Source organism: Mytilus trossulus, chromosome 4, assembly GCF_036588685.1.
Source record: "Mytilus trossulus isolate FHL-02 chromosome 4, PNRI_Mtr1.1.1.hap1, whole genome shotgun sequence".
Lineage (NCBI taxonomy): Eukaryota > Metazoa > Mollusca > Bivalvia > Mytilida > Mytilidae > Mytilus > Mytilus trossulus.
The window spans coordinates 812,625-1,081,838 of NC_086376.1; the positions used below are offsets into that span (position 1 = coordinate 812,625).

At 32.6% G+C, this 269,214-nt stretch overlaps 5 protein-coding genes across 11 annotated transcripts; 4 read left to right on the forward strand and 1 right to left on the reverse strand.

The window, feature by feature from the left end:
• Nucleotides 1–8,059: 8,059 nt before the first annotated feature.
• LOC134714359 (uncharacterized) lies at nt 8,060–49,090 on the reverse strand. The gene is made up of 22 exons (XM_063575599.1): nt 48,987–49,090; nt 43,889–44,126; nt 42,281–42,434; nt 40,693–40,871; nt 37,928–38,054; nt 37,415–37,574; nt 36,107–36,270; nt 34,972–35,098; nt 34,130–34,357; nt 27,896–28,043; nt 25,620–25,683; nt 23,657–23,733; nt 23,247–23,430; nt 22,000–22,431; nt 21,435–21,551; nt 20,983–21,106; nt 19,673–19,781; nt 17,898–17,988; nt 17,170–17,273; nt 16,324–16,733; nt 15,364–15,445; nt 8,060–11,093 (listed from the first exon to the last, which is right to left on the reverse strand). The coding sequence occupies exons 2-22, from the start codon at nt 43,997–43,999 to the stop codon at nt 9,960–9,962; spliced, it is 4,326 nt and encodes a 1,441-aa protein (XP_063431669.1). The 5' UTR covers nt 44,000–44,126; nt 48,987–49,090; the 3' UTR covers nt 8,060–9,959.
• A 7,181-nt stretch (nt 49,091–56,271) lies between these two features.
• On the forward strand, nt 56,272–78,019 carry LOC134714360 (zinc finger SWIM domain-containing protein 8 homolog). The gene is made up of 10 exons (XM_063575601.1): nt 56,272–56,399; nt 59,743–59,987; nt 60,640–60,775; nt 69,837–70,006; nt 70,514–70,640; nt 72,134–72,281; nt 73,056–73,228; nt 75,564–75,693; nt 76,997–77,229; nt 77,994–78,019. Exons 2-10 carry the CDS (start codon nt 59,853–59,855, stop codon nt 78,017–78,019), a joined length of 1,278 nt encoding a protein of 425 aa, XP_063431671.1. The 5' UTR covers nt 56,272–56,399; nt 59,743–59,852.
• LOC134714454 (uncharacterized) lies at nt 77,998–137,946 on the forward strand. The gene is made up of 13 exons (XM_063575701.1): nt 77,998–78,144; nt 81,246–81,312; nt 101,628–101,713; nt 103,962–104,148; nt 106,481–106,921; nt 109,440–109,550; nt 110,435–110,561; nt 116,082–116,190; nt 129,461–129,560; nt 130,370–130,452; nt 131,693–132,083; nt 132,931–133,016; nt 136,597–137,946. The coding sequence occupies exons 1-13, from the start codon at nt 78,019–78,021 to the stop codon at nt 137,704–137,706; spliced, it is 3,024 nt and encodes a 1,007-aa protein (XP_063431771.1). The 5' UTR covers nt 77,998–78,018; the 3' UTR covers nt 137,707–137,946.
• LOC134714453 (uncharacterized) lies at nt 91,825–96,111 on the forward strand. The gene is made up of 2 exons (XM_063575700.1): nt 91,825–93,463; nt 96,083–96,111. The coding sequence occupies exon 1, from the start codon at nt 92,014–92,016 to the stop codon at nt 93,457–93,459; it is 1,446 nt and encodes a 481-aa protein (XP_063431770.1). The 5' UTR covers nt 91,825–92,013; the 3' UTR covers nt 93,460–93,463; nt 96,083–96,111.
• A 14,855-nt stretch (nt 137,947–152,801) lies between the features above and the next one.
• On the forward strand, nt 152,802–209,825 carry LOC134714455 (G-protein coupled receptor 183-like). Of its 7 annotated transcripts, none has more exons than XM_063575705.1 (2): nt 152,802–152,934; nt 208,324–209,825. In XM_063575705.1, exons 1-2 carry the CDS (start codon nt 152,855–152,857, stop codon nt 209,459–209,461), a joined length of 1,218 nt encoding a protein of 405 aa, XP_063431775.1. In that variant the 5' UTR covers nt 152,802–152,854; the 3' UTR covers nt 209,462–209,825. The 7 variants fall into 7 exon arrangements, with proteins under 7 accessions (XP_063431775.1, XP_063431774.1, XP_063431776.1 ...); XM_063575704.1 differs by lacking the exon at nt 152,802–152,934 and adding an exon at nt 157,318–157,552; XM_063575706.1 differs by lacking the exon at nt 152,802–152,934 and adding an exon at nt 163,241–163,356.
• The last annotated feature ends 59,389 nt before the right edge of the window (nt 209,826–269,214 follow it).

The following is a 269,214-nucleotide window of genomic DNA, read 5'->3' on the forward strand; positions in this document are numbered from 1 at the left end:
ATGGTCAAAACATCATGTTTTTTTATCGACATAAATTTTGTCGTAAATGTAACCAAATGATGTAGAAATTGTGTTTTTTCTTCAAATTTCCATCAAATTGTAATGTTTATAGTTCCCTTATTGCCTCTCTATTTGAATAAAATAAAATAATAAGAAGAATCTGTTTCTTGTTTTGTTTTGTTTTTGACAAATGATTGTTCACTGCTTGCAAATGAATCATTATATTTATATATCTTATCTGTATATATTTTTGTTCATGTCTCCATCTCCTTATCATTTGTAAATGTTTAGACAACTAAGAAAGAAATAAGCTCCACATGTATATTTGCAACATCGTAAATTAATTAAAAAAATAACATACACTAACACTAGTACTGCATGGATTTTAAGCATTATGAAAGTCATATTTGTAGAAAGCTTAAAAAGACTTAAAAACAGTGTAAAATGTCTTGCTAACCTCTGATATATACTAACATTTACAAATTTAAATTTGAAGATTTTACTAGGAAATAATCTAACTACTAGACCTTTTATTAGTCCATCTTCGCTAGCCAAGGGTTACGATCCACTCCCGCTCTCTTCACCCTTGGCGGATTGAGCCAACATTTGTGATAACAATGTTGCGCCATCTATCGGAAGATAAAAACCACGCCAATTCCGAATACATTAGACTTGACCAATGGTAGCAATTGAACTCTTCAGCTTGGAGGTAAAAACACGGTAGCGTCTAGATGCTACACACTTGGTAAAGCCGGAAATGAAAGCATACGTCAACATTCATGCATTTGTGCATGTAACATACACAGGAACTTCCATTTGTTGATTAAAAACATTCAAGTTTTCACTAAATATAGTCGTATGTTTAGGGATGTAAAGGCTTGTTGCACAAAAAACACGTGGCAATTGTTTACAAACACTTTCTACATTTACACGTGATCATGTTACAGGCGCATTTTGATTGGATGCAGCGAGTTTTGACTGCAACCAATAAAAATCCTTACCTTGTGTCTCCGAAATTTTATCTCAATCCGCCAAGGGTGAAGAGAGCGGGAGTGGATCGTAACCCTTGGCTAGCGAAGATGTTATTAGTCTTTTTTTTTACAGATATATTACATATTACACAAAATATCACAAGGCAATGTTTTTAAGTATAATCATATATAATCAGCACAATATTTAGAAATTAAATGTTATTACACCTTCGGTTTCTTGTACCAGAATATTATTCTTTAAAAAGTGTTTCTCAAAAATATTTCTCATACATCTTGCATCACACAAATATTCATACAGGTAAGTTATATAATGTTTTACAGTGTATTTAAATAGTCTAATAAGATCAACATTACTGTTTAAATTTTTAAGTAAATTCCTTCTTCTGAAGATACAATATCTCGCTACAGATAACATGAAATTGACAAAACTTACATTTACGCCTTTGATAGGTCCAAATAAACCAAACATAAATACCTCTTCATACACTAAATTATCAATTTTGTCAGAATCAACATTATCAAATAAAACTAACAACTTTTGTTGCATAAACAGATGAAATTCTACTAATTCAGAACATAATAGAAATAAATGAGTGATATTTTCTACTTCCTTTTCACAAACATCACATACATTGTAATTTATAAGTTTCATAGTCATAAGTTTAGAATTTGTGAAAATACAATAATGAGCTATTTTGAAATCTAGATCCATTAATATAGATGGTTTCCAATAGAAATTAACGTTTTTCCATACTTTACAAAGATCATTCTCTTCAATCTCAAAAACTTCCGTCCACTTTTTATAGCAAATAGGATGCTGACATAGTTTACTAGTAAGTAACAAATACAGTTCTTTTGTCGAACACATAGAAAACTCTGACAATTTATCTTTGAAAATGACATTAATATTTATAGAGCGAGAAACATTTCTCCTATGAATATTTTTATGAATAATTTCTGTCCATTCTTTAGGCAATACAACTTTTAAAGTATTATATCTTTTTACAATACTGTTAATATCACAATGATTAGTTACATTTTGTATCATCTCAACTATAGCCATTTCTGGTAAAAAACCCTCTATAACTTCATAACATATATCTTTTACTTGAACAATTCCAGCATTTATAAAATCATACCATATAACAGTTTTTCCATCGAACAACACATTTGGATTACAAAATAAGGGTTGATCATATACATTTTCAGTGCTAAGATCAAATTCAATATCATCTCTTAAGAGATCAAAACCTTTAAACATTTCTTTGTAAACATTAGGAATACACTTCAAGTTTTCTGGTAAAGACATGAATAATATTTCTTCTGATAAGTTCATATTTAAAATTTTTGAAATAAAATATTTAAATGTAGACTTCCATAGCACTTTATAATTCTTGTCTAAAAACCTGGCTAAAAATTTTAATCTAAATGCATACATCTTTGATTCAATATCAGGTAACTGTAAACCTCCATTACACTTTTGATCAATGATGGTGTTATATTTTACTAAGTGTGCACCATTATTCCACACAAAACTAACACATGCAGTTTTAATATCTCGTAAAACATGATCTGGCATCGATGTTACAAACAAAGAATACCATAATCTTGACATAAATAATGAGGAAATAACATTCACTCTACCCTGTATTGTCAATTGCCTCTGCATCCACATATTCAATAAGGACTTAATTTTACTAACTTTGCCACTCCAATTTAAATGATCACAAACAGTTTTGTCTTTGCCAACATACACTCCTAACAATAAAATATAGTTTTCACAAACTTGTAAATTATATTTGTTTTTTTCATTATCAGCTATTCTTCCTGTGCCAATTGGCAATATTTCTGATTTTTGTCTATTTATTTTGGCGCCTGAACTGGCTTCATACATTTTAAAAACTTTAAAAATTTCATCAATAGAACTTTTGTCAGACACAGTTAAAGTAGTGTCATCTGCGTGCTGAAAAATAAGAGCTTCATCAGTGGTATTTGGAATTTTAATACCAGATATATTTACATTTTTCCTTATATTACATTGTAAAGTTTCAGCTGCTAAAACATAGAGAAGAGCACTTATTGGACACCCTTGTCTTATCCCATTATCAACACAAAAATAGGGTGTCAAAAATCCATTGCATTTTACACAGCTATTAATTCTTGTATAGAAAATCTCTATCCACTTGATAAATACATCACCAAACCCAAATTTCTTTAATGTTTTAAAAATAAACTCATGACTTTCTCTGTCAAAAGCTTTCTCTTGGTCAATTTTAACAATATAGCCTTCAAGTTCATCATTTTCAACTAAAGTAATTATATCTCTTACATTAGCAATATTATTACTAATATCTCTACCAATAATACAGCAAGTTTGGTTTTCTGATATAATAGTTGGTAATACCTTTTTAAATCTATTTGCCATTATTCTTGCCAATATTTTATAGTCAACTTGTAACAAAGATATTGGTCTATAATTTTTCAAAATTCTTCTATCACCTTTTTTCTTATAAATTAAGCTTAAAACTCCTGCTCTCATAGACCTTGACATAATATTTTCATCATAAATACTATTATAAACATGACATAATATATTTCTTAAACAATCATAAAATTTACAGTAAAACTCTGTTGTAAGCCCATCTGTACCAGGACTTTTGTTTTTTGACATAGCCATCAAAGCTTCAGTAATTTCATCATATAATATTTCTGCATCACACATATCTTTATCATTTTGATTTATTTTTACATCAATAGAACTAATGAATTCTTCCATTTTCACATTATCTACATTAACACAAGAATATAAATTTTTATAAAAAGAATATTCAATATCTAGTATACCATCAGTATCACCAATGACATCACCTTTGTCATTTATAAGCTCTTTTACAGCATTATTTTCTTGCTTGTATTTTTCTAAATTTAAAAAAAATTTAGTATTCTTATCACTTTCAGAAGCCCATGTTGCTTTGGATCGTAGAACTGCTCCTTTGCATTTTTCTAACTCATAACTATTAACTCAAGCTTTAAGTTTTCTAATTTCGTTACATCTATAGCAATACCGTCTGCTTGCATGGCACATATTCTTTGGATTTTATTTTGCAATTTAAAAAAATCTTTCTTTTTTTCTTTTGCTAAATTAACTGAAAAAACTTGTGAGAACTTTTTGATTCTAAACTTAAGATTATCCCACCATACAAGAGGTTCAACAGTATACAATGAACTTTGAACAGCTTCATTAATTATATTTCTTACTTTTTGAACATATTCATCATTATTTAATAAGGTGTTGTTTAAAACCCATAATCCAGGTCCTTTTTCAACAGTACAAAAATTGAAATTCATTATAACATAAGTATGGTCACTAAAACTAGTTTCGTTATAAAACACATTTTGTACATTAGATGACAACATTCGACTAATAAGAAAATAGTCAATACGACTTTGTTGTAACATACCATTTGTAATTCTTTTCCAAGAAAATATCTTTTTATTTTCATTTCTACTTCTCCATACATCATATACATTACATGAATGAATTATTTCAAATAACTCTTTATAAGCTTCATCACAGACATGTTTTGATAAACCACCTCTATCTAAACTACTTAAAGTGGTATTAAAATCACCTCCAACAATGAGGTTTTCTAAACTTGATATATATTCTCTAACAAACATAAAAAAATCTTTTCTTTCTGAATAATTATTTGGAGCATATAAAGATACTAAATTATACACTTTTCCTAGATAATCATATGTAACATGTATAAAACGACCATTGTCATCTTTAAAAACTAACTTAGAACTTTCTTTATAGTTATTACTTATCATAATAGCTACACCTTGTCGACAATTTTTACCATTACTTTCATATATTACACCTTCATACATATGTCTTATTCCATTAACATAGTCATCATCCCAAAATGTTTCCTGTAACAGGGAAAAGCTTATATGCCTATCGTATAATACAGATACATAATTCTGAAAATTATTTACATTTTTCAGACCATTACAATTATGTGTACATATTAATACCATTTTTAAAAGTAAGAACAGTAATATAAATTTAAACATTGCCATCATTTTAAGTATCTGAGGCCTTCTTACCAGCATCATGTTTCCCATCTAATTTTGACTTAACCCTTTCATTCCTTCTTGCTTTTTTACGAACTCTTCTTAATTGTTTGGCAGTTAATGCCTTTGTGTTTTTTGAAATTACCTCTATCTCATTATTCTTAACAAAACCTCCTCCGTCCGAGCTTTCATCTCCATCACAGACGGAGGAGTCTACATTCTCTACCCCGGCTGTGACCTCATCACAACCCGAGGCATAATCACCACAAGTGTCACTGTCCTCTCCCCCTGTATCCATTTTTTCACCAGAAGGAGAGGCTTCTCTTCTAACCTTTTTATTGTCTATATGCTCATCTCTCCCTGTGTCATTTACTTCACACAGAGAGATGACATCATTCATCTCTGTCTGACAAACAGCCTCAACATTATCATCATTACAATTTTCATCAGAAATTACAATTTTCCTTTTTCTACTGTCTACATTTTCAGAGTTATGATTTTCAATAACACCATTCAAAGATACATCATTTTTACATAATTCATTTTGTTCATTCATAGGTTCATTGATATTTTCAACAGTTTCATCATTTTTAAATGCTACTTCTGTGTCTTCGTTTTCATCAGAGTTTATACAATTACAAACAGTTTGTTTACATTTTTCACATACACACTCACAAGGAGCATGTTTACAATCTGGACATGGACATACACATGGATCATTATTACAATGATAACAAACATTACTACATTGACATGGAAATTTTTCACATTTTCCACAAGGGCAAGTGCATTCAGCATTACCACAGCTGGTGCACTCACAAATACATACCAAATGCCCACAGTATGGACAATCATTCTCATGACCTTGATTGTTTGTATCTTTTTTGGGGGGTCTCCCAAAACCTTGTCTATCATCTTTGTCAAAGAAATCGTTGGCTCCTACATGTACCTCATCTTTATTTCCACCATTAGAATTACCATTTACGTCAACTGCTTCACATACGCACTTTAAAGGCAGATTTTTGCAGCCATCACATTTTTTAGCTCTACATTTCCGAACTGAGTGTCCATGATTACCACAACCATCGCAGACATAATGCGGACAGTCACGTTGAATATGATCAGGCGATAGGCAAAGTGAACAGACCTTAGTCTGATTATTATGAACAACACGGTAGTATTTCATTGTTGTACCAATCTCGAATCCCATTGTCCATGGTAAGGCAACAAATCCTGGTGGGAATTTACATTTCACAAACCTTGTTCCATCGGCTACTTGCGTTCCCGGTATAGCACGGCGATAGATGGGAGATTTAATAAGTATTCCCTTTTGACGTAATTTGTCTCTAATTTCATCATCTTCAATAAACGACGGTAATTTCATGAATGAAACAACGGTTGTATCAGAAAAGATAAGACTACAGTTGTAGTCACATCTATTGATCTCTATTCCATTTAATAATTTCACGGCATCCTCTTTCGAATCAAGAGTTACATCATAAGACAATGCATCATTTTGAACAACTGCCAAAACAGTATTCAGACCTGTGACTTCCTCAATTGATTCAATAACAGTTATATTTTTCACATTCTGAGTTTGTATACCTTCAATTCGAACAGTACAATCTTTAGAATATTGTTTCTTTCCAGTGACATATGCTTGGTTCCCTTTTGAACTCATATTTCTACTTATTCCATTATTTGAATTCCGATTTTGGCTATCTGACAATTCACCGGCACTTTGCATTGTTTATCCGAATGCACCGGTTAAAAGTTTGGTATTAGGATAAACCCGTATTAAAAAGTCAGGCGCACCGCACAATCCCCCTTATCCTGCAAACCTAAGACAGGAATAAGGGGTTATTCTGTCGCTAACACAAGTCTTTAAGTCTATTATAATGTTCAATAAACGCTAATAAAGTTATCGATTGAGATTGTTTGTTGACTTCTATTCAGTATGAAACAAATTTATCATATAAACTTCAATGTAATCCTTGAAAGGAGGTCTAGATTGCTAAAATAATTTATAAATTTTAATTTTTTTATTTGTCCAAAATCATTTAAATTCATTTAATCAACATCAGTTTATGATTATTTGATATTAATATTAATCATTTATAGTCTTTTTACAATTTACATTTTTAAAAGCAAAATAACTGAAAACAGGCTAAAACAAAGGGAAGTAACAAAAAAGTATTTCAATATTCCCAATACACATTGTTTTGAGAACACAACGGCAGTTAGCCGGAGGTAAACATCGTTGATTACCAGTATGTTTGACACCCAGGCTGTCAAGTGAAGCCATATAATTATACATCTTCTTTGATGTTCAGGTAAAATTTAATACAGGTGTCAATTGCACCCGTACAGTAGTAAGAAATGATCAAATATGGCGTCTGAAAATTTTCATTCATGAAATATTTCATACACGGGAGTTTTTTCTCCTAAACGGGAGGAGATCCCTGAAAACGGGAGTTTTGTTCTCCCGCCGGGAGGTTCATATGTATGTTACGAAGGGCATCTAATTCACCTGACAAAGGAAAACCATGAATAAAGACAACACTTTATATATCCTTTTTATTTATATAAAAACAAAATCTTCTTGTCTGCAGGATTGCAAATTCGTAACTTCAAGGGCTAACTTGTAAACAGGGCGAGTTGTCCCGATACCAAATTCACGCATGCGTAATACAAATATCTACAGTTAAAACATCCTGTTACAAGTAAACAAATAACGTTCATGTGGATGAGATGAAATCTAATAATTTAAATAAATAAAAGGGTCATATTTACGATAGTGATTGTTTTACAATCATAATTTACAAATTAAATGATTCAGATGCCTAATCATGTGTAAAAATCGGGGTCAGGAATCTGAGTTGTTCTGAAATTGTAATACACGAAATGAATGCGGCATACAGAGACTCAATGCCAAGGGTCGGCCCCTTAAGTCTTCAGAAGACTTGACGTCTTCTTCCACTAAAAACTAACATTTCTAAATAAACTATAAAACAATAAATGCAATATACACAAAAACTAACATTTCTCAATTAAGTAAACAATATCCTCAAAAACTAAAGATTTCCCATTTGAAAAAAAATAAACAACATAATATCCTAAAAATCTAACATTTCTCAATTGAAAAAAATATATACATACATCCAAATTGCACACTTAAGACATCTTTTAAACCAAAAACATAACAACCTTGATGTAACATATATACATGATTTGACCATATTCTGTTTTTTCCTTTCTTTTTTTTTTTTACTTCAGGGCTATCTGAGTAATATGAACCTGGGAGAATAAAAGTCTTCTTGTATACCTACCTCCATTCACAACCCAAAATATTTCTAGTAGTTTTGCTTACAAGAATTGAATGCACAACCATACAATTTGGCCAATAAATCATGACCAAAAAGCCACTTCTAACCCTTCCACATTCATTTTGATGGAATAGTCCACAAATTGAGAAAAAAAAATTTTGTATATGTTATATATTGTGCACTAATAACTCGAGAAGACAAAAAGTTTGAAAATCATTTTTTTTTTTTATCCCATTTAGTGCCACCAAGGACAGTAGTTTTGTAGTGGATTTCGGAAGACATTTTTAAAAGAAATTTTTAAACAAGAATGTGTCAATATCACTGAAAAACACAATGCCCCTATGTCGTTCCCACGAAAGACCAAGTTCATTAACATTTGATTTTAAGAAAAAAAAATTAAATAGAAATCATTACAGTATACACATCTCATATGTGTACAGGAGCCTTCAGAATAAAGATATTTCTGACTCAAATTTTACAAGAGGAGTTATTATAAATTCTTATCTTTTAAAATTTATAAGTGCTTTGTTATTTTAAACTTTGTAATATGTAGAAACTCTAGAAAGAAAAAAATATACGAGCTTGAAGAAAATAGTGGGATCAGTTATGGAGAATCTAAAGCATGCAATATTCATGCAATGTGGTCCAAGTACACAGTTATTTCGTAGTGCATTTCTTTTAGACAATAAAAAGAAATAAAAAAAATTCCACAGGTGCTTTCTCAATAATATTTTTACAGTGTGGTGTACTACTTTTGGGACAAATCAAATCAAAATTATAGAAAACTTCATAGGCTCTAACTCAAATTGTGGACAATTTTATGTTCAGGGGGTCTTGAAATCTTCTAACAGCTTCCAAGATGCTTATTTTAAACCTTTTTTAGCTTGACCAAATCACTACTTTACTTTAAAATTCATGAATCAAAATTTTCAGTGTAATTTTATCCCCCTTCTTGCTATTTGAGCAATAAAACATAAAGAAATAAATTTGGAAGAGGTATAAGATTGGCATATAACACACTGTCCATACTAGGGACTATATTTGACCATATAACGAAAATCAAAGGACGATAACTGTTGTTTATATTGATTTGTACATTTTAAACTTTAGTGTGGGACTAATCAAACAACTATCTACATACATGTCATATTGGTTTTGTTTTTTTTGGGTTTTTTTGGTATGAGGACATAATTACAAGAATCGACTAGCACAATTAATTTTAATCACATTATTGCAATGCAGCATTTAATGAAAATCTTCACAATAATTTAACTCATATTTTTGGAGTTGCTAAAATTATAAAAAAAATTGTTTAAAACTGAATTTAAAGTCATTTTCTCTCAATAAGATATAGATAGCATTACATCAGTCCTTTGATTCAAAAAACTTTCTATTAATGTAACAATGAAACAGTCCAACAATTATCCAATTCATGGAGAACAAAAATCAATGTGACTCCATTCAACATTTCATCAATAACATTCCATCCTTTGACACCCACATGACAAGTTACATAGTTGCAAAACCTATATCTCACATCAAAATCAGGCCAAATCGGTCTTCAAGAGAATGGAGCTTTGATTTTCTCACATGTTTTTTCTTTTGTTTTGAATTTTTCCAACAAATGATTGATAACACGCTCTTGAAATCGTAACTTTCCATTGGTTACATTGTCTTCACATATATGACAGGCTTCTTTCAAATTGTCAACTAATATGTGGAGTTTGCAATAATTACTTCTGCGTACTTCTTCTGTAAACCTTTCACGGCAGCATTCTACAATGGTATACTCAAGCAACTTTAGTACTTTCTCCTGGACCTTATACTTCTTTACCACATTGATAAATTCCATCATAACATCATAAGATGAAATGAAAATAATCTTCAACTCCTCTAATACTTGTAAGAATTCATTTGTTTTAATTAAATTGGTATTAACCGAGGATGCTATAACCTCAAAAAAGTGTACAAAGTACTTCAATTCTTTTTCTGTAGGTTCATAAAGTTGAACCCTACTTTCTAAGGTCATGGCGGATGAACCTGCTACCTTGTAGGTCTTACATTTCGTTGAACAAGCTTCTAATGCCATCAGAAGTAACCAATTGCTAGCTGAAGACACTCCAGAAAAGGGTGCACGTGGTGATATAGCCTTGACATATTTGCTCAGCTTCATTAACAAGGCTTGTGTGTAGTTGTCTCTGTTGTCACTGATCTTTCCAAGTACTCTAGATGCAAAAGTTTTCTCATCTTTGTAAAAGATCTTAACCAATGTCCCGCAATGGATCTCATGAACACATTCTTCCATCAGATAAGTTTCAACAAGTTTAAGAAGCTGATCAGTGTCTTTAACATCATTTCTCTGCACAACTTTCTCTATATCTTTTAAAATATCTTTAATGTCATTTGGCCTAAAATATTGACATACAGTTGACCAGTTTTCCAAGAGCAGAACAGTTATAGTTTCAGCAAACCCACTATTTAATAAAACCCTCAGTGTTTGGGACACTTTAGTGGCATAACTGTTATAATATTTATCAGAGCGAGAAATCCATTTTTCTTTAATGAACTTTATCATCAAATTAATAAGTATCATTCTATGCTGTGCCTCTGGAAATAGATGGTAGTAGTCCATAAAATGCTCTACAGCAGCTGTTACAAAGGCCTTGTCCTTCACTGTCTCAAGGCTCAATAAGAACTGAAAAAATAAAATTCAAAAATTTGATTTTTATGTTTTTTAAACTTGTCCTAATAATATTAGACTTTAAACAATTTTAATATAAAACAAGAATGTGTTCCAGTACACAGATGCCCCATCTGCACTTTCACTTTCTATTTTTAGTGGACCGTAAAAATGGGGGGAAATCTCTAATTTGGCATTGAAATTAGAAATATAGGAATATTTTTTGTCTATCTGATGGGTTAAGCCTTTTTCAACTGATTTTTATAGTTCGTTCTTATGTTGTACTGTTATACCACTGTCCCAGGTTAGGGGGAGGGTTGGGATCCTGCTAACATGTTTAACCCCACCACATTATTCATGTTTGTGTCTGTCCAAAGTCAGGAGCCTGTTATTCAGTGGTTGTCTTTTGTTTATGTGTAACATATTTGTTTTTCGTTCATTTTTTTTACATAAATGAGGCCATTAGTTTTCTCGTTTGCATTGTTTTACATTGTCTTATCAGGGCCTTTTATAGCTGACTATGCGGTATGAGCTTTGCTCATTGTTGAAGGCCGTACGGTGACCTATAGTTGTTAATGTTTGTGTCATTTTGGTCTTTTGTGGATAGTTGTCTCATTGGCAATCATACCACATCTTCTTTTTATATGTGTACTAAGTTTCAAGTTGATTGGACTTCAACTTCATCAACAACTTTAACCTGAAGCGGGGCTAAGGAATGAACGGACTCACAGACCAGAAAATATACTGGATTCATTATAATTAGTTGATACCAATTTTTTGTGGATTTCGTGGGAACAGTTGAACCACGAAATTAAATGTTCAACGAATGACAAATTTTCTCATGGCTTGTATGCAGACTATGGCAAAACCACGAAATCAAATATCCACGAACATGCAAGTTTTCCTAAATCCACAAAAATTGGTACCCACGAAAATAAATGAATCCACAGTAATGCTCATAAAAATGAAGAAAAGAATAAGGAAAATTTTGTTAGATTTTCCGTTTTATGGATTTTAATTCATCTGATTGTAGTAAAAGAGATCAATATTGTTAGGAAATTAATAACATTGCACAAAAATCTTTCCATATATAACTAACATGGAAATTTATAGTTCCAGTCTTGAGATTAAAGGTTTTACAGGGCCATTATAGGTTGAGCAAAATCACCTCATGAGCATAATACTTTGGTTGCCTCATCTATATGCAATATATGATCCAGTTCTATATATCAAGAATACAAATATCAAATATTGAGCTGAAGAAACATGATCATATCAAAGGAGTAGGTTCGCTAAGGGCTGATTTTTGCCTCAAATTTAAAGTTAATCTAACAAAAGATTTTTTGCACTTTTTAAACACTTAAGTGTCCATTCTAATATTGATTCAATTAGTTTTGTTTATGTGAAAGATTGTAACTGATTTAGTAATTAAAACGCTTCCATTCAAGCTTAAATATGAAAAATCTAATCAAATATGCCAAAAAGTGTCATTTTTCAGATGGTTTTTTTATCCATAAAAAAGTGGCCACATACATGTTTATCCTCAACCTTTATACATGTTATGTATTATCATCAAATACAAATTACATTTCAATATTATGAATCAACACGAATACAGCCACTTTCATTTAAGACGGAAACTGTCTAAAACTTAACTTAAATGCTAAAATTGAGAAGATTTCAGTAATTAAGCATGACTTAACCCTTTCAACGCTACACAAAAAAATAGAAAAATGGCTGCTGCTGCTGCATTTTTTTTTATTTCATTCATTAGAACAGTATTTTCCTTTTCAGACTGCTGTATCTTTTTTATTATATGAGATACAGAGAAATTTATTGCATGAAAAATGCTCAGGAGAGCATGAACTGTAATGTTAGGCAATTATTTTACTGAAATTTTTATCAGGTTACCTGCGTTTTCAGGTAATTAACAGGTAAAAGGTGTAATTTATTACATTTGTGTTGAATTTTGAATAAAAACTACTTTTAGTCTTCATTTATTTTGTTGTTTTATCTGTCATATTGTAAAGAAGACACCAGTTGCCCGATTCCGTAGCGTATTGTACCATACATAATGTTTTATGTAATCGTTGGCACAAATAAATAGCTCCGTCCTATAAAAAATCAGTCAACCTCCGTTTTCCCCCCTTTTTCTACGTCTCGTAATGATCGATCAAATCAGATTTCCCACACGAATTTAATGTAATAAACACATTGAGATAACAAGAAACCTTTTAACAAATCCTCGTTGATAGTTTCGCCAAGGAAATGCTGAAATTTTTCCATATTTACAGCTTCGTTTCCGATTTCCGCCATTTGCATTTGTCAAAATATTTGCTTTTATTTTCCTTCTATTTTCCTTCTACTGCATGATTTTACTATAAAAATTGTCGGGATTTCAAGCGCAAATGAGACCTTGCATATCCTAGATTCAAACAATGAAAAATTAGAGAGAACCCGAATGAAAACCGAATGGTTTAAGAGTCCTAATGAAAAATCCTTTTTCATCGCGGCATATGCCGCGAATAGCAGTGGCGAACGGCGTACGTCATCGCGGCATATGCCGTGTATAGCATTGAAAGGGTTAATGAGGCTAAAGCAAGTACCCAATATATGTCAAAAACAGCCCATATGTATGTAGCAGAAATATTCTACTTTCCAGTAAATAGCTAAAAGATACCATTTTCACAATTTTGTAAAAATGCTATATTTTGGGGCCAAAAAGGAACTGCCTTAGGCTATTTTATGCGGCCAGTTTATATTAATAGACAGAGGAAGCCCAGAGAAAACCACAGAGCTTTGACAGGAAAACTCACAATCCTAGTCAATTAAGATTGTAGTCCAGTGCACAGGCATGAGAGAGTTGTGAATTAAGAGGGTTGTGAAATTCACAACCTTACAGTTTACTGTCTAGTGATGACAGTAGTAACTTCTTAGACCACTCAGCCACAGAGACTCCCTGACGTAGCATGCAGTGAATACAAAAACTTAGACCACTCAGCCACAGGGACTCCCTGATGTAGCATGCAGTGAATACAAAAACTTAGACCTCTCAGCCACAGAGACTCCCTGACGTAGCATGCAGTGAATACAAAAACTTAGACCACTCAGCCACAGAGACTCCCTGACGTAGCATTCAGTGAATACAAACACTTAGACCACTCAGCCACAGAGACTCCCTGACGTAGCATGCAGTGAATACAAAAACTTAGACCACTCAGACACAGAGACTCCCTGACGTTGCATGCAGTAAATACAAATACAACCACTCAGACACAGAGACTCCCTGACGTAGCATGCAGTGAATACGAAAACTTAGACCACTCAGCCACAAGACTCCCTGACGTAGCATGCAGTGAATACAAACACTAAGACCACTCAGCCACAAGACTCCCTGACGTAGCATGCAGTGAATACAAACACTTAGACCACTCAGCCACAAGACTCCCTGACGTAGCATTCAGTGAATACAAACACTTAGACCACTCAGCCACAGAGACTCCCTGACGTTGCATGCAGTGAATACGAAAACTTAGACCACTCAGCCACAAGACTCCCTGACGTAGCATGCAGTGAATACAAACACTAAGACCACTCAGCCACAAGACTCCCTGACGTAGCATGCAGTGAATACAAACACTTAGACCACTCAGCCACAAGACTCCCTGACGTAGCATGCAGTGAATACAAAAACTTAGACTACTCAGACACAAAGACTCCCTGACGTAGCATGCAGTGAATACAAACACTTAGACCACTCAGCCACAGAGACTCCCTGACGTAGCATTCAGTGAATACAAAAACTTAGACCTCTCAGCCACAGAGACTCCCTGACGTAGCATGCAGTGAATACAAAAACTTAGACCACTCAGCCACAGAGACTCCCTGACGTAGCATTCAGTGAATACAAACACTTAGACCACTCAGCCACAGAGACTCCCTGACGTAGCATGCAGTGAATACAAAAACTTAGACCACTCAGACACAGAGACTCCCTGACGTTGCATGCAGTAAATACAAAAACAACCACTAAGCCACAGAGACTCCCTGATGTAGCATGCAGTGAATACAAACACTTAGACTACTCAGACACAAAGACTCCCTGACGTAGCATGCAGTGAATACAAAAACAACCACTAACCCACAGAGACTCCCTGACGTAGCATGCAGTAAATTCTAACACTTAGACTACTCAGCCACAGAGACTCCCTGACGTAGCATGCAGTAAATACAAAAACTTACAACTATGAGAAATAATTGTCCAAAGTATTTTCAAAATATGTACCTGTTCTGCTAGTTTTATATGAAATCTGCTAAATTCTGTTGGGAATAAAACCTTCATCAGTTTACCATAATGATCTATAGCACTACCTGAAAATATAGAAAAGAGGGATTCAATTAAGAAAAGACAATGTAACTGCATAAAAAACCTGGGTGTGAATGCTAAATTTTATGACATGACTATAAAGTACAGTCAACTCCACTTAATCACATATTGCTTTATTGCATAATTTTGTTAATTGCATATGTTTTTCCCACACAAAACCATTTCCCATTGTTCTGTTATATATTCTGTTATTTGCCTAAGATGTACTGTCAGCCTTTAGTTTATTGCAGACAAAATAACAACAAATAAGTAACTAAGTAGTATGCTTATTCAAAATTGAAAATATTTTTGATGCAATTATTATCAGCAAAGAAAATAAAGTTTAAATAGTTCAATTTTTTTTCAATCAAATCATTATAACCTTACAATTCATGTACAGGTTGGATTGGGAAATAATAACAAAACTATTTTTAGAACAACTATTTCTATTCTAAATTCAAAGTACCTATAAAAGGAAACATTGAAATGCAAAAAAAGTAAAACAGTTTTTATCATTGGTATTGAAAGAATTTATCACCTCAGTGATATGTCATTCATAGGATAAACTCATCAATTATGTGCGATATTAGGACTTCATATACAAGAAAGAGGGGATTGCCTGTATCCCTGCCTGATTAAAGTTCATAATAAATCAGGACAAGACCAATTCAGATGATAAGCATACAGTGTAACCAGCCTAATCCGACACACGAGTATTTCCAACATCCTTCTTTAACCAACACATTTCTGTGGTCCCAAAACATTTCTTTCTTTTCAGAAAAATACTGAGTATTCTGACACCCTGCTTCATCTGACATTATTTACTGGTCCCCTAGTGTGTTGGATTACACAGGTTACATTTAATGTTTTCCAATTAACCTACCATTGAATTCTTTAGTCTTAGTATCTATTGAAGGGCTGACATTTTCTGTCAAAGCATGAATGGCTAGCAATGCTTTATCTTCTTTCAATAGTCCACCATAAGTTACCAGGAATGAGGTAAAGGTTAAGGGTATTTCATAATATAGCTGGAGACCATAGGAATACAAGCTGGATAATGCTTTGAATATGGCTTGGTCTTGGTATTTAGGTAACAACTTTGATGCAAGTTCTTTCTTTAAATTGTCACTGCTCTCTCCAATGTCCCTAGAGTCCAAACAGTTGAATAGTTCAAATGCTCGGAAGGCACCGGTGAAGACAATCACCTGAATCATGGGTTTCATACTGAGAATATTTCCTGTTTGCAGCACTTTTGTTGATACATATAGTTGACAGTACTTCAGCTGATCCTGAAAAACAAATAACATTCAAATAGACATTTTCTATTAATTCTTGCCCTGTAAACTAAAAATAGAACCAAGTAGAGGAATATCACTGGGGCTATTCCATTTAAATGTATGGGAGGGTAAGGATGGAATTTTAATTATCAAATGTGGGTCATGGGTCTTTTATCAGTATGCATCTATTGTATGCATCTATTTCCATTATGTAAAATTATCTACAAAATGGTTCTTGGTTGTAAGGATATTTTGAAAGTCCTTTCCTACCCTTCTACATACATTTTAATGGAATAGCCCTTAATGGCCTATGCTCCACTAAGGGACAACAGGATTAAGAAAGCAAGTTGTCTATAGATTATAACATATACAGTAATTTTATGTACATGATGTTTGGTCAATTTTTTAAAGTAGACATTTTTTGTTATCACTGTTTTATTTTAAGTACCTCAGTAAGTCCTCCATCGTCATCTTCTTCTATATCATCATCATCATCATCACAGCTGTGATCTGGTATTCTCCTCCTTTTCTTGGACTTTGGTCCCTCAACATCTTAAAGAACAAATAATGTAAAAACATTTAGTCAATCCTTACATCCAACTTTTTTATGGATTGTAGAAAAATTAATTGTAAATGTATAAAATCAAACTCAATGTTTCAATACTAATTGTAAATGGGTCATATCAGATTTTACTGTCAATGGCGTTTGCCATCTTATTTAAAATATCAAAATTTTATAAGAAGTTATACTGATCAATGCATCTATGCTGAAAGTCTGTAAGTTTTACTATAAAGAAACCCTAAGAATTCAGTTTTTGTTGAAACCATATAAAGTTTAATTTTGGATCCTTTGGACCTTACAAATAAACCAATTAAAAAACAAAGCCCAAAATCCAAAGTATAAATACATGGTTAGACATATCCTATATTATTACAGATCCCCAAGGACAAAATACATATGACAAATGGAAACCTCCTATAACAAGGTATCTGCAAACAAAATATAACGCATCCCAGTTTTCTAAATTCTGAAATGTGAAGCTGAATTGATAGAAATAGTGAACGCCATTACTTGAATATTGACAAACAGACAAAATGACAAATACTTCTCACAATAAATTTCCTTAAACCAATCCTTGCCTTTTAAATAATTTTAAATTAATTTAAATAAAATACCTGTTTCTTCAGATACTCCATCCAAATGCTGCTGTTCTATGCTTTTTATGATACAATATAATCTATTCAAGATTATATGAATGTAGTCTTCCTGTAAAAATCACATTCAAATATGATATTGTGTAAAAATAGCACATAATTCTTTACAAGGCAGCAATCAGTTTTAATCCCATCTTTATTAATAGCAAAGTTCTATATACTGTTTAAGACAGACACAAACAAAATTAAACATTTAAATAGATATAGATTTCAACAAATCTTGTCACATGATACTTCACTGTTCAATTGTAATTATATTCCAGAAAATATTCTAAATGTTGATGGACAGGATTGATGACTAGCTATAGAGGCTCTTGGTTTACAATTGGCCCTAGAATTAATAAATCAAAGGGAGGTAAGAGCTGAAGGCAGTTAACCAAAAACAAGGCAAACGTAAATATGAAAACTGTGGCAATGTTGCTTCAACATTAAACATTCATATTTTGTACATTTATGTTTATCTAATGAATTAACTATTTAAGCAAATAATGTATATGTTATCAAGGTTTCAAAAGCAATGTATATATCAATGTATACTTTAAGTGATACAAGTTCGCAATGATAGCAGTTGTTCTATTTAGTAGTTTATGTTGGTTTTAGATGACTGTTAGTATTACAAGTTGACTTAGTACACACATGTCATAGTATGAATGGACTGGTTTCCCTGGAAAAAAAACTGAGTTTTTGTTCTATAGTACAAAAGGTTTGAGACACAAATCAGACAGATATTAACTACTTCAGGGTTCAAAGGTGATGTCTGACTGCCTTGCATATAGTAAATGTGAATGATTTGTTATATTGATCCATACATGAATATATGTGGTTTAGGGGTGGGAATCTCATCAGTTTCCAAGTTCTCAAACAGGAGTGTAGGGTGACCCACGGACTCCCCTTTTATTTCATTTAATTACTTATATTGACCCATACAAGAATATATATTGTTTAGGGGTGGGGATCTCAACCTTTCCAAATTCTCAAACAGGAGGGGTGGGGTAACCCAGGGGACTCCTCTATATTTCATTTGATTTATTATATTGTCCCATACATGAATATATATGATTTATACAAGTGAATTTTTGAAAAAAATAAGGGGAGATTATTCAACCAAAATAAATCACTTATAGAAGTATATTTTTTTTTACTTCTTTAAGTAAATAAAAAAAAAAGGGTTGAATTAGTTATGTATAACATAGTAGCCAGCTAGATAATAACAATGGCATGTATTACAGCATTTATTGGGTAGAACACAAATCCAGGGTGCTCGCATAATGCAGCTTAACTGCATAAAAAAACCTGGTGGCCATCTTGAACAGTAAATTGACAACATAATAGCAACACTTCATTAGCACCTCATAAGGAACATTTTTTACCATGTTTTGTTTGTTTCATTTCAGTGGTCCTTTAAAAGAAGACATTTCTCTTAGGGTCCTATGTTAAAAAGGAAGTGGATACAAAATAACAACACCTGTTCAGCAACTCTTAAGGAACATTCATGCCAAGTTTAGTTTCAATCCATTCAGTGGTTCTCTAAAAGTAGCTGATTGTTGATGGATGCCAAGTGATGAGAAAAGTTCACTTGGCCCTTTGGGTCAAGTGAATTTAAATAAGACCTTTTAAATACCAGTACTTATTTTCCAAGAGAAAAAAAATTAATCTTAATAATTTAAGAAATGATTACAAATTCAGCTGAGTGTTTTTTTTGTCTTTAGAAAACTTATTCTTCCCTATTATCATACCTGACAACTTGATTCCTGGAATATTTCATGTTCTATTCTTGTACAGTATGCTGTAGCATTCATCACCAACTCTCCTGTCTGTGATGATACTGGTAATAATGCCTGTACACTGAAAATAGGGGAAAACATGCATGAACATACTGGCAATAATGCCTGTACACTGAAAATAGGGGAAAACATGCATGAATATACTGGTACTATTGCCTGCTCACTGAAAATAGGGGAAAACATGCATGAACATACCAGCAATAATGCCTGAACACTGAAAATAGGGGAAAACATACTGGTAATAATGCCTGCACACTGAAAATAGGGAAAAACATGCATGAACATTCTGATAAAAATGCCTGCACACTGAAAATAGGGAAAAACATGCATGAACATACTGGTAATAATGCCTGCACACTGAAAATAGGGAAAAACATGCATGACCATTCTGATAAAAATGCCTGCACACTGAAAATAGGGGAAAACATGCATGAACATACTGATAATAATGCCTGCACACTGAAAATAGGGAAAAACATGCATGAACACACTGATAATAATGCCTGTACACTGAAAATAGGGGAAAACATACTAGTAATATTGCCTGCACACTGAAAATAGGGGAAAACATACTAGTAATATTGCCTGCACACTGAAAATAGGGAAAAACATGCATGAACATTCTGATAATAATGCCTGCACACTGAAAATAGGGAAAAACATGCATGAACATACTGATTATAATGCCTGTACACTGAAAAAAGGGCGAAACATGCATGAACATACTGATTATAATGCCTGTACACTGAAAATAGGGGAAAACATGCATGAACATACTGATAATGTTGGTACACTGAAAATAGGGGAAAACATACTGATAATAATGCCTGTACACTGAAAATAGGGGAAAACATGCATGAACATACTAGTAATATAAATGCCTGTACACTGAAAATAGGGGGAAACATGCATGAACATACTGTAAATAATGCCTGCACACTGAAAATAGGGGAAAACTTTTTGAGCTCAGCATTCACACAGAACACAAAGGTTAAAATTGAGAATGGAAATGAAGAATGTGTCAAACAACCCACATATAAATAATTAATCTCAAGGTACTCAAATCAATACTACAGGGATTGAATAACTTGCTTTATTAATGTTACTACCATCGTTCATCCTAAGAAAGATTGAGTGTAGAAAGTTTGAGTTTAAACACCTTAAGCCATTTGGAATTACTCTTGCTAGAATAAACAATAGAAATTACTTCTTGTTAGTAAACCTGGTTTACATTTGAAAGGGTTTAGCTGCAACAAACTTACATTTTACCAATAAAATGATTCCTGAAACCAAAGGTAACTTGGTCTTTCCATCCAGTACCATGGTCTACCTTTAATCTTTTATTCCTAACACCAGCCCTGTAGGGTGACTGACTTTTACCAGTCTCTGAAATGATAAAAATATATCATAAGATTAGACAAGAAGTTGTCCCTCATAAAACAAAACTTAAAATTTTAAATCTATATAAAATACTGATTATAGTGGGTTTTTTACCTGTGTGCTTACTGTTAAGAATTTCCTGGTATGTATAACTTTTTGTTGAAATATATGCAGATGCTTACAAATGCAGTTGATGTGCATGTAAAAACTTGAATAAATATGACCTTGAAACTGTACAAACCATATAACTGTCACAATTTCATTAATTTAGCGAAACTTTGAAATCAAGTATATATGAATATTGATGAATATTTACTACAGTACATAGTTTTACCTTTAGCTTTGAAATCTGATTGGATGTCCTTGCCATAACCTTGAAGTCCTATAGCCCTGTATGCAGCACCATAAGTTTGGTCATTTTTGACCATAAATTCTGTCACTATCTCGGGATCTGTAAAACAAATATGAATTTCCAGTATTTCCATTAAGTTTAACCTGACTAATTAAAAATTTATGACAGTATATAATAAGGGCGGATCAAATTTTTATACTTTATATTGTATTCTACATCTGTTTAAAATCGGTGGACTTTTTCTACAGCAGATCATTTCAAGGTAAAATATCAAACAAATAAGTCAATCTCCAAGTTCTATGGTACAATAGTAATGCATAAGGGGGCAAATTCAATGTCAGAATGACCTGATTTTAATGGAAGAAAACGCTCCATCCCTTGATTTATAAGCATACTAAGATCATCCAAAGTTCAATCCTACAAAACATGTGCCCCTGACCTGAAGTCCAATGGAAAAACAGACAAACAGACACACAAAAGAAAGAAAGGGATATAAAAATGTCCTACCTACCCTCCACATCATCCATCTTAATTAAATATTCTTTACCTAATGTTATTTTATTCAAAGACGATTCATTGGAACAAAGTCGACAAGAGTTTGGTTTGTCACAAATTGTGAAGCATGTTGTGGACTTTGAACTTGTTCCTGCCTCAGTCTTCTTCATGTGACTACAGTATGTACATGTGTGACCTGAACAATTATCATCATGGAGCTGGCGTATGAAATGCAGGCAGAAGCTGCCATCCTTTTCTTTAATTGTCATAGTCTTCCCAGCAGCACACATCAAGCATGGAAGAGTACATGTATAATGGCAGTAATTCTGTCTGATCAATTTACACATGTCACAGTTCACATGACCATAGTTCATCACACTTGCCATTACAACTTTCTCTTTTAATTGAGAACATACTGAACACTCAACTCTTTCACAACTGTTCCAGTGTTGTAAAATAAGTCTACTACTATAGCATTCTTTGTCTGAAAGTAAAAATAACAAAAATACTGTAAATGCAGATTTATTGTAATGTCTTTATTAAGCGAAAAATGTGACTGGGTTACAATTACAATAATTTAAACTCGCATTTAATAAAAATTTGTATGATATGAACAGAATTTTTCTTAATATGGCAATATCAAAATCGCATTATAGTCTAAAATATCAAAATAGCAATAATAAATGCACACACTTATTTCTGAATTTACAGTACAAATTAATGAGACACCACACCACACATGAAAATAATGAAAGTACAGAAATTATAATACCCTTTAAAACTCATAGATAGGTCATATCAGCTAGTGTCATCATCCTTGATACAGTTTTCAAATGGGAAAGTACTTCAAATCAATTTCATCAGTTTTTAAAACTTTAAAGTGTAATATATTTTCGCATCAAAATACTATGATTTTACCAGGGGTACCTTGTCTTCATGTATTTCATGAGTTTATTATCCTCAGCTGTCTAATGTTTACAAAGTTGTGATTACAGGTCACTGATCGGATGGGTCAATAATCTATTTATTAATAAACTTCTTAATTGACCATCATAATTGTTTCCCAGTTAAATTGGTCAGTCAGCATTTCAATTACAATATTATTCAAATAATTTGCAGTTTGTTTATCATACTTTGCTGATTTTAACATAATTGTTTTCCCCAGAACAGTTCGCATTTTAATTTCAATCTTCTCAAACTATCAGATGAAATAACTTTATACATACTAGTTATGAATAATGGTTAAAAGCTACAGTTTTGATTTGTGAACAAAATTTAAAAAAAAACAACATCAAATACTTTTGCATAATCTTCCTTCTGTGCAGGCTTGCATGTGTGTCAGGAGAGACTTCAATTGTTTACAGGTTTGGTCAGCACAATTGATTTTATGTTGCTGACAGTTGTAGGCATGAAGTAGATTCATCAAATGTTCTTTTATATTCATCTGAACCCACTTGTCCATATCTTTGGAAAATTCTGGCACCTAAATTGAAATAGTTCTTTATTAGCAATTAAAAGTGATTTCTTTTAAAATAACTATTTGATATGCAACAAGTAAAGTATATTTTCTTTAATTATTTTGGCTCCCTGAAAAAAGCAGTTTTTGACAATTTATCTAATGACATTATAACCGTTTAGGTATTTATTTAATAAAGAGATTCAATCTAACACTCGCTAGATTGTTATTGCTATGGATATCTGTGACTTACCTCTGATGGTTTATAGACTTCTATAATTTCATCTGGAACATCCTCAACCTCTGGTAACATGTCAGAAATATCTACATCTGTAACAAATAATGTCAAAACTTGACAAATGTGAAAAATATGGTATTCATCTATATCTGATCAGGATTCGGCATTCAAATAATTAAGGCTTGACCCATTACTTTACTTATCCATTCATAGATTGATATATTTCAGTCAGTCAATCACCTATTGTTGCAATGATAAGTTAGGTTCATATAATATGGTTTGAGATTTTCCTTGACATTGGCCAGTAACTAAGATTTTTAATTTCTATAATTTTCTTTAAGAGTACAGTACTTTTTTTCTTCATAGCTTTCGTTCAAGTTTCAACATATATATAATGAAGTAGTTAATGGTAACCAAAAATATTAAAAAATAAAAAAAAGAATTGTCTTACGACACAAATGCCTTCACTTCTTTCTAAATGAAAAAGGTGGATAAGTCTTGACTGATAGATGATTCAATGCATAAATTCAAAATCTGTCTGCATTTGGTGGTTCTCAGCATTGTGTATGTGTTTTACAAAAATTTGGATAAGGCAAACTCAAGTTAGGAGTACAGAAAGAAACTACAGGCTCTTAAGAGCCTGTGTCGCTCACCTTGGTCTATGTGCATATTTAACAAAGGACACAAATGGATTCATGACAAAATTGTATTTTGGTGATGGTGATGTGTTTGAAGTTCTTACTTAACTAAACAATTTTGCTTCTTACAATTATATCTATAATGAACTTTGCCCATTAGAAACAGAGAACTATATTTGGTAAAAATTTACAAAAATTTACCAAAATAATGAAAATTGTTAAAAATTGACTATAAAGGGCAATAACTCCTTAAGGGGTCAATTGACCATTTAGGTCATGTTGACTTATTTGTAGATCTTACTTTGTTGAACATTATTGCTGTTTACAGTTTATCGCTATCTATAATAGTATTCAAGATAACCAAAAACGTCAAAATTTCTTTAAAACTTACCAATTGGAGGGCAGCAACCTAACAACCAGTTGTCCAATTCATCTGAAAATTTCAGGGCAGACAGACCTTGACCTGATAAACATTTTTATCCCATGTCAGATTTCCCCAAAGATGATTGTGGCCAAGTTTGGATTAATTTGGATCAGTAGTTTCAGAGGAGAAGATTTTTGCAAAAGATTACATTAATTTACGAAAAATGGTGAAAATTAACTACAAAGGGCAATAACTCCTAAACGGGTCAAATGACCATTTTGGTCATGCTGACTTATTTGTAGATCTTACTTTGCTGAACATTATTGCTGTTTACAGTTTATCTCTATCTATAATAATATTCAAGATAATAACCAAAAACAGCAAAAGTTCCTCAAAATTACCAATTCATCTGATAAACATTTTTACCCAGTGTCAGATTTGCTCTAAATGCTTTGGTTTTTGAGTTATAAGCCAAAAACTGCATTTAACTCCTATTTTTAGCCGTGGCGGCCATCTTGGTTGGTTGACCGGGTCACGCCACACATTTTTTAAACTAATTACCCCAATGATGATTGTGGCCAAGTTTGGTTTGATTTGGCCCAGTAGTTTCAGAGGAGAAGATTTTTGTAAAAGCTAACACCGGACGACAACGGACAACGGGTGCCGGACGCAAAGTGATGAGAAAAGCTCACTTGGCCCTTTGGGCCAGGTGAGCTAAAAATGGTAGACTTGTCAAGGGTAATACTTAATACCTGTGTTGCCTACAACAAAGTATGACCATTTTAATTAAGTCAACCAGAAACTAGAACTGCTGACTCCCTGAACAAATTAACCTCATGCTCCACAACAATTTTAGTATTACCACATCTGAAATAAATGTTCTACAACTGTGTAAAGTTTTATCAATATCAGACAGGTATACAGAAGAATGGACTGGGATATTTCTATGTTAGGGGATTAAGATTACAATGCATACCTATGCAATCTGTTTTTGATTCTTTTTCTTCTATTTCATTGTTATTCCAACCAACTTTAGAAAACTGAAAAAGAAAAAATATCAATATATTATTTAAGACGGTCTCCAACTCATCTCAATCTTCTAATCTGATTCTATAATTCAATGGCAACTTTTGAGTAACATCAATTCTGCTTCAAAATATTCATTAATATCAATTTCAATATCAGGTTGGATGTCATGAGAACACAGTATATTTTTCATCGTGTATACAGGCAAACAAACGATTAAATTGTACGTACTGTTAAGAAATAAGCAAAATTATTATTAAACTTGAATCAAAGGGCTGTAAGCTCTGTAGGCAGTTAACCAAAAACCAAGCCAAACATAATTATGAAAACTGACAATGTTGCTTCATTTAAAAAACGATTATTCTTGCATATGCAGCCTTTTTCAGGGCAACTTATGCTGGGTGAACATGTTTTTTTCAAGCTGCCAAAATTTAATGGAAAATTAAACTCATGTAAATGTACCATATTCTACGTCATTTTACCATACTAATGAGATGAATATCAATGCACCTTAAACAAATGTTGAAATTACATTAAACAGGGGTTGACACTAACTTTTATAGGCACTAGCCCACAGGGCTAGTAAAAATTATATTCAACCAGCCCCGTTCTGTGTCAGGTATCCTGGTTCGTGGGCCAACGGCACACGAAGTGAGCAGGCCATAGGCCTGCGAACAAGCTAGGGGGGTTTGGGGGCATGCCCCCCCAAAAAAATTTGAAATTTAGATGCAAAATCCTGCATTCTGAGGCCTTTTAAGAAGATGTTTTCAGTCTGAAAAATACCTATTTCATACTAGTTATATCTTCAAAAAAAAAAAAAAAAAAAAAAAAAAAATAATAATAATTACACCAAAAAAATCCAACGGCAGGAATTTGTTTGTCAAAACTTACATTTTTATTGTAGATGAATTTATGATATATCTCAAATATTTATTGTGTTAACATTTTCAGTCAAACATTAACATTTTGTATATTCCAGACCTACTTTAAAAAAATAAATAGTTCCCAGATTAAAAATATAGACTTCAAAACCTTGACCAGGTTTATAGGGTGGTATTCAATTTACAAATATTCCTGCAGCATCAAATTAATTAATGACAATGTTGTACTGAGCTTGACAACTACATGTATCTCACAGTCTCCACCGCAAACATAACAATAGACCAACCACAAAGAAAGTGACAATCTACATTTACATCAAAACAAATATGTGTGTTAACTCATCAACTAAAATAATCAAATTAAAAAAAAAATGTTTATTTTTATTTACATAAATAAGTTGACTTGTTCCCTTGCCCTATTTTACTTTTGGTTTCTGAAGCCGAGTTTTCATGTTCAAACTGATTTGGGTCATCCTGTTCTCGTTAATGCATTAAGACATGCATACATTTCAGTACGTGTAAAGAACACTTTCTGATACCAATGGCTTAGTCTTGCTATCATCATCACCCCCCAGTTTTCAAAAAGAAGCTACATGTAATCACATGCACATTTAATATTATTACCGGAAATTTACTTTCGTTTCAGTCCATTGCAACTGTAATGATAAGTTCCGAGCAATACGAAATAATTATGACGACATGACAAACGCTAATTCGATAAAGGCAGAGAAGATCGAATAGTTTTCCTCACCACGTGTACCTTTGGAGTAAAGGAAAATTTCAACAGGGAACCTTTTAAAGCTCTATTTTAAGAACGAAAGGACATTTCCAATTTTAACTATTTAAAATACGCGACGACTGTGTAATAGATAAGGGTAAAAATATGCACGCGATTTAACAGGATCTATGATATATCAATGTGATTAATAATAAAATACAATAAAACCAAAATGTATATGCAGTCTAATTAATATTTATTTCAAAATCTTGAAACGTGATGCATTCTTTCTTTATCGGACGAGTAATCTTAGGCGGAGTTGACAGTATAAAGCGACTGGTTTACGGTGGAACTTTTACCCTCCAGTACCTGTATCTGTATGTAAATAAAGAGGTCGCGGAACCAGTGTAGACAATTTTCGACGAAGTTGTCAGATATGATCGGCGTTTGGACTGTACTTTGCCGAAAGTACAACAGTTTGATGTTCAATGACATATAAATTTACTAGCCCCTCGGGCTACCGCGCTACGGACATTTACTAGCCCGACACAAAAGTTACTAGTCTCGGGGCTAGCGGGCTAGCATTAGTGTCGAACCCTGTTAAATTTGACAATAAAATCTTTTTACCTTTGAGGAAAGTTTGATCAGTTTTCTAAGGATCACTGCCCCTAATAAACATGTCTTAGTTTTTACTGAAGGTTCTTTCATAAATTGGTCAATCTGTATCAACTTCTCAAAGCGAAAAAGCATCACATCCAACGATTCTTCATATAGACTAAAATGGAAGATAGTTCAAATGTTATACAAGCACATCCAACGATTCTTCATATAGGCTAAAATGGAAGATAGTTCAAAAGTTATACAATCACGTCCAACGATTCTTCATATAGGCTAAAATGGAAGATAGTTCAAATGTTATACAATTACATCCAACGATTCTTCATATAGGCTAAAATGGAAGATGGTTCAAATGTTATACAATCACGTCAAACGATTCTTCATATAGGCTAAAATGTAAGATATTTCAAATGTTGTACAATCACGTCCAACGATTCTTCATATAGGCTAAAATGGAAGATAGTTCAAATGTTATACAATCACATCCAACGATTCTTCATATAGGCTAAAATGGAAGATAGTTCAAAAGTTATACAATCACGTCCAACGATTCTTCATATAGGCTAAAATGGAAGATAGTTCAAATGTTATACAATCACATCCAACGATTCTTCATATAGGCTAAAATGGAAGATAGTTCAAATGTTATACAATCACATCCAACGATTCTTCATATAGGCTAAAATGGAAGATAGTTCAAATGTTATACAATCACATCCAACGATTCTTCATATAGGCTAAAATGGAAGATAGTTCAAATGTTATACAATCACATCCAACGATTCTTCATATAGGCTAAAATGGAAGATAGTTCAAAAGTAATACAATCACATCAAACGATTCTTCATATGGGCTAAAATGGAAGATAGTTCAAAAGTTATACAATCACATCTAACAATTCTTCATATGGGCTAAAATGGAAGATAGTTCAAATGTTATACAATCACATCCAACGATTCTTCATATAGGCTAAAATGGAAGATAGTTCAAAAGTAATACAATCACATCAAACGATTCTTCATATGGGCTAAAATGGAAGATAGTTCAAAAGTTATACAATCACATCCAACGATTCTTCATATAGGCTAAAATGGAAGATAGTTCAAATGTTATACAATCACATCCAACGATTCTTCATATAGGCTAAAATGGAAGATAGTTCAAATGTTATACAATCACATCCAACGATTCTTCATATAGGCTAAAATGGAAGATAGTTCAAATGTTATACAATCACATCCAACGATTCTTCATATAGGCTAAAATGGAAGATAGTTCAAAAGTAATACAATCACATCAAACGATTCTTCATATGGGCTAAAATGGAAGATAGTTCAAAAGTTATACAATCACATCTAACAATTCTTCATATGGGCTAAAATGGAAGATAGTTCAAATATTATACAATAACATCCATGATTCTTCATATAGGCTAAAATGGAAGATAGTTCAAATGTTATACAATCACATCAAACGATTCTTCATATGGGCTAAAATGGAAGATAGTTCAAATGTTATACAATCACATCCAACGATTCTTCATATAGGCTAAAATGGAAGATGGTTCAAATGTTATACAATCACGTCAAACGATTCTTCATATAGGCTAAAATGGAAGATAGTTCAAATGTTATACAATTACATCCAACGATTCTTCATATAGGCTAAAATGGAAGATAGTTCTAATGTTATACAATCACGTCAAACGATTCTTCATATGGGCTAAAATGGAAGATAGTTCAAATGTTATACAATCACATCAAACGATTCTTCATATGGGCTAAAATGGAAGATAGTTCAAATGTTATACAATCACATCCAACGATTCTTCATATGGGCTAAAATGGAAGATAGTTCAAATGTTATACAATCACATCTAACAATTCTTCATATGGGCTAAAATGGAAGATAGTTCAAAAGTTATACAATCACATCTAACAATTCTTCATATGGGCTAAAATGGAAGATAGTTCAAATATTATACAATAACATCCATGATTCTTCATATAGGCTAAAATGGAAGATAGTTCAAAAGTAATACAATCACGTCTAAAGATTCTTCATATGGGCTAAAATGGAAGATAGTTCAAAAGTAATACAATCACGTCTAAAGATTCTTCATATGGGCTAAAATGGAAGATAGTTCAAAAGTAATACAATCACGTCTAAAGATTCTTCATATGGGCTAAAATGGAAGATAGTTCAAAAGTAATACAATCACGTCTAAAGATTCTTCATATGGGCTAAAATGGAAGATAGTTCAAAAGTAATACAATCACGTCTAAAGATTCTTCATATGGGCTAAAATGGAAGATAGTTCAAAAGTAATACAATCACGTCTAAAGATTCTTCATATGGGCTAAAATGGAAGATAGTTCAAATGTTATACAATCACGTCTAAAGATTCTTCATATGGGCTAAAATGGAAGATAGTTCTAATGTTATACAATCACATCCAACAATTCTTCATATGGGCTAAAATGGAAGATAGTTCAAAAGTAATACAATCACATCAAACGATTCTTCATATGGGCTAAAATGGAAGATAGTTCAAAAGTTATACAATCACATCTAACAATTCTTCATATGGGCTAAAATGGAAGATAGTTCAAATATTATACAATAACATCCATGATTCTTCATATAGGCTAAAATGGAAGATAGTTCAAATGTTATACAATCACATCAAACGATTCTTCATATGGGCTAAAATGGAAGATAGTTCAAATGTTATACAATCACATCCAACGATTCTTCATATAGGCTAAAATGGAAGATGGTTCAAATGTTATACAATCACGTCAAACGATTCTTCATATAGGCTAAAATGGAAGATAGTTCAAATGTTATACAATTACATCCAACGATTCTTCATATAGGCTAAAATGGAAGATAGTTCTAATGTTATACAATCACGTCAAACGATTCTTCATATGGGCTAAAATGGAAGATAGTTCAAATGTTATACAATCACATCAAACGATTCTTCATATGGGCTAAAATGGAAGATAGTTCAAATGTTATACAATCACATCCAACGATTCTTCATATGGGCTAAAATGGAAGATAGTTCAAATGTTATACAATCACATCTAACAATTCTTCATATGGGCTAAAATGGAAGATAGTTCAAAAGTTATACAATCACATCTAACAATTCTTCATATGGGCTAAAATGGAAGATAGTTCAAATATTATACAATAACATCCATGATTCTTCATATAGGCTAAAATGGAAGATAGTTCAAAAGTAATACAATCACGTCTAAAGATTCTTCATATGGGCTAAAATGGAAGATAGTTCAAAAGTAATACAATCACGTCTAAAGATTCTTCATATGGGCTAAAATGGAAGATAGTTCAAAAGTAATACAATCACGTCTAAAGATTCTTCATATGGGCTAAAATGGAAGATAGTTCAAAAGTAATACAATCACGTCTAAAGATTCTTCATATTGGCTAAAATGGAAGATAGTTCAAAAGTAATACAATCACGTCTAAAGATTCTTCATATGGGCTAAAATGGAAGATAGTTCAAATGTTATACAATCACGTCTAAAGATTCTTCATATGGGCTAAAATGGAAGATAGTTCAAATGTTATACAATCACGTCTAAAGATTCTTCATATGGGCTAAAATGGAAGATAGTTCAAAAGTAATACAATCACGTCTAAAGATTCTTCATATGGGCTAAAATGGAAGATAGTTCAAAAGTAATACAATCACGTCTAAAGATTCTTCATATGGGCTAAAATGGAAGATAGTTCAAATGTTATACAATCACGTCTAAAGATTCTTCATATGGGCTAAAATGGAAGATAGTTCAAATGTTATACAATCACGTCTAAAGATTCTTCATATGGGCTAAAATGGAAGATAGTTCAAAAGTAATACAATCACGTCTAAAGATTCTTCATATGGGCTAAAATGGAAGATAGTTCAAAAGTAATACAATCACGTCTAAAGATTCTTCATATGGGCTAAAATGGAAGATAGTTCAAATGTTATACAATCACATCTAAAGATTCTTCATATGGGCTAAAATGGAAGATAGTTCAAATGTTATACAATCACGTCTAAAGATTCTTCATATGGGCTAAAATGGAAGATAGTTCAAAAGTAATACAATCACATCTAAAGATTCTTCATATGGGCTAAAATGGAAGATAGTTCAAAAGCAATACAATCACGTCTAAAGATTCTTCATATGGGCTAAAATGGAAGATAGTTCAAATGTTATACAATCACGTCTAAAGATTCTTCATATGGGCTAAAATGGAAGATAGTTCAAATGTTATACAATCACGTCTAAAGATTCTTCATATGGGCTAAAATGGAAGATAGTTCAAAAGTAATACAATCACGTCTAAAGATTCTTCATATGGGCTAAAATGGAAGATAGTTCAAAAGTAATACAATCACGTCTAAAGATTCTTCATATGGGCTAAAATGGAAGATAGTTCAAATGTTATACAATCACGTCTAAAGATTCTTCATATGGGCTAAAATGGAAGATAGTTCAAATGTTATACAATCACGTCTAAAGATTCTTCATATGGGCTAAAATGGAAGATAGTTCAAAAGTAATACAATCACGTCTAAAGATTCTTCATATGGGCTAAAATGGAAGATAGTTCAAAAGTAATACAATCACGTCTAAAGATTCTTCATATGGGCTAAAATGGAAGATAGTTCAAATGTTATACAATCACGTCTAAAGATTCTTCATATGGGCTAAAATGGAAGATAGTTCAAATGTTATACAATCACGTCTAAAGATTCTTCATATGGGCTAAAATGGAAGATAGTTCAAAAGTAATACAATCACGTCTAAAGATTCTTCATATGGGCTAAAATGGAAGATAGTTCAAATGTTATACAATCACGTCTAAAGATTCTTCATATGGGCTAAAATGGAAGATAGTTTAAAAGTAATACAATCACGTCTAAAGATTCTTCATATGGGCTAAAATGGAAGATAGTTCAAAAGTAATACAATCACGTCTAAAGATTCTTCATATGGGCTAAAATGGAAGATAGTTCAAATGTTATACAATCATGTCTAAAGATTCTTCATATGGGCTAAAATGGAAGATAGTTCAAATGTTATACAATCATGTCTAAAGATTCTTCATATGGGCTAAAATGGAAGATAGTTCAAATGTTATACAATCACGTCCAACAATTCTTCATATAGGCTAAAATGGAAGATAGTTCAAAAGTAATACAATCACGTCTAAAGATTCTTCATATAGGCTAAAATGGAAGATAGTTCAAAAGTAATACAATCACGTCCAACAATTCTTCATATAGGCTAAAATGGAAGATAGTTCAAAAGTAATACAATCACGTCTAAAGATTCTTCATATAGGCTAAAATGGAAGATAGTTCAAAAGTAATACAATCACGTCCAACAATTCTTCATATAGGCTAAAATGGAAGATAGTTCAAAAGTAATACAATCACGTCCAACAATTCTTCATATAGGCTAAAATGGAAGATAGTTCAAAAGTAATACAATCACGTCTAAAGATTCTTCATATAGGCTAAAATGGAAGATAGTTCAAAAGTAATACAATCACGTCCAACAATTCTTCATATAGGCTAAAATGGAAGATAGTTCAAAAGTAATACAATCACGTCCAACAATTCTTCATATAGGCTAAAATGGAAGATAGTTCAAAAGTAATACAATCACGTCCAACAATTCTTCATATAGGCTAAAATGGAAGATAGTTCAAATGTTATACAATCACATCTAACAGTTCTTCATAAAGACTAAAATGGAAGATAGTTCAAAAGTAATACAAGACTGCAATTATATATTACCTACATTATTCATTGAAAATATATTATGGGTTCATTTATTAAATTCTAAGTGTATATCTTTCGCTTAATTAGAAACTACATGAGGAAATCACCAGTCTATTGTAAAAAATAAACAAAATACTTAAAAGCATTGACTATCAGATACTTGATAACTATTAAATAGAAATATACAACATGTACAGCCCACTTAACTAAACACTTTTAGAGTTGGGTTTTCACAACAATCCATAGACTTTGCTAATTAATATTTTTTTCATTTAAGATAGCAACTTTCTAGTAAATAGGTGGAAAAGATTAATTTGGTTCACAATAAAAAGACAAGATAGTTCTAGGCCAGACCGTTCTGCAGAACCCTTTTTAATTCGTTTGTTTATACCTTACCACTTTAACTTATATGAAAATGCTAAACCTACCTTTGTGATAATGGCACTTTCTGACTGTATAGATTTTCTAAACTAGCAGGTGTGTTTTGTAAAAGGCAGGCTAACACTGGCTCATAAAAAGGTGCCTTCTTGTTCTCTCCTAAATAATCTCTAGGATTAACATTACCAGCTGTCTTTAAAGAAACACTTCTCATTGTTGTTTGCATGTCTTCAAATATAAACTTCTGAATCACACTCCCATCAGCATTACATGATCTTCTAAAATAAAATCAATAAAATGCAATGAAAACAAACACAAAGTTTCCCTAAAATATGGACCTGACAGGTCCAATCATCAGCTGACTTTCCCTTCCATTTTTTCAATTAAAGATAAAAGGAAGCATATTAGTTATACGTTCTTGCTTCACTTGAGCACTACACAAAGATAGTTTTCAGTTTCATCATGGGTTCATGAAAAAACTGAACTTATAATTATGTTCAATAAACAAATACCAGATTTATAATCGTACATGATTTCTGCGAATGATTTTAATACTAATGAGTAAAGGATAACCCTGTTTCTACAAAGTCACTAGGATAGATATATTTGTAATATTTCACAATACTGATTTTTAAAAGAAACATAAACAGTGAAATGGAGAGCTCAATATACAATGATTTCACAAGAAACACAAGGGAAATGTGTCACTCAATTCAATGGCAATTTTTTCAATTGTGTATCTCCTTCTCATCAAATCAATAGGATATTTCAAGGTGTTTCGAAATATAAAAATCTCGCCAGCCATAAAGGTAATTGATTACTTGTAGCAACTTTTCTCAAATAATGTTTTCATATTAGACCATATTAAATTTTAAAGAAGTTAAAGACTTACTTGTTCATATCCAGTGCAACAGTGAGTATGTCATGTCGAATCTGTCCTTTAAATGAAGAAACAAACAGGCTGAACCATCTTTCAACATCTAATCTATATGACATTGATGACAGGCTTAGTCTTGGACCTGAAATATACATTATTATCATAGAAATGCTTTCATTCCAAACATGTAGCAGATAGAACATTAAAATTATTCAACATGTACAACTATTTTTATACATGCCAAACAGATGGACTTACAGACCAGAAAACATAATGGTCAGTACTATCATAGCATGGGCATATAAATAGAAATCAAACAGTAACGCATTCCTAAAACACTTGTCTCTTTTCTTATAGTTTTCTCAAGTTAATGCCTACCAAATGACAAGGATGAAGGATGATAGCATAGAGGCTCTCATGGCAGACTGAATTACAAGATGAACTAGCAGCAAATAGTTATCCACCTCAATTATATGTATGATACAAAGCATGATACCAAAGTTCAAGAAGCTTTGATTTGTAGATCCTGAGAAAAATGTGACAAAAATTACATACAAGGCCATACTTTGACCAACAATGGTTTACACTTTCAAATTGTGACTTAGATGGAGAGTTGTCTCATTGTCTCTAATACCATTTCCTCTGATATCTATGGTCATTATGTGTTAGAACATACAAGTATTCAGTTAACAGGACGATGATGGGCAATGGATGTTATAAAAAAAATTCAGATATGGTATGTTCAAATAAAGATTGGTACAAAATTTGAGGAATTTCTGATTTGTTGTTCTTCAAAAACATGTGATGAAAATTTAATATTAGGCAGGATTATTAACACTATCTGACAAAAGATTTGACTAGTTTTCAAAAATGTATAGTAAAGTCAATTAATATTGTCAATATCACATATAACCTGAAGTTTCTATCTTAAAACATATACCTTCAAATAACGCCTGGGCTATCTGTAGAAGTTAAAACATACCTTCAAATAGCGCCTGGGCTATCTGTAGAAGTTAAAACATACCTTCAAATAGCGCCTGGGCTATCTGTAGAAGTTAAAACATACCTTCAAATAACGCCTGGGCTATCTGTAGAAGTTAAAACATACCTTCAAATAGCGCCTGGGCTATCTGTAGAAGTTAAAACATACCTTCAAATAAGGCCTGGGCTATCTGTATAAGTATCCTTCCTGCCATATCGACATCTTTAATTCGTAACAAGGATATTGCTGTCTTCAAATTTTTTTCTTTTAGTGTGAGATTGTCTGAGGCCATAAATTGGACTTGATCTGACAAACTGGTACTCTGCAACTTACTGTAAATACATGGCATTTATAAGTTAAAGCTCTAAGAGGCTCTATTGTTCACGATCACCTGTCTCTAAATACATGTATTCATAAGTTAAAGCTTAAAGAGGCTCTATCTTTCATGATCACCTGTCTGTAAATACATGGCATTCATAAGTTAAAGCTCTAAGAGGCCCTATCTTTCATGATCACCTGTCTGTAAATACATGGCATTCATAAATTAAAGCTCTAAGAGGCTCTATCTTTCATGATCACCTGTCTGTAAAAACATGGCATTCATAAGTTAAAGCTCTAAGAGGCTCTATCGTTCATGATCACCTGTCTGTAAATACATGGCATTCATAAATTAAAGCTCTAAGAGGCTCTATCTTTCATGATCACCTGTCTGTAAATACATGGCATTAATAAGTTAAAGCTCTAAGAGGCTCTATCTTTCATGATCACCTGTCTGTAAATACATGGCATTCATAAAATAAAGCTCTAAGAGGCTCTATTGTTCACGATCACCTGTCTCTAAATGCATGTATTCATAAGTTAAAGCTCTAAGAGGTTCTATCTTTCATGATCACCTGTCTGTAAATACATGGCATTCATAAGTTAAAGCTCTAAGAGGCTCTATCGTTCATGATCACCTGTCCGTAAATACATGGCATTCATGAATTAAAGCTCTAAGAAGCTCTATTGTTCATGATAACTGTCAATTGCCATAAAATTAAGACAATGCAATGAGGATATTCCAAATAGTTCCTTCAAAAATAACGTATAATATTAGAATAGAGTAAACTGATTATTTTAGTCATGTTAACCGTGATGTAGTTTGTGTCCAGCTGATATGTTGATTTGTTGATCATGTCCTGTCGATCATTTTTGCTTCCTGCACTTTCTAGATCTATAAGAAGGATCAGGAGAATTATTTACCTGATGTGACACAATGAGACACTGTGTTGGAGGAGATGTCCCTATATCCAAATATCAAAAGGTAGCGGTTTAAGCAGTAGTCATAGGACACTCCTCCAATTATCTACATGCATTTAGGGAGGAATATCCAAGTTTCTTGGTATGGCACTGTGAATAATTGCAGTGTATGGAGTTTTGAAACATGATCTTTTCAATTGCACTGTATCTAAAGAAACCAATGAATATTTCACATACCTTTCATAGTTATCAGTATAAACTAAATCATGATCTAAGTTCTTTCTTATTTTTTTGAGCAGTAATTGATCAGTATTTTGCTCATCTTCCCCTATTCCAAGAGTCGGGTCAGGATATCCTTGAATACGACTAATTAGAGATCTAGGATTCTTAATTTTATCTGAAAAATAAAAATAAAAGCTAGCATCAATCATAGTATTCACATAATTTTTTGATTTTCATATACATATACACTAAAACATTCTTAAGTTTCAAAACTTGCATCTAATCATATTGTCAATGTTTTTGGACAATAAAATACGTTTAAACTAAACACTAAAATGTGATTTTAATTTTTACAATATTCAGAAAAATCCTGTTTGATTCTTTAAAAAAAATCCAAAATGCGAGTCTAACTTATTGCGATCATAACCCTGTTCCATTTTTCACAATTATTCCTGAATTTATGTAGTAGCAAATAAAATGAAATATATATAATACATACGTGACATATCATATTTATTTTTAGCTTACCAATATGCTCAAATATCTGGCACAATATATCCCCTGGACTTTGGTTTATGGCATATTGTAACAGTTTTTGCAGCTGTTCTCTTGTTAGTGTCAGAAGTGTATCTGTCAGAGGGGCATGAACAGGTACCTAAAAAATATCATCACAATTGTCAAACAGTCTAGTTTAATTCTTATATGATTTGCATATTAGGGAATACGTTGATATGATTGGTCGAGAGGACTTCTGGTAGTTGATCTTGACGTTGGTTATTTTTCGATAGACAACGTTGACCAAACACTATACAATTAACGTGTGATAAAGGTAAGGAGTGTGGAAACATATATTCCCTATTTCCAATTTTTGGACCAAGTGGCAAGTCACTCACAAACATATCATTTGTTTGTGAGTTGTGAGTGAATTGGTTGAGTTTATACACCAATAAATTCCTTTCAAATGGTGTTTAATCCTTTAACACTAAGAGCTATATCAAAATTGTACCAGGTAATCATGATGTTAAAGAAATTATTGAACGGTCCAGTGTTCTCCCTGGGCGTTAAAGCACTGTGTTACACTGAAGCTATATTTTCTACCATGTTTATATCTTGGATGATTTTAAAATAGGGTGAGATGGGGCTATGGTGCTAGTAATTTTTGAAAACCAGTATCATGTTAATTTCCATGGTGCTATTTGAAAATTCTGGGAAGAAAACTGAAACTTCAACCAATTCATATGCAGTTAAGTCCTGTGAACAGGTTTAGTGCTTGTGGTTGAAAATTTTAAATGAAAGGTCATGGTTAAAGTGACTGCATATTAAAAAGCTGTCAGTGAGAAAGAGTAAAATAAGAGAAATTTGAGAAATTTCTTGGCAAAATAAATAGGGAATGTGTCCATATGACAGGTCAGACATATGATGTCCCTATTTGCACATAATGTTATAAAGGTATATAAATAAATGTGATATAACCAAAATTCATACTGGATCTGAATTTTGTGGTAATATGCATTCTTTATAATTTTCATGTCATATTTTTTGGTTGCGTCAAACTTAAGTTAAAGAACGGAAATGGAAAATCCAGCATTTTTTATATTTGTAAGGGACATAACTCTAGAAAGGTTAAAGAGATGCCACCTACATTAAAATTTGATCTATGTTTTGTTGTCTTAAGCATTATGTATAAGTTTCATAACATTTGGTTGAGGCAAACTAGAGATGAGAGATAGAAAACCAATTTTGGGACTTACCGACAACCTGATGTACAGATAAATAGATAAGAGTAAAACCTAATGCCCCCTTTGCTACCGCAGGGGCATTAAAAGTCTAAGTACAGATAGCTTCATAGTAAAAGTTTCCCTTTCAAGAAAATAAAAAATATTTAACATGTTTTTAAAATCTGAGGTATCATATTTATAACTTTAAGGAACTTATTGTATCAATTCAAAACAAACTTGTCAATTTTCTGTTTCACACATTTACAACATACTTTATCTAGAGGTTCTAAAGAATCAAAGAGCAGATTGCTCTGAGGGATACGATTGCCGTTGTTTCATTGACACATGTACATGTACAATGTAGCTGGATAATATTATTTTCAAAACTAATTCAACTGCACATGTAAAATAGTTACAAAATAGCCAATCCCGGGTAAAAGTGTATGAACAATGTAATTAGGCCTATTGCATTTAATTTTTGTACTATCAATTCCAAGTTTACTTTCCACAGCCTTCACTGAGACTCAGAGTGAGAGAAGGTATTTTCACTTCGTATTTTATCACCTATTTTACTACGTTAATTCTAGGAGGAACCGCATCCCTTCCCCTTTAAATATTTAATTTCCTTTGGGTCAGTGATCATGAGTCTTTTCTGTACACATTTATCGGTTTAAATTGCAATAGTTTTTAATATAATACGACCTTTATTGACAGAACCAGCTAATACTCGACGAGTTGTTTGATTCAGAATTCACGGAACTTACTCCATTTCGCCTGAAGGGGTGTTCTACGATGTGGAGTACATTCATTTTAATTTAAAGGATGCATATGATATAAAATTATGCAACAACAATAACCTTCAATAGCAGACATACATAGAAAAGATCCCATGAGTTATAAATTAGTAAATTGAGTGGGGAATCCAGAGCAACCATTGAATCTAAAGCCCCTTGAAGTCAAGAAAACTATACGCATGTGCACAATTTCCAAAACAAACCCTGAAGCAAGAACGTATATTAAATGTTAATTAAACGACCTTGATGGTTCTCTAATTCTTTATGGAATTACAATCTCAAATATCAGTTTCATAACAGTAACATATGAGAAAACTCCACTTCAGTTCTTATATGACAGAAATAGATTTATCGGAATTCAGAGAACTCTTGCGTTTAATCAAAACTGGGAATTCCCTCCAACGTGTTTCTTAATTTATAAAAACACTAAATATTATAAATACTGCTTAATTCTGAGTTTCTGTGTTTTTAAAAACACGCATATAAGTCAAGGGAATAATCAACCATGAAGATTATGAAAAGAATATTATAGGAAAGTTGTTTAAGTTCAATCCCCTTTGTTGGTTTTTAACTTTTAAAGCAAGACAATCATAAGAATCTGAGATGTTCCTTAATGTTAAATGACGCCAATGCTCTGAGCCAACGGTATAAGTCTACAGATTGCTTGAAAGCAATCTTATCCCATAAATTACTCAACTGTCAAAAACTTCCAGCCAAAACATTGCATGTTAATGAAATTTATGCCAAGTGAGCTGAAATAATCAAATTTAAATATACTCACTTTATCTGGACTTCTAATTCTTTTGAGGATGACTGCCACAACATGTGAACACCAAATCATATCCTTGCAGATTGAACACTTGGTAGATGTTATTCTATGCCTTTCAAATGTCAAGACCACTTTTGCAATGGCGTGATGTTGATCATAGCTACTTTTCACAGAGGCACCAATCATGAAACCTTCAATCAGATTAATAATATGGTATTATTGCGTAACAATTTTCATATTGGCTTAGTTATAGGTCCGAGGGTACCATATTGGCCTGAGGCGAAGCCGAAGGCCAATATGGCTGCCCGAGGACCTATAACTAAGCCAATATGAAAATTGTTACGCAATGATACCTTTATTAATTAACCAGTCCAACACACGTAAATACACGTAATAATATCTTTATTAATAAACTAAAGTGTTACAATATTTTTTTAATTTCATTTCAAAAGAGATAAATATTTTTACCTTGAAGTGGAACTATCCAAATCTCAGTTTGTTTCTTTTTATTAGATGCAGGTGTCTTCAGCATTTTCTCATCTGATGAATTTTTCTACCCTTTTCAGTCACTATAAAGTGTTACAACTTAAATTTAGACGCAACACATAAATAGTAATTGGAAAGGTACTGCCATTGCATGTGTTACGCAGAAACTAATTTAAAATCGATGTGTACAATCGTGAAATTATAAGGTCGTCAAGAAATGAACTTTGTGATAATCTACTCGTTCCCCAAACCTGAAACAGTTCTATCGTCTGCCTTCAAAATATCTTTTAAATGAATGTGACCGTCTTTCGCCAGAAATGTTTGCCATACTGACATTTTCAGCATGTTGAAGATAACTAAATGACAACTGCGTCTTCAAAACAACTGTTTACTTTCAGTTACTCTAGAGTTATCGGGATTTCAACCGATTAGTCTAGAGCTAATCGAATATGCTAATATTGGGCTTGCTAAACCCGGGCCAATACGGAAAAATCCGTATTGGCCTTATAGGACAAAATTATCGATTTGGCAGTTTTACTCGTATTTAGTCAAATAAGCTCCAGTTAATTAATAATATATAATATTGGTTTTCCCATTTAAATGGTTTTACACTAGTAATTTTTGGGCCCTTTACAGCTTGTTGTTCGGTGTGAGCCAAGGCTCCGTGTTGAAGGCCGTACTTTGACCTATAATGGTTAACTTTTTTTAAATTGTTATTTGGATGGAGAGTTGTCTCATTGCCATTGGCACTAACACCACATCTTCCTATATATTATAAAATTTCTTCACTCTTTTTCATGGAGTTCAATTTGATACTTCTGACTTACTTTTGACTTACATTTGTACATATGGTATGTACAACTACCTAATCAAAAGATATATATATATCAAATCTACAAAATCAAAATACCCTAAAACAAATTTTCATAATTTTTAATTTGTTTATTCTCAGGATTTTTTTTGCTGAACTTGACCCCTTATGGATATTTTCACCCTAACAGACAATTCTATCGAAATAAAGTGTGATATATCTTGTTTTAATCATATTGAAATTTATACTTACATATATATATATCCATATATCTATATATACCAGTATTTGTACAATACTTACCTACTTGTCTGATGTTTTGTACATGTCCTTTCTGATAAAAGGATGCCCCCTTGTGCCATTCTGAATTTATACTGTTTGAAGTGTTGCCGTTACTGACTAGTTCTGTAAGTAACTTGACATGTTCCTCGTCTTTGGGAAATGCTTCACTGGCTAACTTTAAATAAGAAAATTAACAATCATTGAAACTCTAGAAGACATTTAATCCATTAATTTAAGTTTTTTCCTAATCATCCTTCCAGACCCTTGTCAAGAAAATGATTTTTTCTCCATGGTTTTGTTGTACATCAATGTTTTCAAACATGGTGATATTGTGTAACTGAATTTATTTTTGAATATATTTCATTCCTTTGGATTTGAGCTGTTTGTTCTTTTAATAACTTTTATATTTTACTTCCAGTGTATCCCTAACTCTGTCAGACCCACACAATGCCCTAAATGTCTGTAATTTAAACTATTTACTTCTTGCTTAACACTTCTTTTAGACATTGTTTGAATTGATATTCAAAAGTCAAAATCGTTGCATAATGATAAATTACGAAAACACTATAATAACCATGCTTTATACAAAATAAAAATTCCACTTTCAAATAAAATTTACATTTCATTCATCATGTCATAATGATTACATTCTGTTTGAAATAGAATGGGTCACATTTTTACATACTATTAATTTATATTACGGATTACAAATGTGTCGAGGTTTGTGATTGGATAACAACACAGAGATGTCAGTGTATATTCAGGAAACTGCCGGGGTATATATGACGTTTTTATCTCCAATTGGAACCTCAGAAACGTCATCATAACACTGGTTACTATGTGACGTTGTCAAAAGCTATCAGACTGTCAGAGGCTCGCAGAGGGAAATAATGATGTGCTTCAGACAATAATATATTTTTGATACGATACAAATGTATCACGCAATTTACACTTTTAATACTTAAATTTAATGTTAAAAGTGTTATTATAAATTATTACATACACGATAAAATTATGATCACAGCAAATTAGAAAATCCTTCACGTATGCCGAATATATTAGGGTTTTAACCCTATTATATATGTGTTGTGAACAAAAACCTGCACTGGAAAATAACATTAAGTCAGGGGTAATCCGTAATATATGTGTAATTCAGGTCTCAGAAAGGGTATATACTGTGACATTCCCGGCTTAGGGCTTATATCCCCTTCGCCTTCGGCTCAGGGGATATAAACTCTAAGCCGGGAATGTCACAGTATATACCCTGTCGAGACCTGAATAACATATAATGTTACCTCGGAGAATGATACATACCGCATGTTGAAAAACGCAGGCCAGACATGTACATGTATGGTCAGACCATACTAGTATGTACATGTAGTATACACATAGGGTCATGAACACATCCATTATGCTATGAAATACTCATATGGTTCAGAACAAATATATGTAATTGTTAATTTGTTTTACTTGGGTCTTACCTTATATAAATCAATCGACACAAATAAGTATAATAGCCATGAAGTTGGCTTGAAAATCTCAAAATTTTACAGTATAAAACTATAAATTCAATTCTATTACACTTGAAATAAATAACAAAATAAACTAGAAAAAGTCCTTTATATTTACCAGCTTAAGTGTCTGTTCATCAAAGGGTGGGTTGACAGTTTCTAATGAGGCACATCCAACATACTGCCCCACTTTATGTATCGCCAAACTGTATAAGGAAGATACCATCATTCTTGAGATACCGTCAAATGAGTCGTGTATGTATCCATTAAGTTTAAATATCTGAACACCAAATTTAAAGTACTATATTGTGGCAACTGGAATCAACGACTGTCAATTTCTTATATAACATTTCCCCCTGAAACAAAGCAATCATGAAGACATTAAGGAAGCTGACTTGTCATGTTGTGGATTTTTTGTCAGATTTTCGGAATCCTCTCGTTTTATCCATTTGAATGTCTTGAAAAAATTTACCCTGTGACCCCCGTTTTTCTTTTTGTTAATCTTTTACATGTATAATGATAAACCATCAGTTAAAGTCTTATAAAATTTTAATTATTTTTTAAGTTTTTGAGAACTTAAACTTGTCAATGATAAAGCTATGAAAAGTCAAGAGAGAATATTTTCACGCCAAAATTTCAAAGGCTAATATCTCAAAAACAAGCACGGTGACCTATATATTTTTTGTGCTTTTTAGATTCCTTTATTAGTCCCCTATCAATAAAAACTAGTGTTTTGAAAAGTTAATTACTTTGAAACTGAGAAGCAAGCTCCCTTAAAACACCAAGTGAATATCAAAACTTGCTTTAGAATAAAAATTTCTTTCATTAAAATTGCATTGGTTTATTAAACTTTAAACCGAATTATTTGCTCTTTTATTAACCAGTTGATTTGAAGACAGTTCAGATTTAGCAACAGCAATCTGAATTTTGGACAGAAGGACCGGACTAGTACTATTTTTTTTATTTATATAGATTTCCACATCTCAAAAATCAATGAAAGCAGTCATTGCAATTGAGGTTTGGCAATTACAGGACCAAATTGATGATTCTTGATTTTTTTTCTTTAACAGGAAAAATCAACAGGACCAAATATATATTTTTCCATTTGGAACTTATAAATGTACAATGTATACACCTTACTGCTATGTGTCTGTCATAACACAACTGGGCATCACAAAGGTTCCTGTAAAGTTTTGACACCATACTGCCATACATGTATTACTACAAAATATCTGACATTACAATAGAAAAGTGATTGTTGTATGATGTCAATAGTTCAAGCAGCAGATTGATTCTCAGGTTGACCAGGACAGATTTCTGACTAGCCAGAAGATATATTATGAAGGAACTTTTATTTCTTGACATATTGAATATTAGATATGTGTATTCAATATCTTTGACACTTGTGATAATTTGAACTGGTCATGTAACCCTTTCGCTGATGAGTCCAAGTTAACTGGATTTCAATGTTCAAACAACTGACGAAATTTCATTAAAAATTTTCGTTTTATCATTGTTTATCAGCACACATAATTTAGTTATCATAACATAAATTTGTCATAAGTAAATAAGAATTTAAATCTTTATTTAATTCTACACTCAGGCCTTAACCTTGTTGCTTATCTTATTTGCACTCACAAAAAGAGAAAGCAAACTTCAGTACAGAAATTAATTTTGAAATCTTAAATATTCCTGCGAAAAGACTGTCATTGTGGACTTTGTGGACATCATCAGGTGACATGTCACGATCATTTACTTTTGTCACAGGCATTTGTTTCTACAAATTGGAAGACCCACTATCAACATATAATTACAAGAAGGTACCCAACTACTTTGTTAACCTTTCTGCTTAAAACCCTTATTTCTCAATTCAGTCTCAAATTTTTTGTTTCATAAATTCACTTCATACAAAGTTTATCTTTCAGATGATATACATTGTATTTACCCTTAGAGTACCCCTTACCCCCAGTGCACAAGATTTGTCAATAAATTTTCATGTGATCATTTTAGTCCTACAAAATACAACAAAAACTGGTTTAAAGCAGAACAAATGGGTTGTCGGAATAATGGGCTGTCCGAATCATGGTTGTCCCACTAATGGGATGTCATCGGTCTTCCAATTGATAGAAACAAGTGTCCATCATGGATTTCCTCGTTCTTCGTATAATATCCATCATGGAATCGAGGAAATCATGTTTTCCTTTATAGCTGCAGTGTAAATAAAGTCATAGCCTATGTCAGACATAGGCTATAGACATAGTATATTTGGGGAAAGTCGCTGCAGTTCAATCAATCTTCTTCTTCCCGGTTACGAGTCGAACTCTATTAAAGTGTAATTGACTAGGGCGCATCTCAAACAGACAGGAGGCCACTCCTCTCTGGCCAAAAGTAAAAGTCCAGGTAAATCTGGATGGTATTTACAATAAAATATGCTAATTACAACTATATACACTGGTTCTCCTGTTGTCTATTTGAGGTGAGGTTGGGTCCAGGGGATGGTGTTCACTCTGGCCCTGAAGTCCTCTAGTGATCTAAACTCCACTACTGATTCTGGGAGTTTGTTCCACTCTCTTGTTGTTCTCGGGAAGAATGAGTGATAGTAGACGTCTCTCTTCACTCTTGTCTCTCTCAATTTGTGGTTGCCCCTGGTTCTGCTGTCACCTGATGTATAGTACTAAGCTGGATCAATGGCAATCATCTGGTGTTGAGTCTTGTAACACAGCACAAGACTCTGTTTCCATCGTCTGTGCTGCAGTGATTCCCATTGAAGTTGGTCCAGAAGCTTTGTGACACATCCTGGAGAGTTGTCCTGGTAGCAACTGTAGACAAAGCGAGCTGCTCGTCGCTGTACCTGCTCTATGTCACGTATGATGGTTATTTGGTGGGGATCCCATACTGGGGAAGCATATTCCAGGGTTGGTCTGACTAACGTGCAGTATGCTGTAGCTTTTGTTGCTGGAGTACACCTACCCAGATTCCTCCGTAAGAATCTTAGTGTCTTGGAGGCTTTCCCTATGGTCTGATTGATGTGATTTGACCAGGTGAGATCTTTGCTGATGGTGAGCCCAAGGTATTTCCCACTGTCTATTGTTTCTAATCTGTGTCCATGGAGTGAGTAGGATGTCTGATGTTGTTGACGTTGTCCAGAGACACAGATGACTGGTTGGAAGCACATTTGCCACTGTTTTTTCCCATTTTTCCAGCAAGGAAAGATCTTTCTGCAGCAAGTCTGCATCTTCTGGTTTCCCGATGCGCCAGTAGAGTAGACAGTCATCGGCAAACAGTCTAGCACTTGATGTTGTAGCTTCTGGGAAGTCGTTGATGTATGCCAAAAAGAGTAAGGGACCCATCACAGTGCCCTGTGGAACTCCAGATACCATGTCGAGTGGGTTCAAGGATCACAGACTGGGTTCTGTTGGACAGGAACTGTCTTATCCATTCGAGTTGGACACCTCTTACTCCGTAGTAGTCCATTTTGTGTAGCAATCTGTTATGTGGTACCTTATCAAAGGCCTTGGCGAAGTCTAATCAATCCATGTTACACCAATAGGTTTTTAATCCTAGCCAGAATTTTCTAACCACCACCACCCCCTTTTTAGTTGGAAAAAAATTGGTTGATTATGTAGGGAATAACAACTCACAAGAGAGGGACCTAACTAATAGACATACTAAGATAGTTTGTCAAAGTTTGACAAAGTTTGACAAAGTCCCACATCAAAGACTCTTATACAAACTACATTTCTACGGTATACAAAATGAAACACTTAACTGGATCTCTGCCTTCTTATCAAACCGCACACAAACAGTTGTCCTGGATGGAGAGTCATCAGACATTGCTCCAGTAACTTCTGGTGTCCCACAGGGAACAGTTCTGGGTCCAGTTCTATTCCTGGTATATATTAACGACCTACCAGAATATTTGAAATCCAGTAAACTCAGACTGTTCGCAGACGACAGCATCATATACAAAAGCATCAAATCTAAAAAAGATTGTGATAGCCTTCAGGAAGATATTGATGCTGCTGCAAAGTGGGAAGAAGACTGGCTGAAGGCTTTCCATCCAGACAAATGTACAGTTCTCACTGCCTCAAACAAGAAAAATACCATCAAACACGACTACATCCTTCACGGCCACACTTTAGAATCTGTCTCCTCCGCAAAATATCTTGGAGTAACACTGCAATCAGATTTAAAATGGACACAGCATACAAACAACATCATTGGTAATGCTAATAAAAGCCTAGGCTTTCTAAAAAGAAATCTGAAAACATCCATTACAAACATTAAGTCTCAGGCATATCTAGCACTCGTTTGTCCTAAACTAGAATATGCTTGTTCGGTTTGGAACCCTCATACTGCTGAACAATGCAATAAACTTGAGATGGTTCAACGTCGGGCTGCTAGATATGCCTGTAATCGTTATCATAACACCAGTAGCGTTACAGACATGCTCCATACTTTAAATTGGCCTACCCTACAACAAAGAAGACTTAAAACAAGACTTATGTTTTATAAAATTGTACACCATATTGTCGCTGTACCATCAACATTACTCATACCAACAGACAATAGAACCCGACAACTTCATACACAAACTTACAGACACTTACTTACAGTTAAAGATTGTTACAAATATTCATTTTTTCCGTATACTATTACACAATGGAATGTACTACCTCCAAAGGTAGTACTTTCTCCCACTTTAAATATTTTTAGAGAACAGTTAACACCTACTGTTCTCTACAATATAGAACAGTAAACCTAGTAGTTATGTAAATAGTTTTAACACATGTCATGTTAGTATTTGTTTATTTTTTTTTTGGCACTTTATTTTGTAAATATTTATTTATTATTATCCTACGCATGTGCAGCAGTTAGTAATCATCAAAAATCTGATGGATAACTGGATACCATAAGAAGAAGAGAAGAAGAAGTGCCCTTTTCTCCCCCCTTTTATTAAAGAAAATTTCTCGATCCACCACTCATGACAATAAACCTTAAGATTTGTAAGAAGGGGGTTAAAAAATTGGCCATTCTTCCTCGAAAAATTAACTAAATTTATTAGGAATTACCAATAAACAAGCACACCGTCTAACCATAATTTTGGCGGGAAATTTTTCCATCCTTTCGATTCTTATTTCATCGATTTATTCTTCATCAAAGCGTTAAAAAATTCTGTTACAGGTGACTAATTGAAACGAAATGATTTTGCTTACATGTGAAGTGGTAAAAATAAGAGATAAAAGCAATATACATGTCATAACTTCGAGCTCATTTTCTCCTCCGGTTGATGCGGCTGGACATAAAATACTAATAGTTGATTCAATCCGGAAACGCGATCTCCCTTATTAGCGACAACAAGAATTTCAGCGACAACAAGCGTCAACAAGCGACAAGAAGCGACAACAAGGATTATTTTAGCGACAACAAGCGACAAGAAACTATTTAGCGACAAGAAAACATATTTTTTTTAATTAAATCTAATTATTGCAATAAATATTAAAAGAATATGCAAAAGAAAATAATTTTAGCGACAAGAAAGTTAAAATTGATAGAAAAAAATGAAACATTATTTACATATTTATTTTATCATCTATTATGTATAACAGCCAGTACTACGCTTAATTATTGTATTATGAGATTACGTTTCCTTGTGTTTTAGAACATATTATTAATCTTATAATTTGTTTTTCTTTTAAACTATTTTCGAGCAATATATATTTAGATCGCAAAATGAATTATTTGTGCATCATTTTCCTGAAAATATTGACACAAATTGTGAAATACAAAGAACTGTAATCAAACAAGAGGAAAAGAAAATTGAAATGTGAATGTTTTCATCTTTTTATTTGTTTATTTTCTCATTAAACGATATTTATCATGTTGATTGAAGATGAAAGGAAATTAATGACAATCTTGAGTTTTCAACAGGTGTTCACTATTTACAATAATTGTATATTCTGGCGCGTGTAATTGTATAGTCTGACGCGTGTACTAAGTTAAAGGTGTTAATTGGGTTTTATTGTAGCAATAAAACAGGGGACACGCGCGTCGTTAATCTCATTTGATGTTCCACATTGTGTGTACTGTTATTACCTTAGGGTGAAGCCACATCTAATGTTGTTCCTATCAAGAACAATGAATTATGCTGTTAGAAAGGAAAGCATAGTTCATGTTTTTGTTTCAATAAATCCTTCAAAGTAAAGTTGACCTTTTTTTTTTGTTTCAATCTCAAAGAGTGCGCATTTCCTTTGCTCTACAAAAAAAGAATTAGTTGGTTCGAGGCCATTCTTTGGAAACAATGAATAAAGCCATAGCAGAGTTCATAGGAACTTATCCTATTGAAGTAGTTAACAAGCATGGTAATGCTAAACTGACAAATCAAGAATATATATATCAGAACATCACCTGATACTAAATCGCAAGTTAGATCAGAAATAGAAGCTGGAAAATCAGTTAAACAAATTTTCACTGATAACTTTGAATCTGAACATCAGCCACTTGACTAAAAATTTGTCCAAAACGTTAAATATCATGTTAATAATGAAAAAAATCCTTTCAACAAACAAAATATTGCCGTGATGATATGCAAACTGTTAAAAAAAAAAAGAAGCTCAATCTCTTTCTTCTTCACAAATGTTTAATTTCTTCATCTACCAATATACTACTTTAAACTTCACAATCTCTTTCTTCCTCACAAATGTTTCATTTCTTCGTCTATCTATTAGTCCAGCCCTGGCCTCAGTGACTCTTTTTTTTTTTCTTTTTTTTTTGTCACTGAGTATCATTACATACAAATTTCTTTATACCTAATATCTAATATCTAATAAAAAAAAAATGTTTTCTTGTCGCTAAATAGTCTTCTTGTCGCTTGTTGTCGCTAAAATAATTCTTGTTGTCGCTTCTTGTCGCTTGTTGACGCTTGTTGTCGCTAAAATAATTCTTGTTGTCGCTTCTTGTCGCTTGTTGACGCTTGTTGTCGCTTCTTGACGCTTGATGTCGCTAATTAGTTTCGACTGTTGGTCTGTTGATCTAATCTGTAATTTCCGCCTCTGTCAGGCGCACCACTAACTCGAATAATTCAGCGCCCTCTATCGGTCAGTGTCCTCTCGAGGTTAATGTAGCGATCGATAGTGAGTCGGAATATAACGACTGGATTATTCGGGTTAGCGCACCACCATACGGTGTAACTTGGGTGTTGCTATATACATTCTGTATATATATATGTCCTGAATATTCCTCCATTTACTAGGAACACCACTAAGACTTTGAATTCTTTAAGTTTTCAAGTCTTCCATCTGAATAAAGATAATCAATTACTGGGGCATTCATGGCCTTTTATATCAACAACAAGTTTTAAAATATAAAGTTACAAAAAGAAATAATTCGTAGGGACTTTCCTCTGACTTCGGTATCGTTATTTTACCGCCAGGTTTCAGTTCCTTTAAAGAACCAGATATATTATATGTCTCTAAACAGGCTTTAATAGTGATTCAGTAAAATATTCAAAATAAAGTTGAGAATGGAAATAGGGAATGTGTAAAAGAGAAAAAAAAATACCAAAGAGCAGACAACAGTCGAAGGCCGCCACCTCCGTATATGTAAAATTGAGAATGGAAATGGGGAATGTATCAAAGAGACAACAACCCGACCATAGAAAAAACACCGACAGAAGGTCACCAACAGGTCTTCAGTGTAGCGAGAAATTCCCGCACCGGAGGCGTCCATCAGCTGGCCCCTAAACATATATATATACTAGTTCAGTAATAATGAACGCCATACTAATTTCCAAATTGTACCCAAGAAACTAAAATTAAAATGATACAAGACTAACAAAGGCCAGAGGCTCCTGACTTGGGACAGGCGCTAAAATGCGGCGGAGTTAAACATGTTTGTGAGAAACATATATATATATAAAGTACTGATACAGGATTATTCATTAAAAAAAGCAGCTAAAAACTTTCAGTAAATAAATTAAAACGTAAAAACAAAATTTCAATTGCAAATGCAGCATAAAAAGCGTTAATTATATAATGTACCAAAAATTATATGCCTGAGACAGAGTAGAAACAGTTTCACGGTTCCACTGCAAGACTTCTAAAATATGTGAAGCTGGTAATGTTCGGTCCTGAAATGGTCAGGTAAACTGGCTATTCAGTAAAGAAGCAACAGAAAAGCTTAAATATTTATTTCCATATGAGGTAGTTCTTATCTGATATTTCCCAAATGTTACAGTATCTAAAAGGGTATTTAGTGTGTTTTAAAAAAAATCTGTACAAAAAAAGCAAGACAAAGACCGGCAAAAATTAAACGATTGCTTAATAAAGGCAACAGTAGTACAACGCTGTTCAAAACTTGTAAATCTATGGACAAAAAAACTAAATTGGGGTAGCAAACTAAAACCGAGGGAAACGCATTAAATATAAGAGGAGAACAACGACACAACATTAAAATGTAGCACACACAGAAACGGTAGACAAAATCCGATGAGAATAACAAATATAACATCAAAACCAAATACATGAATTTGGGATAGAAAAGTACCGTGCCACGTCTTATAGTAATGTGAATTCACACTCAAATATAAGAGAAAACAAACTACACAACGGAAAAACAACGTTAAAATGTTACACACACAGAAACGAACTATGATATAACAATGGGCATTTTCCTGACTCGGTATGGGACATTTTTAAAGATTACAAAATTGTGGGTTGATTCTGGTTTTGTGGCATGCCAAACCTCGCACTTTAATTGCAATGTCAAATATAACATTGAAACGACAACATAATATTACAGGACTACAATCATGTGACAAATAAAAAGGAGAACGTATTAGACGAAGAAACACATGAATAAAAGATAACAAAAGGCATCAGGTTTAAAACCAATACGTCAAAAACGCGCCTCGTCCACACAAGACTCACCAGTGACGCCCAGAAATAAAAGATATTAAAAATCGAAGTATGGAAGATCATAAGTTTATTAAATATGGTTAGATAGGATCCAATTTTCTTGAGAATATTCAGCTTTTGTGATGCCTTTCTACACAAGTTAAGAATATGTGCATAAAATATAGTTGGTATCATTATCAATTTCTGGTAACTTGACGGTTTCTTCACATGATAAAATATTTTTGCTGAATTTGGAAACATAATTTTTGCAAACGGTTTCTTTTCCCTACTGCAATAACCTGAAATTTATCAGGATTTGCCTGCATTATATTTTCTTTGAACCAATCAATCAGCACTTGAGACTTAGTTTTATAATACAGATATGATGTCAAAAATCAAGACTGCTAAACTGAGACAGAGTACTGTCTTCAGCATAACTGTATAAGGTACTAGGTTTAACAAAGATATCATTTATAAGGACATTGAACAAAAAGGGCAAATATAGAGCCCTGTGTATCATCTTTCGGATGGCAGCCCAGCTACTCAGAAACCTGTTGACTTTAATGTGTTCATGTCTTCTGTCAGAAATATATAAAATTTTAACATAGATACAGTATGTGGGGAAACACCATCTGTTAGCAATCTATCTAATAAAATGTTATGAGTTAAACAATCAGAACTGCAACTATATGTGTAAAAAAACCAATGACTATGGCTTTACGACAATCTTCCAGTGATCTTAGCAGCGTAGTCTGGCATCCATGTAAAATCTGTACGAGTCTTTGGTGAAAGGATTGTCTGACGGTGTGTGAATGATTTTTCTGGTATAGCAACAAGATGATGTCTGATCTTGTAGATCAAAACCAGGTGTGAACGTAATATGCGTCTTTTTATATAATTGTTGCCACATTTCAGTGTGTTTTGTTGCCGCATTTCAGTGTGTTTTGTTGCCACATTTCAGTGTGTTTAGCATGTTGGCTACACTGCTATAGCTTAACGATACCTGTTGAATAATGCACACCAATCAGCTCTCCTTTGAACCATCTTTATCTTCGAGATATATTCTTAGTGTGTGTGTGGGGGGGGGGGGGGGGGGCAAACTGAGCCGGAGTAATCGAGTTTAGGACGAAAAAGTACTTGTATGCCTGGCTCTTAATGTTTTGGTTAGATGTTGTCATGTATCTGCTAAGGAAGCCAAGTGTTAAACTTTCATCTTCTTTGGAGATATCGTCATCTACATATTTGTCCCTTTTGAGGTTTTGACTGTAGTGTGATACCTAGGTATCAAAAATATTATTGTGTAGAGCGTAGTTATGTTGATAACGTTAAGGTTGACGTTTAGTTGTGACCGAGAAAATAGATCACTTACCTGGGTGGAAGGCCATCATCCAGTCCACTTCCCGTTTTGCTGCTGCACCAAGATCAGCCTACAGTTTTGTTCACCCAACTGTAAATGATTATTATTCATATTTTTTAAAACCATGGTCGTAAAATGTAATACGTGCATGGTAAAACAAAACACAAATTATAGTTTGAATTCGAGCCAACTTTGTCATGTTTATATTTGTATACGACAATAACTACATTAGTTAACATAGATGCACCGTGTCTTTTATATCTTTTGTTAAGGAAATTCACTTACATTTGTACCAGATAAATTAAAACAGTTTTCAACTTAAGAAATCATTCTTTCATGCCATGCTCTGTGTCCCTTTTAACATGGGAAGGCATTGTTTTTGTTAATATCTTAATACCGAGCATAAGCGAGGAATAAAATGTTTACAATTATCTGGGCCTTTTATAGCTGACTATGCGGTATGTGCTTTGCTCATTGTTGAAGGTCGTACGGTGACTATAGTTGATAATGTCTGTGTCATTTTGGTCTTTTGTGGATATTTTTCTCATTGGTAATCATGCCACATCTTCTTTTTTATATAGAGCATGGCATGAGAGAATTATTTCGATTCTAATTAAAGGAATATTTTGAACTTTTGTACTCTAAAGCGGACCTATAGTAGTCGATCGAAATGTCGCCATTTTGATTTGATGAACCAAAAACTTTTAAGAAAATCAGCAGTTCATCAATAAAAAAGAACAGAAACATTTAAACTTACTTTTAGAATGTTTTTATTTAATTTCCTTGCGAGCAACACCAACAAAAATATCCTTGATGTCTTGCGTTGTTAAAAATTCATCTGACGTTGCAAATTCAAAGGCAATCATGACGTCAATCACGTGCAACTCATGTTCTATTCGAATAAGAACATGGCTTTGTACCCAAAGCTCAAGAAGAACGTCATATATATATATTAAAAATGAGTTTTAAATGACCCACTAAGTCATTTTTGTTGTAAACAAATTATGCTAAATATCGGAAGTTTGACCTTGCCTCTAATGACAGTCAGAACAAGTAGATCTAATTGTTTTAAAAAAGGCAGTAGCTATTTTGCATTTTGTCGGTCTTAAAGATTAAAATAGAAGTATAGAAATTAAGATTAGAAAAAATATAGAAACATACAGTCCAATAAGAAATCTCTTTACAACTATGACTTTTTAAACATGTATACAAAACGTACCTTTTAGAAAGTGATATTCTTAACTTTGATAAGAAGTTTCTAAAATTTAGCTTTTTAAAATATTTGAAAAAATCATAAATATTAAAATTGATACTAGTACTTTATTCTTTTATAGCAAATCTAAAAAAAACTTCTAAAAAAAAATTAACTATTAGAATTGATACCAGTACTTTTTATCTTAAATAGGAAGTCTAAAAAATATTTCTTTTTAGACATGTATATATAAATACTCATAAGCAAAACTTATAAAAAAACATCGACATGCTGAACAAAATGTATATATATATATATATACATTTCAGTATTCAACATTCAAAGAATAAATACTGTGCAATAGCCATTTCTATGCATCGTGTGTAAAAAAAAAATCTCGATAATCTTATAATTATATTGTATTGCACCATAGACTATAGATTATTATAAAGTCTTTTTTTCTTGCTTTCATCAATTACATAGTCCTCGCTTCACATTTCAAAGTACTCCAAAACCTGCTGTAGCTCTCCATTTCAGTCGAAAATCATTTTTTTTTATAACAAATTTATCAAGTTGTTTTCTGTTTTCGAACGTTCAATGATCAACAGAAATTGAATGATTAGGGAAATATCATTTGCGCATATATAGTTTCCTTAAATATTATTTCATATTGAATACTGAAGACTGCAAAATAGCAAAACTCTATATAAATCGCTATTTTGCCGACTCCGTCAAAATAGCGCTAAATAGACAATTTAGCTTACATATCATCTCATTTAATTTAGATTGAAATATATATTAAAAATATATTGAGAATTTTGGTTTTAGAATTACTGTAAATTTCCAAATATATTATGGCATAAAATTTTCCCAAAACTTCCTTTTCGGTCGAGTTTGGTCAATATTAATGTCACTTTAGCTAATGCATTAGTGGAACCTTCTTCTTCTTCGTATATTCTTCTGATTAGGAACAACAAGCGACACAGAATTGTTTCAGTTACTCACATTATTTGAACCACTTTTAAAAGAGAAGGTCAGACTTTTAAAAAGCTAGTAGTTTCCAATTTCATTCGGCACATCTCTGGATATGGGAAACAGCCGAGAGTTACTGAATGTTTCCAGTTTCAGCAGCGGGAGACAGCAAGCATGGTCATGAAGTTATCAATAGTCTTTTTGATATAAAATCGTATGTTAAATTATTTGTAACTTGTAATTATGGAGATCAATATACATTTTATAACAGTGCTGTCAGTGGCTTGTTGTGGTCACAATCTTATATTGATCTATGACTATGCAAAAATGATGTTCAAATCATGGTTTCCCGCCAAAAAACAAAAAGAAGACAAAAAGCACCAAATATAAGGTTGGGCCGTAAATACCACCCCCGGTATTTACCAGTGGTATTTACCGATATTTACCGCCCTGGACAATACTCCCCAAGTGGTCAATACTGGCAAATACTGGTCAATTGAAATTTTCATGGTTGTTTCTACTATTAATTGAAGTAAAATCTTGATAAAAAGTCCAATATAATGTGTCAGCTTATAAAATTAATGAATTTGATATGTTTTATACATCTATAACACTTAGGCCGTGTTCACACCAAACGCCGTGTACAGTAAACATGTTTACATTTGGTTTAATGAACTGTACACTAGTTTCACATAAGATTTGTCCACATCTATACACCTTGTTTAGTTACCTGTACATAAGATTTGTTCACACTTGTAAACTATATGTCATTTAAATGTTCATTACATAGAAACCGAATTCAAACTCTCAAACAACTTTTCTAGCAGTAAGGGAATGACCATTTGACTTTAAAAAAAAAGGGGGGATGGATTTTTCCACAATTTGATTAAAAAAAATTGGGTCATACAGATGATTAGAATGAAAAAATATTCTGAATCCAAAGTTTCCCCATACATTATAGTGTTAAATATTGAATTGCTATCATCGAAATAAATATTAACTTTCGCGCGAGAAAAAATTCGGACTCGGACCCCCCCCCCCCCTTTGTTTTTAAAGTAAAGTGGTTGCTCCTTTAAGAAAGTAATTCTGCATGATTTGCAGTAGTTTAAAGATGTCTCGACTACGCATTAGAAAAAAGGCTGCATCAGCTTGCTTATAGACAGAGAAAAAGAATTGCGATTTAAAGGATCAGTTCATTTCTATCTTTTCTGTTTGTTTCAAATGATATTTTTTCTACAAGTTTTTCTTTGGCAAAAGAAGAGGGTGATATTTTTTTTTAATTTCTAATTGTATTTTAACGGATCTGAGATTCTACACAAACAAACAAGTAACCTCACCCTTTTTCAGTAATGCATTAATGAGTGAATCGTTGTTTGAAAAAATACCAGTGGCAAATATTTCTGTCAAGTGTGTACGTCCAGTCGATATGGGAAGACCTTTTCTAATAAATTATGTGTTCGGCAAAGATGATGGATGAGTCTTGATAAGGGGCTAATAAGGCTACGTAAAGTGTTTTATAACAAATAAATATATCAAGTTTAGACAAATACTCTGTAAAGAACTTTATTAATAAGTGTTATAAGTATCAATTTTATATAAAAATCGTTTCTTTTTTTACGTATAAATGGAAAACTTAGAGTTCGGAATGCCTAGTTTTGTGTACACTGAACCTACACACGGCCTACATCGACTATCGACTGCATGTAGGCAAAACATGATTTAAACTACATGTAAACATTGAGTTTTATCAATGGGAACGTAATTATGTTTAGTTTATGTGTGAGTTACACTAACATAACACCGAGTTTAGGTCAATGTGAACACGGCCTTATTCTTTCTGTCACTGATTTAAAATTTAGTTTTTATGAATTATAATATAACATACTTAAGATATATATATCACATTTACATTTTATTTCAACATGTTTGAATTCATGAATTTTTATTCAAAATGTATGATTTTACAGGTAATTAAAACTAAAGGTAAATAAAAACAATAACTTTAATATTATGTTCACATTAATCAAAATAGATTTCTGTTTGAATTTACAATAGAACTAGAATTGAAAGCATTAAAAATGATATGAACACTTTCTATATAAATTAATAATTATTTGTGATTATAATTGCCCAAATAGATAGTGGTTTTTATAGTAATGACCACTCAAAATTTCAATCGACCAGTATTTCCTGGTATTTGCCAGTATTTCCCGGTAAATACCTGTATTTACCACTGGCATGGTATTGACGGCTTTTTTGCCGACCTTGACCAAATACTATAAGAGATGAAAATATTTTTAAAAAGGAAAGATTTTAATAACTTCCTATTTATTTTTATCTAATCATATTTTTTAAATTATTTTGAATTATTAAAACAAATACATATAACTTATGTTTACATGGCCCTGAGACTACTATAACACAGTTATAGTAGTCTCAGCATGGCCAGTCATGGGGTAAGGCATTTAAATTTCCCTGGATAAACAGTTTGCCTTAAATAAATGGAGAATAAAGGCTTTTTCCCCTAGAGAAGAATCCCAATTTGAAAAAAAAATGGCTTAAATTATGCCCAAAAAGACAATTTAACTTTATTTCTGCCCCTTTATTCCTAGTCCCAGACCTGGGTTTAAACTAGAATAGGTACTATGGGGGCCTCGGTTGGTTAAAATTGCTCCGGACTTTGACCTGGAGATCAATCTGCTGATATTTCTTCCCTTTGTCTGTTCCCGCCGAGCAGCCCAGTGGTTCTCTCCGAGTACTTCGGCTTCCTCCACCAAATAACAGACTCTGTCTGGTGTCCTAACACTCCCTGGTGTTGGGTGGGAATTGTCCTTGTAAATATTGAACATTGTAAATACGTTAGTGACACATCTCTATTAATCCTGATAGGGAGTGTACATGGATTCCACTGTACCCTCGTAGCTCTCGAGGGGTGCTCCGTAAACGGAGGGATCTACGTACATACATACATACCTATAACATATGACCTTGGGGGCATTATTTTCTATTTCTATTTACTGTTGTGATGAATTTTTTTACTATCAATGTGCCACCCGAGGTCATATCGTAAATGGCATTAGACACAAAAAAAATGAAAATATCAGCATGAAAACGTTAACAGTGAATATATAATGCGAATGGATATATTATAGGACTAATATTCTATAATAACCTGTAGTCACAATGTGGTGCCCAGACTTCAGAGACTTCATTTCGGGGATCATCAGTGAGATTTAATCTTTAGTGGTACATGTACAGGCCATGGCAAGGTGATCTGTGAATGTGGGACCTAGGCATCAGATATAAGGGATAGATCCTCAATATTTGGTGTTTGGATGATTGTAAGACCTCATGTCTGTATGGTATGATTCATCAGTCCAAGACCTCATTCTGATAGAACATAACTTTAAGGTTATGCTAATAAATCCTGCTATACTTGTAGATAAACCATAGTATAATAGACCTTCAACATGAAATCAATGATAATTAAAACATGTGTAAGTCAGAGACATTTCAGCATGTAAACTTTTTTTTCATCATTATGATTTTATTTGCAGGATATTCAATCATGTCTTCATTTAAATAACACGACTATGATGAAGGAGAGAAGAAATTATACGTAAATTCAGCATGTTCAGTGGAAATGTAATTGTGAAATTGGCTTAAAATGAATGAATTAGTAAGGACAGTATCTGTAAAGAAGACTCTCTATGAGCTTGCTGCAGCAAAAGTTGGACAGCATGTATGCTGTAGTACTCTGCAGAAAACAAATCCACCACTGGATGAAAAGACACTAAGAGTGGTATAATTAATGTTAATTAATAGATTTTATAGAAGATTCCAAATAAATACATGTAGGTGTTTCCAGTTGCCTAACCGACATATATTTTAGGCTCTCTCTCCCTGATGAAAAAAGTATTTTGAATTATCAACCTCCTGAGTGATATGAATAAAAGAAATCTTCTTTGTAGGCCAAGAAAAATAGTATAAGTGTTTCATCTGACCTACCATAACACTTTTTATGCCATTTTTGATCAAGCACTTTCAAAGTCAGACTTGTTCCCTAGTAGTAATCAGTTAAAAAATTGTGGTAAAATAAAAAAATATAGCATACCTGTATATTTGTTCCACCTAACAGAAGTTCCAATGGAAACTATATCATAAACATTGCCATAATATCTATTCCTGATGGAACAAATATTCTATACCATTTATTCCGTTAGGAACATATACTGTAATATTTATTCCTTTGGAAATAACATTCCAGAGTATGTTTTTCTTTTGGAACTTATATTATGAAGGAACTTACCTGACAATACAACAAAAAATTGTGTTTTTCATGTGTATGGCTTTTCAATACGTATACTTTCACATACATATATATTTATAACTATATACATGTAACATATAGGATGAACAATTAAACCAAAATTATGTGAATTATTATTCCTAAGGTAGCATATAATGCATTTCCAAGAGATGAAGAACATGTAAGAGTTATAAGTGAACTGTCTGACAACAGACCAGAGTATTGGAATGGTGGTAAACATCTCTTTAAGGACGGATATGTTAAAAGAATCAAACAAATTGGTGAGTTAAAACCTTCATATAATTTTTGCTGTTTATGAAACATGTTACAGAAATAAGTACCAGTCCATGGAAGTAATTTTAATTATTTATGATAAGGCCAAAAAAAAATATATGTCTGTTTCCTGCTTCCAAGGCCAAAAAATCAGGGTCGGTAGGTTGGGATTTCTTTTTTTTTCCAGATTTGCAGTCAGTTATATGTCATGTTTGGTTAGGGTCCTGTACCCCAAAATGATTTAATCCCTTTAAAGAAGCTTTAATTGAATAATCCTCCCAAGTGCTGACATTTTTAAACTCGCTAACGATTTTTTTCCAGATTTGAATAAAAAGATATAGGGTTGGGGGGTTTGAGTCAGGGTCGGTTGGAAACAGGAAATAGACATATTTTTTTTTGGCCTAAGAATATATCAAGTCACAATGATTTAATTTGTTTTAAAGTATCCCAAATTTGATTCATAATCATATAGCAATTCTCAAAAGGACTTGCATATATTGGTTAACGAGGCTCGCTGGTATAAAATTTTCAGAAAAAAATCTAATATTTATTTTTCATTACAAATTTTATTAATTACCTTAAGAAGTTGTTACTTTATCATATAGTACAAAAATAATTTCAAAAATCAAAACTTGTTGGCCCCAGGTGACTTTTAAAATGTAGATATCATTGAAAACGCTCCAAATTATCTCCCTTTGGTGCAAAAATGCCAATTTTCAGCATTCAAATTGAAATATCTTTTTTAACTCATCGGTGACCTATATTTTTAGCTCACCTGGCCCAAAGGGCCAAGTGAGCTTTTCTCATCACTTTGCGTCCGTTGTCCGTCGTCCGGCGTTAGCTTTTACAAAAATCTTCTCCTCTGAAACTACTGGGCCAAATCTAACCAAACTTGGCCACAATCATCAGTGGGGTATCTAGTTTAAAAAATGTGTGGCTTGACCCGGTCAACCAACCAAGATGGCCGCCACGGCTAAAAATAGAACATAGGGGTAAAATGCAGTTTTTGGCTTATAACTCAAAAACCAAAGCATTTAGAGCAAATCTGACATGGGGGTTAAAATGTTTATCAGGTCAAGATCTATCTGCCCTGAAATTTTCAGATGAATCGGTCAATAGGTTGTTGGGTTGCTGCCCCTGAATTGGTAATTTTGAGGAAATTTTGCTGTTTTTGGTTATTATCTTGAATATTATTATAGATAAAGATAAACTGTAAACAGCAATAATGTTCAGCAAAGTAAGATCTACAAATAAGTCAACATGACCAAAATGGTCAGTTGACCAGTTTAGGAGTTATTGCCCTTTATAGTCAATTTTTAACCATTTTTCGTAAATTAAAGTAATCTTTTACAAAAATCTTCTTCTCTGAAACTACTGGGCCAAATTAATCTAAACTTGGCCACAATCATCTCTGGGGTATCTAGTTTAAAAAATGTGTGGCGTGACCTGGTCAACTAACCAAGATGGCCGCCACGGCTAAAAATAGAACATAGGGGTAAAATTCAGTTTTTGGCTTATTACTCAAAAACCAAAGCATTTTGAGGAAATCTGACAGAATAAAAATGTTTATCAGGTCAAGATCTATCTGCCCTGAAATTTTCAGATGAATCGGTCAATAGGTTGTTGGGTTGCTGCCCCTGAATTGGTAATTTTGAGGAAATTTTGCTGTTTTTGGTTATTATCTTGAATATTATTATAGATAGAGATTAACTGTAAACATCAATAATGTTCAGCAAAGTTAGATTTACAAATAAATCAACATGACCGAAATGTCAGTTGACCCCTTTAGGAGTTATTGCCCTTTATAGTCAATTTTTAACCATTTTTCGTAAATCTAAGTAATCTTTTACAAAAATCTCCACTGAAACTACTAGGCCACAATCATCTTTGGGGTATCTAGGTTGAAAAATGTGTCCGATGACCTGGCCATTCAACCAAGATGGCCGCCACGGCTAAAAATAGAACATAGGGGTAAAATGCAGTTTTGGGTTTATAACTATGAAACCAAAGCATTTAGAGCAAATCTGACAAGAAGTTAAATTGTTAATCAAGTCAATATCTATCTGTCCTTTTTCAGATGAATTGGACAACTGGTTGTTGGGTTGCTGCCCCTGAATTGGTAATTTTGAGGAAATTTTGCTGTTTTTGGTTATTATCTTGAATATTATTATAGATAGAGATAAACTGAAAACACCAATAATGTTCAGCAAAGTAAGATCTACAAATAATTCAACATGACCAAAATGGTCAGTTGACCCGTTTAGGAGTTATTACCCTTTATAGTCAATTTTTAACCATTTTTCGTAAATTAAAGTAATCTTTTACAAAAATCTACTTCTCTGAAACTACTGGGCCAAGTTAATCCAAACTTGGCCACAATCATCTTTGGGGTATCTAGTTTAAAAAATGTGTGGCGTGACCTGGTCAACCAACCAAGATGGCCGCCACGGCTAAAAATAGAACATAGGGGTAAAATGCAGTTTTTGGCTTATAACTCAAAAACCAAAGCATTTTGAGGAAATCTGACATGGGATAAAAATGTTTATCAGGTCAAGATCTATCTGCCCTGAAATTTTCAGATAGAGATAAACTGTAAACAGCAAAGTAAAACCTACAAATAAGTCAACATGACCAAAATTGTCAGTCAACCCCTTAAGGAGTTATTGCCCTTTATAGCTAATTTTTAACAAATTTTCGTCAGTTTTTGTAACTTGTACAAAAATCTTCTTCTCTGAAATTACATGGCCAAATGAAACCAAACTTGGCCATAATTATCATTGTGGTATATAGTTTAAAAAATGTGTCTGATGACACCGCTTTCCAAACAAAATGGCCGACATGGCTAAAATTAGAATATAGTGGTAAAATGCAGTTTTTAGCTCACCTGGCATAGCCATGTGAGCTTATGCCATCACTTGGCGTCCGTCGTCGTCGTCTGTCGTCGTCATAAACTATTTCAAGAATCTTCTCCTCTGAAACTACTAGGCCAAATACTTCCAAACTTTAACTGAATGTTCCTTAGGGTATCTAGTTTATAAATTGTATCCCAAGTTTTGATCCATCAACAAACATGGTCACCATGGCTAAAAATAGAACATCAGGGTCAAATGCAGTTTTTGGCTTATATCTCAAAAACGAAAGCATTTAGAGCAAATCTGACATGGGTTAAAAATATTCATTAGGTCAAGATCTATCAGCACTGAAATTTTCAGATGAATCTAACAATCCATTGTTGGGTTGCTGCCACTTAATTGGTAATTTTAAGTAAATTTTGCAGTTTTGGTTTATTATCTTGAATATTATTGAAGATAAAGATAAACTGTAAACAGCAAAAATGTTCAGCAAAGTAAGATCTACAAAAAATTTAACATGACCAATATTGTCAATTGACCGCTTAAGGAGTTATTGCCCTTTAAAGACAAATTTGCTCTATTTGTTCATCAAACTTGCTTGAATTAAAAAATCTTCTCCTCTGAAACAACTGGGCCAAATACTCTCAAACTTTAAATGAATGTTCGTTGGGGTATCTACTTTCTAAATTGTATCCGAAGTTTTGATCCATCAACAAACATGGCCGCTACGGCTAAAAATAGAACATAGGGGTCAAATGCAGTTTTTGGCTTATATCTCAAAAACTAAAGCATTAAAAGCAAATTTGTCATGGTTAAAAATGTTCAATAGGTCATGATCTATCAGCCCTGAAATTTTCAGACGAATCTAACAATCCATTGTTGGGTTGCTGCCACTAAATTGGTAATTTTAAGGAAATTTTGCAGTTTTTGGTTATTATCTTGAATATTATTAAATATAAAGATAAACTGTATACAGCAGAAATGTTTGGCAAAGTAAGATCTACAAATAAACAATATGATCAACATTTAAATGGCATTTTAAAGCAAAAATAATAATTGTGAAAGGTTTAAGCAAAACGCTTCAGGTGAGCGAATCAGGCTCTTGAGAGCCTCTTGTTGATTTATATCTTTAAAACTAAGACATTTAAGGCAAATCTTTCAAGATTTAAATGTCAATCAGAATAAGATCTATCCCCTCGCAAATTTTCAGATGAATCTGACAACTCATTGTTGGGTTGCTGCCCCTAAATTGGTATTTTTAAGGAAATTTCGCAGTTTTTGGTTATTATCTTGAATACTATTATAGATAGAGATAAACTGTAAACAGCAATTTTGTTCAGCAAAGTAAGATCTACAAATAAGTCAACATGATAAAAATTGTAAGAGTACCCCTTAAGGAGTTATTGACCTTTATAGTCAATTTTGAACAACTTTTCGTCATTTTTGTAACTTGAAATCTTCTTTTCTAAAACTATGGGCCATATTAAACTAAATGTGGCCACAATCATTACTATGGTATCTATTTAAAAAAAAGTGTCTAATGACCCCACCAACCAACCAAGATGATCGACATCAGTAAATACAGTAACAGGTGAGCGACACAGGCTCTTGAGAGCCTCTAGTTTTTATTTCGATATTACCGCTATTCCTCCTATCATGCCTATTAGTTCAACAGAAAAAAAGGACATTAACAAAAGTGTATGCTTCTTTTTTATTTTATTTTTCTATTAGGTATAAGATAACGTTCATTTATAGAAAAATGTAGCGAAATCTTATATTAAATAAAAAAACCCGCGAGTCCCCTTAAGCCAGGTGAGGGCCATTATAACATATTTTACTTAACTCTCTTAGTGTATGCGCATATGTTATATTGTAAGACGTAAATGAAACTAAAACTATCTACATGTACATGCATGTAATTTCTCTTCTTTAACATAGTACATAAAATAAACTTGCTTGTATTATCGTAATAATCCATTTGTCTTTGTTTTTACATGTTGCAAATGTGCCATATGCTGCTCTATAGGGAAACTTGTTCATCATAAGAATTTGCATCTTATAATTGTTGAGGGTCTGGCATTTCTTTATTCTTTTAATTTTGAGACCATTACATACTTCTTTATTTACCTTGCTCATGATCATTATTCTCTAGTCTTTATAATGTTATGCATGTACCCTAATATTCTCTAGTCTTTATAATGTTATGCATGTACCCTAATATTCTCTAGTCTTTATAATGTTATGCATGTACCCTAATATTCTCTATTCTTATTTTTCATACGCCCCCTTTAAAAAAAGTGGGATTGTACTGCTTTACCTCTGTCTGTCCTTTCCATGAATATTTTTCGTTGCATCTTTCTCAGGAACCACATTCAAAGGATTTCTGAAATTTGGATTCAGTGTGTACATAATTCTGCTATACGATATGATGCATTTTTAGATTCATCATTCAACAACTTCCTTGGCAGACAAGGGTGTCATCAGTGAGCAGTAGCTCGCAGTTTCACTTATTTGGACTTTATTCTGAACTTTTAGGTCTATTATTTCCTATTGTACTTTATTCAGCTCTTGTTGGTCCATTATTTTTCCTATTGTACCCTATTCTGCACCTTCTGGTCTATTATTTCCTATTGTACTTTATACTGCACTTTTTGGTCTATTATTTCCTATTGTACATAATTCTGCACTTTTTGGTCTATTATTTCCTATTGTACTTTAGTCTGCACTTTTTGGTCTATTATTTCCTATTGTACTTTAGTCGGCACTTTTTGGTCTATTATTTCCTATTGTACTTTAGTCTGCACTTTTTGGTCTATTATTTCCTATTGTACTTTAGTCTGCACTTTTTGGTCTATTATTTCCTATTGTACTTTAGTCGGCACTTTTTGGTCTATTATTTCCTATTGTACTTTAGTCTGCACTTTTTGGTCTATTATTTCCTATTGTACTTTAGTCTGCACTTTTTGGTCTATTATTTCCTATTGTACTTTAGTCTCCACTTTTTGGTCTATTATTTCCTATTGTACATAATTCTGCACTTTTTGGTCTATTATTTCCTATTGTACTTTAGTCTGCACTTTTTGGTCTATTAATTCCTATTGTACATTATTCTGCACTTTTTGGTCTATTATTTCCTATTGTACTTTAGTCTGCACTTTTTGGTCTATTATTTCCTATTGTACTTTAGTCTGCACTTTTTGGTCTATTATTTCCTATTGTACTTTAGTCTGCACTTTTTGGTCTATTATTTCCTATTGTACATAATTCTGCACTTTTTGGTCTATTATTTCCTATTGTACTTTAGTCTGCACTTTTTGGTCTATTATTTCCTATTGTACTTTAGTCGGCACTTTTTGGTCTATTATTTCCTATTGTACCTTATTCTGCACCTTCTGGTCTGTTATTTCCTATCGTACCCTATTCTGCACCTTCTGGTCTGTTATTTCCTATTGTATTTTATCCTGCACCTTCTGGTCTGTTATTTCCTATCGTGTTTTATCCTGCACCTTCTGGTCTATTATTTCCTATCGTATTCTATCCTGCACTTTCTGGTCTATTATTTCCTATCGTATTTTATCCTGCACCTTCTGGTCTGTTATTTCCTATCGTAAAAGACGTATTTTATCCTGCACCTTCTGGTCTGTTATTTCCTATCGTATTTTATTCTGTTCCTTCTGGTCTGTTATTTCCTATCGTATTTTATTCTTCACCATCTGGTCTGTTATCTTCTGGTCTGTTATTTCCTATCGTATTTTATCCTGCACCTTCTGGTCTGTTATTTCCTATCGTATTTTATCCTGAACCTTCTGGTCTGTTATTTCCTATTGTATTTTATTCTGCACCTTCTGGTCTGTTATTTCCTATCGTATTTTATTCTGCACCTTCTGGTCTGTTATTTCCTATCGTATTTTATTCTGCACCTTCTGGTCTGTTATTTCCTATCGTACCCTATTCTGCACCTTCTGGTCTGTTATTTCCTATCATATTTTATTCTGCACTTTTTGGTCTATTATTTCCTATTGTACATTATTCTGCACCTTCTGGTCTATTATTTCCTATCGTATTTTATTCTGCACTATTTGGTCTATTATTTCCTATCGTATTTTATTCTGCACCTTCTGGTCTATTATTTCCTATCGTATTTTATTCTGCACCTTCTGATCTGTTATTTCCTATTGTATTTTATTCTGCACTTTTTGGTCTATTATTTCCTATTGTACATTATTCTGCACCTTCTGGTCTATTATTTCCTATCGTATTTTATTCTGCACCTTCTGGTCTATTATTTCCTATCGTATTTTATCCTGCACCTTCTGGTCTGTTATTTCCTATCGTATTTTATCCTGCACTTTTTGGTCTATTATTTCCTATTGTACTTTAGTCTGCACTTTTTGGTCTATTATTTCCTATTGTACATAATTCTGCACTTTTTGGTCTATTATTTCCTATTGTACATTAGTCTGCACTTTTTGGTCTATTATTTCCTATTGTACATTAGTCTGCACTTTTTGGTCTATTATTTCCTATTGTACATTAGTCTGCACTTTTTGGTCTATTATTTCCTATTGTACTTTATTCTGCACTTATTGGTCTATTAATTCCTATTGTACATTATTCTGCACTTTTTGGTCTATTATTTCCTATTGTACTTTAGTCTGCACTTTTTGGTCTATTATTTCCTATTGTACTTTAGTCTGCACTTTTTGGTCTATTATTTCCTATTGTACATAATTCTGCACTTTTTGGTCTATTATTTCCTATTGTACTTTAGTCTGCACTTTTTGGTCTATTATTTCCTATTGTACTTTAGTCGGCACTTTTTGGTCTATTATTTCCTATTGTACCTTATTCTGCACCTTCTGGTCTGTTATTTCCTATCGTACCCTATTCTGCACCTTCTGGTCTGTTATTTCCTATTGTATTTTATCCTGCACCTTCTGGTCTGTTATTTCCTATCGTGTTTTATCCTGCACCTTCTGGTCTATTATTTCCTATCGTATTCTATCCTGCACTTTCTGGTCTATTATTTCCTATCGTATTTTATCCTGCACCTTCTGGTCTGTTATTTCCTATCGTAAAAGACGTATTTTATCCTGCACCTTCTGGTCTGTTATTTCCTATCGTATTTTATTCTGTTCCTTCTGGTCTGTTATTTCCTATCGTATTTTATTCTTCACCATCTGGTCTGTTATCTTCTGGTCTGTTATTTCCTATCGTATTTTATCCTGCACCTTCTGGTCTGTTATTTCCTATCGTATTTTATCCTGAACCTTCTGGTCTGTTATTTCCTATTGTATTTTATTCTGCACCTTCTGGTCTGTTATTTCCTATCGTATTTTATTCTGCACCTTCTGGTCTGTTATTTCCTATCGTATTTTATTCTGCACCTTCTGGTCTGTTATTTCCTATCGTACCCTATTCTGCACCTTCTGGTCTGTTATTTCCTATCATATTTTATTCTGCACTTTTTGGTCTATTATTTCCTATTGTACATTATTCTGCACCTTCTGGTCTATTATTTCCTATCGTATTTTATTCTGCACTATTTGGTCTATTATTTCCTATCGTATTTTATTCTGCACCTTCTGGTCTATTATTTCCTATCGTATTTTATTCTGCACCTTCTGATCTGTTATTTCCTATTGTATTTTATTCTGCACTTTTTGGTCTATTATTTCCTATTGTACATTATTCTGCACCTTCTGGTCTATTATTTCCTATCGTATTTTATTCTGCACCTTCTGGTCTATTATTTCCTATCGTATTTTATCCTGCACCTTCTGGTCTGTTATTTCCTATCGTATTTTATCCTGCACCTTCTGGTCTGTTATTTCCTATCGTATTTTATCCTGCACTTTCTGGTCTGTTATTTCCTATCGTATTTTATTCTGCACCTTCTGGTCTGTTATTTCCTATCGTATTTTATTCTGCACTTTTTGGTCTGTTATTTCCTATCGTATTTTATTCTGCACCTTCTGGTCTGTTATTTCCTATCGTATTTTATTCTGCACCTTCTGGTCTGTTATTTCCTATCGTATTTTATTCTGCACCTTCTGGTCTGTTATTTCCTATCGTATTTTATTCTGCACCTTCTGGTCTGTTATTTCCTATCGTATTTTATTCTGCACTTTTTGTTCCTATTCTGTAATACCCATCCAGACCCTCCTTTATAATATTTAAAAAAAATGTACAATATAATTAACATGTTCAATTTCAGGGTTTTTGTTGGCTGCAGTTGTTGAGGATAATTGCCATGGGAAATCTGCAAGTGTGACTGTTGCCTTTGAAAAACAAAGAATAACTTCTACACATTGTTCACTTTGTAATTATCTGTGGTGTACACATATTGTTGCTGCTATAGTATATAGAATTAGAAAACCTTCAAAGGTAAGAAGTACTGTCAGATTTCTCTGATTTGTTGCTGCTAATTTCACCTTGAACCTTAACGAAAGGGTCAAATGAGCGCCATTCATCACTTAGAGTCTGTTGTCTGTTAACTTTTAAAATGAAAAAAAATGATAGAAATAAAAAAAAGTATGGATTTAATATATTATGACCAAATACAGTATTATAAATGTAAAAACACTTTATAAGTACTTTTGATCTTCACACCAAGGCACTGTTCCATAAAGACTATATAAAGCAGAAAAAATCGGGCTAGAAATTTGAAAGAGATATAAATAAAGTCATCAAAGGTACCAGGCTGATAATTGTATACGGATGCTCTTTTTTATCAACAGAAGACTTGTGAGAGACCCTTAAATAAAAAAAGGAGTTAAGTACAAGTGTGGAGTGTTAACATCTAGATGGTATATTTGAGATAGGACGACATAACTTTATGAGTTAATTGGCAAATCCTCTAGTTGCTTCTAAAGAAAACTTTATTGATTTCAGGTTTTACATCACAGTCCTTTGACGGATGCATTATTACCTCTTACAAAGGAACAGCTACAACAGCTATTACAGTTTACTATCACCAGAAATCCTGGACAATTACTGTGCCATGTTTTTGAAGATCTGGGTAAAAAATATAAAAAGTGTAACAACACACATGCACATGATGTATACATGCACACATAATTAATCAAAACAATCATGCACACATAATTAATCAAAACAATCATGCAAACAATCCAACATGTTTAATGTAAAAACTTGACACCAATACTTTAATCTGTTTTGAACTCCAAAGTGTGACATTCTGTACAATGGCATTGAATTTACCATCCAGCTTATTTCAACAGATATCTAAATATTAAGTCCCCTAGGGACAAAGCCGAAGGGGAAGATAGGTTTACATTCCATTTGTACACATGATTAATCAAAACAATCCAACATTTTTATTGTAAATATTTGACACCAATATTTTAATCTGTTTTGAACTCCAAAGTGTGACATTCTGTACAATGGCATTGAATTTAATACCATCCAGCTTATTTTAACCAATGCTTTTACATCTTTTGAACTCTTTTGATATTGACGGATATCTAAATATTTAGTCCCTATCAATATCAAAATATTACGTCCCCTAGGGACAAAGCCGAAGGGAAATATAGGTTTACATTCCATTTGTCAGGCTGGCAAATCAGTTTTTCACAGTTTTTTTTCCTAGTGCTTAAAGTTATTGATTTTATATAATATATGTCATATTGTATTATCAGGAAAAGGCACAGTTGTTATGGTCCTCTGACTTAAATATTCATGCAAATATTCAGTTTTCCACATTTTTTTTTCATCATAAAATTGAAAATGGAAATGTGGAATGTGCCAAAGAGACAACAGCAGATGGTCACCAACAGTTCTTTAATGCAACGAGAAATTCCTGTACTTGGAGGCGTCCTTCAGCTGGCCCCTAAAGAAATATATACTAGTTCAGTGATAATAAACGCCATACTAATTAATCTCCAAATTGTACACAAGAAACTAAAATTAAAATAATACAAGACTAACAAAGGCCAGAGGCTCCTGACTTGGGACACACACACAAATGCATTGGGTTAAACATGTATATGAGATCTCAGTCCTCCCCTATACCTCTAGCCAAGGTAGAACAGTAAACACATATAAACATATAAACAATACCTATAAAATTAAGCCTTTTTTTAAATAATTTTTTTTCTAATTTTTAGAAATAAAGTTAGCATTTTGTTCTAGTACAATGAGATTTTAACCTGTAGGGAACTATCTATTGCAATGCAGTACTGATAATATGCTTGTTGTTTTGAGTTGTTGGATTTAATTTTAAAAATGAGAGGTGGATATGTTTGAACATAAAAGTGAAAAAACTTAATTTTGTTGTTGAAATTACATGAAATTTCTCAGTAATCATGTAATATTTTGTCAGCAATATCTCAAAATTTTAACTTTTTTTCATGTTAATGATTACTTTTTCTGTAGTTGTTAATTTGTTTACCCTATTATGAAATTTTATCATAACAGTTTTTTATAATAAAAAAAAAAACAGATTTGAAATTATTGATACTGTATTGAAACCTACTTTTTTTATCTTTAAAGATAAGGTTAGAAATAGAAGTGAATCAATTAACCTAACCCAAGGTTATCCAGATCCAACGTTTGGTTTACACTCTGACGAAGAGTCGACAGATCAGCTATCAATAAAAAGGATAGGAAGATTACCCTTCTTTCAGGACAGAGATTTACCGTAAGACTAGACTTGACATGAACGTTCTTACCCGGTATTCAAAAACAAGAGGAAAATGTTATTGCAAAAAGAATTCACTACAAATCCAAATGTTGATAATTTTCAAGATTTATATATTTAATTTTGAAAATTGTTATGTTATTTTGAATGTTATTTTCAAAGCTGCAAAATTTGGTAAAATCATACTTTTTTGTTAAATATTTTGTTTATAGATATAAGAGCATGTGGTATGAAAGCCAATGAGACAACTCTATATCCAAGTTGCAATTTGTAAAAGTAAACCATTATAGGTCAAAGTAGTCTTCAACAGGAAGCCTTGGCTCACACCAAACAGCAAGCTATAAAGAGCACTACCACAATTCAAACAAACCAACAGTCTTATCTATATTAAAAACAAGAAACATAATGAACAACAAACAACAACTACTAAACAATAGTTCCTAACCTTGTATATATGTTAACTTGTTCATTTAATCAACCTATTTTGATATACATGTTTTGTGTACATTTATAATTTTTTAATTGTATTATTTCATATACTATTTTTAAGGGTCTTGAGAAATAAAAACTTGAATCTTGAATGTTGACATCTATTTTTTGGGTGTGTTTTTTTTGGGTTGGCTGTCTAATTGATAGTTACCAGAAATCTCCTTTTATGTTTGAAGATAAATGGACTGAATTTTCTATAGTACAAACAGTTAATATATGTAATTATTATTTAATGAATTTGGGAAAATGTTATACTTTACATGTATCTTCTTGCTTTATTTTTAGTTCAAATGGAAACAAGACATGCTGCAGTCTAACAGATCAGGATGCATTTATGTCCTCACGATATCTTTCTAGAAAAGAAAAATGCATGAAAACTGCCATTGAATTGTTACGTAAGGGGGACATTAATTTGTCAGGAGAAGTATTCATTCAGTTGGCTCATTACTTTTTTAGAGGTAGGAATAATTTGAAATAACTGTCGTCTGTCATCAAATTTCAAAATCTTCTCTTCTGAAACTACTGAGAAAAATACCTTGAAACTTTAACTAAATGTTCCTTAGGGTATTAAGTTTATAAGTTGTATTCTAAATTTTGATCCATCGACACACACGGCTGTCATGGCTAAAAATAGAACATATGGTCAAATGCAGTTTTTCGCTTATATCTCAAAAACTAAAGCTTCCACAGTAAATATGACATGGGTGTAAAATTTTTCAATTGGTCAAGATCTATCAGCCCTAATTTTTCTGACAAATCATACAACTCATTGTTGGGTTGCTGCCACTAAATTGTTAGTTTTAAGGAATTTCTGCAGTTTTTTTATTATCAAATGAGCAGTGGTTTGACACCTGTGACCTTCAATTTATATATTTTGACCTTAGTAAAGGTAGTTAGCAATACCTGACAGACTTTTTTTGCAGGTTTAAAAATTACAAAAGCATTTTGAACATTATATTAAATTCTAGTATAAAAATATTCTTAGAATAAGCAACTTTACTGAAAGGAAACTTATGTGGATGCTTAAAATCTTAAAAAATGATTTGATGAGAAGTCAGGTGACATGTTGTTGTACAAGATACTGGCAAACATGAAAATACATTATTATTTTAAAACATTAACAGTAACGGTATGAATCCGGGTTGTTTTTGGGTGACCTCTTCCAAACGAATAATCACCTCCTAGCATCTTAATATCAATCTTGCCAAATTGTGGTTAACAGAAACTAACCCAAAGTTTGAAAATAAAATTGTTACAAAGTTTTATAGTCTTGGACAAGCTTTTTTCTGAATTAATTTATTTTAGACATTCATAAAAACAATAATAATAAGATATGACAAGATCTGTGGAATGGTTATAATTTTATGTCTTGTTAAATTGAATTTTCAATAAAAATTGGACCTTCTAAGAATAAAAGAGGACCTTAAAGTGGTTGGTGAAAGGTCCTGGAACTTTCATTGCCTAAAGTAAATTTTTAGTCATGCAGATATTTACAGGGTTCATCTTTATTTGAGTTAACATGCAAGAAACACACAATTAGTGATGATTTTGAATTTTATTGTGTAAACTCCCAATGGGCCTTAAAGAAAAACCAAACAATGTTTCCTAAGGGAAATAAGGATGAAAAACTGCATAAATTTAGCATTGTTCTTTTATTTCATGAAAAAACTCTTTGAGTTATCATGAAACTGTGACATTAATACAAACATCTAATGCCAGTTATTGATATTTCTTGTTCTAAGGCATTTGGCTCAACATTGGCATTAATGTCCCTACTCATTTAAATTTTCAATCTTCATTTTATAAAGAATATTAATGTCTCAGCTTTCATGGGTTTTCACAAAATATTTAAAAAAAAATAGGAACATTAAAATTTGTTTTTTTATGCCGAATTTATTGGCATTATGTTTTCTGGTCTGCATCTGTTTGTTGGTCCGTTTGTCCCACTTCAGGTTAAAGTTTTTGGTCAAGGTAGTTTTCGATGAAGTTAAAGTCCCATAAACTTGAAACTTAGTACACATGTTCCCTATGATATGATCTTTCTTATTTTAATGCCAAATTAGGGATTTTCCCCATTTTCACAGGCCACTGAAAATTGAATCAAGAAAAACTGAATTCTTTCAAAACTAATGTTTACATATTAACTATAGAACTAGCTCTCAATTGATTGAATACACCTTATCGCTATTTATTCCATTCCGGATAAGTTCTAAATTTACACAACTTTTTCATCCAGTTTAAGCTATCTGGGACCCTGTTTAAACAATGCACCATGCATGATACTTTTCAATGAGACCTGTTTAAACAACCGTAAATACTTCAAAATTTTTTTTTTTTTACTTCAATTTAAATTTCGAAAGTGGATCATACTCTTATCAAAGTTTCTTAATGGTTGCTTTTTAAAGTTTTTCTTCCCTTTGCTCACTTATGATGACCTCTTTTTTCTGCGGCATTACCCAAACAGGAAGTTGTGTAAATGACTGTTTTTCCAGGATTAGACTAAATAGCGATAAGGTGTATTGTTTAGTGACAGTAAATTAGAGTTTTTCCAGAATTGATTGTATCGGGGGAGTGGGGAAGGAAGGCACATTATTAAAATTTGATAGGTGGTAGTTATTTAAGATAGATTTCTTGGACATTTAAATAAAACATTCAATTTGAAATGTAATCATGGTTGGGTCATATAAGAAGTGCCTTCAACACCCCCACCCATTTTTGGAACAGCCCTTACCTTTGGTGATGATTTTGTTAAATTGTCTTTGACAACATCTCACCTTCTTCATATAATTTCAGTACAAGACCAACTTAATACATCAGAAAGGATATTTATGTTGAATATTGAAAGATGGTTTAGTTTATTTATTGCATCTTGTAAAGGACCAATCAGAGAGAAGATGCTATCTGTAGCTTTGAAATATAATAGGTAAGAAGTATAAAAACACAAATAATTCTTTCTTATTATCAATTTGTACATTTTCCCTTTGATCTTACTGCCTTGAATTTATCCAGACCTTTCCGCCAAATATATCTGGCATTGATGTTACCTATCTACATCACATGTTCATGTCTATCTGTGTCAATTTATCATTAAATACACACAACTTCATTCATATTCTCAATGTTTTGTATGTGTAAAAGTAGTTTTACGCCTCCGGGTGTTGGAATTTCTCGCTACATTGAAGACCTCTTGGTGACCTTCTGCTGTTGTTTTTAAATTTGGTCGGGTTGTTGTCTCTTTGACATAATACCCATTTCATTCTCAATTTTATTATTATACATTTTCTTTTATTTCATATTCTCAACAAAAACCCAAATTGTTTCTATAAATTGTTGATTAAAAGAAGAATGACATTTTACATTTTTAAAAACTTTCTTTATCCCCCCTAGCAGACTTGCTTGAAGTTCTTGCTAAGATAGTCAGTATCAAAATCAAAACTTCTATTATTCTATATATATCCAGTGACTTTTCTCAGAGTAGAAGGTGGGATATTGACAATGGTTTACTTCCAAGGCTTATTATTCCACCATCGGTTAGCAAAGTTTTTTGCAATACTAGACCTCAGATCTGTAAACATATTGACACCGATTTTCACTTGATAGGTGGATAGGTTTTTCATTGAAAAATGTTTTCTATTATACTGTGGATTCATTTATAATCGTGGGTACCAATTTTCGTGGATTAAGAAAAACTTGCGTATTCATGGATATTTAATTTCGTGGTTTTGCTGAAGTCTGCATACAAACCTATAGAAAAATTATCATTCGTTGAATATTTGATTTCCTGGTTTGCCTGTGCCCACGAAATCCACGAAAATATGTATCCAACAAATAATAATGAATCCACAGTAACTCTAGATTGAGGAAGTTTGTTTTAACACCTTATGAAATGTTTTAAAAGTAACACAACATAACATACAAATGATTATGTGCTCAAGTGTCCTACAAAAATCTGCCAAGCAGGGTGGAGTTTTACTGGATTTTTTCAACTGCATTTTTTGAAAAATATTTAACTTAAACTTTAGGTTTGTAAATTTTAAACATTGCTATAAGTTATATGTCTTGCTATAAGCTAGTTAGAATACAAAAATGCAAAAGACCGTGATTTCGTAAATAGTGGTTGGCGCCAAAGTCAATAATCATAAATTCCATGTATTGACTAACCTTTGTTATGTTATTATTTGTATATATATGTAGCTATGAATTGCATGTTTCAATTTCTTTTTCAGAAATTTTGTTGAGAAAAATTATACACCACATGAAGGAGAAATGACCATGAGATCTATTAAACTAAAGAAAGATAGAACAGACTACAATGACAATGTTATAAATAATGTGATGGGAGAAAATAGATTTGGTCCATTTTATGAGGCAATTTTAGCCCATTTTCAGAATAGCATTCCTGAAGCATTGCAACTTCTGTATGATAAATTCACAGACAACAGCCTGCATCTATTTGAAAGTAGTCGAAAAAAAAAAAGAATAATGTTACTGAAAACAAATAAAAATGAATTTAGAAAAAATAGCAAGATTTGCAGATTTATTCTAAAATCGTGAAATTTGATAAACATGACTTAGAAATGTTGCACTAAATAAAAGCATACTTTGAACATGTTTAAGTTTTCATCAAACAAGTATGTTTTTATGCCCCACCTACGGTAGTAATGGGGCATTATGTTTTCTGGTCTGCGTCTGTCCGTACCGTCCATCCGTCTGTTCGTCCGTCGGTCCCGCTCCAGGTTAAAGTTTTTGGTCAAGGTAGTTTTTGATGAAGTTGGATATGATCTTTCTAATTTTAATGCCAATTTAGAGTTTTTACCCCAATTTCACGGTCCACTGAACATGGAAAATAATAATGCGAGTGGGGCATTCGTGTACTGAGGACACATTCTTGTTTTTTTCATTTATACATACTTGTGTTTTTAGTTTATTGTTTTGTACATAATGTCTCATGAAAATTAAAAAAAGGCTAAAGTTTATGCAGTTTTCTGCTCATATTTACTTTGGAAATATTGTGTCAGTAATCATATCAATGAGATAAAATTGAGAAAGAAAATGGGTAATGTGTCAAAGCAACAACAACCAGACAATAGAGCAGATCAATGGGTCTTCAATGTAGCGAGAAACTCCTACACCTGGAGGTGTCCTTCAGCTGGCCCCTATACAAATATGTATACTTGTTCAGTGATAATGTATGTCAAACCAAACTTCTGGGATTTTTTTCAGCACATATGAAGAACCTTTGGACATAATGCTGTTCAGATTTGAAGAATTAATACATATAGACTCCAACACAAGTCCTGGTTCAACAACTATTAATAAGATTGGAGAATTGGGGACAGTCATCATTAAAAAGTTGCTTGATCTTACATCTGAGGTAATTTAAAACAACAGTTGTGACAATGGAAAAGTCATCCATGCCTCAATTTAAAAGCATAGAAACTCGTGGAAATGTGAAAACATCAATGTTAAAGATTTATACATGTTTGATAATACCACAAAATATACCAAAAATTGAATTGTTGTAAAGCTAGAACTTAACTTGTAAGAGAAATGTACAAGTTGTTTTTTCCTCGACTTTCCTATGATTGAAAGAATGATTTATTTAAAAGATTGGAGAGTTCTATAAGTCACACCAACCACAGGCTTCTCCAGAAAAAATAGACCAACAAGCAAAGATAACATTACAAATACAAATACCAAAGTTTTATTTTGATTCAGTTCACATATAAAAATACTAACATAGGCTCTAGAGTGGTTTTTACTGAATATAAATAACATATACATAACATTAAAAAATATAACATGCAGATCAGATATATATGAAGCAAATTGTTTCAAATATTAAAATGAAGATGTGGTATGATTGCCAATGAGACAACTCTCCACAAGAGACTAAATGACACAAAATTTAAATAGCAACTATAGTCCAGTCAATCTAGCATAAATTTGACCCTAACCCGAAAGTAATTGCAACAGAAGATTTTTAAGTTTTAATCTTTAACATTATACCCCAAATATACACAGAAAAAAGTCCCATAAAATCTATTACTTGAGGAAGACTAAAAAAATCACCATTTGAAATTCCTATGGAAATCTGCATTGAAAAGGGAGATAACTCTTGCAAAAAGGTAGAAATATCAATACAAATTGTTACAAAATTATAACTTTACCACTTTTATTTATCAGAATGTATTGATTTTTGCTTTTTTTAGCAGTCTTTAGAGCATAACAAACATCTTTAAAGGTGTTTTCGTATCTTTTATCAAGCTATAATCTAAATTTCATAATTAATTAATTGACCATTTATTGAATTTTTCAACATGTCAAGAAAGAATCTCAAATTTAATAAAAATAATTAAGCATGTATTCTTCTTTTTGTGGTTTAAAGTTTCTTTAGATAAGTAAGTTGCTGATAAAATAAAAAATACAGATATAAACAATACCAAATTTTCACATTATTTTTTCAAAATAGTCAAAACGCTTCAAATTTGCAATTTTTTTCATGGAAAATGCACGAAAAAAATTAAAACTACCCATTACACTTCGGTTTAGTACATTTCATGAGCAGAAGATTATATAATTTAGTCAAATTCAAACTTATAACCTCATCAAAGTATCATACTTTACATAAATTTCAAGAAAAAACAACAAAAAACTGACCAAAAAAGACTCATTTCTGCAAGAATTATCTTCCCTTCCAATGTTAATTTCCATAGGAAATTAAAAATGCTGATTTTGAGTTTTCCTCATGTTAGATTTTATGGGACTTTTTTCTGTGTTTTAAAAGGACATAATGCTGTAGATAAGAACTGAAACATTTTCTGTTGCAATTAGTTTGAGGTTTAATCTTAGTTTGACTGGACTACTATAGGTCACTGTACAGCATTCAACAATGAGTAAAGCCCATATCGCAAAGTCTGCTATCTAAGAATAAATTATCAATCTACACATCCATCATTCAATTAATTAAAGGTAAAGTCTTCATAAATAGTCTGAGAAAAACATAACCTTGTGCAATGCCAAGATACAGGTATAAACAAATTGTAGATCGTATACATATAACAATAATATTTAATTTAGTTTTAATTTCCTGATAACAAAATCAATATTTATACCAATAAAAACAATATTCAATGATCTAATTCATGTTACTACAGTGTTGAATTGGTAACCTTGTAGAATAAGTTTATTGAAAGGATTGATAAATTTACCAGGATCATTTCTAAATTTTTAAGCACTGTAAACAGCATTTCTGAACAAATGAGGATGTTCTCTAGGTACAACCAAAATAGAAACAGTACAGGCATATTGAATATACATGCAAAGCATTTCTAAAATACACATCTAAACACGCCAAAACTGAATCATAACTAAAAAAATGGAAGCACAACTAAAATTTAAGCACAACACATGACCAAGGTAACCTCACTTGGTACAGGCACAAAATGTGAGGTTCAACTAGGACCTTATGACATATAAGCTAATGAGGCCAAAGTTTGGTCGGGTAGTTTTCTCTAAAACACATTCCGTGTTTCCATTTTCTATTCCATCTATTGTATTGATCCTAGAATTTATATTTCTTCATAAAATTTATTTCCATGGACTTTGTGTGTTTGGTATTACTCAATTTATTTCACTACACTGGGCGGGGTTTAACCCGTTCTCTCATAATTAACCAGTCCATCTATAGATAGGTATTTAAGAATAAACTCATTTATGAAGTGTCCAGTCATTATTTTGTAAATTCCTTTGATGACAATGATAGGTGATTAGAAAATCAGTTATAATTATAACGGCAATCATCCTTATCACACACATCTTCAAATAGACTGTCCTTATGCAAATTAAAACGTAAGCTCAGCCCGATCAGTTGAAATAACATTGGTAATACTAAACTTAACTTAAAAAGCTATAAAAAATTACTACCCATAATGTAAAAAAAAACAGTTATTATATTTGATATAAAGGGAAGTTAATAGTTCTTTGTTCTCATTGATAAGTATAACACAGTTGTATCTATTTTTTGCCCACGAGCATCACTGAAGAGACATGTATTGTCGAAATGTGCATCTGGTGCAACAAAATTGGTACCGTTGATTTTATTACTACCACTGGGTCGTTGCCTCTGCTGGTGGACTATTAGTCCCCGAGGGTATCACCAGCCCAGTAGCCAGTACTTCGGTACTGGCATGAAAATACGGATTTTTTGTGTTATTAAAATTTGCTGTTACAAAATATTTTGAATTATTATAAATTATGGAATGTACATGTATCTCCCTCATGCAAAGCTCTGATTCCTTTCACGAATTTGGCTATACTTTTTGGACCTTTTGGATTATAGCTCCTCATCTTTTATATATGCTTTGGATTTCAAATATTTTGCCCACGAGCATCACTGAAGAGACATGTATTGTCGAAATGCGCATCTGGTGCAACAAAATTGGTACCGTTGATTTTATTGTATCTATTTTTCAGATGTCACTCCTACATAAAGTTAATAACAAGCCAAGTCCTGTAAAAGAGATTACAAAAGATTGTCTAGGTAAGATGACTGAATTTGTAATGGCTTACAGATTGTCTAGGTAAGATGACTGAATTTGTAATGGCTTACAGATTGTCTAGGTAAGATGACTGAATTTTTAGTGGCTTACAGATTGTCTAGGTAAGATGACTGAATTTGTAATGGCTTACAGATTGTCTAGGTAAGATGACTGAATTTGTAATGGCTTACAGATTGTCTAGGTAAGATGACTTAATGTTTCTAGGTAAGATGACTTAATGTTAAGTGGCTTACAGATTGTCTAGGTAAGATGACTTAATGTTTCTAGGTAAGATGACTTAATGTTTAGTGGCTTACAGATTGTCTAGGTAAGATGACTTAATGTTTAGTGGCTTACAAAAGATTGTCTAGGTAAGATGACTTAATGTTTAGTGGCTTACAAAAGATTGTCTAGGTAAGATGACTTAATGTTTAGTGGCTTACAAAAGATTGTCTAGGTAAGATGACTTAATGTTTAGTGGCTTACAAAAGATTGTCTAGGTAAGATGACTTAATGTTTAGTGGCTTACAAAAGATTGTCTAGGTAAGATGACTTAATGTTTAGTGGCTTACAAAAGATTGTCTAGGTAAGATGACTTAATGTTTAGTGGCTTACAAAAGATTGTCTAGGTAAGATGACTTAATGTTTAGTGGCTTACAAAAGATTGTCTAGGTAAGATGACTTAATGTTTAGTGGCTTACTAAAGATTGTCTAGGTAAGATGACTTAATGTTTAGTGGCTTACAAAAGATTGTCTAGGTAAGATGACTTAATGTTTATTGGCTTACAAAAGATTGTCTAGGTAAGATGACTTAATGTTTAGTGGCTTACAAAAGATTGTCTAGGTAAGCTGACTTAATGTTTAGTGGCTTACAGATTGTCTAGGTAAGATGACTTAATGTTTAGTGGCTTACAGATTGTCTAGGTAAGATGACTTAATGTTTAGTGGCTTACTGATTGTCTAGGTAAGATGACTTAATGTTTAGTGGCTTACAGATTGTCTAGGTAAGATGACTTAATGTTTAGTGGTTTGGTTGCATACTTTTGAGACACAAGTCACTATAATGAGGACTAAGGCCTTAAATAACAGTAAGGAATTCAAATGAACAGCTGTTACCAAAAACCCACATAGTTTCAGACCTACCAACTATCCTTATTTTGGCGGTATCATCCTGATTTTCATCCCTCAACCTGGAATCCCGATATTGGCATTGTAAAACTACCGAAAAATCCTGATTTTCACAAAATATACCTAAAAAATTATTTGTTACCAATTTTGAAGTTGTTTTGATAAATTTTGATAAATCTATGAGTTTACCTGGCAACATATTTATGACAAGTTGCAGACCCTAATCTAATCAACGGTCACAACAGGTGTCATAATTTGTTTCATGTAATCTGACTATAACTGATTGTACATTACAACCCTCAAAGTTAATCAAATTGGAAACAGAATCGGTCAGTCAGCATTTAGATTTTAATCAATTTATCATATGATTACAATTGGCAACGTTCACTGTAGTTTCATGACAAAATCGTAATAAACTGAAAGACAAAAACTGTAATGACCTCATTTGAAAACAGTGTTTATCCTGAAATCATTTAAATTTTTGGAACCAGACGTGTTTCTGTCCAGTTCTGATTATAAATCAATGCCATTTTGTATTCTTTCTAATGTGTATAAGCCTCTGCAGGTAAGAGCACCTCTGAACAAAAAGAAACTTAATTCAAATTTTATCCATTTTCTCAGATTAACTTAAAATCTGTCTTCATTCTTCTAACTTTATGACATTAAGGTTAAGATATTTTTAGTCATAGTGCAGAGATTTAAGGTCTTTGGAGGGGAGAAATGGGGCAGGGTCTTCACTTGCATCCTTTATTTTTTAAAACAATATTTCTATGTTCTTAAGTTATTTTACCAATTAATAAGTACAAGAATCATGCTAGTAAAGGAAATCAAAGGTAATAAGTTCATCATCAGTATATCAAAAGAAAAAAGGAGATACGAGACTTATTTCCAGAGTAAAAAATAATGCATCATGAAAAGGCACAAAAATTGTAACCCTTAAAAATCTGATTGTGCCATAAATCCCCCATGGAAATTTTTAAAAGTTGTCAGGTCTGCATAGATTTCCATTCAAGTCTATATATGTGAATTGAAATTTTTAGTTTTTCCTATTTAGCTCACCCGGCCCTTCGGGCCAAGTGAGCTTTTCTCATCACTTGGCGTCTGTCGTCCGTTGTCCGGCGTTAACTTTTTACAAAAATCTTCTCCTCTGAAACTACAGGGCCAAGTTAAACCAAACTTGGCCACAATCATCATTTATGTATCTAGTTTAAAAATTGTGTTTTTTGACCCGGCCAACCAACCAAGATGGCCGCCATGGCTAAATATAGAACATAGGGGTAAAATGCAGTTTTTAGCTTATAACTCAAAAACCAAAGCATTTAGAGCAAATCTGACATGGGTTTAAATTGTTTATCAGGTCAACATCTATTTGCCCTGAAATTGTCAGATGAATCAGACAACCCATTGTTGGGTTGCTGCCCCTAAATTGGTAATTTTAAGGAAATTTTACTGTTTTTGGTTATTATCTTGAATATTATTATAGATGGATATAAGCTGTAAACAGCAATAATGTTCAGCAAAGTAAGATTTACAAATAAGTCAACATGACAAAATGGTCAGTTGTTCCCTTTAGGAGTTATTGCCCTTTATAGTCAATTTTTAACCATTTTTCGTAAATCTCCATGATCTTTTACAAAAATCTTCTCCTGAAACTACCAAGCCAAATTAATCCAAACTTGGCCACAATCATCATTGATGTTCCTATTTTAAAAATTGTGTTTTTTGACCCAGCCAACCAACCAAGATGGCTACCACGGCTAAAAATAGAACATGGAGGTTAAATGCAGTTTTTGGTTATTACTCAAAAGCCAAAGCATTTAGAGCAAATCTGACATAGGTTAAAATTGTTTATCTGGTCAAGATCTATCTGCCCTGAAATTTTAAGATGAATGGGACAACCTGTTGTTTGGTTGCTGCCCCTGAATTGGTAATTTTAAGGAAATTTTGCTGTTTTTAGATATTATCTTGAATATTATTATGGATAGAGATAAACTGTAAACAGCAAAAATGTTCAGCAAAGTAAGATTTACAAATAAGTCAACAGGACCAAAATGGTCAGTTGACCCCTTTAGGAGTTATTACCCCTTATAGTCAATTGTTAACCATTTTTCTTAAATCTTAGTTAACTTTTACAAAAATCTTCTCCTCTGAAACTACTAGGCCAAATTTAACCAAACATAGCTAGAATCATAATTAGGCTATCTAGTTTTAAAATTGTGTTTTGTGACCGGGCAAACCAACCAAGATGGCCGCTACGGCTAAAAATAGAAAATAGGGGTAAAATGCAGTTTTTGGCTTATTACTCAAAAAACCAAAGCATTTAGAGCAAATCTGACAAGGGGTAAAATTGTTTATCTGGTCAAGATCTATCTGCCCTGAACTTTTTAGATGAATCGGACAACTCATTGTTAGGTTGCTGCCCCTAAATTGGTAATTTTAAGGAAATTTTACTGTTTTGGGTTATTATCTTTAATATTATTGCAGATAGAGATAAACTGTAAACAGCAATAATGTACAGCAATTTACAGCTTTTACATTAATGCTAGCAAGACAAATCTTTGTTTGGCTTGCTTGATTTGCTTGTATCAATGTTTGCTGAAGCATGGCAATTAAGATAGGCGAGGCTTCAGCTTGTATACATCATACTTAAATTTTTTTGAATCAATGTAATGTTTCAGGTTAAGGACACTAAATTTTAAAACATCACAGGATGACAAATATAAAGCGCAATCGTAGAAATGGAGGCTAAAAAATTGTATTTGTTTTTTCTCGAAGATATGCATTTTCATCATCCAACTTAGGCTGAGAAAAAAAATACCTGTGTTTCCGGTAACCCGACCGACCCTGTTTTTTAGCCCCGACCCTAACTTTTTTATTGGATCTTTCAAATTTACACAACAGGTGCTTCAAAAACATTGCAAATGGCACACTTCGGGTTTTTGAAACTAATTACGGATCCGGACTTGGAAAAACCATGATAATTTTCTGGATTTCATTTACGATGTCAAAAAAAAAAAAAAAAAAAAAAAAAAAAGAATTCCGACCTACCGACTCTATTTTTCAAAATGATGTTATCGGAAACACATATCTTTTTTTTTTAGGCCTTAAAAGACTCGCCAAGTACTTTTAGTAAAACAAAATAGCTATTCGAACACAACTTCTCTGATTTTGTGATTCATTACATAGGTATTTCATTTGACACATATATTCCATCTTTTATTTCTGTAATTTTTTTTATGTTATAAAGTCAACCTGTAGCTTTGCTGTATAAAAATGATAGAATCTGAAGCGAGATGAAGTATAGAATGTTCTTTCTTTGTACGTTTTCAAGACAAAATATTCATCTCAAACACACCCTAACAGAAAAAGGTTCACTTAATTTTCTCTTTTTGATGCAATTGTTACCAATTTTTTTCTTTTTTTTTTCTTGAGTCACAAAATGAAAGGGCAGACACGGAAATAACTGAACTTATAGATTGATATGTTCTCTGTCAGTAGTAATTTAAAAAAAAAATCTGAGGTTATTCATTTTCTTCATCCAACTTTTTTTTTTTTTTAACTTTTGATTTTTTTATTTCCAACAATTACAACATATACATGATATACATATAATATAATACATATAAGATACATACAATATCATTTTTATAAATAAATCTTAATTGGAAATATTTTACATTTTCTATTGAAAAGATAAAGAAATAAAAAAGAATAAAAAAAAAGTAAAATAAAATAGAAAATAAATAAATAAATAAAGAAGGAAAACAAAAAAACAAAAAATAAAAACAAAAACTCAAATGGATTATCCAGTTACATCCCTATCTTTATTTTTAATATCACATAATTATGCTGAAAAAAAAATTGAAAATTTACGAGACATATTTCTTTCGTAACAGCCATCAACACGATCAAGTACATAACATGGCAATAATATTTTCTTTAAAAAAGATTATAATTAAGTTGTCATAAGTAATTGTAACAACAACAAAAAAGACATTAGCCGGTATACAATAATAGTTTTTCAAAAACATTCCATACATTGTCAAATTCAGTTATCTTTTTATTTTTTACAGCTATCATACTCTCTAATTTATACATGTCTTTCAGTTTCATTATAATTGCTTGCAATGAGAGATTCTTTTTAAAGCATCTAGAATTATACATATATTGTTTAATATAAAGAAAAATCATGTTATATGGGTTGTTGGGAAATATCTTGGATAAGTCTCCAAAAAGAAAGTTTAATTTATTCATTGGGAGACTTATTCCACCGGAAAGGAACCAGTTATCAACATCCTGTAGAAAATCTTGTACAGTATTGCAATTCCAAAATAGGTGTTCTATAGACTCATTATCTGATTTACAAAATGTACACAAAGGATCATCAGTCAATTTTATTTTAACTAAATATTGATTTGTGGCAATAATGCAATGGTTAATCCTATATTGCAGCCACTGTAATTTACTATTTTTAGTAACAGCAAAAGGCAGTCTGAAAATCTTTTTCCAGTTCAAGTTCTGTTCACCTAAAATTTTAACCCACTTAAGCTGTCCAGTAGGAATAACATTATTTCTTGTCAGTACAGAATACATATCTTTTGATCCTTTACAATGTTTTAAAAATATTTGTAGACCTGATGGTATAAAAGGACAAGCTAATTTGTAAGATCCTTTAGGGAAAGATTTGGATGCCTCTTTCACTGCCGAAATAACACTGCTAAATTTAAGAAAATCTGTGTTAATGTTATATATTTGCTTAAATTGATCAAATGAAATATACAATCCATTTTGGTCAACTATATCATTTACAAATCTAATACCACTTTTGAACCAATCTTGATAAAATACTGATTTATGACCAATCTTAATATTATTATTTAGCCATAGTGGATTTGATAAAAATGAATCATAAGTAAAATTTCTTTCTTTTTGAATAATCATTTCCCAGGATCTTAGTACATCTTTCCAAAAATGGTTGTTAACTGTCATATACAGTTGTTTAATATAATCAACACCACAACTAAACAACTTTCTTTTATCTATATTTGGCATGAAAATATTTTGCCATTTACTATCTCTCTGCAAAATCCTCCTAATCCATGTTGATTTAAGTGCTGTAATGAACATATTCAAATCAAGCATTTTCAAACCACCCTCCAAATAGTCTTTGATTAGAATGTCCTTCTTAACTCTATGTATAGGTGAGTTCCATATGTATGAATAAATAAGTTCATTTATTCTCTTAATAATATCATTTGAAGGATTTGGCAGAGAGATAATAAGATGGTTTACAATAGGCAAGACTAGAGTCTTAATCACAGTTATTAGGGCCCCGACTAAAAGTCGGGTCGCCCTATAGTGATCAGTCTGTCCGTCCGTCCGTCCGTCTGTCTGTCTGTCCGTCCGTCCGTAACACTTTCGTGTCCGCTCCATATCTAGAGAACCATTATGATTTCATACTTAATACTTAACATGATTATCAACCAACACCAGAGGGTGTGTCATGTTGTATGTACAACTTTCTAGGTCAAAGGTCAAGGTCAAAAACTTTGGTTTTAGTTCACAACCCCGTGTCCTGTGGTGAAGATCGTGTCCGCTCCATATCTAGATAACCATTATGATTTCAAATATTATACTTGACATCCATTTTAACCAACACCAGAGGGTGTGTCATGATGTATGTACAACTTCCTAGGTCAAAGGTCAAGGTCAAAAACTTTGGTTTAGAGTTGACAACCCTGTGTCCTGTGGTGAAGATCGTGTCCGCTCCATATCTAGATAACCGTTATGATTTCAAAGTTTATACCACCACCAGAGGGCGTGTCATGATGTATGTACAACTTCTTAGGTCAAAGGTCAACGTCAAAAAAACTTTGGTTTCAGTTGACAATCCTGTGTCCTGTGTTGAAAATTGTGTCCGCTCTATATCTTGAGAACCATTATGATTTCAAATATTATACTTGACATCCATTTTAACCAACACCAGAGGGTGTGTCATGATGTATGTACCACTTCCTAAGTCAAAGGTCTGTCTGTCTGTTGGTCTGTCCATCGCTAACAAATTTGATCCACACTATATTTTGAGAGGACAGCTGTTATTATTTCATACTTTATACCTGACAAACATTTTCAACTTAACATATATATAAACCAACACCAGAGAATGTGTCATAATGTATGCATCCTAGGTCTAAGGTCAGTCTGTCGGTCTGTCCATCCGTTCGTTGTTCTTAACAAATTTTGTCCGCTCTACCTCTCGAGAACCGTTAATATTTCATACTTTATACTTGGTGGGTCATAATATATTGAAGGCATAATTCTAAAAATATGTGACAAATATCAATTGGGCAGCACCTTTAAACATATTGTTCAAACATCAATCCATATATCCAGAAGTCACCTTAGAGTAGTCAACAATTAGTTCACATCATGCAGTCATATCACTATTATACTATGAAAGAAAGATGAGAATATTTATCAGTTTTAACTTAAAATCTTAGATTGAAATCACACATGAGACTATGTAATAACTTCAAATAATGCTTCATATCAGATTATCCATACAACTTATTTACCCCTCGTTATTGACAGCGGGGCCCACAGAGATGGCTTCCATCTCAATGATATCTAGTTCTCCCTATAACAGTTAGATTCCTTTTAGACCATTGTTTTAAAGTATTTTTAATCTGTACAATTCTTTCAGAATAATTTATTTTAACAATTTTTTCAAGATCTACATCAAAATTGATTCCTAGTAATTTAAAAGAAGTTTCACCCCAGGACAGATTTCTGTTAGGACATAAAGTATCTGTACTATATTTTTTGCTCCCAAACCAAATAACTTGTGTTTTGGTGAAGTTAATATTCAGTCCAGATATTTTTGCAAACCAGTCTAATTCTAATAATGATTCTTGTAAAGATTTTTCACTCCCATCCCAAATCAAAGAGGTGTCATCAGCAAATTGTGACAATTTATGCTCAACCCGTGTGACCTCTATACCACTAATGTCGCTATTTCCCCTTATTTTCAATGCCAGAATCTCAACACATAAAATAAAAAGATATGGAGACAGGGGGTCCCCTTGTCTACAACCTCTTCCAATAGTAAAAAAATCTGAAAGGTTCCCCCCCTGGATGACAGCAGAGTTGATATTATTGTAAAATACTTTAACCCAATTGATGATAGATTCGCCAAAATTGAAAAATTTCAAAACATTTACCAAAAAGTCCCATGATATTGAATCGAAAGCTTTTTCGAAATCAATCAAAAGTAATAACCCTGGTATTTCATGTTCCTCTGTGTACTGTAATATATCATAAATTAGTGTTATATTTTCCCCAATATACCTTCCACTAATAAAACCAGTCTGATCAAAATTGATCAATTTATCAAGGACACTCTTAAATCTGTTTGCAATAGCTGCTGATCCAATTTTGTACACAGTGTTCAGTAAAGATATAGGGCGCCAGTTTTTTAAAAAGTGGCGAGGTTTATGACCTTTTGGTAAACAAGTAATAATTCCTTGTTTTTGTGTTACAGATAGTTCCCCTGTTTTTGCACCATAATTTAAAGAATTTATAATAAAAATTTGAAGATCCTTCCAAAAAAATTTATAGAACTCTGCTGAAAAACCATCCGTTCCAGGGGTTTTGTTGTTTTTCATTTTTTTCAATGCTTCTCCAGCTTCTTTAACAGTAATTGTACCTTCCAAGCTTTCTCTTTCCTGAGATGAAAGTATAGGAACATTTAAATTTTTCAAGTCTTTTTTAAGATCATTTAATTTACTTTTAGTATCCCTTTTTTTATAAAGATTGTCATAAAAATATTTAACTTCATTCAAAATATCTTTTTGTTTTGTTATAATTTCCCCATTTTCTTTCTCTACTTTGGGAATAATTTTGCTCATAAAATTGCGTGATTCTAAGCCACAGAAATAATTAGTAGGTTTTTCCCCTTCCTGTATCCATTGGACACGGGATCTTACTAATTTCCCTTTTAATTTTTGTGTTCGTAAACTTTCAAGCTCATGTTTTTTTGCTTCTAATGCGTTAATGGAATGTTCATCAACTCTTTCCTCTAATTGAGTTATTTCATTTCGAAGATTTTGTTCCCTTTTTTCGTCTTGCTTTTTTTTATAGCTTGAGTATGAAATTGTCTTCCCCCTAATTTCCATAAGAAGAGTCTCAAGCAAAAGCTGACAATTAATTCTAAAATGAATGTCTGTATTATCTATTTTGTCAATATTTTCCATATTATAAACTAAAGCACAATATTGTGTTTTCACTTCCTGAATTTTTTGCTTAATAGTATTTATATAGTCTATATCATATAATAAAGAGTTGTTAAACTTCCACAAACCTTTTCCCCTAATGAAAGGGTTAAATTCTAAATCTAGCAAAATCATAGAGTGATCTGACCGATAGCTTGGAAGTATATTACAATTTTTTAGACTGTTTAAAAAATTTTCAGTGAGAAGAAAAAAGTCTAATCTAGCCTGTTTGAAAGGATTTCTCTTCCTCCAGGTGTATCGCTGTACATCTGGAAAAAGTTCTCTATACGGGTCTATCAAATTTCTTTCTTCAATAAATTCCAATACTTTTTCCCTAGCTTTCGAATTGTTAATATTCACATAGTTGCAATAATCTATACATGGGTTTTGGACAAGATTGAAATCACCACAAATAACAAAGTATTCATTTTCAAAATCATCAATAACAGACATAATATTAGAAAAAAAATCAGGATTGTCTGTATTTGGTCCATATAGACATACAAGAGTTATCTTTCTATTTTCTACAAGAATATCTAAAATTATATAGTTTCCATTTATATCTTTTTTTTCTTTCAATACTTTGCATTCAAAATTATTATTGAACAAAATAGCTACACCTCTAGAGTTTGAGCTAACAGATGAAAAATAACACTCATAAACCCACATAGATCTCACTATGTTTTCTATATCATTTGTAAAATGAGTATCCTGAATACAATATATATTACAGTTCTTTGACTTCAGCATATCAAATACGTCTCTTCTTTTTAATGTGTTACGAAGGCCTTGACAATTAACAGACAAAATCTTTAATGAACTCATTGATAGTAAAATGATTGCATCCAAATTACATCAAGTAGTTGAATGAAAGAAATAAAAATTATTTTCCAATAATGATGTAAACACAGAAAAGTAATAAGAATGGGGATGTCAAACAGGATAATTTTCAAAGGAGTGTTTAAAAATAAATGAAAAAAAATAGAAAAATAAATGAAAAAAAATAGAAAAATAAATGAGAAAAAGTTTAAAAAAATATTCAATGGATTGAATATGACAATTGTGATAAAGCATTTTCATAATTATGAACAATGTTTCACAATTTTATATCATAAATTAAGGTACTTACCTGACATATGTACTTTAGGATTTCAATCTCGTTGGTATTAGACTCGACCGGAAGTTCAAAACGCGCGGGAACCAGATGTTATGCTACATCCGGTTTCCCATGAACTTATCAGTTTTCTTTCTCGGCGGCTTGAAAGATAGTCGTGTATTACGTGCTCGTAATTTCTGCCGTTTGAGATGGCAGAAGAAAATAGAAACGGAGATATTTCTCCGGTGGAAGAAGATACTTTGGAGGATTCCTCTCGTGAAGGGCAGAAGCCACCTTCATCTTCGTCTGTAGTTACGAAGAAAAAGAGGAAGTCGAGGTCCAAGTATTCGGAGTTAGAAGATAAGTGGAACACAAAGTTCGGAAACTTAAATAGTAAGTTAGATAGCATGTTTGACTTGTTAAAGGGTGAACTAACAGCTAGACATGTACAGACAAGTACCGCAAATGGTGACAATATAAATACGTCTGATAATTCACTGTCACAAAGACAGTCCAGTTCAACTTCAAGTCTGTCACAAAGACAGACGAGTAAAAGTCAGTCACAAAGACCGACACTTAGGTCTAGAGATTCAGATAATGAATCAGCTGATGATCGTGATGATGTAATGTCTTTGCAACCAGGTCAAAACGAAGTTTTGGGTTCAGGGACAGAGTCTGACAATGAAGGCTCTAATGATGAACAGTTGTCAAGTAAAGCAAAGAAATGTTTATTTGATATTTTTGGTGAGGATGCCATTGCCAAGAAAACAGAGAAAAAAATTGGCATTACAATGGACGATTCTCAAAAAGAGGTTCTAATGGGTCACTGGCGTGCACTCAAACCTAATTTAGTATCAGCATTTGCTGAAGAAACTAAAGAACTATTTCCTGTTGATGAGGAAACAGAAAAATTCCTTCAGGTACCAACTTTAGATGATTTCATTGGAAATTGTTTAGTTAAAAGACATGGCAGTAAAGCATCTTTTTCTAAAGGAAAAAATTTATGCTCCCAACCTTACAAAATGCTTGAGAAAATAGCATATAGAGGACAGCAAGCAAGTTTCATGGGTATTGTCATTTGCATGTATATGCAACAGAGTCTTGGTAATTTATTAGAATTATTATCTGATGAGACGCCTAACATTGATAAAGCTATTCAACAAGTAAGGGACATTTTTGCTATGTCCACGAAAGAGTTGGATCAAGCTGGTAGAGCAGGTGCGTTTCACCATATTTTGAGACGTCAAATGTGTATGACTGATACATCCATGTTTCTACTTCATGATTCTAGAGACATTTCAGATTTGCCTCTGACTGGAGAAGGTGTTTTTGGGGATAACTTAGTTTCTGCTTTAAAAGCTAGAAAAGACAAAGATAAAACTCTTGATGATTTGTTGCCTGATATTTTCCCAAAAGACAGGAAAAGGAAAACACCTTCAACAGAGGATTCTAGTAAAGCTAAAAAGGCTAAAATAGAGAAATCAGATCAAAACAAAGACAAGTCATCTGAGAATTTTCGTATCCCAAAACTGTCTTCCAACACAGGACCTAGAAAGTTCACCAAAAAGACAGAGGATGGAAAATTCTCCAAACCAGATACTGGTTACAAGAAGACTCCCTTTCCGGCTAGAGGAGGGAAGTCCTTTAGAAAATGACAAGGTGAGAATAGTGTTGTTTCCGGAGATACCAGTAGGTGGTCGTCTTTTTCATTTTCTTCCAAAATGGGAAGAAATTACAAAGGACAAATGGGTTTTGGCTATAATTCAAAATGGTTACAAACTGGAATTTTTACAAAAACCTCCGTTTTTAGGAATCAAAAAGACATTTGTAAATGTCACAAATTTGGAAATTCTAAAACAAGAAGTAAAAAGTTTATTAGAAAAAGACGCTGTAGAAATTGTGCAAAAAACACATGTTCAGACAGGTTTCTACAGCACACTTTTCTTAGTAGAAAAGAAAAACGGAAAATTAAGACCCGTAATAAATTTACGACCACTGAACCAGTATCTCAAGAAACAACACTTCAAAATGGATACAATGACCAAGGTTTTAAATTTAGTCAAGAAAGGAGACTGGGCTTGTTCTCTCGATTTACAAGATGCTTATTTACATGTACCAATCTTTCCAAAGCATCGAAAATATCTAAGGTTTACAATAGACGAAACAGTGTATCAGTTCAAAGTACTATGTTTCGGTCCAACAAGCTCACCTCGGGTATTTACAAAGATAGTCTCAGTTGTAGCAGCACATCTGAGAAAACTAGGTATAAGATTAGCAGTGTACCTAGACGATTGGCTTTTAGTCGATCAACAAAAATCCGCACTTGTAAAAAATCGAGACACAACCATCAGTCTCCTTACTTCTCTAGGTTTTATAATAAACACAGAAAAGTCAGAATTAATTCCTACTCAAACAATAACATACATAGGAGGATCTAGCATGGTGGTTGTGCCAAGCAAACACTATGAAAGGGCGGTCTCTATATCAAGGGTCAACAAGTGTAACAATCACAACAGATGCCTCGATGACAGGTTGGGGGGGTCATTTAGGGACTCAAACTGTTCAGGGTCTGTGGTCAACAAATCAATTGAGATTGCTCAAACACATAAACAATCTGGAGTTGGAAGCAGTATTTCTAACAGTCAAACATTTCCTGCCTGTTTTGAAAAACAAACATGTACTAATTCGGTCAGACAATACAACGGTAGTACAGTACATAAACAAACAGGGGGGAACAAAATCGATTCAGCTTTGCAGTCAGACATGGAATCTCTGGAATATGGTTTTGAGACACAAAATTGTAATCAAAGCAGCCCACATTGCGGGGGTAAAAAATGTTCTAGCAGATCAACTGAGCAGGATCAAAGTAAGACCAACAGAATGGTCTCTGAACAAGGCAGTGATAAACAAGATTTTCTTGGAATGGGGATCACCAACAATAGATCTGTTTGCCTCGGCTCAGAATCACAAGTGTCCAGTGTTTTGTGCTTGGGATCAAGATCCAACAGCACTGACACAGGATGCCCTAGCAATCGGATGGGACAGGATGTTTGCTTATGCTTACCCTCCTCTATCCCTAATTCCGAAAGTGTTACAACACATGATAGATTATCAATGCGAGATGATTCTAATAGCACCTTTTTGGCCAAAACAATGGTGGTATCCACAGTTACTACAACTGTTGATAGCACAACCCCTACTATTACCTCAATGGGAAAATCTGCTAGAACAAGGTCAGAGAAGATTAAAAATAGTTCATCCAAATCCAGAGATATTCAACCTGACTGCATGGCGAATATCGACAAACAATTTAAAGCAAAAGGCTTTTCAGAAAACACTAGAAAATTATTATCTGCCTCATGGAGATCTGGTACACACAAAGACTACAAATGTAAATTTAGACAATTCAGTAGCTGGTGTAATCAATGGAAAATTGATCCATATGTTGCAACTTTAGAAGAGTGTGCAAATTTTTTAGCATCTTTATTTGATAAGGGGTTAAAATATAGAACAATTGCAGGATACCGATCAATGTTATCCTCTGTGTTGCCTCCTGTTGATAAGACACCAGTAGGACAACATCCTTACATTATCAGACTTTTAAGAGGGGTGTTTAACAGTAGACCACCTGAGCGCAAATTGCTGCCAGAATGGGATTTACCACTTGTTTTGGACATGTTCAAGAAACCTCCTTTTACTCCGATGAGATTAGCTAGCCTTAAGCATCTTACATGGAAAACTGCCTTTTTAATAGCTATTACAACTTTTCGAAGGTGTAGTGACTTACAAGCTTTAAAACTAGGCGAAGGCTCTGTCAATATTCAAGAAAAAGGAGTTACTTTTTTGAGACATGGTTTAGCTAAACAAGATAGAGCTTATCATGACAATTCAAAAATTTTCATACCAGCTTTTCCAGAGAGCAAATTATTAGATCCAAAAAGAACTCTTTACATGTATCTGAAAAGAACAGATGAACTGAGACAAAATGGGGAAAAACAAGAATTTAAATTGTTTTTATCAATTAACAAGCCTCATAAACCAGTAACAGCTCAAACAATATCACATTGGATAGTGAAAACTATCAAGATGGCTTACAAGCAGAATAAAAAGCAAATAGGCAAAGTAAGAGGTCATTCAACAAGGTCAATAGGACCATCATGGGCCCTTTTTAAGGGAGTTAGTATGAAAAATGTGTTGGATAGTGCAGATTGGGCAAAATCCACAACATTTACCAAGTTCTATTTAAAAGATGTTAATGTAAATTTTTTAAATTTGTAGGATGAAGAATGAGTTCTTCCTCGGCGAGTCTCTGAGGGAGAGTGTATATATGTTTTTCGTTATGTGGGAATGGTGGTGGATTTTAAATGCACATAGATGACAGTTTGCCTGAGTGTTTAAAAAACACAGGTTTTTAACGGCCAATCTGTATGATCAGATGTTTTTCAACGTTGTTGAAATAAATATAAACTAAGGAACTACATAGTAAGTGTACGTATTTCCATGTATAATAAGTTGTATATACTAGAGTTTATAGTTTGTGATTTATTGGAAGAAGAAGTATTTTAAGAAAACTTTTTGTCAAAACTTCCTGCTACAAATTATTGCTTTGTAATCAATAGAAATCCTAAAGTACATATGTCAGGTAAGTACCTTAATTTATGATATAAAATTCAAAAATTTGAACTCAAATTCAAATTTTATGAATAAATTATACTTACCTGACATATGTACTACCCACCCTTCCTCCCCAGGAAGTTTTTAAGTTTTTCTTAACGGGGTCTTTCAAGCCGCCGTGAGAAAACTGATAAGTTCATGGGAAACCGGATGTAGCATAACATCTGGTTCCCGCGCGTTTTGAACTTCCGGTCGAGTCTAATACCAACGAGATTGAAATCCTAAAGTACATATGTCAGGTAAGTATAATTTATTCATAAAATTTGAATTTGAGTTCAAATTTTTGAATTTTTTAGTTTTTACAGAATAATATCTTTACATTAACATTTGCCATAAGTGTCACTTATAATTGTAATTGTGAGAAGTATATATTTACATTTTCAATTATAAGAATAATAGAAATAAGTGACTCAAGGGAGATAACAAAAAATACAAGTTAAGTCACCTTAAACATTATAAATGTCATGATTGTATATATATGCCTAGGTTTTAAGTATACTAATTTTACCATAAAGTTTCTATATAATATAAATTATCATCAATATTTCTTATTATTATAAAATAGTTATTGTATAAACATAATCTACAGCAGAAATACTTGGACATATTGATTCAAGGGAGATAATACAAAATTAAAACAAAAACAAACAAGAAAACATTGAGTCAGCAGTATTCAATATAAGTAGTTAAATTATTTCTTATTTCTAGATATAAATGTGTATAATTTTACAGTTACTAGTTAAGGTGTCAATATTAGTATTTGTAAAAACATTTTCTATTAAGTTCAGTTAAAACCAAGAATTTCAATACATTTTGTCTATTTTCTGTTTTGTAACCTTGTCCTTATATTATCAAATAAGTTAAACTTCAGTTGTAAACCATCTTCCATTCTACCATATACTCCAGAGTTGTAAAACCATACAGATTCAAAACAGTTCATGTCTCTCAGTTTACTAATAAGCTGCATGTTTCTCCAGGTAACATCGTCACTAATGCGTACTTTGTTATTAAGGTTTTTTCTCTCTACCATCACTTTTCTTTTAACATCACTATTGAAAAGTCTAACTATCATTGGTTTTGGTCCAGGTTTGTCTGATGGTAAGCGGTGGATTGCAACAACATCCCGCTCTTCAAGGTGAACATTAAGATCCCTTCTCACAGTTTCTATAAAGTCTGATCGCAAATTCTGATCATCACGTCTGGGAAAGTTCATGACTTTGATGTTGTTTTTCCTAGAGTATTGCTCATTATAGTTTGCACTAGTTAATGCCTCTTCATCCAACTTGATAGATAACCATGTCGTCGACTTGATATCTAATTCTTCTGCTTAACTATGTAAAAGATAAATTCGAAACTTGTGCAAATGTTTGTTTTTTACAATTAAACATTTCGCATTTGAGAAGAAAATTGTTATTTTATTTGTTTCTATTCACTTTTAAAAAATTTGTTACTATAGTTAACATTACAGAAAGCATTTATCGACTTATCTATAAACAAAGAATAATCAGTTTGAAGGTTTACAAGCAAAAATTAATCCAAAGTGCGTAATATTCAATAAAAATGAACATGTTTGAATGGTTTTACACTAGTTATTTTGGGGCCCTTTATAGCTTGTTGTTCGGTGTGAGCCAAGGCTCCGTGTTGAAGGCCGTACTTTAACCTATAATGGTTTAATTTTTGAATTGTTGTTTGGATAGAGAGTTGTCTCATTGGCACTCACACCACATCTTCCTATATCTATGATATAAATAAAAGGGATGAATTAAGTCATACCCCCCCCCCCCCCTACTTAATTTATCCCTTTTATTAGAAAATTAAGTGCACCTTCTTATGTGAGGGTGTGTTTGAGATGACTATTTTGTCTTGAAAACGTACAAAGCAAGAAAATTTTATACATCATCTCGCTTCAGATTCTATCTTTTTTAGCAAAGCTACAGGATGACTTTATAACATCAAAAAAATCACAGTACAAAAAGATGAAATATATGGGTCAAACTTTGAAATACCAGAGTAGGTGTGTTCGAATAGCTATTTTGTTTTACTAAAAGTACTTGACGACAGTCTTTTAAGTTGGATGATGAAATAGCATAACTCTAGGAAAAAAAACCCAAAAAAAAAACATTTTTTTGGCTTTCATTTCTACGATTGCGCTTTATATTTGTCATCCTGTAATGTTTTAAAATTTAGTGTCCTTAACCTCAAACATAACCGTCCAATAAAATTTAAGTATGATGTATACAAGCTGAAGCCTGGCCTATCTTCTTAATTGCCATGCTTGAGCAAACATTGGTACAAGCAAAGCAAACAAAGATTTGTCTTGCTAGCATTAATGTAAAAGCTGTAAGACTCGAAAATAAGTAAAAATGACCAAAATGGTCAATTGACCCCCTAAGAAGTTATTGTCCTTTATTGTCGAGCCTTCGACTTTAGTCGAAAAAGCAAGACTAAGGCCAGGACTTTTTAATTTGTTGGTTTACGGATCCGCCGACCCTATTTTGCTGATTTCCAGAATAAAAATAAAATTGACTTTTCATGCTTTTTTATTCCCGCCGACCCTAACAAATGCTTTATCCCTGAAAAATAATTAAAATATCCTTTTATATGAAAGGAAATGCATAAATCACTTACAGAAGTGATGACATTTTCTTTTGTAAAAAAATTAAACTTTCAGTTTACGTTTCTAAAAATAGACAAATCAATTATTAATGACCTTGAAATGTTGTTTACGCAAATAATTTTGCGGAACGAAACCTGTGTTTAAAACCAGTTACACAATAAGTAATTTCCTTTATTTGTCACCAGTCCGTAAGATGCCTGTTCTCATAGAAATAGACTTGTCCAAATGTGGACAGGTGGAAGTTCAAGACATTGAGTTAAAGTATTGAATTTTAACAAAGTATTTGAAATTTTCTTGTTTTCATATAAAAATAAAAAAATATCGTCCATTTGGAGAAAAAAAACGGGAATGCATGACAACTAGAATTTAACCCGATATTCTCGTTTTTCCAATGGACGAGTCTATTACGTTTTTGACACGTGTGTTGAAACTTATTTTCATACGACGTTTTTACATTTTTGTGTTTTTCAGTTTTCGTGCTTATTATTATTCACCAAGTTTTAATTAAGAGCCAGCGACATGAATCTCTTTTTCTTTTCAGTGAAAGACGATTTAATTTTGTCTTTGTCCGTGCACCCCTTTTTTACGGGAAATTATTAGACAATGTCATGCGATGTTTATTACAGCTTAGAAATACTATTTCATCGAACTAAAATTTAAGAATTATGACAAAATAGTATGACAAACATATTATTAGAAAGGTGAAATATATATATTTATTTTGCATAGCAGTTTTATGTCTTGAAAGATCTTTTTTTTTCTTTTTTTTCCCCGACCGACCGACCCGACTTTTTCATGGCGAAAATTCGTAAACCAACAAATTAAAAAACCGTGGCCTAAGCAATCCTACATTCTTGCGTTGTCGGCGGCGTCCACAAATATTCACTCTGTGGTTAAAGTTTTTGAAATTTTAATAACTTTCTTAAACTATACTGGATTTCTACCAAACTTGAACAGAAGCTTGTTTATGATCACAAGATAGTATCCAGAAGTTAATTTTGTAAAAATAAAATTCCATTTTTTCCGTATTTTACTTATAAATGGACTAAGTTTTTTCTGCGGGGAAACATAACATTTACTCTGTGGTTAAAGTTTTTAGAATTTTAATAACTTTCTTAAACTATTCTGGGTTTGTACCAAACTTGAACAGAAGCTTGTTTATGATCATACGATAGTATCCAGAAGTAAATTTTGTAAAAAAATAAATGATTTTTTTCCATATTTTACTTTTAAATTCACTCTGTGGTTAAAGTTTTTAAAATTTTAATAACTTTTTTAAATTTTAAAAACTTTTTTAAACTATCCTGGCTTTGTACCAAACTTGGACAGAAGCTTATTTATGTTCATAAGATAGTATCCAGAAGTAAATTTTGTAAAAAGATAACTCCATTTTTTCTGTATTTTACTTTTAAATGGACTTATTTTTTCTGCGGGGAAACATTACATTCACTCTGTGGTTAAAGTTTATAAAATTTTAATAACTTTCTTAAACTATCCTGGGTTTGTACCAATCTTGGACAGAAGCTGATTTATGTTCATAAGATAGTATCCAGAAGTAAATTTAAATTTTGTAAAAAGATAACTCCATTTTTTCTGTATTTTACTTTTAAATGGACTTAGAATTTCTTCCAGTTAACATTACATACAGTCTGCAGTTAAAGTTTTCAAAACATTTATTAAGTTCATTAACTATCCTAGATATTTACCAAACTTGGACAGAAGGTTCTTACAATCATAAGATAGTATGAAGAGGAATATTTTATTGATTTTTCCTCATTGTTGTTGAGCCTTCAATTTACAGCAAAAATAGGCGAGACACTGGGTTCGGTGGAACCCTTACAAATTTTAATCAATTTTTAACAATTTTCTTAAAATTTGTAAATTTTTACTAACATTTTCCACTGAAACTACACGGACAAGTTCATTATAGATAGAGATAATTGTAAGCAGCAAGAATGTTCAGTAAAGTAAGACGTACAAACACATCACAATCACCTTAACACAATTTTGTCATGAACTGTCTGCTTCCTTTGTTTAATTCACATATACCAAGGTGAGCGACACAGGCTCTTTAGAGCCTCTAGTTACTCTATATATTTATATATATTTATAGTGTTTGTTGTACTCAAACAAAACTTTGCAAGCATAATGTACAGATAGACTGTTATTAATTTTCTCTGATCCGACAAGATGAAAAATAGTGGCAATTCTTGATTCTGAATGGTCAATTTCAAATTCTTTTCAGAAACTAGGAAGATACATTATATCTTTAGAACTAAAAATAGAACAAAACATTATCACTATTCAGCAGCCTTCACACTGAAACACATCAGGCCCAGCATGTTAGGCTTGTAAAATTGCTCTCAGGTCTGTAAAAATAACATCTCAAGGCAAAAAAAAATAGCTCTAATCCTATAGTTATAAAACTTCATGGTGAAGACTATTGTCACTTTATGATTCTGAATGTTGTTGGTGTTGTTGACAGACTACCAATGCAGACCTTTATAATGTTTTTGTTCTTAACTAATGCAGATGTAGATTTATCCAAAGTATTGCCATCTCTCAAAGAAGTCCCAGACGATATGTTAGAAGTTGAAGATGATCCCAGTACAGACAAGGTAAACTGTTTTCTGTTGCTCTTCTGGCCATCACTTGGCTTCTGTCATCTGTAATCTCTTGTCACCAGTCTGTCAAGATTATCTAGTTTAAAACTTGTTTAATGAACAATTAACCTGTTTGCAAACCAACATTGCCAGGGCTCGACATTACCGTTTGTCCGATTGTCCGGGACAAGTGGAAATAGGTGTCGGGCAAGTAGATTCATCATACTACTTGTCCGATGGGACAAGTGAAAAAATCGATGTCAGATGTTAATAGATCAAATTCAAGACTTATACATTCCTAAAAATATGAATGATTGTTTTATTGATCATACAAAATGAAATAAATATTCATTGATTGAACCAAAGACATATAAACTTGTATATTATGTCTCTGATTGAACGTATTTAAACATGCTGGCAGCCATTGACCAGGGGAAAATAAGTAAGGGGAAGGAAACCAAATGTAAATGTTTCTTCTTAGTATCTTCTAAGCCTCTTGAATTAGGAGCACCTCCATATGCATGATATGAATTTTTACCTTAACTTTAAAATTTTAAATTAAAAGTTTGTATCAATTGATTTTGCTTTTAGGCATACCATTAAATTAAAAAAGGTATTATTTAATAAGATGTATAATTTAAAATAATAAGTTAAGATGGAAAAATTAGATGAAATCTAAAAAGGCAGATTTTTTACTAAAATGTTTTATGTACTTCATGATCATATATCAATGTATGTAAAAATCAAGACAAGTTGTAAAATCTTGTTTGGCACCATCAATATATTAAAAGGGTTTATTTGCAAACAAGGTGCCAGGTATATTTAAACCATACCACCACTTCAGAATGAATATAGGTCCATGAATAGGAGAACCTAGTGGTATGGGAAGAGATATGATTTAATGAACGACACATGATAGTAACAATGTGTTAGAGAGCTCAGTGAGTCTTGCAAATAAGAGTTCAGTCTGAAATAATAAAATGAATTTTGATGTAGTATTCATTTAACATAACAAAATGCTCCCTTTATTGATCTTTATTAGGTACAATCAAAGGGCAAGTGTTATTATTGCATATAACATGTATAATCAATATGGAGAATTTTCAATTATAAATTCGGACAAGTGAGTTATGAGTTCGGACAAGTTGATTTTCTTGCAACTTGTCCGAAGGGACAAGTAAGAAAAAATGATAATGTAGAGGCCTGATTGCTGCGATTGTTGAGTTGTAAAAGATAATTAAAAACCAGAAATATTATTTGGGTTACACATGAATATGTTTTGTATAAAAAAAAAATGAATAAATAAGTTTTTAAATCTCAATTGTTGATAAAATTGAGGATGGAAATGGGGAATATGTCAAAGAGACAACAACCTGACCATAGAAAAAACAACAGCAGAAGGTCACCAACAGGTCTTCAATGTAGCAAGAAATTCCAGCACCCGAAGGTGTCCTTCAGCTGGCCTCTAAACAAATATATACTAGTTCAGTGATAATGAACGCCATACTAAACATACATAGCGTTTTATGAATTGATCTAATTTCCTGCCTATTACATACAAATGGATAACTGGAATAAATAAAAACATAATGTAGACAGAAACTCCTTTAAGATACTCTCAAACTTTTAGCAATTAATATTTCTGTATTTTGAAATGTTTATTATAGACTTTCTTCATTGTTTAGTCCAACCTGGTCAAATGAGTCTTCTATCCATTTTCACCTACCATCCTAAATTGTTGAAGATAAGTTAAATGTATTGTATTTTAGCGTGACTTTTGTTAAACGTAGATTTTAGTGTCTCAAATTGAGTTTACCTAGCAACGCAAGCAGAGCTATAGGTAAACAGATATTTTGCGACAGTAAAATCAAGTTTAAGGAAGGCCAAGCTTAAAGTAAAGTACAGTTATATCCATTTTAATGCAGCATATTGAAATAAATTTCATTTTACAAATATTTTGGCTAAAAATAACATAAATTTAAAAGCCTTTAGCATCTAAACGATGTGACGTCAAATGTATACTCTCTACCTTTCTACACTTCAGAATGGTTTAAATGTTGACAAAAAGAAGATTTTTGAGGCTCAGAATGTGACTCTTTGTTTTTTGTTAGAAATAACTTAAAAATAAATAGGAATTCAAAATTGTGGCTTTCTTAGTTAGGGACTGGAAGAACGAGGAATCCATAGATTTTTTTTTATGTCTTAATGAAAATAATTGTTTCAAACGATGTACATTAGAATTAAATAATAAATGTATTTTTAGTTGATGAAGATGGAAGCTAATATAAGGAACTATAAAAGACGGATAATTCATGAATATATCACCATGGTTCTTCACGCTTGGAAGTGTCAGCAGGACAAGAACAAGAATTGTGAGATCGAAAACTGCAAAAAGATAAAAACCTTACTTACTCATATGAAGTCATGTACAGATGGAAGATACTGCAAAAGTAATTATAACCAAGCTTTAAAAAAGTTATGAATAGAGAAAATCAGAAAGAAAAAAATATTTACAGAATAATGAGCTCTACCAATTGTCCATATAATATATATGTCATATTCTTTTAAGAGTTATTGCCCATAAATGACAAATTTCACTATATTTATTGTTTTTTTCATTTTAGCAGTTTATCATGAAAAAATTATAGTAAGAGAGAAATTTCTTTCAGGTATGCCTTTCTGAATATCTTGCATCATATTTTCAAATTTTTATGCCCCACCTACGATAGTTATAATGCCTGACCTACGATTGTGAGGAGCATTATTATGCCCGACCTACATTAGTGAGGGGCATTATTATGCCCAACCTACGATAGTGAGGGGCATTATTATGCCCGACCTTTGATAGTGAGGGGCATTATTATGCCCGACCTACAATAGTGAGGGGTCAGGCATAATACGATAAATTTAAGTTATTTCCCCAATTTCATGGTCCACTGAACATAAAAAATGATAGTGCAAAGTTTTGGTTAAAGTTTTTGGTCATGGTAGTTTTTGATGAAGTTGAAGTCACATCAACTTGAAACTTAGTACACACGTTCCGAATGATATGATCTTTCTAATTTTAATTCTAAATTAAGTAATGACCCCAATATCACGGTTAACTGAAGATGGAAAATGATAGTGCGAATGGGGCATCCGTGTACTATGGACACATTCTTGTTATGTATGTCTTTAATTCCACTATTATTAGCTCACCTTTCCTAAAAGGAAATGTGAGCTTTTCTCATCACTTGGCACCTGTCGTCATCCGTCATCGTTAACAATTTTTCAAACATCTTCTCCTCTGAAACTACTGAATGGATTTGCATGAAACTTAGCATGATTGTTCCTTAGATTATCCTGCACAAAGTTTGTGCTTCGATTTTTGATCTGTCAAAAAAGATGGCTGCTGTTACTTAAAATAGAACATAGGGGTCAAATGCAGTTTTTGGCTTATATCTCAAAAACGAAAGCATTTAGAGCAAATCTGACATGGGGGTAAAAATGTTCATTAGGTCAAGATCTATCAGCCCTGAAATTTTCAGATGAATCAAACAACCCATTGTTGGGTTGCTGCCACTTAATTGGTAATTTTAAGGAAATTTTGCAGTTTTTGGTCATTATCTTGAATATTATTATAGATAAAGATAAACTGTAAACAGCAAAAATGATCAGCAAAGTAAGATCTACAAATAAGTTAATATGACCAAAATTGTCAATTGACCCCTTAAGGGGTTATTGTCCTTTAATGACAATTTTTCACAATTTGTTCATCATAAAAATCTTCTCCTCTCAAACTACTCAACCAAATTCAACCAAACTTCAACTGAATGATCAGTAGGGTGTATAAAATAAAGTTTGTGTTTTATTTTCTATTTTGTCAAAAAACATGGCCGTCATGGCTAAAAATAGAACACAGGGTAAAATGCAGTTTTTGGCTTATATCTCAAACTCCAGCTTTTAGAGCAAATAAGACAAGAAGTTAAAGTATTTATTAGGTCAAGGTCTACCTGTCCTGAAATTTTCAGCCGAATTGGGTAACTGGTTTTTCAGGTATAATGCCCCTGAATCATCATATTTGCTGACTTTAAAAAATCTTCTCCATTGAAACTGCTGTATCAATTTCAGCCAAACTTAGGCTAAATGAGTTTCAGAGTATCTAGTATAAATTTTATATTTTATTTCCTTGTATGTCAAGAAACATAGCTCCTATGGCTAAAATAGAACATAGGAGAAAATGATTTTTTTTTTTTGCTTTTGAAGAAAATAGGACGATTCAAAGAACATTTAAATAAATTGAAAATCCAAAATATTCATTGATGAGAGATTTAACAAAAAAAATTAAGGTGAGCGATTCAGGCTCTTGAGAGCCTCTTGTCTTATTTCGAATGATATTCAATATGTTCATTCAACTATTCATTTAAAAGCATTGAGCAAGGCCATGAAACATAGATAATTGATTCAGCAAAGAATTAAATGTCATTGATAAAGCAACAAAACCAAACACCAGCTACTGTATGTTTTAATTTTATATGGTTACTGTGGATTCATTTATTTTCGTGGGTACCAATTTTTGTGGATTGATGCAAACTTGCATATTCGTGGATATGTAAATTCGTTATTTTGGCAAATTCTGCATACATTCCTTTAGGAAATCAGTATTTCACTAAACATTTAAACTTGTGGTTTCTCTGTTCCCACGAAATCCACGAAAATTGGTATCCAACAAATATTAACGAATCCACAATAGTTTGTTACTCTTTTACTCCCATAATCTATTTTCTTTTTACTTTCTTGCAGGTAAGGATTGTTTTCCAACTAAACTCTTGATGGAACATTGGAACAGCTGCATTAAAACAAACTGTGGCTTGTGTCGTCCTTTAAAGAAAAGTGTTAAAAAAAAGAATGAAAGATCTGGTCATGAGAGATGTGACACCTGTAAATTGGTTGATGGGCAGTTCTGTCACCAATCATGTAAAGAAACGGGATGTGTAATATGCACTGCCATGAAAACTGCTGCTTTATCAAACGACCAGAGTTGTAATGATCATTTCATTCAATGTTTGTTGGACAAGCAATGTACATCAGAAGATTGTGGTTACTGTACTCATTTTGAGAAATTGGTTCAAGAAAATTCTGACACAAAATATCTGTGTGATAATCCAGGAACTTGTCGACTATGTTCAATAAATTTCAAAAGTTATGACCATTTGTACTTATGTGGAACGATGGGATGGATCAGTAAGTTATCAAATTAGTAATGTGTTAGACTGTATTTTATCTTGAGTTTTGTCGACCAAATTTAACTTATAAACAACCATAGTACAAAACATTCACTCTATGGTGAAAGTTTTTAAATTTTAATAACTTTCTAATACTATCCTGGATTTATACAAAACTTGGACTGAAGCTTGTTTATGATTAAAAGCTAGTATCTAGAAGGAATTTTGATAATTTTTTTTACCTTTTTAGCTCACCTGGCCCAAAGGGTCGAGTGAGCTTTACTCATCACTTGGCGTCCGTCGTCCAGTGTTAGCTTTTACAAAAATCTTCTCCTCTAAAACTACTGGGCCAAATTGAACCAAACTTGGACACAATCATCATTGGGGTATCTAGTTTAAAAAATGTGTGGGGTGTCCCGGTCAACCAACCAAGATGGCCGCCACGGCTAAATATAGAACATAGGGGTAAAATGCAGTTTTTGGCTTATAACTCAAAAACCAAAGCATTTAGAGGAAATTTGACACGGTGTAAAAATGTTGATCAGGTCAAGATTTATCTGCTCTAAAATTTTCAGATGAATCGGTCAACCCGTTGTTGGGTTGCTGCCCCTGAATTGGTAATTTTGAGGAAATTTTGCTGTTTTTGGTTATTATCTTGAATATTATTATAGATAGAGATAAACTGTAAACAGCAATAATGTTCAGCATAGTTAGATTTACAAATAAGTTGGCATGACCGAAATGGTCAGTTGACCCGTTTAGGAGTTATTGCCCTTTATAGTCCATTTTTAACCATTTTTCGTAAATTAAAGTCATCTTTTACAAAAATCTTCTTCTCTGAAACTACTGGGCCAAATTAATCCAAACTTGACCACAATCATCTTTGGGGTATGTAGTTTAAAAAATGTGTGGCGTGACCTGGTAAACCAACCAAGATGGCCGCCACGGCTAAAAATAAAACATGGGGGTAAAATGCAGTTTTTGGCTTATAACTCAAAAACCAAAGCATTTAGAGCAAATCTGACATGGGGTTAAATTGTTTATCAAATGAAGATCTATCTGCCCTGTAATTTTCAGATGAATCTGACTACCCATTGTTGGGTTGCTGCCCCTGAATCGGTAATTTTAAGGAAATTTTGCTGTTTTTGGTTATTATCTTGAATATTATTATAGATAGAGATAATCTGTAAACAGCAATAATGTTCAACAAAGTAAGATTTACAAATAATTCAACATGACTGAAATGGTCGATTGACCCCCTAAGGAGTTATTGTCCTTTATAGTCAATTTTTAACAATTTTCATAAAATTTGTAAATTTTTATTAACATTTTCCACTGAAACTACTGGGCCAAGTTCATTATAGATAGAGATAATTGTAAGCAGCAAGACTGTTTAGTAAAGTAAGATTTACAAACACATCACCATCACCAAAATGCAATTTTGCCATGAATCCATGTGCTTCCTTTGTTTAATATTCACGTAGACCAAGGTGAGCGACACAGGCTCTTTAAAGAGCCTCTAGTTATTCCATATTTTTATACTTATGAATGGACTTATATTTACTTCCAGTTAATATTACATACAGTTTGCAGTTTAATATAGTTTTTAAAACATTTATTTGATTCATAAACTATCCTGGATTTTTTACCAAACTTGGAACAGAAGCTTCTTATAATCAAAAGATAGTATCAAGAGGACTATATTTTTAGCTGACCTGGCCAAAGGGCCAAGTGAGCTTTTCTCATCACTTAGCGTTCGTCATCCGTCGTCGTTGTGATTAAAACTTTTACAAAAATCTTCTCCTCTGAAACTACAGGGCCAAACTAAACCAAACTTGGCCACAATCATCATTGGGGTATCTAGTTAAAAAAAATGTGTGGCGTGACCCGGCCAACCAACCATGATGGCCGCCATGGCTAAAAATTGAACATAGGGGTAAAATGCAGTTTTTTGCTTATATCTCAAAAACCAAAGCATTTATAGTAAATCTGACAGGGTTAAATTGTTCATCAGGACAAGATCTATCTGCTCTAAAATTTTCAGATGAATCGGTCAACCCGTTGTTGGGTTTCTGCCCCTGAATTGGTAATTTTAAGGAAATTTTGCTGTTTTTGGTTATTATCTTGAATATTATTATAGATAGAGATAAACTGTAAACAGCAATAATGTTCAGCAAAGTAAGATCTACAAATAAGTCAGCATAACCAAAATGGTCAGTTGACCCCTTTAGGAGTTATTGCCCCTTATAGTCAATTTTTAACCATTTTTCGTAAATCTTAGTAATCTTTTACAAAAATCTTCTCCTCTGAAACAACTGGGCCAAATTAAACTAAACTTGGCCACAACTATCATTTTTTACATACCAGTAGGAATTTTTTTTTTTATAAATGATAATTATATTAAGTTTTTTATTAATACCTATATTGAGAAATACAATTTCCTAATACACAGAATAACTCTCACATGATTCATGTATTACTATCTCTATTTTGGTTCTTAATCTTGGTTTGATTTTTCTTATGAATTTGTATTTTAGATACAGAGGATATTACGACTTTCATGCTTCAATATGATGATACATTTAATGCAGCATATACAGTTCTTGGACTTGAAGGGATAGGTTCTGACATCCATTCTGAGTATGAAGGTAAGATATATTGTTATAATGATATAGTGACCAACTCTTATGGGGTCTCTTGAGGGGGGTTCCGATCCTGGATCCCGCTTACTGTTTTGTCAGATTCCCGTATCCCGCTTACACTATTTACGTAAGCAATTCTCATTTTTTTGTCATTTCCAGGGTCCTGCAAGACCTCATTTCCCTTTATCACGACACAAAAATGCAATAATTTGACTTTCATGTGTCACGCTTACAAAATATCTGCAATCCCCCGTCCCACTCAGACCCCAATGAGACCCACCTCTTTAATGTCTGCAAACTTGCCAAAAAGAAATGGCATTATTAGGTCACTATAACCAATTAAAATGATTCATCGTATCTCAAAAAGAGAAGAATACAGATTCTATTTTACGACATTATTTGTCACATTTTCTTAAGAAATACATTACATAGCCTCCTGAAATTTGGTATCAAGCTTCATGTCTGTATGCTATACCTTGTGTTGCAAACAAATTAATAAAACTATTTTATAAAAAAAAACCATTTTGTTGGTTTTAGCTTTAAATCCAAGTAATTGATTTTTTAAAGAGGTTTAATGACAAAAATTAACAATTTGGTTATCATCTTAGTGAGTAATCAAGAATCAAGGATAAAAACTTAAATATTATTTATAAGAATGAATTTAAAAAGCAATTAATATTAAATGTCAAAATAATTACTTCTTACAAGTAAAAATTCAGTTGTATTCTATGGGACAACATATCTGTGCATTTATTCATTTTTATTTTGAAAATAAGTTTAAATTTCATGATGTTATATTTGTTTTATATTGAAATACATGTATACAGATATAAATATAGATATGAACAATCAATGTGTCAATAGTGATATTATTTTTTTTTGTACAAAAGATCTCAATAAAAGCATTGCAACTTCAACAAGGGTAGCAAATGGTAATGGGAAGAAGAGAAAAATTCAAGGAAAATGTTGGAAAGAGAAAACATCTTTGGAATACAGAAATCATCTAGTTAATATATTGTAAGTTCCACATTCAATAAGAATAAGTGTCTAATGTTTAAAATAGTGCTGTGCATAGCAAGTTATTTTTTTTTACAGGCTAAACATAATATATAAAAGAAGATGTGGTATGATTGCCAATGAGACAACTATCCACAAAAGACCAAAATGACTCTGACATTAACAACTATAGGTCACCATACGGCTTTCAACAATGAGCAAACCCATACCGCATAGTCAGCTTTAAAAGGCCCTGATAAGACAATGTAAAACAATACAAACGTGAAAACTAACGGCCTTATTTATGTAAAAAAAAATGAACGAAAAACAAATATGTAACACATTAACAAACGACAACCACTGAATTACAGGCTCCTGACTTGGGACAGGCACATACATATGCCCTCTTCACCTTGTCTGATATGGCCAAAGGATTCTGAAGCAGCGAATAATTATTATAAAGGGTGTGATTATTTGTTGTTTATTGTCCAGTGGCAAACATTTCATACAACTTCAGAATGAGAACAAGTTACAATAGGTAAGTACTGGAACAAGGATTGATTAGGACAAAGAGCAATACGTTTTGAGCTGGAAAAAAATGGTCTGTCAGAAAGTGACAGAAATTTTAATTTCTAGATATATAATATTATATATGTAACACTCCCATACGTGTCCTTCCCCCCAAACGTGTCTTCTCTCCCTAAACGTGTCCAAAATGTACAATATTCCCCAAACGTGTCCGATAAATGTTATTCGCCAAAACGTGTCCAATATTTAACACCAGAACGTCTCATGTCCTTTAGCGTTAATACATGTATCTCCTAAATAAAATCGCTAATAATCTTTACCACAATTTTATGAAAAGGACACAGGTGACAAAGTTTTCAGTTTTTAGCTTTAGTTGATTGTTCAGTTGCAAGTATTTCAAACTCATTTAGAGCGAACCTGCACCTTATTATAGAGTTGAATTAATTGGTGACTTTGTAAATTATTTTGTACTCCGATGATGCTTTTTATATTTATCCGAATATTGCCTGGCGGGCGATAAGCAGCATTTATTAAAACTTTTTGTTAAAAGTTCTCCATCTGAATTTGTGTTTATTTAAAAAAATCTTCAAATCATAAACTGGTTATCCGCTTTTTTTTATATATATATAAATGTAAGGTTTCGAGCATCACTTAAGACACACGATCAAGAGCCATTACGTCCAGTGCCAAATATTTCATTAGTTGGTTTTATAGATTCTTTTTATTTATATAAATGTTATGTGATCAACGCCGGTTATTAGTGGTTACCGTAATTGCAAATTTTATTTGTACTGTATAAATTCACTTTTTAGACTGCTGATAGCATATTGTCAAGTAGCAAGAGCGAAATAGTTTTATATTTGCTGTATAAATTAACTTTAGACTGTTGATAACGTATTTCCAGTTGCCAGTATTTCATGCATATTTAGAGAACATACATGTTTTAATGATTTTACTGTTCTATAATGTTTAAATTGATGATTGCGTATTGTCCAGTTGCACAGAGAGAAATCAGGAAAGCTTACTGGAATTACATCGACAGTATAGTCTCACCACCAGACCTGAATAAACCACAGGAAAAACCAAACTGCATGAAGAGATTCTGGACTTTTATAAAACACAAGAGATCAGATGGGAGCACAATACCCCCCCTAAAATCTAATGGAACTCTACACTCAGAACCAACAGAAAAAGCAGATATACTCAACGGACAATTTCAGAAAGCCTTTTCAGACAAAACCAACATATCAATCCACGAATTCCAAAAGCAGTGTAATATGTTTGGTAAATTTCAAAACATCTCCGACATCAATATTACAGAAAATGGTGTTAACAAACTTCTGAAAAACCTAAATCCAAACAAAGCAGCTGGACCAGACAACATAACACCTCGAGTCCTTAAAGAACTTGCATCAAACATTGCTCCTATACTGACAATTATATTCCGCCGCTCATATCTTACAGGGGATGTGCCAAGTATTTGGAAATCAGCTAACATCTGTCCAGTGTATAAGAAAGGGAAGAAATATGATCCAATTAATTATAGACCAGTTTCACTCACCTGTATATCATGCAAACTAATGGAGCATATTGTAACCAGTCACATTATGTCTCATGCTGATGCACAAAACATCATGTATCCACTACAACATGGCTTCCAGAGGGGACTATCATGTGAATCACAACTCATTGAATTCATCGATGACATAACTGGCTTCTTAGATCAAGGTAAAAAAACAGATTGTCTCATAATGGACTTCTCAAAGGCATTTGACAAGGTTAGTCATAGCCTTCTCATCCACAAACTGAATCATTATGGGATAACAGGTAAAACTAATGAGTGGATAAAGAACTTCCTCAGTGACAGAACACAATCAGTAGTGGTGGAGGGAGAAACATCAACCTCAATACCTGTGGAGTCCGGCGTACCCCAAGGATATGTCCTGGGACCAAGTCTTTTCCTATTCTACATAAATGACATGCCCCAGGAGATCCAATCAACTGTACGACTGTTTGCTGATGACACAATTGCGTATGTCACAATTTCATCCGATGCTGACTCAGCAAACCTTCAAAAGGACCTTGACAAACTAGCTGTATGGGAAACTAAATGGCTCATGAAGTTTCATCCTGATAAATGTAACGTTCTCACCATCTCCAAAAAGCGAACACCAGCTAAATACAGTTACACACTACATGGCCATAACCTTGAACATGTCACAGCAGCAAAATACCTGGGATGTACCATTGCATCAGATCTCAAATGGGGTAAACACATTAGCAACATCTGCTCCAAAGCAAACAATACCATCAGTTTTCTTAAAAGGAACTTAAACATCTCCAACAAGTCTATAAAAGAAAAAGCATATGTGTCCCTCGTCAGACCAATATTGGAATATGCTGGGACCCGTACCAACAAAATGATATTTATAGATTGGAAATGGTCCAAAGGAGGGCAGCAAGGTATGTTACTAACAGATACCACAACACTTCATCTGTTAGTGACATGCTTGAACAACTAGAATGGACAACACTTCAAGAACGAAGAAAACAGAGCAGACTGATAATGATGTATAAGCTTAATAACAACTATGTAAAGATTGATACATCAAATAAACTGATACCAAATGAACGTCCTTCCAGGAATAACAACGAAAAAGCATTCAGAATTCCATCATGCAAAACCACAGTTCGGAAGGAGTTATTCTATCCTAGAACAATAAGAGAGTGGAACACCTTGCCCAACTGTAAGGTCTCTGCCCCGAGTCCTGAATCTTTCAAGGCTCAGCTCCGTCAGTAATTAAATTGACATGTTTTTATTTGCACTTGTATATAAAATTCACCTAATTTTTGTTTTTGTTAAATTTTTTTTTTTTTATACATGCGCGCACTCCATAAATGTGGCAGAATAGTCAACCAGTTGACGGTGGCCGCTTACTGGAAGAAGAAGAAGAAGTATTTCATGCATATTTAGAGAGAACATAGGTTACAAGTTTTTATTTTTTTACATTTGTACTGTATAAATTTACTTTAGACTGTTGATCGTTCAGTTGCCGGTGTTTCACAATATTTAGAGAGAACATACAAATTTTAATGTGCAGAGAAAGGGACGCATTCATCCGTTAACTGTACAATCTAAACATGTTTGCTTACAATTTACATACGACATAGCCGAAACGACGCCCCCACTTTTACCCAGTTTTTTTCGGCTGGTTTAAAAAAGTACCTTATCTATATTTTTAATGAAGTGGTAAAATTAGTATACATTAATGGAATAACAATAACCAAATAACACTTGATATGGACACATTTTTGGGATTGGACACGTTTGGGGTTGTTGAGAAATGGACATGTTTAGGCGTTTATACAAATCACACCCTTTGGAGATGTTTTAACTAGACATGTTTTGCAGTTCAGTGACGTCAATTTGGACACGTTTGGGGGAATTGGACACGTTTGGGGATCTATATTGGGCCTAAATTAAAATATTGTTTGTTTGCCCTTTTCCGACCCTATGTTTTGAAACAGGGTAGGTAGATATTGTCCATTTGACTTCTATATATTTGCAGAAAAAATATTTCACCAAAAATTATGAAATTAATAGTCAGAGTTCGTATATACCATATAATAATATACATCAAGGAAAAAATTATTAATTCATAAAAATGAATTTTTAACAATTTTTTTCTGCAAATATATAGAAGTCAAATGGACAATAGGTAAAATATTTTATTTTTTCCCCCAAAAAAATAACTTGGCTCGGTATATTGTTTGTCATGGGTAGGCAGGTAGGTATAATATTTTATTTTATAGATACAAAATCTGCATAATGTCATTTTTGTTCGTTTTCTTTTTGCAAATAAGTTTGCTGGGATTATTAGTTTTGAAAGAAAAAATATCACGTAGAACATAGAATGTGAAGCTAATTCATATGCACTACTATTTTGTTTTCAAATATCAAAATATAGAGCTGTGCCGCATATCTTCAACGTTTATATGCCTGGAACTTTTGAAGAGTTTGAAGTAGTACTTTGTTCTGTACTAGGTACCTTGTACATTGTTGTATGCTTACCTAAAGGTTTTCTGAAAGAGATTTAACTGTATACTGGTAAGATATATATATGTCCGGGCAGACATACATTTATAGTAGAAAAAGTCCCTCAAGTGTTTAAAAAAAAATCGTATGTGCCTTTGTTTCCAATAAAAATGCTACAAGACTTGAAACTTAATTGTCACATATTTTACATCGCATTTATAAATGATCTGTATGAAAAACTTGGCGATTTTACTGCCAGATATCCTCGAATTTACAGGGTTTTGTCACTTATGGTTCATGTCAGATATAAATATAGCGGCATTGTTAACATAATCATCCTGATCTGCGGATCACAAAAGGCCATCCCTACATAGAATACAACGTCCGTTTACAAATTAGTTTGTACAAGGATTTGTATAGTTATACTATACAAATCCTTGGTTTGTACACACGTTAATATTTTTGTATCACACAAACTTTTTTGTAAATGAACCCTACTGTTTAAGTATAAAGGTACAGAGTAACGTACGTCATAACATGATGGCCATGATTGCAGGAAGCGTTCAACATCGATTTCAAACAAATGTGTTGAAACTTCAAATGCATGTGTTCATGTCAATCGCACAGGTGATACCAAACGGACTGGACCTTATACGTTAAAGATAAAACCCGAGGATTCTGATAAAAAAGTTTTGAGCGGGAAATACAAATATAAGATTTTTGGTAGGAACGAAAAAATATAACAAAATAAAATCTTGCTGGTAATTACAAATAAAAGATTTTCAGGCGGAACGAATTTAGAGGGTCGGTCGGTAAAGGGCAAACAAACAATATTTTAATTTAAGCCTTGCCCATTCTTGTTTACAGTAGTTTGCAGTGTATAGTATGTTCCAATTCATCTGACTACTATACGTAATAAAAGAATTGTACTGTTGAACAATTGAATTACACTCAAATATATTTTTGTTAATTTACAGTGTTGATGCACTACTGCCAAAGTCAAATGAAAATAGAATAAAGTTCATGACAGTTGTAGCTTTTTGTACGAGAATGGAACAGCAATTGTTTGACAAAGCTGACACTAAGGTAAGATATATTGACACAATTATTCAACAATATTTTTTAATAAGGAAGTTCTGTTTCAACCACTGAATTAAAGGCTCCTCACTAAGGACATGCACATAAAGAATGTAGAAGGGTAACATATGATTCTGAGGGATCAGCACTCCTCTAACCTAGAACTGGTATAACAGCACACCATATTGTATATTCCATCAAAATATATATGAGAGAGTAGGCAGGGACTAAAAATATCCCTACAACCAAGAACCATTTGTTTGATAACTTTGCATGTATGGGATTCAATCTAAAAATAAAACTTGCAACCTAATTCAATAGTTAAACTTTAGTTCCCACCGGATAACATAGTTAAATGGAATTGCCCTAAAAACAAACTGGAAGAATTAGTTGGAATTTAAACAGATTGATATAAGCTCAAACAACTTCTAACATAAAGGCACTAAGCACTGACCTAAGAGAAATGGTAATTTTGGAATCAAGTTCAAAGCCAATCACACAAATAATAAATAATTCTTGTTCTCCTAGACTAGAGTATCTATCAATATTCATCCAACAATTTAGTGTAAAGATATTATAGACAGTCTTGAGAAAATCATGGTCTTGTGCGATACCTTTATACCTTTATGGTCAATACATGTAGTATCAACAGAATGTACGACCAATCACTGTAGTAGTAGATATTGTATTGAAAACAAAGAGCTTAATAGATAATTACTGGGAACCAATCACTGCGTAGTAGTAGATATTGTATTGAAAACAAAGAGCTTAATAGATAATTACTGGGAACCAATCACTGCGTAGTAGTAGATATTGTATTGAAAACAAAGAGCTTAATAGATAATTACTGGGAACCAATCACTGTGTAGTAGATATTGTATTGAAAACAAAGAGCTTAATAGATAATTACTGGGAACCAATCACTGCGTAGTAGTAGATATTGTATTGAAAACAAAGAGCTTAATAGATAATTACTGGGAACCAATCACTGCGTAGTAGTAGATATTGTATTGAAAACAAAGAGCTTAATAGATAATTACTGGGAACCAATCACTGCGTAGTAGTAGATATTGTATTGAAAACAAAGAGCTTAATAGATAATTACTGGGAACCAATCACTGCGTAGTAGTAGATATTGTATTGAAAACAAAGAGCTTAATAGATAATTACTGGGAACCAATCACTGCGTAGTAGTAGATATTGTATTGAAAACAAAGAGCTTAATAGATAATTACTGGGAACCAATCACTGCGTAGTAGTAGATATTGTATTGAAAACAAAGAGCTTAATAGATAATTACTGGGAACCAATCACTGTGTAGTTGTAGATATTGTATTGAAAACAAAGAGCTTAATAGATAATTACTGGGAACCAATCACTGTGTAGTAGATATTGTATTGAAAACAAAGAGCTTAATAGATAATTACTGGGAACCAATCACTGCGTAGTAGTAGATATTGTATTGAAAACAAAGAGCTTAATAGATAATTACTGGGAACCAATCACTGCGTAGTAGTAGATATTGTATTGAAAACAAAGAGCTTAATAGATAATTACTGGGAACCAATCACTGCGTAGTAGTAGATATTGTATTGAAAACAAAGAGCTTAATAGATAATTACTGGGAACCAATCACTGCGTAGTAGTAGATATTGTATTGAAAACAAAGAGCTTAATAGATAATTACTGGGAACCAATCACTGCGTAGTAGTAGATATTGTATTGAAAACAAAGAGCTTAATAGATAATTACTGGGAACCAATCACTGTGTAGTAGATATTGTATTGAAAACAAAGAGCTTAATAGATAATTACTGGGAACCAATCACTGTGTAGTAGTAGATATTGTATTGAAAACAAAGAGCTTAATAGATAATTACTGGGAACCAATCACTGCGTAGTAGTAGATATTGTATTGAAAACAAAGAGCTTAATAGATAATTACTGGGAACCAATCACTGCGTAGTAGTAGATATTGTATTGAAAACAAAGAGCTAAATAGATAATTACTGGGAACCAATCACTGGGTAGTAGTAGATATTGTATTGAAAACAAAGAGCTAAATAGATAATTACTGGGAACCAATCACTGTGTAGTAGTAGATATTGTATTGAAAACAAAGAGCTAAATAGATAATTACTGGGAACCAATCACTGTGTAGTAGTAGATATTGTATTGAAAACAAAGAGCTTAATAGATAATTACTGGGAACCAATCACTGTGTAGTAGTAGATATTGTATTGAAAACAAAGAGCTTAATAGATAATTACTGGGAACCAATCACTGCGTAGTAGTAGATATTGTATTGAAAACAAAGAGCTTAATAGATAATTACTGGGAACCAATCACTGTGTAGTAGTAGATATTGTATTGAAAACAAAGAGCTTAATAGATAATTACTGGGAACCAATCACTGTGTAGTAGTAGATATTGTATTGAAAACAAAGAGCTTAATAGATAATTACTGGGAACCAATCACTGTGTAGTAGTAGATATTGTATTGAAAACAAAGAGCTAAATAGATAATTACTGGGAACCAATCACTGTGTAGTAGTAGATATTGTATTGAAAACAAAGAGCTTAATAGATAATTACTGGGAACCAATCACTGCGTAGTAGTAGATATTGTATTGAAAACAAAGAGCTTAATAGATAATTACTGGGAACCAATCACTGCGTAGTAGTAGATATTGTATTGAAAACAAAGAGCTTAATAGATAATTACTGGGAACCAATCACTGCGTAGTAGTAGATATTGTATTGAAAACAAAGAGCTTAATAGATAATTACTGGGAACCAATCACTGTGTAGTAGTAGATATTGTATTGAAAACAAAGAGCTAAATAGATAATTACTGGGAACCAATCACTGTGTAGTAGTAGATATTGTATTGAAAACAAAGAGCTTAATAGATAATTACTGGGAACCAATCACTGCGTAGTAGTAGATATTGTATTGAAAACAAAGAGCTTAATAGATAATTACTGGGAACCAATCACTGCGTAGTAGTAGATATTGTATTGAAAACAAAGAGCTTAATAGATAATTACTGGGAACCAATCACTGCGTAGTAGTAGATATTGTATTGAAAACAAAGAGCTTAATAGATAATTACTGGGAACCAATCACTGCGTAGTAGTAGATATTGTATTGAAAACAAAGAGCTTAATAGATAATTACTGGGAACCAATCACTGCGTAGTAGTAGATATTGTATTGAAAACAAAGAGCTTAATAGATAATTACTGGGAACCAATCATTGTGTAGTAGTAGATATTGTATTGAAAACAAAGAGCTTAATAGATAATTACTGGGAACCAATCACTGTGTAGTAGTAGATATTGTATTGAAAACAAAGAGCTTAATAGATAATTACTGGGACCCAATCACTGTGTAGTAGTAGATATTGTATTGAAAACAAAGAGCTTAATAGATAATTACTGGGAACCAATCATTGTGTAGTAGTAGATATTGTATTGAAAACAAAGAGCTTAATAGATAATTACTGGGAACCAATCATTGTGTAGTAGTAGATATTGTATTGAAAACAAAGAGCTTAATAGATAATTACTGGGAACCAATCATTGTGTAGTAGTAGATATTGTATTGAAAACAAAGAGCTTAATAGATAATTACTGGGAACCAATCATTGTGTAGTAGTAGATATTGTATTGAAAACAAAGAGCTTAATAGATAATTACTGGGAACCAATCACTGTAGTAGTAGTAGATATTGTATTGAAAACAAAGAGCTTAATAGATAATTACTGGGAACCAATCACTGCGTAGTAGTAGATATTGTATTGAAAACAAAGAGCTTAATAGATAATTACTGGGAACCAATCACTGTGTAGTAGTAGATATTGTATTGAAAACAAAGAGCTTAATAGATAATTACTGGGAACCAATCACTGCGTAGTAGTAGATATTGTATTGAAAACAAAGAGCTAAATAGATAATTACTGGGAACCAATCACTGTGTAGTAGTAGATATTGTATTGAAAACAAAGAGCTAAATAGATAATTACTGGGAACCAATCACTGCGTAGTAGTAGATATTGTATTGAAAACAAAGAGCTAAATAGATAATTACTGGGAACCAATCACTGCGTAGTAGTAGATATTGTATTGAAAACAAAGAGCTTAATAGATAATTACTGGGAACCAATCACTGCGTAGTAGTAGATATTGTATTGAAAACAAAGAGCTTAATAGATAATTACTGGGAACCAATCACTGCGTAGTAGTAGATATTGTATTGAAAACAAAGAGCTTAATAGATAATTACTGGGAACCAATCACTGCGTAGTAGTAGATATTGTATTGAAAACAAAGAGCTTAATAGATAATTACTGGGAACCAATCACTGCGTAGTAGTAGATATTGTATTGAAAACAAAGAGCTTAATAGATAATTACTGGGAACCAATCACTGCGTAGTAGTAGATATTGTATTGAAAACAAAGAGCTTAATAGATAATTACTGGGAACCAATCACTGTGTAGTAGTAGATATTGTATTGAAAACAAAGAGCTTAATAGATAATTACTGGGAACCAATCACTGCGTAGTAGTAGATATTGTATTGAAAACAAAGAGCTTAATAGATAATTACTGGGAACCAATCACTGCGTAGTAGTAGATATTGTATTGAAAACAAAGAGCTTAATAGATAATTACTGGGAACCAATCACTGTGTAGTAGTAGATATTGTATTGAAAACAAAGAGCTTAATAGATAATTACTGGGAACCAATCACTGCGTAGTAGTAGATATTGTATTGAAAACAAAGAGCTTAATAGATAATTACTGGGAACCAATCACTGCGTAGTAGTAGATATTGTATTGAAAACAAAGAGCTTAATAGATAATTACTGGGAACCAATCACTGCGTAGTAGTAGATATTGTATTGAAAACAAAGAGCTTAATAGATAATTACTGGGAACCAATCACTGTGTAGTAGTAGATATTGTATTGAAAACAAAGAGCTAAATAGATAATTACTGGGAACCAATCACTGCGTAGTAGTAGATATTGTATTGAAAACAAAGAGCTTAATAGATAATTACTGGGAACCAATCACTGCGTAGTAGTAGATATTGTATTGAAAACAAAGAGCTTAATAGATAATTACTGGGAACCAATCACTGCGTAGTAGTAGATATTGTATTGAAAACAAAGAGCTAAATAGATAATTACTGGGAACCAATCACTGTAGTAGTAGATATTGTATTGAAAACAAAGAGCTTAATAGATAATTACTGGGAACCAATCACTGCGTAGTAGTAGATATTGTATTGAAAACAAAGAGCTTAATCAGTCAGAGCTCTGACATAAACAAGTCAGAATAAAATGACTTCCATAGGTCAGATATAATTTGATGTAAGTGTTGTCTCCCTTCTTGCACTCAACAGAATATGACTTGTACAGGTCAGTTTATGTCAGACTTTAATTTATCATAAAATGACTTCCACAGGTCAGATTTTGCACAAAATATTGTGACTTAATATCTTCATATTCTAAAAAGATTTATGCCCCTTTTTAATGCATTTTGACTTCGAGAAGTCATTTTTGTTCTGATTTGAATCAGTCATTACTACCACTTTGTTATCAATCTCCATAAAAATATGGTGATTACTAGTTTCGAATTAAAGAGTTTTAAAAAGTGGGGCTCATCTGACATCATACCTTCTCCTTTCCAGAATCTAAACATAATATATTTATCTCATCACTTGGTTTTTCTTTGTATTTTGAAATAATTGAGAGAAAAAATGGATCATACAATTTTCTGAATATCAAAAGATTTACAAAATACAATATTGGATACATTACATGACAATACTTCAAATCTTCCAAGAAAAACAAGACACTTATTCATGATAAGACTATGTTAATAAAAGATATATTCTCATCCACTTTAAGCTAAATGTATTAAGAGCAAAACATTTATTATTTTAATATTTCATTGAGGTAAATACTGTTGTGCAAACTGACTCAAAAAAGTCACATTATGTTCTGACTTACTAAACGTATTACAACTTTTACGTCTAGTATTGTTATATTGATTTAAAAATGTATAGGTAAGTCAGATAAAAGACTGAGGAAATTAGATCCCCATAAGTCACAATAATGAGGACTATAAAAAAGTTTACTTGGTATATTCAATATTAAATGTATTTTGTTTTAAACAGGTCAAATCATGTTCTGACTTAAAAGAGTCAGTCCAAAACTAAAATAAATTTATTAAAATATATAAGCTGGGCATTATGTTATTTAAAGAATGTATGGGAACGTCAGATAAAAGACACAGGAAATATATGTAAGATCCCCTAAAATAAATAACCATTTGACTTAATTGTTTCTAAAAACTTATCAAATAATAAACTCGAAAATGGCAGATTCAGAAGCAGGGCTTAAAGGAAGTACACCTAGCTTTGATTGGAAATTTTGTTCTGTAAACTGACTTTAACAGGTCAAATCATGTTCTGACTTCAAAGAGTCAAACAAAACTTAACTTATTACAACTTTTAAGTCTGGTATTGTCATATTGATTTAAAAATATATAGGTGAGCCAGATAAAAGACAGAGGAAATAAGGTAGCCATAAGTCACAATAATGATGACTATAAAAAAGTTTATTTGGTATATTCAATATTAAATGTATTTTGTTTTAAACAGGTCAGATCATGTTCTGACTTAAAAGAGTCAGTCCAAAACTAAAATAAATTTATTGAAATATTTCAGCCGGGCATTGCAGGGCTTAAAGGAAGTACACCTAGCTTTGATTGGAAATTTTGTTCTGCAAATTGACTTAAACAGGTCAAGTCATGTTCTGACTTTAAAAAATCAGTCAAAAACTAAATTCATTGAAATTATTAAGTCAGGCATTGCCATTTGATATTAATGATAATGTATCTGTGTATGGAAAAATCAATTAATAAACTCAACAGAGGCAGATTCAGAAGGGGGCTAAGAGGAAGAACACATAGCTTTGATTGGAAATTTTGTTCTGCAAATTGACTCAGGTCAAATCATGTTCTGACTTAAAAGAGTCCGTCAAAAACTAAATGGATATGCATAAAATCTGGTTCATAATTTTTGAAAAGATGGAGAGATTAATGAGTCTATATTTTGTTATTCTGACTCACAAATGTCACTATGTGACAAATTTCGGGAATTTTTCTCTCCTTTTGACGATTCCTATATGTTGTATGGGTGCCGTAACTATCACTACAACATGTACAAAGTCAGCACATTCTAAGGGATGCCATCAAAAGACCAATGTAGGATAAAAAACCTTAAATCAAATAGTTTGGGGGTGGGGGTGGGGTTAAAGTTGCTGCAAGTTTTGTTTATCCAAAATCGATTTTACATAAATCCATATTGGTCAATCAATCTTTCCCAAATTAAGTTAAGAGGGGGGGTGGGTGGGTCGGTCAGTGAAAAAACTATGTGATGTGAATTAAGTTTTTTATCCTATATTGAACTTTTGATGTCATCCCTAATGACTTGACCTATTACAGTATTTCTGTCTGAATTTTTTATGAATATTCTGTATTTACTAATTTAACTACATGTATGTTATTGCAAGTGTATTAATTAGCTTTGTTTATTACTTATATTAAACTAAACCTCTATTAATCAATTATCTTTACTCAGGTTATTGATTATATAAGAAAAACTCTGCCTATTACTATATGACTGTAATCTAAACTCTGATTGTTAACATCCTGGATTGCATATCTGCATGACCATTAAACTCATGGTATACCCATTTTATTTGAGGATATAAAAGTATTGTTTTTTCAATATAACATTTTCAGACACATTGAATCTGTGAAGACAACTTTCAATTTGACTTTAGAAATTAAAGAGTTTGTAAGCAAAATGTTGGGGAAATTTAATTATAATTAAGAATGTTTAAAATTAGTTAAAAAAAAAGCCGACATTAATAATGTTAAAAAAAATTTGAGGAGAAAAAACATACAAATTCAGACCAAATATGGTGACTTTGTTGTCCTTCAAGAAGCCGTACATATAATCCATAATATTTTCACTGTTTTTTAAATACATGTAAAAGTTGAAAGATAACTATCTATTGATTTTTTTTTAAATAGCTTTTTTCACAACACTTATAACTTTGTGAATTATGTTCCATTGTACACTTGTTATTCCTAATATCTTTAAAAATTGTTGTTTGGGAACAAAATCTGTTCAGGGTTTCTTATGGTACTAGCATGACAAGTGCATTCATATTCTAAAATACTCTAAACATTAAAAAAAGTCAGTATTTTCAGATCATTCTGAGTCTTTCTGACCTTATTAAGTCAGAACATTCAGACTTTTATAAGTCAGAACATTCTGACTTCCAATGTTCTTCTCACTTCTGTAGAAACAAAGACTATCTATGTCTCAAATAAGAGGTAAATGCTTCATGTGGCTAAGCATCTGGGGTAAGAATTATAGATGTGTAATTTCAGAGGAAAACAAATATGCCAAAAAATTTTTTTTTTTCATATAGATTAGACCGTTGGTTTTTCCCGATTCCGTTTGAATGGTTTTACACTAGTAATTTTTTGAGGCCCTTTATAGCTTGCTGTTCGGTGTGAGCCAATGCTCCGTGTTGAAGGCCGTACCTTGACCTATAATGGGTTACTTTTATAAATTGTAACTTGGATGGAGAGTTGTCTCATTGGCACTCATACCACATCTTCCTATATCCATGTAATTAATAAGATGTGATGCATGTGAGAGGAAAATAATACTGAATAGACAATTCTGTTTGCACAAACACTGATACATATAATATGTAAAGGTGGTCTCTCAGCAGATTAAAATAAACAAGAAATAATTGTAAGAGGATGCTGTTACGAAGTCTCCCAAACAAATTTAAGCTCCCATAATTCGTCATTCCCATGGTTGCCTGACATTGGGCAAGTTCCAGTACAAATTGGTTTTGTCTAGTAAAGTGATATGCATAAGTGACGCCTAGGGTTTGACCCCGCATGTCATTCAAATCTTCTTGAAATGACGAACAGGAATATCATATGGTTTACCTTTAGGGGTGGTGATCCAGAACATTTCAAAAAGGGGGATAGGGATGACCCCAATGGACTTCCCCTATATTTCATTTGATTTGTTTTATTGTCCTGTGCAAGAATGTATATGGTGTAGGGTGGGGATCTCGACCGTTTACAAGTTTTCAAACATGAGGGGGTGTGGTGACCCTCAGGGACTCCACCTTTATTCTATTTGATTTGTCTTATTGACCCTTACAAGAATATATATGGTTAAGGGGTGGGGATCCCGACCGTTTACAAGTTTTCACACAGGAGGGGTTGGGGGTGACCCCAAGGGACTTCCCCTATACTTCATTTGATTTGTTTTATTGTCCTATTCAAGAAAATATATGGTTTAGGGGTGGGGATCTCGACCGTTTACAAGTTTTCAAACAGGAGGGGGAGGGGTGATCCCCAGGGACCTCCCCAACATATTTGATTTGTTAAATTGTCCAATACAAGAATATATATGGTTTAGGGGTGGGGATCTCTACCGTTTACAAAATATAAGAACATTTGCAAATGGCAGGGGGTGGGGGTAAACCTGGAGACTAGCCAGGTATATTTCATTCAAATCAATTTGACACTATAAAGAGGAATAGAGAAATGACAGGGATAGGGGTGATCCCTGGAGACTTGCCCTACATTTCATTTGATTTGTTTTATCATGTCCCATGATCATAAATGAAGACCAGGTGTGCCGGTGCATCACTTATTGTTCTCAAGTTATAACTTTAAAAATAAAAAAAAAACCTTGGGTTCTTTAGTTAAACCCCTCCCTTCCTTTTTCTTTTATTAAAATTTTTCCGATTTTCGTTTCATTATCATCATATCAATATTCACAATGATCGTTTTTCTCATAGGGAGAAACGAATCAGAAAGGTTAAAAAATCAGTTCGTGATTGAGTTTAAAAATAGAAAAATCATGTGACGATGTTCTGCTCGAAGCAATAATTTTACTTTCTGACTGGTTAATAATGTTAATATTGTTTAAGACAACACGAGTTATCTCCCGAAAATAACAATTCATTTTCATAACAACATTTTCTGACCTGAACAAGTCAGAATTGTCAAACACCAGGTCATCTAAAAGACCACACGTCCGTATTTACAGGTCGCGCGCCTTCATGAAACAGCAAAAAAATAACTTGCAAGGAACTTCTTTATAGGCAAAAAATATAAAAATGCCCATGAAAATACGGAGGTAATATGAATTACCTATCTAAAAATGCCCACAATGACCTAGATTTTCACTAAAAATCGTAAATAATCAATATAATATTCAATGACTTCTCGTTCGAGACACTTCCAAAACAACGACTCTCAAACACGTGATCTCTTGCAAAAAACCACGTGATTGTATGTGTCGTAGATCGGCGGCAAATTCAAAATAACTTCTGGTTTGACGGACTCGAGTGAAAACTACGCAAAACAAAAATTGACGCGTACAGGTCAGAATTTCAAAACACTTTCTGACTTGAAGAAGTCATTTTATTCTGACTTGTTTATGTCAGAGCTCTGACTGTTAATAGATAATTACTGGGAACCAATCACTGCGTAGTAGTAGATATTGTATTGAAAACAAAGAGCTTAATAGATAATTACTGGGAACCAATCACTGCGTAGTAGTAGATATTGTATTGAAAACAAAGAGCTTAATAGATAATTACTGGGAACCAATCACTGTAGTAGTAGATATTGTATTGAAAACAAAGAGCTTAATAGATAATTACTGGGAACCAATCACTGTGTAGTAGTAGATATTGTATTGAAAACAAAGAGCTTAATAGATAATTACTGGGAACCAATCACTGCGTAGTAGTAGATATTGTATTGAAAACAAAGAGCTAAATAGATAATTACTGGGAACCAATCACTGCGTAGTAGTAGATATTGTATTGAAAACAAAGAGCTTAATAGATAATTACTGGGAACCAATCACTGCGTAGTAGTAGATATTGTATTGAAAACAAAGAGCTTAATAGATAATTACTGGGAACCAATCACTGTGTAGTAGTAGATATTGTATTGAAAACAAAGAGCTTAATAGATAATTACTGGGAACCAATCACTGCGTAGTAGTAGATATTGTATTGAAAACAAAGAGCTTTATAGATAATTACCGGGAACCAATCACTGCGTAGTAGTAGATATTGTATTGAAAACAAAGAGCTTAATAGATAATTACTGGGAACCAATCACTGCGTAGTAGTAGATATTGTATTGAAAACAAAGAGCTTAATAGATAATTACTGGGAACCAATCACTGCGTAGTAGTAGATATTGTATTGAAAACAAAGAGCTTAATAGATAATTACTGGGAACCAATCACTGCGTAGTAGTAGATATTGTATTGAAAACAAAGAGCTTAATAGATAATTACTGGGAACCAATCACTGCGTAGTAGTAGATATTGTATTGAAAACAAAGAGCTTAATAGATAATTACTGGGAACCAATCACTGCGTAGTAGTAGATATTGTATTGAAAACAAAGAGCTTAATAGATAATTACTGGGAACCAATCACTGTAGTAGTAGATATTGTATTGAAAACAAAGAGCTTAATAGATAATTACTGGGAACCAATCACTGTGTAGTAGTAGATATTGTATTGAAAACAAAGAGCTTAATAGATAATTACTGGGAACCAATCACTGTGTAGTAGTAGATATTGTATTGAAAACAAAGAGCTTAATAGATAATTACTGGGAACCAATCACTGTGTAGTAGTAGATATTGTATTGAAAACAAAGAGCTTAATAGATAATTACTGGGAACCAATCACTGTGTAGTAGTAGATATTGTATTGAAAACAAAGAGCTTAATAGATAATTACTGGGAACCAATCACTGTGTAGTAGTAGATATTGTATTGAAAACAAAGAGCTTAATAGATAATTACTGGGAACCAATCACTGCGTAGTAGTAGATATTGCTAACGCATAATTCAGTGGCAATTTCAGATATTTTCAAAAGGCATGTTCCCAACCCAGAAAAGAGGGTGGGGTATAATCATATATATAAAAAAAGAAGATGTGTATGATTGCCAATGAGACAGCTCTCCACAAGAGACCAAAATGTCATAGAAATAATCAACTATAGTTCACCATACGGCCTAAAATTTTTTTTTAGCAAAGCCCATACCGCAAAGTCAGCTAGGCCGCGAAATGACAATGTAAAACAAGAAAACAAGAAAAACTAACGGCCTTATTTATTTAAAAAAATGAAAGAAAAACAAATATGTAACACATAAACAAACAACAACCACTAAATTACAGGCTCCTGACTTGGGACAGACACTAACATATATAATGTGGCCGGATTAAACATGTTAGCAGGATGCCAACCATCCCTCTAACCTGGGACAGTGGTATAACAGTACAACATAAGAACAAACTATAAAAATCAGATGAAAAAAGGCTAGTTTATATAGATAGGGGATTAACAAAGGAATCCAAAGAGCCAATAAAATATATAGGTCACCGTGCTTGTTTTCGAGATATTAGCCATTGAAATTTTGGCGGGAAAATATTCTCTCTTGACTTTTCATAGCTTTATCATTGAAAAGTTGAAGTTCTCAAAAACTGTTAAAAAGTAATTAAAATTTTATAAGACTTTTACAGATGGCTTATCATTATACATGTAAAAGATTTACAAAAAGAAAAATGGGTGTCACCTGGCAATTTTTTTCAATGCATTCAAATGGATAAAACTAGAGGATTCTGAAAATCTGACAAAAAAATCTAAAACATGACAAGCCAGCTTCCTTATCTCATCAGATGGACAAAAATACAAGTGGACGTGGACTTGGCTGGGTAATTGTACATCCCTTAAACAAAAAGACACTTGGAACAGATCTGAGAGTACTACTGCTAACTGACAGCTAGTTCAAAGCCACTAACAACTAATATAAAAATCATGCATCCAAGACTAAATTATCGATCCGTACACATCCAACATCTAATGGATCATGTTGATTTTGTGTAGACATGTCATAAACAATCAGAGAAAACACATGACATTGTTCCCTTCAAATTCATTTATTGTCAAAAAAACAAGGGTTTTGGATTTAAACTTTTGATAGAGGTCACCTGTCTATAAGTAGTAATGATGTGCCTTCCTCTGAAGGTCTTTAGTTGTAGATTTGAATACAAACAGTAAGTCTTTTGAGTTGCTTACATATTTTATTAAAATGTTTTTCTATTTACATTATTAATATGTTACAGGAAGATTATTTTCATTTGCTTGTGGACAAAATGTATAGAATCAAGAAACAAGCTGAAGCTAAAAGAAGAGAGCAGAAATCTGGCTCAGTACAGATAGAGGGTATAACTTGAAACTTTTATTATTCCCCTATCATGCCTATGTCTAAGATGATGGGTATATATATCCCCCTATCATGCCTATGTCTAAGATGATGGGTATATATATGTTCCCCTATCATGCCTATGTCTAAGATGATGGGTATATATATGTTCCCCTATCATGCCTATGTCTAAGATGATGGGTATATATATGCCCCTATCATGCCTTTGTCTAAGATGATGGGTATATATATATTCCCCTATCATGCCTATGTCTAAGATGATGGGTATATATATGCCCCTATCATGCCTATGTCTAAGATGATGGGTATATATATGCCACATGTCAGTCTGTTTTGTCAAAAGTTTGGCTTTATGGTGATTATTATAGGACAGCTTCACAAACTCTTTTTGGAAATTTTAAAACAATGTCATTGATGTTCATAGAATACAGGTCAATGTCTTTATTGTTTTAGAAAGGTTAGTTATCCCAAATTTTACATATTCTCAACTATTCATGTTCACTATATATTTACACTCGCGAAACAGTACTGAGCTTGTTGAAGCCAGAATCAATTTTTTTCCCCTAAATATATTTAAATACCATCAGATTTTGCCATCTTCAAAGATATATTTGATGTTTAAAGACTTGACAAAAATAAATCTATTAATTTTTCTCATGTGTTTATGAATTGACTTAGAGCAGCAGCATATACATTGGGGACAGAATTACTTTACTTAGAATCTATTAAATGGATGATAAATAAGCAGTTACGCCAAAGGTAATTTATATAAAGTAAAAATAGATTTAGTGCTTGTATTTCACTGTAGATGATGATAGTGAACCAGCAGCAAAGAGGCCCAGGTTATCAGATACATCAAATAATGAGGCACCTCAGGGAATACTATCAAAGGTATACAATTAAAAGTTCCCTTATACACCAATTATGGAGAAATTGACAGCATTCCAAGAGACTACCTTCACAAGTCAATATAACAACCTTTTTGTGTCAATGTTTAAATGAAAATTTGTTCTACACAGGATTTTCTTTATTTGCTTTATCTGTTTTTCAAAGAAAGGAGAAGGGTTAAAATAGGCCCTAAATTATTAATAATTTTTAAATTGGGCCAAACAATTACAACTTTCATATAGAAATACTTATGATTATACTATAAGACTAAAATAAAACTTTTTTTGGCACCTTCCTTTAAATTTTTTGAAGCTATGACCCCTTAAATATACATTATTTGTATTTTGGAATAATTTTGGTCTATTTTTTCCAAAATTTTAATTGTTTTTGGCATAATTAACATTGGCTGCCATCCACGATGAATTCTATATCAGAATTGGAATCTTTTGGTAACAAAATGTTTTGGATCTCAGGTGGCGGCCACATTTTTCCTAAAGCTTTTAGGTCTAGATCTGAAAATTGCACAAAATCATCATATTTTGACAAAATGTCCTAAATGGGCCTAATTTAGAGAAAATTTTGAACTTTTATGAAAAAACCTGATTTATTCATCACTAAGGATTTTGCAATAGACCCATTTACAACTAGATTGTGAACTTTTTGGTGTTTAAAAAGTTTATATTTTAGGCAAATTTGGGCCATAAGTGAACCTTGTCCCTTATGAAATTAAGTGTTGGTATGCATTAAGACTAAATAAATAGTTTAAAATAAAATGTTAAAATGCCACTGTTAGTTTTAAATCCAGTTTTTAAACCATTTTTATACATCAATGTTGATAAATGCTTCTTAAATAATTCACAAGTGTTGGAGTAAGCCAAAAACTAAAAATAAAGAATTAAAAGCTTTGTTATTCCATAACTGGTCTAGGTATGGATCATGTAAATTGCAAACCAACTGGGTGATCGTATGGGGAAATCCTGTATTCATTTGATATAAACTTTAGCTAAAACAAATCACTGGGATCAGTCAAAGAGATTAAATCTTAATATTTTTCAATTTATTCATTGCTTTGTAATATTCTTACAGAATTAAGAAAAATATCTTTTTTGCTACAAATGAATAACTATGGATTTTTATGCCCATGCCGCAAGGTGAAGTGGCATGAAATGAAATTGAGTGAAGGTTAGTGCATTATAATTTGAAAGATTTCTTTTTCAGTTATTGAAATGTTTGTTCATTACAGGAGCAGCTTATGTACTGTTTGCTTTATGTGTCTGTCAGAGTTCTTGACCACTTAAAAAGATGGACTTCTGTTAATCAATCCATCATCTTAAATGGTGTCTTCCGAGCTTATGAACTGGCTAATGTGTCTGGCTTGAACCTTGGAAGTAGTTGGAATTCCCTTAAAAAACAGCTGACAAATACTAGTAAGCGCTTCAAGGGGCCTCTTTGGAGGGCAGTGGCTATCATGAATGCAAACTTACTTTTGAAGACCTCCTGTGTACCGCTTAGCTTGACCGCATTCCTTGTAACATTTGGAGATTTACCATTGAGAACACAAGCTGACCTTTGCATCAAAGCTCTGACTGATTCACATGTACCTTTGTCAGGATCTACATTCATACAGTTTGACAGTAAGTTGAAGAAAGTTTATTCATATAAGTACTTTAAAGAATAGTACAGGAATTTTTTCAAATTCTTAAATGAATATTTCTGATTGGGAACCACTGTTCTACATATAATTGCTGCTTTAGAAACTTATTTTAATTAACAGCAAATACCTGGAGAAATGCTCTCTTCAGTTGAAATACCTACACCAAATTTGATTTCTTTTGTACCAGATGGTTTGTAGTCCCTATAAAATGAAGCAAATGCATTGGTCTGCAACACAAGTATAATGAGTACAGAATAAAATGAAAACAGTGTTAAAAAAAAATAACAGGGTTCGTACATTAATCCTGAATATGTATGTTACTTAAAAAATTCTTGCATAGTAACTTTTGTCCTCATATGATTTGTTATTTCATACATACAACAGAAATATTTTCAATATAAAAATAAGGAGATGTGGTGTTATTGCCAATGTTCAAGTAAGTGGATGTAAGCAAATATAGGCAACCATATGGCCATCAACAATGTGAAAAACTGGTAACTTCTAGTCAAATTTTCATGTCCCATTTTTGGGCATTATGTTTTCTGGTCTGTTTGTCTGTTCCTCAGCCTGTTCCACTAAAGGTTAAATTTTTTGGTTGATTCAGTTTTTGATGAAGTTGAAGTCAAATCAACTTAAAGAAACTTAGTACACATTTTCCCCATGATATGATCTTTCTAATTTTGCATTCTAATTTTATGCAAAATTAGAGATTTTACCCCATTTTCAGGGTCCATTGAACATAGAAAATGATGAGGCCGTTTTGGCATCAGATTCTGTGTATTAAGGACACATTGTTGTTTTTTTCTAATTTATGTATAACTTTTTAGGCTCACAGCTGGAAGAGTATAAAAGTCTGATGGAGCCATTATTTCCCTCAGAGTACAGTGAATTTCATGTTAAGCTTGCAGAAAAGGTACTCTTACTACAGAGAGAATGTTCCTTTGGGTTCACATGCTATCTAGAAATTATTAAACATCCATTTTATCTTATTTTAGTTGTTCCAGGTTCTTAGCTCACCTGGCCTAAAAGGCCAAGTCAGCTTTTTCCATCACTTGGCATCCATCATTGTTGTCGGTTGTCGTGAACTTTTACAAAAATCTTCTCCTCAAAAACTACTGGGCCAAAATTAACAAAACTTGGCCACAATCATCATTTGGGTATCGAGTTTAAAAAATGTGTCCAGTGACCTGGCCAACCAGTGATATTGTTTGCCTTAAATTAGTGGAGAATAAACAATGATAAAGGCATCCAAATTTGAAAAAAAATTGGCTTAAAATTATTCCCAAAAAGACAACTTTTTTCCCAAACAGTGCAGTCTCAGGTTTTATGTATCATCACTCACAAAATGTAGTCTTATTTTAAAGCAGGGTTTGACTCTTGAAAATGGGTCTGTATATTAAAGTTTCAGTCAAATTTATGGTTTATTTTAAATTTCCTTATTTGATAAAAAAAAAAGAAAAAAAAAAGGGTAGAGGTAGTTTAAAAAAAAGCCAACAATATCACTGCCAACCCACCAAGATGGCCACAATGGCCAAAAATAGAACATAGGGGTAAAATGTAGATTTTGGCTTATAACTCTGAAACCAAAGCATAAGGAGCAAATAAGACGGGGGGTTTAATTGTTTATCAAGTCAAGATCGATCTGCCCTGAAATTTTCAGATGAATCTGACAACAGGTTGTTGGGTTGCTGTGCCTGAATAAGTATTTTTAAGGAAATTTTGTCATTTTTGATTATTATCTTGAATTAAATAATTATTATAGATAGAGATAAACTGTAACCAGCAATAATGTTCAGCAAAGTAAGATCTACTAAAAGTCAGGATGACGAAAATGGTCTGTTGACCCCTTAAGGAGTTATTGCCCTTTACAGCCAGTTTTTAACCATTTTCCTAAATTTTATAATTTTTTGTAAATTTTAACAAAATATTTTCCTCTGTAACTAATGGGCCAAGTTCATTATAAATAGAGATAATTGTAGGTAGCAAGAATGTTCAGTAAAGTAAGATCTACAAACACATCACCATCAATTTTTTCTTAATCCATCTGTGTCTTTTGTTTAATATGCACTTAGACCAAGGTGAGCGACACAGGTTCTTAAGAGCCTCTAGTTTAAATGGTAAAAATGCTAGGGGAAAACCTTGCAATTTTGATCAGGTGTTTAAAATTCAGTTTATACAGTTTTTAGCTCACCTGGCCTAAAAGGCCATGTGAGCTTTTCTCATCACTTGGCGTCCGTCTTCGTTAACAATTTTTCAAACATCTTCTCCTCTGAAAGTACTGAATGGATTTGAATGAAACTTAACAAGATTGTTCCTTAGTATATCCTGCACAAAATGTGCGCTTCGATTTTTGATCCGTCAAAAAACATGGCCGCCGTTACTTAAAATAGAACATAGGGGTCAAATGCAGTTTTTGGCTTATATCTCAAAAACGAAAGCATTTAGAGCAAATCTGACATGGGGTAAAATGTTCATTAGGTCAAGATCTATCAGCCCTGAAATTTTCAGATGAATCAAACAAACCATTGTTGGGTTGCTGCCACTTAATTGGTAATTTTAAGGAAATTTTGCAGTTTTTGGTCATTATCTTGAATATTATTATAGATAAAGATAAACTGTAAACAGCAAAAAAGATCAGCAAAGTAAGATCTACCAGTCTGCATGGTTAGCCACTAGTCCGATGCCCCAGACTAGTAAAATTTGATTCAGACTAGTGAGTTTTTGCAAAATTTTGTTTGGACCAATAAGAAAAATGTCAGAATATTTGTCTTTGGACTAGTAGTTGAAAAAGTTTTTGGTGCAGACTGGATCTACAAATAAGTTAATATGACCAAAATTGTCAATTGACCCCTTAAGGAGTTATTGTCCTTTAATGACAATTTTTCACAATTTGTTCATCATATTTGCTAACTTTAAAAAATCTTCTCCTCTGAAACTACTGAATGGATTTGGTTAAAACTTAGCATGATTGTTCCTTAGATTATCCTGCACAAAGTGTGTGCTTTGATTTTTGATCCGTCAAAAAACATGGCCGCCGTTACTTAAAATAGAACATAGGGGTCAAATGCAGTTTTTGGCTTATATCTCAAAAACGAAAGCATTTAGAGCAAATCTGACATGGAGTTAAAATGTTCATTAGGTCAATATCTATCAGCCCTGAAATTTTCAGATGAATCAAACATCCAATTGTTGGGTTGCTGCCACTTAATTGGTAATTTTAAGGAAATTTTGCAGTTTTTGGTCATTATCTTGAATATTTTTATAGATAAAGATAAACTGTAAACAGCAAAAATGATCAGCAAAGTAAGATCTACAAATAAGTCAATTTGACCAAAATTGTCAATTGACCTCTTTAGGAGTTATTGCCCTTTAAAGAATTTTTTCACAATTTGTTCATCATGTTGACTTACTTTAAAAAATCTTCTCTTTTGAAACTGCTGTATCAATTTCAGCCAAACTTAGGCTAAATGAGTTTCAGAGTTTCAGAGTATCTAGTATAAATTTTATATTTCATTTCCTTGTATGTCAAGAAACATAGCTCCTATGGCTAAAATAGAACATAGGAGAAAATGATTTTTTTTTGCTTTTGAAGAAAATAGGACAATTCAAAGAACATTTAAATAAATTGAAAAGCCAAAATAATCATTGATGAGAGATAAAACCAAAAAAAATCAGGTGAGCGATTCAGGCTCTTGAGAGCCTCTTGTTCCTCTAACCAAGTATAATATGTCCAATTTAGAATTATTGTTAGAGGCAGAATGGGTAATCGTAGCAATAACTAATTGATTACCACTAGAGGTCATTGTCTTAACAGTCAGGCCATTTTCACGTCTCACTTTGTTTTTTGTTATAATGCATTAAATTCATTTCATTCCCAGGTTTAAGGAGATGACCTAACTTAAAACAATATATGACAAAAATAAAAAATTCTGCTGATTGAATAGTTAAATTTTCTATATTGTATTTGTCATTCAGAATTCATTGATGGAAAACTGTTTGTTTTGTATTGAATAAGGTTATGTTATGACATGTGTGAAGCATCTATAGATGATAGGATAGGATAGATTCTTAAGGCCTGTATATTTAGCACATTTAAAAAAGCACTGTATTTTATATTAATCATGTGTTAATATGTAAACATATGTATACAAGTAGTAAAAGATTTTTTTTTAATTTTTTTTTTTCAGTAGTCAGGCTTTGACAATTCCTTTACATCACCACCTGACTGTGGTGTTAAGGGGTTTGATATATATATACAACAAAAAATTTACTAAATCTTTTTTTCTTCTAATGTGAATATACTTGTTATCATTTAAATATCAACATTCTAATAAAAAGTGGAAAAGAAACAATCACACACACATACACACACTCTGGCACTTTCATTAACATAACATATATCAACTTGTGTATTGCAAAAAAAAATGTTATCTTTGTAAAGATCTGCTCTTTATGAACTGTAAGTTTCATTTTTTCTCTTTTTGTCTTTGTAGTTGCTGTTGCATCTTGATAATGTCCAGGACAAGGACTTTATAAAAACTGCCTTGTATTTCTTCTTGGACCAAGTGGAAAGATTTAAACACCCAGAAATAAACCTTGACAATAGATTACTTCTTACCAGACTGATTGTCAGATTTATAAGTGAAGAATGGGTTCTACCCACTGATGACAATAGTGTTGCCAAAATACATACAGCTTTATGTGTATTAATGATGTCCTCACCAGGAGCACCTTCATCAGTGAACTTTTACTTGTTAGAAATATGGTTCAAAGTTTGTAAGTTCTTCAATTCCCTACAGATGGCAGAGTTATTGAAAACTGCAAAAGATGCTGGTATGCTTGTCTGGCAAAGAGATGGAATAAAAGAATGTGTCCTCTCATGTTTAGGTACAGAGTGTATACAGGAAAAGTATTATGGTGCCATACTGGTCAAGCTGTTTATGCCATTTAAAAAGGATCTGGTTGAAGTGTTGTATGTTGTTTCCAGTAACAAGAAAAGTTATTCTCAAGCATCTTTGATGAAAATGAGCAAGCATGCCCTGCAGGTAGAGAAAAAAGAAATTTTTTCTTGTGAAATTAGTATGAAGTTTTTAACAATGTCTTTAGAAGCTTGTGAAGAAAATAACAGATATTTAACCATTTACAAACCAAGTGTTGCAGAACAAAAATATTTCACCCATTTCTTTGGACTTATTACAACCTCTATTACAGATGATGTGATTGTAACACAAACATTTCTAAATCTGTTGAAAATGTTGAAAACGGTGTTTCTTGTATGTTATAATCTAATGATGGAATTTCTGTCTGGGCTAAAACAATCTGAAGTTGGACAAAGAAACATGAAAACATGGTTTGGCAACACTGTTATTGAACATTACAGGAAGAAGTTTAATTACGAAATTCTGAACTTGCCATCATCAACTTCTAGGGTTAGGTATGAAAGATTGATCGGGAGAATAAAAGATGCTCAACAGGAATGTGAAAGATATGCCGATAATGTAGACAATGCAAAATCTCAGTTCAAGCTACGCGTCATCGATCATCTGACATTTAATTTCAGCAGAAAGACCAGGTTTTGTAGCAGGTTGAATGAGGAATTCTAACATACAATGGTTCTGATTGAACAAATCTTTTATGGTATATTTGAATTCATAGTTATTTGTTTTCAGATGTCCATAAAGTTTTGTGTTGATATTTGTACCATTTTGTTTCAGTTGACACAATCATTGCCAAAGGACTTGTCATTGTTGACCGTTGTTTTAAATATTGTGTTAAGTTATACATTGGATATTGGGCTTATTTATCAATATATATATGTATTTTTTCAATATCATTGATAATTATGATACCTGTGGTAAGATATTAACCTCGTAGCCTTTCAGCATAAGATTGAATCATTTTGAGTAAAGGTGGTATGTTTGGTGTGACATATGATTTTGTAAAAAGACAAAAACACAGAAGCTCTCTGGTTTGATACTGAGATCCTTATATCTTAAAGCTCTATGTGCCTTTTTTAATGGTAAAGATTGTATTCATGCAGTCAAAACTATTATGTTACTGACTCGAAACTTATCAAATTTCCTGACTTCATCACTGCTTTTGAGAAAAAAATTAACATAGTGCATTCAACCCAACATTCTAAACATTGTGTCCATTAACATTTTAAGGAGTTTATCAATGAAATGTATACTCATGACACATATAATCGTACCTGGCAAGAAAATTACATAATCATCAATCTAGTATGTTCAAAACAATCAATTATTCTACCATTGTCCATAGTTGTAGTTAAACCTATTTAATATAGTGCTCACTGTCTCTCTCCACCATTGTCCATAGTTGTAGTTGAACCTATTTATAGTGCTCAATGTCTCTCTCCAATGCAATTCTTAGTGCTCAGTGCCACTAACCAATGCTTTATAATACAATGTCATGCGTAATTTGAAGTTCCTTCTGTAAAATGAATGCTCAGTGCTTTTGTTAGGTTCTTTTTCTATTGCAATTTGATCCACTTTTGAGGACATGAAATATTTATGGCCAATTTTATTAGTCTAGTTTAGTTTTAAACATATATTTTTGTTTTAGTTTTTAGTGATTTTTTACATGCATCTTAATGTTAGATTTTAGTTATCTCTTAGTTTAGACACTACTAGTTTATAGATCTTAGTGAATATATGTAGTTTAGTATTTTGATAGATTTGAGATTTCATTTCTGTTAGTTTTTACCCTTTAGCAAGTTATTTTTATATCATTGTTTGTCAAGGATTTAGCTTAAAATAATGTAGTTGATTTTTGTGTGTGTGTGGATGTTATTAATGGTCTGGGTTATTGCATTTAAATGTACCATCAAATCTAGTTACAAGAAAAAATTAAAGATATAACTTATAGTCTATGCCAATTAACAGATGCATATACTTGCATATATGTTTTTCAAGTTTAAAAACCAAGCAATTTACATATTAATGGGCAATTTTAGTAGTCTAGTTAAGTTTTTCAACATATATTTAGTTTTAGTTTGTAGTTAGTTTTTAGTTTTCCTTAGTTTAGACTTCTAGTTTATAGATCTTATTACCTTATACCTGTACCCTTTTGCAAGTTATTTTTCATACGTTTTAGCCTTAGATAGTGTAGATAAGTTTTGTTTTGTGCATGGATAGTATTGATGACCTAATCTAATGCTTTTTTGTGAACAGTTGGACATTATTCTAGGATGACTAAGGCTATACAATGTCTACTGCAAAAAATAAAAACATTGGAAAATTACTAAATAAACAGTAATTCTAACTGGTTCTGTCTCTGAGATTATATTAGTTTATAAATACATGTACTACATACTTGTAAGATTATGTTTCATCATGGTAGTGAAGACATTTTTGTTTGTATGAATTTGAAATGTGATTTTTTTTACTTAATTTTAGATATCCTTATCCATGATTTTACCTTTACCATCAAATGTGCTCATAGCAAGAATATCCCTAAAAATAGCTGCGGAACTAAATGTAAAAGTCGAAATTTTAATAAAGATGTTTTTCATTTTAGATATCTACCAGTAATGTCATATGGGTAAATTTATAGTGTTTCATTAATTGTTTACAAGAACAGTTTGTGATGTCATTTAGATTTTCTTCATTTGATATTTTTGGCGTTTTTAACTGTGATGTAAGTCGTTTTTCTACCTCTGAAGTGTATTATAAGGAAAAATACAATAAAATGCTAACAGTATTGTTTTCTTTCAGAAGATTATGTAATATTTATTATAAGATATTAAAATTTGACAACTATTGAGGAAAATTTGACTACTTTGGAGATTTACAAGGTAATTTGTGTTGTCATTTTCAGAATATTATGGGGAAGACTTGAACTTGAACTTGTTTCTTTTCTTTCCTTTTTTTTTAAAATAAGACACAGCCTTTCTTTACATAGACTGAAACACCAAACAGCCATTGTCTCTGTAAAGATTACAGAAGTGATCTGAAGAAATTGTGGTATCTTTTGATTATCTTCAGAACAATTGTCCTTGGTGTGTCATATGTTTGTCAAAATATCCTGTTTTTGTTATGAAGTAACTGATCTGATGCAATAAAATTATTACCAATACACAGTTAAAAAGTATTGTAGTTTTTAATAATATGAAACTCCTCTTATATCTTAATTCATATAGAGAAAAATTACCCACTGTGAATCATCAAATGACTGATATTTTGACCTGCATAATATAGTGTAGCAGCTCAAATCTAGTAACATGATAATTTAAAGACATTACTTCTTGTCTATTCCAATTTACAGATGCATATACATGTTTTTTATAAATAAAAAAAAGGAATATCACAAAAAGTGAAGTCCAAGGGAAATAAAAAAAACAAGTACTTAATGAAATGGCTAAATTAAAAGTTCACAAAAGTTCAAACACATCAAACAAATGGATAACAATTGTTATAATCCTTACTTGGTACAGGCATTTTCGTATGTAGAAAAGGGTGGTCGAATCTGGTTTTATAGCTAGCTGAACCTCTCACTTGTATGACAGTCGCATCAAATTCTATTATATTGACAACCATGCGTGAACAAAACAGATTTAAAAACCCAGCAATTTGGTCTTGCAGTTGGTTATCACAATGCTTTGCTTTGCTAGTATGTTTTATGTTTGTAATAATCAGTTTCGAATAGAAAAAAAAAAGAGTTGAAGTAGCTTTAATATTGTTTTGTTACCCAAAATGACTCAATGACCCATTTGACACAAGACTTAGAAATCTGTTAAAGATGCACACTATAAAATTTTCACTGAAGTTCAACTTAGAACTTGTTTGGCTTTACTAATTATTTCGACCTGAACCTCACCGATGAGTCTTATGTAGACGAAACACGCGTCTGGCGTATTTGAATATAAGCCTGGTACCTTTGATAACTATCTACACCACTGGGTCGATGCTACTGCTGGTGAACGTTTCGTCCCCGATGATATAGAGAACCTTAATAAAATTGAGAATGGAAATGAGGAATGTGTCAAAGAGACAACAACCCGACCAAAATAAAAAAACCAACAGCAGAAGGTCACCAACAGGTCTATATATCTTAGCCGTATTCGGAACAACTCTGGAATTTTTAGTGATCAATGTTCTTCAAACTTTGTACTGGTTTGGTTTTCCAACTAATTCGATTTAAGCATCACTGACGAGTCTTGTGTACACGAAACGTGCATATGACGTATTTAATTATAAGCCTGGTGTCTTATTTTTTAATATACAACAAAGACCAATCTCGTCAATGTCCCCTTTGTTGGGTTTTATTCCAAATACTGTATAGTAAGACTACTCATTTTTAATATGACAGTACCTTTTACTAGATAATAATCTAAACCTAGTCGAAAAGTAAATGCATTAAGTGGAATTGGCTTTTATATCTGGATGTGTTGAGAGCATGTTGATTTAAAAACAAATCTTGTAAAATGCTTTCAAAAAGAGTTCAGCGCTTTATTTAAAAAAAATGTAAAACTCATTTACCTGATTTAGACAATATATAGATAATAGTCAGCAAAACACTTACTTATATTTTACTTTGATAACTTCTGGGTGCCAAAAAAAGGGGTTCTGTTAGAAAATAAAACTTTCTTAGGACATATAGGCTTCTAGAATTCAATCATTGTAATTATGAAGGAATAACAAACCATAATACTCAAGTCTATTCAAAATGATGACATACCGGTATTTGAGATATTTCAGATTTGACCAGGAAATAAGAATTCAAGCAGATATAAAATTGTTTTCATCTCTTGAGACCTAGTATTGTTTACGACGAAAAATGAGGTACTTTATAGACTACTATACAATTGTGTTATAAGATAGGAAAAAGTCGAAGCATTATCTTCTATCGAAGTATAAACGGATATTGATATTGAACCCCTCCTTTTAATTGCTTTATTCCCTTTACATTCCGACAGGAAGTTCATGCGTTCCAAAATGTATAGACGAATTCGTATATTGGCATCTAATGGTAGTGTCTTGTAATTACTAGTAGAAACTCGAATATTTTTGTTAATAGAACTATTTTTAGTATTGCAAATTTTGATGAAATGATCAGGTTTCTGAAGGCAAATCATTCAGAACACAACACACTTTGATTTAAAAAAATAAATATCCTTGAGCATGTTTTTCTACAGAGCCATTTAATTTACTTGAGATTAAATGCCTTCAAAATGCAAGAGATGAACAATAAGGGTCTTCTTCTGTCCAACAATAAAAAAAAATCTGAGGAGGGTACTCTTGTGTATAAAGAATATACTCGGGGGAAAGTCCAGTCAAAACAAAAAATACTTTGCCGGACCACTCAACCCTGAAAATGAGGTCAAGGTCAAATGACAACTGTCAAGTGGACATCTAGACATTGAAATCGTTTCATACAACAAACTATAGAAGAACTCTTGGATTTGGTATCTATGATTTCTTGCTGAAGCTATTTATTAACTCTATAAATGGTCTTTTTAAAAGGAAAGCATGTATGCACGGTCATATACACACGCTTTGTTGATAAAATAGTGGGTTACATCAATCATTGCCTTGTAACATATTGTAATGCATCACTAATAGTGTGTAATTGTGCGTACAAAACTAAACAGAATTTTAAAAGTCAAAAAAGTGAAATATGACGATTTCGGGAGATTTTATTGAATCCGAGATGGAGGAATTTTTACAGCAATGGAATATATTTTCAAGGTAATTTTAACGTCCATTCTTTCCATTTTGTAGTTTACACGAGTAAGTTCATAGGAAAACATTGCCACGAGAAAAATGAAACTTAAGCCCGTGCATATCTACCACAATTGTATTGTGATTAAGATAGTTGTGTAAAAATAGAGTAAACAATTTTGATAAACAGTTGGGATTTCCAGTAGCTAGACCCATTTTTTAAAATTTTTGCTTAAAAGTATTTTTGGCTGTTATTATGATTACACAAAATATATATTTAAAACATAAAACACAAAATATATATTTAAAACATAAAACGTACATTATTATGGAACATTAAATTGAAAATATAACATCTATATTATCCAAGATCATATTACTCAGATGTTCACGGAGGCTTACTTATTTTCTGTTCCTAGGTCCTCCACCATCTCCTCCATCGTTTTGCTTAAAACAAGTCGACATCTGATTACAAGAACGAATCAGAAAAAAGAACTGTTACAATAGAAAATACATGTTGTTATTAATCAATTATTCGTGAGAGCAAGGTTTTAATGGTTGTTTCTAACATGATTAATCTAATTATTTCAAAGAGTACTTAAAATATAATTATGTTTCACCTTCGCACCCCTTTGAAGCCAGTTTGCTAAGTTCCATTACTGACATTTGTTATATGTTCATATTTGTAAAATAAAATATGTTCATAAACGACATGTTTTGAATTGTACTTTAATATTGATGACGATAAGGTAAATGATGAATTGGATTAATTTAAACATCCAGAGGCGATTTACATCAGAAAAAAATGTGATGCCGATATGATCACTGATTTGTACTAGGGTTACACGCTGACCTGGTTTTGTAGCGTTCTAGTGTACAAGAGAACAGTTCGTAGAATCACGTGACTCCTACGAACACGTGCTTTGCGGTGAAGCAGCAAACCAATTTCTAATTGGACGGTGAATTTAGTCGGTAACCTCCTGAGCTAGAGGCGAGCACTACCAAAGCTCCATCGAGACTGTTTTTTTTCATATTGATTTTTTTCTTCTTCTAAACTATGCTGATTGAATGCAATTTTTGTTAAATGTTTCGATGTTCTCTAGTATTAATGCATAAAGAGAAGAGGTTGCATTGCTCTCTAGATGTGTAAAAGTAAACGTTAACTGTTATATGATATTATGCATGTTATCAAAATGTTATTATACATAAATATAAACAAATACACAAGAACAATGATTTCTAGCGAAATAGCAGAACGTGTCATATCAATAATTACTAATATTGATTATACAATAATATTCTGGGCATATCATTTCATGTTCAACATGACGCTGCATACTAGGTGAAATAAATGATTAACAATTTGAATTGATTGATTTCATTTTTCAAGTGATATACTTTTTAAAAGACCAAAAGCTTTAAAAGTGAAAAAAATTTTGCTCCAAATTAATTATTATGGGTATGTGATATATGTCATGAGTGTCCACTAAATGGTTTCTTTGAGTGAATAATCACCTGGTCTTCTTCTGTCCAACAATAAAAAAAAAACTCTGAGGAGGGTACTCGTGAGTAAAATTCCTAATTCGAAGGAACAGCAATTGTCACAAATAAACAACAATAAATAATGAGCTATATTCCAAGGATGACTTTTGTACTCCGATGCCTTTGGGGCCAAGCATTTTCTGTAAATATTGCTGTTGACAATTCACATGCGGTGATAAGTCTCGGGTATTGTATAGAAAGGTGTATACTATGAAAATTAGAGCGCGGGGCTTTGCCCCAAGCTCTTATTTTCATAGTATATACCTTTCTATACAATATCCAATTTAGCACATATTCACAACACGAGTGACTGTTAAATTGGTGTAACTGATGGTCAGTTGGGTGTAATTGATGGTCAGTTGATCTTATGGTCAGTAAAAAGTAATCATCCAACAAGGTAAGTGTGACTAGATTTCCATTAATTAAGAGAGTTGTGTTGGTTTTTTTTGTTGTAAAATTTACTCAGTACTAGTATCAATACTGTAGCTCCGTGTCATTTCTATTCTGATCATGATGAACAACACCGATTTGCCAGATTTTAAGTTATTGGATACCAATAGTACTGATACAGAATGGGAATTAAGTGATTTGTATGCAATTCAAACGCAAAAATTGGTATTTTCAAACCAAAACGCTGCTAGTCGATTTGCAGAACCAGTTCTAACAGAAGAACTGGAACAAAGAATAAATGACAGAATCCCAACAAGGACAAAGCAATCTACAAGCTGGTCTATGAACGTGTGGAGAGGTTGGGCTGAAAACAGAAACTGTAACCCAATGACTGGGTTTGAGGAGTTTACTTGTGTGCCTGTTGACCCAGAAACAGCTTCTGTAAAAGAATTGGACTTTTGGTTATCCAGATTCATCATGGAAACCCGACGAAAAGACGGGACACCTTACCCACCTAACACCCTTATGAACATTTCCGCTGGAATTCAAAGACATTTGCGAGAAAAGAAAAGATCCGAAATAAATTTGCTACAGAAAAACTCCGTGGATTTCCCAACATTCCAGAAGGCTCTTGACACCAGAATGAAAGAAGTTACAGCTACTGGTCTAGGTATGTTTATCTATATGTATGACTCGTAATAATTTAGGAAATCACATCAGAGCAAGGAAAGTATTCTAGTTTGAACAGTTGATTGACCTTCACATTTCCAAAACGTCTTTAAAAAGAAATAAAACTTAATTCAATCCTTTGTTTTATTTGTCACTTTAGACTAGTTAGTTTATTCATCTTTAAGGCGTTTTCTTATAAACAATTGTTTTGATTATGCGTGAACTATTTGCCACTGAAAAAAACCAATTCACAATCCATCGATCAATAGTTAATGTCACATCTATTTAACATGTATAAGTATCAATACGTATATTGACCTTTTTGAGTCGTTGGGGTTTATGTTCAAATACAGATTCTGTTTTTCATGATTCGCGTGTATTGTTTAAAAGATTAATTTTAAACTTGGCATACCTATACAGTGTAGTTCTACTGGTGATGATTAAGTAATACACTTTCCTTTTAACATTTACCGTAAAATGAATCCTCCCTACTGAAACAAGGATAAAAGTTGTTTTACAAAAACTAGAATCACCTATGATTCTTTTCATGCTTTTAAAAAATAGTACACATATGCATGTCTTATTTTGTAGAAAGTATAGAAAGTATGTTCGCCTCCACCCCATACCCCCCCCCCCCCCCCCCCCCCCCCCCCCCATCATACCCTCCGCCCCATCCCTTTCCCGTCCCAGGTGACTTTATTTAATTTTGTTGTTTGGTTGCTGGTTTATTTACGTCTATACAACTTCTCTGTAAACACTTTTGTTTCATACAGGTATTCACAAAAAAAGAGCAGATGCCGTTTCACCACAGGATGAAGACACTTTATGGTGTAAAGGAGTAATAAGTTTAGATTCTGCAGAGGGCTTAAGCTATGGCGTATTTTACTATAACTGTAAACTGTTTGGTTTTCGTGGCATGGATGAGCACCGTGACCTTGAGGCGACACAATTTGAAGTAGTAACGGATTCTGTTCAAAAGAAAAAATGCCTTACATTCTATGGTCGTATCAGTAAAAATAATCAGGGTGGTTTTTTTCATAGAAAGATAGAACCGAAAAAAGTAATACAGTGGGAAGACAAAAATAATCCGCGGGATATTGTAAATTTATTTTCTACATATCTTTCTCTCATCCCGAAAACGGGCCCATTCTACAGGAGACCTATTGGAAAACTAGGATTAAACACCTCAGGAAAACCAAAATTCTCTGCACAAGTTGTTGGTGTAAACAAACTTTCAACATACATTAAAACAATGTTTGATTTAGCAAGTATAGACCACTCCGACCGTAACATCTCAAACCACTCTGGAAAGGTTACTTGTGTAACGAATTTGTATGACAACGGTTTTGACAATGCCGCCGTAACATCAAGAAGTGGCCACAGAAGCAATGCTGTCGAAACTTATAAAAGGCAGAGCATAGAAATGAACGAGAGGATTAGCAAATCTTTGCAACCACCATTACCGCGCAGCGAAGTGAAACTTGAAGAAAACAAGGAGAACGAACAACCATGTGCTAACACGAAAGTACATGTAGCTCCTGTAGCTGAAAAACACGAATCGCCTGATGATGAACTAGTGATACACGTTCCAAAGAGTGTGAAACGCATTAAAATTGTCCACAATAATGGCAAAGTCATGTCTCTCGAGTTGTAGTAAATTTACGTAAAACATAGTATCTTGTCATTGTGTTTTCAGTCATGTGATGTTTTCCATTAATACATAAATATAAGAAGATAAAGTACAGGTGTATTGTTTTGTTATTAAATATGTCTTAAACTCAAACCAATATAAATCTTTCTTTTATTCAATTATGTTAATTTATCAAACTATAGATGCATACAGTTACTGCGATCCATGATTTAAATTCTTAGGTTTATGTTTAAGTAAGATATTTGCCTTTTGACGCTATTATAGTATTTCATTTCCATATATTTATCACAACTCATGATTCTTAGCTTCATTGTACATATTGAATTGTTCACTGCAAGTATAAGATTACATTGTATTGTAATAAGGAATTAGATCTCATTTTTTTTTATTTAAAATAAAATTCATAACTTATATTTGAGCATATTGACATCTTTTGACATTTTGTGTGTCTTTTTAATTTATCAAAAAATAAAACGATACCGAAAACATATTCTGAAATATCCCCTCAAAGATGAAATGTGAGACATTGTCAGAATTCCTTCCAAAATGCCCTCGGCTGTTAATGTTCTACAAACAATTCCTTAATTACAATACAATATAATCTGGCTATCATGGTCATTCAAGCATAGTTACTTAGTACACGGGAAAACTATGTACTATGAAACTTAGAAGACAAATTCATGCAATTTGATTGGACGAGAAGTTGTTAATATGTGCTAAGTAACTATGCTTGAATGACCATGATAGCCAGATTATATTGTATTGTAATTAAGGAATTGTTTGTAGAACATTAACAGCCGAGGGCATTTTGGAAGGAATTCTGACAATGTCTCACATTTCATCTTTGAGGGGATATTTCAGAATATGTTTTCGGTATCGTTTTATTTTTTGATAAATTAAAAAGACACACAAAATGTCAAAAGATGTCAATATGCTCAAATATAAGTTATGAATTTTATTTTAAATAAAAAAAAATGAGATCTAATTCCTTATTACAATACAATGTAATCTTATACTTGCAGTGAACAATTCAATATGTACAATGAAGCTAAGAATCATGAGTTGTGATAAATATATGGAAATGAAATACTATAATAGCGTCAAAAGGCAAATATCTTACTTAAACATAAACCTAAGAATTTAAATCATGGATCGCAGTAACTGTATGCATCTATAGTTTGATAAATTAACATAATTGAATAAAAGAAAGATTTATATTGGTTTGAGTTTAAGACATATTTAATAACAAAACAATACACCTGTACTTTATCTTCTTATATTTATGTATTAATGGAAAACATCACATGACTGAAAACACAATGACAAGATACTATGTTTTACGTAAATTTACTACAACTCGAGAGACATGACTTTGCCATTATTGTGGACAATTTTAATGCGTTTCACACTCTTTGGAACGTGTATCACTAGTTCATCATCAGGCGATTCGTGTTTTTCAGCTACAGGAGCTACATGTACTTTCGTGTTAGCACATGGTTGTTCGTTCTCCTTGTTTTCTTCAAGTTTCACTTCGCTGCGCGGTAATGGTGGTTGCAAAGATTTGCTAATCCTCTCGTTCATTTCTATGCTCTGCCTTTTATAAGTTTCGACAGCATTGCTTCTGTGGCCACTTCTTGATGTTACGGCGGCATTGTCAAAACCGTTGTCATACAAATTCGTTACACAAGTAACCTTTCCAGAGTGGTTTGAGATGTTACGGTCGGAGTGGTCTATACTTGCTAAATCAAACATTGTTTTAATGTATGTTGAAAGTTTGTTTACACCAACAACTTGTGCAGAGAATTTTGGTTTTCCTGAGGTGTTTAATCCTAGTTTTCCAATAGGTCTCCTGTAGAATGGGCCCGTTTTCGGGATGAGAGAAAGATATGTAGAAAATAAATTTACAATATCCCGCGGATTATTTTTGTCTTCCCACTGTATTACTTTTTTCGGTTCTATCTTTCTATGAAAAAAACCACCCTGATTATTTTTACTGATACGACCATAGAATGTAAGGCATTTTTTCTTTTGAACAGAATCCGTTACTACTTCAAATTGTGTCGCCTCAAGGTCACGGTGCTCATCCATGCCACGAAAACCAAACAGTTTACAGTTATAGTAAAATACGCCATAGCTTAAGCCCTCTGCAGAATCTAAACTTATTACTCCTTTACACCATAAAGTGTCTTCATCCTGTGGTGAAACGGCATCTGCTCTTTTTTTGTGAATACCTGTATGAAACAAAAGTGTTTACAGAGAAGTTGTATAGACGTAAATAAACCAGCAACCAAACAACAAAATTAAATAAAGTCACCTGGGACGGGAAAGGGATGGGGCGGAGGGTATGATGGGGGGGGGGGGGGGGGTATGGGGTGGAGGCGAACATACTTTCTATACTTTCTACAAAATAAGACATGCATATGTGTACTATTTTTTAAAAGCATGAAAAGAATCATAGGTGATTCTAGTTTTTGTAAAACAACTTTTATCCTTGTTTCAGTAGGGAGGATTCATTTTACGGTAAACGTTAAAAGGAAAGTGTATTACTTAATCATCACCAGTAGAACTACACTGTATAGGTATGCCAAGTTTAAAATTAATCTTTTAAACAATACACGCGAATCATGAAAAACAGAATCTGTATTTGAACATAAACCCCAACGACTCAAAAAGGTCAATATACGTATTGATACTTATACATGTTAAATAGATGTGACATTAACTATTGATCGATGGATTGTGAATTGGTTTTTTTCAGTGGCAAATAGTTCACGCATAATCAAAACAATTGTTTATAAGAAAACGCCTTAAAGATGAATAAACTAACTAGTCTAAAGTGACAAATAAAACAAAGGATTGAATTAAGTTTTATTTCTTTTTAAAGACGTTTTGGAAATGTGAAGGTCAATCAACTGTTCAAACTAGAATACTTTCCTTGCTCTGATGTGATTTCCTAAATTATTACGAGTCATACATATAGATAAACATACCTAGACCAGTAGCTGTAACTTCTTTCATTCTGGTGTCAAGAGCCTTCTGGAATGTTGGGAAATCCACGGAGTTTTTCTGTAGCAAATTTATTTCGGATCTTTTCTTTTCTCGCAAATGTCTTTGAATTCCAGCGGAAATGTTCATAAGGGTGTTAGGTGGGTAAGGTGTCCCGTCTTTTCGTCGGGTTTCCATGATGAATCTGGATAACCAAAAGTCCAATTCTTTTACAGAAGCTGTTTCTGGGTCAACAGGCACACAAGTAAACTCCTCAAACCCAGTCATTGGGTTACAGTTTCTGTTTTCAGCCCAACCTCTCCACACGTTCATAGACCAGCTTGTAGATTGCTTTGTCCTTGTTGGGATTCTGTCATTTATTCTTTGTTCCAGTTCTTCTGTTAGAACTGGTTCTGCAAATCGACTAGCAGCGTTTTGGTTTGAAAATACCAATTTTTGCGTTTGAATTGCATACAAATCACTTAATTCCCATTCTGTATCAGTACTATTGGTATCCAATAACTTAAAATCTGGCAAATCGGTGTTGTTCATCATGATCAGAATAGAAATGACACGGAGCTACAGTATTGATACTAGTACTGAGTAAATTTTACAACAAAAAAAACCAACACAACTCTCTTAATTAATGGAAATCTAGTCACACTTACCTTGTTGGATGATTACTTTTTACTGACCATAAGATCAACTGACCATCAATTACACCCAACTGACCATCAGTTACACCAATTTAACAGTCACTCGTGTTGTGAATATGTGCTAAATTGGATATTGTATAGAAAGGTATATACTATGAAAATAAGAGCTTGGGGCAAAGCCCCGCGCTCTAATTTTCATAGTATACACCTTTCTATACAATAACCGAGACTTAGTACACGGGAAAACTATGTACTATGAAACTTAGAAGACAAATTCATGCAATTTGATTGGACGAGAAGTTGTTAATATGTGCTAAGTAATTAACGAGGAATCGAGGATGGGATTGTAACTTCGTCTATTCATTTGTGTCGTTTTGATACGGAAACGTGCATCAAACTCACTGCAATCGTAATGTTCTCTGATGTATTACACTGTTGGTGATTTCTGGTATCATGTATAATAGGATATTATAAGATAAAGATTTAAAACATTCTTTTAATCATTTCGCACAAATCTACAGAAGACATAAATGTGTGTTCATATTTGTACGAAACTATAGATAAGTTGTTGTTTCTTTGACACATTCCCCATTTCCATTCTCAATTTTATACTGTTTATAATTTTGGAAAAACGCACACAGATTAAAATCGGAATCATTTCATATTTGGTAAAAACGTATACTATTCAAAATATTATATTCGTCTAAATATTCTATTATAAACACTTATTTGTAATCAGTGAAACATTAGTTAAACGTGGAGCGTGAGGTCTGGCATAATCCTTTATTTTGTGGTTAATTTTGAGAATGGAAACAGAGAATTTGTCAAAAAGCAGAAAAATCTCCAGGCCACCAATGGACTTTCAACACAGCGAGAAAATCTTGAAAAATTACGTAGAGACATGACATTATTTACCGAAACTTCTGCATGTTCAGCCTTATGCAGATTAAATGCTATATTCTTATTTAAATAAAATGAACATTGGTAAATTCATATTATTTATTTTTGTCTTGTGTTGGTGTATAACTTATATAAAGCTAACGGTTTGCAAAGTCATCACAGTTTCATTGTAGTTTGAGTCTTTTCCATTCGTTACAGCTTTCATATTCGCAATATATTCACTTATCTGTGTCGATATATTTGAATGTTTATTTTTGTCGCAGAGTTCAATACATTTGATAGATATAGGAAGATGTGGTGTGAGTGCCAATGAGACAACTCTCCATCCAAATAACAATTTAAAAAAGTAAAACATTATAGATCAATGAACGGCCTGCAACACGGAGCTTTGGCTCACACCAAACAACAAGCTATAAAGGGCCCCAAAATTACTAGTGTAAAACCATTCAAACGGGAAAACCAACGGTCTAATATATATATAAAAAAAACGAGAAACGAGAAACACGTATAAATGACATAAACAAACGACAACTACTGTTAATCAGATTCCTGACTTAGGACAGGTGCAAACAATTGCAGCGGGATTACACGTTTTAATGGTACCAATTTATTATACTTAACTGTATGAACTAAGCATTAGGTTTTTAGAATGTTTCACAAAATGAATTCGTCATTAAAGTAAACACGTACATTGACCTATAATAGTTTACTAAATTTTTTTTTCAATTTTTTTTAAAATTGTTATTTGGATGGAGAGTTGTCTCATTGGCACTCACACCACACCTTCCTATATCTACATAATAGTAACATGCATTTTAAGCGTTATTGTTGTGATCGAAGCTGATGATCGAAGTAGTGACTAAAATATTATCCGTGTTATCAAGAATAATGACATTTCTAAGAAAACATAAAAAATGTTTGGATTTACTGTGAGCAAACATTCATTACCTATCATTGCTCCCTCTAACATTGTAATATCAGTTGACATACAAATGCATGTTATACAATATTGCTGTGTAATTGGTTTGTTCTTATGATAGATACAGAGGGGTTTAATTTAAACAAAAACAACAAATAAACAAACAAAACAAGAAACTTTAAATATATACAATTTGTTTCTGCCTAAGGTATACGATTGATCACTATAACCTTATACTGATTTTATCTCTAAATATAGTGACAATTTATTGCAACATGTATAAGAAAATACAGTGTTTTATAGTTCATTGAATAGTTTAGCCTACATACACACGTCACCTGTTAGGATATTCACATAATGTCGTTTGAGTTAAAAAGTGAAAAAGATGTTGGAAGTAGTCTTCAGGAACTTTTAGAGCAATGGAATATTTTTTCAAGGTAATATTGTATTCATTTTTTTAAATTTCACAACCCATCCTTCTGTCTGTCCTTCAAAATAGAATCAACCATGTTAAGAGATATTTCACACCGTTTGCGAACTTGGCTATATATTTATAATAGAGAAGACCTTGTTTGAATGATAAAGCTTTGTCTTTTTGCTTAGATTTAACAAATACACAAGTTCTACGGCTGTCTATGATTGTTTACGTCCGCTTTATTTGAAAGGGTACCCGCCCCACCCCTTTTGAAGGGACACATTTGATTGTTTATGTAGGGAATCACTGAAACATGATGGAGCGGTCCCCTTTTAGGCAGTCAATGGATCCCCTTTTGAAAATGTCTGGCAAAGGTTTACCAGGATGACCTGTTTGTGAATTTCTTATCTTTGTACTTAACCTATGTTTTTTTTTATCTTATTATTTTATGTTGTTTGTAACAATGTTATTACAGTCACAGTAAATTTGATCCATCCTATATTAGATATTTATACCACCTAGCCATCTTATCTTCCTTTTTATATTCACTATCTGCAGTACTTTATCATGTTTTAAACCTATAATGATCATAATAAATCAAATTGATATCAAAATAGACGTAAGTTATAAACCAAAGGATCTAACATATTTATTTATATTGGATTGGGAAACAAGTTATAATAACTTATTTTAATCCCTTTCCACTTTGCGGGTGTGAGTGCTGCCTTGTAGCTGTAAAAGACTGCTCCCTTCGAAATCTACAAGGGTGTTTTTTTGTGCTAAAGATGAAGCTCTCTTCTAACGAAAGTAATATTCATTACGTTACCTTGGCAAACCTTTCGGAATTTTGAGTTTGCAAGACTCTCTATCTTCGTTAGTTACTTGGCATGTATAATTTTGTGATTCACTGATGAGCCTGGTGTACATTTTTTTTAAAATTCTGGTAGCCTATATATGAAGAGTTTAACTCTTAATCAAGGCAACGCTAGTATAACGGTGTTCGAGGGTCAAAAGGGAACAACCATTTAACTTCAAAAAAGGAAGGGTGAAGTGTTTTTTTTGTCTGAATATAATTTTCATCATAAAACTTATCAAATAATAGTTCGGTCAAACTAAGTTTGAACCTCAAACTAATTGCAACAGAAAATATTTTAGTTCTAATCTATAGCATTAAGCCCCAAATATACACAGAAAAAAGTCCCATCAAATCTAACTTGAACAAATTCAATTTTGCATTTAAAATTTCTTGAAATTAACATTGGGAAGGGAGATAATGCTTTAACAATGGAGAAAAATAACAGTTTCATATATTTATCGTTTTACGTGGTACCTAAATAGAAGTTCAAAGAGTGAAAGTTCACGGACGTTGGACCCCAAATTTAGTACATTCTCTATGAAATCTTTTTATCATATGCCTCAACAGAGAAGAAAAAAATGAGACTTTTTTGTCAGTTTTTAGTTGATTTTCTTAACATTCATGTAAACTATGATACTTTGATGGGATTATAAGTTCCAATTTGACTATATTATATAAACAAACTCATCATAGATACCAGGACTTAATTTTGTATATATTCGCCAGACGCGCGTTTCCAACCCTCATGAAATGTACAAAACCGGAGTGTTATAGGTATTTTTATTTTTTTTGCACATTTTTCATTGAAGAAATTGCAATTCATAGCTTTGCGACCATTTATAAAAAAATAATGTGAATTTTTGTTCTTGTTTAAATCTGTAAATTATATGTGTTCAGCATCTACCTTATTTAAAGAAACTTTTAACCAAAAAAGAAGAATAAATGCTGAATTAGTTTTAAGCAATTTGAGATTCTTTACCTTGACATGCTGAAAAACTTATAAATTGTCATCTGATGAACTATGAATTCTAGGTTGTAGCTTGATTACAGATATTAAAACTCCTTTAGAGTTGTTTGTTATACTCTAAAGACAGCTAAAATATCAAGAATCAATATATAATGCTGAATAGAAGCTGTAAAGTTATAATTTTGTATCAATTTGTGTTGATATTTCTGACTTTTTTGCAGAGTTATCTACCATAGCAATGCATATCTCCATAGGAATGCTAAAATCATGATTTGATGGGACTATTTTCTGTGTATATTTGGTGTATAATGATAAAGACAAAACCTTTAAAAGCTTCTGTTTAGTGACTGGACTATGACGAAATCAAAAGCTCTAGTACATCAAACAAATGAGAAAAAAAAATCTGCCATATTTCAGATTACCATTGCACAACAACACGACGACGGGATGTATAAATACCGAGCCAAGTCAATAGGCTCCCGTTTTCATAATTTTGATTGCGTAAAAGAATCGACCGTAATACTATAAATAAGATAAAAGTGCAACGTATTTAGTCAAGAGAAACATAACACTTAGTTAAGAGAAACGCTACATATCGTAATGAACATAACCAACAGGAATGTGTCTCTGTCTAATAGGCTACGAGTGATCAATGTAACTTTTTTTACTAATATATGTCTCAAAATATAATGAAGTAGAAATACAATCACTATGATAAATATCTTAGTGCACTTGTCAGGTTATTCACAAAATGCAATTTCAATTCAACAGCATTTTATATACTAAACCTGTACATCAGGAATTCGAAGAACCATGGAATATATTTTCAATGTAATACTTATAAACTTATGCTGCTTTTTATAATATTCTTTTCTAAAAGTATAAAAAGTTGTAGTTTTTACCACTCTCTGCTATGTCATACATTTTGGAACTATGGAAATAACGAAATGTTGAAATCCCCGGTGGTCACTGTTGTGTTCTCGACATAAGCATCCCTTTTAAATCAGATATATGAAAATTATTGTTCTACCAATCTTTTACATTTCATACATTTTGAAATATTGGAATTTGCGCAGCTGTAAATATGGGAACCATCGGTGATCACTATTTTACTAACAAGTCTTACAATGAAATTACTAGTATACATGAAAACGGACACTGGAACTTGGTTAATACTATTAATTGAGCGTGTCTTACGAATATGAAGCTTTATTAAATTAAATTAAAGGGCCCGTGTCTGAGCATATGAAAATGTGAACCGTATTTTTTTTCTGGTTCATTTATATAAATAATATTATGTTCAGCAAAACAATTGTAAAAACAAATAATTTCTCATTAATTAGATCGCTGCGTACTGTGTAGAATAAATTATTGATTAATTATTTTTAGGTTTTTTTTATTGGCAAAGTATCTACATAATATATGGCGTTTCGGAAATTTTAAAATAAACAATTTGATAAACGCGATTTGAAATAAATGTTTTTGAAATACTAAGGCTTTTCTACCTCAGGCATAGATTACCTTAGCTGTATTTGGCAAAACTTTTAGGAATTTTGGTCCTCAATGCTCTTCAACTTCGTACTTTATTTGGTCTTTTTAACTTTTTTGGATTCGAGCGTCATTGATGAGTCTTTTGTAGACGAAACCCGCGTCTGGCGTATACTTAATTTAGTCCTGGTATCTCTGATAAGTTTATTTGGTATCAAGGTTATAAGACAACAAGTTAATATTTTTTTTACTAATAGTCATTCAACAAAAGATTGCTGTCTAAATAATGTGTATATCTATTTGACGATTCCGACCTAAGAGGTTGACAGGGGTAAAGAAACATGAGCATACTTAAGGTGGTGGGTTCTCCTAAACGGCAGATAAAATCATTTTAATATGCTCCTTATCTCTAAATGATTGGGAATGGTTTTAAACATGAATCATGTTATGGGACTATGCTATATATCTTATAAAATCCCAAATGAGATGAATATTCGTATTAAACTTTTGCTTCAGCATATGCAAACGATACAGTTCTGTTTGTTGACTCAGTTCAAGCTAAGATTGATGATCTTTGGTATGGTTTAAAAAAAAAAACATTGTTCGAAATACTAAGGAATTTCTATCTTAGGAATATATATAACCTAAGCACACACTGAAAGGTCTTTGAAGTCAAAACGCGCATTTGATGTTCACAATTTAAATTCGGGTATCTATGATGAGTATATTAATAACAATGTATACATACCAAATATACATGAAAACAATTAAAACGAGTAATATTCCATATCATAGAATACTACCTGTCGCCGAAAAGAATCTCAATGTACTCAACCTGCTGTTCATCCCAGCATTTGTATATCAGTTGGTGATAAAAGAACAACACTTTGCTAAACTGCTCTACTCGCAATCTGTTTTAGTAGTCTTTAATTAGTAATTATAATATGTTTCCATCCTACCTGGGTTTTTGCTATCTTAATCACTACCTTGATTGCGTAAAGATTTGGAAACGAGCTAACTTATGTAAATAAAATGCGTAGTATATTAGTTCAGAGAAATATCACACAGTTTAATGATCATATTAAATAAGACGGTTGAATTTGGAATTTAGCACAGTGTAATAAAATACGATTGATCAATGCAACCTTTACTGATTATATCTCAAAATATAATAAAGTAGTATATGCAATCACGATGTTAAATATCAAAGTAAACTTATACAATTATTACCGGTAAGGATATTTACAAAATGCAGATTGATTTGAACAGCGTAGTAGATACCAAATCTGGACTTAAGGAATTTGAGGAACAATGGAATATATTTTCAAGGTAATACTTTATATAATCTATTGAATTTTTTGTACATGTTTTTTTTAAATAGAATTGAAATATTTAAAAAGTTAAAGTTCTACCATTTTTGTTGACATTTCGTACATTTTATAACTTTGGTTTTATTGTAGCTGTGACTGTTGGAACCACCGGGGCAATCCATTGTGATATAAGGATCTTAACAAAAATAAACTTTTGAAATGAAACGATTCAAATAATTAATATCGGTTTCTTTTCAAAGTTTAAAAATTTCAGAGACCTTCACAAATCGAAGAATGCTCCGAAAAAAAATTAAGATGTGAATAAGTTCCTGATAAATGACAGGGACAAGATTCACATGTGTTCGGGCTAACCGAAACTAGTCAAAGATACCAGGTTTATACGTTGGTGCACCAATACGCTTATCATCTACATGATAATCTTCATCTATCTGAATTGCTTGAAACAGTTTGAAAGTCAAATATAATACTAGTATAAAGAATTCACGAGCGTTAAAAGCTGGCAAATCTAAAAAAAAAAACCTCTAATGCGGTTTTCACATTAGAAAAACGTCAATATTTCGAATAATGCTACATTCTATAAAAAAAAGTAGAAAACTTACATAACGTTAACATAACTATGGCTCAACTTTTCCTTTTTATTTTGATAAAGATACATATTTACAAAATTGCAGTATGAATCGAAAAAGTATGTAGGTAGTGAAACTAATCTTCGGGAACTTGTACAGAAATGGGACAAATATTTACAAAATTAATGTGATAACTGGAGAAACGATGACTTCTAAATAAATTACCCGGATCTGAATTATTTCCCCTTAACGTTCGTTGAATTGATACATAAAAGGTTATTAAATTTTTTTGCAGAATTGATTATTAAGAAGCTTTTTATTATCTGAATTTATAGCATTTTACGAAATGAACAGTGCGTTTTTATGTTGCAATTATGTAAAAATTTTTCAAAAGCTACTTATCTTCAAAAATAGTTTATCTACAAAATTACCAATGCGTGCATAACGACTGTTCTCAATCTTGTGACAAAATCTAGTCTGTATTTAATATGAAATTGACTTATTTTCATTCCCTGTACTCTTATGTGATTCATTATCCCAAATGATGTATATATTTGAAGTGTGATCCAAATGTATTTATTAATTTAGAAGAGCATACTGTGAAACAGTATGAATAATACAAACCCATTATGAAAGTGCGAGCTACATGGCAATGCTGACGCTGAGTTAATGTATTCACAAGAAGAATATATTTAAACGACTGTATATTCGAATTCTGATCTTAAAATCTAATTAAGACGAAAGAAAAATGGTAGACTTGATAAAAAAAATTTCAAACAATTTGCATCCCTTCGACACCGCTGTCTTCCTGCAGTACCGAACCCCTGGTCACGACGTCAAATCCTTCATAGACAACATACAGTTTGGTGAGCGCTTTTATTTCTATTGAAAATGTCTGGCTCTTTAGCTGCTAAAGGTAATTTGATGTAATAGTTACTAGTGCTTAAGTTACCCCGATTTTGTTTTTTGTCCATGGATTTATGAGTTTTGAACAGCGGTATATTTAAGGTTTCCTCACCTTTCTTGGAAACTTTTGATTTTATTCTGATTGTATTAAATCTTCTTTCTGATATTTTGCTTTTGATTTGCAGCCTGTTGCTAATACATTTTGTATTCAGAAAAAATGTTTCTCAAATAAAATCGTTTCTTCCTCAGAATGATCTATTTAATTTGAACAGAAGCTTCTCGATAACATGCTATAAAAGCTTTAATTATCCTGTTGTGTTTGACATGAGTAATATATAAAAAAGAAGAGATGGTATGATTGCCAATGAGACAACTATCCACACAATACAAAAATGACACAGACATAAACAACTATTGGTCACCGTACGGCCTTCAACAATGAACAAAGCCCATACCGCATAGTCAGCTATAAAAGGCCCCGATAAGACAATGTAAAACAATTCAAACGAGAAAACTAACGGCCTTATATATGTAAAAAAATGAACGAAAAAAAAATATGTCACACATAAACAAACCGGACAACCACTGAATATACAGGCTTCTGACTTGGGACAGGCACATACATAAATAATGTGGCGGGGTTAAACATGTTAGCGGGATCCCAACAATATGTATGTTTAGCTCGATTTTTATTAGTCCCAGTGACCTATAGTCTTTGAGATGGTGTCCATGATCCATACGCAGGAAATTGAGGTAGAGGTAAAGGTCATAATAAAAGTTTTGAACTTTGCTTATTATTAAGAAACATAACAAGTTATCAAAAGAAGTTTTTAACTAATTGGTAATTGAGACGAACACAACGCTAATACATTTGGTTCTAGATGCCCTGGCTACATTTTACAGGAATTTTCTCCCCATTGATATTCAAAGTAAGATGTTTGATATTACAACATCTTAACCACGTATTGTGAATCATTGAATTTGCCATTAGTTTAGTTTCTCTGTTCAACATCTAACATTCTAACATCTGACTTCTTTTAAATTGAGTTTAAACTGTGCGTTTTACTGTGTGTTCGTATATTGTTATATTGGATAGAGGTATTTCGGTCCTTATGATATTTTTTGACAATTTAGATAGTCAAAAAATATCATAAGGACCTAAGAACTTCGGTTCCGCAGCTAGTTTAACCCAGCAGTATGTTCGCGCCTGTTCCAAATCATGATCAACTAATCTTTATAAGTCATGTGGGTTTTTCAATTTTGGTTAATTTAATCATATGTTTCGGAGTGTGGCGTCTAATCTCTGAACTAGTAGGCATATTGTTATAAATAACTAGCTGAAACCCGCATCCTGGTGCGTTTCCCCTCACCCGCTGCAGTGATGGCTTATTGGTGGCTTTTGGACTTATTTTTTTGTTATTTGGACGGGTTAATGTCGTTTGACACATTCCTCGTTTCCATTCTCAATTCTATATTTTAGAATTTGTATATTTTGAATGGAGATTCGTGGCCACTTTGAAATTGAGGTAAAGGTTAACTTGTTTTGCTTTTACTTCATTTAAAAGTATAGTTCAATGTGAAGTAACATACATTTTGTATATAATTTAAAAATGTAAGTAAAATTTGTAAACCGGAAGTTACAAACTATCTCCTTTATTTCATATGTAATTCATACATTTTTTAACTCTGTGAAAAACCTTGTAAATCAATAGTTGAATTTAATGTTTCTTTTTGTTATTGTAAGACGTTGATCGAAGAAAATTTTTATATAAAGCGTCGATGCGCTAGAACTGAAAATGTACATACGATTAATGCTTTTAAAATCCTCTTAACATTCAGTATTAATAAATACATTTATTGACATGAATATCAATACTGTGGTCATTTTTCTAAATTTCCGGTTTACAAAACTTTGATTTTTTTTGGAAACACTAAGGATTTTCTTATCCCAGGCATAGATTCCCTTAGCCGTATTTGGCACAACTTTTTGGAATTTTGGATCCTCAATGCTCTTCAACTTTTTACTTGTTTGGCTTTATAAATATTTTAATATGAGCGTCACTGGTGAGTCTTATGTAGACGAAACGCGCGTCTGGCGTACTTAATCATAATCCTGGTACATGTACCTTTGATAACTTTTATAATCTATAACTTATAAGAATTAAATTACGAGTTATATCAATTTCTTTTTTTTTTTTTTTTTAGCATTAAAACTAAGTTTTATTAACATATTTACATTTGTTAATATATACATCAAATACCGGTACCTTATCCCGGCCTCGTTAACATTAGTATAATACATCTAAAATTATGGTTAATTATGTTAGTACACAAATTTTCTTAAATCCGGATATAATTCATGTCTTTGCCTGAATGATTTTTCTAAACTAGTATCTTTGTTTACAAAGAAGGTAGATAACACGTGCAGTGCATATATATATGGAATATAAACTAATAAGTGCTTTTTATTCAAGGGAATGTTTCCAAAATATTTGTTTTGTAAGGATTATTGATATGCCGTTATCTTTTTCTGTTGTGAATATTCGAATGATATGCAAATGCATTTTGCCAAATATAACTACAGTAAAATCGGATGCTATTTTATCAATTGAAGGTAATTGTCATTTATGTCAGATTGTAGATTGTAACGTTATGTCTTAGATAACGTTAAACTGGTGGGGGGGGGGGGGGGGGGAAATATGAGTGGACATCAACAAAAAGAGACGAATAATATATAGTACAAGTAATAACCATGAAAACATAACAAATACATATAAAAACAACAGCTGACTGTTGTATGAAAATACAGTCAAATCTAAACTCACAATTTATAAACACTATAATTTGCATGCACATACATAACCAGGTAGTTAGTTATACATGTGCTGTGCTTGAAGAAAAATTACAGTATAATCTCAATATTTCAAATCAAATATTTACATGTATATACATAAACATAAACAGGTAATTATACCTTTGCCATGTTTGAAGAAAATTACTGTATAATCTCTGTATTTGGGTGAATGAATCAGACATTCAGTTCATTAAATTGCTTTAATAGTCTGTCAATTTTATATCCTAAAAAGTTTCTTATTTCAATAAAAGTTCTGATCTCTTGTCTTAATATTTTGAGTGGTTGTATAACTTTTATTTTTTTGTCAGACATATAGTATACTTTATATATTGTGTAACTAATAATAGTTAAAAGTAAATTGAGTCCATAGTACTCTTTATCATGTATTTTATATCCAAAAGCTATGCTTTTTAGATTGATAACATGTCTTCCAATATTTAGTTTCTTAAGAATTTGTTGTACTTTTTCCCAGAATAATTCAAAATATGAACATTTGAGGAAGAAGTGTTCATAATTCTCTATTTGTTTACAGTGTAAGCAGGTGTCTGTTTCTACTATATGCCATTGTTTTAATAGTTGATTACAGGGAAGTATATGATGAAGTAATTTCCATCTAAATATTTTATATCTATTATCATCTAAAAATGTAAAGATAAATTTTAATGTTTCATATGCTAGATTAGTATTTTCTAGTGTAAAGTATGATTTCCATTTTAAAAAGCCAATAGGTGTTTGCATTTCCTTTGTTTCTAGTAAGAAGTTATAAATATCATGGTTATTTAGGGTTTGAATAGGCTTTTTGTTTATGATGTTCAGATTTTCTTTTATATTTATATTGACTTGTGTATGTTTAGAAGGTGAATTTTTGATGATATTGGTCCACTGTTTTGGAATAGCTTTCTTCAGTTTTGTGACCTCAGTTATCCAGTTTTCCTTATTTTTTAGTTTACTTAGTATGATATCTGAGGATATATTTCCATCTTTATCTAATAAGTCGTTTATAACCAGAATGTTGCTTTGTATCCAGTTATATCAATTTCTTGTTTGTTTTCCTTTGCATTTTTTTACGTTGATGCTCGTACAGTCTGGAATGGTGCATTTTATTGAGAAATAAAAAAATAATATTGGAATCATACGTATGCATTGCAATTATTGTCAGCCAATAAAAAGAGCGGAATCTCATAAAACAAATTACATAGTAATACAATCATTTGTAGGCACGGATTCTGATGAAACTAATTACGTTGTAATTCTATCATTTGTATATAAAACAAAATAAGTAGAGGAATGTTGTCGTTACAAGTAAACGTGAGATAAGCTGTTTACTGATCATTGTAAATGGTAAATATTTATTCAGTAAGGTCTAAATGTCACCTGTTAATCATACACTATTAAATTAACGATGGATTATCAACGATATAATTTTACCTCAACAGACTTAAGAGAAATGAGAGAACAATGGGATATATTTTCAAGGTAAATACATTTTTTGAAACCATAAACAAATTATACTCGAAAAAAAAAAAAATCTTGAAAAAAATATTTTCATCAATTGGCTGGAACTTTTGAAAGTCGCAATCCTCAATTTTCCTCTTTCATTTGAAATAGTTTGAAGTCTTAGATTAGCTAAAGTATGTTCCTCTGAAAATTAGATATTGTATTGACTATATACATTGAACATACCATTGCCTCGTTATCTTACCAAACAAATACTTTCTTATTGAATAAATGTCTTCTGGATAAATCTGAGAGTGACTATATCTCCAGTTTTCATTGATTTTTTTTTTTTATTGAAATTAGATTTACAAAATATACTATTCATGTCATTGAATAGTAATCAAAGATTCCAGGATTATAATTGAATACGTCAGACGCGCGTTTCGTCTGCATATAGACTCATCAGTGACGCGCACATCAACATTGTTAAAAAGCCAAACAAGTATAAAGTTGAAGAGCATTGAGGACCAAAATTTCCAAAAACTTGTGTAAATACGGCTAAGGTTAAATATATGCCTGGGATGAAAAAAAATCCTTAGTATTTCGAATAATTCATAATTTGCAAACAGTAAATTTATAAATATTACCATAATAAGTTATATTTGATCAACACCGAAGTGCTGACTACTGTGCTGGTGATACCATCGGGGACGAAACGTCCACCAGCAGTGGCATCGACACAGTGGTGTAAATAGTTATCAAATGTACCAGGATTATAATTTAATACGCCAGACGCGCGGTTCGTCTGCATAAGACTCATCAGTGACGCTCAGATCATAATTGTTAAACAAGTATAAAGTTGAAGAGTATTGAGGACCAAACATTCCAAAAAAGTTGTCCCAAATACGGTGAACAAGCACAGACATAGCTATCGCCAACAATACAAAAACAATTAGATAATTGTCAATCAGACAAATATCCATTAAAATCCAAATTACATAGAAGCAACAAATTCTTGTCAAACAATAAACGAAAAAACAAAACAAAGCAAAGACCGTCCAGAACCATGATAACATTTATGATCGTCATGTCAGCAGCTAAAATGTGGCATTCTTTAGCTGATGTGGACTAACCATGTTCGCCTCGGTATTTAGTTAAATATACATGTAAGGTTTTGATAAATGAACGACGTTAACATCAGAACAAAATGCCCCTTGATAGACACTCTAAACAATAGTGGCAGCTAGGTTAATACATATATCTATCCTTCTTTTATTTCACATAACGTTTTATCTTATTTCCTGTCATGACTACTATACGAATTTTAAAAATGGCAAGACAAATAATAAAAATAATATCATTGCGTTACAGATAAAATTCTCCATTCATATTTTTTTTTCCATTTTTTTAATTTAAGTAATAGCTTTCAATATGGTTTGTGTATGTTTTATCGTTTACACTTATATATTATACTGTTAAATTATTCCTTGAAATCTAAATATTCTTTGTTTTATGGTGTTTGCACTGTTTGTACATAATACTTCCGGATAGTAGTTTACTAAACCTTGACCTTATTAATTTGTTGACACACTTCTATTGATGGTCAATTTAAATACACAATCACCTTTGAAAAGAAGATATGGATGTAGAAATAAAGTTTCTTACATTTGTTGAACAGTGGACTTTATTTTCAAGGTAATATGATTTTTTTTTTCATTTTTAATCGAATAAGTCTTTTGATTTTCATGGTATTTATCTTAAATTAAAGATAAAACTCCCCTAACATGCGGTATTTTCCAGCTACACGTGTCGTTTTTAATTTGTTACCATGTGTTTTATATTGCCATCCACTTGTGTTTGTGATCAGTCTCTCTATGTAACATTAGAAAAAATAACAAATACACTTATCAATGATGCTTCAGAATACGTATGATATCAATGATGTAACGGAGTATATTGTTATAAATACCCGAAAATCACATGATTCAATATCTACAGTGCGATTTAAATGAAACATTTTGTTTGTTCAATGCATAAACAATGCAATGATGAAAAACATCACGTTGAAAGTACATAGGTTTACCTTTTGCTGTTTTTTGTGTGTTTTTTTTTTGTTTTTTTTTTGTCTTTGGCAATCCGATATTCAATAAACTGAATTTAAAAGAAACACACGCTCTTCAAAATTGAATTGATGGATTGTCATACTGATAGTGAAATAAGTCCAAATAACAGTACAGTTTTTACGTTTATTCAGTTTGATTTTCAATATGTATTTCAAATTATGTTGCATTTATTGAAAATCTCACAACAACAGAGAAATATGAATTTCTTTATTAAAAGTTTTCAAAGTCATACTATCCAAAGGCTACAAGTGATTCGAACCATCTTAATGTAACGTATGAGATATAGTGTTTCCTTGATGTATAAAAAATATAGAAATCAGGATAAATCTAAAATAATACAACGACCTTTGTATATAAATAATGGAATAATGCACTTCAAAATCAAGACCTTTTTTTAAAAATGATACTGACACCTGCACTTTTGTTACTATGGTGACTGGAAAACATGTATTTCACCATTCCTCTTCCCAATTTGTTTTAATATCTTTATTACTATGGGTTTCTTGAAAGCAAATAACTAAAGTATTTTCAAAATGTCGGCTTCCTTAGTTACCGACAATGAGATGGATAATTTTACGCTTACTGTCATCCAATCAGAACCATTGATAAAAAATAATTGCATTATAATAGGGTTTTGAAGGCGTCCTAGTCCAATATTACAAAACTGTTATACATTTTTACATAAGTTTTTTTTACATAATCCATGCAAGAGTTTTCGCACTAATATCGTATACTACGACTGCTGCAATATTGACTTACAAGTAAGTGTTGTGTGTCGCCAACAAAGTTTGCTTCAATATATCTTTTCTTACAATTTATCCTTTGGTTGATTTTAATGATGTTTTATATGTATATGATTGGATGATGTCTGCTGTTAATTTAATGGCTGACGCTTGGCGCCATAGAAACCTTTGCCAATCGGGTAGACTTTTTCATAAAATTTCTAGTTATTGTTTTGAAATTTTATGAGAATTGCATTTGGAAATGAAAGAAAAGTATAATTTTAAGAGCCGCGTCCGTCGGTTAGGTTTAGTCTACAACGCAAGTGAAGCACATTTGCCACCGTCAAACCCGAACTGACAGTGACAACTCTTCATATTTCATAATTTGTAAATGGAATAAAGCTTTATTATGAAATGTATTTAAGCTTGCATTCAATTGCAATACGTAAAAAATCACCAACCTTTAGTACTCTAATGGTGCTATTTTATACAGACAAAATTTTTCTAACAACGCTCTGAGTAAATCAGATAGGTTTTCTTTATTGGAGCAATCCATCATTTTTAGTAGTCTGAGAATGTTTTAAATCTTGTAACTTAGAGAGTGGTTTGTGATTAATGTCGCTCGTTGTTTAACCATTAAAAACAGTGCATAAAATAAGATTTTCCGAACGTTTATGTTTTTTTTCTGATAATCATCAAAACAGACGAGAAAAGAAATTTCAAAACTGAATAGTGACAACAACAAAAAAAGATATGTGCAAATAGTACTATTAACTACACATTAATGGAAAGTACTGCAAATTCATTGACTAAATGTCCCCCTTTTATTCTTTCATTGTCTATTTCTTCGATCTTATACTGATTTGGTGTAAATTTGAATTATTTACCATATTTGTTACAACCAAGTTCTATGCTCAAGACCAACAATTAGTACGTAGTTCCAGCAAATGTAGAGCTGTAGATTAGAAAGCAACAATTCCGCGTCTTAAAAGTTTATACGCGTTCCGTCGGTCGCCGTGTTATCAGTACAATATTTGTACTATACAGTTCTTGTTTTGTATTTTATCTAAAGGAACGCTGTATTTAAAGAAGAAGAGTAGATGTTTTATAAAAGTATCTTGAATTCTCTGCAGTAAGGGGAATTTAAATCTGATAATTACCAGACTGTAATTCCTGTTAAGTCCACATCAACGGTTGATATTTGATAAACTTTATGTTCGCTTGGATACATCTATTCAGCAGATTTTCTTTACAACATTAGAGTATGCAAATACTTTTCGACCCATCGGAATACTTTGAATCCTGTTGACTTTTAACAGTTTCCTTTTGACTTCTCAAATCAATCACGAAAATCAATTAATGAAAAAGTGCACTGCGCTACACATCAAACAAACGATATTTATGTCATTGACTTAAATTTCTAATTCCGATGATAAATCCACGCACTTACGATATTGTAAAGTACAGGTTTGATGTCATATTAACAGTGCCGTGCTGATGACATTTAACATTACAACCATAGACAGTGGCGGATCCAGAACTTTTCATAAGAGGGTAGAGGTGAGGGAAGGGGGTGTTTGTAATGCATGACCTAACGGTGCCCGCTCCAGTCATGCTTCCCTATAAAATCAACCAAATGTTCCCCTCAAAATTGGGGGTCCGGCCCCCAGTCCCCCCTGGATTCACCTATGATATAGTATGTTTTTCTGAAACTAAATTATGATCCTATGGTATCGTTTGGTCCTCTTTTTATTTTTCAGTTAATATTTTGTAGTTGTGATCGGCATTTAATAAAAGCTCAATTTACACACACATCATCATCTTTTATTTTATTACACAGGCAGTTGTCTCCAAAAAAATGTTTACCCATATACATTAAATCATGTATAACATATAAGTATATTTAGAAATTTATTCATATTAGGGTGTTTTATCGTTTAAACAGTTATTATGCAAATCAATCTTCCTTCTTATACCGATTTCATGGTAATTAAAATACGTGTTTCATGAAGAAAATAGCCTGAATATGAAAGTTATTAGAGTGTCATACGTTTTCAAGATAAAAATAGAAAGCAAACAGATAAATGGACATCTAATCATACATGTATGCCATTTCCATGTTTAGTGTAGAAAGTGTGTTGACCTTATGGGTGTAGTTTATGTCTTGTTATTTGTGTATGTAATTACATGTAGTTCGTGTAAATGACTTAATGCTATTATAAAGGCAGTGGCTATTCGTTCGTCTAGACGGACAAATAGTCAAAAATGTTTATTCATCTGACAAGCCGGACAAATACCATTTTTTACGGTTTTTCGCTATTTGTCCGGCCAAAAATATAATGATGAAGATGTAGTATCGTGTTTTCAAGATTAAAAATAAAGCACGAGTTGTTTTAAAATATTTATATTGTCTAACATCGTTTTATGAAATAGAAATCATTCTAATAAAGAAAAAAACAAACAAAACAAAACTATATATTTGATTCAGATTTTTTTATTTTAATATTCTTAAGGAATTTGGGTTGGAGGGGGATTGATTCTCTCTCTTTTGTAGTTCTGCTTATGAATTTCATGTATGGTAAATAGTCGAGCCAATCATTATTGGCTTTATCTACGATTCAAGTACATGTACAGATCGATTACGAAATGGTAGCATTGTAGTTTATTGTATTGACTTTCTTTTGGGTACGATTTATAGATCATTTACGAAGAGGTAGCATTGTAGTTTATTGTATTGACTTCTCACCATTTAATTTTTCTTTTTTTATATTCAAATGTCTTTAGTTAATTTGTAATACTGTGAGATTGAATAAAACACCAAAAAATGCCACATCTATAATTCCTATGAATTACTTAGTCCTCTGTTTTAAAGGTTGATTATTCAGTACTAAGTCTTGACAGAAAAAATCTATAATACTAAAATAACGAGGTCCAATTTGTCAGCCGTCATCACGTAAAAACGACGAATCAAAGTATTCAACTTTATATGTAACTAATATAGTGCAAAGGTGTAGATTAAAAATTACACCATTCCAGGCCCTTTTGTTTTCCAAGTAATTAATATTGCCAATAATTAAGAAGTTCCGTGTCGAGTCCGATACCAATAGTATATTCGGTGTATTTAGGACTATGCTATTTACACGGGTCATAATCTCAGGGTTGACACTACTAAATTCCTTCAACCGTCAAATTGTTACCTATTGTAGTATTTTAATCAGTAAGACTTTCTAAGATAACTATACGACCACTAATCTCAGTTCCAGTTCGACGGGTTTAAACAAAAAGATTTGAAAGCAGAGAAAACTGTGTATCTTATAATCAGCATGACTTTATCAGATGAAAATAATAATACTAAAATAAGGCTTGCGCATAGTTATATACTTTAATTCAGTCACGGACCCTCGATATCACGGGTGTTGTTCTAGTAAAAAAATAAAATTACAGCAACAAAAAATGCTTATAGCGTACTATTCTGGTCATTTACTTTACATGACATTAATGTATACGTACTTACGACAGGTGATAATATTCATAACAACATTACTATGTACATACACTAGTACAACAAATGTATTATGGATATATAACAGGTTATAACAGTGTAGTAGTCAGTACAGTGTAGTGGTCAGTACAGTGTAGTGGTCAGTACAGTGTAATTTATGTATGATGGTGATGGACAGCTTTCTTTTAGACTTGGACCTAAGGGACGATGACGCCTCACTACAAGAGATGATAGAACAATGGAGGATTTTTTCAAGGTACAGTTAAGACTAAACAATAAAGTAGACACTATTCAAAAACTATTCACTTTTTCAAAGAATGAAACACGTTTTAAAATTATTATCAAAAAATATACATCTTGAATCAATAATCAGACTACACACGTGTTTAATAGACATCTGCAGACTTCACATGTGTGTAATAGCATCTTCAGACTTCACACGTGTGTAATAGACATTTTCTAACTTCACACGTGTTTAATAGACATCTTCATACTTTACACGTGTGTAATAGATATCTTCAGACTTCACACATGTGTAATAGACATCTTCAGACTTCACATGTGTTTAATAAACATCGTCAGACTTCACACGTGTGTAATAGACATCTTCAGACTTCACACGTGTTTAATAGACATCTTCAGACTTCACACGTGTGTAATAGACATCTTCAGACTTAACACATGTTTAATAGACATCTTCAGACTTCACGCGTGTGTAATAGACATCTTCAGACTTCACACGTGTGTAATAGACATCTTCAGACTTCACACGTGTGTAATAGACATCTTCAAACTTCACTCGTGTTAAAAAGACATCTTCATACTTTACACGTGTGTAATAGACATCTTCAGACTCCACACGTGTGTTATTGCCATCTTCAGACTCCACCCGTGTGTAATAGACATCTTCAGACTCCACACGTGTGTTATAGACATAGACAAAAGACACAAAAACACTATTATGATTTGATTTGCAATGTTGAATCTATTCATCGTGCTGGGGGTTCTTGCCAAAAATGGGATGGCCTTCTGAAAAAAATCGGCTGGTCCTTACTATAAATTATATTTCAAATTATCAAAATTGTGTCGGTTCATTGCAAAATAATGGTGGTCAAAACTTTCGGACCTCTAGTCACGTTTGCGATCACTGGCATTGCTTCGCAATTTTTTGGATATGTCAAATGTTTCTTTACCAGACGATTTCAAGATCACCATTGTTATTATTTTCACTGAATCAGAAAACTTGAAATCAAAGCATTGTACATCGATTTCTGTTCTATCAAATCAATAATTCATCGTTGAAATATTTGCATTTTTTGTTTTTAAACAATATACTAAATATATGAGTTAAATAACAGTAAGGTTATATGAATATAAAAAAGAAGATGTGGTATGATTGCCAATGAGACAACTATCCACAAAAGACCAAAATGACACAAAAATTAACAACTATAGGTTACCGTACGGCCTTCAACAATGAGCAAAGCCCATACCGCATAGTCAGCTATAAAAGGCCCCGATAAGACAATTAATGTAAAACAATTCAAACGAGGTATATATTAGCAAACATTTTGTTAAAAAAAATGCCCATACTGATTCCGATTGAAAAGGGTGAGGTTATAGATCTAAAAAATATAGTTGAACCCCTACACATGTTCCTGTCAGTAACTTGGTCAGTAGTTTCCTGTATTAATGATCAGTTAACTTAATGTTCTAGTTATGTAATAAAATTGAGAATGGAAATGGGGAATGTATCAACAACCCGAACATAGAAAAAACAACAGCAGAAGGTCACCAACAGGTCTTCAATGTAACGAGAAATTCTCGCACCGGAGGTTGTCAGGCCTGTATATCTACATTCACATAATTTTTAAATTGTAAATAAAGTAATGTTTTGTAATGGATATTACTTACAACTCTGCTGCTGTAATTATATATACAGGTATGATAATTTTTAATGGCACCCTTTCTCTTTAATCTTCTCGTTTAATTAATAATCTAACGCTTTTGATTTTGGTTACGAGATTGTTAATTGAGTAAGAATCTGTGTAATGTTATCGCGGTAAAGAATGACCTAAGAGGATATGCATAGCACTGATAGTCGATCAAAAACAGGTATATTCATTAAATCTCATCATAAATTCATAAGTGTCTGGTATGGAACTGCAATTTGAATCTCTTCAGGTGATTTTTTAGTTTTTCTAAAACGAAATTACGTGCATATTGTCATTGCTTAAGGTTGACTTTCTTCAGAGTTCGTTATAAATCGGCTATCACGGGATCTTTCATTAAAAAATACAAGAGGAATTCAATTAGCCTTTACAAACACTTCATGCAGGATTTTGTATGTGCTATAGTGAAGACATTTTAATTCAGTATCATATAAGACCACATATATTCGAGTAATATATAATGCAATGGTGTTTAACTTGGATGCAACTGCTTTTCACTTGCATGGATATCGATGATAACAAAAGGCAGGATTTTATAGAACAATGGAACCTTTTCTTTTGTTAAGGTAAATATGCATGAAATATTTGACACTGGACATAAATCAAACAACAATATTAATATGAAATTTGACTGTGTTAGCCATTGATGAGAGAGAATCTATAATTATGCTTTAAAGGTTTCTTATGTGTAGTAGTCAGTCCAGTAGCCGAACTTGTTATTTTGTGAAAGTTCAAACGATATATGAAGTCTACGAAGATAACCTATACTTTTCTAAGAATTATCCCTGTCGTTTAAACAAATGAAAGTTGAAAAAACATGATCAATTGCAAACAGGTTATTTCACAATGGTAACTATAAATCGTCTTGTTCTCTCAAAAATCCACTGTCAAATTTTGGAAACGAAGTTACATTGTATTTAGTAGCCGTGGTATTTAGTAGGATGACGAGACACCTCGATCGTAACTCTGAAAACTTCGCACGTATATTTTCAAACAGTTGATTTTCTGACTTTTTTCAATGATAAAATTGAGAATGGAAATGTGGAATGTGTTAAAGAGACAACAACCCCACGAGCAGATAAAAACCAAAAAGTGTGTTTATCCATTGAATTCTAACCTGCTTTTCGATTTCGTTCCTATTTTTAGTCGCCGCTAGGGAGGCTTGTATCATGTAGAATGGTATTCAGCTAACAATAATAATGACAATGATAGATACTGGGATGAAGTTTTGTAACTGTGTGTGTGTACAATCTTCACGAAGTTTTTTGTTTTGTTTGTCCAGTAATATAACATTTGCGAACTGCCTACTACCGTATTAGTATCGGAGAAAAAATACGATAATGAATAAATAAAGTAAAGTTGAAGAAGTACTTAATTTCATGTATGTCTGAACTAATCAGTAATGTATACTCAAGAGTTGACATTGTCTCCTTTGTAAAATGGGTTTTTGATGGTTCGATGAATTCTTTAACTTTATCACCATCGACTTATTACACTTTTTTTAATCATTGAACGGATCTTCATTCTGAATTTTATGGCATTGACTTTGTTGACACTACTATTGCACTTAACAACTCCAATTATATAAGAATATCACAATACGACATAAAATTATTGTTTATTTACACAAGTTTCGTACAATTTTTTCATTCATATGATATCACAAGCTCGTGCATTCGAACTATTAAAAACAAACAAATATAACTCAGCATGTTCAGATTCTAAGATTTTATGACTGAGTATGTGTTTTTTTAACATAAAAAAACAGTTTATATAAAATGTCACTCTGCGCCGCCATGAATACATTCAACGATGCCTTCGAATATCAGTTAATTTCCGTAGTAAAATGTTAAAAGTATGATTGAACTTTGCAGTATAAGTAAAGTTTCAGCTGTGAATACATTAACCAATCTATACACAAAGTAGGATCAAAGAGGCCTTAATCATGTTTTGAATATAACATTTACATTTAGAATTTTCAATTAATAAGTCTTTAGATGTCAGTTATGTAAACACAACAATAAAAATCTGGTATATATATTTCAAAAGTGTCGTTATTGTCAGTTTCAACTATACAAATCCGCTTTCTTATCGCTAATAGACTGCTTGTCGAGTTTTAAAGTTCTGATTTTAGTTTAATCTTTTAAACAAAAAACGCCTGTCAATCATTTCCCCCGTCAAAATCTAAATGGAATTTTTTTCTACAATATCGATCGTATATACTGCAAATTGCACATTGTAATCATGTTCAATGAAGAAGTTTTGCATTTCCATTTATCGGCTCACCGGGTATCTCAATCTGAAACCCGCGGAGGGATCCGGATACCGAAGAACAATTCAAAGACTGATATATATTTTTCTATTTTATTAACAAGATATTCAAGATGTGCACAACTGTTCGAAATATGTAAGACTATATGATATTTATTTTATAACAGTTTTCTGGCAGACGTACAGAACAATAAATTACAAAACAATGTAATGGAATTTGATGCGACTGTCATACAAGTGAGAGGTTGAGCTAGCTATAAAACCAGGTTCAATCCACCATTTTCTACATTAGAAAATGCCTGTACCAAGTCAGGAATATGACAGTTGTTATCCATTCGTTTGATGTGTTTGGACTTTTTATTTTGCCTTTTGATTTTAGACCTTCCTTTTGAATTTTCCTCGGAGTTCAGTATTTTTGTGTTTTTACTTTTTATGTCCCCTAAAACATATTTTGTATACATTGTACAAGAGGCATAATGCTATTATACTAATAGTTAGATAGAGCCCGTAGCATTTTACAGTCTGCTGTTATTGAATTGATTTGTATTGCCTAGAACTGATTGATTAGTAAGTCTGGAAAGCATGATCTATTTATTAGATGCAAATGGTTTCGAACTAGCTTAAACAGTAAATGCGAGTACTGATTATTTAGTCCGGGAAGCATGATCTATTTATTAGATGCAAATGGTTTCGAACTAGCTTAAACAGTAAATGCGAGTACTGATTATTTAGTCCGGGAAGCATGATCTATTTATTAGATGCTAATGGTTTCGAACTACCTTAAACAGTAAATGCGAGTACTGATTATTTAGTCCGGGAAGCATGATCTATTTATTAGATGCTAATGGTTTCGAACTACCTTAAACAGTAAATGCGAGTACTGATTATTTAGTCCGGAAAGCATGATCTATTTATTAGATGTAAATGGCTTCGAACTAGCGTAAATAGTAAATGCGAGTACTCAAAGTTCAAGGTGTTATGTTTTTATCCATGAACACAATTTCCTGAGCATTTTGTGTCTGTTTGTCCGTCTTCTGTCCTACATTCAATCACATGGATTAAGGGTGTTAACTCAGGGTGTTAAGTTCGGATAATATTGCTCAATTGAATAAAACATACACAGACGGAAGCCATGGGAAGGAGAACACTTTTACGTTCGGCCAATAGGTCAAAGTAAATAAATAAAAAAAAAGAAATAAAAAGGATTTCCGGCTAGCAAATTGTGTTTCCATTTTTGATTGGACCAAAATGGGATAGACGGCAGAAACTGATATATATATAGGGAATAGGAATACGCCCCTTGCTTTTATTCCAGCTTTATGCCACTAAAAACGGAAACTTTTGAATCACGTTACTTTCCCGGGATGCTAACTCGAGATTTTTTTGCTTGATTGAAATGGAGCTTATACCAGTAAAATAAATAGAGAAGACTGAGAGGCATATCGATTTGCAGGTCAAAGTCTGAGGTCAAAGTTCAATATCAAGTGTTAATGAAAAATAGAAACATTTGCACCAAAAAAAAATGGTTTTCTTGAAATGTAACGTATTTTTGTAATTATTTGCAATAATATTGACGATGTGCCTCCACACTTACACAATGTGCCTTCACACTTACACAGTGTGCCTCCACACTTACACAATGTGCCTCCACACTTACAAAGTGTGCCTCCACACTTATACAATGTGCTTCCACACTTACACAATGTGCCTCCACACTTACACAATGTGCCTCCACACTTACACAATGTGCCTCCACACTTACACGATGTGCCTCCACACTTACACGATGTGCCTCCACACTTACACAATGTGCCTCCACACTTACACAATGTAGTAGCTGGTCAGGAAGAGTCGGAGGATGTATTTCTATTTGATACGAGTTTTGCTCATTATTGAAAGTAGTGAAGTGCACTATAGTTTTTGCATATATTTATTTTCTGGTGTATTATAGTTGTCTCACTTGCAATTATACCACATCTCCTTTCTTTTGTACTGTAAAATGTTTGCAATCAGATCTTAATCCAAGTTGATAAATGTCAAGTTATATTGCAAATATAAAGTAAAATAACAGTGGGAGTTTTTGTAAAAGATATTAACCTGATGTCAACTGTATGTTCCGTAATCATTTTTCATTAGCGCTACCAAGCATAATTTTATATGTAATCCTCACATTTCTTCCATGGTCTTACTTAACTATATAAGGCCAAAACATGAAACTATATTTTAAATAGAATTTTCTGCTAAGAATTTTTAGCTTTGATGATTTGGATGGTTTACATTCATATCTATTCAAGAAGATAAAGATCAAGAAAAACAAAATGATATTATTGACATGAATGTATATCGCATGTCCTTTTGCACGCGCAGGATCAAAACTATGTTCATTATACTTTTATTTGATACATTGAAAGGACGTTCACATGTAGTGTTTTACATCAAAGGCAACTGTCTCAGATTTTCCTCCCATATTAAGGTATATAGGATTTTTTTCTGAGACAAGTGCCTGTGTTTTATTTGCATGTATGATGATATTCCTTATTCTGTGTTGCTTAAATCCTAATGATTGTCAAGTTTACATAAATTTGTACTATATTTTTAGCTTCGATTTGTAAGATATATAGGAAAGGGGAGACAACCATACAATCTTTTTTTTCTTTTGTGTTATTACGAGGCATCGAAGAAATAAGAGACTGAATACATTGAACACTAATGACTGAATTGTATATCTCCATTTTTCCACGTTAAATGAAATATCTTTTCAACAAATGACTACGGGATGTCTAATAACTTATTCGTCGTAACTATAATGGGGTTAATTATGTCATTCCAGTTGACCTTTCAACATACCAAATCTTGACCAGTATGAATATGAAATTAGATAAGTATTTGAATACTTTAATGATACCATTATCAATAATAGGGTATTATTTGATAGACGTGTATTAAATGAATAAAAGAGTAGAAGGGACATTATGGCGTTGACGAGTTCTTTGCTTATTTCACTATCTCAAACGGAAAACAAATTTTGATATACTATAGGCGTGACATTATTGGTCAATGTCTTTTAGGACAATTTAACATGTCTCATGCGACAGACAATAAGAAAAGTAAAATATTGTGTGACATCACAAAACAACCGTTTACCACATGAGAAGTTAAGTTCAGGGAGGATGGATGCGGAATCTTTAAATCTATTCGACATATTAAGGTGAGGACTTTTTCTGTTTCTTCAAATTCATATGTTTTAGAAATTATTGCAACTTAACGTATTGGGCATACAAAGAAACTATTTTTGATTGAAACTGTTGCTTCAAACTACAAGTCAGGAATATGACAGCTGTTATCTATTCGTTTGATTTGTTGGATATTTCAATTTTGCCATTTGATTACGGACTTTCCGCTCTGAATTTTCCTCGTTTTTTTTGTTATTATTATTTTTTAATGACAACATTTGAACAAATGTATTAAAACACATGCCAGCGAACTACCAGTGTCATTATAACAATCCAGGCATATTTCTTTTAGGAAATTACAAAAAGTACTGTTATCCGCCTAAGATTTACCATAACAATTACTGACATTGAGCAGGATATCTAATGTGATTACATATTTAAGCCAACTCAAAAAGTTCAGCCATTTTTTAAGTGCCAATTTCGGCCAATCATTGCCACACTAGCTATAAACTCATACAAATGTAAAGACTTTATCTCTTATCGTATTTACGGTTATATCCTGGTTATCTATATAATGAATAGAAGTCAATGAAATAACAACCTAACGACACTACAAATTTAAACTTAAACGGACATTCACAATTCAATAGACTAGGAACAAGCGCTTTATCATTTAGCAATATGTGTCCTCAATCCTCTAACATTTTGCCTCGACCAGTTGAAGAACAAAAACTACCGCATAAAATCACACCATTAAAAAAGTTTTTAGGAAACAGTTTGCACATTTCAAAAGTCTAGCCTTTAAAAAAGAAACCAGTTATGAGACAGAGTGAAACTGTATAAATAGCGAAAATAACAATGATGATTTGTTTTCCCGATTTTAGAGTTACAATATAGCTGTAATATTCTTGATTAGAGTTTAAGCTTTCCCTTTGAATCCACGAAAATGTTTGATTTTCTTAAACAATTCTAAATATGGTGTGAGCCAAGGCTCTTTGCTGAAAGTCGTACTTTGACCTATTATGGTTTACTTTTACATAGTGTGACTTGGATGGTGAGTTGTGTCATTTGCACTAATACCACATCTCCTCATACATGTAACTTGAATGTTAAGAATCCCTCCAATATTGAAGTGTGGAACTATAAAAGGCTTATTAAAGCGTGAAATCATAACGGTTCAGAAACAACTAGTTTAAAGCTAAGCGGTCAGTATAAGTCTTTAAAGGAAAAGAAAAGAAAAAAAACCATAAAACAACTTAACCCGATTGGGTTATAACTTTGAGAATGGAAATTGCATGGAAACTGACCAGTTGCAAAGAGTTAATAACAGCTAAAGGCCAACAACGGATACTGAACACAGCGAGAAAATAACGCACCCGGAGGCGCGCTTTAGTTGACCCCTAAATCTAACTTGTCAACTATTGTTAGCAAAAAAGGTCAGCAAACAAGTCGAATGTGAATGAAATCGTCTATAAAATCCTGTCAGTACGCGTAATCACGATTTTAAACCATGATTATTGTTTTTTTTATCAATGTTTCCCATTTTTTTTGTAAAACTATCATCATTAATTTGGATTGACAGAACAATTTTGGCCCAAACTGTTTCCACTCAACAGAAATATTATTGTTGTGCATGGTTATGCAAAAATGTTAGAAAGGTTCCATGGAGGCTCTTAGTTTTAAGAATTCATTTGGCTTATGTTGTTCAGTGTATTTGAGCACTAAAAAAATAAATAACATTATAAAAATCAGTCTCGTATGAAGAATTATATTTCTTACATCATTTTTCACGATACACGTTTTATTAAAGTTCATCAAATGTGACTAATTTACGACTATCTCCTGATACATTTGATTACAACCGAGACGGTGATTAAAATGGATTTATAATGTCTACATGAAATAACTACAAGCACTGAAAAGAAAGAAATAATACATTGAATGTATTGGATATTGCTTCTTTCTGGCGATAATAATAAAGTTGAACTTCCTTTGTACTGGATTCTATGAGAAAATTAAAACAGATAATAAAAATTCGTGATGGAAATCTAACAGTTGGGACAGAATACTAAATATAGAATAAAATTGTGTAGATGATTCTCACCCGAGGTGTTCTAGCATATCACGATTTTGTTTTCATTATCGAAAGAAAATTCTGTTAGTTCTGTTTTTGGTATTGATGAACTGGCAAAAGTGTCTGTATCTAGAATGACAATGTACTTTTGGAATGGCAGTTTATTCTCATATGATATACATTTACATTCTATGAAGTGAATATTTAAATGATGTGTACAAGAAACGGTCTACTAGAATAATACAATAACTGACAAAAATGAGACTACAGTTATTAAATCAAGTTATGTCATCGCTATTGTTAGATATGGATAGGAGAGTCTGTAAAATATCAAATTCAATACATTACCAGCGTAAATAAGTTTGTCAGTTTTAGAAATCAAATTTGAATTGTCTTAAAAATGAATAAAAACGATGTAAAATCATTTAACGTCAACACCAATACGTAAGATCTTCAATTGTCAAAATTTAATTTCATTCTCAAATATTGTTAAATAAACCATAAATACTTTACACGATGTTAAACGCTCCTCCATTATCTGTAAAGTGTACTGGAGGTTGGAAATTTCTCAGTAACCGGTATTTGAGGAATGATGTTCGGTTTCAGAATCAAAATGTATAATGATTCTAGATGGTCAATGGCTATTTTTTACTGTAGCAGCTTTTTTTGTGGACATTATACGTGTCAGCCATTTTGGTTTTGCACTATATATCTCTAATTTGCCCATCATAGATTTTACCATCCTAAATGTAACTCTATGGTCTTCTTTTGTCAGTCAGAAAAAAGCACCAAAACAATTCATTTAGTCAGCAAATTGTTAAAAAAAATCTTCATTATGTATAATAATTTTGCATACCACTTTGGCTCTTTGAAAGATAACTGATATTATAAAAAATAATGCATTTATCTCAAGATAGGTAAATATTTGTATAGAATGCACCTGAAAAAGCGAAAAACATTTTAAAAATTGTATTGAATCATAAAATCTAAAATAACTACTTCATAGATTTTCCTTAAAACATATGTTGTTGGTAGATGAATTTATGTTTAAATGATGTCAAATAATCATGGTGTAAATCCCACCTACGGATAGCGGATTGGTGTATACCATTTAATCTTTAAGTTAGTAAAACGTGTTTAAACGGAGTAGTTCTAGAACGTTTTCTCCAACAGTATGACATCCAACAACATGCATGAGGTTAAATAAATTTCCTCTTTGGACCACACGTCGGTGGTCTAATTAAGAAATAATTCATGGGGGCTTGAATATATCGTTATTTTACCACGGGTTGGCCCTTTATGACAAATATTTTACCCTGAGCGATAGCGAGGGGTAAAATATCGGCATAAAGGGACAACCCGTGGTAAAATCTAGATATATTCAAGCCCCCATGAATTATTTCGATTCTGATAGGACAAAAAAGGCATTTTTTTTGGATCGATGCGCTCTAGGTGGAGGCCATTATTTGCCGTTCCCATAAATTAACGCACTTTTAGATTGGCGTAAAAGAACTGAGCAAACAGAATAAGTGACATGCTCAAACTATTCACAAAACTTATTTAGATAGATTTGGATGAATTTTAATGATAACTTACTTAAATGTCTTCTATGTATATAAAAAATTGGGCTTATACCACATTTTAGCATCGTTTGTTTACGTTTCCTTGTTGTGATGATTTTCGGTATCAAAAGCGTGTATTTTCCCGTAAAATGCTTAAATTATAACGTCATCATTCTATGACGTCGGGTACTTCATTCATAAATAAACATATGACGTGGGAGTAAGATCGGAACAGCCAATGCAATATATTCATATTTTACCACGGGTGTGTACTTAAAGCGTTTGAAGGACGTCATGTTAGAATCCGTTATAACGTAGTGACATCGTTCAGAATCAAGTCAGGAATATATGATAGTTGTTATCCGTTCGTTTGGTAAGGGTGAGCTTTTGTGATTTTGCCATTTGATTTGGGAATTTCCGTTGTGATTTAACTTTTTGATACGATGTTTTTAATGCAATATCGGTAATTTAAATATCAACAATTTGCATATTATTTAATAATTTAATATCATTTTTGTTAGATTGACATAAAACATGTGTTGATGACTTTACTACAATAGTTTGTAGTTAGCATTGAAAATCAAATATTCATTTATTTATAACTGAACTATCATAGGGAATATAATTAATGACATATAATATGATCCAAGTCTTCATTTGGTAAATTAAATTTATAAGTAGATGGTTATATACCCAATTATTTATATTTTTCCTTTATTATACTTTTGATAAAACTACATGTACATGTACAAACAACATGCAATTATTCAAATGGTTCGAAATTGTTTTGAATGATATTGAATTACATACTAGATAGAATCAAACTATACAGGACAATGCACATGTATATCTCAAGGGTATGTCTGGATACCATCGATTATGTATCAATTAATAGTGGTGGAACAGCACGGTCCCCTCTGGCATTTATATCAATTTAGAACGACCTGCACAGATTCCTATAACACTAACATAATTATTGTTTGTAAAACATCCAGTGGCAACTATATCAATCATACTACAGATTTAATAGTCATATGATAAATGTTTTAGGAAGCTATCGTGCTGACAAATTAGAGCAAATTGATATTTTCTGTTGACTGAAACCGGAATGACTTAATTTTATAATAGCTGAAATATATCTATCTTAATGTTCATTCCAAAATCATGACGGCTATCGTTACAATGCATCCTTCTGTGAGGCACTTGATATAGGATGTAAGTTTATTAGTTGGTTCAATTATATTTGGCTTGTTTGCAGTTGAGTATCAGATTCCCATGAACAAAATATTGTTATCACAAAAATCTCTTAAAAGTAGCGATTACTTATTTCCCTCTGTGGTTTTATTTTACTGGAAGGATGATTTTTTGATTCTCTAAATTTGACTGCAAAATATACATGTACGACATTATAAGATAAGCAAGGTAGTGGCTTTTTACTTTCTTGCTTAAAATTCTATTTTTTAGTCATATTTATTATATTTCACGATATCTAGTTTAGAAACACGTTACTACGTTCGTGGAAGTTGAAAATTTGATAAATACGCATTGAAAGTACTTCAGAATTCATCACCTTTGTACATTTTCACCTCGGTACAAAAATGTCATTTAGTTGAAAGTAGTTTAGTTAAGAAACTTCATTAGCGTGTATTGGATTATAGGTTAATATTTTATTAGCAAAATTCATGTAACTATTTACTAACAAGTTTACTCCAACATTTCACTTCAAATTAAAACAAGATCTTTATTATTAGGTAGGATGTGTTGCATCATTTTATGTAGTTTTTGACATCCGGGTCCACCAATTAGTTTCCGTTGATAAGCATGACAACGATCACGAAGTTATGTCTTTGCAAATAAAAAATAATAAAACTACAAATAACACGAAGATCATTAATGGATTAGTAATGTTTGCATTCTTAATTGCCTTAAGACTAAACAGATATAGTTACGACTAAACAGATATAGTTACGGCTAAACAGATATAGTTACGACTAAACAGATATAGTTACGACTAAACAGATATAGTTACGACTAAACAGATATAGTTACGACTAAACAGATATAGATACAGTTACGACTAAACAGATACAGTTACGACTAAACAGATACAGTTACGACTAAACAGATATAGTTACGACTAAACAGATACAGTTACGACTAAACAGATACAGTTACGACTAAACAGATATAGTTACGACTAAACAGATACAGTTACGACTAAACAGATACAGTTACGACTAAACAGATACAGTTACGACTAAACAGATATAGTTACGACTAAACAGATACAGTTACGACTAAACAGATATAGTTACGACTAAACAGATACAGTTACGACTAAACAGATATAGTTACGACTAAACAGGTACAGTTACGACTAAACAGATACAGTTACGACTAATTAGATACAGTTACGACTAATTAGATACAGTTACGGCTAAACAGATATAGTTACGACTAAACAGATATAGTTACGACTAAACAGATATAGTTACGACTAAACAGATATAGTTACGACTAAACAGATATAGTTACGACTAATAATACATTTGTTTTTGTCTAAATTAGCAACAAACTGCAGTGTCAAAACTATTACGCTTGCTTCTGTGGTAAAGATTGGAAAAGACGCTTCTATAACTCCACCCGTAGATGTAACACCCAAGGTATTACCCAAGGTATTACATCTATGCTCCAACATTAGATCAGTAGATCCATCACTAAACTGTCCTTTTTTATGAACAGTTTGTTTAGCTACTAAAAAATGGAACTGAATAATACGGGTTATGAAGATCCCGAAGACAGTTGATGAATTTTAATACTAAAGGGATATTGGCGAACCCCTTTATATAATATATGACGTCTTTTAAATGGTACACATAAAAATGAAGAACTTTTCCGGTAAAAAGCATAGCTCGAAAGTTGTCTAATAGACTTCTTTCGAGTTCTGTCCTTCAAGTGTTCCAATGGAAAACATTTGAACAATTGATTTAAAGCAATACGTCAAAATGAAGCTTGATGTAGATATATAGAATAGAAAAAGAAGGTATTTCATTTCATGTTTGAATTGTGAAATGTATCAATACATCACATGTTTATGTTTCATTATAATACGTTTTATTGATTGGCTAACAGCAATTTGCGTCATTCTGAAATTTACCTTCAAAATGAAATGTATCATTTAAGATGAGCCAAGCTTCCACAATAAAGTGCAATGGTTAATTAAAGAAAAACTTGATACAAATCATGTTTTAGATCCTAGCCAAACAATGTAGTTATACTTCTTTTAGTAATTTTCTGGGTTTGTAAAATCGTTGACCGTGTGCTCATTTTAATAGATTACAAAGTTCTCTGCAGGAATATCATGATTCGCCTTCAAGTTTTATTCGTAGGTTACCTCGAATACCATTGCGTATATCTAATCTATAATGAATTAGTATCAAAATTGTCTTACTTCCTAGCTGTTGTATTTTTTCTATCTCCGATATTCTATTTTGTATTAGTTTGATCCTTTTAGCGTATATAAGTGTTATGAAACAATACTGGGTTCATTAAATCGATGTAGGTGGGGAAATCTTGTATTGATATTTATTTCCAGGCAGTATCCTGATAAATGTTGATGTTTTATATACCATAGGTCTCACATCGTTTTAGAGAATATTTAACAATAGGTCATGCCCCGATTAGTATTAAATTGACAATATCTTCAGGGTAGACTAGCGAACGATTAGCTAACGTTAAGGCAATGTGACACATCTTCGTTTGTTTTATATATTTATAAATGATAATTTGACGGTTACAAGATAGTAGGAGGTGTTCATTTGTTGTATGATTATTTACCAAGAATCTCAATAACACAGCTAATTTGAACTCGTAAATCGTGTATGATGGTTGAATTGATGACAAAAGTTAGCAAAATTGATGTGTTTTTTTACATCCTTTAAGTGACATTTAACGAAGTGTTGCTATCGTAATCAACATCTCGTGGCAAGTACGAGTTTTTATAAAATGTTGTTTTGATTTGTTGCAGATATATTTTTCTTTCATCCGTTTATATGTGATACACTTCAATTACTTCCTTGTATTAAGAAGTATGATAATTTATGAATTTTACACATTTTACTCCTGCGTAGGTTTATTGAGTGCGATGATATCCAGTCCGTAGGTACAGACAGTCATTCAGACACACCATCTTCACCTGTTTAGTTGACTTATTACGGAATTTTAAATACTACTGGGATATGTAACATTATATCGATATGATTTTGTGTGCATACACGATAAACTATGTCTTCTTTCGATTTGGAAGATCTTTTAAGGTAGGGTTATTCTAATAGTTACTTTATTCTATTGCTTTTGATTTTTTTCGCAGGAAATCAAGGAGACTAGTAAGCTGTTAACTTGCTTATTTATTTGATTTAATACAGGAAGTGAAGGTTATCTAAAATTAATTTGTAATCATTGGTTTATCATGCTTTACTTTTATTAGATTTAAAGAAAAATATTTAATTATAATTATTTTCATTTTAGTAAATATATAGATAAAACTTTAAATTTGTGTACGTGATCTACGTTAGAAGTAAACGTTCATAAATGTTTCTCTTATTTTTGTTGACTGCATGTCCATTTTGTACAAGTCAATACTTTTCAGAATGCATCACGGCTTTGGAGTACAAATAAAATAATTTAAAAGTCACTGCCACATAGGTTTAAACTTTGAGAGTAAGGCTAGTTGGGAATTACATATAAGTGCAATTAATAAAAAAAAACATGTTCTATATTACGTTTATTAATAATTTTAAACATAAGTATAAAGGAAAATAGCAAACCTAAACCTGATTAAGAATGCAAACCATGGCTTTAGTATTTATATATATATATATAACCTATAAAAAAATAAACCCTAAAATTCCTTCACGAAACTACGACGAAACATCATCTTGTTATCTTAAAACTGTTACAAATATTAACGTTTATGTTACGACTGTAAACTGGAACGTGAACAATTTTTTTTTACCTAATTATCCTAAGATATTTTACGTCTTATCCACTCTGAAACCTCTCCTAACTTAATTATATTACTTAACCGAATATTTGTCTTTGTTTCAAATTTGGCATTTATGTAAGAGTGTGTATGTGTGTTTTGATTGCATTGGATAAGGCCATCGTTGTTTATCCATGTATTATTTTCGGAATAATATTGTCCTGTCTTGAAAATTGCTAAGAAAGAAGTCATGTCAGTACAAATAAATTAAAATGCTTTACGGCATAAAGTTCTATAAGCGATGTTTTGAAATGAACGAAATTTTAATATGAACTAACTTTAATTTAATATTGCCTTATGACTTCGATATAAAATCTTAGTTTGATTTGCAGACTTAAGGGCCAGCTGAAGGACGCCTCCGGGTGCGGGAGTTGCTCGCTACATTGAAGACTCGTTGGTGGCCTGATCGGGTTGTTGTGGCTTTGACACATTCCCCTTTACCATTCTCAATTGTATTTAGTTTTCTGTTTGTGCATAATGCATGCACTTCTTTTTTTCTTGTGATTCATCTTATTTGACTCCAGTTCTGGAAGTTGTGGAGATATTTGATTATCGGCATCGTTTCAACACACAATAATATTTACCATTTAAAATATGAAAGCATTTTGGAGTTATGACGTAGTCATTTTACTCTACATCTTGTTCAAAATACGGTCGGCAGCGATCATTGAATATTTCGTTTGTTTGCACAATTATATAGTTGAAGGTTTTTTTCTCTGCTAGAAACAAAAGCATGCAATGCATACAAGTCCTGTATTGACCCTTTGGTTTGAACCGTGCTATATAAAGTTCTTCCTCTCCAAGACTGTATACTATAAGTTTTTGTTATTCACTAAATTGGTAATCATACGACATCTTTTAAAATGAGTTACTGTTTCGGAGAAGGATATAAAAGGTTAGCGAAATACACGATCATAAAATTTAATATCCGGTTAAAATTATCAAGTTACAAATGTTATATGATATGGTTTTTAACTTTTTTTGTATAAATGGTTTCAATCATTAGAAATGTGAACTTATTGAGGTGTGATGAATAAGAGAGGTGAACGATACAAATATGACACTCAAACTCGTTAGTCGAAATAGACACACAATGTCCTGATAAAAAAAGCAACCCAACAATATACAAAAATACAACAAAGAAAAATAAAGGCTGTGCATCATGAACCCCACCAAAACCAGGGGGGATGGTTATGTCCCCATAAGGGTCAGCATATCCTGCTCCCCATATGACATGCCAGAGATGGACTGTTTTTATATTTTTTTCAATAGTTTTAAAATTTTATATACATGTATATAACTCACTGATGCAACTAACTGGTATTCCGTAAAAGAACCTTTCATAATCTCATCAATGGTTTGTTTATATTTGTTGATGGGCTCGCTGTATAGCTGACATTAAGAACAGCTATAAAACCTTGTTCCCTTGCGTTGTGCTTTTTCAAATGCAAGCATTAAAACTGTTTATTATTATAAACCAGTTTACCTTCTTTTCATTCATAAAGGTATTTGCAAAATAGTTTTAATGATCATTATATAAAATTGTGTTTTGAAAGTAAAAATTGTAAAGTGCTTTAAAGATTTACATACGGAATTTTCTCTTTAGACGTTCTATAATGTAACAATTATTCAACTGTTAACGTTCTATAATGTAACAATTATTCAACTGTAACATACTTTATAATATTAAAATAATACAAGTTAAAGGAACTGCACATGAGACAGTCAACAAAATATATTTTTTCTCACATTTTACCAAATTGATTAATTTTGATAATTGTAAAATAGGAATAAATTGGTAATAAAATCATAAGCTGACGAAATCCTGCTCCACTAGTGACAATACATAATCCGGTGATGTCAGAAAGTCGAAAGTGGAGTTGTGGTTACTAAGAGTGCATTTCATTCTAACACAAACGATGCAAAAGGCTAAGCGCGCACATGTTTTCATCATTTCTTTCAAACATGCTGTCTCATTGGCTCTCACACCACATCTTCCCATATCTATATAGTATGCATACGTTTGCAAAGTTTACACAAACTTTGACAAACAAAAGAAAAGTGCGTCTGCAGTTTGTCGTTTGAACGCTACATTTGTTTCTTAATTCAACCTGATTAAACACAGTATGTGTTTCTACATCTGTAAAAAGTACGTTTACCAACAACATGTGCATGCATTATTGAAAGTTCAAAGAGGGTCAGTAAAGACTTACCAAAATGTACATCAAGTAAACTTTTAAAACATTCATTTAATTTATTATACCACTTTCTTTTGGCAGCATTTTTTTTATATGCCATTTACCTAGACGTAATGACATCGTGACCCCGCTTTAAACCCCCATATGAATTCTGAAATTAATGAATAATATAAATCCTACATTAATTAGTTCATTATCCCAAACAGTTGAACGCATTATTGTTTCTACTAAATGGAATACACAAATTAATTTTAATATTTGATATCATCTTATTGAAAGCAATAAATGTCATCTCTTAACTTTGATATAAAATCCATTTATCTGTACAGGGATGATGTATCATTAGTGGTGTAATGACCGTTTCTGCAAATAATCTTCGTCTTCTTATTCACGAAACGGAAGATATATGAAACCGGCTCGTTATAAAATATTTGTCGTTCTAGTTTATTCTTTAAAGAAATTTTGGGGTAAACAAGTTTAACAAAAATATCGAGCTTCAAGGTAAATACCGAGCTTCAAGGTAAATACCGAGCTTCAAGATAAATACCGAGCTTCAAAATAAAAACCGAGCTTCAAGATAAATTCAAAATTTAGAAAGTCCATAAAAATTGATGAAATCAAAGTCACGTTTAATTTTATCAACCATTATGGGTAAAAAAAAACACTTTCAAATTCCTGACTTGATCGCATCTTAATGAACATGTTTTACATTTGCTTTGAGCAGCAATGCAGCAATCAATTACAATTTTTGAAATACCAAATTAAGAAGCAGATGAAATAAAACAACCCTGAAGTGCAACCATATGTTTTCCATCAACTGACAGGTTTAAAAAAAAATATACCAGGTACAGATACTTCATACGTATTTCTGATCTACAAAAAAACTTTCAGATCTATTTATTGGGGTAAAATGTATAAATAAGATTTTGAATGCCACTTTATCAATTATATGTCACGTGCACATATTAGATGACTATCACATGACAGTGTGGTTTTGTTGTTAAATGTATTGAGGAATGAATAAGGACCAATTCAGAAAACTTTTAACCTTAGCATAACCCATACTTCCAAATACGTTATACGTTCTTTTGATGAAGTTGAAAAGAATTTCTGAAAGTAATTATATCCCTAACGCTCAAAAACTTAATCAAATGCACCATATACAGCTTTGACATTGAATTTATAGAATCTGTCAGACATATCCCTTTGTCAATAAACCAGACAAATTATTTTCTTAGAAAATGTCAAGTCAACATATAGATTTAACTTTCCATACAACAGAGGAAGATTCTTTTATTATGCTTCAGTCCATTCATTTGTAAGCACAAACGATAACAATGGATATTATTTTCTTTTTCAGGCATAAGTAAACGTATAATCATGGTTATGCAGATAAGCTCATCTTATTGAACATTTAATGCGGTTTTATGTATAATATTTAAATGAAGTTAGAACGGTTTAATTTTGTAAGTTATATAAAAGACTTAAAAACTAAGACGCAGGTGACAGTTTGTTGCTCAATGGTCGGGTTGCAGTGGCGGATCCAGCAATTTAAAAAAAAAGGGGGGGGGGGGGGTCCCAGCCCAAAGTAAAAGGGGGGGGGGTTCCAACTATATGCTCCCATTCAAATGCATTGATCGTCCAAAAAAGGGGCGTTCCAACCCCCTGAACCCCCCCCCCCCCCCCCCCCCCCCTGGATCCGACACTGGGTTATCTCTGACACATTCCCAATTTCCAATTGCAAAAAAGTCATTATCAATCTGCTATTGTAGATTTTCCTGCTGGCTATTAATTTTTCATAGATTTGATAAAAATTAAGTTCATGGTTGTAACATATTCTTTAGGACTTCCTAAAAATTGTCATTAAACTTTATATATACATATACCCACGAATGCAATATGAGTATTCTATTTATGATAACAAATTCACAAATTCACATATCGACATATTTTAAAGATACTGAATCTGCGAAAATAAAGACTAAGAAATAAAGTTCTGTAATTTAAATATTTTGAAGTCAGCAGTCAAAATTCAATCTAAATATCAAAACTTCATAACATTAAAGAAATGGAAAATTAATTCAAAGGGAAACAACTATATCGAATGTCGTACAACAGGGGTTATCTTTACGTTTACGTGAAATACGTCAGTGCTGTTTGCATTATATTTTGATCGATCGCTTTTGTTTATAATTATAAGATCACCAATTCAATTTCTTGATTGAATTTTAGAACGTGTTACTATCAAAATAATTAATCTCTTATCAAAAGGAAATAGTAGCATCTTGATAATGATTATTACGTAGTTTGAACTTTATGTTGCAGTATATTAATGTACAGATTTAACATTCCATTTCATAGTAATCTGTCAACAATATCAAAGCAGAGGAGATAATAAATTGCTTTTGTCACTCGTTTTTTCTTCATAAAAAAATGTTGAGAAGACAAAAAAATGTATAAGCTGTCTTTGTAATAGTCGTACAAACTCGATAAACTTTACTATTTTACAAGTTACTCTAGATAGCTGCAATATTTTGTATGCCCCACCTACGATAATAGAGTGACTTTATCCCCGTTTTTCTGTCCATACGTCCATCTGTCCCGCTTCATGTTAAAGTTTTTAGTTCCTGTAGTTTTTTTTTATTTTAAATATAATCAATTTGAACTTGGTAGAATACATGTTCCCTGTGATATGATCCCTCTGATTTTAATGCCAAATTTATTTTTTGACCCCTAATTTCACCGCTATGAGTTGCCGTTCGTGTCATTGGCGGTATGCACATACCTTGTGAAATTATCAACGCTTTGGTTTTTAAAATCAAAGTGTTGGTTTTTATCATCAACGCGTTGGTTTTTCATACTGTATGAATTACGAATCAACGCGTTGAAAGTTAAGACCAAAGCGTTGATAGTGAAAACCATCGCGTTGATAGTGAAAACCATCGCGTTGATAGTTAAAAATACCAGTAACGCGTTGGAAGTAAAACCAACGTATTATCAATACGATAGTAAAAACCAACTCGTTTGAAATGTCATGCGGTATGTTCATACCGCCAATGACACGAACGGCCACTCATACACATCCTACTGAGGATAGAAAATGATATTGCAAGTGGGCATCCGTGTACAATGAACACATTCATGTTTTAATTTAATTTAATTTTGTTGGGAAAGTTTTGATAAAAACAAATAAAAACTTGCAATACAACACACCCAACAAAGGCTTTAATTATTTTTTATATTCAATTTTGCAATGTTCTGCACATCAGGACTAGGTTTTCAATTCTCCCCTCACAAGTATGTTTTGCCGCCTTTTACTATGATAGTTCACATTATCACAAATACAATTTAACACAAACTAATGTACTAGTTTTAGGATGTAATTTTTATGTTATTCCTCCCGATTCTTTTTAAGTGCAAGAAAAGAACATGCATTTACATTATATAACATGCCCATGCATTCCTCTGACGACTTGCAAGCATGTTACTTCGTAGCATATATGTTAACACATGTAAATTTCAAAACTTGTATCACGCCTAGATGTTTTATTTTTATTTTACTGAGAAGAATAGTTGTCCAGGAATTTTTTCTCATTCAAAGACCCGAGTTAAAAAAAGGAAAATTCCTTGCTTATATTTCCAGTACACTTTTGCTTTAAGTTCATACATTTCATTATACACTTAAGCGTAGAATATAATGCATGTTTGGTAAAGCATGGTATCCAAAATAATAAAAACTGCCTAAAATACCAAAAGTCCGTTTATCCTTCCGCATGTATGTATGAATAATATACAGATACGCACACCTCGAATGAGGACCTTAAATCCAAAGCCTCGCGTAGCGACATTGCCCTGTTCTCTCCACATTAGACACTTTTACAAAAACTCATTTAGGGTAGATGTGCCTTTTGCAACATGACTGTTATTTCCAGTGGTAAACCGAATTCTCTGTCATAAATTTAGAAAACCGTAATTTACTGATTCAAAGCTTATAAATCGATAAGAAATATTCAAATTAGGATAACAAACAAAATCTGAGGGAATAGAATGACCCACAATAGAAGTTTACGTAAGATGAAATAATTTGTTCACTTATATATCAATTGCATACAAATCCACCGAAAGACCCCAAGTGACATACATAAATTGAATTTTTATTCCAACTTATGGTATGAATAAATTAGTATTTCGGATAATCCAGTTTATTCCGATACAGTGATGAATAAATTATAGTAGGTCAAATTTGACCCACAATAGAAGGGAGGCCACCATAATGTATGCTTCAGTTAATTTAACATTGAGATATTGTCTCATCTGGGTGTTAGGCAAACAAGAGGCTAATCAAATAGTAATTGATATTGAACAACAAGTTGGAATGTTTTTCCCCATGCAGCTAATTCTAGGCTCGGAAAAATTGTTAGTTTAGCTTTAGTGAATAAACCCGTTATTAAATGATTACTTCCCTATCCACAGTGTGATTGGCAATTAAGAATTCATTATCTGCGAGCTTAACCGTATTATATACTACTCTTGAACTCAGACAATCAAAGTGCCAACAATTCACCCTTCATTGATAGGATTTTCTTGTCAGTCTAAGGCAGGTTATTTTCGTAGCAGTACTCATCTCATAAAATATTCAATATGTAATAATATATAAAACATATTTGTTCTTGTCGGACAGGGCGATGAAGCTTTTGGGTGAAAGACTTCTTCATATCAGTGTTTATTCATATTCCGATAAAAAATTGATTAAATTCATTGATGGCTTGTTAGCTTTTTATTTGGCTTCTATACTATTAAACGAGAAGACCTCATGTTGGGTGTCGCTTCTCTTCCTTCCACAATAAATCAATCATCATGTCTCTGTGTCCTATAGGTAACATGCATAGTCCCATTTGTCATCCATTCTTATGATTATTCAGATTGAGTTATTTTGGGAGAAAAAAGAGAAAAAGGTGTCATACCACCAATTACTTCCTCAAATTTAGAACGTATGTGAAAGTAGGCCTACTCGGACAAAAAATAGTGCATTTGATGTCCTTTTTTACTTAAACTAACCGACAAATTGGCAGAAATGAAACTTTTGGTGAAAGAGAAATATATTAAGACCATTTTGAGCTAAAATCTACTTGTTTATGAGTTTGCATTCAAAATTGAGGATTAATGCACTCCATAGTATACTAATTTAAGATTTCCAGAAAACCAGGGGTTATTTTTAGTGGTACCTCTATTCGGAACACCTTTTCTTTTTTATATGATTTTAAACACCTAGTGAAAATTGGCATGTAGAAAGCTGATACATGTAGGATTCAGGAAATACCTGGTTTCTTTGAAGTTAAACTTAAGGTAAAATATTTAGAAAGCTGTGAAAATTGTAAAATTTGGTTGAACAGATAGGGACTTTTAATTGGTGGTATGACACCAAAAGGAGTCCGGATATGATTCCGTCATCGGACTAACTTTTTGTCATAGATTCCGGTTTGAAAGGCAGATGGCAGTTAGGTCCGCTGCTGTATGCCCTGAGGTAATCGGTGCCCTGAGGTAATCGGTGCCCTGAGGTAATCGTGGTAGTGCGTCATTGATTAAATACGCACGAAAATATAGTTCTTATTTAGATAGATCTTGATACCAAATTTTAATGTGACCAAGTACCAAAGATGTCAACAAACTTCCCAAATGATTTTATCATTTGTATTTTATCATTTGTATTCACCGATCATTCATTTCCTATGTACGTGTAGGGTGGGGATGGCTGGTAAAATTATAAACTTCTTTCTTTTTTTTCTTTTTTATAAAAGTTCAATTAATGATCTGAAGTATTCATTCATGACAAGGTTACCTGAGGTAACACCAATTATAACAACAAATACAACCATTAAGCTCAAGTCAACTGAGGTAACTTTATATATACATCACATAAACAATACAAATATATGAAGTCCTACATTCTAAATTCTAAATTAAGAAATTGTGTAATTAAAATATAAATGTATACACTAGCAAAGTATGTACTAAAAATTCTTTCATAGCAGGGTTACCTGAGGTAACCCAAACAATAACAGCAAAATACAACCTTAATTCAGATCACCTTTACATATACATCACATAAAAAATATAACTTCAAAGAATTCCTACATTAAAAATTAAGAGGTTGCTGTATTACACCATAAATGCATATACTAGCAAAGTATCTACTAAATATTCTGTCATGACAGATTACCTCAGGTAACCCATGAAATAGAAACAAGTAGTATCCATTCATATCAAGTTAACTTTCAGAAATATCACATAAACAATACACATCTATGAAGTCCTACATTTAAAATAAAGAAATTGTCCGATTACAACATAAATGTTAACACTAGCAAACTATCTCAAAAGCATTCGTCATAACATGGGTACCTGAGGTAACCCCAGACATAATTACAAATATAACCCACTTAACTGAAGTAAACTGAGGTCACCTTTACATGTGCATCACATAAACAATACAACTTTCATGAAGTCCTACATTTAAAATAAAGAAGTTTGTTTATTAATGTAAACACTAGCAAAGTTTCTACGAAGGATTCATTCATTACATGGTTACCTAAGGTAACCATAACAATAACAACAAAGATAACCCATCTAACTCAAGTTCACTGAGGTCACCTTTTAATATGTATACATCACATAAACAATACAAATCTAGGAAGTCCTACATTTTTAAATTAAGAAATTGTGTAATAAGAATATAAATGTATACACTTACAAAGTATATACTAAGAATTCTTTCATAGCAGGGTTACCTGAGGTAACCAATACAAAAACAACAAAAATAAACTATTTAACTCAAGTTAATTTAGATCACCTTTACATATACATCACATAAACAATATAACTTTAATGAATTCCTAAATTGAAAATAAAGAAGATGATTTATTACACCATAAATGGATATACTAGCAAAGTATCTACTAAATATTCTGTCATGACAGGGTTACCTCAGGTAACCCATGAAATAGAAACAAGTATTATTCATTCATATCAAGTTAACTTAAGTCGCCTTTAAGAAATATCTCATAAACAATACACATCTATGAAGTCCTACATTTTAAAATAAAGAAATTGTTTGATTACAACATAAATGTTTACACTAGCAAACTATCTCAAAAGCATTCGTCATAACATGGGTACCTGAGGTAACCCCAGACATAATTACAAATATAACACACCTAACTGAAGTAAACTGAGGTCACCTTAACATGTGCATCACATAACAATACAAGTTTCATGAAGTCCTACATTTGAAATAAAGAAGTTTGTGTATTACAATTAATGTAAACAATAGCAAAGTATATACAAAGAATTCATTCATTACAGGGTGACCTCAGGTAACCCAATAATAACAACAAATACAACCCATATAACTCAAGTTAACTCAGGTATCACCTTTAAATATATATGCATCACATAAACAATACAAATCAATGAAGTCCTACATTTTTAAATTAAGCAATTGTGTAATAAGAATATAAATGTATACACTTACAAAGTATATACTTAGAATTCTTTCATAGCAGGGTTACCTGAGGTAACCAATACAAAAACAACAAAAACAAACTATTTAACTCAAGTTAATTTAGATCACCTTTACATATACATCACATAAACAATATAACTTTAATGAATTCCTAAATTAAAGATAAAGAAGATGATTTATTACACCATAAATGGATATACTAGCAAAGTATCTACTAAATATTCTGTCATGACAGGTTACCTCAGGTAACCCATGAAATAAAAACAAGTATTATTCATTCATATCAAGTTAACTTAAGTCGCCTTTCAGAAATATCACATAAACAATACACATCTATGAAGTCCTTCATTTGAAATAAAGAAATTGTTTGATTACAACATAAATATTAACACTAGCAAACTATCTCAAAAGCATTCGTCATAACATGGATACCTGAGGTAACCCCAGACATAATTACAAATATAACCCACTTAACTGAAGTTAACTGAGTTCACCTTTACATGTACATCACATAAGCAATACAAATTTCATGAAGTCCTACATTTGAAATAAAGAAGTTTGTTTATTACAATTACTGTAAACACTAGCAAAGTATCTACGAAGAATTCATTCATTACAGGGTTACCTGAGAGACAGGGTTACCTCAGGTAACCTAATAATAACAACAAATACAACCCTTTTAACTCAAGTTTACTCAGGTAACATATATCTATACATCGCATAAACAATACAAATCTATGAAGTCCTACATTTTCAAATTAAGAAATTGTGTGATTAAAATAAAAATGTATACACTAGCATAGTATCTACTAATATTTTGTTCATAACAGGGTTACCTGAGGTAACCAAAGCAATAAAAGCAATAACAACCAATTCAACTCAAGTTAATTCAGATCACCTTTACATTTACATCACATAAACAATATAACTTCAATGAATATCTACATTGAAAATGAGAAGTTGGTTTATTATACCATAAATACATATACTAACAAAGTATCTACTAAGTATTCTGTCATGACAGGGTTACCTCAGGTAACCCATAAAATAGCTACAAGTATAATCCATTGAAATCGAGTTAAGACAGATTGCATTTTCTAAATATCGCGTAAGTAATTTACATCTGTAAAGTCCTACATGTAAAATAAAGAAATTGTTTGATTACAACATAAATGTTTACACTAGCAAACTATCTAATAAGCATTCTTTCATAACAGGGGTACCTGAGGTAACCCCAAATATAATTGCAAATATAGCCCACTTAACAGAAGTTATTTGCGATCACCTTTACATATATATCCCATAAACAATATAACTTCAATGAAGTCCTACATTCAAAATGAATAAGTTGGTTTATTACAATTAATGTAAAGACTAGCAAAGTATCTACGAAGTATTCAATCATGACAGGGTTACCAATTTTAACACCAAATACAACCCATTTAACTCAAGTGAACTCGTGTAACATTTACATATAATCGCATAAACAATACAAATCTATGAAGTCTTACATTTTAAATTAAGAAGTTGTGTAATTACAGCATAAATGCATATACCAGCAAAGTATCTACGAAGTATTTTTCATAACAGGATTACCTCAGGTAACCCAAAAAATAACAACAAATATAATCGATTCAAATCAAATTAACATAAGGTTGCAGTCTTGTTATTGACTGCACCATAGGCTTACATGCAAAACAGCTGATCTTAGAAAAAAAATTCATGTTCATACCATGGATGTACAAAAGTGAAATTGTGATTTAATTGAAAAAAAGGGGGGTTGCCACGAAGAATAAAACGTTACGCAATCCTGAAGTCAACTCATTTTTTTCTACTTTCTGTTTGCTATTTTCACTAGACCTCACCACTTCAAGTAAACATGATATCCTTCCACTTTCCTGGAATGATATCCCCAAAAGATGCAAGATTTTTTAAAAAGTCTATATTTATGTTTCCATTCGCCATAAACCTATAAACAAACAGAAAAAAATTAGTTCAGAAAAAAATTCAGTCTACTAAATTATCTGTAAATCTCATTCTTGTCTATCTTAAGGAATAACCTGACCATGCACAGTTGTACAGTGGTTCACTGAGGTAACCTGACCATGCACAAGAATACAATGGTTCCCTGAGGTAACCTGACCATGTACAGTTGTACAGTGGTTCCCTAAGGTAACCTGACCATGCACATTAGTACAATGGTTCCCTGAGGAAACCTACCATACACAGTAGTACAATGGTTCCTGAAGTAATCTGACCATGTACAGTAGTACAATGGTTCCCTGGGGAAACCTGACCATGCACAGAAGTACAATGGTTCCCTGAGGTAACATGACAATGCACAGTATTACAATGGTTCCCTGAGGTAACCTGGCCATGCACAGTAGTACAATGGTTCCCTGGGGAAACCTGACCATGCACAGAAGTACAATGGTTCCCTGAGGTAACATGACAATGCACAGTATTACAATGGTTCCCTGAGGTAACCTGGCCATGCACAGTAGAACAGTGGTTCCCTGAGGTAACATGACCATGTACAGTAGTACTAGTGCAATGGTTCCCTGAGGAAACCTGACAAGGCACAGTATTACCATGGTTCCCTGAGGTAACCTGACCATGCACAGTAGTACAATGGTTCCCTGAGATAAACTAACCATGAACAGAAGTACAATGGTTCCCTGAGGTAACCTGGCAATGCACAGAAGTAAAATGGTTCACTGCAGTAACCTGAACATATACAGTAGTACAATGATTCCCTTGGGAAACCTGACCATGCACAGTAGAACAATGGTCACCTGCACAGTAGTAAAATGGTTCCCTGAGGTAGCCTGACCATGCACAGTAGAACTGTGGTTTCCTGAGTAACATGACCATGTACAGTAGTACAATGGTTCCCTGAGGAAACCTGACAATACACAGAAGCACAATGGTTCCCTGAGGTAACCTGACCATGCACGGAAGCACAATGGTTCTATCGGTAACCTGACCATGCACAGTAGTACAATGGTTCACTGAGATAAACTGACCATGCACAGTAGTACAATGGTTTCCTGAGGTAACATGACCATGTACAGTAGTTCAATGGTTCCCTGAAGTAACCTGATCATGCACAGTAGTGCAATGGTTCTCTGAAGTAACCTGACCATGCACGGTAGTGCAATGATTCCCTAATTACTTACCATGCACAGTAGTACAATTGTTCCCTGAAGTAACCTGACCATGCAGAGTAGTACAATGATTCCCTGAGGTTACCTACCATGCACAGTAGTACAATGGTTCCCTGAAGAAACCTGACCATGCACAGTAGTGCAATGGTTCCCTGAGGTAACCTGACCATGCATAGTAGTACAATGATTCCTTGAGGTAAACTCACAGTACACAATAGTACAATGGTTCCCTGAGGTACCATGACCATTCACAGTAGAAAAACGTTTCCCTGAGGAGACTTGAACATGCACAATAGTACAATGGTTCACTGAGATAAACTGACCATGCACAGTAGTACAATGGTTTCCTGAGGTAACATGACCATTTACAGTAGTTCAATGGTTCCCTGAAGTAACCTGATCATGCACAGTAGTGCAATGGTTCTCTGAAGTAACCTGACCATGCACGGTAGTGCAATGATTCCCTAATTACTTACCATGCACAGTAGTACAATGGTTCCCTGAAGAAACCTGACCATGCACAGTAGTGCAATGGTTCCCTGAGGTAACCTGACCATGCATAGTAGTACAATGATTCCTTGAGGTAAACTCACAGTACACAAAAGTACAATGGTTCCCTGAGGTACCATGACCATTCACAGTAGAAAAACGTTTCCCTGAGGAGACTTGAACATGCACAATAGTACAATGGTTCCCTGAGGTTACCTGACAATGCCCAGTTGTATAGTGGTTACCTGGTGTAACATGACCATGCACAGTAGTACAATTATTACCTGAGGTAACCTGAACATGCACGGTAGTACAATGGTTCACTTAAGTAACCTGACCATACACAGTACAATGGTTCCCTGCAGATTAGTATAATGGTTCCCTGGGGTTACCTGACCATGCCCAGTTGTACAGTGGTTCCCTGAGGTAACCTGACCATACACAGAAGTACAATGGTTTCCTGAGGTAACCTGACCATACACAGTCGTACAATGGTTCCCTGAGATAAACTTACCATGCACAGTAGCACAATGGTTCCCTGAGGTAACCTGGCAATGCACAGTAGTACAATGTATTCCTGAGGTTACCTTACCATGCATAGTTGAACAGTGGTTCCCTGAGTAACCTGACAATTCATAGTTGAACAGTGGTTCCCTGAGTCACCTGACAATGCATAGTATTACAATGGTTTCCTGAGGTAACCTAACCATGCACAATAGAACAATGGTTCCCTGAGGTGACATGACAATGCACAGTAGTACAATAGTTCCCTGAGGTTAAATAACCAAGCACAGTAGAACAATGGTTTCCTGAGGAAACCTGACAATGCAGAGTAGTACAATGATTCCCTGAGGTACCTTACCATGCACAGTAGTAGAATGGTTCCCTGAGGTAACCTGACCATGCAAAGTAGTAGAGTGGTTCCCTGAGGAAACATGACAATGCACAGAAGTACAATGGTTCCCTGAGGTAATCTGGCAATGTACAGTAGTACAATCGTTCCCTGAAGTAACCTGACCATGTCAATAGTACAATGGTTCCCTGGGGAAACCTGACCATGCACAGTAGTACACAGGTTCCCTGAGGTAACATGACAATGCACAGTAGTACAATGGTTCCCTGAGGTAACCTGATCATACACAGTAGTACAGTGGTTCCCTGAGGTAACCTGACCATGCACAGTAGTGCAATGGTTCCCTCGGTAACATGACCATGCATAGTAGTGCAATGGTTCCCTCGGTAACATGACCATGCACAGTAGAACACTGGTTCCTTGAAGTTACCCGATCATGCACAGTAGAACAATGGTTCCTTGAAGTTAACCGATCATGCACAGTAGTACCATGGTTCCCTGAGGTAACCTTACCATGCACAGTAGTACAGTTGTTCCCTGAGGTAACCTAGTCATGTATAGTAATTTACATATGACCTGAGGTAACCTTGTCATGTACAGTGATTTACAGATGACCTGAGGTAACCTGGTCATGTCAATAATTTACAGATGACCTGAGGTAGCCTGTCCGTGAAAAAAAAGAACATAGATGTAATCTGGACTGACTAAGCTGACGAAGGGAGTTATGAACATTCAATTGTGGTAACCTGAGGTTTGTAGAAAATTAGCGTTTTGCAAAGTTTATCTGTGGTAACATGCAGCTGGTACAATGACCATGAAGTTGTGACCTTAGGTAACCTCACCATATTCTAACATACAGAGGTATTCTGAGGTTACATATTTATATACAGTAGTTAAGAAATGACATTAGTTAACATGTGCACTTGGCCATGTATAGAAATGCAGAAGTGCCCTGAGGAAAACTAAAAAAATAGTGTTTTGTAAAGTTTATACAAAGTATGGTAATACGAGTATGTGCAGTAATACAGAGTAACCTCACCATGTACAGCAATACAGAGGTAATATAAGTTAACCTCACAATGTTCAATCATACAGAGGTGACCTGAGGTAACCTCACCATGTGAGCAATCATAGATATGTTCTATGATACAGGAAATACACAGTAATTTAGAGATGACCTAAGGTTATCTGACCATGTACAAAAGTCCACTGGAGATGTGAGGTTTTTCCTTGAAAATATCCAACATCTCTCAAATAAGATTGATTAAGACAATTAACATTTTAAAAAAGCAGTTATATACTTTATAACCTGTGCTTGTAACTACGTTACTTTCAAAGTAATGTCAAATGAAAAACAAATAGATTTTTTTTAATACTGGTGAATAAAATCCTTACAGTGTGCACTGGCTGGTCATCATCGCGTATGATACGATTTTGATACTCATACACAGCTAATGAATATTATGCATGAATATAGATAAAATCAGCACGTGTAGCCATAGACTGAGAGATGTAGATTTGTAGTGTAAATATATAGATGCCGTTTATAGAATACAAAATAAGATCAGAAACATAGTTATTAAAATTGAGAAAGGAAATGGTGAATATGTCAAAGCAACAACCACCTGACCATAGAGCAGACAACAGCCGAAGGCAACCAATGGGTATCCAATGTAGCGAGAATTCCCGCAGCTGTAGGTGTCCTTCAGCTGGCCCCTAAAAATATGCATAATAGTTCAGTGATAATGGACGTCATACTAAACTCCGAATTATACACAAGAAACTAAAATTTAAAATCATACAAGCCTAACAAAGGCCAGAGGCTCCTGACTTGGGACATGCGCAAAATTGCGGCGGGGTTAAACATGTTTATGAGATCTCAACCCTCCCCCTATACATCTAGCCAGTGTAGAAAAGTAAAAGCATAACAATACGCACATTATAATTCAGTTCAAGAGAAGTCCGAGTCCGATTTCAAAAGATGTAACAAAAGAAAATAAATAAAATGACAATAGTACATAAATAACAACAGACTACTAGCAGTTAACTTACATGCCAGCTCCAGACCTCAATTAAACTGATTGAAAGATTGTGTGTTCATCATATGAATATCAGGCACAATCCCTCCCGTTAGGGGTTAAGTATCATACTATAATAAAATATATGAGAAGAACATAACCCGTGTCATGCCAACAACTGTTTTTTTTTTTAAATAGATGTGTTTAGTTCCGATTCAAAGACTCTATCAGTGAATCAATATTAAAGCCAAAATATGCAATCTTTAATGACCTGACAACAGTATCGTAACTATATCCCTTTTTAATAAGTCTATTTAAAGGTTTTGTTAGTTTCTGAGGAGAATACTGACATGTTTGTTCTTTATATAGAATACTTCGATAAAAAATTGGATGTGAAATACCTGAACGTATAAGATGTCTGCATGTTTAGTTATATTTACGAATTATTTCCTTATACCGATGATAAAATTTAGTATATATTTTGACCAGTTTGTGATATCGAAAACCCTGGTGTAATAATTTTTTAGTAATTCATAAATTTCTCTCGCTAAAATCTAATACGTTGTTACATACACGAGAGAATCGTACATGTTGAGATATATTAACACCATAAGATGATTACAAGGGAACGTCACCATCTACAAATGGATAATTATTAATAGGAAATGAAAAAACATCTCTCTTATCAAAATTTTTTGTATTAATCTTCCCGTTTATGATATAGATATCAAGATCGAGGAAAGGACATTGGTCATTGTTATCATTAGCTTTAATTAAAGTAAGTTCTACAGGATAAATTTCTTTAGTATACACACAGAAATCGTTATTATTGAGAGTCAATATATCATCCAAATATCTAAAAGTATTGTTAAATGTTTGTATCAAATATTATTTTGATGGGTCTTTGCTAATTTAAGTCATAAATTGTAACTCATAACAATACAAAAACAGGTCCGCAATAATTGGTTCACAGTTAGTCCCCATTGGAATTCCAATAACTTGACGATATACGGAATCTCTAAAGCGAACAAAAATGTTATCAAATAAAAATTCAAGCGCATAAATAGTATCAAAGCATGTCCAATTGACATAGTTCTTTTGTTTATTGCTACTAAAAAATGATCGCAAAGAGTTTGAACATATGTACTTGCATTCCGACTTTTTAAATGCCCAGTTAATTAGGGATGCGATTTTTTTCTTAATAAGAATATGAGGCAATGGGGTATATAGGGTAGAAAAATCAAAACTTTGAACAGATTTAAAATCACCAATATATGCATGCAATTTATCAAGTACTTCCAACGAGTTTTTGACACTTCAAAAATAATTAATTCCACTATTTTCAAAGGCCTTATTTGAACAATTTATTATCAGGTTTTTTTTTATTGTACCAAGTGTACTAGTAAGTAAAACAGACAATTTAGTAGTTGAACAATGGACAGTGGCGGGTCCAGGGGTGTTCTGGTTATAGGAACCCTTTTTTGTGGAGATCAATGCATTTAAATGGAAACATATAGTTGGAACCCCCTCCTTGTGTCCTTGTGTCCTTGTGTCCTGGATTGGGAACCCCCCTTTTTATAAAATGGATGGATCCGCCACTGCCCCTCATGCAGTCGGACAAGATGGACTGATTTCCAATAACCTATCTATTAAATGTTATCATTTTCTACTTATGTTACTTTAAAAGAAGTAACCAAAATCAATATATGCGTAATCTGTCCATATGTTAGTGTCATATATTATTAACTATTTTACAGCCAATCGAGTAAAATACGAATCTATAAATGTATGCTTTGCTTAAATGATAAAGATTTATGATTAGTTATACTTTGATATAATTGATGGAATACTTTTCACATATCGATTGTGTGTACAACTTTTATGAGAAAAAAAACGTACGTGCCTGCCCCAAGTCAGGAGCCTGTAATTCAGTGGTTGTCGTTTGTTTACTAGTATGTGCTACATATTTGTTTTTGTTCATTTGTTTCATATAATTAAGGCCGTTTGTTTTCTCGTTTGAATTGGATTTCATTGTTATTTCTGAACCTTTTATAGATGACAATGCGATATGGACTTTGCTCATTGTTGAAGGCCGTACGGTGACCTACAGTTGTTAATTTCTGTTTCCTTTTGTGGACAGTTGTCTCATTGGGATTTATACCACAGCTTCTTTTTTATATGTATCATTATTGAACGCATACATATCGTTATCTAGGTTCTTCTATTTTAATTGTATATATATATATCTATATCTACTACCCCTTTCGAATAAACAAAGAATGGCACACAAAAAAGCTTTAAATAAAATACATTTCAAACAAAGATAAGAAAAAACCAACGAAAGTGGTAATTATTTAACAATTTTGGATTAGTGTTAATGCTAATCTTACAGTGCAAGATGCATGCAGTACACTTAAATTCAAATAATGCCGTGACAGTTTATAGCGATATTTTGTGTAACAGCTCTGTGGCGGGTCCAGGGGTGTTCTGGGGATAGGAGCCCTTTTTAGTTGGAACCCCCTCCTTGTGTCCTGGATTGGGGACTCCCCCTTTTTTTTTAAACACTGCCCCTCATGCAGTCGAACAAGATGGACTGATTTTAATAACCTATCTATTAAATGTTATCATTTTCTACTTATGTTACTTTAAAAGAAGTAACCAAAATCAATATATGCGTAATCTGTCCATATGTAAGTGTTATATATTATATATTACCAAACACAATGATAGTCAAAGTTTCAACAGGACATTCACGAAACTTAGGCAGCAATCATTTCATTTTCAGGGGGGGGGGGCTATGGTTTGTTTTTTAAAGTTTGTTTCTAATTGTTTTGCCACTATATGTAATGCTAAAATTGAAATGAAAGAAAAAAATATTTTCGACCTGTCTCCAAAATAAATCCATAGCCCCCCCCCCCCGAAAATCAAATGTTTGCTGCCTTAGGCATGTGTGGATAACTTTTATTCTTTAATAGTTAGTTTAAATAATTGTATAAACATTTATTTACATAAATCTCTATGAAACCAGTTTTTGACAACTATTATTATAAAAGTTTAAATCGCCATTCAAATAATGTTTTCTTTTTAATTATTTTAAGTCATTTACGTTTGACTAAGTAAATATCTGTTCACGTTGCAATGATCACAAATAAACCAAATATTTGGATTTTTTTTCGTGAATTATTTGTCGTAACTTATTGTAAAAAATTGTATGTGTTCCTGTTTTCTCCTATTTTTCGCACATATACTGTCAGTCGAAATAGAAAGTACAATGATGTATTTTTAGTTTATTCTATTTTTAGATCATGTTATTACTACGCATAAGGGCACTATTGCCACGATTACCTGAGGGCACCGATTACCTCAGGGCATACAGCAGCGGACCTAACTGCCATCTGCGTTTGAAAGATGCGCAAATACAACCAATCGTATGATAGATAACTAAATATGAAAAAATAAATAAGCCAATTAGAGCGTTCTCCATAGCATGGGGTTAAGATCGCATGAACCACAACTATCATACCTCCTGATAGAGGACAATAATTATTTTTAGTGTTTATCTATATGTAAACTACGATTATGATACTTTAATATATAGAGACTCTCTGTATTCTGTCTACTGTTTTCTTTGAAATGTTTACTATTAAGGGGTCATACCAGTTGTATATATAATATATTAAAATAAGTAAAATATTTGACACAAGAACATTCAATCGTATGATGGATAACAAAAATGGAGAAAAAAAATAAGCCATCCAAAGCGTTCTCCATATCATGATGTTTAGATCGCAAGAATCACAACTATTATACCTCCTTAGAGAGGACTATTAATAATTTTTCGCGTTTATCTACATGTAAACTACGATTATACTACTTTGATACATAGAGACTTTCTAATTCTCTATGGGACTTTCTAAATTAGTAAAGAAAGTCGGGCCTGATTCTGTCTACTGTTTTACTACTTCAGGGGTCATACCAAGTGCATATATATTAAAATAAGTAAAACATGCTTAACTTCATCTAAAACTACCTCGACCAAAAACTTTAATCTGAAGCGGGACAGATACGGACGGACGAACGAGCGAACGAACGGACAGACTAACCTGAAAACATAATGCCAATAAATGGGGCATACAAATTTATTGTTGAAAGGGAAAGTAGTGATTTAGCAAAATTGAAAGTAAGGTAGAGATTAAAAGTAGGCGAGCATTTTTCGGAGCGTCGGGATCGTGTGTTTTTAAGCTCGGGATTTGGGGATTGATCCTTACTGGATCCTGGAATATATTTTTCGATTTCGAGATTTCGGGATATGCATTTCTTTTAATTCTGCATCTCTGGATTTCATGGTTTTAAGCGCGGGATTTCGGGATCAGGACCCCTCCGGCCACCCTTCAAATTAGCCTTAGTCATTTATACATGATTCATATCCTACAATTGACATCTTAATAAGGCTCTCAAAAGAAAAAAAAAGACTGACGGATTGTCATAGAAGCATATTTTATTAGACTAATAATGATCTATGATATATAAGCAGTTAGATTTATTTCATGTTTGAAACGGTGCAAATTGTTGATTTTATTTGACTTTTACCAAAAGCAGCATTGTACCAAAGGAGAAGAATAATTGTGGTCTGAGGCCAGACACACGAAAATATTTGAATTTAACAGAAAGGAAATAAATATCGGACTTTTGAACTAGGGAGAAGGCTTTTTATACCTTTTATGAAATTTCCCATACATACAATCTTTTACAAAAAATCATCCTACAACAGTCCACAAGCTGTATATGCCCGCGATTTCGCGGGTGTGTTCTAGTACATGTTTAAAGCTAGTAAGCATCTAGCAAAAGGAGATAAATGTTTCAGATTTCAGGTTTGAAGTCGAATTAAGCCGAACATTTCTTTGAGAGGTGCTTGGCTGGGACAAAACTGACAGTTACATCAATATTAACACACAGTATGGAAACCTTTTTTGTGCCTCTTATTTCTTTAAAAATGCGATGGTATGGTTTTCATCAGTTTGCAAACATTCGAAGTGTAGAAATAGAATGAACTGTAGAGGCAAGTAAAATGAATCGTGTCCGTAAACATAGTACACTGTTTTATAGCTGACTATACGGCATGGGTTTTGCTCAGAGTTGAAGACCGCTAACTTCCATGTCATTTAGACTGTGGTGGATAGATGTCTCATTGGCATCATACCATACTCCTTGTTTGTATCAACATGCATGTTGTTTTCGGTAATACACCCGAGGATATCATATTTATAGGTGCAGTTTACTTACGAAGACTTGTAGTTCAATCAACTTTATTTGTTAAGCAACTTTGTTAAAAAAAAGTGTCTTGTTGTTAAGTTTATCTGTCATTGTACTGTAACAGTTTACGTAAGATGAAATAATTTGTTCACTTATATATCGATTGCATACAAATCCACCGAAAGACCCCAAGTGACATACATAAATTGAATTTGTATACCATCTTATGGTATGAATAAATTAGTATTTCGGATAATCCAGTTTATTCCGATAGAGTGATGAATAACTTATAGTAGGTCAAATCTGATCTGTCCTTTTTATGCTTTCTCCTTTTTGCTTAATTTTAAATTCTAAGTAACCGTGGTCTTCTCACCTTAAGTTAAACCATAGCTGGGACAACATCCCTAATGCGCCTTGAAATGGAACATAGAATAAATGTGTAAAAACTATGGAGCTAATGTAATGTGTTCAAAGTATTAAATTTTCAAAGAACTTATTGTGTTAAAAAGGGGATATTTTACCACAAGGAGCCGCATCACAACAGGATGTTCGGGGTTTGCTAATATACGGAAAAAGTAATCTCACTTCGTACCCCGAAAATTTAACCCCATATGTGAAAATGTCACAGCTTCGAAACAAGCTATCATACATATCCAAGTTAACGATATGGACTGAAGAAAGGAAGAAACGTTACCCTTACCGCCTATGTAAAAACAATTAAAGATTTTGACCCAGCTCAGATATTCCCTTTCAAGGATACACCATTGCTGATATTGTCTTTAAAATCAGAAAAGATAAGCAAATGCAAAAAAAATAAATAATTGAAAATAGAACTAGTTCAAAATTGTTAAAATATACTGGAACATGACTTTCGGTCGAATTTCATAGTATGCATAAAGACTTGCTGGAGGTTCAGAAATTTGCACGCACATGCAAGCTATTTAGTGAAACTATATTTTAATATTCTTCACGGACTTTTATTCATTATTCTACCATCCTCCCTACAAAAAAAGCACAAACAAAACAAAACTAACCGAAACAGTCGAAACATATTTTGCTAATATGCAGTTTCTTTTTATCTTTCAGTCTTGTGAAGAATACCTCAATGTTTGAGAATGTGACGTTTGATATACCTAAAGCTTCAGTGCCACGATACATAGATACACTACAACAGATTTCACCCGAGATTTTATTAGTCGACAGGATTATCTCCCCTGTTTGGTATATCATAGGCTTTATTGGGAATCCACTCTCGGCTGCTATATGGTTCGGAAAAGGTAACCGAAAAAATTCGTCTGCTGTTTATCAAGGAATATTAGCAATCGTAAATATATACTTCCTAATTGTTCATTTTATAATGGAGCTTAATTATGCCTGGGGCATACAGTTATACGCCAGTGATGGTGCATGTGAAACGTTCAGTGTTTTCCTTATGATACCGCAGTATCTGTCACCGATGTTGGTTTTAGCTTTTACAATAGAACGATATATTGCTGTATGTCATCCATTTCAGAAGAAAAAATTCTGTACTGTAAAAAGAGCTCTTATGGTATCAACTGGTATGTTTATCATAGCAGCTGGATTATCGTCAGTCCAGGCCTATCTTTGGGACTATGATGACAAAATTAAACTGTGCGCCTTCCTTAGCTTCGGAGACCGAAACTTTGAGAAGATATGGACGCTTATTACTGAGATTTTACATTTCTTATTAATACCTTTATGTGTACTTATTTTTAACATACTTGTTATTGTTGAAATACGTAAAATAGATGCCCGGGATACCACAAGACGTTATTCTGGGCACAGTGGAAGTGCAACAACAACATCAACAGTGACATTGTTATCAGTGTCGTTTTATTTCATATGTACGTTACTTCCGGCCTCCATTGTTTATGCAATGCAATCTTTATTACCTCATGGTAATCAAATGTCAGTTGAAAAGATGGTGTTGGATCCGACATGGAGGAAATATTTCCAGTATTTAATGATTAGAAAAGTGGTAGAGGAGATTTGTCTTTCAAATCAAGCTTGTTATTTTTTTATTTATTATTTAACTGGGAGTTTATTCAGGAAACGTGTTCATAGTATGTGCTGTATAAGCCCATGTTGCCGAAAAAAGTCAAAGGCTGAACTTTCAAATGAATACGCATTTGCTATGTATTCACCTGTAGCTTCAAAAGATCTCAATGCCAATAGTCAAGAGGAAACAATGATATCGATGTAAACATTTGTATTCTCAGAAGTTCATCACATTTCATGTGCCATATTCCCTGCTTGAAGCAGATCGTTCATTTATAAACTATTCTCGTGGGAGTCGTAATGCGATAGGAAGAAAGTACGCGGTTTATTGTCTCTCAGGACCTACTGGGAGGACACACATGTTGTTTCTAATTATTTTCTTCGTCTGTTTATTAACTGCGAAGTATGTTGCTATTTCCGATATTTGTCGGATTATACACGAGAAAAAAAGCAATAATTGTGTTCTTGCTGTGAATGACATATATCAACTAAAAATATAACTTCAGGCTAAATGTATTTCAGCGTTAAATTTTACTACCCAGAAAAGATAAAATAATACATTTTCATAGCATTTATCATTTTCAATATTCCGATTAAAGCTTCTGCCAAACCCGAGGACGTTGTTGTCTAAAAAATTGCTAAAAATCGTTTACATTATGATATGATGAATCAACTATCTATAAAAGACGAACACATTACAATGCTTAAGTATCGTACTCGTTTTAAGTTTATTATTTACTCTTCTCATAAAAAACCCAGATATATTTGCACGGACTATTCATATTCATTTGTAATGACCGAACGTATTGCCATGCGAACAATGAGAGAGTAAATAAAGAAATATTTCGGGTAAACTTCAATGAGACGGCAATCCAACAATAATACACATCAAAAGTTCTTTTTGCATTGATATTAACTTAAAACAAGTGTTGCATGCGATTGAGTTGATACACTGCTACACTAAAACTAAAGACCAAATACTTAAAAGCTTTCTTTTTGAGATGGAAAAGTGAGATGCTTTAATTTTGACAAAAATAGCTGGAAGCCAATAAAGGATAATACTACCATTCTTTTGATGTGTAAATAGTTATCAAGGGTACCATGATTATAATTTAGTACGCCAGACGCGCGTTTCGTCTACATAAGACTCACCAGTGACGCTCATATCATAATATTTATAAACCCAAAACAAGTGCAAAGTTGAAGAGCATTGAGGATCCAAAATTCCAAAAAGTTGTGCCAAATACGGCTAAGGTAATCTATGCCTGGGATAAGAAAATCCTTAGTATTTCGAAAAAATTAAGTTTTGTTAACAGGAAATTTTTATAAAAATGACCACATTATTGATATTCATGTCATCACCGAAGTGTTGACTACTGGGCTGGTGATACACTAGGAGACGAAACGTCCACCAGCAGTGGCATCGACCCAGTGGTGTAAATAGTTATCAAGGGTACCAGGATTATAATTTTATACGCCAGACGCGCGTTTCGTCTACACAAGACTCATCAATGACGCTCATATCAAAATATTTATAAACTCAAACAAGTTCATAGTTGAAGAGCATTGAGGATCCAAATTTCCAAAAAGTTGTGTCAAATACGTCTAAGGTAATCTATGTCTAGGATTAGAAAATCCTTTGTATTTCGAAAAATTTAAAGTTTTGTAAGTCGGATATACTGCGAAAAACATCATTCAAAAATAAGGTTAAATAACCCTTTTATACTATACAAATAAAATACTTGATATTTCAGCAACTTTGATGATGTTTCGTCAAGTTCTTGCAGCTTTGATGCCGTTAGTTCATTTCTTTACATCTTGTTTATCTTACTTAAGCTTCCAAGAACCTTAATCTCTAGTGAGTAGCATACTTTACGGAGATATTCGGTAAAGGTGCAATATTTTTCATCTATCGATTCGTATAAAATAATTTAATTCTTTGTATGATTTTGAAGAAAGGCCAGCACACATTTCGATAAAAATTGCATCATTATTTATCAAAGAAATCTACATGAAATTTAATATTTGATACTATATTATCATAAGATGTAAAGTTTTTAATATTCTTACTCTGGCATGGAGGTTCATGCACTCATGTTTCTGTATGTTAAAATCTATGTCAAGTCGCTATTTACATCGGTAGTTCTTTCTTTTCCTTCTTAATAAAATGAAATTTTAAAAAGAAATCGTCTTTCGGAGTTAACTGTTAATAAAATTGTTATTTAAATTCTGTAATTACCTTTATGTTAATATTTTTTGAAAGGTCGTACGTACTTTTGAATAACTATATCTTCATGCACCCTGCTGAGAAAATGAATTGGTGATTAACATAATATAGCAGAAATACTTAAACTGTTTACTCTTATTTCTATTTTTGCACCAATTTCATCAGGTGTGTGAGGGTACATTTGCATTTCGAACATTTAGTAAACAAGTTTATGGTAAACAATTGTGCACTTTAGATATTTTGTATTGAAAAGCACGAACGAAAACTCTGGAACATCAAATGCACATATATAGAAAAGAATGCGCTATTTTAGATATAGAATACAGACGAGGAATAACATCTATTTTAGTTAAGGTCCAGTACACTGCTCCTAAAGTGCGAGTCGAGCAATTACTTTAGTCTTGTTTTATTAACGTGAATAGCAATGCGAAATCCTGTTCCGTATCATTTTACACGAATAAACAATAATTCCCCAATTCACAATAAAAGAAAATAATGACCCTAGATGAGAATCGTTGATATGACACCAGTTGAATTGCAAAAAGTTATAAATCCAAATAAGTAGAAAGTTGAAGAGCATTGAGGACCAAACATAACATGAGTTGGTATCGATTTTCTCTTGTCACAAGGACTGTATTAGCAATGTGAAGTACTGTTCCGCCGCTAAGATTCGCCTATTTGCAATGTAGGAATTCTTCTATCTGAAATAAGAGCATTATATTTATTTACCTAATTCTTCAACTATATCTTAAGGGAAAATAACAATCAAAATTATAAGCTGTAACTGTTGTCTCAGGAGATAAACAGGAATAAAAGTTTCGATATCTATTCCAATAGTTAAAAATACTCATAAACTGTAAAACAAGATAATATCTATTTTATTATCAATCAAAACTGGCCTTTAGAGTTACTCTGTATTTTAATGCAGTATAAACAAGATGTGGATACCAACACATAATAGTATACGAAGCTACTGAAGAAAATGAATTTCCTCCACTGGGTCGATGCCAATGCTGGTGGACGTTAAGTCCCCGAGGGTATTACCAGCCCAGTAGTCAGCACTTCGGTGTTGACATGAATATCAATTGTATGGTCATTGTGTTTTTTTTTAATATATTTACAAAACTTTTTCGAAAAACTAAGGATTTTCTTATCCCAGGAATAGATAACCTTAGCCGTATTTGGCACAACTTTTTGGAATTTTGGGCTCAATGCTCTTCAACTTTGTTCTCGTTTGGCTGTTTAACTATTTTGATCTGAGCAATTGATGAGTCTAATGTAGACGAAACGCGCGTTTGGCGTATTAAATATAATCCTGCTACCTTTAATAACAATTTTCAACACTGGGCCGATGCCACTGCTGGTGGACGTTTCGTATCCGAGGATACCACCTGGCCTGTAGTCAGAACTTCAGTTTTCACATGAATAACAATTATATGATCATTTCAAAAAAATCCTGTTACAAAACTTTGAATTTGTCCAAAAAAACTAAGGATTTTCTTATCCAAGGAATAGATTACCTTAGCCGTATTTGGCACACCTTTTTGGAATTTTGGTTGCTCAATGCTCTTCAACTTTGTTCTCGTGAGGCTGTTTAACTATTTTGATCTGAGCATCACTGATGAGTCTGATGTAGACGAAACCCGCGTCTAGCGTATTAAATTATAATCCTAGAACCTTTGATCACAATGTCCACTACTGGATCGATGCCATTGTTGGTTGCTGTTTCGTCCCCGATGTATCACCAGCTTAGGCCAGTAGTCAGCGATTGGTGTTGACATGAGTTATAAATTATACGGTAATTTTTATAAATTGCCTGTTACAAAACTTTGAATTTTTCGAAAAAAACTGAGGAATTTCCTATTCCACAAATATATTACCTAAGCCGTATGTGTAACAACTTTTTAGAATTTTGAGTCGTCAATGCTCTAAATTTGTACTTATTTGGCTGTATATCTATTTTGATCTGAGCTTCAATGATGAGTCTAATGTAGACGAAACGCGCGTTCGGCGTATTAAATTATAATCCTGGTACCTTTGATAACAATTGCCACCACTAGATCAATGCCACTGCTGGTGGACGTTTCGTCCCCGAGGGTATCACCAGTCTAGTAGTCAGCACTTCGGTGTTGTAATAAATATCAATTATATGGTCATTTTTATGAATTTCCTCTTCAAAACTTTGAAATTTTCGAAAAACTAAGAATTTTCTTTTCCCAGGTATAGATTACCTTTACCGTATTCTGTAAAACTTTTTTTTAATTTAATGCTCTATAACTTTGTACTTGTTTTTCTGTATAACCTTTTTGATCTGAGCGACACTTATGAGTCTAAAGCAGCCGAAACGCGCGTCTGTTGTTTTTTAAAAATGATAATCCTGGTACCTTTATAACAAAACGACACCGCCAAGTGTGTCCTTATATGGAATCTTTACAATGTATGATTATCTCGATTAGTGCGACTAGTTGAATTGGCATGGTCTATCCTTCCAGGGCAACTGAGTTTGTCCTCGTTTTTATAGTAGAGTGCATGATTCTCGAACCTCACTTTATTGTGTATTGTCTTATAGATTGTTTTATGTCTTTCCGTCTTTTTTTCTTTTTGGCCAAGGTATTATCTGTTTTATTGACGTTTGTCTTTTATGTCGATTCTTTTATATTTTCTTCCTGTTTTTATAGTTAAAAACAAAAAGGTGACTATGAATATATATGTCAGATCTTGCAGTTTTCTAAAGTTAATCAGCTGAAACATATAAGAATACATAACCATTGATCTGATTTTATTAAACATAATTATCATAGATTACAAATACTCTTCTAGAGCACATCACCTGTTTATCTGTTTTTTTTTCCATGACGTTTGAAAGTTTCACTTTAACTAGTCCTGTCCGATTCTTTTTTTGTTGTAATATATTGAAGTTCCACAGTCGGTCATTTGTTATTTTGGAAACGGTTAACAATATTGTTTATAAGATATTTTGCGTGTTCAGGTCAACCGTATTAGAAAATTTTCTGGGTCATTAGCACATTTCTTTTTATCATAATGTTTCAACTTAATATAAATATTGCTTTTTTTGAATGAACTACAACCAACATTTCTATAAAAAAAGTCCAGGAGTAATTATATATCAATGTTACGCTGGAAACATTCTCATAAAATATGTAAGTGGTAATTTACTTCCTAATAACAAGCCTTAATATCAGAAGACTTCGTGAGGAAATAATGAAGATTGCCAGTACGGAATTAGCTGACAAATGTAAAACCCATAAGACTGGAGACAGTAAGTCGTCCTCAGTCAGAAAAAACAAAATTAAACAACAGTGAAGGAAACTTATTTTTGTGTCATTGGTTCTATTAGGCAATGGTATTACGAGACTTAGAAAGAGATACAAATTGTCACTTTTAATATGTATGTCAAATTGTTCCTATATTTGTTATATATCTACCGAAATAAAATTCAGCAAATTGCTACAACCTAATAGAATTCGAATATAAAAGGGTCAAATTAATAAAATTTAGAGATTTCCCAACATTATTACAGCAAACCATTTATCAAAACGCTATAAATTCCTTCAGGTTGCGGTTCAGTACAATTTAAGTAGAACAGTTCTTTAGAAGTGTATATTGAGAGTTTAAAAGTATCATCAATGTCCCTATTCCAATTGAGTATGATGAGGATCGCTCCAATCTTCTTAACCCAGCGTACCAAAATATCCGTTCGCGTTTTTACAAAATAATAACATGGCTAAATGTAATGACATGAAAATAAGTCAAGGTGGTATGATTGTTAATGAGACAATTATCCATTCAAGTACCGATGGATATACATTTAAGCAATTTTATGTCGACGTAAGGCTTTCAAAATTTTTAACTGTATATGGAATGCATTATAAAAAACCTAGATACCAATATGTGAATCAATTCAAAGCAGGAACTTAGCGGCCTAATTTGAGAAAATAATAATAAACGAAAACAATTATAAGAACTACACTTTATCGAACGTCACTGAACTCAAAAGAATGTTTCAATCCGGCCAAAAAAACAAAGAACAAACTAACATATTTTGTCATGTAAGTGTTATCGTCAAGAAGCATTTGTAACTTAAATGTACAGTTTCACAATTTTGTCTGAAGTTTGAAAATCTTCAATTATGAGCCCTTACCACTTGTGAATTAAAAGTACATAACTGCAGTGTTTCATATGGGTTTTCAGTCTACGATTTCCCGCATAATCATTTTTATTGAATGACGGTTACGTTCTTATTCTTAGACATAATCTGAGTCGGAATGATCCACTTTAGTAGATATTAGTGTTGTTTATGATAGACATTTGAACACATTTATGTCTAGTAATCATCGTCAATAGCGTGGGACAAATTATTATGATCCAGGGGCATTGTTCTGGCAAATAATGTATTTTAATATATAATTACAGAAAATTACTCCCAATTTGATGCTTGAACAATAAAACATCAAATTGCAATAATAGATTTTATTCAAATTTTATTATTCCCTGTATATACATACACAAATGTTCAATTAACCATCTTTATATTACAGCATTATCTTTATGATATTTTGTTTTATAAATTAAGGTAATCTTAGTGGTAAAGTAATACTTTTTCATTCAAAGTAGTATTATATACACTCTTCAATTCAAAATTTATCACAACCAGGGGTAATTTTTGTTTAAATATTTTACTAATTTACTTTTGAGTAAGCCACTTGTGGTTCTGGTATGTTAATTTTTGTTTAATTTAATATTATTAAAAATAGCTCAGGCATTCTGTGACACACATACCCAAAAGATATCTACAGGTTATTCACCTACTGCATTTCTCAAAACTTTTATGACATTTGACATTTAAAATATCGCGAAGAATAAACTCATTATAGACACCAGGACTAAATTTAGAATATACGCCAGACGCGCGTTTCGTGTACAAAAGAATCATCAGTAACGCTCGAATCCACAAAAGTTAAAAATGCCAAATAAAGTACGAAGTTTGAGTGAGAGACCTTATCAACTTGCTTTAAGTTTTTAAACTACTTGCAGACTTAGAACTCAATCAATTGCTTTTTGGGACCGTGAACATGTGGAAAATCTGTACATTGGCATTAACATTAGAAAGATAATATCATAGGATACATGAGTACTAAGTTTCAAGTTGATTGGACTTCAACTTCATCAAAAACAACTTTGACCAAAAACTTTAAACTGAAGCGGGACAGACGGACGGACAAATGGACAGACGGACGAACAGACGGACAAACAAACGAACAGACGGATTCACAGACCAGAAAACATAATGCGCATCAATGGGGCATAAAAAGGTGTGGTATGATTGCCAATCAGTCAACCCGTCACAAAAGACCAATGAACCAGAAATTAACATATTTTGGTCAAAGAACGGCCTTCAATAATGAGCAAAGCCCACAATACATAGTCAGCTCTAAAAAGGACCCGAAATTATAAATTTGAATCAAATCAAACTAGAAAACTAAAGAAAATGTATGTACAAAAAAAAAATGAACGTAAAACAAATATGTAACACAGCAACAACCAACAACCACTGACAGAATGTATTTTTATGCCGCTTGGTTTAATAGCTCATCAAAGCTTTTTTTATTACACAATTAGCTCCAAATATTTTCACCTTTAATTGTTCCGTTGTTATTGAACATCAGTTATATTGACGACTACAGACATGTTCGTCTACTTTCCTCGAATGTGACCTGCAGTTATAAGACTTATTCTCATGTTTATTGCGAACAACACGACGGTTCTATATGATAGCAGAGCATTGGACGAACAACACGACGGGTTCTGTATGATAGCAGAGCATTGGACGAATAAAGGCAACTTTAGTATACCGCTGTTCAAAATTCATAAATCGATAGCGAAAAAAACCATCCGGGTTACAAACTAAAACTGAGAGAATCTTATCAAATATAAGAGAACTACGACACAACAGGGACATAACACCGAAACGTAACACACAGAGAAACGACCTATAACGTTATAATGTCCATGTTTTATCACAGAAAAAAACTTTAATGATATATACAACCCAAACCAAAAACGTAGACATATCAATTACAAGTAGATAAATAGTTATTTTAAAGTGTTTCTTTTGTCAAAGAACAAAAAAAAATAAGTAAGCTATCACAAAAAAAACAAAATACAGAAAAAAAAATCACAAAAAAAAACTTTACATTGGCCTTTTTACATTAGTAAATTTTTATTTCTTCGATGTCATTTCAACATTAGTTTTGTAACAGATATTCACTCTTTACAGAATTTTCGATTACCACTATCCTATCAATTATCCGGTTATTACTTCATCGTTCAAGGTTACAGTAAAAAAATATATCTCAAGAGAGAAAGGACCAAATTGACAATCAAATTCCGATAATTTATCCTCTACTCCTACGATTTTGTTACATCTGAATTGCAAGGCTGTTGGAACAACGTTAATTCGTAAGATGTAACTCATTTGTTTCTCTTAATTAAATGTCATTTTAAATTTGTGTAGTTATCAGTTAGATATTCATCATAAACTGCGTTAAATTGGCAATTATTATTGTATATAATGATATTTGATAATTTGAAGAACAAAAAATCTATGTAAAATGGATAATACTAAACGTCGCATTGAATCGTAAATTGCACCTTGCTTTTAGTAAGTAAGTAAGCAAAGTATGACTTTATGTAAAAAGGGTGACTAAATTAGCTTTCGCTAATCTCCCTCGAGGCCCTCGCGAATATAACTTTCGAATATAATATTTAAAAAAATATAAATTATAGCATTCTCCGTTTAATAAATAACACGCATGGGCGTAAGGTGTCAATTGAGGTATACTATTTGAATGGTGTACGGTAGACAACACTCTTAACAATACTATCATTTTCGTGAAATAAGCAGGATAATATGACTAGGAAAAAGTTTTTGACATTTGTAACATATCTGCTTATCTTGCATAAGAAGTATAAATGCCAAGAACAATAAGCAAAATTCATTATTTCACAAATTTAATGTACAAAAACTTAGAACAACATGGGAGTACAAAATAACTCTGACATAAAGTAACGATAATCTGTCAGAAACAAAGAACAACAACAAAAAAAGATAATCAGATACATTTATTTTTTATTCATAAGAACTGGTTCCGACTGAAAACCCCAGCAGGGATATAATTTTTGCTTTTGTCATAATTAGCTCGAGTGCAAGATGATTAGTGAAAGTTAAGTTGTTACTCATTGTCTACCTTAGTTTTACTGTAAAATAACTTTCTTGGAATATTCAGTAATCATACTTATAAACACCAACGACAGTGATGACGCATTACATTTGCGCGTATGCGGGAATTATTTTTATTAAGGAATGACTGTAATACTGTTTTTTGTCTATGAACAAATTACATGCAAAATGTTGTGCACACTGAATAACCCGCGTTAAATATTACAGTCCTTCCTTATAATTGTATTTTAAATTCTATTTTAAGCCGGTGTAAATCACGAAAAAAAAAACCAAAAAAAAAACACGTTGATGACTATGAGCTGATAGACAAAACACTGTCAGTCAATCAGAAAATGCGTTACATCAAAAATTGAATTATTTGCGATTGAAAGAAACATTTTGTTACATTTGCGGTTTTCATTTACAGGTACATGTTATAGAGTTTAATAAAACGAATTATTTTTTCATTATCAATAAGAAAGTGTGACAATGAGACATCTCTCCACCTGATACCGAAATGATATTAAAATAAGGTAGAACAATAAGACATATCTCCATCAGATACCGAAATGACGTAAAAGTAAGCTAGAACAATGGAGATCTCTCCACCAGATACCGAAATGACGTAAAAATAAGCTAGAGCAATGAGACATCTCTCCGACAGATACCGAAATGACGTAAAAGTAAGCTAAAACAATGGGACATCTCTCCACCAGATACCGAAATGACGTAAAAGTAAGCTAGAACAATGTAAGCTAGAACATTGAGATATCTCTCCACCAGATACCGAAATGACGTAAAAGTAAGCTAGAACAATGAGATATCTCTCCACCAGATACCGAAATGACGTGAAAGTAAGCTAGAACAATGAGACATCTCTCCACCAGACACCGAAATGACGAAAAAGTAAGCTAGAACAATGATACATCTCTCCGACATATACCGAAATGACGTAAAAGTAAGCTAGAACAATGAGATATCTCTCCACCAGATACCGAAATGACGTGAAAGTAAGCTAGAACAATGAGACATCTCTCCACCAGACACCGAAATGACGAAAAAGTAAGCTAGAACAATGAGACATTTCTCCACCGGATACCGAAATGACGTAAAAGTAAGCTAGAACAATGATACATCTCTCCGACATATACCGAAATGACGTAAAAGTAAGCTAGAACAATGAGACATCTCTCCAACAGATACCAAAATGACGTAAAAGTAAGCTAGAACAATGAGACATCTCTCCACCAGATACCGAAATGACGTAAAAGTAAGCTAGAACAATGACACATCTCTCCACCAGATACCGAAATGATGTAAAAGTAAGCTAGAACAATGAGACATCTCTCTACCAGATACCGAAATGACGTAAAAGTAAGCTAGAACAATGAGACATCTCTCCACCAGATACCGAAATGACGTAAAAGTAAGTTAGAACAATGAGACATCTCTCCGACATATACCGAAATGACGTAAAAGTAAGCTAGAACAATGAGACATCTCTCTACCAGACACCGAAATGACGTAAAAGTAAGCTAGAACAATGAGACATCTCTCCGACATATACCGAAATGACGTAAAAGTAAGCTAGAACAATGAGACATCTCTCCACCAGATACCGAAATGACGTAAAAGTAAGCTAGAACAATGAGAAATCTCTCCACCAGATACCGAATTGACGTAAAAGTAAGCTAGAACAATGAGACATCTCTCCACTAGATACCGAAATGACGTAAAAGTAAGCTAGAACAATGTAAGCTAGAACAATGAGATATCTCTCCACCAGATACCGAAATGACGTAAAAGTAAGCTAGAACAATGAGACATCTCTCCACCAGATACCGAAATGACGAAAAAGCTAGCTAGAACAAGGATACATTTCTCCACCAGATACCGAAATGACGTAAAAGTAAGTTAGAACAATGAGACATCTCTCCACCAGATACCGAAATGATATAATAGTAAGCTAAAACAATGTAAGCTAGAACAATGAGACATCTCTCTACCAGATACCGAAATGACGTAAAAGTAAGCTAGATCAATGATACATCTCTCCACCAGATACCGAAATGACGTGAAAGTAAGCTAGAACAATGAGACATTTCTCGACCTGATACCTAAATGACGTAAAAGTAAGCTAGAACAATGAGACATCTCTCCACCAGATACCGAAATGACGTGAAAGTAAGCTAGAACAATGAGACATTTCTCCACCAGATACCGAAATGACGTAAAAGTAAGCTAGAACAATGAGACATCTCTCCACCAGATACCGAAATGACGTAAAAGTAAGCTAGAACAATGTAAGCTAGAACAATGAGATATCTCTCCACCAGATACCGAAATGACGTAAAAGTAAGCTAGAACAATGAGACATCTCTCCACCAGATACCGAAATGACGTAAAAGTAAGCTAGAACAATGATATATCTCTCCACCAGATACCGAAATGACGTAAAAGTAAGCTTGAACAATGAGAAATCTCTCCACCCGATACCGAATTTACGTAAAAGTAAGCTAGAACAATGAGACATCTCTCCACCAGATACCGAATTTACGTAAAAGTAAGCTAGAACAATGAGACATCTCTCCACCAGATACCGAAATGACGTAAAAGTAAGCTAGAAAAATGAGACATTTCTCCACCCGATACCGAATTTACGTAAAAGAAAGTTAGAACAATGAGACATCTCTCCACCAGATACCGAAATGACGTAAAAGTAAGCTAGAACAATGAGACATCTCTCCACCCGATACCGAATTTACGTAAAAGAAAGTTAGAACAATGAGACATCACTCCACCAGATACCGAAATGACGTAAAAGTAAGCTAGAACAATGAGACATTTCTCCACCAGATACCGAATTGACGTAAAAGTAAGCTAGAACAATGAGACATCTCTCCACCAGATACCGAAATGACGTAAAAGTAAGCTAGAAAAATGAGACATCTCTCTACCAGATACCGAAATGACGTAAAGTAAGCTAGAACAATGAGACATTTCTCCACCAGATACCGAAATGACGTAAAGGTAAACTAGAGCAATGAGACATCTCTCCATAAGATACCGAAATGACGTGAAAGTAAGCTAGAACAATGATACATCTCTCCACCAGACACCGAAATGACGTAAACGTAAGCTAGAACAATGAGACATCTCTCTACCAGATACCGAATGGACGTAAAAGTAAGCTAGAACAATGAGACATCTCTCCGACATATACCGAAATGACGTAAAAGTAATCTAGAACAATGAGACATCTCTCTACCAGACACCGAAATGACGTAAAAGTAAGCTAGAACAATGAGACATCTCTCCACCCGATACCGAATTTACGTAAAAGTAAGCTAGAACAATGAGACATCTCTCCACCAGATACCGAAATGACGTAAAAGTAAGCTAGAAAAATGAGACATTTCTCCACCCGATACCGAATTTACGTAAAAGAAAGTTAGAACAATGAGACATCTCTCCACCAGATACCAAAATGACGTAAGTGTAAGCTAGAACAATGAGACATCTCTCCACCCGATACCGAATTTACGTAAAAGAAAGTTAGAACAATGAGACATCTCTCCACCAGATACCGAAATGACGTAAAAGTAAGCTAGAACAATGAAACATTTCTCCACCAGATACCGAATTGACGTAAAAGTAAGCTAGAACAATGAGACATCTCTCCACCAGATACCGAAATGACGTAAAAGTAAGCTAGAAAAATGAGACATCTCTCTACCAGATACCGAAATGACGTAAAGTAAGCTAGAACAATGAGACATTTCTCCACCAGATACCGAAATGACGTAAAGGTAAACTAGAGCAATGAGACATCTCTCCATAAGATACCGAAATGACGTGAAAGTAAGCTAGAACAATGATACATCTCTCCACCAGACACCGAAATGACGTAAAAGTAAACTAGAACAATGAGACATCTCTCCACCAGATACCGAAATGACGTAAAAGTAAGCTAGAACAATGAGACATTTCGCCACCAGACACCGAATTGACGTAAAAGTAAGCTAGAACAATGAGACATCTCTCCACCAGATACCGAAATGACGTAAAAGTAAGCTAGAGCAATGAGACATCTCTCCATAAGATACCGAAATGACGTGAAAGTAAGCTAGAACAATGATACATCTCTCTACCAGATACCGAATTGACGTAAAAGTAAGCTAGAACAATGAGACATCTCTCCACCAGATACCGAAATGACATAAAAGTAAGCTAGAACAATGTAAGCTAGAACAATGAGACATCTCTCCACCAGATACTGAATTGACGTAAAAGTAAGCTAGAAAAATGAGACATCTCTCCACCAGATACCGAAATGACGTAAAAGTAAGCTAGAAAAATGAGACATCTCTCTACCAGATACCGAAATGACGTAAAGTAAGCTAGAACAATGAGACATTTCTCCACCAGATACCGAAATGACGTAAAGGTAAACTAGAGCAATGAGACATCTCTCCATAAGATACCGAAATGACGTGAAAGTAAGCTAGAACAATGATACATCTCTCCACCAGACACCGAAATGACGTAAAAGTAAACTAGAACAATGAGACATCTCTCCACCAGATACCGAAATGACGTAAAAGTAAGCTAGAACAATGAAACATTTCTCCACCAGATACCGAATTGACGTAAAAGTAAGCTAGAACAATGAGACATCTCTCCACCAGATACCGAAATGACGTAAAAGTAAGCTAGAAAAATGAGACATCTCTCTACCAGATACCGAAATGACGTAAAGTAAGCTAGAACAATGAGACATTTCTCCACCAGATACCGAAATGACGTAAAGGTAAACTAGAGCAATGAGACATCTCTCCATAAGATACCGAAATGACGTGAAAGTAAGCTAGAACAATGATACATCTCTCCACCAGACACCGAAATGACGTAAAAGTAAACTAGAACAATGAGACATCTCTCCACCAGATACCGAAATGACGTAAAAGTAAGCTAGAACAATGAGACATTTCGCCACCAGACACCGAATTGACGTAAAAGTAAGCTAGAACAATGAGACATCTCTCCACCAGATACCGAAATGACGTAAAAGTAAGCTAGAGCAATGAGACATCTCTCCATAAGATACCGAAATGACGTGAAAGTAAGCTAGAACAATGATACATCTCTCTACCAGATACCGAATTGACGTAAAAGTAAGCTAGAACAATGAGACATCTCTCCACCAGATACCGAAATGACATAAAAGTAAGCTAGAACAATGTAAGCTAGAACAATGAGACATCTCTCCACCAGATACTGAATTGACGTAAAAGTAAGCTAGAAAAATGAGACATCTCTCCACCAGATACCGAAATGACGTAAAAGTAAGCTAGAAAAATGAGACATCTCTCTACCAGATACCGAAATGACGTAAAGTAAGCTAGAACAATGAGACATTTCTCCACCAGATACCGAAATGACGTAAAGGTAAACTAGAGCAATGAGACATCTCTCCATAAGATACCGAAATGACGTGAAAGTAAGCTAGAACAATGATACATCTCTCCACCAGACACCGAAATGACGTAAAAGTAAACTAGAACAATGAGACATCTCTCCACCAGATACCGAAATGACGTAAAAGTAAGCTAGAACAATGAGACATTTCGCCACCAGACACCGAATTGACGTAAAAGTAAGCTAGAACAACGAGACATCTCTCCACCAGATACCGAAATGACGTAAAAGTAAGCTAGAGCAATGAGACATCTCTCCATAAGATACCGAAATGACGTGAAAGTAAGCTAGAACAATGATACATCTCTCTACCAGATACCGAATTGACGTAAAAGTAAGCTAGAACAATGAGACATCTCTCCACGCGATACCGAAATGACATAAAAGTAAGCTAGAACAATGTAGGCTAGAACAATGAGACATCTCTCCACCAGATACTGAATTGACGTAAAAGTAAGCTAGAACAATGAGACATCTCTCCACTAGATACCTAAATGACGTAAAAGTAAGCTAGAATAATGTAAGCTAGAACAATGAGATATCTCTCCATCCGATACCGAAATGACGTAAAAGTAAGCTAGAACATAAGACATCTCTCCACCAGATACCGAAATGACGAAAAAGTAAGCTAGAACAATGAGACATTTCTCCACCAGATACCGAAATGACGTAAAGTAAGTTAGAACAATGAGACATCTCTCCACCAGATACCGAAGTGATGTAATAGTAAGCTAGAACAATGATACATCTCTCCACCAGACACCGAAATGACGTAAAAGTAAGCTAGAACAATGAGACATCTCTCCACCCGATACCGAATTTACGTCAAAGTAAGCTAGAACAATGAGACATCTCTCCACCAGATACCGAAATGACGTAAAAGTAAGCTAGACAAATGAGACATCTCTCCACCAGATACCGAAATGACGTAAAAGTAAGCTAGAACAATGAGACATCTCTCCACCAGATACCGAAATGACGTAAAAGTAAGCTAGAACAATGATACATCTCTCCACCATATACCGAAATGACGTAAAAGTAAGCTAGAAAAATGAGACATCTCTCCATAAGATACCGAAATGACGTAAAGTAAGCTAGAACAATGAGACATTTCTCCACCAGATACCGAAATGACGTAAAGGTAAACTAGAGCAATGAGACATCTCTCCATAAGATACCGAAATGACGTGAAAGTAAGCTAGAACAATGATACATCTCTCCACCAGACACCGAAATGACGTAAAAGTAAACTAGAACAATGAGACATCTCTCCACCAGATACCGAAATGACGTAAAAGTAAGCTAGAACAATGAGACATTTCGCCACCAGACACCGAATTGACGTAAAAGTAAGCTAGAACAACGAGACATCTCTCCACCAGATACCGAAATGACGTAAAAGTAAGCTAGAGCAATGAGACATCTCTCCATAAGATACCGAAATGACGTGAAAGTAAGCTAGAACAATGATACATCTCTCTACCAGATACCGAATTGACGTAAAAGTAAGCTAGAACAATGAGACATCTCTCCACGCGATACCGAAATGACATAAAAGTAAGCTAGAACAATGTAAGCTAGAACAATGAGACATCTCTCCACCAGATACTGAATTGACGTAAAAGTAAGCTAGAACAATGAGACATCTCTCCACTAGATACCTTAATGACGTAAAAGTAAGCTAGAATAATGTAAGCTAGAACAATGAGATATCTCTCCATCCGATACCGAAATGACGTAAAAGTAAGCTAGAACATAAGACATCTCTCCACCAGATACCGAAATGACGAAAAAGTAAGCTAGAACAATGAGACATTTCTCCACCAGATACCGAAATGACGTAAAGTAAGTTAGAACAATGAGACATCTCTCCACCAGATACCGAAGTGATGTAATAGTAAGCTAGAACAATGATACATCTCTCCACCAGACACCGAAATGACGTAAAAGTAAGCTAGAACAATGAGACATCTCTCCACCCGATACCGAATTTACGTCAAAGTAAGCTAGAACAATGAGACATCTCTCCACCAGATACCGAAATGACGTAAAAGTAAGCTAGACAAATGAGACATCTCTCCACCAGATACCGAAATGACGTAAAAGTAAGCTAGAACAATGAGACATCTCTCCACCAGATACCGAAATGACGTAAAAGTAAGCTAGAACAATGATACATCTCTCCACCATATACCGAATGGACGTAAAAGTAAGCTAGAACAATGAGACATCTCTCCACCAGATACCAAAATGACGTAAAAGTAAGCTAGAACAATGAGACATCTCTCCACCAGACACCGAAATGACGTAAAAGTAAGCTAGAACAATGAGACATCTCTCCACCAGATACCGAAATGACGTAAAAGTAAGCTAGAACAATGATACATCTCTCCACCATATACCGAATGGACGTAAAAGTAAGCTAGAACAATGAGACAGCTCTCCACTAGATACCGAAATGACGTAGAAGTAAGCTAGAACAATGAGACAGCTCTCCACCAGATACTGAAATGACGTAGAAGTAAGCTAGAACAATGAGACAGCTCTCCACTAGATACCTAAATGACGTAGAAGTAAGCTAGAACAATGAGACAGCTCTCCACCAGATACCGAAATGACGTAAAAGTAACCTGCTATAGGTAACCGTACGACCTATAAACATTACAAAAACCAATACCACATAGCAATCTATAAAAGGTTTTGGAATGACAAACATAAAACTTTGCAAACGAGTAAACAAATTTGTGCTGTTTCACCATTGTTAACCGGAGAAACAAGTAATTAAAATGTATCAGTAAGGAATTGAAATTCAAATGATTGCATAAATCATCGAAATAACATTCGCATTATACTTATATTATGTTTATATTATGTTTAACAAAACTATAGGAACCTTAATTAAAATAAGTTTGTGTTCACGAAAAGAAAAGACAGGTTCTAAATGAAACGTAATATATTGTAATTTGAAAGATAGAATTACCAAAAATACAAGACAGTGGAATAAATAAATGGAAAATTGTTTTATATAGCAATAACCGGGTGGTCAACAACTAAAAGTGATCTAATTGAAATGTCAATAACGGAAGCAGGTTAGTTTCATGATGGAGTTAAACGACGACTATGTTTACTGGTTATAACGACTAAGATAGTTTACAAACATTTTCATTTTAATAACATAAGAATCCTGTGTATAATAAATTATATGAAACGTTTTTTTTTTTTGTTTTTTTTTTAATATTTGGTCTAATATGGGTTATTGAATAAGGGCAACAGAAGTATAACGCTTTTTAAAAGTCCTAAATCGATTGAGAGAAATCAAATCCGGGTTAAAAACTAAAACCGAGGGAAACACATAAACTATAACAGAACAACAACGAAACAACAGAACTCTGAGGTGCAACAAAAATCAAACTGACAATGCAACATGTATATACACGAACTATAAGATAACAACTGCCGTTTTTCAATATTTGTTTTAAGTTGGGTTTGATCCTAGTTGCCCATAGTAATGTGTGTTCCATTATTTCTATTGCCTAATAGATCAATCGACTCACATACTAAAAATGTTGTCATGAACAAACCGGGTTATGATACTACTCCACAACATTAATAATAGACTGTTACCATTTTAGATGGTACAACGGAAGCAATAGTAGAAGTCTTATTCGGAATAAAATATTGCCTCTCAGTATATCTCCAATTTAAATTCTTGATTTATCCAATTAAAAAAGTAGTTTGAATAAGTATAAAACCGGAAATATTATACCTCGTATGTAAAGGACAAACAAGATAATTATAACGATTAAAAATCATGCTTCCGGATATAGAAGAACGATGTAACCTACATTTATAGTCTAAAGATGGAGATGTTTGTTAATTCAAGTAACCGTAAAGAGTATACGTGGGTTTAAATAGTTATCAAAGGTAACAGGATTATAATATAGTACTCCAGACGCGCGTTTCGTCTATTTTTATACGTTTCCTGTATACTAAATATGAAAAATGAGACGTTTGGTGTTTGATACCTTTTTGGGTGCAGTTTTCCAGGAAAATATATGTAACTCATATTATTTTTATTGACAATATTTAGAACAATATCCATACCTCAAAATTACTTAGGAGACAATCAAATAAACATTAAAGGCAATTCATCAGTTATAATTATATATTGAGAATAGAAATGGACAAATGTTTAATATGCGTTTTTGGACCACTAATCATTTGTAGAAACTCCAAAAGCACAGGTATCACCGGCGAAGTGTTCTATTATCTATAAGAAGTGCCTATAAAATATTTCTATTATATATTCTTATTTATACGTAAATCTTGTATTGCTGAATATATTTGCATCTTAAGTTTCTTTATACATGTTTTTTTTACAGTGTTCAGGATGATATCTCCAAAAAAGGGGATAACATGTAAATCATAAGTAAAGGGGATATATCTTTCATAAAAAATCAATTGGTGACACCAGTCACAATGACTTCTATTTGAATCATATTCAATTTTGCCTTAACTCTTGTTACTATCTATTTTAGTTTTTTTGTATAGCTTAACACGACACTACTGGTAAATTCGACATTTTAGGAACAATGACTTCTGTAAGAACTAGATTTACCATTAATGAGTTGTCATTAGCTTATCTTAATGCTGTAAATGTTTGCGTTAACAGTGTCTATTTATCACACTTTGCATGACGATAGGATAAACATCATGATTAAGGGACAATAAATCCTTTAAGGAATCATTGAACGTCTTCCATTACATATATATATATTCATAGAACATGTAATGCTGTTTTTTCCCATCAACAATTTTTATCTATTTATTAGGTTTTCAAGATAAAAAGCAAAATTCTAAAATCGACAAAAAAAAACAACAACCCCAGCCAAACATTTATTACTCTGCTGATCTTGAAATAAGACACAATCGAGAATTTTTTTTTTATGGATTAACCTTCTTTAGGAGCGCTCCTATCCGAACATTGTTTCAAATCAGGAATTATTTAATACGTAAATACATTAGAAAATGTTTGCCAGAAAAGAGACATAAATGAATAGCCAAATAAACCAAAGATCGACTTTTACTAACAGGAATGTGTTTAAAAAAGAAAGTTTTAAGTCATGTCAGTACCTAAGCACTGACTACTTCTCAACAAACTAGACTGCATGAGTTTATGGAAATTATTGTCAATAGATAAGAGTTAAGACTTATGTCTTTTTGTACGAAGCTTGTAGAATAATGGTTCTGCTGCACATCGAATGAGAATCGTTCATGCAATGTTAAATGGCAATCATGTAAAAAGTTATTTGAATTAGAAAGTACAATGCATTATAATTACGAAAATGATAAAGGTTCTTAAAAGGTTAATTGATCAATAAAGAATTATACAATCTGAGATAAAAGACCATCAATGACTATGTTCATCAAGTCATCAAGTGATAAAAGGAAACGTTACAAAAAAAAATGTACTTGGAAATTCTTGTATTCATTCAAACGATTAAAGTAATTAAGGAAAACCGTTGTGTTTCTTTAACCATGATAGATCATTGGTTGTGGAAAACATCAAATTGCGTTCTAGCATGCTACTGTGAACTGTTGTTACACATATGCTGCTGATCACGAATTAAGCCTCCAAACCAGTAGCCATAGAATCAGTTCAGCTTGTGAAATACACAACACTTTGTATCAATTTGTAAAATATGACATTTCGTCGAATGTTTTGAAGAAAATATTTAAAAATCATGTTTATATTTTGCCATTTTCTTTAATATAACTATCGAATTCTATCTACGTATCATCTTGATCTAGACAAAATGATTACACAGTTTCAAATAATTTCTTATCGACACATACTGACTTACCTCAACATAGAATGTCCTGTACCTTTGTTTTACCACATGATAATAAGTAAAAAGAAAAATCACAAAAATACTGTACTCCGAGGAAAATTCCAAAAAGAAAGTCTCTAATCAAATGACAAAATCATAAGCTCAAAAACATCGAGCTAATGTATTGCAACTGTCATATTCTTGACTTGGTACAGGCGTTTTTTTATGTATAAAATGGTGGATTAAATCTGGTTTTACATCTAGCTAAACTCACTTGTATGACAGTCGCATTAAGTTCAATTATATTGACAACAATTCGTGAACAAAAAACACAAACATAAAAGGTATACATGTTAAAAATAGGAGTACAGCAGTCAACATTGTGTTATTACATAGATCAACAGTACCCAAATTAAATATAATTGCAACTATTTTTTCCAGATTTCTACCATGATTAGCAATGCTTATTAGTAACAAAACAAAGTGTACACTTTTAAATTGTTTATCATGTAAATTTATTATTCCTTACTGGCTATATTTAATTTTCTGTCCTTTTCAGTTTACATCTCGTCCTCCTGCGAGTGAAATAATTTCAATAAATACTATTTTTGACGAATTAAGTTCGTTTTACGCAAGGCATATATTATCTGGCTAATTAACATTGGTAGTACTAATATGACAATTATTGGAAATATGAATGACAATTTCCACTATATTTGTTTACTCAATTACAGGCCAAACATCCTGTGTTATCTATTACGATTCCAATTTAAAATATTCTTACATAATTATGATAGCCTGTAATTCAGTGGTTGTCGTTTGTTTATGTGTTACATATTTGTTTTTCATTCATTTTTTTATATAAATAAGGACGCTAGTTTTCTCGTTTGAATTACTTTACATTGTCATATCGAGACCTTTTATAGCTGACTATGCTGTATGGGCTTTGCTTATTATTGAAGGCCGTATGGTGACCTATAGTTGTTAATGTCTGTGTCATTTTGGTCTCTTGTGGACAGTTGTCTCATTGGCAATCATACCACATCTTCTTTTTTATATTGAACCTAACGTGTGTTTTTAATATTTTTAAAATTTACATGATTAATATATAGATTGCTATAAAATCTTACTTTCCAGCACTACATATTGCTCTCATAGACAAGGCTACACGGAATTTTACGTTTTTGTATTACGATGTATAATTTTGCATCGAACTATTTGTTCAGTTTAAACAAAATGCGTTCATTTGCATTTAAAAGACAATTATTTATAGTTATACTTCTTTTAGTGGTTTAAAAAAATTGCAAAATCTATCAACATCGCAGGGGTGTAGCGTTCGTAAGGAAGAAATACTTCAGTTGTCATAAATCATTTTATGTGATTTACTTTATAAAAAAGGAGATGAGGTATGATTGACAATGGGACAACTATCCACAATAGTTCAAATAAAGTGTAGGTAACAAATTATATGCAACCGCAAAGCCTTCACCAAAGCGACAAAACCATAACGTATAGTCGGCTATATTGGCCCCGACACAAAAAATATGAAACAATTCAAATGAGAAATCTAACGACACGCTTGACAGACATGAACCAACGACAACAACTGAACTTAAGGCTTCTGATTTGGGACTAACAACGTGTTAGTGGACGCTCCTGTGACAGTTGTGTAAAATTACAACTTAAATACAAACTATTGAAATCCATTGAAAAAGGCTCAACTCATCAGATCAGTGCAAAGGAGAAAACATGGAGCAGGCAGTCAAAGAATTCTAGGATTATATTTTCATAGAACTATATGAAAGCTCAAAGTTCACATATACAGCTATGCGGTACGGGCTTTGCTAATTGTTGAAGGCCGTGCGGTGACATATAGTTTTTAATGTCTGTGTCATTTTGGTCTCTTGTGCACAGTTGTCTCATTGGCAATCATACAACATCTTCTTTTTTATATTATATTGCAATAAATAAAGTTAATTAAAAGCAGGGCAAATTGATCCAACATCTTGTGAATTGTATATCTTGTAAGTCTACTATTCCTTAGTGTCTATATCTAATTTTTCGTCCGTTTCATTTTCCTTCTCGAGCTAATGCCTGCTAGTTGAATACTTCAACAAATGCTGTTTTTTACGGAATGAGATTGTTTTACGTCAGGCATATATTATCTAGTCAATTATCATTTGTAGTAATATTGTGACAATTATAGGAAATATGAATGACAATTTCCTCTGTTTTTGTTTTCTCAACCACAGGCAAACATATTGTGTTACCTATTACGATTCCAATATAAAATATTCTTACATAATTATAATAGCCTGCAATTCAGTGGTTGTCGTTTGTTTATGTGTAACATATTTGTTTTTCATTCATTTTTATTTATATATAAATAAGTCCGCTAGTTTTCTCGTTTGAATTGTTATACATTGTCATATCGGGGCCTTTTATAGCTGACTATGCTGAATATGCTTTGCTCATTGTTGAAGGCCGTACGGTGACCTATAATTGTTAATATCTGTGACATTTTGGTCTCTTGTGGACAGTTGTCTCATTGGCAATCATATCACATTTTCTTTTCTATATTGAATATAACATGTATTTTTTATATTTTTCAAATTAACATGATTAATATATAGATTTCTATAAAATCTTTCCAGCACTACATATTGCTCTCATAGACAAGGCTACACGGAACTTTACGTTTTTGTATTACGATGTATAATTTTGCATCGAACTATTTGTTCAGTTTAAACAAAATGCGTTCATTTGCATTTAAAAGACAATTATTTATAGTAATACTTCTTTTGATGGTTTAAAAAAATTGCAAAATCTATCAACATCGCAGGGGTGTAGCGTTCGTAAGGAAGAAATACTTCAGTTGTCATAAATCATTTTATGTGATTTGCTTTATAAAAATAGGAGATGAGGTATGATTGACAATGAATCAACTATCCACAAAAGTTCAAATAAAGTGGAGGTAACAAATTATAGGCAACCACAAAGTCTTCATCAAAGAGACATAACCATACCGTTTAGTCGGTTATAAAGGCCCCGACACAAAAAATATGAAACAGTTCAAATGAGAAATCTAACGTACACGTATGGCAGACATGAACCAACGACAACAACTGAACTTAAGGCTTCTGACTTGGGACAAACAACGTGTTAGTGGACGCTCCTGTGACAGTTGTGTAAAAGTACAACTTAAGGTCAAGTGACAGTAAATGGGCTATGTCATAGATTTCAGTAAAATTTGGCATACAACTCTGGCTCGATGAACTTCAACTGAAAATCGAAAAAATAATGTATTTATCTCAATTATTATTTGAAATATTACTGTTTGAATTCTTACAAAATGGGTGAACATTTGTATAGAAAGCACATAAAATCGGCGAAAACCCTTCTAAAATTTGTCTTAAAATCGCCAAATCTCTAATTCTACTCCATAGATTTTTCTTAAAAAACTATATGTTGTTGATAGATAAATTCCCGTTATAATGATGTAAAATAAAGATAGGGTCACCGACTTCGTTTTTACGGTATACATCATTCAAAGTTGCGTTCTTTGTGAAAAAATCCAACAAAACGTCGAAATAATCGTAACGTTATCGCGTTGCAGGCCGTAAAACGTTGATTTTTGACGTTTTTCACTACCAACAAGGTATCAAATTGATTATTAGACAAAAAACGAATTCGGTGACCCTATGATTATTTAATATTATTAAAACAGAAATTTATGTATCAACAATATATAGTTTTTTAAGAAAAATCTATGGAGTAGAAGTAGAGATTTGGCGATTTTAAGACAAATTTAAGAAGGTTTTTCGCCGATTTTGTGTGCTTTCTATACAAATATTCACCCATATTAAAAGAAATCAATCTGCAATTTTTCAGATAATAAAAGAGATAAAAGTATTATTTTTTCGATTTTCAGTTGTAGCTCAACGAGCCAAGGTTGTATGCAAATTTTTAGCAAAATCTGCGACATAGCCCATTTACTGTTCCTTGACCTTAAATACAAACTATTGAAATCCATTGAAAAAGGCTCTTTGTAGCTTGTTGTTCGGTGTGAGCCAAGGCTCCGTGTTGAAGGCCGTACTTTAACCTATAATGGTTTACTTTTTAAATTGTTATTTGGATGGAGAGTTGTCTCATTGGCAATCATACCTCATCTTCCTATATATATCAACTCATCAGATCAGTGGAAAGGAGAAAACAGGGAGCAGGCAGGGCAGTCAAAAACTCTTAGCATAAATTTTCATAGAACAATATGAAACCTCAAAGTTCACAGATGAAGTTATGCGGTATACGGGCTTTGCTAATTGTTGAAGGCCGTACGGTAACAAAAAGTTGTTGATTTTTGTGATATTGTGGTCTTTTGTGCACAGATGTCTCATTGGCAAGCTCACAACATCTTCTTTTTTTATATTAAATTGCAATATAAAGGTTAATTAAAAGCCGGGCAAATTCATCCGACATCTTGTAAATTGTATATCTTGTAAGTCTACCTTTCCTTAGTGTCTATATCTAATTTTTCCTCCTTTTCATTTTCCTTCTCGAGCTAATGCCTGCTAGTGAAATACTTCAACAAATGCATTTTTTTTACGGAATGAGAGTGTTTTACGTCAGGCATATATTATCTAGTAAATTAACATTGGTAGTACTAATGTGACAATTATAGGAAATATGAATGACAATTTTCTCTGTATTTGTTTTCTCAACCACAGGCAAAACATAAGGTTTTACTCCATTACGTTTCGAAAATGAAATATTCTCATATAATAATGATAAACAATAACTTAGCATATGTTTTAATATTTTTCAAATCTACATGATTATGAAAATTGTAGGTTTTTTTAAGATCTAACTTACAATCACTACATTTTGCTCTCAAAGTCGACTATACGGAATTTTACGTTTTTGGATTAAAATGTATAATTTTGCACCGAACTTTTTTGTTTTGAACAATTGAAAAAAATATATTGTTATACTTCGTTTAGTTGTTCAAAATCTTGTCAAATCGTTCAAGATCGCAGGGTTGCTTGTTGTTATTTGATTTTGCCATGTGATTATGGACTTTCCGAATTGATTGTCCTTTAAGTTCAGTATTTTTGAATTAATACTTCAGTTGTCATAATTATTATAAGCTATATGTCTCTTAGTCTCTAGTTGTTATACCGATTTTGTTTTTTGTCCATGAATTTATGAGTTTTCAACAGCGGTATACTACTGTAATAATACTAAAGCTCACACATGAAGTCATATTACTAAGAAACAAAATTGAGAATGGAAATGGGGAATGTGTCAAAGAGACAACAATTCGAACAAAGAGCAGAATTACATAAAGTTAACGATTGAAAGCAGGGCAAATTCGTCCAGCTTCTGGTATATTGTAGTTTCTGTTTAATTATACATTTTTAACAACGATATTGAAATTTGATATAATTATTTACAAATTAAGTTATCATATATAAAAAGGAACATCATGTTTCGTCCCCTTTTTTGTGCCTCATCTTATAAACAATTAACCTATTGAACTGTCGTGTAGCATCTTATAATTAATAGACTTGTCTGACATCTAAACGGAACCAATAACCCTGACATATTTTAAATTAACGATCTAATTAATGATTACAAAGAACGTGATTTGAAATGTTTTACAATGTTCAGAAGTTGTATCAGGTTTTTATTTGACCTGCTACGTGTAACTCTGGGTTAATGAAATATAAAAAATAAAACCAACATAAGTAAGGCTAAAATGTGCCATCATACACAAGTGCACTGCAAGGGAATTTATCATGGGGACATTCATGTATTGTTATTGAAGGAAACATGTCTTCATGATATACTGATTTAGTTCATATTACTCTATGGTGTCTAAGGTACCTCTAACAATAATCAAAATCAATTACAAAACTCCTCAAAGAAGAACAAAAGGAAGACGGCTGTACTTAACACTTGTTAACTGTACTTTTTCATCTAGACTTCTTCATGGAATAATGTTAAAGAAAACCAACATAAAGGCAGCTGAATATGATAGCCAGAGAGGCACACAGAATAACGACATGTTTAAGAAAAAAGTTGGATGATATGAATCATGTTTACAAAACAGATATTGATTAATATTTTCTTTTCTAGTAACAATTAAAAATTTCTTTCCAAGTAATAATATACAGTATACAACATATGTTTGATATTGGAGTTGTCCGGCTCAAAGTAAGGAACCTACATGTACTAAGTGTGTTTTTTTTTTTATCTTAAATTCTTTTTATACATTTATTGCTCAGTCATTAGACTTTTGTGAAGTTTGTTTTTGGCTGTTGTACGTATGTCTTTGCGCCAATATTTATATATTTTGCCATGCTATTGGGTGTGTTCCTTCGGCTCATCATTTTTATTGTCTCCTTTCTCTGTCTGTCTTCTATTTTTTAACACAAAATCTCGTTACATAGTCCTGATTTGAAGGTCATACAATCCAATCTTTATATAAAAATCTTTGAGGTTTATACAAAAAGAAAAACATATTTCAGTGAAAGGTCATTTGAAGTCAATGCATTATCAAACATCAGCTAAGTTAATTCCGTCCTGCTTTCCTTGTTAATGATTATCACTTAACGCAACTTCTTACACAATCTTTACTTTACTGTCAAATATATATAGTGTACGCTTTTTAGTAATGCAGGAATTGTTAATTCTTCTGAAGTGTTTTGTTAATTTTCGTCTTTTTTCTGTCCCACTTTATTATTAAGATTTCCAAAATAGTGACTTCTTATCTTTGTTTTAGCAGCACTTGTATCAGTTTAAAGCAGGCGTAACAAATAAATATAAAAAACTAACATTCAGCCACAAATATGCCCTGAATAATTCATATAAAGGTTGAGATCATTTTTTGAATATCATTAACGGTATCCACTTTCCTGCACCAGATGCAAAATTTAACAACTAACGCCTCTTCGACTTTACAGACCAGACGTGATTGAAATCCTTAACCTTGTACAAGCTTTTAAGAGCTGATCACAGTAAAGGAGAGACCATTGTTAATCCCTGAATACAATAAAATGTAATAAATTTCATATCAATATAAAAAATACCCCCAAAAAAGCATCCATTTAATATATCAATTGCGGGGTTTAAAATGTGCTATGATATCTCAACCCTCTCATGAAAGAAATACTTAAATGTTGTTTTAGTGATAACATAAAATCAGTAATGGCGTGTGTATACATAACCATTTAAGTTCATGCAGATCTTTTGAAATATTTTGTATTGTTGTGTTTTCTGGTGTCTAAAACAAAAGCTCAAGTATAAAAGAATTAATGGCACAAAAGTTTTTCTGTTGATATAACATGTTCTTAATATGATGATTGCACTAATAGAGGTAAACACATAACCAAACTTGAATTGACTGATTTATAAGTTAATAGTATGACCACCTTTACTTTCGCTATACAGACAGTAGAATCAAATAATCTGTGTGGTGTATGTAAACAGGCAGCTAAGTCTTGTGAAATGTTTATTCCAATGCCCCGTCTTAGAACAAAAGCCACATTTTGCGAGTAAAGGAACCTTTGCTTTTATTTGAGAGATGTTTTAAAAACGAAACAGTCTGTCATACCCAACAGATATACTTTTACAATGAGACCATATTTTACGCACTCGATTTTTATTGTAAAATGCCTTCACTGTACTAAACATATAGGAATATTTTCAACTGAGAATAACAACCCATCCTAGAATGTAATAAATCAATTACTAATAATTCAGACAACGATATGAGAAAAATCAAAAATACAACTTCAGTAAACGTTAAAATCATGAACAAGTTGGTCAGTATCTCAGTTTATCAACCCAGATAAGACTTTTAAGTCTTTTGTAGACCCTTTATACAAAAATAAAGAGATGAACGATTTACATTTATACAGATATGATAAAAAGATATGGTATAATTGTTAATGAGACCAACATACGAGATGCTATCAACAATAGCTTTCCGTACGGCTTTCAACAATGAACATACCTGACAGTTACCTATACAAAGCCCCGACATAACATATACAGTTAACAGTGTTTTAATTACATGCAAATTGAATATTATCACATAAGTTTACAGTCTCATTGTAAATAGATTACAAGTACTACCGATTGTATTAACTCTTGTCATGATAATCATTAATTACAAAATTACAATGGTCTATTGTTTATTATGCATGCAAAGTAAACACTTTCCATATATAACTGCATTACATAATGTTAAACAAGTTCTAAACAAAAACTGTAATGAGAATAAAGTTTGGAATATAGACACAACATAAAGACTGAACACATGTATACGATGGTAATTTTATTACATGAAATCACTGTACACGCGAATCATATTCATATCGTTTGAATATTGCCTTTTCGTTGTCACAGCATCGATAAGATATACTATATCAATATATTATATAACAAAATATGTCAGACACCCATCAGCACAGTTGGTAGTTGCCTTTCTTAAAAAATATGTGGCTGAGAGTCTTTCATGGTTTTGTCTTACACTTGTTTTAAATTGTTTGCTGTACAAATTGGGAAATACTTTTTTCTTATTTACAATTGTGATTTACAATTATTACAACAATAATAAAAAGAAACGGAGCAAAAACATAATTTCTAACTTTATTTGACCTTTTTAACGTTTTTAATTTATCCGAACGTTACTAGTGAGTCTTATTTAGACGAAACACATGTCCGGCGCGAATACAAAATTTTAAGCAAGTTTCTATGATGAGTTTATTTCCAAATTTAATTTCAATTGGTTATTCACCCCAGCTTCAGACAGACTCATTTTTGAAAGATCATACTTCTTTTTTTTAATAATTCAAATTCAAAGTGTGTACTTAATAAACAAATTTAGACATGACGCTTGGCGTTTTAAGTGTCATTTTCTGTCAGGAATTGCATGTATATTTATAACTTTATAAATTGCATATAGTCCGAAATGAAAGATACAATCCATCTCTGTCTTAAAAATCTGACGCATTTGACAAGCAGAGTAGTGTATAGAATAAGATTTGAACGTTCTAGAATGATAGTGGTACAACGAGGGGTTGATTTGGCATAGAACTATTATAGGAATCTGATGTTCAGTAGTTGTCGGCTGTTGATGTGGTTTATTAGTGTTTTTTGTTTCACGTTTTTTATATAGACTGGACCGTTGTTTTTCTCTTTTTAATGGGTTTTTACACTAGTCATTTTTGGGTCCCGGTATAGCTTGGTGTTCGGTGTTAGCCAAAGCTCCAGGTTGAAGACCGTACTTTGACCTATAAAGGTTTATTTTTATAAAGTGTGACTTGGATGGACAGTTGTCTTATTGACACTCATACCACATCGTCTGAGATCTATTATTCACTCTTACAATTAAGTCCATGTCTGTAGAAAACCCTTTAGGATAGCTTTTTGAGAGGTCAATATGATACATGTTGTAAGACAAGATATCTGATAAATTATTGCACGTGACATCCAAAATTGCCAGCTATCACCCGATCAACCCACAATGAAAAGCATAATCATTTGATTTACTGTAAATTTACTTCCCTCCTACATATGAACGACACATTTACAACACGACGTTACGCAAACAAAAAAAACCCCAATTAATCATAACAATGTTATACTGCCTTGTAATGCTTAGTTATGTATTTATGTGTATTTTGGAACTACACTTATAGAACCCCCACATACATGTGTCCCATTATTTGTTTTATTAGTTATCACAACGGAGACAACACTCAACTTTGTGTTGTATGTTTAGGATAAGTTTTGTTATTCTTGTTTCTTTTTACTAGTTTCAAGCAATTCCAAAGAGGCGAAAGATCCCAAAGGGACATTCACACACATAATTCGAAAACAAACTGACAACGCCATGGCTAAAAACACAAAAAAACAACATAAAAAACTAAAGACTGAGCAGCAGGAACCCCACTTTAAGCAGGGGGTGATCTCAGGTGCTCCTGAAGTGAATATGTTTGTAGCAGTATTTGATTCCGTTTTCAAATTGGCAATTTTTAACAGAGAATAATATACTCATTTATAATTTAAAATATGCATGTCGCCGACATACTACTGGTATGTATTCATTATGGATAATCTCAAATCCAAAAAATAATTTACCGTTTTACGGAAAATGAAGTATTTTTTAAGCAATAACATTAGATTGAAATTTTTTTTTATTTAAGTTAATGTTATATTTTTGTTTTTTCTCTGCATGCCTAGTTCCATTATCACCCTTGACAAGTGTTTCAAATTAATAAAAGAAAGAAAGAAAAATATTTCAATGTAAAAGATGACAAAAGTAATTAAATCATTGCTGTCATTGTCAGCAATGCATAAGCATGGTTGTTTCCCCACTTTTTGGTTTTAAGGTTTTGTTTGTCCACATGCAAGGGTTTTGCCTAACTTATTATGTTTCTGGTTTTCCTTCAATATCGACGAATCAAACATAAAAATAAATACAGACGTCAAATAACTTTGTTATTTATTAATTTAACTCGAAAGTCCATTATCTATATGACTGGGAAGAACAGTTATTAAAGAAGTAAAAAGCTTTCTTGTATCGTTATAGTTATTATATCTGACCGATTTATCAATGTATATATGCTCCTCCACTGTAATTTCAGCTTCGGTGAAAATAATTAACTTTGATCCGGTTCGGCTTGGTCATAAGATAGTACTGTTTTCAACACATTGAACGCTGTTTTGACACAACAACAATTACTTTCTTCTTATCCCTAGTTACAAGTGTCAATAAAAATATAAACCAGTGCCATAGTTTAAGACATCGAATTGGCTAACCAATAACGTCTTAACAGAAACTGACAGTGATCGGAATACTAGCAATCATGTAATTTGTTACAGTGCGTATCAGTTAGTGTGCCGTTTCAATGTATATAAAGTGCTGTTGTACCAAAATAGGAAATATAGTTGATGCAAGCTATACTTTATTGTAGTTTTAACATGGGTAGGCATTCTATTCGTGATTATTTTTGCCCTATCGATAATGAGGGCTACAATAACACGAATATAATGCCTACCCATGTTAAAACAATAATAAAGTATAGCTTGCATCAATTATTCGATTCTGATAAGGACAATTAAGGTATTTTCTATGTCCGATGTGTATAAGCGTAGATGGTTTGTGTAGGCTCTTCCATGAACCTCCCTTTTTTGTTTGTTAAGAAACAAACTACTTGCACTGTGATTTTTTCAGAGGAAGGAGTTCGAACAGCCAACATGAACGGTTGTTGAATATAGGTCAAATATGTCAATTTCGGAATTCTTTTTTTTTTCAGATACTTTATTTTACTATAATACATGTAGTTGTTAACAAATCCCCTTAATGTTACAACAATGACAATAAGGTTCTGCCCTGTATCAATTTCGAAATTCAACACATTACAGTCATTATAAATGAATAAGAAACAATAGGTGCATCATTTATAAGTTTGGAAGTGTTTGAAAGTTAATGAATTATATTAAATGTATGCCAATTTGATAAACTTTATTATTCTGCAGCGGTCAATATACCCATGCGCAATTTTTTTTTATTAAATTGAGGGCATGGGTTTGTTCACAAAAAGAAAGAAGCACTTCATATTATAATAGTTATGGTACCAGGATTATAATTTAATACGCCAGACCCGCGATTCGTCTTCATAAGACTCATCAGTGACGCTCAGATCAAAATAGTTATGAAGCCAAACATTTAATAGCATTGAGTACCCAAAATTAAAAAAAAGTTGTAACAAATACGGCTGAGGTAATCTATTCCTGGGATAAAAAAAACTTAGTTTTTCCAAAAATTCAAAGTTTTGTAACAGGATTTTTTTTATGACCATATAATTGATATTCATGTCAACACCGAAGTGCTGAATACTGGGATGGTGATACCCTTGGGGTCGAATCGCCCACTAGCAGTGACATCGACCCAGTGGTGGAAATAGTAATCAAAGGTACTAGGGTTATAATTCAATACGACCGACGCGTAAACTACAGGGAATTTTTAAATTAAGGTAGCAGTAGTCAACTGATGTTAAAATATCACCGATCGATAAGAAGACACATGAAACGGTAACACATAATAACGAAGGGCATGTCCAATAGGAGCAAGAGCATGTGCGTCGACGGGGTAAACGTCTTCTGCTACATAGATATAGGAAGATGTGATGTCACTGACAATGAGACAACTCTAAATCCAAATAACAATTCATCAAAGTAAACCATTATAGGTCAAGGTATGGTCTTTAACACGGAGCCTTGGCACACATCGAACAACAAGCTATAAAGGGCCCCCAAATGACTAGTGTAAAACCATCCAAACGGGAAAACCAACGGTCTAATCTATATAATAAACGAGAAACGAGAAAAACGTATAATTTACATAGACAAACGACAACTACTGTACATCAAATTCATGATTTGATACATGTATGCATGCATCACCTAATATGATAATTTACACTCAGCTAAAATGTCACAATCGAGAAAAGTACACACAGATCAGACGACTTTATTTGTACACACGTATCTAAAGAACCAAAAAAGAAAAAAAAAACATTTTACGTAGTGAGATGAAACATCAACACAACCAAATTTGACAAAGTGACCGCACAAATTATAAAGTGTCAATTTCTTTATTTTAATATTTTAAACAACACGTGCACTACCCTTTGGCCTTATTAACATATGTTAAATGTTTCTAGGTACATACACTGGTTCTTTAAATCAGACATTTGATTAGTCAGGATCATGGCTTTGCGTTATTTTGCTTTACTAGATTTTGTAATAATATGAGCAACACAGCAGGAACCACATGTGGAGCAGGATCTACATAACTTTCCGGAGTATCTGAATAACCCCCAGTTTGTGGTGGGGATCGTTTTACTATTCTTTAATTTTCTATGTTGTATCTTGTGTACTATTATTTGTCTGTTTGTCGTTTTTCTTTTTAGGTACTTTTTGCCTCTGTTTTATTTCTGAGTATTTGTATCGAATGAAGATATTTCCCCTCTTAACGGTATGTATAAAAATGGACATGCTTTCAATTCCGATGCATCATGTAAGGAAAGTATAACGCACTTATTACGATAGAAAAGCTTGTCGTAACCTATACCATACATGACCTTATTGCATGCAAATTGTAAAACCTAATCAACCCAGTCTCTTTTCAGAGTATAATTCGAACTTTTTAGACTGCAGAGCCTACTTAATTTTATAATTCTTCAATTTGTTCTCGTTAAAAATTTGCTTGACACATTTACTATCTGACCTTAAACACATAATAATTAATTAATGACAAGTATTGATGAAGTATGTTTCTAAAATGTAAATGTGATCTAAATCATTTAAAACAATAAGGAAGCTTGATTGAAAAGGTTTTCGAAAATGTGTTACAATGTAAACTATGTTGTGCTTGGTGTTATTGTATAGCTCAAATTAAAATTTCATTAGATTTGCTTCGTTTTTTTTCATGTCTGTCATAAAGAATCATTGTAATCAATGCAGTAATTAAGTGTGTGGACTGTATCTTAATTATTGATCACAGTTTTGGGCGATGTGATGGGCTTCACTTTATCCTTTTCAGTTCTTCTACTTAATATTAAACTTAGCAGGTGTGCTATTGGTGTTAAAAAAACTGTCCCCTAGAAAGAAGGGGCGACAATGAGACAATTCAAGGCCACGGTATGAAAAAATATGAAAAATAGAAAACCAATGACCTTATTTAAGATATAAAACGATAACAACTATGACAGATAACAATTTAACATATTTTAGACATTTATTCCTCCCTAACCTTGGAAAGTGTTGTAACATCATTACATCAGACAAAAAGTTATTAAATAGAGAGAGATCGAATAATAAGATCGACACGAAACATGAGAATATTACTCTTAGTATCGATGGAAGAGACCAGCAGTTCTATTTCCTCATATCAAAAGAGGGACGAAAGATACCAGAGGGACAGTCAAACTGATAGATAGACAATAAACTGACAATGACATGGCTAAAAATAAAAACACAAACAGATTATGAATGTTTTTTTATTGAGACTAAAATAATCAGTGTTATTCTACCAAAAGTAGTGTTAAGACAACATAAATAGTCTGACAAAACTTGTTTATGAATGACCTTTTACAGAAATATTAGTAAACAGTAATACAAACCATATTTAGTTATGATAAAATTCATAAAAATATCACAGATAAAATCAAAATTCATAGATGTTACAAAATATGTCCTGAAAAGTGAGCATATACAAAGTATTTATAAATTTACTGGGTCTATAAACAATATCAACATAAAAAGAAGTTATTTTCTTTCTAATCAGGTTTCTTTATTTACAGGTAATTTGTTTATCAAAGTAAATATGAACAAAGTTAGTAAAGATTTAAGTACTTTTTGGTAACGATACCCATGACTTCCTAAGTGTTAATTAATTGTGTTTGTACATATAATTTAAGAGGATCCTAACTATTTGACATTTAACTTAGTATTTATGTAAAGTTATGCAATTGGTGCCATACTAACACATTCATCCCTTGTATAAACTATATTCTAAAGTACCACCAAAGGCCAGCATTAGCCTCTTCCGATTAAAATGTATAGCGATGTGCAGAGTTTTATCTATGATTATGAATGAAATATTTGTATCAAATAAATACTTTGTATCATTTTGACAATACTAACTAGATTTTGAATGTGTCCTTTTTGTCACGACGTACCATTTGATTCTCGCAAAAATCTAGATCTAGATCTAAATTTGTGATATATATGCGTAGAATTCATCCGTACAAACTCATGTCGGGGGAACTATTCGATTGGTCATTGGGAATGGATTAATAGACTGAAGTCCAATCGGAATGCGGACTATAAATTTAATGCATTATAATCGCAACAATGTTTTTACGAAAAGAACCCTGACTATAAAATGTTCAGTTGATTACCTAATTTAATGCAATTTTCGACACTTTACCAGCAGTGCCTCTTTTTTGGTGAGACTAGAACTTTCCGGCCTTTAAACGAAAATAGCAAGTATAATGATTTATTGTTAATATTGTTGACATTTGTATTCCTTGACCTTAAACAAATAGCAATGATCAATTAGGCAGATAATTTAGATATTTTATTACACAATTTTTCTAAGATAAAATAGTGACAAACGTTATCAAAGATGAGAACGATAAGTTAAAAAGAATGGGTTAAAATATGTTATGTTATGATATATTTTATTGCTTATTAAAATTAGATAATATAAAAGTTACTTCGTTTGTGTACCTGTCTTATTGTCAAAAAAAATCATTAATCATTATATCTTCATTTTATGTAATTATTCAAAACAGTTTGTGATAAGCACCACTCTATATTCTATACCTTTTACATATTACATAATATAAAAAGATATAAGTATGCAATTTTTCAATTGCTGTTTTCGTTTCAACAGCAGTCGATACCTCTACTAGTGGAATATCAGGGTATCATCAGCCCAGTAGTTAGTACCTTTATAACAGACATTTGAATAATGTTTAATACATTTTTGAAGTTACGAATAAAAATAACCTCCCTTTATCAAAGTTAACCTTAAACGGGTGTGATTATGTTTGTATGTCGTTTTTTCATATAGCTGGATAACTACATGATAGAAAAGATCCTACAGGAAATAAAACAGTTGTAGAACTGTTTCGAATATCGGTTCTTAACATCCTTGTCTTCCGATGTCTGTCTTGAGCGTTGGTTTTAAATGTACAATGATACAAACGTGTGTTATGTTCTGAGCATCATACATAGGATAACTGTGTGAAAAGACATCAAATAAAGCCAAGTTAATCATAAAATGTAACAGTTTTTACTATTAATGCATATCCAAAACTTGTTTGTATCTGACGTCATAAAATTAAAAAAAAACCCGTTTAAATCTAAGCATATAATTTAGGCAACCAATCACATACAACTTTGTTTCAGTAATAATTTCAAGATGGTGTGCATATGTATGAAATAATGAGCTTCGCACAAAGAGTATATGAGACAAATATCTTCTAGATAACCAACATGATAGTAAATGATGAACAAAATAGTTTCGGAGATATTTTTACAAAATAAATAATTTTGAAGTTTATAGTACGAAGAGGTGAAAAGTTATAGTAATACCAAACACTTATCAAGGTGTGATATATAACAGACATAAAGCTAAATAAGTAATCATTAATTTCAAAAAAGCGTTCCAAATATAATCAACAGGTCAAATTATCAAGCAAGTACGACTTGAGAATACTCACAGTTACTGACAGCTAGCTAAATGTTAAACAAAGTTATTGTTATTTGGATGGAGAGTTGTCTCATTGGCACTCACACCACATCTTCCTATATCTAATTAATAACAAAAACTCATGCATCAGCTGAAAAACATCACAGGGATTAGTGTTTTAACGTCATGGACAGTCAAAGGAGAAACGAATTTTGCAATGCCAAAAATAATGTATCGAATGAAAGTAGGATATTTTGGAGGTAACTTCTTTATTTATATAAATTAACAAGGGTGTGTCTTTATACATCCCGTTTCAAAATAATACAAAATTTGTATTCTTTTAATTTGCTGATGACAAAATTGCTACTAGTGCCAATGTAAATTTTATTCAAAAATATAACTATAACATGGGTAAGATAACCTTTACTAATATATTTGTTTGAAGGTTCGATGAGTTAAAACGGATCGCATTGTAATTTCTGCTCTCCATCCAAATAACAATTTATAAAAGAAATCATTATATGTCAATGTACGGCATTCAACATGGAGACTTGGCTCACACCGATCAAAAAGTTATAAAGGGCCCCAAAATTACTAGTGTAAAACCATTCAAACGGGAAAATCAACGGTCTAATCTCTATAAAATACGAGAAACGAGAAACACGTATAAATTACATAAACAAACGAAAGCTAGTAAATCAGATTCCTGACTTAGGACTGATACAAACATGTATGTATATATGAATCAGAAGTTGCATCGACCAAGTGGAAGTATAACGTCATGAAAAATAAATAAGCCACGTGCATAAATACATTTTTAGAATGTAGAAGATGGTGGTTTATGTTTACACGTACATTCTATCAAGAAAAACCGACTGACACCTTAATTTCAGGAATTCAATCAGCAATGGTTAGACGCAGAAGTATAGAAATGATTAAAGGTCATACAAATGTACCCAAAACATGTTAATGTTGTAAGTCATTGCACGAAGACTTGCACATTTCTTCTTATTAGACTAAAAATATTTCAGGACATTTATTTAATTGTATGTAATAAATCAACGCTAATGTCAAAACGTTATATTGAACATGCATATTATAAAGTGCTAAATAATTAAACACGAGGTTTGATTACTAGTATATTTGATTCATAAGTTTTTTTTTACTTATAGTCAGACAGTTTGGACAATTAAGAAAATATTTCATACTTTTTGTTTATCAGATAAACTCATCATAGATACCAGGACTAAATTTTGTATATACGCCAGACGTGCGTTTCGTCTACAAAAGACTCATCAGTGATGCTCGAATCCATAAAAGTTAAAAAGGCCAAATAAAGTACTAGGTTGAAGAGCATTGAGCGAGTGTTGGTGCACCGACAGAATGTTCGTGTCATGCTATAACGCTATCAGACAGCGTCAATCATGCTAAGTCACACTCAGTCAAAATGTAATAATTGATAAAAGCATACAATCTGTCAAATTAGCTTTCTATGTTGTGTCTTATTTATTATTATTTGTCTGTTTGGCTTTTTAAGCTATGTCATTGTCAGTTTTTTGTTCGATTTATGAGTTTGAATGTACCTCTGGTAATGTTCGCCCCTCTTTCCCTATCACAAATTTACCAGTAAGTACAGAGATACATTCTGGAGTACTAGTTGATTTGCTTTTCGGAATGTATAAACATGCTGTCAATTGTGATTGGAATATGGACTATGTGTCATTTTAAGAAAGTACAACGCAGTCATTACCATAAAAATTATCGCCACAATGTTACCATTTGTGACCTCATTAAATGCAAATTAAAACACTTAACCAGCATAGCAGTTTTTGACTGAAATTCGAACTTTCAAGACTGCTAAACCAAGTCTAAGGAGACACGACATTTGCAATGCCAAAAATAAATGTATCGAATGAAAGTAGGATATTTCGGAGGTAACTTATTTATTTATATAAATTAACAAGGGTGTGTCTTTATACATCCCGTTTGAAAATAATACAAAATTTGTATTCTTTTAATTTGCTGATGACAAAATTGTTACTAGTGCCAATGTAAATTTTATTCAAAAATATAACTATAACATGGGTAAGATAACCTTTACTAATATATTTGTTAGAAGGTTCGATGAGTTAAAACGGATCGCATTGTAATTTCTGCTCTCCATCCAAATAACAATTTATAAAAGAAATCATTATATGTCAATGTACGGCATTCAACATGGAGCCTTGGCTCACACCGATCAAAAAGCTATAAAGGGCCCCAAAATTACTAGTGTAAAACCATACAAACGGGAAAATCAACGGTCTAATCTCTATAAAATACGAGAAACGAGAAACACGTATAAATTACATAGACAAACGAAAGCTAGTAAATCAGATGCCTGACTTAGGACTGATACAAACATGTATGTATATATGAATCAAAAGTTGCATCGACCAAGTGGAAGTATAACGTCATGAAAAATAAATAAGCCACGTGCATAAATACATTTTTAGAATGTAGAAGATGGTGGTTTATGTTTACACGTACATTCTATCAAGAAAAACCGACTGACACCTTAATTTCAGGAATTCAATCAGCAATGGTTAGACGCAGAAGTATAGAAATGTTTAAAGGTCATATAAATGTACCCAAAACATGTTGTAAGTCATTGCACGGAGACTTGCACATTTCTTCTTGTTAGACTAAAAATATTTCAGGACATTTATTTAATTGTATGTAATAAATCAACGCTAATGTCAAAACGTTATATTGAACATGCATATTATAAAGTGCTAAATAATTAAACACGAGGTTTGATTACTAGTATATTTGATTCATAAGTTTTTTTTACTTATAGTCAGACAATATGACATAAGACAGTTTGGACAATTAAGAAAATATTTCATACTTTTTGTTTATCAGATAAACTCATTATATATACCAGGACTAACTTTTGTATATACGCCAGACGTGCGTTTCGTCTACAAAAGACTCATCAGTGATGTTCGAATCCAAAAAAGTTAAAAAGGCCAAATAAAGTACTAAGTTGAAGAGCATTGAGCGAGTGTTGGTGCATAGACAGAGCTTTCGTGTCATGCGATAACGCTATCAGACAGCGTCAATCATGCTAAGTCACACTCAGTCAAAATGTAATAATTGATAAAAGCATACAATCTGTCAAATTAGCTTTCTATGTTGTGTCTTATTTATTATTATTTGTCTGTTTGGCTTTTTAAGCTATGTCATTGTCAGTTTTTTGTTCGATTTATGAGTTTGAATGTACCTCTGGTAATGTTCGCCCCTCTTTCCCTATCACAAATTTACCAGTAAGTACAGAGATACATTCTGGAGTACTAGTTGATTTGCTTTTCGGAATGTATAAACATGCTGTCAATTGTGATTGGAATATGGACTATGTGTCATTTTAAGAAAGTACAACGCAGTCATTACCATAAAAATATCGCCACAATGTTACCATTTGTGACCTCATTAAATGCAAATTAAAACACTTAACCAGCATAGCAGTTTTTGACTGAAATTCGAACTTTCAAGACTGCTAAACCAACTTGATTTATTGTTTAATTTGTTCTTGTCACTCGTCATATTAAACAAATAACAATCAACTAGAAACTAAGCCAATTTAAATATGTTTGATAAATGTTTCTTAAAAATGTTATAGTGTAAGATAACGAGGAAGCTTGGTGAAAAATGTTTTTGAAAGTGGGTTACAATGCAGTTATCTTATATGATATTTGACTGCCAGATAAAACTTAAATACATTTTATTATTCTTTTACATGTTTGTCATAAATAAGCATTGTAATCAATGCAGTCATTGTATCTTCATTTGATTTCGTTCTTTGTAAAAAAAGAAGATGTGGTATGATTGCCAATGAGACAACTATCCACAAAAGTCCAACATGACAAATATTAACAATTGAAGGTTACCGTACGGCCTTCAACAATGAGCAAAGCCCATACCGCATAGTCAGCTATAAAAGACCCCGTTAAGACAATGTAAAACAATTCAAACGAGAAAACTAACGGTCTGATTTATGTAAAAAAAAAATGAACGAAAAACAAAAATGTAACACATAAACAAACGACAACCACTGAATTACAGGCTGCTGACTTAGGACAGGCATACATAAATAATGTGGCGTGGTTAAACATGTTAGCGGGATCCCAACCCTCCCCCTCATCTGGGACAGTGGTATAACAGTACAACATAAGAACATAGTCCATTCAGTACAAACTGCGTAGAGTCTGAAAAGACCAGATTTTGTGCTCGACCACTAAAGGGAAACTTCGCAAAAAAATCAAAAATAGATATTATGTTCATTCTGAATAAAAATGCTCAAATTCATAGATATTAAAGTTTTATTCTGCTAGATAAGAGATCACCATCGATTTTAAATTTAGAGTATCAATTCTCTCCGGTCGGCCATTTTGTCACCTTTTCCGATTTGCACCCGCGATATGTCTAAGGACCAAAACTACAGTAACCCGATGTTGTTATCTTGTCAATCGTACGGTTGTTTTATCCGACTAGTTTACTAAGTTGATACGGAAATTTTCTTATCTTTTTTTTTTAAATAACCATGATCTGTTATTTTTAACAATAATGATAATATTGGAATTAGTTAAAAGGTAAAAATTTCAAATCATAAATAAGTGTGCCGTGAAACTTTTATTGTTTTCGGAAATCTGATTAGTTCATAATTCTTTTATTTAATAAACTTTATTCAAATAAATCTTCGCTCCACTGATCACCCGCATGGCTAAATGTATTACTCCCAAAGGTATTGCAGGGGGTGTGAGGTGACACGTCCAGGTATTCAAGCTATTTCCTGTCGAGCTTGCAAATTTATGCATCGTTTCACTTCTTAGGGTATTGATCAGTGTACACAGCCGATAACTTATAACTTTCTATTTTGAACTATTAGGTGTATAAAATGCATCTCCATCTTGCGTGTCCGAAAGTGATATAACATACTAGTCATTACTAAACTCATACGCTTGTTTATGAATAACATTTCTGGTGCAAAGAAAATTATTTATAAAAATAAAAATAATACCTAAAAATAAACAACAGATTTAATGAATTAAAAATATATATACATATTTTGTCCAAGAGTAAATTTGGTAAAATGTAATTAATACTCGTTGTCAATGGTGAAGGACAGATCGGACCATACCAGAAATATTGATTTAAAAAATGCACGCACTTGTCGACCATTCGTATATAAGCCTGGATAATAAGTTACGGAACTATCGCGCAAATTCAAATATATACATGTATATATTGTACATAAGAAAGAAACATACATTTTATGTAAATTGGGGTAAATAAAGGCAACAGTAGTATACCGCTGTTCAAAACTCATAAATCCATGGACAAAAAACAAAATCGGGGTATCAAACTAAAACCGAGGGAAACGCATTAAATATAAGAGGAGAACAACGACATAACACCGAAACGTAACACACACAGAAACGGACCAAGCATCAGACAAAACACCATGAGAATAACAAATATAACATGAAAACCAAATACATGAATTTGGGATAGACAAGTACCGTGCCACGTCTTATTTCAATATCTCAAAAATAAGAGAAAACACAAACGACTCAACGTTAAAAGTTTTGTTAATAGACAAGTCCACGTATGCCTACAGTATGTAATCATCAAATGTCGAAAGACTATTGTATACCAAAAGAAGAAGAAGAGATTTAAATACAGGTCGATAAATAACTTTCTTTGGCTCATCGAAGTTATGGACATTTATATATCAATTAGATTGTTCTCGAATAAAGGAAGAAATTCGTCACAATAACAATCGTTCCGACATGCATGTAATATGTACGCAACTGGACGTCCCTAAGGGATGTGAATATTTTCCAGGAAAACTATAGAGGATCAAAGTTTCAAATCAATTTCGGGATTTATTTTCTTTCTTGATATTCAATGACAGCAATTTAAAGAACAAACTGCTTGTCCGATTTAGGGGTATTCTTGCCAGTTGAAACAGACTTATAATTACATTAAACAATAAGGAAAGATGACATTAAACTCGTTCTGGTTTTTGTTATACACCGTTGGTCTATTAGCGGTCTCTTAAAACAAAGGAGCACTAAGGACCCGAAAGAAGTTTGATAAGGGCACGAAGGACCCGAAAGAAGTTTGATAAGGGCACGAAGGACCTGAAATTCCCTTTAAAGCTTACAAATTTAATAATTCCTGAAGAAACATGTAAAAAAAATTAGCTAAAGTATTATATATAGTTGGGCCCGATGTAGTTACGGTGTGAGACGAAGACTATTTTGTTACAGACATTCCCTATTATGTATAAATTTTGTTGATGTTTTTCACACTTGAAAAGCATATATGTTCGTAAATTTCGATTCCATTCCAAAAAGATTCTTAAAAGTTTCTGTCAATTTTTTAAAACATCTTTTTTTTTCAAATATCTGAAGTATTCGTGCGTTGTGAGATTTGAAATATTTTGATGAGAACATTAATTCCTAAATTGGTAATTAAAGATAACTTTGAATGGACTAAATGATATAATTGCAATTGTTAATTATCTGTTTGAAATACTGTAAATTCAGAAATTAATGCGAGGTTTTTATTATTGCGAAAAATGCGACTGAGTTGTAAACGCAATAATTTAAACTGGCATTTTTAAATATTTTATATGAATTTGACAGGATTTTTCTCAAAATCGTAAAAATTAAAAAAATCGCAATTAAGTCTCAAATGACAAAATCGCAATAATAAATGCACGCAATAATTTCTGAATTTACAGTATTTAAGGCTGCCGATCCTAATCTAAAATAGTACAATTTTTAGTTCATACACTCGTGATTAGAATGCTATTTTTATTTATGAATTTATACTTCAATTAAAATAATTAAGTATTTTATCGTTTCTGAATTAATCAAAAGTCATAATTCATTTAAAAGTGATCTTATCATGCTTATGCAAAATATAAAAATATACAACAGCTATCTAGTTATTGTGCGACCTTATTCCCGTTAATTTTTTTTTATTTTACATTTCTGTGTCTAAAACTTTGGCTGACTCCCGTTTACAATTCATACCGAAATGTTGATCACACCTGCAATGCCAGTAAACCGTGACGCCTAGATTTCACTGAATAGGGATTAAAGGATTATAATTACATAATGCTAATCTTTTAATTACCTTGAGTTAACCTACGCATTCAACATTCTTTAGGTGTCATAAAACAATACACATTTATTTCCACCGTACAAGCGAGTGAACATGTTTGCTGGAATGAAGCAAAAAGGTCAGAATACAAACATGTATTTTTTAAGTACACTATTGATCATATCAATTTCATATGTTTGTTTAAAGTATTTGTAGGAAAAAAAAACATAAAAATGTTCTATTGTATGAATTAATTTTATTATTAAAATTCGTTTTAAAATATCCACACGATCTAATTTTAAAAGTTGCATGGCTATCACTTATTTTTCGTTGGTTAATAGCTACACCAAAAGTCGTCGATGCGCTTTAAATCGCGTTATTAGATGGTTAACGAACAAGACTTAAATGAGATATTTTCACTCCCGGCATGCATCAAAGACTTAAACTACGTCACATAAGTCAGGAAGTTTCAAGAAATAAAATTAATAATTCCCAATTTACTTCTTTATTAGATTTCATATAAAAATAAAACTTGGTGAATATGTTTTTTTTATGGTATAATGAACATAATAAGATGAAAAGTGAAAAATCGCGAATTATCCCTTTAAAGTCGAGCATACATTTTACTCAACTAGTCTCGACATTGTCTCAACAGTTCTTAACTGTACGTTATTGTACTCGACTAGGTCTGGACTTTACTTAATTAGTTTGATTAAGTACTTGATGATCTTGGTGTAGTTTGAAATGGTCCCGAAAAATGCTCGACCATTCTAAACCTGTCTCGAACTGTTAAAATAATGTTTCCAGACATTATTAATTTTTTACCTGCACTTGTACTTTTTGTGTTTAAATTCATTCCACAAAAAAATGATGTGTCCATCCTGCATATTTCATATTACTGGTTTTACATGTGTTACCATGTAAAAGATTAGCATAGTTTATTTCTATTAAAGACATATAACTACAAGTTATCTAAATAAACTATATACACAATTTCTCTTGAGCTATCTACAGATCCATTACCCTGGTTAGGGCCTGTAATTCATTTCTATCTATGTAAAACATTACAACATCAGTAAGAAACTATTAAAATGTATTCCGAAGAGCTCTACTCGTTATATCGAAACAAAACAATAAACTAGGAAAAATAACCAAATTTTTTTTAATATACAATGTACAGGGTGTATCTATCGAATAGATTCGCAGTTCAAAAAATCTCGTTGAAAGCTAAATTCGAATTATAAATAAGCCATGTTTTCCGAGACTAAAAATTACAACCATTTTAAGACTTCCATAAGCAGTCTGATTAATATTATTTACAATGTAAATATGACCTTGTGGAATACCAAAATGTGTAAAAACATGAAGTATGACCTTCAGTGTAATTAACAGTATTCCAAAACATATTAAGAGATGTTAAAATTCATTAAATTACACGGATAAAGACTCAATTAAAGTATGTTACTTCAGTTGTAATTTTTTTTAATGGATAATATGATGAAATAAGTGTATTCAAAGAATGATAAAATGTAGGCTCTATAAACAGATATCTTTTGAATTGCGGATGTGATATTTATTTGTGATACAAATCACAAATTTTCAAACCAAGTCTTTGTTGCTTGGAAATTGTTTTTTGTAAAGGTTTTAAAATATTATTTTCACAGGGCCATTTAAATTTCCTTATTGACAAGTTTGTGTTTAAGTGTAGTGTAAAATAAAAAAATTACAGTCAAGAAAATTTTAGTTCCATCATAAGTCATCATTTTCCGTAAAATTAAATAACTATGTCCTTTCCGATTCATTTTGAAGTGTTAGTATCAAATGCACATATTGTATCATTACGACGATATTCCTAGATTCTTTAATCGTCACTTATTCATGACTTTGTATCAAAGACTAAATATTAAGAAGATTACACAGGGAAATTTAGCTAGCATAAACTCCAGATGACTTCCACCTCAAACTAGTTTATACATGAAACTATTGAAAACTGTGAAACTCATGTAAAAATCACGAGGAAAACATATGCAATTTTGGATAGAATTTTCAAAACTAAGTTATACAAATAACATCAAAATTTTAAATTTTATTAAAATCATGAAACATACATTTTGACTTTTGCAAAAGATCGCGTGATTCATTTGAACATTTCACGTAAGATTCATGCAAATCTATTTTTCACTTGAATTAAAGGGAAAATTTTAATGTGAGTGTCACGTATGAGCTTGTTTGAATTCAGTGAACACGAAATTACATAGTACGTGATTTCAAGTGAGCAAAATTTGTCTTCGTACAAAAACACAAGTCCGGGGACCGTCTGTTTGCTATTTGGGTGTATCAATATGGTGTTAAGTTTGATTATAATGTGTATTATAAATCGGATGCCTCGTGTTAAGAAAGGGCAGCAATGTCTTTGCGATAAAAAAAAAACCTTCGCCAGAATTTGTTTCAGTGGGTTGCCTAATTTAATCCAAGTCGCGACGTTTTACCAGTATGGACTCTTTTTTTCTTAGTGTAAACATACTTATTAATAGTGGATTGGGAAACAAGTTTTGCAATCCCTTTCCACTTAGCGGGTGAGAATATTGCCCTGTAGCGGTATTACCCGGCTCTTTTTCAATATCTATAAGGGTGTCTTTAACGTGAAAGGGATATGGCTCTCCTTAACACGGGTCGGCCGTTTATCATCCCCTTCAGTCGAACTTTCATCGTTCCCTGGAGACTATAATCGCAAATGGTGTCAATGGAGTGCCGAAAATTTTCATGCCGGACGGGAATCTAACCAGGAACCTTTGTGTAAGAAGTCCGATGCACTAACTACTTCATCACGGTCTTTTTTCTCCAAAAAACTTTTACTTCACAGTCTTTGTTCGAACTTTGCAAATTCTGCTTGATTTATTGTTTATTTTGTTCTCATCACAAATTTCCTTGACATATTCACTACTTGACCTATAAATCAAAACAACAACCAATTAGTCAGCTGATCTAGATAGTTTTGAAAAATGATTCTTAAATGAACAAGTGACATACGTTATTAAAATGCAAGGGAGATTGGTCGAAAATGGTACGAAAATTGATAATAGTATTTGATATATGATAGGTTTTATTACTAATTAAAATTATACTCATTAAGATATAATAGCTTTTTTTTCATCTCTGATTATCACTAAGAATCATTGTTTCAATTATACAGAAAGTGAACAAAATAACTGAAGGTCCCGCACCAAAATGTGATGCATATTTAAAGTACATGCTGATTCATAGTAAATTGCAATACAAAAACAAATATGACAATTTAAAAGCATACCAACATGCTGATTCACGCAAACACAACAATAAAAACACATATGACACCCAGCACTCATTTGCATCCAATAATTTATAGTCTGGAACTGGAAACAGACATGACACAAACATATATATTTGTGAAAATTCTAGTTTAGGGCAGTGAAGGAAATCGACAGAGAAAAAAACCAGATCCGGGTTACAAACTAAAACTGAGGGAAGCGTATCAAACATAAGAGAACTACGACTCAACAGAGATACAACACCGAAACGTATCACACACAGAAACGAACTATAATGTAACAATGGCCATTTTCCTGACTGGGTACAGGGCATTTTATGAAACTGGTTTTGTGGCATGACAAACCTCCCGATTTAATGGCAATGTAAATTATTACATAAGAATGACAGCATTACACGACAGGGTTACAATAAATACACAGATAAATGGGGAAAAATATAGGACAGAGAGACAAACGAATAACAGCCGTCCGAAGGTAACAGGTGAAAATATATTTTTATACACCAGACGCGCGCTACGTCCACACAAAACTATGCTCAGATGTAAAAAGTTTGAAAGCCATAACAACTACCAAATTGAAGATCGCCGAGTACCAAAATTTCCAACAAGTTGTGTAGCCAGGATTATCCGTCTGGGACAAAAACATCATTATTATCAAGAATGATACATAGTTTGGCAAACAGTAAATTTTATAAAATAAGTATATAATAAATATACATGACTAAACTGAAGTGGTGACTAGCTATTGAATAAAAAACGAATACATTACAAAATCAGAGCCCAAGGCCTGTTAGCCATAGTCAATGCAACGTCAAAAGTGAACATCTGAAACGTGTTCCGAAAATTAAGAGAATTTGGATGATATTCAAGATAAGATTTGTATGACTCATATAACTTTTATTAATAACAGTGAAAATTATAATACTAATTATTTAATTGAAGTAGTAATTAGATAATTAATTGTATTAGCTAGCTTTGTGATTGTTTCTTCTGATCAAACTGCAAACCAAATATAGAGTGTAAATTTCGTTGATCCAAAATATATATAACATATAACATTTCTACTGAATAACTTATTTTGTGTTTTATTAGCATACGACTCATAATGGCGCTCGGATATAAAGAGTTATATCAGCTTGCCAATTGTCAACTTTCCATTTCTATGTAGCAACATTCAAGCAGCACATACTTATGACGTTTATTATTTCAATCATCTAGTTGATACGATATTCCAAAGTTTGGATTCGAGCGTCACTGATGAGTCTTTTGTAGAGGACACGCGCGTCTGGCGTATATACATATATATGGTTTAGTCCTTGCATCTATGATGAATTTATTTACAACCAATGGGTCGATGCTGGTGGCGATTTATTTTCCCGAGGGTATCACCAGCCTAGTAGTCAGCACTTTTGTGCTGACATGAATTATCATTGATATGGTAACATTAATAAATTAACTGTTTACAAAAATTTGAATTTTTGAAATACTAAGGCTTTTCTACCTCAAGCATAGATTACCTTAGCTGTATTTGGCAAAACTTTTAGGAATTTTGGTCCTCAGTGGTCTTCAACTTCGTACTTCATTTGGCCTTTTTAACTTTTTTGGATTTGAGCGTCACTGATGAGTTTTCTGAAGATAAAACTCGCGTCTGGCGTATATACAAAATTTAATCCTGACGAGTTTATTCATAACTTAATAGGGGTTGCAAGGATGCATTTGCTACAAGTGCTACAAAATCAAAAAGACGTTGTGATACCTTCTAACAAAAGGTAGTTTCAGAAGGCTTTTCGTCAACTCTAAGAAGTGTACATGCAGGTGTCCCCCAGGGATCAGTTTTGGGACCCTTTCTGTTTCTTATTTATATAAATGATATAGTAAATGATATTGCTAATGATATTAGACTTTTTGCAGATGACACCTCTCTATTTGTCATAGTAGATGATGATCATGATGTAGCAGCCACTTCTTTAACTAATGACTTAGATGTTATCTCAAATTGGGCAAAATCATGGGCTGTTCAATTTAACTCTAAGAAAACTAAAAATATTGTATTTACTAGAAGGGAAAGGGAGCATCCACCTGTATTTTTTGGGATAAATGGTGAAGAGGTTGAGAAAATAAATATTCACTGTCATCTTGGGATAACATTTCAGTCATCAGCTTCATGGCATACACATATTGATATTATTTATAAAAAAGCATGCTCACGTCTTTCTGTGCTTCGCCAAGTTAAGCACTTATTAGATAGGAGTTCACTTATTCGTATTTATTATGCTTTTATTAGACCTATATTAGAATATGGTGATGTTATTTGGGGCAATTGTTCCCAGCATGAGACTGAGCTCCTTGAAAATATTCAGATAGAAGCTGCTAGAATTATTACAGGATTACGACGTAATTCCTCCAGACAAAAACTTTATATTGAATTAGGTTTAGAAACTCTGGAGAATAGACGTAATAAACATAAGCTTATACTATTCTATAAAATATTAAATGGGATGACACCTGCATACGTATATGAGTTAATCCAGCCATATCTTCCCAGACAAACCCCTTATACTTTGAGGAATGAAAATAACACTTTTCACCCGCCTCTTGCTAGAACTAGCTCTTATTTTAATAGTTTCATTCCTTCCACTATAAGACTTTGGAATAGTCTTCCTTTGAGTTTACAAAAGTCACCAAGTTTGGGTATATTTAGAAGTGGACTAGATAAGTTTTATAGGACTGATAGTATATTTAAACCTTTTAACTATGGGATAAGGAAACTTAATATAAGTCATTGTCAACTCAGAAATAATGCTAGCAACCTTAAATCTCATTTATTTAATCAGTTCTTATCTGAGAACACTTTTTGCACAAACTGTAACCATCCTGTTGAGGATAACAAACATTTCTTTTTTATTTGCCCTAAGTATAATGATGTAAGACAGATCCTTCTTGATTCCATTTACTCCATTGTTGATAATGTTGACATAAATATTGAATTACTACTTTTTGGAAACAGATTATTATCATATGATATGAATATTGCTATTTTTAAATCTGTTCAGAAATATATCAGTGACACTCAACGTTTTGTTTGAAACTTACTTAATTTTTGTTTCATCTAGTCTTATTTTTTATTTTTTTTAAATTTTTTTTCTACACTCCAACGTTAATTCATTTATTCCACTAATCAAGCTTATTGTCTCCTTCAAGCCATATATATATTTCTAATGACTTATAAAGGATATTTGCATGTTTCAAGGTAATTTAAATAACTGATGATTAATTGCCTATATATTTATTTATACTTTGCATTTATTAAGTAACACTGTTAACATATTTTGCTCGTGTGTGCTCACAAGTAGCATGCATGTTCCACTAAATTGCATTATTTTAAATACAGTTGTTGTAATTGAATCATACCTTGTACATGTATTATGGAGAGAGCTTTTATAGGCTGTGCCTGTTGCTCAATCCTTTTCATATCTTAATGAATAAAATATGTTTAAAATCAAATCAAATACCTTCTAATGGTTTTCGAGTGCGATCTATCTATATGTGTGTATGTATTAACTAGGCGCTGCATCAACAAAGTGGTTATTAAAAAATCCCCCCCTCCAAAAAAAAAAAAAAAAAGAATCACGTGAGGACGTACATTGGAGAATGTAGATAATGATGAATTATGTTTACATGTCAAGTAAAACCGATAGACACCTTTATTACAAACAGGGAACACCTTTACATCGAACCATATTTGAAAATTATATATGTGTTTATATCAATGTTCAACATAAACGTGATTTGATGATTTGAAATACCCCCAATAAGGAATGCTCAGACTCATAAGTACAAAACGTTGATAGTCATACAAATATATCCATAAACATGTTAATATCATAAGTAACTGCACGAAGTCTTGCACTTTTTCTTTCTTAGAATGACAATAATCGAGGACATTGATTTAGTTGTATGCAATAAATCAAAGCGAATGTCAAAATGATATATTGAACATGCGTATTGTAAAGTGCACATTACACTGATTTAGAATTATATCTGATTTTTTTTTACTGTAAATCCATAATGGTACCAAGTGCTGGTGCTATGAGATTGTTTTGTTGATTTAATTAAATATTTTGTGTATAAATTTCTAGTTCATTGAATTAATATATACATGTATTAATACTTTTAATCAAGCAAAGGTGACATATAAGATATATGAAGATGTGGTATGATAGCCAATGAGACAACTCTCCCTTATAGTCACAGTTTGTAAAAGTTAAGCATTATAGGTCAAACTACGGTCTTCAACGTGGATCCCTTTCCCACACAAAACAGTAAGCTATAGTCCAAAATTGACTAGTGTAAATCCATTCATACTGAAAAAGAACGTTCTAGACATTTAATCGCAGGGCGAGTAAATTATCACTTTGTGATTAGTTTATCGCCGTCAATTGGTGACCCCTATTTATGGTCCGACGGGGGTTAGTTAATTTCATAGGGGGTACCTGACAGAACATCTACTGTTAATAGTGACGTCATCAATTGTGTTTCTTGTGTATTTCTACAAAACGCAACAAAAAAAAAAAGAACTGCGTGCGATAATGTGTTAGACGACTCACTAATATACCCCGACGTACTAAAGAGGGTGAATAAATCCGCAGGAGATTCGGCCTGCATCTTCATCACCTAAAGATTTTGATTACTGTTTATGGATCCGAATTGTGTCAGTAGCAAACCATATACATTTATTTTATAAAGAATTTAAGTCGGGAATCTCTCACAGTGCGTATTCACACACAAAGAAGCTATATAACCAAGAGTTTCAAATGTTAAAGTTGAGATCATCCATTTGTAAGTTTTACGAACGCAATCACGAGTTGGTTTATCTTTATTGAATACTCGTTTAGCAGAATATAACGGACATGTTCCTAATGTCTAAACTTCAATCAAGTTCTCCTTTCAGGAATGTGAACCACCGACCTATACTGAGTTTGAACTAACATGATCAACACGACATGTGCTACATGTATAAAAGGATATGTAGCTGGTAATCATTTAGTATATACTCAGCTATTGCAATCACCCCATTATTGGGTGGTTCGTATTGCTCAATCTTTAGTTATCTATGTTCTGTGTACTATGGTTTGTCGGTTGGTCTTTTTTTTTGTAGCCATGGTTATTTTCGATTATGATTGTCCATTTGGTATCTTCGCCTTTCCTTTACACTCAGTCAAAATGTCATAATAGCGACAGACATACAATCGGTAAAATTCACCCCCTTGTTGCATTTCTTGGGCGATAAAATACGACAGCTCGAAGACTGTGACGTCACATGCCCAACAATAACGTTACTCAATATATGACATCATATCCCACGGACCGTTACATTTGGGAGCCATTGAAGTTAAATATTACACTGTTCTATAATCTTTGGTCCTTTATTTGGAAGATGAGAAGCTTGGGACATTGTTACTAGTATTTCAACATCTTAGTGTGTAAATACTATTGTATTTGGTAAATATCGCTTTGAAAAAAAATGTCATAAATATTTGTTTTTGGTTAATATAGGTTAAAACAACCATAGGGAAAAGACTCAATAATTAGAAATGTCATTCTAGATAACTATTTGTAGTGATATCCTGTCCGGTTCAAACACACACATGTCGGGGATTATACGACTTGGTATTGGTCATGCATATGTATTTTTGTAACCTAACAAATAATTGCGAACGATAAAAATAACGGGAATACAAATCGTCATGACTATGTTAACCATGGATCTTTTTTTTCAATTTCGCTACATGAAAAAGAATTGGAAATCGCAAAATCAAATCGCTGCGAAAGGGGCTAGTAAGGGCTTAACGCCAATTTAAGTATCCGCAAACACTAGTTGGTTAACAGTAATATTATGTGAATTGTGATCGTATATGGAATAGAAATCCGAAGCCTCATGTTAAAAAAGCATTACACTGTCGTTAAATTAAGACACATGAAAGAACCGTTTCTGTTATTTACCTTCTTTAATTTCAACACTGTACCATACTTGATTAATTGTTTATTTTGTTCTCGTCACAAACTATCTGACATATTAAATACTTGACCTAAAACACAAAACAATCAATTAGTCAGCAGATTTAAATATCTAAAAAAAAAGTGTCTTTAATGAAATACGTGTATTGACATATTACGTTATTAAAATTGAGGCAGAGTGGTCGAAAAAAGTTTTTGAACATAAGTTACAAGATTGTATGTTGTGATAGCTTTTATGGCTAATTGAGAATAAATTAAATTTTATAGGCTTTGTTGTCTTCTATGGTTTCTATAAACAATCATTGTATCTATAAACAATCATTGTATCTATATTTCATATAATTATTCAGCTCAGCTTTTGCACTATGAATATCATCACTCTATATTCTTTACCATATATATATATATTGCATAACATAAAACTTATTTTCTAAAAAGATACAAGTACTTCACAGTATCCTTACGTAAGTTTTAGAGTAATGCTTGAGTGCTTTCATTTAAAAAAGAAAAAATATCGAATTGATGTTGAAGATAGATATAGAAAAGCGCGTCAGAAGTTTACAAACTATAACGTTACAGTACCGAGCCGCTATCTCTGTTTTTGGACTCGAGGGCATCACCAGCCCTATCGAAAGCACATGGGTGCTGACATTATTTAAACTTACCCATTTGAAATTTGTTCTATGATATTTCAAAATTACGATAAACTCTTTAGTGAAAAGTTGACCTTTAAAGGATTTGTCTATTTTATGTTCTTTTTAGGCATATTTCTATACAGCTGTTAATTTCATGATCTCGGATCCTTATTATTAACTTTCGTTTTGGATTATAGTTATATATAAGTAATGCCCCAATGACACAAGACCACGAACGCAATACGATTGCCGCGATCTCAACTAAATTTAAACCGTTGCGAGGTCGCTGTATGAGCGGCATGAAAATGTAAACGATGCTACTACGTCCTCTTTTCGCTTCTTCAACCATACTGCTAAACTAATACCACGTTATCACCACGCTTATTCCGCGACCTAACTATGGTCATCAAGATAGTATTACGCTCATCAAGTATTCACTACGACCATACCACGATCTGTTTACAACACGATCCTACCCTGCTCCTACTCCGATTATAGTACGCTCCTACCCCGCTTCTACTGCGATTATCATTGAAAATTTTCACCTTTGTTACACTTTCAATGTTGACATTATTTTCTTTTAATGGCTGAACACGATTAATTCATGCATAACCAATCTATAAATCATTGATTTAATTGAAGTTCACAAGAATACAGATTCATTGAGGTCAAATTATTCACTTGCAAGTGAATAATTCATCAGCGATTTTTCTTTGCTCAATTAGACAAAATTTAACCAAAATGGATGTTATAAGCGAATTATTATTTCTTTATTTATCTTTTTCATCATATTCATTTTTTTCATATATCATGGCTAGTGTTTCTTTAAACCTAGAAATACAAATAAATGTTTTAGAGGTCATAAAAATATATTCAACAACAGTTTGAGGTCATCAGTAGTAATTGCACGAAGAACTGTCCCTGTTGTGAGAATTACAAATATATGATAACATTTACTAATTGTACGCAATAAATCAACACAAATGTCAAAACGTTACATTGAACATGCTTATATGTTGTAAATCAAGTGCACACTGAACTGATTTAGAACCGGGTTTGATAACTTGTACGGCTAAAAAAAGTTTGTAAAAATCACTCGCTAGTCAGTGCTTTGGAATTCTTTAATTAAAATAATACATTTTGTTTATACGTTATATTATTATAATTACTTGTTTATTCAATTATATTTATTTGTACTTATAATAAAGCAAGGTTGACTTAAGACGTTTTTGACAGTTAAAGCCCTTTTGTGCGCAAAAAATAGTTTATACTATTTTTGATGTTTCCGAAAAGATGTGGGTGGTTGGGTTTATGTCCACCCATCCGACAACTAAAGAATGTGAGATGTACTTTAATTCAGTTATAACCATTCTTTATGGTTTAGTTGTTGAAGTGATTAACAAGAATTATTGTGTATAATTTGGAGTTTAGTATGACGTCAATTATCACTGAACTAGTATATATATGTGTTAAGGGGTCGGCTGAAGGACGTCTCCGGGTGCGAGATTTTGTCGCTACATTGAAGACCAAATGGAGGCCTTCCCCTGTTGTCCGCTCCATTGTCGGGTTGTTGTCGCTTTGACATTCCACATTTTCATTCTCAATGTTATAACATTGTACTTTTAAAAAAACTGTCTGAATTTGATTACAAGAAGAAAGGTAAATAAAGGCAGCAATAGTATACCGCTGTTCGAAACTAATAAATCGATAAAAAAAAAATACACAAATTTGGGTTACAAACGTAAACTGAGGGAAACGCATTAAATATAAGAGGAAAAAAACGACACAACAAAAACATAACATTAAAATGTAGCACACACATAAACGAACTAAACATTAGACAAAATCCGATGAGAATAACAAAAATAATATCATAACTAAATGAATGAATGTGGGATAGAAATTAACGTGACACGTCTTAAAGATTATAATTATTTGAAAACATAAACATATACAAATTAGAAGGGGATCAGAATTATGAAGAAAAGTATAATCACAAACAAAAATCCGAGGAAAATTCAATACGGAACGTCCCTAATCAAATGGCAAAAAAAAAGCACTTATACATTAAACGAATGGATTACAAATATCATATTCCTGACTTGGTACAGACATTTTCTTGTGTAGAAAATGACGATTTGAACCTGGTTTTATAGCTAGCTCACATGTATGACAGTCGCATCAAATTAGCTTCAATAAAGGCGGGAATTTTAGCATTCACATTGAATGTGGCTGCGATTTTATTCATCCAACAATTCAACAGCAGAGGTCTTCATATTGAACGAGAGAATGCCATGTTGATATTTCAATATTTGTTGTTCCTTATCTTATCGATTTAACAACTGTTTATTTATATATATGTAATAGATATAGGAAGATTTGGTATGAGTGCCAATGAGACAACGCTCCATCCAAATAACAAATTATAATTGTAAACCATTGTAGTCGGTTTGAACATTGTTTTCAATTTAGACTTCTTTATATTTTTTCGTTTTGTGTTGCATTATATTTTCCTTCTAGTTTATATGATAACAAATTACACCACTGGGTCAATGCCACTGCTGGTGGACCTTTCATCTACAATGGTATCACCAGCCCAGTAGTCCGCACTTCGGTGTTGACATGAATATCAATCATTTGGTCAATTTTATAAATTTGCTGTTACACAAACTTAGAATTTTTGGAAAAATAAGGATTTTCTTATCCCAGGAATAAATTACCTTTGTCGTAGTTGACACAACTTTTTGGAATTTAGGGTCCTCAATGCTCTTCAACTTTGTACTGGTTTGGTTTTATAACTATTTTGATCTGAGCGTCACTGGTGAGTCTTATGCAGACGAAAAGCGCGTCTGGTGTACTTAATTATAATCCTGGTGCCTTTGATAAATATTGTATGATATGTTCATCCTTTTTGGACTCTTTAAATTCAAGAGTGATTTCAGGAGTCTATCTTAAATTGAGGTAAATTATATGGCCTTCTAAATACAGTTTCGATCCCTAACATTACTGAAGAAACATTCATTGTCGAAATCCGGATATGGTGTACAATGTTATGCACCTCATGTGTCATCCTTTCAGCAAGTTTATTGTTTTCTGTTTGGTAATTAATTAATTTTAAGATCCATTTCGTTAATCTGATGATCAATCTATTTGGCAATCGCCAATGGCAGTCAGCATGATTTAAGAACATATGTTGATCGACCTACTAGGCAAATGCGTTTTGTTAAAATATACTTTTTCATTTTGTTTTTTATATTTGGAAAATGTTGTTTGTGCTGTATTTAGACCAATCGAAAAAGAAATTCGCTTTACATGCACTTTGGTCTTTATCCAACGCAATCATAGGTTTGAACGTTGCTTTCAAATTACTCTTTGTACATATGAATATATCAAGTAAGAGTTCGTATATTTTAATGGCATCGTGGATCTGCAATTTAAATAAAGTCAACAGTAGTATACCGTTTTTAAGAATTTATCAGTCGATTGAAAGTAAATCAACGCTTGTATGGTTTGCCGAACCTGCCACTTATATGCAATTTTTTGCAATAAAATTATGATAGACATACTTTTTCTTTGGGATTATTTTGTGACGTTGCTCGTCTTAAATAGAAGGTTTTTAGCAAAAACTCCATGGCAAAAATTTGTTCTCGATTCATCCTAATGTCCTGATAAACGACAAAAAAAGTCTCATTAGTTATAGAAAAAAGTAAAAACACAAAAATACTGAACTCCAAGGAAAATTCAAAAAGGAAAATCCATAATCAAAAGGCAAAATCAAAAGTCCAAACACATCAAACGAATGGATAACAATAAGTCATATTCTTGACTTGGTACAGGCATTTTCTAATGTAGAAAATGGTGGAATGAACCTTGTTTTAAAGCTAGCTAAACCTCTCAATTGTATGACAGTCGCATTAAATTCCATTACATTTTCAACGATGTATGAACAAAACAAACACACTCAAAGAGTAAAAATGTCAAAAATAGGGGTACAGCAGTCAATATTGTGTTATCATCTTAATATCACTATAAAAGCAACAAATGTAACGAAGAAGCACAAAAAGGCATACATCAAATTTAACATACTTATTTTGCTTTTCTTATACGAATTAATTTATCTATGTAAGGTCTACCCGTAAAGGATAGAAGGTGTTCAGTACTGGTGTAAAATTGCGCGTTTGAAATTCGCACAGGTAGACATAAAAGTAATTTTGTCGTCCAAAGTATGACGGCATAAATAAATGCATAGTCACATAAAGTAGATATAACAAAAAACAGACTTAACAGTTAAAGTAATAATAATAATAAAATAATTGTGTGGTTCAAAAATAAAGGCAACAGTAGTATACCGCTGTTCAAAACTCATAAATCCATGGACAAAAAACAAAATCGGGGTAACAAACCAAAACCGAGCGAAACGCATTAAATATAAGAGGAGAACAACGACACAACACCGAAACGCAACACACACATAAACAGACCAATCCTCAGACAAAACACCACGAGAATAAAAAATGTAACATGAAAACGAAATACATGAATTTGGGATAGACAAGTACCGTGCCACGTCTTATCTCAATATCTCAAAAATACGAGAAAACACAAACGACTCAACGTTAAAATGCAACACAAAGAGAAACGAACAATATTATAACAATGACCATCTTCCTGACTTGGTACAGGACACTTTTAAAGGGGAATAAAAGTGGTGGGTTGAACCTGGTTTTAAGGCATACCAAACCTCGCACTTTAATGGCAAAGTTAAATATAACATTGAAATGACAACATAATATTACAGGACTCCAATACAAATAAATAGGAGAACATATTAGACACAGAAAAACATGATTAATAGATAACAAAAAGCATCAGGTTTAAAATTCAATACGCCAAAAACGCGCCTTGTCCACACAAGACTCACCAATGACGCCCAGATATAAAAGATCGAAAGTGAAAAAAGTACAAAGTTGTGCAGCACTGAAGATCAAAAGTTGAAAAGGTTTCGCAAAATACGGCATTGTTTTTAATTCGGGATAAGAACATTCTTATTATATAGAACAATTCATGCTATTGCAAACAGTGAATTATATCAAATGAATATGAAAGAGATACAAAGTTGTGCAGCATATCAAAATATGACGGGAAACATAAGTACAGTTTCACGTCAAATGTATTTCATAAAAATCAGAATAATACAGAAAAAGTAGTATTATTGAATAAAATAGTTTTGTCATTCATAGTATGTTAAGATCCATAAGTAAAAGTATTATTAAAAATGATATAATTTTGTCGTTCATAGTATGATGTTTTACATTACCACAGAGTCACTTCAAAAGAAAATCTAAAAAAAACTGCCCTAACAGTACAAGTAATATTAATAAAGACACATAAAAGAATACTATAACACGTTATCAAGATGATAACCAACATCAGTACGCAAAATCTATACCTCAAGACCATCTTGTATTATTTGTGAAGTTGATACAGATAATTTATCAACAAGTTCTGGATATCTTCCGACGAACTTTTTTTTAGAAAAAGGACGAGACGTACTTTGACATAGTTTTTAGTTCTTAGATGACTGCTGATGTCAAAGTCGATTAAACACATTAAAGCATTTTATTCGCTGTTGTTTACTTCCGGAATTTATGGTTCGTCATGAGATCTGAACAAAAGTTAGTATCTAATTGATTTATTTGGTCCAATCGGTTCAAATAGCATGTTGGAAAACCCCCCAGATCTTACTTTGTGACGTAGGGGGTCCAGATAGTCATGTCTTTATATATTAAGTTAC

Bases quoted from the DNA above. Each gene is read 5' to 3' on its own strand.
- LOC134714359 (XM_063575599.1), bottom strand. From the start codon at position 43,999: ATGATGGTATCTTCCTTATACAGTTTGGCGATACATAAAGTGGGGCAG. The intron at 34,358-34,971 runs GTAAGTCTTTAA...ATTTTATTTTAG, and splicing joins GTTGCACTGGATATGAACAA to AAGATCATGTAATGCTGATG. The intron at 15,446-16,323 runs GTTAATTGGAAA...ATTTTCAGGTAG, and splicing joins ACTAAAGAATTCAATGGTAG to TGCTATAGATCATTATGGTA.
- LOC134714360 (XM_063575601.1), top strand. From the start codon at position 59,853: ATGAATGAATTAGTAAGGACAGTATCTGTAAAGAAGACTCTCTATGAG. The intron at 70,007-70,513 runs GTAAGAAGTACT...TATTGATTTCAG, and splicing joins GAATTAGAAAACCTTCAAAG to GTTTTACATCACAGTCCTTT. The intron at 73,229-75,563 runs GTAGGAATAATT...ATATAATTTCAG, and splicing joins GGCTCATTACTTTTTTAGAG to TACAAGACCAACTTAATACA.
- LOC134714454 (XM_063575701.1), top strand. From the start codon at position 78,019: ATGCTGTTCAGATTTGAAGAATTAATACATATAGACTCCAACACAAGT. The intron at 116,191-129,460 runs GTAAGATATATT...AATATGTTACAG, and splicing joins TTGACAAAGCTGACACTAAG to GAAGATTATTTTCATTTGCT. The intron at 132,084-132,930 runs GTAAGTTGAAGA...ATAACTTTTTAG, and splicing joins TACATTCATACAGTTTGACA to GCTCACAGCTGGAAGAGTAT.
- LOC134714453 (XM_063575700.1), top strand. From the start codon at position 92,014: ATGGCAGAAGAAAATAGAAACGGAGATATTTCTCCGGTGGAAGAAGAT.
- LOC134714455 (XM_063575702.1), top strand. From the start codon at position 176,974: ATGCGACAGACAATAAGAAAAGTAAAATATTGTGTGACATCACAAAAC. The intron at 177,096-208,323 runs GTGAGGACTTTT...TTTATCTTTCAG, and splicing joins AATCTATTCGACATATTAAG to TCTTGTGAAGAATACCTCAA.